The sequence below is a fragment of the Podarcis raffonei genome, chromosome 12 (genome assembly GCF_027172205.1).
Source record: "Podarcis raffonei isolate rPodRaf1 chromosome 12, rPodRaf1.pri, whole genome shotgun sequence".
Lineage (NCBI taxonomy): Eukaryota > Metazoa > Chordata > Lepidosauria > Squamata > Lacertidae > Podarcis > Podarcis raffonei.
In genome coordinates, this window is record NC_070613.1 from 18508635 (window position 1) to 18759898 (window position 251264).

Genomic DNA, 251264 nt, shown 5'->3' on the forward strand with positions numbered 1-251264 from the left:
CAGGTTTTGGAACTAACTAAGCTGTTAGAAGAGATGTGAGATTTAGAACTTACTACAAATGTTAGATAAAAAAACTCCCACAGAGAACAGAGTTTCCATTGTCTGCTGTTGATTGATAAGATTACAACATGGCAGCTACCAGCTTGCTGATAAGGCAGGCTTGCTTTCTATAGTGTAAGAAAACATGTAAAAAGCATAATACACTGCTGAAGAAATAATCTGCAAAAGGAGGCAAAGAAGACGTGAATTTTATCATGTCCCCACATTTCCCATCCATTGTGGAAATGTGGCGATTTTTTCCTCACAAATTAACTGAATGTTACTGTGAACCATCTCCTAAAATGGCAACTTGTAACCCATGGTAAATTTAAAAGTAGCCACTATGTGGTAAATAATAGTTCATATCTACCCTACTTCTGGATTTTAAAAGTGCCTACCATCTCAGAGTTGTATTATCAGATACTGGCTTTCATCCAGAGATCACATTTAGCTATGCCCAAGAGGATGTATAAGGACCCACTGGGACTGTTAATTTCTGCTCTCCTTTAAGAGCAGCATGCCATGCCACACAAATTGCTTTTTGAAATTCCCCAAGTTTCAAAAGTGATGTGCTATGCGACGGGGTGAGGGGGTGCTATTTGAGGGAGAAGTTGCCAAAAGTCCTGACAGGCATATTTTTATTTTATGTTTAATCATTACATCACATTTATATCCCCCATTTTATCTTTACAGAAACCTCATGAGGTAGGTTAGGCTGAGAGACAGGCCCAAGGTCACCCAATGAGCTTCATGGCTGAGTGGAGATTTGAACCTTGATCTCCTCAGTCCTAGTCCAACGCTAAAACCTCTACATAATACTAGATATAACCATAAGGACTTGGTTATCCACATGAGATAGGGAAGAACATGACTACGTGGAATTGGTTGTATATTTTTTATTGAATATGGTCATTGTAGCTAACAAGATAATATATCTTGACTTTGTGAACTTTACCTAATTGCATATGAGGAACCTCAGTTCTCCTCTAATCTCATTCAAGAAGACCTCTCATAAAGACATTGATTTGTTCAGGCAAACATGTCCCCAAACTGGGGCTGAACTGCTTCTTAGGTTCTTTCCATTTTTGATATTGAAAAGACCTCCCATATAAATATGTAAGTATTCTACAAAACAACAACAACCTGACACATACTCTGAAGGTTTTTGGATCAGCTTGGTAAACCTAAACTTTGGTTTGTTGAAATGTAAAAACTGGACTGCTGATGCCACAGAGAGGAAGAAGAAAAACTGGTGTGTAGCATTATATTTTGTAACCAGATTTCCTGCTTTCTGCCAACCTAGCAGTTCGAGAGCACTTCAAAGTGCAAGTAGATAAATAGGTACCACTCCGGCAGGAAGGTAAACGGTGTTTCCATGTGCTGCTCTGGTTTCGATGTTCCATTGCGCCAGAAGCAGCTTAGTCATGCTGGCCACATGAACCAGAAAAACTGTTTGCAGACAAACGCCGGCTCCCTCAGCCTGTAAAGCGAGATGAGCGCCATAACCCCAGAGTTGTCCGCGACTGGACTTAACTGTCAGTAAACTTTACCTTTACCTTTTATATGGTTGAATGTTCCATTGAGAGGCTAAACCACATCCTTCCTCTTGCACAAATAATTTCCGGTTTATGGCACAATATATATTTGAGCTGCAGTACTATTTTAATCCTGAATATTCTGTGGTTTATGATGTGCCTTTAGTTCTGAACCAGGAAAGCAGAACTGAGCCAAGGCTACTCAGATTTTTGTAAACTTTTCCGGCAGTGTGGGATTCTTCCATACACTATTTTTGGCGTTCCTTGTGGACATGTTGACAGTGCCCTTCTTTCTCGATTGCCTTCATTCACCTTCAGTGACATCATCATACAGCCCAATGATTGATTGCGCTACTTTGTGATTTTTTTATTTTATTTTTTTAAAAAACCTCATACTACCCAAAAACTGAAATTGGAGGGCATTCTGTACAGCTCAAGGTAAAACTAAGTTTGCTGTTCTTGCAGGCATGTGAAAAGCATGTGGTGTAACGTGCTGTACTTATATATTTCACTCCTCATTTTGTTTTTACTCTTGGCCTGAGATTTTGGTAGTAATCTCCATGGTTTACACTGGGATTGTGCTGACACCGGGGTGTTCAAGCACAGTCTCCTGTCAATTTCTTCACTATCACACAGAGCAGTTGCATTCCCTTTCCCTAATGAAAATATATGGGCCTACAGTTTCTGCGCTGCACATTAACCGAGCAGCCCGGACAGTAAGGCTACCATTGCCGGAGGCTAACTGAGAAAGCTGCCTCCTCTCCACTTCTTTCATCGAAGCCCCTGCTTGACTTTCACTCTCGGTAGTAAAGTCAGATGCAAAAAAGCACGGCCCTATTAAGAGGCTGTGCTCCAAATTCTCTGCCTGTTCACCTCCAGTAAATACATCTGGAGAATTATTTTATAATAGCCCGTCCTGGGCACGCAAGCAGCTAGTTCTCATTCAAATGAAACAATGCAAGTAAGATTCTTGGCCGCTTTGTTAAGAGTAGAATCATTCAAGCACAGCACTCAGCCAGGGCCCAAAATGAGCTATCTTGAATAGAAGTGGCATGCCTCAGCATGGTAAACAATGACCACCTGCTATTTTCTCTACTGCAACCCAAGGATAAGGGGCACTTTATTATTTTAACTAGCTTTCAGCCTCACATGCATATCCCGGTGGATATCAATCAACACATTTCGAGCCATAATGATATCAAGAGCGTACCATTTTTAAAGGCCCTTTTCATAAAATATAAGGTCAAATGAAACTTTAATCTTTAAAAGGGAGAAAATATGTCATTGTTATGCGGGAATTAAAAAATGGGAGTAAATTTTGACTGACTTTTAAGGTAGACAATGGAACCCCGTGCGTTATCCACGAAGAAAATAATTGCCATTTTATGAGGGCCTTTTCCATGAATTATTATTGAAAAGGGATAACACCAGCCTGCATAATCCATTGCTCCTAAGTAGGCAACAATCTTCAAATAGTAATTAGCAAAGGTGGTTTGGTAAAAAGCCAGAGTAAATTGGAATGGTCACCCATTGTCATGTCCTTCTTTTAAAATGTCTTTTAAAATGCAAGCTCAAAAATTAGATTGCAAAGTAATATAAATTAAATTGCACTAATAAAAAGGAACAATACATATGCATCCTTGCAATTATATCTTACAGCCTGCATCTACAAGTCAGTGTACCAGCACAATCGCTCACATGGCTGGCTTCTAGTTGTGGCGAATGACCTTGCTTGACCTTCATTTGGAATCAACTTAGGAAAGAGCAAGATTCCTCACTGAGCATTTGTAAAACTCAGGCCCCATCTGCACTATACATTTAAAGCAGTATCATACCACTTCAAATAGCCATGGCTTCCCTCATAGGATGCCAGGAACTGTCGTTTCCTATGGGTGCTGACAGTTATTAGGAAGCCCCCTGTCATCCCTCACAGAGCTAAAATTCCCACAGAGGTTTAGCAACCAATCTGTCTTTCTGGGGAACTCTGGGAATTGTAGGTGGGCAAGGCAAACAGGAGTCTTGTAACAACTCTCAGTAGTGGTCTTAACAAACTGCAGTGCCCAGAGGGGAATCCATGATAGTTTAAAGTGATTTGGCCCTGCTTTAAATGTGCAGTGCAGATGAGACCTCCATTTACAATAGTCCCCCCCCCAGTTTATAATATTGGTATATGTATAGTCAATGATTTTTTTCTAAAAAAAAATGTTTAGGGGTATTTTCATTTTCCTACTCATATTGAAATACTGCCCCTCAATGAGGCCAAACTTAGATTCACAAAATGTTTAGGGGTATGCGCCCCCCCCCCAGAAAAAAGCACTGTGTACAGTGCCTTGATGGTACCACAAGCTTGTTTCTTATTGTATTACAGTCTGGCAGTTGTAGTTCCCAGTACTGGTTATGGCAGAGAGGGGCTTGGAAATTCAACCCCTCACCTCTGAAATCAGAGGGGTGTAGATGAGGATGGCAGACAGAGGCTGTGTAAAACATCTGCAAACATCTGCAAAAAGATTTAATAAAAACAGAGAAAAAAACAGAAGATTGCTTGATTGAGTTGTAGTTGACAGCTATCAACAGGTGTCACGTAGAATACTGTAAGGGGAAACAAATATTTTCGTAGTTCTACAAAGGACCCAGCTTCGAGGTAGATGTAGATTGCAGCAGAGATGGGGGACCTGTGGCTGCCCAGGTGCCACTGGATTCCAATTCATCCGGCCCAATCAGCATGGCCAATGGTCAGGGGTGATGAGAATTGTAGCCTAACAATTTCTGGAGGACCACAGGTGTTTCACCCCAGATTACATTGATTGACAAGTTCTAGATGCAGCAGCAAATGACACACACACCCTCTCAGGTACATACTATCCAAAAGTTATTTTGGCACCCAAGGCAGAACACTCCCTCCCTGTCAGTAAAAAGACTAATAATAAATTAAACAGTTAACAAATTTCTGCCCTGTCATGGCATAGTAGGCTCACTCTGCGTTATGGTAGAATTGCAAGAATCTGCAAAGCAACGTTGCTTTGGATACCTGGTCTGCTGAATACCGATTGCACATGGCCAGAATCTCACAAATTCCCAATTTACATTTTGAACAGGAGAACAGTTTGAGAGGAGAGCAGCACTCGGTGCATAATAGGGCCAAACATTAGAGGCTGGGCAGATTTGTATTCCAATCCAAGTAATTCTGAACTTTGGCAACACCGCTATTAAGAGCGTTCTAAATGATAGCTGTGCATCAGCATTCATCAACAATCTCATCTAGTGGGGTGACAAATCAATAGCAGAGCATTTGGTTTGTATGGAGAACATAAAAGCTATGCAGTGCAACTTTCTATGTGTTTACGTGCTGAAGGAACAGTATTTAGGATTCCAGTTTTAATCCATTACGGCCATAGTTAAAAATTATCATTCTGTGGCTGAGATGGGCCACTCCCTGAGTCCTTGGAAAGCTACTGATATTCCATCTGGCAATTGCAGGGGTTTGGACTAGATGATCCATGGTCCCTTCCAACTCTATGATTCTCTGATTCTACTACTGGTAGAAAAAAGGTGACTTTGCAATACCACACACACACACACACACACACACACACACACACACACACACAAGTTCAAAAAGCATCACTCAGTTGAATTGGGCTTAGACCCTTCCAGTTCAAAATGGGTTCACTTCTAGCACTTGTCAACCACCCTTCTCAGTTTAGCCCAGCTCTTTCCCAAAGAATCACAACAGAAATCTGTGATCTATTAGATAAGCAAGGGGACACACTACAAACAGGAAATGCCTTATTGGCTTCCTTAACTTAACTCCCTACCAGGAAGCATATGATTTGTATTTTCAGTTGCTTTCCAGTGGATCTGAAACTGAATTGGGAGGTAGAGGAAACTACCATTTCCCATGCTCCCTGGTAGGAAATAATATGTTTAGTTTTGAACAGCAAATTCATACCACAAAGAATTATATTTGCCATTTTATTATTAATCTAATTTCTATTGAGAACGCTTTGCTCCCTGAGAGTATATTCTGGAAAGGAGTGTTGCAGCAGAAAAAGTCCTACGGAAGGGTTTCCCAAGTTTAGGAAGTGTGAACTCCATAAATTAAAAGAGCAGGACAACACCAGCATATCACTAGTGGCAAGGTAAAGGTAAAGGGACCCCTAACCATTAGGTCCAGTCGTGACCGACTCTGGGGTTACGGTGCTCGTCTCGCTTTACTGGCCAAGGGAGCCTGTGAACAGCTTCTGGGTCATGTGTCCAGCATGACTAAGTCGCTTCTGGCGAACCAGAGCAGCACACGGAAACGCCGTTTACCTTCCCGCCAGAGCGGTACCTATTTATCTACTTGCACTTTGACGTGCTTTCAAACTGCTAGGTTGGCAGGAGCAGGGACTGAGCAATGGGAGCTCACCCCGTCGTGGGGATTTGAACCACTGACCTTCTGATCGGCAAGTCCTAGGCTCTGTGGTTTAACCCACAGTGCCACCCGCGTCCCTTCTATCACTAGTGGTAGACAATGCTATATGTATTCTACGCTTACAAAAACAGCACAGAAGCACACACACATATATAATGAAGATCTTGGGCCAATAAACCATGGTTTATCACCCTGAGAATGATCTGTGTGTCAACAAACATTTTCCACACTCCTCCCTCCCCTTTAAACCAGAACACATCCTAGGTAGCAAGCAGGGATTAAACCAGAGTTTCCCTCTTTGGCTATAATGTGAAACTGTTGTTTAAACTTGTAGCAATATCACTGCTAATGCTGGGAGAGTGAGGGGCAAAAGGGTACAGAAGAACACAAGCCTAATACTAGGATTGATAAGCCATAAGTGATGGCTGAATTGGGCTGTTGAAATTTTGTCCTTTCTGAGTTTCCTTGAATTTTGGGGATTCACAAATGTGTCTTTCCACTGGGAGGATGGGTGCCAATCAGGCAGTTCAGTTCCACTGGAAGGAAGAGTGTCATACATTTGCCCTCACAGACTTGGCAGTTTTATTCTATGCACACCCCCGCAGCAAGTAAAAGGCACCTTTTAGCTTTAATCATTCAATTTATAAGTTGCCCTATAATAGTAGGGTAAAACGAGTTTAAACACTGACAAACACCACAATCCCAACCATGTGAACTCAAAAGTCAGGATGTAAGAAGGCATTTTTTTTATTCCACCTTGCCACATTGCATGTGGCCACATTTGCCACATGCAGGATATGTTTCCCTTCTGCTGAAGTTCATCTTCTGCCAAAAACTATGTTATTCCTCTCTACGGTGAAATTATGTAACTTACATAATTTACACAATTAATTACATAAATTACGTAATGAAGTTGTCATTACGTCCTTCCGCCCCATTTCATTTCGTTCATTTCAGTGCAAAGGAAATGAGATGCAAAGGGGAGAGGCGCAATCATTCACGTATCTTTGTAGACAAAATAACAACAGCAAATACTCATTGTATTCACTGGACTGTTTTCTGTTTCAGGCATGGAGCGAATAAGCAAACATTGGGAATTTCAACTCCGGTTTCCACTTTTGTCGGAATTTTCTGACATCCCTACTCAGCTCTTTTGTATTCAGTGGGGCTTGCTTCCAGGTAGATGTTGTTGGCATTGCATCCAAAACTCAAGTGGGCAATGGCTTAAAATGCAATTATAATGGTGCAAAACCACAACTGTGGAATCAAGACAAATCTCTTTAAAACAGAGAGCAGGAGAACAAAGCATCTCCCCACTACAAAACAAGGAGCAAGGCAAAAAGAATACTACAGACAGCACATGTGCAGAGGGTGCTGAAGAGTGTGGGAGAGGAAGCAATGGAGCAAAAGCTTTCAGTCAAGGGAGAAGTTCAGAGAAGCATGGATGGAGTCTTGGCATGGAGTCAAGCAAGAGGATATGGGAAGATATTATCAGGAACTAAGCTCCTGGGGCTTCGGATTACACTGGTGGAGTGGTAAGGGTGCTTTAAAAATGTGTTTTAGTATGTGCATTATGTTTTATAGGATTTTTTTTTAAGGCCAGGGATGTATTCAATGGAATCCCTTTGCTGACTGCCATTGGAGCACAGGACCCTGCTTTACACTGAATCAGACTGCTTATCTATCTAGCTCACTGGTGTCTACACTGACTGGAAGTATATTTCCACATTTTTCAGGCAGGGAGCACTTTCCAGACCTACTGGTGATGACAGTAATTGAACCTGGGACCTTCTGCATGGAAGGTAGATGTTCTACCACTGGGCTATAGTGAGTGATCTGGTGGAGGTCTGCCATAAACAGCAAAAAGAAGTGGCTTCCATGCCAGTTTGCACTGTTCCAAAAGGTCCCTCAACCCTCTGAAGCAGATTGGGGAGTGCAGCAGGTCACAGAGGGAATGGGGGATCACCAATGCTGTTGGATCTAAGTATCTTCTGTCAGCAGGCACAACTGCATACAACGCTAAGCGCCCCAACCATTTGAGATGGGGCAGATGAGACATACATGTGAATTTAATGAAGACCACGGTCATTATCACCAGCATCACCATCACGAAGAAAGCATATATTAATGCACCCATGGAAATGCTGTGAACTCTCTGGGCCTTTGGGGGATTGCCCAAGAGCTAAATACGAAACAAATAACATTCTTGGCCACATGGCAAGAAAAAGAAATTTCTCTTTCCCTGAGTCCCTAATTTTAAAACACTATATTATATTCTGTCTGCTAAATATTGTCAGAGATATAAGAATCTATTAATCAAGGAACCCATTAAATCTGTTAGTTATGTTCATCCCACAGTTTTATCACCTGTGAGTTATTAGGCTGTAAATTACACGCAAAACTTGCTGAGAAAAGCCAAGATAACTGGTGTATATAGAAGCTTTCATGGAATGGGAAGCCAGGCAATGAGGCTTGGGGCGTATGTGGAGGTCAGGCAATGAAAGTTAATTATTATGTGACATCCAGAACAGAGTAGAACTGCAGAATTCCTTTGCTGACCACTGCAATTTTGGGAGGAACAATGTTACTATCCATAAATTATTTCTTCACTCAAGACAATTGTGGCTGTTGTTCAACCGTCCAAACCTATGCAAGTCCCAGCGAGACATATTTATTCATAAGTGTGCTTAGAACTGCAGCCCAAAACCTCCAAGCTTCTATAATGGCACCTGGATGAAGAAGGCTTGTGGTTAGCTTATCAGCTGAATAAATAAAGCTAACAGGAGCCTTTTGCACACAGTGTAATCCCATGCTGCTGCAGTGTGCATAGAATAACACCAGCAAGTTCAAACTTACTGACACTCTTCCAGCTTTGACTAAGAATCCAACCCAATGCCTTTCCTAACTAAAAGTTGTGACAGTTGCTATGAGGTAAGCAACACCCCCCCCCAGACAGGCCCAAATTTGTCTGCAGGCAAATTCTTCCCTGGTCCCGAATACAGCCACAGCAAGATCATGCAAGAGCACTGTCCACTCCAGGCAGGACCAAGATAAACACTGCGAGTGGGTGGGGCATCTGTTGCTGGCTGTGCTGCCAGAATATAAGGTCTGAAGGTCCCTCAGGTCCATTTCCGCAACCATGCCCCTGGAACTCCCAATATAGTTTAGAGGCCTCCAGTCGCAATTGCCTATTTGAATTTGAATTTTTGGTGGGATGGCCCAGGACACCCTGCTACTGGCTAAGGCTGATAGTGCCACCGTCAGTTGTGCAGGAGAAGATCCTCCCTCCCTCATGGCCAGGCTGGGCTGCAATTGCTACTGCCAATAATATGGTAAGCGGGTCTTCTGCTGGCTCAGCAAATGAAGAAATCCAGCTTCTATTGTGACTGGGATTGTTGTGCATGTTATGCCTCCCTACAGTGTCTCCCCATCAAAAATCACCTCCCCTCCCCCCGCCCCCATTTCTTTTATCCCCAATGTCAATTAGCAAATGTCGCCTTTGAGTGCAAACAGTATCTAGGGGGCAATTTTGGGTGAGAAAACAGCACATTGGGAGAATATGCTGTGACTCCCAATATAGGCCTCCATACTGCTGTTATTTCTTTAAATATAGCTATATATTTTATATATATATATATATATATATATATATATTAAAAAACAGGTTCAGGATGGACAATCACACAGCAAATGTATCATCTATTCCAGGTCATCATAGGGTGAGGGAGTAATGGCATGAATTTAATAGTTTACATAAAATATACTTTTATTTAAAAAGATTAAAAACATTTTTAAAAGCTGAAGTTTAGAGATTGTGGGTTCTTTGTGCTTGGGCTTCTGTGTGTGTGTGTGTGATTAAAGCTTTGAGGGGAAATGGTCAAGTCACTTTTAACATAGGGTAACACAAGGTAGGGTAACACTAGTTAAAGCACCAGTGCTTCTTTAAAATGTGTTGACAAAAATTACTTTAAGCCAGGGAGCCTGGCCCTTGTGACATGAAATGCTTCATGCAGCATCACGCTGTGAGCCTGAGGTCCTTCCTTAATTTGCATGTGCATTTATATAAATTTACATATAGTTGGCCTGCGAGTGAACAGTAAGCTGTGATGCTTGCTATTAAGGTTCAGCGGTGGTGTTATTAGGTGACGGTTGCATCTGAGCAAAAATAAGGGCTGAGAGATGGAAAAGGTTACATTGTGTATAAACCTTGGGCAATGTTCTCCCGTTGAATATTTTATTTCAATTCCAGTCAGTCTTGGGGATGAAACTATAAAATTTTGCATTACCTGGTTTCAGATTTAAACATTTATGGTTTCTGAAGTGGACTTAAATATATCCCAGGCACATTACAACCTGATGATGGCTTTTCAGCATTTTGCATTGGTTCTATATGAAATTTAAACGTCCCCTTTCTTCCAGGGAAATAAAATAAAAAGCAGGGATATTAATATAGAGCATAAATTATACTAACCTTTAAGGTTTTATCCTGTTGTTATTTTTTATTTGCAGCTCCTCCATCTTTCCCTCACCAAGCCTCTTTTTCTTTTTTATGATTTAGTTAGTATAAAAGCCTGCTTCTCACTTAGCGGATAGCATACAGCTCTGATTACGAGTGTTCTAGGGCAGGGTTTAGAAACATTTGACCGTCCTCAAGTTGTTGGAGTCCAACTCCCATCTGTGCCAGACAGCATGGCCAGTGGTCAGGAATGATGGGAGTTGTAGTGCAGCAGCACCTGGAGGCTGCAACTCCTTTCGAGTAAAGAGAAAGCCTAACTCATCTAAACAAAGTGCAGCTCATTCAAAAATCTATACCACACCTTGAAAAGACATGCTACCTACTTTGTTATTGAGTACAGTGGTACCTCTAGATACAAACGGGATCCATTCCGGAGCCCCGTTCACATCTAGAGGTAAACGTAACTAGCGACAGCACATCTGCGCGTGTGTCGCTTTTCGCCACTTCTGCGCAGGCGCGTGGCGTCATTTTGAGCGTCTGTGCATGCACAAGTGGCGAAACCCAGAAGTAACACACTCCGTTACTTCCGGGTTGCCATGGAGCGCAACTCGAACGTGCTCAACTCGAAGCATATTCAACCCGAGGTATGACTGTAGCCTCAACTGATCGGAGTAGATTTTGTTGTTCCTGGCATCTGTCAGTCTCAAGAGACAATGGACTGTGCCTCCAGGGTGAAGTCAAAGCACTCTGCTGGCAGCACAAAAGTGATCTTCCATGGTGTGAATGGCTGGGCAGTGTGCATGGATGTCCTGGGCTGCACAGATGAAAGGACCTCATTGTGGCCTCTGTCACATGCAGAAGGAACACAACTTGCAGTCTCTCAAGAGATTCTGCCCCTCACCCAATACACCATACATCTCTGGAGCAGATTAGGAGGCAGGATAAGGCAGAAGGTGAGTTGGCACTGGCTCTAGAGAGAGCTTACCTGGGCCCCACAATATTTTATTCAAGTTGGCACCCTTGCCCTAATTGGTGTTCGTTTAAAGCAGCAAGTTGTCATGATCCAGCACTGTGGAAATATTCATAACTGAAAAAGGTTGAGTGTGCTTTTCTGTGCGTATGAGGAAGCCTGCATTTTGGTGAAATGAAATGTGATTGCATGCACAGGAAAAAAAGGGAGGCCGAGAAATTTGGGCAAATGTTGAAATTGCTGTTGCTGTCATCAGCATATAAATTAGGCCAAGCGGGGCCACTATTAGTGCAGAACCAGTGAAGAGTGAACCAGTGAACATGGCAGAAATGATAAGAGTAGTCCCCTTCATGAGGGAACCTTGCAATATGAGATTACATTGATGGCTTTGAAGACATGGGCAGCAACAGAAGAAAGTCTATGCATGGTGGCCTCTGTGCCTGCTGGAAGCCCGGTCATTATTTATTTATACACAATTTTCCCAGCAGTCTCATGGCTGGCTTGTGGACTTTGAAGATGGATTGCAGTGGGAATCACATGACCTTGGCCCAGAGGTGGAACTGAGAAGCTGTTCTCTATGTGTGAAGGTCCTTCATGCAATTCATATATGGAGGGAGATGGATTTCTTACCACCTGGGAGGAAGGGAATTTGTGATTCTTCCAATACTGTTCTGAAATGAAAATTTATTGTTGATAGAAATATGTACATTTGTGGAAAGATGAAAGATAAATAACAAAAAAGAAAGGAAATAATACATGGAAAGTTTATATAATAAAATTAAGAAGATGGGGGAAATTGTATATATTCAGAATGGAGAAAAGTGGGGAGAAATCCACAGATATTCACAAAATAATATTAATAATAGGATGGTGCAAGAAATGGCAGGAAAATAATGGAAGTACAGTGATGAAAAATAGTAAAGGTATTCATTTCACTTAATGATACTGCTAGAGCCCACCAAAATAAATAAATGAAAGAATGAATAATAAACATGGCTGATGAGGGCAAACAGTTAAAGCAGTAAATATATTCAGCAAAATGATATTTAAGATATAGACATTTTCACAGAAATACTCAAGGAAAGCAGATGGGGGAAAAATGCACAATTAACATAAAAGGAGAAGGAAAAATTCAGAAGCACTCAGCAAAGTGTACCGAAACCAAAAAAGTTGTTCCTGCAGAATAACACAAATGTGGGTACATATAGCAAAGCTGTCATAATAAATTAGACTCTGTTTGAATTTTTCTTAGCTGAATGGCAATTAATAGAATTTGAAAAGAGGATGACAGGAGGAAAAATGCAAAGAAAAAGAATCAAGAATATTTCTGAAACAGAGTGAAGGAATGTTTGAAACAATGTTGTCAATGAGACAATATTAAAATGGAAAACAGAAGAGGAACTTTGTAAAACAGAGTGAAGATGAGTCAAGTAAAGACTTTTAAAAAATCATTTAGAAATGAAACTGTAGCAGACTCCCATTCACAACACATTTTAATGGAATAGAAGGAACAAATACCCCATTTGAGGTCTCCTCAGAAAATCTGAATTTCTGAATTATGAGGTAAAAGAAAGAAAAAGACAATGAGTTTTATCTCCTGTGCTACTAAACCATTTACAAGGACTACAACAGTGACTTTAAAAGCTGTTACCTTTTTGTCGTGGGTTGGCCTGTTGGCTGATGAACAAACATTTCTTTTAGTTCATGTGTAATGACATGCCCGCTCGCTCTCAGTTTACCTACTGTGTTTTGTTTAATTTTAATTTTGTTTAATTTTCAGTATATCAGTGTCTTCTTTATGATATTTTATTAACTTGTCATCAATACCAAATAGACCATGGCATACAATATTTTAAAAATAAATGATATAATGTAAATAAAGAAAAATGGGAGGTGGGGGAAGAGAGAAGAAATCTCTTCCAGAAATGAAATGGGAGCTTAGTACCCATTTTGGCTGTGGGAGGAGAGGAGTTCTAGGGAAGATAAGTAAAAAGTGGAGGAAGAGAAACTGGGTGGGGGAGAAAAGAAAAACTTAAAAGGAAAATTAATAATGATTCTCTAAAAAGCTATCACTTTTGGTTCTTAGATACATTTGGAAACTATAATTCTGCTGTATGTAACAGCCCATTAAATCAGGTCCTTTGCTTTTCATAATGACTAGAGATAGTGCTAAAGTACGGTAATTTGTATTTGCCTGGTTTAGAATATGACTTCCCCCACCCTCCAGCTTCTAATGTTCAGCTGCATTGTGAAGCAAGTGCTGTTTCCCTGAAATATTCTTCTCCAGCCTTGAATGTAAACTGAGCTTCTGAGATTATGCAGGTAACCAAGAACCCCTGTAACACAGTAGTTTTCCAAGGCACCTGATTATTAGTGGTGCAGTCGCATAGGCACTTTTAGACTTTGGACTTAATAGTCTTAGCCATCTGCCCCAGTCTTCAGATGACAACGTGTATTACTTCAAAATGTGGCAAGCCAGCCTAGTTGCATTTGGTGGGCCCTCTGATCCATTCTGCTAGGTGTAGCCCTCTACCCTGATAGCATGACTGCCAATAGCAGGGGGCCTGGTGAAGCCGAGGTGCTTACCTGACCTCCTGGCTGGTGAGTTGCTGCTGCTTAGCAGGAGGGAGAGAAGAAGGAGTGGGGAGGCAGGTGTGGTGCAGGTGCATTGGCAGAAGCACTGGCTTGGCTTGGCTTGGCTTGGGCTGCCTGGTGTGCTTGCAACTTCTGCACTGTCTCCTGGAAAGAAGCAGTGACTCACCTGTTGAGAGGTCAGGTCGGTACCTCTGCCTCTGCTACTGAGGAAAGGGAAAGAAAGAAAGTAGGCAAATATAAACAAGTAGCAAAATGTGATGATGATTTACCCCTTAAACATTTTTAAAATGAAGGCCACAATTCTCCATAGCACATGCATGGAGTATGTTAATATAGGAAACACTTGTCAAAAGTACCCTTGTACTTACGTTCAAGCAATGGTGAATAGACACACCATGTTGCCCTCGTGATAAAATTTGTGTGGCAAAACAAGATGCCATATTGATTTATTCATTACATACATTGTCTCTCACACACTTAATCCTATGTTGTCCTCACTACAACACTGAAGTAGAGCAGGCTGAAAGAGAATGACCAGCTGTTATGTACTAAGCTTGGATCCTAGAACAATAGGCAAGTAGGATCCTAGAATGCAACAACTGAATGGCTTGCAAGAAAAGACCAATCAGGCTCCAGGAGGAAGAAAATCAGCCTATTAGGCTGGTAGGATCATAGAATGCAACAACTGATTGGCCTGCAGGAAAAGACCAATCAGGCTCCAGGAGGAAAGCAGAATCAGCCAATCAGATGGGACTCATTGTGTAAATGATGTATATAAAAGCCTGAGGTTTGGGGGGCAATTCAATCACTGTTTTACAAGCTGCAATAAAGAGCATGAAATCACTACAGGCTCCAAATATATTTCACCAGCCCAACTACTAAATGAAGATTTGAACAACCTAAACCCACTTCACCAGGGCTTGGGAGTTTACAACTCCCATCATCCCTGACCTATGCTGTGCTGCTTGGGGCTGATGGGAGATGGAGTCCAGGGCTCCCCACTCCTTCATTAAAGCACTTTGTGTGTCTTTGGAGGCACACTTGTTTCCCACTTTAGTCTACATCATTGCTCCAGCCCTCTGTTGCTCTTCTTCCTGTGCTTAAATGCCACTTCTACAATGGACTGTCCGTTTTTTGCTTGACATTGATTGATTTTGCTTTGACCCAGACTTCAACCTCCTGACTTCTGACCTCCCCTGACCTACACAGCTTTTGACTTATCTTTAGCTCTTAGCTACCGTTTTCAATCTTACACCACTTCACCCTGACCCAGTGCCCCAGGCCAGCTTCTCCAAAAGCAGCTGACACACCCTTAACTATCTTCTTAGGCTATTTTGGCATTGAAACCACCCGCATCCAAAATCACTGGCTCAATTCAGGTGACCACTATGTATGTATGTGTCAAATGCACAACTTGTCTCGGGTCAAAGAAATAAGCCTAACTATTTGTTATCCATTGAGATTGCTTTTGACAGAATCAAGGTCTGGTGATAGGCTGCAGTGGGGCCAATGAATGCAGTGGGAACTCATACAGCTCTAATTGCACCATGCACTGAACATGCAAACAGAGCTATGGTGGTAATGTAAATTGGCCCACAATGGGCTGGATCCCAAAAGCTGTGAGTGGAAGGAAAATATAGCCACTAGTGCTCTTCCACCGGTGATTCTTTGTGATTTTCCACAGCATTATAACATGTAGGTTCTGCTTCTGCAAGAGGTTGCACTTTCTACCTGTCCCTTGGGCAAGGTGTAAAGCATTCCTCAGCGAACAGATGACACTTCCTGCAGTTTCAGTTTTTGATTGTGTGCTCTTGTAGATGCATGTATGGAAAAATTGTTGTATGAGTTTTTAAAATATTCAGAAACATGGGCCCTCTGCTCACCTCTTTTAAGGCTTTTTTTCATGCCAGACTTAGCAAGAGGTGGATGTATTTTGTACTCCACGGGGATGAAAGCAAATGATGCAAAGAGAGAATCATCCCTTAATTCTAGATTGCTCCCACAAATGCCCAATCCTATGCATATTTATTTGGAAGCCGGCTGTGTTCAAGGGCTTATTCCCAAATAAGTATGCATAAGATTACAACCTAAATAGATCCCCTTGGAGTAACTGGTTTGAGACTGGCAGACTTGGACTGTATGAGGGTTAAAAATATTTAAAGAAATCTTCCCAATGTTTCTCCTCTAGCTAATTTCCTGCAGATTTTCCATATGAGGCATCTGCTTAGCTCAGTATTCTATGCGAGTTCCTCATTGGTTCACTTTTCTTCTGCATTTTATTGCTGTTGGTTTTTAGATGCAGATGCATATATACCTCCTTGCAGAGTAAATATATCTACAGCTATATCAGCACTGTATATCTGCACTGCACTGCCAAGATGCTCATAATAATTGTTGTACCATTTTATCAGTCTCAGCCTATGAATTTAGACCTGGTCTTTATTGTCTTTATTTGATAAATTGCCTCTTCCATAAATATTGCTCTCATAACATCAGGGCTCCAGGAACCTTACCCATAACATTGACTTCTTCATCCGTAAGCAAGCTATTTCAAATTCAGCCAGCAATGAAGCCAGTGATTTTGTTGGTGGGGTTAATTAAATTTTTGTTATATTTATGTTGCTGCTGGGGTACTGTGATCTGTGGGTAATTGCTGGAGTCTCTCTGTTTTATGAAGTGTATTTTAAGAGACTGTCAAGGGCATTCAAAGTTAGGGACGGGCGCTGGTTTCTTTTTAGTGTGCAGACTGAATCAGGAACAGGGAGGCCGGGGTGTATAAATAAGGTGCTCTTTAAGCTGACTCCAGGCTTCGTAGAGTTCTTTAAATTTTACTAATTGACATCATCTTCCCAAATGGGAACAGTAAGGCGATTAGAAGAGCATCATCTTGCCAGCACAACAAGGAAGATTACAGGGAAGATAGAATAGGTGAACTATTAGGTCCATTTCCCAAGCAATGCTGTTGATCTTTTTTAAAATAAGAAACAACAAAGAAAATATTATGGGTATTCAAATGTAGGTTCTGCACTTACTATTACCAGAAGGGTTAAAAAGGCATGGAGATAAAACTTTTTTAAACCAAAGAAACAAGGGGAAGCTAAATAATAACTCAAAGGGGGCTGGAAGGGTTTTAAAGTGCAGGCACTCATGATAACAGTCCCCTCTCCACCCTGTTTCCACCCTACATTTCACAAACAGACCTACCCTACGCTTGAGGAAAGGCAGGGCTCTGAGAAGCTCCAAACTATTTTTTTTTTTTTTTTAATAATATTTTTTATTACGTTTCTTTCCAAATTTTATACATTACAAACAAATAAGGAGTTTACAAGAAACCATTTTTTTTTTTTTTAACAAAAATCCCAACTTGGACTTCCCCACCCCTTCCGATTCTGCGTTCTTTATATTAACAATGTCAGCAATTTGTTACCTTATGTCATACCTTATTGTAACTTTTACATGTTATGTATCTATATTCAATGTATTATGTCACAATTTTTATACCTTTAAAATAAACGTAACATGTTCAATTTCATATTATCTCCTTTTCTCTTTTATCACTTAGTTTACTATTTACTTAATCATAATTGCTAAAGCGTATCATCTCCAAATCATGCACCGTCTTAAGATTCATACAGTTTGTAATACTTTTGCAAGTAGTCTTTAAACTTTTTCCAGTCCACCTCAATTGTTTCTACATCCAAATCTCGGATTCTGCCGGTCAGTTCAGCTATCTCCATGTAGTCCATCAACTGCATCTGCCATTCCTCCAGCGTGGGTAAATCTTGTGTCTTCCAGTTCTTTGCGATGAGTATTCTTGCTGCTGTACTAGCATACATAAACAAAGTTCTGTCCTTCTTTAACACTTTCTGGTCTACCATGCCCAACAGGAAGGCCTCTGGTTTCTTGGGAAAGGTATACCTAAATACCTTTTTCAACTCATTGTAAATCATTTCCCAGAAAGCCTTAACCTTTAGGCATGTCCACCAGAGGTGAAAGAAAGTCCCCTCTGCTTCCTTACACTTCCAACATTTATTGTCAGACAGGTGATGTATCTTAGCTAACTTGACTGGGGTCATGTACCACCGGTATATCATTTTCATAATGTTTTCCTTCAAGGCCGTACTGGCCGTGAATTTCATTCCGGTGTTCCATAACCTTTCCCAGTCTTCAAACATAATGTTGTGTCCAACATCCTGTGCCCATTTAATCATAGCAGATTTAACTGTCTCATCCTGTAAATTCCACATAAGCAGCAAGTTATACATTCTAGATAACAGCTTTGTCTTTGGTTCTAACAATTCTGTCTCTAGTTTCGACTTTTCCACCTGGAAACCAACTTTTTTGTCCATTTTGAAAACCTCTTGAATTTGAGCATAATGTAGCCAATCTCGCACCTTATTTTTTAGTTTGTCCTGGCTCTGCAACTTCCAATTGTCTCCAATTTTTTCAGTCAATTCCCAATATTTCGGCCAATAGGCCTCCATATTGGGTCTTTTTCGGGCCTTGGCCTCCACTGGTGATAGCCACCTCGGAGTTTTACTCTCTAGTAAGTCTTTATATTTCATCCAGACTGCAAAAATTGCTTTTCTGACAATGTGGCTTTTAAACAATTTATGTGCTTTAACCTTGTCGTACCATAGGTATGCGTGCCATCCAAAAGCATTTTTAAAACCTTCCAGATCTAGGACATCGGTGTTTTCCAACAAAAACCAATCTTTCAGCCAGCAGAAGGCTGCAGCTTCATAATACAACCTCAAGTCCGGCAGGGCAAACCCCCCTCTTTCTTTCGAATCTGTTAATATTTTAAACTTTATTCGGGGCTTTTTGCCCTGCCAGATAAATCTAGATATATCCTTCTGCCATTTTCCAAAGCAATCCACTCTGTCCACGATCTGTAAGGTTTGAAACAAAAATAACATTTTCGGCAACACATTCATTTTTATAGCTGCAATTCTTCCCAACAAGGAAAGTTTCAATCTTGACCAAATTTCTAAATCCTTTTTAACTTCCAACCAACATTTCTCATAATTATCCTTAAATAAATTCAAATTCTTGGAGGACAAATAGATCCCAAGGTATTTCACTTTTTTAACCACATTCAGTTCTGTTTCTCTCTGAAACCCCTCTGTTTCTGTAATTGTTAAATTTTTGGTCAGAACCTTAGTTTTTTGTTTATTCAACCTAAATCCCGCCACCCGACCAAATTCAGATATAAGTTCGAGAACTCTTTTTGTACTGGATTCTGGCTCCTGCAGTGTCAAAACTAGGTCATCTGCAAAAGCTTTCAGTTTATATTGTTTCACTCCGACCTCTATCCCTTGTACCAACCGGTCCTCTCTGATCATATTCAATAGCACCTCCAGGACTGAAATAAATAACAGAGGGGATAGAGGGCACCCTTGTCGTGTCCCTTTTTCAATTTTAAATTCCTCCGTCACCACATTGTTCACTATTAATTTAGCTTTTTGTTCTGAATAGATTGCATGTAATCCATTCTCAAACCCCCGTCCCACTCCCATCCCTTCCAAGTTCTTCTTCATAAACATCCAAGATATGTTGTCAAATGCTTTCTCCGCATCAATAAAGATTAACACCGCCCTTGTGTTCCTGTTAGTCTGCAAAAGTTCTAAAATGTCAATGATGTTTCTAGTGTTCTCATATAAATGTCTACCAGGGAGAAAGCCAGCTTGGTCTTTATGAATTACTTCATTTAAGACTTTTTTAAGTCTATTTGCCAAAATGTCTGCAAATATTTTGTAATCCACATTTAGGAGTGAGATGGGACGGTAGTTTTTAAGCTGAGTCTTTTCAGATTCTGACTTAGGTATCAATGTGATGAAGGCTTCTTTCCACGTTTCTGGTGCCCTCTTCCCATCCATAATCTGGTTACATACCTCCAACAAAGGTTGTATCAAATAGTCCTTCAGAACCTTGTAATATTTGGAGGTAAGTCCATCCGGGCCTGGAGATTTGCCTAGTTGCATATTCTGAATGGCACCTTCAATTTCCTGTGAGGTTATTGTAGAGTTCAAGATTGATCTTTTATCTTGAGTTATTTTTGATAGTCCATTTATCTTAAAAAATTGATCTATCTCTGATTCTTTCTGGGGCCCCTGTGCATACAGTTCTTTGAAGTATCTGTGGAAGCACCTCCTAATTTCTTCTGGTTTCTGTACGATCCTTCCATCAATCTCTAGATTTGTTATCGTGTTTAGCTTTTGTCTTTTTTTCAGCTGCCAAGCTAGCAGTTTTCCACATTTATTTGCTGATTCAAAAGATCTTTGCTTCATCTGTTTTATTTTCCATTCAATCTCCTGATTAATCAATTTTGAGTATTCTGCTTGGTGGAATTTAATTTCTCTCAGCACCTCCTTGGACTTTGGTTTGGTTCTCAGTTTTTTTTCTCCTTGGTGTATTTTCTCCAATATTTTGTCCTTCTTTCCGTTCCAGAGTTTTTTCTTGATTGAATTCTGTTGTATCAGAAACCCTCTCATAAGAGCTTTGCTTGCGTCCCAGATCGTTCTTTTTTCAACTGTAGTATTCAGATTTATCTCAAAATAGTCCTTTAATGTTTTTTGGGCCTTTTTCACAATCTCTTGATCTCTTAGTAGTGTGTCATTCATTCTCCATCTGAAGGAACCGGGTTGAGTTAATCTAAGTTCTATTTTCAAGGCGTTGTGGTCGGAGCATGTTTTTGGGCAGATTTCCACCTTTTTAGTCTTGGGTGCCAGCCCCCTGGAGGTCCAGATTTGGTCGATCCTTGACCAAGACAGGTGGGCCTCAGAGAAAAAAGTTCCTTCTTGAGAAGCTCCAAACTAGATGTGCCTTGATAAAACAGAACCAGCCTGCCATACAGCAGACACATCACAGTGCAATTGCAAAGAAACATAGGACAAACAGCATCAGCTGTGTCAAGGGCTGGGCAGAAAGGTGCAAGAGGGGACCATTTTGTTCTCTGCTGCTTATGTGTTAATGGTATAACAAACTTTGCTCCTTGACAAGGCATGGGAACCTGGACAGAGCGGCAGAAAACTTCTCCAAGTCAGTTCTGTAGGAGCCAGACTTCTGAGGCATAAATGTTTCTCTTAAAGGGGCCACGTGCCAGATACTTAGTTGATAATGCACACAATTACAGGGACGGGACTTCCGGTCAGCAATGTAAAGTTTGCTTCCCTTTGCAGCATGAGGGTGGTGAGACAAGAGCAGAGAAATGCATGGTCTCACCTCAAGCTGCTGCAGGGTTTAGTGTAGTGGTGGCTGTGAGCCAGCAAACTGGACTGGGTACCAGTTGGCTTCTTACCACAGAGGAGGCATGAAGCAACCATGCCCTACAGATTAGGCTGCAGGATACTACCGGGAGGCAATATTCTGAGAAGGGTTGTGCACTAACAAGTGCAGCCTCTTCCCTGTTTCTCAAGCAAGTTGTGCCATCTAGGAACCAGTCAGCATGGACTAGACACACTATTTTTGTTACCTGGTGTAAACTACAGAGCCCTTCCTGCAGAGGCTGCATTCTCCCCCAGAGTCTGAGCAGAAGCCTAACACCACCCCTTTAAGTGGGTCTCCCTAGAGCCCTGTTGCCAGACTTTCCTCTTTTACCTCATGGGCTCTGGGATGTACTACTCGACTACAACCACTATGGTGGTATCAGAAGCCCTGCTCAGGTAAACCACTTGCACATTCTGTCAGTACATGAGTGCAAAGCAAGACTGTGCTTATTATCCCCACTCCTATAAGAATGAAAGGAGAACCTGCAGGACCAGACCAGAGGCTCATCGAGTCCTGCATCCTGTTTTCACAGTGGCCAACCAGATACCTATGGGAAGCCTGCAAAGCAGCAAGTAAGTGTAGCAGATGGGATCATCTTAATCAATGGTCCTGGTTGCGGGCAGGCCCTCAAACTGGTTTCCCCCCACCCTTGTGTGGGTGGAGCTATCACACCACAATCACCCAGGGCTATTGCCCAATCATTTTGAAGGGTGGTTGTGGGGGAAAGTATAAAAGCGGCAGCATGACATGTGCCAAGCTCCTGCTTCACGCTGCCGAACACCCGCCCACCCTCCCTTTAAGTGTCCTTTGGTCTTACTTTGAACTTCAGTTGGTTGCCCGTCTTGAGTCAGGGACCGGGTAGGAATTTTTTCCATTTGGCAAATTGGCACGGGCCACTTGGTTTTTGCCTACCTCTTAGCAATCGTCACAACTTTGGAAGGTTTGGCAGTTAGGCATTGGCTTGTTGTTGAATGGGGGAGGAGAGGTCGGCCATCACCTGCCCCTCCATTTCAAGGGTTTTCCGTTAAAGGAATCTGGAGCCTGGTTCCTGTCTGAAGTCCGTTTGAAAGGTGAGGGCCATGCCAGGCCTCTGGGAACACCAGGGGAGATGCAAGTGGGTTCCCCCAAAGCAATTTTCCTTTGGGTGGTTCACCCTTACAGACTTCCTGCAAAGTGGGCAGGAGTCAGATATAGTCTTGCCAATGCCTAAGCCAATACCGCTCTCATTCCTGTAATCAAAAAAATTGTGGCCAAAATTTTGCCCCAAAACCTTAAACAAAACATGCCTGTCGATCAGCTTGGGGGTCTTGCCATGCAACCCACTGCCCACCTGCAATTTCCTGAAACTGGTATTCAAAGGCATACTGTCTCTTGACAGTGGAGGTAGAACATAGCCATCATGGCTCGTAGCCATTGATAAGTGTTGCACTCTGACGATACCCAACCTGGTGACCGCACATATCTATCCACACTGGTCTCCGCTCTGAGGTGCATCTCACCTTGACATTGCTGTCTTTTCATATTGTAGGTGAAGATGAAACTCTTTGCTCAGGCTTTGGGGAAAAGGTGAGGTTTAATTGGACTGGATTTTTATTGCTGCTCCTCCTGTATGGAAGGCATTTTGGCATGTTTTAGTATTATTGTTTAACTTCGGTTTTAATTTTATGTATTTCTGCCCTGGGACCTTCCTAGCGAAGAGAGGTCTATAAATATAACAGATAAATAAATAAAGCATTTCAAATGTCTGTCGGGAGAGAGCATTTGTGTACAAAGCTTGCATATATGAAAGCATTCTTCCAATAGATGTTCACACTGTGCATGCAGATGCCAGGGGACAGAGATATAGGATTTGATCATGTTTCCGAAAATGTGTGTTTTTACACAATTTGCTGTGTAAATACATATTTACATCATACAGCTGTGTGCCACTTGGTAGCTGTGCTATTATGCTCTATTAAAGGTGTCACTGGTATTTTTAAGGAGTTACGCAGCAAATAATGTAAACGCTTTCACAATAGATTCCCTTAATTCCAAAGAAGCTGTTTTGTTCTAGTAAGTCTATTATCAGTGGTTGCAACAACCCCCTAAATATGTACTTGACAGATCATAATGACTCCTTTTGCTATTCTGTGCTAGCTCATGTGTTCCTGCAGAATAATTTCTCTCACTGCTCTTTTGTTTAAGCTTTTAAAGGCAACCATGACTAAAAGAAACACTTGTGAAACTGGCTTTGCACAGTTGCAGCATATGAACGTTTTTAAGAGAGACACCAAGAGGAAAAGTGTGTGTGAATAAAGTGTCCACCCTAACACATCGATTTTATGTCTGTGTCACTACTACTGCCCAGTTAAAGAGGGGGATGAAAATTGTTGGTGACCAGGAAACCATTTTGTTGTACCCCATAACTAGATTTTCCTTATTCTGGACTATTTAAGCTTTAACTGCACTTTTTAATTTATCCATGGGAGTGAGATCATTTGGTAACCAACTCACTACTACTTCTGCTGCACACTGATGTGACTAGCTTCCTTTGTCCACTGTAACTGGTGAAAACAGCAATGATTCAATACTCTGATCATGATGATTCACTCTATAGGCAGAGCACAGAATTATCAACTGTTGAATACTATGAGTGACAATAAATCTTTTTTATGAGCTGAAGCCATGCCTAGCTAGTGTTCACACAAGCAGTTTTGCCACCAAGTTGCAGAACTGTCAGAACGACAGGTATTTTCCACAAAATAAATAATAGTAATGGTTCATGTGCACTATTTTATTTTACTCCTTGCATGGATCATGTAAGGCAAGTCACTGTTACTGTCCTGATACTGCGGGTCAGAGGAGCTGAGTCTGAACCGATTGCCTAAGGCAAAGATAGGGAACCTGCCATGGCCCAATTGTTGTTGGACTCCAAACTGCTATCAGCCTTGGCCAGTGGTGTAGCATGGGTTGCCAGTGCCCGGGGCCATGCAAAGGGGTAGGGGGTGGAATGGAGGGAGGGAAATGAACAGAGCATGCATGCACATTCAACTGCCTAACGGCATCTGCGTCACCCAGGAAATAGCAGCCACAGAATAAGGAAAGAAGAGTCATTCTGTTGTCTGGAGAGGTCACTTTCTGGTTCGTATGGGGAAGCTGTTTTCAATGGAGTCCAGTGACGGAAATGTTGTGCCCCTGATAGTCAGGTCTACCTGCCTTATCCAAGGAAGCCAAGGCTATACTGTCTTTGGGAGGGTAAGCCTCTCCTAAAACATTCCTGCACTACTTCCGAATTTTGCATTCATCCCTGAAGGAGTTTGTACTGACGGAACCACTACACCAACACTGTGCTATGCCTGAGAGGTATGTCAGAACCCAGATGCTGCCTCCTTTCTGCCAGGCAAAACATCTCTTATTACAACAAAACAGGTACACAGGCTTGTCACCCACTCACACGCCACAAAGGATGCCATGTTACTATATCAAAGTTCACGTGTACGTACGTGTGTGTGTGTGTTTGTTAAGGGTTATCAATTTCCCCATACTTTGGGGGAATCGAAGGGCCTCAACACACCTGGAGTGCAATGATGAACCTGGTAGCTCCATCCTGTATTATTATCAGGGGATCAGTAGGCACAAAAATCAGGTCTACATGCAATCAGATATTTCACCCAGCTGTGCATCTTTTAAAATGAAGATGGAGAATGAGGGCAGAACAATCCTTCATTAGCATTTAAAAACAAGCTCTCTTTGATGCTCTGCTCATTATTTTTATAATTAGGCCCACAAAACAGTGCCTACTTTATCCATAATTTAACAGATCTTCACAGTTATTTCCATGTAAGTCGCAGTGTTGTTTGGTTTTGCAGCATACTGTAGATAAGGGGTCCATCATATTAGGCTTAAAGCTGTCCTCTTCAAACAAAAACATTTTTTTCATCAAGGTAAATAGTTCCTGGAATTTCTCAAATTTATTCGCAGGTAGATAGCAGAGATGCGTGATCAAAATTCAGAAGAGAGGTAAAGAGCTTTCATCAAGAGAAGAGACCAGAGAAGTAGAATGTAGAAATATTTAAATTAAGGTGAGCAGGAAAATAAGAGCATTTACACAACCTTTTCGAAAAGTTTTACTGAGCAATTGTCCATGAGCATTCCTCTCCCTCCTCCACCTTTAGGGTAAAAGTATCCATGACAGCTTGGGAATCTAGCATTTGATTATCTGCCAAGAACAAATAAAAATGGGACATTGTGTTTTGTTGCTCTTGCAGCTCAATCCTATGCATCTTTTCTCGGAAGCAAGTCCCAGTCAGTTCAATAGAGCTTACTCCCAGGTAAATGTGCCTTGGATAAAGCCTTAGTGTTTCAAAAAAAGATTTGACCACAGGCCAATGAAGCAGATGATAAGTTTTTCCTTTTTTTTTTTAAGGCAGCCTGGATCTTTTTCCATGCATAAGTGCTAATGACTTGAAAGCCATAAAAATGCTTAGGCCAATGATAAGAAAGAGACGATCTGTGTACTTTCAAGACTGCTATGGGAAGTGAACTTTTATTACCCCCGTTTTCATTTGTATTATGGGAGGCTATTTTTATCCCCTTGGCTGGTGCAATGCAACTGACCTTTATGTGAGATGCTGGGCTAATGACCGTGTTGTTGGTCTCCCGAGACTGCCCTCTAAGACGGGTGAGATGAATTCAATATCTCAGCTCCTCCTGTCCTAAACCTTTCCCAAGCTGAATTGCCAGCCACCCTGGATTACATGGATTTTATGTGAACTTTTTTGTTTATTGGCATCCAAGCAAGAGGGCACCTAACCTCATTTCTTTGAAAACGACTAGCGGTGCTCAAGGCAATCCTTTTTTCTTTCTCTCTTTTTTTCCAATTTTAAAGGTGGAAAAATATTCTTAGTGGTAACATATATGGGGTCAGATATAGACATCTAGACAGAGGAAGCAAAGAAGTTTTCTCATCGTTATTTTTATTCCCAGATATATTGGAAGTACTGAAACATATTAGAAAAACTACACATACGTTTTGTTTGGAAAGTATTAACTGAAATGAAGATTCATGGCCTGGTCATTGATGCAGAAGGGAATTTTTAGTAAATTTTGCTGGCCTTTTCCTCTTTAAATATCATCCAGCAGTGGCAGTGATGATCATATTAAACTTCCTTTTTAAATTTCCCATTTATGCCTACATTAGCCCCTGTCCTTCTAGTTTTTCTGTTCTAATAACCATCTGCAAATTCTCCCTTTTTCTCTCCATCTCACTTGGCCTTTTTATTACTCCAAACTTTGAATTATGTCCTGTTCTCTACTGAGACCACCTATTTTCTCACATTTCCTTCTGTTTTTGAAAGGACATTTAGTCATGACACCTCTTTCTCTTCTATAAGGCTCTTCCTCAGCTCTGCAGAATTACTTCCTCTCTGTATCAAAGGTCACACCCTTTCCTCTTCCTCTGTTTTATTATGAAACACAGTATTCTGTCCAGGAAAGTGAAGACAGAATTTTTTCTAGACTTTTTTTCTAGCTTGATAGCAGGACGTGCTTACTCAGTGGAGATCAATGACCAGCTGCTCCTGGAGCACAGAGTATGATCTGACACACATGGTACACAGTTACACTGTTTTTATTCTTAGTTCAGTCTTAGTTTTAGTAATTTTGATTTCTTTAATAAATATACTTGGGCTTAGTAATACCTCCCCCCCCCCCGAAGTTCTAAAATCTTGTAAGCTGCTTTGGATGGCATATGTTTTAAATAAATGCTATCAACCCTATGGTTCATTCCATAAGGTGTATGGAACGGAAACCACTTGGGAACTATACATAAGCCTTCCTGAGCCCCTTGGACAAGATCAGATTGTTGGTGGAATAAATACATAAAATCAGAAACTCAGGGCTTTGGCTGCTAGGATGAAAACTGTGTACCATGTGTATGTGTGGGAAGAGGGGGGAAGGAAAAGAGGCAATTTGGATTTATTGTGGTTTGAAGAATGTTTTTCAGTGATGACTTGGACACAAACACAAACTATAGCTTTTATCATGGCAAACTATGGTTAGCCATAAACAGGATGCTAAAAGTGCCTTTACCAAAGTTGTCATTGGTTTTGAAGACGCTCAAACTCAGGACAAAAGGGAGAAATGCACTAAGGAAGGCATGCTTAGCAAACCCTCACCGTGATCAACTCCTTCCCATAAACCTATATTCCCACTGGAAGGACATGTAGATCCAGAACTGGCCTCCACAGTCACTTACGGATTCACTGTTAAAACTGTGTTTATGGAAGACAATCTTACTCGGCTACGCGTGATCGCCAAAGAAGAAGAAGAGCTAAAAGTGAAACCATGCATGAGAAGGAAGGTGGGAGCATGTGTTTTGTTGTGACTGAGGGATAAGGGGAATACTTTTAGATGGTCAAAGGCAGCAGTAGAAGCAGAGGGAATCCACACTACAGTATATATGTCTGGTGTGGGTAACCATCCATCCACTGCTTGCCGAAGTTCCCATATCCCTGGCAATTTCAGCTTCTTCTTTTTTTAAGGATCAGGTAGCAAATGAGGAGAAAGAACTCACCAGAGACTCCAGAGGACCACTGCCAGAGAAGACAATACTGGATGGACAACTTCCTATGAGCAGCAAGCATACCGACTTCTTTTTTAGATGTTGAGAACGGGAATTCTTTTTAGTTATGAAGAACTTTTTAGTGGAATTAAAGTTAGAGAAGTGCAATGATTGTTATTCATTCGATTTATATCCTACCCTTCCTCCTGAAGGGGAGCAGGATGGCAGAATACAAGATGGATCAAGTTAAATGAAAGGAACTGTTAAATGAACAGATACATGGTGCATAAATATTCTTATAATTTTGTGAAGCATTTGGACAACAAAGGACAAGAACATTATATTAATGGTTCTTCATTTTGTTATTTTTATTAACCAAAAGGCCTCTTTAAAACCAATAAATTATACCGAATAAGGTCACCATAATATTTATTTGAAAAATTCAAGTTAGCCTGAATAAGCAATTACAAAGAGGTCACTGCTCTGTCTCTTGTTTACTCACACATAAAATGTAGCTGAATTGGGTGATTAATAATCACAGCCTGTATGGAATGACTTTCATTTATAATAGCTTATGTAAATACAGATCAGCAATTGGAGTTTACCATTGCTATGCTAGCATGTTGCGGATTCTAAGAAGGTACGCGAATAGTAAGTATTTTGGCCAAGTTACATAAGCATGGAAAGACTGATACTAGAATGAAATATGGGGAATATGCTACTGGACTGATCTGGGGAGAGATCAGTGTAGCTTTGACTATGAAAGTTTAGCACTACCTGTCAAAACAATGCAAAGGGTAGATAAATGAAACCTCACCTTGATTCCCCAAAAACAGGTTCTGTACAAATTATATGCATGAAAGTAAGCGTAATCATGTTTTTAATGCATTAGTTAGCAATAAAGTAGTCACAACACCCCTACTAAAAGCTCTCTGACTGAAACTATTTAGCCTGTGCTTCCCTTTGGTTAGATTATGCCATTGGAACCACTGGCGGAGGAAAGGGGGCGGGGGGAGCACACCACCCCCAGGACCTTCGGGGAGGGGGGTACTATTGCGGCCGCCCCGACACACCGTGTGCCCCCCCGCGCCAGGCACCATGCCCTCGCAGGCAGCGCACCATGCCCCCAGGACGCTTCGCCTCAAGGGCGCATTTCTCCTGCGGAGGCTGGGGGCTCCCTATGCGGCTGTGCAGCCTTCCCTCCCTCCCTGGGGGCTCCCCTCCTTGTCCCTGCCATGCGAGGGCAGAGGTGGGGGATTCCACCCCCTCCCTGCTCCCTCGCCACACCTGAAACATCCCTCCTCCACCCCGGTTTCCCTGCTCCATGTCCTCCCACCCAACACACCGTCAAAGTAAAGTTCCCCGAAAGGGGAGCAAAAGGCTGGAGGAGGAAGGGGTCCCTTGGAAGCCGAAAATGGGATTCTGCCCCACCGGCGTTGGTTCCCTGTAAGAGTGGAGTGGAGGTGGTTGCCGGAGGGAGCATCGCCTGCCTGGAGGCCCGCATTACTCTATGGGGGGGGGTGAGCGAGTTCTTCCCCTCTGAGGATTGCAGTGCCCCAGTAAGCAAAGAATTTTCCTGGAAAGTGGGGAGCGTTCCCCCTTTTAATTCCCCTTTAATGCATATTTGTATGGGTGTTCCTAGACTTGCATTGCTATGGCTGTCAAATCACAAAACTAAGGGTGTTTAGTTGTCGGGAAATGTCCCCAAGGAATTAATTGTCAACTTTCAGCTCCCTCCGCATAGATCAGCAATAAAATCATGCCTAGCCAGCAGTATCACGCTTAGGCAGGGATCTGTGTGGAAAGATGGTCCTTTAGGTTGCTCAGGGTGAAGGACATGCCCTTTGCACAGGCTCAGAGGGCCCCTCGTGAGTGTTGGGTTTCCAAGCGTAAAGACCACACACACACACACACAAAGGTGGAGGAGACTTGAGCGGAGCATCTCGCCCTCTGCACCCCAACGAAAGGCAGGTTGGATGCAGAAAAAGTGACGTGCCCCCCCACCCCACTCCAGGTGATAAAGCCCCTAGCTCTGCCAATGATTGGAACCATAATACATCCAAAGCTATCTTTTGCTATCCAAGTAGCAAAATGCCTCTTGGCTATTTATAATTTTTCTTTCTTCTTTGAATATCCTTTCAGGATCTGGAACTTGGACCTTTTGCTCACAGCCCACAACGTACCCCCTCTCCCAGCTACTTTCTCCTTGCTTGAAGTGTTTCTACCAATGCTTGATTCAGTTTTGCATTGTGAACATTTTGTTTCCATCAAAATGGTTTTGCGTCATTCCATTCGATGTCTTTGCATTCTGAGCCCTGCCACTCTGTCAGAAATCACTGTTTGTGAGAGGTTTGAATGCAGCATGACAGGAGCTGAACTTGTTCTACCACGGGTGACTCCTTGGCCACCAGGAGACTTTCCCATCTCCAACACAGTTAACTCTCATTAAATGCCAGCACAAGAGTCACTTTTTTGCAAAATTCCTCCAGCTCAGTTGCTGGGTGTTGTCATGTCAAACACATTGGGACAAAAAAAGAATTTATAGAATTTATAGAATTTGGGCCATTCCCAAAAATAAGTCCTGGCCTCTAGTTTGGGAATCTGTATTAAATCCTGGACAGCTTAAACAGATGTGTTGTTCCCTCCTTCACAGAGAGTAGGCAAGCTCAAGAAGCTAGGCTGAAGCCTCATATCTGAGGAGGAGGTGGAGACACTCTCACACAGTCCATGACCAGTCAGCTTTTGGTATAATATGTCAGGTAGGGTTCAGGCATCATAAGTATCAAAACTGTCTGGGACTTCCTTTTCTTCTCCCTCTTTCATTTGATCGCTTTCTTTCAAGAATTATTTCTATTACGTTGGAGTCTAGGCATGTTTTCAGGCCTGTTTTCCTCACCACTCCTACACTTCATTCTAGTGGGATTCTGTTTCAGGTCTCATGGGAAGATTTCTCCCCAGGCTCCACAGCACAGGAGAGTAGTCCTCTGATTATCTTCCTACAAAATCTTAGCAGACCTTGAAGCAGGAATTTCCTCTAAAGAATATTTTGTGTAAATGACATGGGGGAGGGATGAATAAAAACACAGTTTTTTATTATGAACCAATTCAAGCCTAAATTGCTGTTTTGTATTTTGTACTTTTTTGGATTTTAATGTTTCATTTTATCCCCTGGCTAGAGGAGACATCTGTCAACTTCTCTTCATTCATTGCACTAGAGATGACCCCAGGCTAAAACCATACATCTGAACAATCTCAGACTAGGAAAGAGTTTGGCTTCAGAGCAAAAATTCTTCCTCTTAAGGCTCCCTCTTATTGACAGGTTTGGGTTACACTCTGAGGGCATTTCTCTGTTAATGGGGCTGTTTGCTGTTTGTCCGTAACAGAGTATGATAACTTATCCTGTTTTATCAGCATAATTTATGAATCTGTACAAGACAGCTTAGTGACCTGTGGCCTTCAGGCACTGTCCAGCCCCTCAGGGGACACCATTGCCTCCCTGGTTGCTACCAAGTTCTCTTCAGTCAGAGAGGTGGGCCCTATCTGCTCTAGACATTTAAAGCATGGCTTCCCCCGTATAATCCTGGGCAGTGTAGCTTGTGAAGGGTGCTGAGACCCCTGTTCCCCTTGCAGAACTACAATTCTAAGAAAGGTTTAACAGTCAGTCCCTCAACCCAGGAAACTCAAGAAATTGTAGCTCTGTGAGGGGACAGTGGTCTCACTGGGAGCCAGTGTGGTGTAGTGGTTAAGAGCGGTGGACTCGTAATCTGGTGAACTGGGTTCGCGTCTCCACTCCTCCACATGCAGCTGCTGGGTGACCTTGGGCCAGTCACACTTCTTTGAAGTCTCTCAGCCCCACTCACCTCACAGAGTGTTTGTTGTGGGGGAGGAAGGGAAAGGAGAATGTTAGCCGCTTTGAGACTCCTTAAGGGGAGTGAAAGGCAGGATATCAAGTCCAAGCTCCTCCTCCTCTTCTTCTTCTTCTTCTTCTTCTTCTTCTTCTTCTTCTTCTTCTCCTAAAAACTCTCAGCACCCTAAACAATTACAGTTCCCAGGATTCTTTGAGTGAAGCTCTGACTGTTTAAAGTGGTATAATACTGATTTTTAAATGGTGTAGATTGGGCCTTGCTTAGAGCAAGAGAAAGAGGTGAAGAAGAATATACTCTTTCTTCCCATCTTAACTTCTCAAGCCATTCAAATCCAGAAAGACATGAGGAGCAAGGGATGGAGGAAGGGTTAGCATTCACCTCCTCCTGTGCTATCCTCTGTCCCTTCTTCCCTCGCGCTTTCCCCCTCCACTTGAAAATGGAAAGGGAGTGGCACACAGGGTGCAAAGACAGACCCCCACCTTCTTTATAGTGTCTGGTTTCACATCACCAGAGAGCGAGAGAAAATGCCATCCCCCAAACACACACGAGGACACAGACTTCCATGACATTTGCATAAGCCAATTTGTAGTACGGATGCAAATTTGTAAATAATTACTCTCATTTAAAAAAAGAAATACATCTCATCATGGTATGTATGTCTTTATTTATTTTGTTAGTTTAATCGCAGAGGGAGCCCAGGGTAGTTAACATCATGCAATAATACGAACAATACAATAGAAACACTTAGAACAAATCTAAAAATGACAGCAGTTAATACTTTCAGCGCAGTGAAGGGACCCACACACAATTATCTCTCAAGGGCCTGGACAAGTAAGCTTTAACATTCTGCAGGAACATAGCCAAGGTAGAGGACTGTCTGATTTTCACCTGGGAGGGAGTGTCAAAAGCAGAGCCAGGTGATGTGTGTGCCTCCTCGGTCTGCTGCCCAGATATTAAATGTTGTTAAGTAACTTCAAAGTCCCTGCTCTGACTTCTTATAGTTCACTGTCTTAAAAATAAAATCAGACAGCCCTTCAAATGGAGGACTATCCTCTATAAAGTAGGGCACAAAGCCATCCTATTTTCACCTGGAGACAATTATGCTGCTGAATACCAGTTGCTGGAAGCCACAGGACAAGAGAGTGTTCTTGGGCTCAGCCGCTGCTTGTAGACTTCCCGTTCGCATCTGGTTGGCCACTGAGAACAGGATGCTAGCCTTTGGCCTGATCCAGTAGGCCTATTCTCACTACCAATTGGTTAGGTGGTTTGGCCCCCTTCATCTCCTGCTGGTCCCTCCAAATTGCTGCCCCCGCCCCCCCAATTAATTAACTGCTAATCAAATTAGTATTTGATTGCTTTGTACCGAGTGCTCTGTCATGTATGGAAGTCAAGTGGTGACTTTATCTAAAGCAGTGTTTCCCAAACTTGGGTCTCCAGCTGTTTTTAGACTACAACTCCCATCATCCGTAGCTAGCAGGACCAAAACAGCTGGAGACCCACGTTTGGGAAACACTGATCTAAAGGCTGGTGTTTCCTTTTATTTCCTTTGGGGTCCTTTCTTTTTATCAGCTAGCAGAATATTTGTTTTTAATCAGCTTTTGTTATGCTGTCAAATCTTTTCTCTCTCTCTTTCTCTCTTGCCCTTTACAAAATATAAACATATACTTACTGAGGTATTGCTTTCTTTCTTTTTTGTTTAGACATGCTTTTATATACCTTTTTGAGCTGACCACCAGGCGGGCATTAGCCAAGCCTCAATGCACTTGGTTAAGAGAGGCCAGCTCCTTTCAAAGTCCTCCTGCCTCACTGTACCTCATTCTTTTTCCACCACTGAGCAAAGCTGACATTGATAGACTGTTGGCAGGGAGACCCTGTTCAAGGTCAAATATTGACATGTAGGCCTGTATATATGACACATGAGGAGGATGGATTGTGTGAACTCATGTCTGGAGCAGGAGAATGTCGCTGAAAGATACTCTTTTTGTGAGAATGTGAATCATTAAGTGCTGATAGAACTTCAGTAAACCATGTTTGCTTTCTCCTCAAATATAAATATAGTTTGGTATCGTTCACATGGAGCCAGTAGAGCTAGTTTAGAGGCAAATTAGTTCTTTAAAGTTTTCTGGAAAACACAAAACTAATTAACTTACAGACAACAGTTGCTGATATCCCCGGTGTAGTGCTATGAGATTCTTTCCGTCTCTTTCTCTTGCATGTTGCTGAATGTTGATGGTCTGAAGAAAAATTGCCTCAGGGATTCTTCATAATTTTTTAACTGGGAAAGTCTCTGGTGTTCTGTTTAGTTACTTCTGAATTACAGTTAGTTAAGCAGCAATCGAGCTTGTTTCTTCCTTTCATCCTTCACTTAGGCAACCATTGCATGGATTAGATTATAAAGTGCTTTGGCGCATGGAATGACTGGAGCAATTTGCTCTTGGTGCCTTCAATGGAAGTATCCTTTTTCTAAAAAGAATATGTATAAAGCAGCTTAGCATTTCCTGAGCACCTTGGAATCAATGAAAAATTGTCCTAGATTTTTCCTTTAAGTGTCTTTATCAGTCTTTTAATGGCAAAGGAAGTTCTAAGAGGAAAGAGCAATACTAGAGCCAAAGCATTCTCTCTCTATATCTATATTGTGGAACTTCCCTACATTGTTCAATTTCTAATCCCCTAAAAATGGAGGGGGGGGCAGTCTGCAAAACTAAATTGGTGTGTGATCATTTTCACATATATGGAAAGAATGCAGTATTGTACATCTGTGCCCATGAATATGAAATTGTTTTAATTTATTGCATTATTGTCAAACCACTTTCAGATGCTTTATAGCAAGCAGTTCATAAATGAAATTTTAAAAAATGCAAAGCCAATCAAAATAATGTTTCTGTTTGGGCATGTCAGAATATGCAAGAAGTCCTATAACATGAAGCTCCAAATATACATATAGTGATCCTTTTCTGACACATATGCCTCATAGTGTTTTAAGAAAGCAAGTTTTCCCTCTCCTGTCCCTATTCATAATTTTATAAGCCTCTTATTGGGCTTCCTAGTCATCTTTCTAAATTAAAAGTGTCCAAATCTTTAGCTTTCTGTTTTAGGCATCCTAACCCAGACATGCACCTAAATGCAGGTGCATATTTAATATTTAGATTCATTCTGCTATGAAACTTACTGCAAATTAGCTTCATTGGCAGTAGATTTAGTACAGACAAAAGATAAGCCAGACCCTTGGACATCTATTAAAACATATTTAAAAGTTATTATGGAGGCCTCAGTTCAAATGCCAGTGGATTGAGGGCAATACGACAAAAGAACCAATAAAAAGGCGAATTTTTGTCCATCTGCACACAAAAACTAAGGACAGCGCAGTTTGAAATATGGCCTAACCTCTCACCTCATTTGCTACGAGTCATGCACATGCCACACTTTAATGGGAGCTTTGTCTTTGCTGTCCCTGTTTTGTAACATAAACATTCTTTCGTAGATATCGGTCTGGTTCTTTCCCTGACCTCGGCACTGACACGAAATATCTGAAGTATTTGGACAGTAAACTTGTGTCAAAAGTACAAGTTAAAATGGCTGGGGGGGCGTGAGGAACCAAGCTTCTGCACACACTTTAAAATAACAGCACTTAAGAGATATTTATTATACAGTACAATCTTTATGAGTTATAAAAAAAGAAAATATCCACACAATCAATGCTTCCCTCCCCCCATCCACCGCCCACTTCAACTCTGAACGTTTCCATGAACATCCTTGTTACTTTGCAGGATCTTGATTTCTAACTATGCCATCCAAAAGAATTTCACCACCACCACCTGAACTAGTACCCCGACTGTAAAAATGGCTGTGGGGGGTGTTACTCAGATTATACTACTACGAGAGAATTTATAGTAGCTTCCCACCACCACCTTTGGCTTCACAACTCCTGGCAGGAAGATAACCTCCAGCCTCTGATCATCAGCAAGACTGAGCAATTAGCAAAGCTGCCCCAGACAAGACTGAAATAATGATGGCTGTCAGTTCTTGTTACCTGAGCGGCATAGACATGCCCATTATTGATCAGGTTTGGCCTCCTGTTGTCATTCAGACCTGTATACTTCAGGTGCTCCTGGACCCATCATTACGTCCAAAATTCCAGACTGCAGCAGTGGCCAGGAGCACTTCCTAGCTACTCCATCTCTGTGAGAAAGCTCTGACACTTTCTTTCAGATTCTAGCCTGGTAACTGTCATTCATTCCTTTCATAACCTCAAGTATAGACTATGCAAGGATGATGCCCTTGATGACTTCTCTGCAGCCTGCCTCTTCGCAAGATAGGAAGGGAGGGATGCATCAGGTATCACTCCTCAGTTCTGCCCTGCTGCTGTCAGTTCAAATCTCCTGAGAGTCATTTGTCTGTCATTGGTCCCAGCTTTTCAGCATTCCTTGTAAAAGTAAGCAGAAAGAGACTAATGGGAGACTGGTCAATATTCTGTGTTTTGTTCTTTAATTTCTATTTTTCTTACCCTGCCCATTTCTGGAACTTGTGGAGCTACGTGTGTATTTTACCTGTGGCATATACAGTAATACAGGCAACTCCCCATTTACACGTGATCAAGGCACACGGCAAACCCAGAAGTGGCACGAAAAGGGGCAAAAACAGCCCTAAAAGACGGCAAAAACTGCAAAGGTGGTGTGAAAATAGCGTCTAGAAATCCCACAAACCTTTGCAAGTGCAGTTTCAGGAACCTTTGCACCAAACTTTGAGGCCTTTGGAGAGTTGGAGTTTGAGCAAGGAGTTTTGGAAGGAGCAATTGTGGTGAAGTTTGGTGAGCTTTTGGTTTTTTAAAGGACTTTTCAAGTTGTTGTATAACCTCTGAGATAGCTATTTGTAGAAAGTCTGGAAGTGTTTTCAAAGGGAGGGGGAAGCAATCAAACTATTTTTAAAAAAATAACGAATAAAAAAATCCATGAATATTATAGAATAGTAGAAAAATCGCCTCACTGTTCAGAGCTTGGCCTCTTCACTCTCAGCTAGGGCTGGGGAGAAATTCATTTGGTTCACAACCTACCTAATTCACGCTTCCCAAACTAGTTAGAGAACTAAAACACAGTTAACCTTTGAAAAATCACAAAACTGAATTTTGCAATGGCCTTCTCTGTGGGAAGGAGGTAAATATATTTATTATGATCATAGACCCAAAAAAGCTGATACACATAGAATAATCGGCATAATATGAAAACATAAGATTCACACGGAGTCAACAGAAAATACAGTTGTACAACCCAAAAAGTACATATAAAAAAACATATATTATTTTTACTAAAATATGTATTTTTTGTGCACTTTCCCCCAATGTATGCTTTTTTTGTATGCATATAAAATAAAGTACAAAAATGCAATTAGGGAAATTTACTCGCAAAGAAATGTATCAGGGGAAATCACATAGCACAAACAAAACTCAGATACTGCAAAATGGATGAACTGAAGGTTGGAAAAAAGAGAAACTAGAAATGACAGATTTGTCAATTTCTCTTCTCAACTTCTACACTATCTCTCTCTTTTCTCTTCATACATTAGTGCTCTGCTCAGCTTGGTTTTTCCTTCCACATCAAAACTCTGCTCTAAAGACATTGCAAGCAAGGCAGAACAGCTGACTGTTCAGGTTGAGATCCTTTTCCTGAAGGCTGAAGCCTTATCCTTGCCAGGGAATCGTTTGCCTGCGTCCCCAGGGCCGAAGAGAGAGAGCAAAAAGCACCAGGAAAGATTCTTCTTTGGAGAAAAAAGTTTTATTGAAATCTGTGCACAGAGGTGGCCAGTGGGATCGTTCCCAAAAGACTGGCCCATAGATACAAATAAACAAGCATCTTTATACCTGAGAGTCTGCCCATCTCTTCCCACCTCTTCAAATTCTCCAATCAGCTAGCAAGGTTAAGCTTATTTCCTTATATGGCATATGGCTAGCTAAACGCCCCTCCTTCCCTTGTTCGTGTGTTCTTCTCTTGCGTTACTGCAGCAAAGAGCATGTGCAGAGAGTAGTTCCTGGTTTGCAGAGCTCAAGTAATTGCAAAGAGGAAGTAGCTCACAGCTTGCAATTGCGGTTTTTGCTAGCTGCTTAACCACAAAAGCAGAAGTTAGCTTAGGTGCAGATAGTATTGAGATTAACCCTTTCAATTCCCTCCTCTTCTTTTGGACAACCTATCTCCTAGGTTCGTCCTGGTCTCTTGGGTTTATAATCCTGGGGGAGAACAATAAGGGCCATGATATTTTATTTTTATTTTTTGCATCACACCTTGTAAGCATTGCACCAAGCAGGGTATACAGAGGCAAAGAAGCAAAAGGATTAATAGCGGCCCTGCTAATAATACCACAATATGCCTGAGCCAACTGCCATGAGGCAGCCAGAAATATAACCAACCCCATAGATCACCTCCTGTAGTTTTCAGCGGGTTCCTGGCTATCATTGTTTCCATGTGATCAATGGTGGCTGAAATGCTGACATTATTATCTGGGACATATCTATTTTATCGCTGAAGGGCCCACTGATACTCGTGCTCTATCAGCTGCCTTGCTTTTTGGGAGGTTGTGTCCCACCTCTCTGAGGAGGAGCCTATTATCTTAACCAATTTTCCCACCTGTCCTTGTGGATGCTTAATACTCTCATGATTTCTTCCCAACACACTGTATCCGAAAGGGGCTTCTCCCTCTACATACATTAACATATACCCACAGGAATATATATCCACCCTTGCAGAGGCCTGACACACAGAGTGACTATATCAAAGAGTTCTGGCGGTGCCTTAAAATTTGCTGGGAAAAAAGTCTCTACGTTGGGGACGCTGCCCGCGGGCGTCCCTCCCATCCACTTGTCCAGCAGGGCGGTTGTCTGGCGCTCTTCTGGAGATGGTTAGCTTCAGAGGATCATCAGGATTTGGTGTAACTGTCCAATCTAAAATAGCCTTCTTCACTTAAGTGTGGTGGACCCAAGGGGTGAGGTAACAGCAGTGGGCCTGGGTCCACCTGTTAAGAAAGAGACAAAATCTCGGGAGAGTTACTGCACATAATTATCAAACTGCACATTTTGACTAGCATGGGGGGTTATTGCAAAACTGAGTGGACAAAGGCTGGTCCATTGTCAGATCCTATTGACCTAGGTAGTCCATAGCGGGGAATGATCTCCCTAAGCAGGCACCTGGTTACTTCAAATGCCTTTTCAGTTCTGGTGGGCCAGGCTTCAACCCATCCTGTATACGTGCAGATCGCCACAAGCAGGTAGCGGTATAGTCCACAGCGGGGCAATTCAGTGAAATCCACAACAAGGTCTTCCATGGGTGCAGTTCCACTATGCTGAATCCCCGGGGGAGCCAAGGGTCCGGTTCTGGGATTATTCTTTTGACATAGCGGGCACTTCCTGGAAATCTGGGCTGCCAGTTGATAAAGGTGGGCTATGTAGAAGCACTGCTTCAGCTGTCTGGTTGTGGCATCTGGTCCCATGTGGGTGGACTCATGGTATCTCTGAGTAATCTGCCGAGAAAGGGACTCTGGAATCCATATTCTGTCATCATGAGTAAGGTACCATCCTTCTTTGGACATGGTCAGCCCCTGGGCATCTGCAGTGTCCCTCTCCTTTTGGTGTATATTGGCTTATCAGCGGTGTTCAAGATCCTTCCAGGGACCAGTGCTCCAATAACTGACGCGGGAGCTGGTTCTCGGGCTGCTTCCTTGGCCACCCTGTCTGCTAGTCGGTTTCCTCTGGCCACTTCTCCTAGTCCAGTTTTGTGTCCATAACAATGGATAACTGCCACTGCCTTGGGCTCCCATACAGCATCCAGAAGGTTCAATAAGGCTTGTGGGTGGGCCACCTGGTTTCCTCTGGAGGTAAGCAAACCTCTTTCCTTCCATAAGGCTCCATGGGCATGTAAAGTCAGAAAGGCATACTTAGAGTATAAATGTTTATCTTCTGTCCCTTTGCTAGGGTCAGGGCTCTGGTGAGCGCTGTTATTTATGCCAGCCGGGCCGACGTTCCAGGCGGGAGTGGCTGCACTTCGATCACTTGGTCTTCCAAGGCTACCACTGCATAGCCTGCCTTCCGCTGTCCAGCCTTAACAAAGCTGCTTCCATCCACAAACCATGAAGGCCAGTGGGGGTTTGCTTCATCTTTGAGGTCAGGCCTGCTAAAATATTCTTCATCATCTTTGCTTGGGAGAGGAAATAGGTACCCTTCATGTCAAGCAGAGCTGGGACTGCATGCGGGGTCACACAAACAGTGTCTTGGCCAAAAATAAATTTGTCTGCTTTGTTCAGTAGGGTGGCTACTGCCACAACTGCTCTCATGCACGGCGGTAAGCCTTGTTCTGTAGGCGTCAGGCGCTCAGATAGGTATGCCACTGGCTGTTGCCAGCTTCCCAATTTTTGGCACAAAACGCCTTTCGCCGTCCCTTGGTCCTCATCCACGAATAGAGTAAAGGGTTTCTCAGGGTTTGGGATGCCAAGCGCTGGGGCTTGCTGTAGTGCCTTCTTCAAATCCACGAAGGCTTGCTGTTGTTCTGTGCTTCAAACAAAGGGGTCTCTCTCAGTTCCTCTGGTTGACTCATGTAGAGGCTTGGCAATGATGCTGTAATTAAATATCCATATCCTACAAAATCCTGCAGACCCCAGAAAGTCACGGAGTTCTCTGCAGTTCTTTGGTTCTGGTATCAGGATAATAGCCTGCTTCCTTTCTTCACTGGTAACAAAAGGGTGTTCCACTGTGATTGGCATTGCCTCAAGATTCTATGTTGGAGCAGTCGCTCTAGATGCACCCACACTCCTTCAGCCGCCCTTCGTGGGATGGGATACTTATTTACTGCAACAGGATTGGCAAATGGCTTGGGCTTCACAATTATTGGTGGGATATTCTTTGCCATTCCTGGGGGGTTGCCTTCAGCCCATACCGTGGGGTTCACTTGTTCCAGAATACTGGCAGGGATGGGTCCCTCCTCTTCTTTTACCATCATGAGGCGCCAGTACTCCCTCAGGGGTGCCTCCACAACCAGTTCCCCAAGTGGCATAGTGGACATTGTGGCTTCTCCCGATGGCTTAAAGGTAATTTGGGCTTGCAACTTTACCAACAAATCTCTTCCTAATAATAGAATAGGGCATTCTCTCTTCCAGTGCCCTTCCTGTCGGCAGATGGCGCACTGATTCCTCCCCAGACGGCTTCGCCCTCCTCCCCGGGCATTTCCTCTTTTCTGAGGGGTGGGGGCGGCTGCCTGTAATGTCATCAACTTCCTTGTTTGATACTTCTCCTTTTTTCTCTGGGCCTCCTCATCTCTCTGATTGTAAGTGGTTTGAGCTATTTCTAACATCCATTGCAGCCCATGGTCGATGCACCCCTCAGGCTTCTGGATTTTTTTTCTTTTGGCGAATATCGGACGCTGCCTGAGCTACAAAGGCAGCCTTTATAATGGGGCGTTGGCAATATCATCTGGGTTCTCCTCAAAGGTAGGGTTCTAATTTCTCCAATTGCACACATCAGCACTTGAAAAAGGCACATGTTGGACTGTAATCAGTGCATGGTGGTGCTTCCCCACCCTGTCCTGGGGGGGGGCCTGGTGGGTCATATACTCTGCGTAGAGGCATCATTGCAGTCCCACCTTTTTCTGTGCCTTATGGGACTTATGGAGGGACGCCCTGGTTGCTACTTCTATCCATTTCTCTCGCATTTCTTCCCTTGTGTTGGGGAACATCCTGCTGCTGCCAACAAATGGGAACTAACATCCACTTCTTTCGCATAGGGTTGTACATACTGTTGCAATCTCAATTGTCTGATACTGTGTCCACATTTTTCCTTTCTTTGCTAACTCAATTAGTCCCTTCATAAACTCCTCATCATCCTCTTCCTCTTCGCTCTCTAATTCATCAACCTTGGAGGGTTCAGGCTGAGGTCCGGCTCCTCCCTGGTCCTGGGGCCCTGGGCCTGGGGGATTCGCTAGAGGGGCAGTTGGTGGAGCATAGGGTGGCGGCGGTTTAATGACTTCCCCCTCTTCTCCTTCCGGCTCTGGTATCACCGGGGGCTTTTCTGACTTCCCTGCCGGTTGGACTGCACAAATTGTATTTTGTGGGGCGTCGCCTCGGCAGGCTTTCAGCCACGGTGGATTCTTTTCTACATTGGTTTTCCAGGTAGAAATATAAGGGATCTGGTCTGGGTGGACGTTCAAGATATTTTGATCCTCATCCTCTCTCTTCTCAATTTGAACCCAATCATCATGCTTCGTAGCTGCTTTCCAGTTGGTTAAAAAGCATTTCAGAGGACTACGTTAGCTTGCCCCAGACCCCATTTTTCTTCAGATACTCCGCTCCTAACCGGGCTTAAGATCCTTTCACACACCAACCACTACAGGCTGTGACTTGGCGAACTCGCGTTGCTAAGAAATGCACAGCCCTGCAATCGCTCGGCCAAGGGGACGCTAAGCCCCGGCCCACACTTGACAATTCAACCACTGGAGTATCTGACTTGCAACATACAAAACACACCCCAATATAATTCCAACATGCAACACACAAAACACACCAAAATAATTCCAACATGCAACACACAAAACACACCAAAATAATTTTCCCTCTGTTTCCCCTTTCCCCAACCTTACTGGCGGCACTCTACTGCCACCTCTGTTTCCCCTTTTCCCTTTTCCCGTCCCTGTCTGGCGGGGCGGCACCTTATTGCCACGGCCAGTTCCCTTGTTCCTTTTCTGGCGGCACTCTACTGCTCACAGCCAGACCCTTTATCCCTTTTCTGGCGGCACTCTACTGCTCACAGCCAGGTGAAGCTGTCCAGGCTTCCTACCACGCCCTTTCCCTTAGGGCTTACCTGTTCCGCTGCGGACCCCTCCTTCGGCCGTCCTCTTTTCTCCCTCGACCAGGTGTCTCACTCCGGAGCGGTGTGGCCGGCTCCCCCCACGAACAGGCAGGGGTGCGCACTTGGAGCCGCGAACGCCGGTCCGGGGCTGTTCACCTAGGTCGGGCCTGGCCCTCCCCGGCCCCCTGGGGTGGGGCAATTCCCGGCCATCGCACCAAAATGAAGGCTGAAGCCTTATCCTTGCCAGGGAATCGTTTGCCTGCGTCCCCAGGGCCGAAGAGAGAGAGCAAAAAGCACCAGGAAAGATTCTTCTTTGGAGAAAAAAGTTTTATTGAAATCTGTGCACAGAGGTGGCCAGTGGGATCGTTCCCAAAAGACTGGCCCATAGATACAAATAAACAAGCATCTTTATACCTGAGAGTCTGCCCATCTCTTCCCACCTCTTCAAATTCTCCAATCAGCTAGCAAGGTTAAGCTTATTTCCTTATATGGCATATGGCTAGCTAAACGCCCCTCCTTCCCTTGTTCGTGTGTTCTTCTCTTGCGTTACTGCAGCAAAGAGCATGTGCAGAGAGTAGTTCCTGGTTTGCAGAGCTCAAGTAATTGCAAAGAGGAAGTAGCTCACAGCTTGCAATTGCGGTTTTTGCTAGCTGCTTAACCACAAAAGCAGAAGTTAGCTTAGGTGCAGATAGTATTGAGATTAACCCTTTCATTCCTTTATCAATTATCCTTGTCTTCAACCAGGGATACCTGATCATTCTGGGGCATCCTCCTTGGACCCCCTTCCTGTTGTCTCTGGCTATTTTTAAAAGAAGAAGTTATTCAGATAATTTGTTGTTGGCCTACAACTTTAATGGAAAAACCCACAGGCCCAAACAAAAACCCTAACTGCTAACTTTCAATTTCTCATTTCTTTCTCTCTATAATCCTGGTGTTAGAAGTAGGTATTGTATTTATCATCTTCGCCCAGAGCTGAATCTTACTTCCTTTCCCTCACTTTTAGACCTTATCACATCATTTGCAAACACTTTATCTCTGTAACGGAAAATAAATGAAATCCCGGTCTTTTCAATGAAATGCCTTGAAGAAATGGATGGCCCCAAAAATCTATATTTAGATGAGTGACTCCTGTTTTTGTAGAAGACATGATAAATGTTTCATGCATATAAACTGAAGATTGATGGATTTAATGATCGCACCCTAACTGGTAGAATGCTATTTTGGAATAATTAAATGTTCCATCATTTGCAAGTCTAAATAGTTCATTGTTAACTTGTATTTCTGTCTGTCAACAGGCTCTTCCACTTTGTGAGGAAAATTTATCATTAAAACAATTGAACATATCATCAGAGAGTGTGTGCATGTGTGGCTAATAACCCATTTCATAGGACCCTTGTTTGGCTCCACCACTTCAGAAAACTTAATTTATGTATGGATCCCTTTCACAAAAGAAACACATGACAGGCATTATTAAGCAGCCCTTAGCAGAGATCTCATTTCAAGAGTAGCGCTAAATGTGTAGTTTGAACTTTAACTAAATATCATTATAATACAATGGCAGAAGAAGCTGTAAATTATGATGCGTGAAAATGTGTGTGTGTGTGTGTGTATTTTAGTTGAGTTTAGCTTTTTTGGTGCTTTGTACTTTTGTTCTGCTTGAAAACTATTCAGTAGTTGTGTTTGAACACTATCTACACATGGAGGGGAAACATATTGTTCATGGCCAATCTGTATGCATTTAGCATAAGAATCCCCTCATATAGAACAGTGCATTTTCATGTAAACAGGAACACACACAAAACAGGCTTTTAGACTGTGTGCAGAGATTGATCAGATCAGATCAGATCTTTCTACACTTCAACCTAATTGTTTAATGAGATAGTGGAAAGGGGGATGTGCCTCATACTTAATCTCTGTACTTCCTTCCACCTGTTTTTAACAAGTGATCGTCAGGCACTACCTTTATTATAGCTCAGATCCTGGTCCTTTCCATTCATTCAATACCACGCCCTCCAACACTTTGAAGCCAAAACCCAGGATGCCATCTTCCCATTTTATATTATGAGAGCATGGCAGCCATTTTGGTTGCCATAATCTTGCACGATTTCATCAAAAAAAAAACCCAACCCACTTTTTTGGGCACAGCACCCAAAAATGCACAGTTTGGGACACTGTGTGAGATTGCAGCCCGGGGGGGGGAGCTCTTGAGGGGAAGGGAATCATGCTGTGATATCGCACAATATCCCAGCAACCTGATGGATCTGATTCTGTGCAGTGCTGCTCCTTTGCCAGCAGCTTGCCTTGCATGCAGGGAAGCCACTCGTGATGAAGCAGCATTGTGCAGGATCAGGTCCTCCTGCTTAACTTCTTTTGTCCCTGAAGTATGCATTGGATTACAGTATTACTTCCTCGTTAAGTATGCATGGGACTGTAGGCATCTGGTAGATACCTTAAAATGCAATTTGTGATGTGTCTCATAGGGAAGACTTAATAGTTCCACCATAAAAGAAGCAGTGGGTTTCCTCATCTCCCCCCACACCCAATGCCCTGTATTTAATTCATACAATTTATGTTTGTTGTGCCTATTTATGAGCAATAGAACTCATAAATAGACCTTTCCACGACAAAATGCTCTTTCACTGTGAATTTAGAGCTTCCAAGTTGATAAATTCTAACCATATATTTAACTGAGACCTCAAAGCTAACCTTAGTGTTTCAAAACACTTTGGGATTAGTGAAGAGTAATTAAAAGCAAAGTCTCCATAAAAGCTCATTGTAGCAATAACCATCCATCTTTTTAATAGCGCAGCCAATACACTTTTACTTTTGGTTCACTGTTGCAGCAAGTGACCCTCCCACCTTTTCAAAGGTCAGCTGAGACTATTTACACCAAGGCTTAAGAAAATGGCCTGGGAGACGCTGTCATGGATTCTATCGCAGGGAAAGGGCTGTGTCCAGGAGAAGCAATCCTACAATGATTGCAACTGTGCTGTAGTTGTTTTGTTGAAATTCAAGTTTGTACAAGAAGCAAAGTCTAGTTGAATGGGAAGTTAATGAGAAAAACTATGAAATTCAGTATCTCTTAGTCTTGTGTACATGTTTGAGCATGCACACAAGTGGAACAAGAGTAATGATGGAATGCAGAGGTATTTTCCTTTATTTCTGTTTACAGGTGGACACCCTGCCAGTCTGTGGATCCATGAAGGTGCATGACGATGCCAGTCGCTAATACTGGATCAGTTATAAGATTCAAGGAACTTAAGATGGTTTTATAAATTGAAAAGTGTCTTTTAATCTGAATTAACAACTTAACATAAGTGGGTTGCGTCCAACCACATTGTTCCATTTGCACAAAGACTTCTACTCACATAAGAGAACTTAGCCACCATCTCTTTCACTCACATGAACCCCATATCTATTCTGAGGCTTTTCCCAACCCTCCAAAACATTTGGGGGGATGCACAAGGAGTGAAGAAGCAACAGAAGTTCTCTGCATGAGCAGAAGTCTTTGCAGGAATGGGATAACTTCAGAAGTGAACCCAGAAGTGAATTCCATGGTCCCTTATTGGGGCTGCTATAAACAGCTGCATATCCAGCTCTGACCAGAACATGGTGTTATAGCCAAGTATACGCAAGACCAGGGGTTAGCAAACTTTTTCAGCAGGCGGCTGGTCCACTGTCCCACAGACCTTGTCGGGGGTTGGACTATATTTTGGAAAAAGAAAAAGAACGAATTCCTATGCCCCACAAGTAACCCAGACATGCATTTTAAATAAAAGGACACATTCTACTCATGTAAAAACATGCTGATTCCCAGAGCATCCACGGTCCAGATTTAGAAGGCAATTGGGCCGGATCTGGCCCCGGGGCCTTAGTTTGCCTAGCCATGTGCAAGACCTATTGAAACCAACTGGAGTTCAGTGCTTAACTGTGCACTAAAACACTAGTGCATGCCTCATTTTGCATAGATTGTGACTGTTAACTGTATTACCAGTTACATGGTCAGTTACAAAATGGACACTTTAGGGCAGAGATAGAGAGCACATGGCCTTCCATATGTTGTTAGATTCCAACTCCCACCAACCCCAGCCAGCACTGGCAGTGGTCAAAGATGATGGAAGCTGTTGTCCAACAACATATTGAGGGTCACAGCCTCTCCATACCTGCTTTGCAGATACATTGATTGATTGATTGATTGATTGATTGATTGATTGATTGAAAAATATTTTTTGGCTGCCTATAATGGTAAAAACCCTCTCTGTGAAGCTTACAACAAAATACAATGCCATGCAGTTATAAACTTAACTAAGCTTAAGAATTACATATTTCTGCTTGGCACCTTTCAGTGGGGAGGCTTGTCTCCCTAGTTGCTCCTATATAAGCTTTCCAGAGACAGAGTTTAGTTAAACCATTTTGTTCCGCTACACTAGAAATGTTGGTCAGAGTTAAGGCAGGGTTAACTGTGGAACGCCTTCCCTTCAGATGTCAAGGAAATAAGCAACTATCTCACTTTTAGAAGACATCTGAAGGCAGCCCTGTTTAGAGAACCTTATAAGGATTGATATTTTTATTATGTTTTTAGGTATGTTGTAAGCTGCCCAGAGTGGCTGGGGAAACTCAGCCAGATGGGCAGGGTATAAATAATAAAATTATTACTATTATTATTATTGGTTAGACTAGTTAAGGCAAGGTTGCAACAAAGGCAAAGTTCTCCTGTTATGTTAGGGTTCTCTTCCTAAATTTTACTCCACCAACTTTGCCTCCTGGATCCTTTGCAGAAGTCTAAAACTGATGCAAAGGAAGGGATTGCTTCTGCAAACAAATCCTGAGTTAGCTACTTTATTGTAGTACCGCCTTCCCCAACCTGGTACCTCCAGATGTTTCAGACTCCAGATGTTTAAGCTTCCATCAGCCTCAAACAGCTGAGAATGGATGCTATAACATAATTCTTCAGCCATATGATAGTAATCTTTCAGTTCAGTAAGGAAACTGTTTTTGAGCAGAACAAATGAAATCATCTTCCAAGTTGGACTTTTGGCTGGGAAATGTTTTGTAGCTTCCATGGAGGAAATGGTTCTTGAAAGCATTTTAAGGCACATTGAAACTAGCAAAATTTCATGTTCTAACACATCCATCTACATTATTTTTAGAACATAAAAATGAATAATTTAAGCACATCAGGACAAGCTTCCAGTTTAATAAGTTCATAAGGTGTTGAAGTTAATGATTTATTACAAGGTCTTTAGCTAATTTGTGGCGCAGTGCTATGCATATCTACTCAGAAGCTAATTCCATCAAAATCAGTGGGATGTGCTCCTAGGTAAATGTGTCTAGGATTGTAGCCTTAGTATCATTAATTGGGAAGGATCTCTGCACAAACTTTCTGTTTATATATTCCCTTTAAATTAAGACAAGACTGATATGTATAAGATTTTTTTAATTGATTCCAAAGGGAACTGTGTATAGTGGAATATGCTGACTGAGTCTATAAAACTCTAGGCTCCCATCATTCAGCAACCATTATTTTTTTTATTGACAAGTTGCTGTGGCGTGCTAAAAATCTGAATAAAATTTTTCTTAATAGTCCTGATAATTGTTATAAGTTCCTACCTAATGTCTTATGAACAACAGATGTTAACTATGGCTAGGAGTATTAGAAGGGCTTCAGGGAGTCAGGTGCCTAAATTCAGTGGGGTTTTAACTGGATCTGGGAGAAAATATTTAATGAATTTAATACATTATGCTACTGCAACTGAAATAAAAAGAAGATGAGTGTGCTAATTATATCATCATTATGAGAATATCAAAACACATTAGCAAACAACTTCAAATATATAAAATTCTCCTTTTGATTTAATGTATAATGTAATTCAGAAGCATAAGTCATATTTCATCATAATTCTACCTTATTTCTGTTCTTATACGCTATTGGTACATTTACTGCTATGCATTTCCAGTTCAGCAGGCTTTACAAACTATGTAGTACCATCCAGAATATCCATTGCTTCCCCAGGTCACAAGGTTATTCTCTGCAACCAGTTCCGGATTTACGTATAAGCTAAACAAGCTATAGCTTAGGACCCCACTCTCTTGGGGGCCCCCCAAAAAATATACTTCTTAATTTTATTTCACTATTAATATACTACTTCTTAATTGTATTTCAATTCAACAATTACTTTGATAAAATACATATTTTGTTATGTGCAAATGGCTTTAGATACCTATTAGGTCCATAAATTACCATATAGCATATATTCAACACAAAAAACAGCAACAATTTGTTGTTGACAAAGGACAGCTGGGAGTATAAAGGGCCCCATTACGTTCAGTAACTTAGGGCCTCATCAAACCTAAATCTGGCCCTGTCTGCAGCCCACAAGACTTCACACAGTAAAGTCAGGGAATCACAGAGTGCTTGTTTGAAAATGCCTATGAAATGAATGTCTCAAAGATTGCTTCATATTATAACAGCAGCAGCAACAACAAATGATATGATCCTGATGTAATAAATCCCTTGCCAAAATCTGTTTCAACCTCCGTCACACTTTCCCCTTTCTTTACCCCAATTTTTACCTGGTACCTCCTAAAATGGAGGATGGAAGACGCAAGTCATTCTGAAGTGTACCCACTGACTAATTATTATTATTATTATTATTATTATTATTATTATTATTAATACCCCACCCATCTGGCTGGGTTTCCCCAGCCACTCTGGGCAGCTTCCAACAAAATATTAAAATACAATAGTCTGTTAAACATGAAAAGCTTCCCTAAGACTTGAAAGGTCTTCCCTCCTCTTCCTGAATATCTGAACATCCAGCAGTTCTTATGGAGGGGTCAGGATATGGTTAATGGTGAAGAAAAGGGCACTTTGCACACTTCTTTACTACATACAGCATGTTCCAGAACCAAGACCCAGCATTAAAAATATATCCCAAGTCTCAGCCCTAGTGAGCCCAAGCACAGTTCTTCAGCACCATCTAGAAACGGACAGCATGAGCCGAAGCATGTTCATCCAGAAATAAGTACCACTGATGCCAAAACTCTCAGAAATCTTTTCCTATATCGGTTAACGTATGTTATCAATTGATATTCCACCTTTAAATGTCCCTATACCCACTCCAGCAACACAGGAGAAGACACCGCTCCACTACCTTCCAACCGTATGGTGGTCTAGATGGCAGTGAAACTGCATTCAGGTGCATTCTTCCAGGTATCCTTCTTGCTCATATGGCTGCCATTTCTTTCACTGGCCTGATTAGTTCCATAAGTGTGCAGAGAAACAAGACAGTGAAAGAAATCTGCACTGGCGAAACTGACAAAATTTTCCCACCACTTCCATACTGTGAGGAGAGGTTAAAATGTAAAATAAGCCATTCCAAACATTGGGGGTTCGGGGAAGGAATGGGAATTGGGTGAAGAACTAAAAGTGAACTTGAGAAATCTGTTGACAGTTAACACACCCATACAATCCAAAAAGCTTGGGATGTGATTGTAAATCCACCTTCCTGCATAGCTGTTAATTGATTAAAAAACCTGCTGCAAGCACTTTTATATCTACAATTCTGTCATTCACACATGCGCACCAGAAGTGGGGGGAGAGAGAGACTCAAAAGGGCTTTTAGTGGCATGTGAAATTTGTGAGAAGTTAATAATTTTCTTAAAGTGGTGCATCAGATTGTTATTACAGCCATTCCGGTGTTGATGAAGGAAATACTTTGCTTACTTGAAAAAGCCACACACACTAGGTATTAAAATTAATTTCTATACCAGTGTAAAGTGTTGATGGTATTAGTGGTGGCTAAAATTCCCCCTGCTTTCCATTTTAATTAAGGCGCTCTTCTTCCAGAAATACTTCACAGAATCCTCCCACGGCATCCCCTTTGCCATGTCTGAATCAGCATGACAAATGCACAGATAGCAGCTCTGTGGTTGCAACTGAGCATCTAATAAAAATATATTCTCATGCTTTGTGGGAGGGGTTGCTTTGCATGCCAAAGCTGCAAAGTCTCCAATTATCTCTTGGTAGGGCTGGGAAAGACTCAGCTGAAACCTTCGGGACTCGCTGCCAGCTAGTGTAGAAGTACTGAGCCAGATGAGCCAATGACCTGATCAGGGCCCGACTTATCATTAGGCAGGGTGAGGCAGCTGCCTCAGGTAGCAGATGCTGGGGGGACACAGAATGAGAGCATGTGCTGGTCCCGGGGGGAAGGTTACCGTTGGCGTAGTCAAAGTCTGGTCCTGGGTCACTAGCCTGGAAACAGTTCACAAGGAGCGGGGCGAGGTCCGAAGCAGGAAGCCGGGCGGGGACAGGAACACTGGAGGATCAGGTCTGGGTCCGGGCAGGAACAGGTACTCAACAACGACGTTGCTCCCGCAACCTGGGACCGGGCTGACTGGCCTTTGTCTTCTCTGAGGCCAGGGGCGGTCCCGGCCCCCAGGAGACCCGCCTCTCCTGGCCTTAAGGCGAGCACTCCTCCTGGGAGAAACCAGTTCCCTTCGCCTCTCTGCCCTGAGCCTCTGCAGTTCAGGAGAGGCTGAAGGGTTACTGGGCCCAGGGGGAGACTCACCTGTAGGCACTGAGTCCTCAACCACCTCTGGAGCCAGAGTGGATTCACCTGGTGCCTGCTCCTGAGGATCCGGCACAGGTGCAGGCGCTTCAGAATCAAGGTCCTGCCCCAGTTCAGCCGGCCCTGGAGCCTCTGAATCGGATTCCCAGGCCATCACAGAGCAGTTCTGTTGGAGGACAGAACTGTGAACTCCATAGGTTAGCCTGCTGCCCTCAGTGGAGGTGTCTGTCTCATCACCAGGGTTGAAGTCAGATTCAAATGTCAGCCTGGTAGGCTCCTGTATGTGGAATTGGGGCAGGGGCATCTTGCGCTGCACCTCAGGCAACAAAGTGTCTTGGGCTAGACCCTGGCCTGACTGTGTGTGTGTGTGTGTGTGTAGTTCAGCCCTTCCTGTCCGAGGCACCAGTTTCCTCCTCCAAATGAGGAGTGGGAAAATGCTTCTAATAGAGAAAAAGGGTGTATTTTTCCACCAATCAAAATGTTTCAGGGCATTAGCTAAGGGACAATTATGTACATGTCTTTATTTATGATAAGAGTATGTCCTCTTTTCACACATTCTTTTAAAACATATTTGTGGTCTCTTTGACAGGGGCGAGGCTGCCTCAGTCCTTTATCAAACCATTAGTCATCAGATGAGAGTTCTCCCCCCCCCCCAAAGTCAAGCTGTTGGGGAAAGAGGCTACTCAGCTGAAGGACTGCAATAGTCAACCTTTCATAAGTGGTTATACATTCTCCTAGAGTGACCAGCATTCTGTTGCCTACAGAGATATTCTTTGTTCCATCCAAGACCTGGATTCTGGGAGTGGTCAGTTTCATAACAAAGTTGGCACCGTTTAGTGGTAGCGTAACTGGCTATAGAGCAAAAGTGCTCACGAATAGCATTAGAATTAGGAAGAATTGTGTTATACATTTATCTATAGGTTTGGATCGAAGCTTATACGTCATTATAATCAATGGGACTTAAGTAAGTCTTGGGTCTACCCTAAATATGAGTAAGGCTCCATCTCCACTATACATTTAAAACAGTATATCATACCACTTTAAATAGGCTTGGCTGTTCCCAAAGAATAGCTTGCTAAGTGTTGAGAATTATTAGGAGGCCCCTAGTCCGTTCCATTTGTTTCTTACAACTTGAGGATAAAACATTTGGAAGCACAGGGGACCTGGAAAAATTGCTTTGGGGCTTTATCCAGCTACAAGGGCATTAGACCATCTTTATACTACTGAGAACCAGGACTAGCATGAACCCCTCAGGTGGAGGATAAGAATCTGCCAACTCCATCTAGCTCAGTATTGTCTACACCGACTGACACAGCTCTCCAGGGATTCAGACAGAGGACATTCCCAAGCCTACCAGGGGTTGAACCTAGAACCTTCTGCATGCAAAGCAGATGCTCTTCCTAAGCTACAGTCCAGCACCTGCCCCATTACCTGGGATGAAGTTCAATTGCTAGTCTTATCAGATTCTGTACACTGGATGAGGGAAAGGCATCTTTCACCTGAAGCAAAGACTAGAACAGATATAGCCAATATGGTGCCTCCAGATATCTCCATTGGCTATACTGGTTGCGGATGATGGGGGTTGAAGCCCACCAACAATGTCAGCAGAACAAGATGTTGGCTCTGCCTAGATTTTTTCAGATAATAATCTAAAGGCCCTATGTGCTGCTTGTATGGGAGACTAGTTCTCTGGGAACTATGGCTAAGGTTAGCAGAGAAAGAGGAGGAAAATGTGTAACACATCTGTATTAAAATGGTACAAGTTGTTCACACTGTTCATGGAGGCAATATTTTCAAGGCCGCCGTCACCTCATTTAAGCTGAGTGGAAGGTTCCAATAACATCTTCTGGCATCAGTTCTCCATGCGTCCAAGCATCTAATTCAGCCAAAGCTGCAATGAAACTGGGAAGGGAAAATCACTGAGACTGTGCCTACTTGGCCAAGTATGAGAGAGGGGAATGGAAATTTTCATTTCTTTGGGACAATCTGTGCAAAATTATCAAGCCGTCTAAAACAACAAAGGCTGTAATAACATAAGACTAAACAGAGAAGAATAATATTAAAACAAATGAGTCAGCTTTCATAACATAGCCAGAACTCTGCCGAAAATGGGGAAAATGTAATATATAGACTTTTTTAAAAAAAGCTCTTTTGTACTGTACTTTGTGAGTGTCCATTCATTTCCCACTGAAACGCTGGCCAAATAGGTTAGATCAGAAACCTAGGTCTATATAAAGTGTATCATATCATTATCTTTCACAGGGGGCGGGGAGGGGAGGTTTGTCTTTGATTGTAAAATGTGCTTTCATGCTCCCCCCACCCCTCTTAGTTCCCTCAAAAAGGTGATTTCACAAATATACTCTGAATATATTGTCTGTTTCCTATAAAATGTTCATGAGTGGTGTCCCATGTCCAAAGAAGATTGCATTCACCACTTTAGATAAACAACTTGTGGCTCATTTCCCCTCACTCTGTTCTTCTAAATGCAGAGGAGTATAAACTAAATCGTTGTTTGTGAGGCACACACATTCATATCTTATTCCCATCAGTTTGTCTTTGTTCAATAGCATGTTGTCGTGTGGCAACCATCCTGGCCGGGCTGAATCCAGCTCATGCTTCATTTAAAAAAGGCAGGCTTCATGTTTTCTTTGAATCCCCTCTTAATTGTATTCTTCTCTCCATCAAGTAAATTACTGACAGATTAATGCCCATCTGTTCCGATTCCACACACTGGATTTTCATACAATAATATTTTTATCTCTGCCATTCTGAGAGTCGAGAGACTCCAAGGAAGCAGAACAAACGCTCCACTTTTCCCTTTCTATTTTTCTTTTAAAGTTTCAAGCTTTAGAAGGTCAAAGAGTTGAGGGTTCAAAGCATTATTCTTAACCTCAAAGTGCTGGTCACTTGGGAGCTATGGGCAGATATGACAAGATCAGAAGAGGAACGTGTATACAAAATGTATTGTTCCTGAAGTAAGTTAAATTATTGTGTTTCTTCAACCTTTACTCTGTGCTCCCTACAAATAATATGAAGCCTGCAATCCAAACACCGTATTATTTGAACATTATGATTGATAGCCAGGGTTCTTTCAAATAATTTTATGAAACGATAGAGAAGAGTGCTAAAAAAAACACTTCAGAAGAAGAAGAAAAATCCCATTGGGAGACAGATGTAAGAACATTACAATGCAAACTGAATATATGGAGTAGCCTGAACTATATCCATTGATAGCTTACTTTTTACCTTTGTCGCATTGATTTTTCTCTCTCTTTCGCCTTCCAAAGTAAACCATTAATAAATTGTACTGGAAAAGCATCAGTGTTATTGGAAAGCTGTAGTAAAGGATAATAACTTTGTATGCAAAAGGGCTGTTTAACAAGATTGTGCCCTTGAACTGCTCACATGACTGTATCAGCCACTCTCATTTACTAATGGACGTTTTATGGTAGCCAACTCAACCCCCTCCCAATTTCCCATCCCTAGATCTACTAGCATTTATACTGAATATTTTGCTATTGTGTCCCTGAAAGTCACTTTAGGGTATGCTTGTTAAGAGAGGTGCATCTAGGTCCGTCCCCCCTCCATATTTTTTTTAAAAAAGAAAGGCCTTCTGCCCTATGCCTTAATTCTGTCTGTGGGTTGCATCCAGTTCCCACCACCCCCTAATCTATCATAATCCTTGCTGGGGTTGATGAGAGCTGCAGTCCCACATTAGGACATCACCGTGTTGGTGATAATATTACCTTGTTTTTGTTTTGACAAAGGACATGGCCAGTATGAGGAGATGTAATGCTAAAGGGTTGCAGAGAAAAGGAGGAGTGGATGTATAACCTTTACCACAGGTTCCCACCCACCTCTACCTGCATTTCACCCACTAGAGTGGTACCTCAGGTTAAATACGCTTCAGGTTACATACGCTTCAGGTTACAGACTCCGCGAACCCAGAAATAGTGCTTCAGGTTAAGAACTTTGCTTCAGGATGAGAACAGAAATCGTGCTCCGGCGGCGCGGCAGCACCAGGAGGCCCCATTAGCTAAAGTGGTGCTTCAGGTTAAGAACAGTTTCAGGTTAAGAACGGACCTCCGGAACGAATTAAGTACTTAACCCGAGGTACCACTGAATATACAACTGAAAGGAAATCAGTAACCAACTCTAATCTTGAGATACAGCCAATTTGACCTTCTAGTAGTCATGAATTCAGCACCATAAATGTGCTGCATTTGGCTTTACACTGCACCAGCCCTGTTAACCATCCTCTGTTCACCATTATATAATCAAAAACAAGCTTTAAAATACTATCAAATAAGTTGCATTTGCCATGCTCCCAGGCAACCACTCTTATCATTTTGCAAACTATAAAGCAAAAGGAATAATCTTTAGAGTCCTTAAATTTACTTTTCATGAGGACACACCATCACTCTCTCTATCAAAATGGAATGCCTGGTGTGTGTGTTTTTAAGGCAAGTGAGATGATTCATTATCAGATTACTTTTAACAGTTTAATGCAAAAGGGGGGGGGATGAAGCTTGAACATTACTGCCTGACTCTAGAGTAAACCGGTCCCCCAGCATTATGCAAAATAATCTGCAACATTTAAATCTTTTGAGGATATTCTTTATACATTTTAATATATATATTTTTGTGCCTTGCATGGGGCAGAACTTTTTATCCTGAAACTGTCAAGATGATAAAGGCAACAGCACACATTTTAAATCCCTCTTTTAGAAAGATAGTAAATGATGTATGCAAACGCTTAGAAGAGAGCTTGGGAATTTTCTTCAGGCACGTCTTGTGCCATTGAAGCAACCAAAAGCAAAGCGGGAAATACTTTGTTTTCTTAAACTTGTATTAATTTATGGTGTTGAAGGTTAAGTGGCAAGTGAATTGAACTATCTGAATTCTTAAAGGGGGAAAAAAGTCTTTTAAAAATTGAGAGATATGAAGAAGCTTTTCTCCTACCCTGCTTTCACTTATATTGATGGACTGTGAAGGTCAAAGACAGATTGATCTGCAGAGCCCAGTAAAAGTTAGAAGTAATTTAATTAGAGTTGTCCAAATCTGAAAATCTTCTAATCCACTTATATACTTAATGCCAGAGGGAAAATGTATCTGCAGATGGTCATAGTTTCCACAGTGGCACATAACTGTAATTGAGAAATATTCAGCAAATGATTTCATAAAAGTCTTCTTTTTAAAAGTATTCAAGTAAAATTCCCACCAAAATGAAAGCAGTATTGTACTGTACATGCAAAACCACAGTTGAGTTTTGTAACACAAAGCAAAGATTTCCCTAGAGCAAATGGAGTCACTGTGGTTTATCAAATGTGTACATATTGGTTCCAATACAAGGCTGCTTGGTCAACTGATTGCTTGAAATATTTCTAAACCACCCAATATCCAAATGTATCCCAGGGCAGTGCACAGTGGGCATGAATACAGTAATTCACATCAGATACAAATATAACAAAATACAAAGAATCAGCATTTGTGAACTAAAACTAAGAGACGGCAACAAAAAAATTGTTTACTTTGTTTTACTATGTTTATATATGCTGAAAGCCACCCAGAGTGGCTGGGGCAACACAGTCAGATGGGCAGGGTACAAATAATAAGTTATTATTAATATTATATGCTTTAAAAAGGTTTTTAGGTGTACATTTGGGATTTTAACCAGAAACCATATGGTGACCATAGGTGCAGGTTTGCCCACAAAGGTTTTTCCTTCTGTCCACAGAGTCTCTTCCTCCATTGAACTTAGGCTTGAAATAAACATTTTATTGTAGCCAATAAAATAGTCTTTGTTTGGTTGTTCTCTCTCTCTCTGTGTGTGTGTGTGTGTGTGTGTGTGTGGTGCTCACTATTGCTTTCTCCAGTTAGCAAATGTGTCCATTCGTAGTTACGGTAGTTCACTATCGGTGGAATGCTATCCCTAGGGTGAGTGCCCCTCCCCCAACGCCAACTTTTATAATAATAAATTTATTATTTGTACCCTGCCCATCTGCCTGGGTTGCCCCAGCCACTCTGGGCAGTTTCCAGCATATATAAAAACATAATAAAACATTAAATATTAAATAAACTTCCCTATATCATCCTTTTAACATCAGGAAAGGACATGTTTGTTTTTCTAAACATTTGGCTCAATGGATGTTTATAGTCTATGTTTTTAAATATGGTTATGCATGTTGATTACTGCATTGCACTCTGTAAACCACTTTAGGACTTTTTTTGTAGTGAGAAGTGATATATAAATTCAATGCATCCAACTTCACCTTTTCTGTGTGCAGAAGTAGGCTTCCAAATACAGGATCTGCATTTGGATAGGGAACTGTACATGCAAGTTTTTTGCCATCGGATGCCTATGCATGGATTGGGCTGAAAGGCACAGCACATAACCTGGATTATTGGATATGAGGAAAGGTAAGAGGACTGGATTAAAACTCAGAAGGGACTGGATCAAGGCACACCCCTCCTCATTGACTGTCCTGCTGGACTCTATCCAGAACCTTAGGAGCCGATCCTTTGGAACTTGGCAAAACTGTTTGGGGGGGGACTGGTATATACATAGGAACACTGAAGCATGTTGCCTACTTTGCAAGAAGTTTTGAGAGCTTCAAGTTTTACTTACAGTAGCACGCACAGCCACCACAAACTGGACTTACAATCTTTGGAGAAGTGACCATAGCATCTCTTTTGCCAGCAGATGGTCCCAGCTTCAACCTCATATAGAGAAGCACCCCTATCTTCATACTCTTCTAGTCTTATAGACAATACTAAGGTAGATGGACCAGTGTATGGCAATTTCATATGTGCATATGTATATAGAATGCTGATCACAGTGAAATGATTACCGGTACTTCTTCTGCCTAGGAACTGAGTTAAAACTTAGCTAAGCACACATATATATAATTGAACAGAAATGGGTTTAAGAATGTTTAGTTAAATGTTTTGGCTTCTTCCTTCCTCAGCAACACAGCTGGGATTTTTTTTTTTAAAAGGAAGATATAACTTAGGCAGAGGAACATGCAACAGGACTCAACTGAGCCCCTGACTAAAGAAAGCCAGAAACAGAAGTGATGAGTAGTCATAAATAAAAGAACTAGGAAACACCATCGCAGGAAAAGGTCTGGAATGAAAGAACGAATATAGTTTTGCTGATCTGAATAACATTTAGATAGGAACTGAAACTTCTGAAGTTAGGTCTGAATGAAATTTGCACTCTACGGTTCACAAATTCAGAGTTTACTATTTTATAACAGTTTGTTATGATCTCCTTGACATTATTATTTGAAATAGTGCTAGCAGTGAGACAGCCAAACCACTGCAGCATTGCAATTAATATGACAAGGCCCAGCTGTTAAGCGCTCTCAATGAAACTTCCTTGTTTATAGCTAAACCATATTAATGGGTATTATTTTAAGAGAATTGAAGCTAAAAATATTATTCCTGTATTTCCTCTTGCTCTGTAGGCCCAGGCTTCCCCCTACCACCACAGGTCCTTAAACTTGGTCTGAGCATAACACCAACTAATGCCAAGATTCTAGTCCTTACTTTTAGAGCTCTCCACCTCTCTGGATCCAATCTTATCTCTCCATTATTCTCCCTTACTCCTCCTCTTTCTCCTCCATCCCTCACAAGATCATTTATTGTGAATCATCTTCTCCCATTCTTTTTGCTCCATGCCTCTTGTCATCATGCAACCTTTGCCCAGAAGAGTCTCTCTCTGACTGATTGCCAGGCTACCTTCTTCTGGGCTTTCCTCAACCCATTATTTTAACAGATGTTCTGAATCACTTAATTTTGGGGCTGATGTTTAACCCTCCATCAGCAAATGGGATCAAGTGCATCATGACAGCGATTGGGGTGGGTGGGAGGGAAGAATCCTAAAATGTTTTGTTTCAGCAATCCAGAACTTTGATTTTCAAGTAATGCTCCACCATGATAAAGTGTAGGGGAGTTTTCCTCCTACACGGGCATCCCTCTCCTTATACCAGCCATTCCCCCAGTCTTCCTTGCTCACAAATCTCAACAGCAACATTTTGGGCTTTCAAGAATATTTGGGCCATCATGTGTCAAAGAAAGGTAGGACAGTGATTCTCTTTTTCAACCCAGGATGATGTGAGCATTGCAAAAGGTGTCTCTTCCCATTGTTGTTGTTTAGTCGTTTAGTCGTGTCCAACTCTTCGTGACCCCATGGACCAGAGCACGCCAGGCACTCCTGTCTTCCACTGCCTCCCGCAGTTTGGTCAAACTCATGTTGGTAGCTTCGAGAACACTGTCCAACCATCTCGTCCTCTATCATCCCCTTCTCCTTGTGCCCTCCATCTTTCCCAACATCAGGGTCTTTTCCAGGGAGTCTTCTCTTCTCATGAGGTGGTCAATTTACTGGAGCCTCAGCTTCACGATCTGTCCTTCCAGTGAGCACTCAGGGCTGATTTCCTTAAGAATGGAGAGGTTTGATCTTCTTGCAGTCCATGGGACTCTCAAGAGTCTCCTCCAGCACCATAATTCAAAAGCATCAATTTTTTGGCGATCAGCCTTCTTTATGGTCCAGCTCTCACTTCCATACATCACTACTGGGAAAACCATGGCTTTAACTATACGGACCTTTCTTGGCAAGGTGATGCTGCCTAGGTTTGTCATTGCTTTCCTCCCAAGAAACAGGCGTCTTTTAATTTCGTGACTGCTGTCACCATGTGCAGTGATCATGGAGCCCAAGAAAGTAAAATCTCTCACTGCCTTCATTTCTTCCCCTTCTATTTCCCAGGAGGTGATGGACCCAGTGGCCATGATCTTCGTTTTTTTGATGTTGAGCTTCAGACCATATTTTGCGCTCTCCTCTCTCACCCTCATTAAAAGGTTCTTTAATTCCTCTTCACTTTCTGCCATCAAGGTTGTGTCATCTGCATATCTGAGGTTGTTGATATTTGAGTCTACACACACGGGCAGATTGCCTGTGATGTCAGTAGAGGCAGCCTCAAAACTGGTAGGGCTACCATTCCTGACACCAAGAATGGTGTCATCTCTGTGCAACAAAATGCTTAAGAACATGTGCTATTGCTTCAAGTAACTTTATTTTTTCTTGTCCTACTCATGCAGTTGTTAGTTTTAGCATAGGCTGCTCGGGTAATGGAGGAGGGCCATAGCTCAGCAACACAGCAGCTGCTTTGCCTGCAGAAAGCTTCGATCTCTGATGTCTCCAGATAGAATCATAGAATTGTAGAGATGGAAGGGATCCCAGGGGTCATTTAGCCCACCCCTGCAATGCAGGAATCTTTCACCCAACATGGGGCTCAAACCCACGACCTTGAGATCATGAGTCTCATGCTCTACCAATAGGGCTGGGAGGGGCTTCTGCCTGGAAGTTGGAAAGTCAGGTAAAGAAACTGACTTCACATAGAAATATCACTGGGGTCTTTTCTTTCTATCTGAGATTGGACATAAATTGATTTAATAGTTACTACATATTCCAGTTAGCTTGGGAATTACAGCATTGGGATGGGAGTAAGATGGTTAAGGGTCTCTTCAAAGAAAACTCTCAGCACCCATACCAAACCCACACATAACCCCACACATAATGGATAAAGCCATCACAGTTGTCAGTTCGCATTTATTTTTCGATATCAGTTTGTATTTTCTGCGTGATAGTTTTGACTTCGTGCTCTCTATAAAAATATAAAAATAAAAGAATGTATCTCTGTGTACACATTTTTAGTGTAGAGATATATCCCCAGAGCCAAATTTACCAAAATGTGAAAATCTGCATTCAGGTCAAATCCTTGCTGAAGAATAACACTCTCAGAAAACAACTATATGCTGCATTTTCAGGTTACTAGATTTATTCTAAAAGTATATAATGTACACTATACTCCCCTTCAGGGAATTCCTTGGGCTATTGGATTTCCTGAAGAATTTCATGTGGGCAGCACACTCATCATGATAAATATGATGAGGTGGTGATAACTATTGCCTATCCAAGATCTCTCTCTGTCTAGTGGGACTTTGCTAAGCTGCTAATAATACGGTTTATTCTCCACACGGGCAAATTTCCTGAGTCCAACAAGCGCATTCTGAATTGGGCTGTTAGAACCATAGTCAGTGAAAAGTCATGCGTGAGGTTGTCTTTAAAAAAAATAAAATGCAGGTCTAAAGACATGAATGATAAAATATAGGAGCCATGGCAACCTCCTCTCCAGAACTCTGATAATGCATCAGAAATGAGGCGATTATAATTATTAATTCACATTAGCAGCTATTAAAATTACTACCTGCAGATTCACAGCCTGCAAATCCCTTTTCTGCTTGCGAGAGGCAGCCCGGATGCAGAAGGGGCTATGCCAGCAAAGAGGAGAGCGTGGCATTGTGAGCAAGACATAGGAAGTCCAACGGATAATAAAGCCCGTATTGAGCTTTATGTAGCTGCTTTGTAATGCAAGGGAAGCAGATGTAATACTTTACTGTTTTAATGATGGCAAAGAACCAATCCGACTTCGCTGGCACTAACAAGAGCTGAACTCTGACTGGTTTTCTGGAAGCTCACACTAGAAATTCAACTTCAGGCTGTTTCGTTACATTCCAAGCAGCATACAAAATATCCCACCATGGTGGGTCATAAACAAAACTAACAGAATGAAAAATCAGTGGAAGATTTGAGCCAGACCTGTAGGAAAGGCTCGGGAAATGGTGTCGGCTCTTGGCTCCCTCCCTTCCAGTCCTCACTCATTTAACTCAAAAATGCAATTGCATGCTGTTTCAAGTGAAAAAAAGAAACAGCATTAGACAGAGGCCACAGTGGGATATAATCAGGGGAAGCAGCAACAAAGCAAAGAAAGAACTTTTCCTTTATGGAAATGAGCAGTAGAGAAGCAAGACATGAGCAGCAGTAAAAGCCAAGGAGGTTTGGGGAAATGTAACAGGCAGCAAGAGAACATTGCACTGGGCCATGAACATCAGAGGCCTACAAAGTGCTCCCAGATGTCCCTAGATCAAACAATGCCCTGGTCCCAATGGACTTTGGTGGGGTGGGTCAAGACCCAAAAGTAGGTTGCATAAATGACATCATCACTACACACCTACACACACACACACACACACACACACACACACACACACGGCTGCTAGCCTTGTTTGCTTTGTTCGCCAACCCCCACCCCACCCACTTCACCAACCCCATCTTCCTCCTCCCTTTACCTCCTCACAGCTGCTTCAAGCCCCGCATAGCCTCACAATTCCTTTGTGTCCCTCCATCCCTGCTGTATTCAAACCACCTGGCAGAAGAGCTTCGGTTAAAGCCCAGTGTTTGCGCAACAGCTATTCCACGACTGCCAACCGTTCAATTTAATGGATCAACACCATTGCTCGCATTTTTTGACTCAGCAAAGGGGAATAGCTGTAGGATAGGTCACGATGTGCTCCTGCATTTCAGAATTAAACAATATGAACGGTATGGAAGAAAAGTTGTCCTCTAGCCATTTGATTCTCCACCGTTTCACACAACTTCTTGTGTTCATTCCACTTCTTTGCTATCCGTCCCTCTTGTCTGTCCTTCAAGTCAGGACAGATCAAAGAATGTACTTCTCCACACAGCACATAGTTCTACTATGGAACTTGCTCTCATGGGAGCCAGCGATGGTCACCAACTTGGATGGCTTTAAAAGAGGATTGGACAAATTCATGGAGGATGAAGCTATCAATGGCTACTAGCCATGATGGTTAAGCTGTGCCCCCATGGTCCAAGACAGTAATGCTTCTGAATACCAGCTTCTAGAAACCACAAGAGGGGAGAGTGCACATGTGCTGGGGTCCTGACTGCAAGTTTCCCACAGGCATCTGGTTGGCCACTTTGATGCTGGACTAGATGGGCCATTGGCGCCCGATCCTACAGGCTCTTACGTTCAAGTCTAGTATGAAGCCAGAGTAGTGGAACGAGGCAATGCCCTGCTATAAGTGCCTGCGTTGGGTATGACTCACTCAGCTTAATTTTTATACTACCATCTACATGAGGGATTGTTTCAATTTCTTCTTACAGTCTTTACTAGGAAAGCAGTGTGAGACTCTTATCAGCTGCAGCTTTAGGTTTCTGTTTGGAAGGCTACAAGGACACTCTTTATTTCCTCATAGCTCTCTCAGAGGCCTGAACTAATTAGTACTTATTAGAAAACAAATTAGAATGCATTTTATTTCTCCATATGGCAAAAGTGCGATCTACAGCACAAGGGTGGGGTGGCAGTGGAGCTCAGCTAATGACTTACGATGAATAATTTATTTGACAAGTGCCTTTTTTCCTCAGATTGTTCAGGAACAGATTATTTTAATAAATGTATTCAATATACAGAATGACTTAGCGGCCCTTGTTCATTAAGTTATGTGAATAAATACAATATACCGTAGCTCATAATGCAAGCGGTGCTTTGTATTTGGCAATGAGCCTTCACATTTTCATTTGCTCAGGAAGTTGTTTTATAGGGAAAGGAAGCGCAACAGAAGCACCATAACAAAACACTCTCTTACTAAAAGACAGAAAAAGAGAAAATTAGTCCCCCATTCCCTCTCATTGGCTGAAAATAATCACAATGATTGTAGTTACTGTGGTAGAAAATAGATTTGGGTTGGGCCTGAATTCAATAGGGTTTGTGTGCTATTAGTAGGAAGGACCAAAGAGACAGGGAAAAGGTGAAAAGTTGTGTATGCATGGCTTAGTTGCTGACTTGAAATAATCAGCCCAATCCTTGACTGTAGCCTCTTATCTCATAATGCTTCAACTTCCTCTTCTGCAGCCGGTGTGATGTTCAGATCAGCCATTTCTTCAGGGCTGCATTCCCTTCTAGACGATCTTCTGAGGGCCACATGCCAGTGATGGGCAAGGCAAAAAATGGGTGAAGCAATTAATGTACCGTATTTTTCCGTGTATAAGACTATGGTTTTTTCCTAAAAAAGAATGTCAAAAATAGGGGGCATCTTATACATGAGGGCGTCTTATAGACAGAAAAATACAGTACTTGTTACCATTGTACAGTTTCTACGTACTCTTGTAAAACCCTCTCCATTCCCCTTCCAGGTGATCAGGAAGCATTATCAGAGTTCATGGACACATTCCAGCCAGCCAAAAAACAACCTTTGGTACAAAGCAGGACAAGTGAGAGGAGTGGCCTGAGGAGAGTCCTGAGGGCCACACAGAGAGGCCTAGAGGGTTGCTTTCAGCCTCCAGACTTGAAGTTCCCAGTCCTTGCTTCACACAGTCAGTTCCCATTGGAATAGAGAAAATTAAAGACTTAAGTGTTTTTTAAAAAAACAAACTGTTAGAAAAGACAACTTATCTAAAACACTTTTATCCTGCCCTTCAGTGAAAATGTGTGTTAAAGTAGCTTATATGAGATGCCTTTAGGCTCACCATATGAAAGACACTACACAAAAGGGAAAGGGGATGAGGAGGGAAATGGAAAGCAAGCAAACCCAGGCACAAATTCTTAGCATGCACAGTTAAAACAGGTATTGTTATTAAGCATATCAGTAGCCCTGTGCTGTTCTTCAGGTCTGTATAGCCCTGCACACATCATTGGAGGCAAGCATCAGGTTTCTGCCCATTATCTGCACAGTGGCCTATAAGCGTACAACCAAATGTACATAATTTGTGCAAGATTGTGCATACAGGCAGATACAACACTGCCAACATTGGCTACTGCACATATGCTACTGCACATCCAGATTTTCTTGGACATTTAGCAATGCTACTTAACACCATATGTCAACTATACAGGAAGGGCCATCTTAAGCATATCTGGAGCCATGGTGCAAAGATCCCTCCGGCACCCCACCCCCCGTTTCCCAGAGTTGTCAACCTTTTCCCAAGCCTCTGCGGGATCACTCTCGTCCCACAGAGGCTTGGGAAGGAAGCTGCACGTCTGCCAGCCATATAGTTGGCAGGGCGCAGCTTTCATTCTAAGCCTCTACAGGGATGGCTCTCCTGCCAAGGAGGTTTGGGAGACAAGCTGCACACCCGCCAGCCATATGGTTGACGGGGTGCAGCTGGTGGACATGCAGGAGGGAAAAGGGAGGCCGCCGGCAAAGCTGCATAGCTTCCCCACTCACTGGGGTGCCCCTGAGAGGTCAGCGCCCTGTCGCAATGCGCCAGTAAACCCAATGGGAAAGACGGCTCTTTATACAGAAGCAGCATTCACAGAGATAGCCATATCCATTCATAGAGGACCAAATCCCAACCAGTTCAGGCAACAAATATCAAAATCCAAATCTTTAAATATCTCAACTTTATATAAACAATTTCCTAGTATAATGGCCAATAGTATGAGAATTAAAGAATGTGCAAATTGCACGAGACAGATGTTATCTGAAGCCAATGCCTGAGCCAGCTGCATTTTGACTATGGAGTCTTCTTCAGTGACAGATAGTCAATGGAGAACATCAACTTGAACATGAGCCCAGAATACATGGTCTTTAAAAAATAATGTATCAAAATTTATACTACGTGTTTGTGAAACTAATGATCATCTTACAAGCTATAGCTTATATAGAACTGGAGCACTCATAATGTTTGTAACATGCTGCAACAAAATTCTTTTACAGATTGAAAAATATAGACCTCGTAGCATTTCAAAGCACAGCACTGGACACCTCTCTGCCGGGACATTATTCCTTAGGGGTTCCCCGATTTAACAGGATCACCCATGTGACTAATTGAAGAAAGCACAGCTGTGAGGATAAAATGCTAAAAGCAGCAACAGAGAAGTGAAGCAGCAGCCACTCCCACCGTTTAGTATTTGGGGGAAAAACATTTAGTCCATGCTTGAAAGCACCATTTTCAACCTGAAAATTGAAACAGAGAAATTTTATTCCGCTGTAGGTATGATCCACAGGGAAGATCTCTTGCTGAAACTCCATTGCAATGAATAGTAGCTGCTCAAATGCATGATCGTCCTTTTACAGCTCTTATTCATCCCAACGGAGTTTACGCGGAAGAAATTCTAGTGAATTGTCCCCAATATGTCTGCTCTTCCTGAATTTTGTAGCTTAACATTATTAGTTGGAAACTACCTCTAACGCTGTTCTTCTTCCAGCACATTCTAATTGCCTAAGGCAAAGTCCTGGGAATTTCCCTCTGGGAAAGCACATGTATGGCTTTAAGTTACAATTTAGCCTTCCTATATAGGTCAAAACATTGTATCTGCTTTAAAACAGTGCAAGACAGCAAACGAAGATGGTAAAAACCTCTTGTAATACCCAAACTTAGCGAAACGAGGAATTTATCTTAACACCATGACCCTGAATTTGCAAGCTGCTTTGCTATCTTGATATGTTTCTGTCACTGTTGATTTACCAAACTATCCAAATGGCCGTGTTTTTCAACCTTCCAGGAAACTCTTAAAACACACACACACACACACACACACACACAGTCACTGCATGTATGCACATTAAAAAACCCAAAGTAAAATATTTAGGATTTCCTGCTCAATAGGATTAGCATCTAAAATGATATGGAACTGGAGATGGCAGTAACTAAGCACATGTCTTGCTAACTTGAGCCTCTGAATCCCAGCATTGGATTCCCTGCTGAGCCCAGTTTCTCACTCTCAATCCTTGCAAGATGTAGCATAGGAATACAAGAAGCTGCCTTATAATGAGTCAGATCATTAGTCCATCTAGTTCAGTATTGGCTACACTGATTGGCAGTGGCTATTTGATCCTAGCTCCTGCCCACCTAGCAGTTCGAAAGCACGTCCAAGTGCAAGTAGATAAATAAGTACCACCCTGGCGGGAAGGTAAATGGCGTTTCCGTGCGCTGCTCTGGTTTCACGAGAAGCGGCTTAGTCATGCTGGCCACATGGCCCAGAAAAACTGTCTGCGGACAAACATCAGCTCCCTCAGTCTATAGAGCGAGATGTGCGTCGCAACCCCAGAGTCATCTGCGACTGGACTTAACTATCAGGGGTCCTTTACCTTTACCTTTTTTTTATCCAGGGTTTCAAACAGGGTATCTTTCCTAGCCCTGCCAGGAGATGCAGAAGCTTGAACCTGGGGCCTTCTGCTCGCAAAGCAAATGCTCTACCGCTGAGCTGTGGCCCTTCCAGTTTGTGTTCAGGCTTCGCATGTCCACATGCATGCACATCCACACATCTGCTTTCCCTTATTCTCTAGTCAGGGCTCTCCTTATATGTCTGCACAGAAGGTTGTGCAGACCAACAATGTAGCCATAAATGTTCTTGCTTGTGACTGACATTTCTTGCAGTCTGGTTTTTTTTGGGGGGGGGGTTGCACGCAGCCCATCATAGTCACATCAGCCGATTGGACTTAGAGTGAACCTATGCAGACGACCAGCCACCACACGCAAACATCTACAAAGCTGATGGGTTAAAAGAGCCGACCTTTAAGAGCGAGCTCCAAAATGGAGCCGACCTTTAAGACCAAGCTCCAAAATGGAGTCATGTGGATCAGCCCCAAGAAAGAGTTCAAGAAGGAAGCAGTGAACGCACAGGTTCCCATTCACTTTTTGCCCTGCTTTCTTTTAATTATTGAAAAGACACACTTGTTTCTGATAAAGTCTGTGGTATCATTTGCTTATTCAGCACGGTTAAAGAGTTAAGCAAGTGAAAGTTGGAAAAATCAAATCAGGTTATCATTTAGATCACAAAATATGGATGATTATTTGTAAAAGGAACTTCCTTTCTTTTTCTTTTTATGAATAGGCATCACATAAGAATGTGTAATATATTGGGCCCCAAGTAACTGAAGGGAGGTCACCTGGCTTAGATTATGTTACTCAGGAGATTTTACTATATAGACAATAAACGTGCTGACTTCAGTCCTTGGCTATAGCATGACATAACTCAGACTGTTGGATCACTTGTGTGGTTGTTTCATTCAGCAATGGCTGCCAATGGCCTTAAGGCACCATTAGAACAACTCTGGGCTGCCAGGATGGAAGAGGTCCTTTCTTGTAATCCCTTTTTGTCAGTGACATCTTGCATTAGCCAGAAAAATTGAGCAGCAAAGGGATCCTATCAGATGTGGGAGACTGCCTGCAGACACATATCTTAGGTAGATGAACAGCTCCTCTTATCTCAAGTCTTCAAAGGGGTGCTTCACATGTGTTAGCCACATCAGGGCTTGAGAACCTGTGGTTTTTGTGGGCTGAAATATAAGAAGTCAAGAGTAAAGACCAGATAAAAATGTATATGGAAATACAGACTGTGTCCTGAACCCCTGGCCTACCTGGCAGCAAGTCAGTATGCCAAGTCCAGGAAATGCAGTCTAGGCTCAATCCATGTAGCCAAGTCTGAAGTTCAGCAGTCAGGATACAGTCCAGAGTCAAACTCAAAACACAGTCCTGTAGCGGTCCAGGAGCATCCAAGCTACATCAACATGGGTAGTTGAGCAGACACAACACCCCAGCTCTGCTTCCTTTTGTACTTTGCATGCTGATTGCAACATTTGGGCTTGACGAGGCAGGTGACCCTCACCTGTTCCAAGCCTCCTCCAGCTGAGGAATCACACACCACCTCCCAGAGCTAGCGAGCTCCACCCAGACAGCTAGAGAGCTGGGCTGTGGGCCCTTGCCTGCCTCAGCCTCCTAGAGCACCCCTCCCACTGCTCCCTGTGCCTTAGAGCCTGCCATGTTTGTAGAGACAGGGGCCCTCTGGCACTGACCCCCATTCCCTCATCATCCTCCATCACCATGTGAGTACTTCATTCCCCATACCCTGCTTGCACTCTATACTCATTGCTGAGATCCTCTTCCTTCTCCCCATCATCCTGCCAGTTCATGACAGACTGGATTAAGAGCATGAATAGGATAAATTGTTCTCCCTTTAAATACCGGAGTCATCCGGTGAAGTTGAATGGCAGTGAAATTACAGCATTGTCTTATAACAAGGGCAAGTCATTTGTCCATCCATTCCAATATTGTCAACAGCTCAGTATTGTGCCAGGCAGAAGCTGCCCAGGGTCTAAGGCATGGACTTACCAGTCTAGTTGGAAGTTGTGTACGTAGAATGAGGGACGGGGACTATATGTTCTTTGTCTCGGGCAGAAAAAAAAAGTCTGAGGCCAGCCCTGGTGGCTTAATATGCATGAGACATCTCCACAGAGGGTGGGTTTATCAATGGCTTTGTGTAGCTCTGATTATCTGATTCTGTGGACAAACAGCAGGGACAGACATCTCTATCATGCCCTGTTTATGGATTTCCCAGGAACACCTGTCTTGCCACTGCTGAATACATAGGCCATTGAACTTGCCCAGAATGACATTCTGCATGATGTTCTAGCTCTAGAATATGTTTCAGCATAAAGCTTTCATCATTTACCTGAGAACTTCATTTCTTACCTGTTCGTGTGCATAAATAAGTTACCTTAATTCATGTGGAATGCAGAGGGCTGTTGGGCTCTCCTTATTTAGTAATGGTGGGGACATCTGAGGCCCTGCATGAAGATAAACCAGCGCTGGAAATGTTGTCTGGGAAACAGCTGAGTAGGAGAAGCTATTCAAGTAGTTAGAAAAGTGCTACAGCTAAACTTTTTTAAAAGCAGGTTAAGAAAACAATTTGAACTAGGCAATGGATCCTGCTTGCTAGGGTGTTAAGCAAATTAGTTAATTAACTTACTGAACCACTCTGTGAGAAAAACAAATGTAGCGCTAATATTCCAGATAGGACAGCATAGCAATTCTTGAAATTGCAACTTGTGAAATGCCTCATAGACGCTATACCCTAAAGGATAAAACATTATTAATTCTTCTTTGGTCTTGTGGCTGTAAACTCGGGAAAGGACAAGCACAGCTATAGAAAAGTTTGGCTGCAAACTGGAGTCCAGCTGTGTATTTTTAATGCCCACAGCAAGGGTTGCTAAACATTTTTTGATCCAAGGGCTGTATTCACCCTTGGCCAACCCACTAGAGATAGGTATGACCAAAGGCAGGTGTAACCACCACACACTTTCCATCTAGCCCAGTGTCCAGATGGGGACGCAAGTCAGCTCCTGCAAACTTCCAAAGGATAATCTGATGAGCAGAAAAGAGGCAACCACCACTCCATAGCCGGTGAGGATTTAAATTACAGTAGTACCTTGGGTTAAGAACTTAATACGTTCCGGAGGTCCATTCTTAACCTGAAACTGTTCTTAACCTGAGGTACCACTTTAGCTAATGGGGCCTCCCGCTGCTGCCGCTCTGCCGCCACACGACTTCTGTTCTCATCCTGAAGCAAAGTTCTTAACCCGAGGTACTATTTCTGGGTTAGCGGCGTCTGTAACCTGAAGTGTCTGTAACTCGAGGTACCACTGTACTTCCTCCCTGCTCATCAGATGATTGATCTGATGAGCAGGGAGGGGGCAGTTTGTATCCCCTTCAGGATGCTGGGTTGCATGGTAAGGTGGATGTTGACTCCCAGGTGCAGACATGCGCTTGAACGTCTTACTCATCTCCTTCTTGATGGCAGTATAGGTGATACAGAGGTGTATTTGCTTTGTGGCAAGGAAACATAGCAGATTTGTTTCAGAGACTGTCATCTCTCAGCTGGCATTAGGGAATGCAACAGGCCATGTTTTCCAGGCCCCCAGAATAACCTACTGTTTGCAGACCACTGGAGCTCAGGGTTGTTGGCAGTCCTTGTGTTCTGTGTGAATGGCCTTGTATTTCTGTTGGTGAGACAAGAGCAGAGAAATGAATGGTCCTCCCTTGGGCTCCTGCAAGGCCCAGGGCAGCAGCAACAGCCACTGCAGTAGTTGCCAAGGCAAGGCAAGATGGAAACTCGCCCACATACTAGCTGGCCTCTCTGAGGAAACTCTGCTGGAGGGCTGCATCTAACAGGTGCAGCATCTTCCCTGTTTCTCCTGAAAGCTGTGACTTCTGGGGACCAGTGGATGTGAGCTCACCCCAGTAATGCTGTTGCCCCATTCCTTTTTGCAGACTCTGCCCAATAACTGAGCGAAAAGCCTAACCCCACCGCTTCCCAGACTCTGAGCCTAGAGACTCTGGAACATGCTACACTACTGTTCTTTCTTTTTATACAAACTTTTATATTTTCATAGCAACAATTGCTGTGCATTTCTGCTGCATGATTACTGGGAGAGATGAAGATAAAATATAAGCAAAACACAGCTTCCTTTCAGAACAGAAGCATTTTCCATTTATGTTTTCAGTTTCTAGTATACATATTCCAGTCAGACAGGTCTTGCATTAGCCCAATGTGAAGAGAGTGCAGAATCTGTAATCTTCCTTAAAATGTTTCTTGGCCGGAAATTGCTCCTAATTTAAAGGCTGCATCGCCCCTACTATATTCTAAAGCACCATGCTGGCCTACATGCCTAGTTTATGTAAATTACCAGCATATCCAAATCCCATTTTTCGCATTGTGAAAGACTCCTTGACCTTTGGAGGGGGTTTTTTCCTGCTGGTTTCTTTTAGGGAAAGTATAGCTATAACCTTCCTAGCACCTCTTTTAACAGCATCTCGCTAATCCTTAGGTAGCATGTAAATCCTTTTTCTTTCTTTGAAAATGTTTTCCACATTATGCCCTGCATTCAGAGCTGTATTTCAAAGTGTAATTTTAATCCTCTTTATCTTAGTGATAACCTAGAATATTGTTCCCATCTTAGGTATTCTGGTCACATTTTGCCGTACTTCACTGAAACCTCCATAGAGGAATGAATGCTTTAGGCAAAATGAACTCTGAACTTTTGTGACATCAAAATTCTTAATGTGAGTGTATTGAAAGCAGCCTCTGTGGCTTAACCTAAATTCATCAGAAACACATTTACATCATGAAGTTTGCACCAGCTCTCTGCAACAAATAAAAAGTTTTAAACAAACAAACAAGATGTTTGGCTGCAAGTGTCAAATTGGCTGGTCAGAACTGTAGACGTTAAAAGTCAGTTCAAAATATTTCCATCAAGTCTATCTGTAGGGAAAAATTGATGGCAAAAAAACTTGTAAAATTGTAAACACTGCATAATTGCTATCCATGAGCTATTAACCGATTTGGCATCAGGCAGTTTGGGAGTAATGACATTGTCTTGATTTGACACATTTGACTACTTACAGGTCATGATGACACTATAAAAGTTAATGTGCATATTCTTTTTTAAATACCATTAGTGTGCCCGGGAAGTGGTGCCTGCAATGAAATTGTCTTTAAATTAAAAAGCAATATTAAAATGAGTTAAAATGCCCTTTTAAAATCTTCTAACATTGCAGAAAATGAGATTATTTTTGATTGCCGGAAATTGATAATTAAAAGAAAATCATTCTGTCTGTTGCTATTTGTGGGTTCTGCGGTTGCACTTAGGTTCGCTTAGAAAGGGCTGGATGTGGGTGGCATGTACAGAAGAGTCCAGCGGTTTGGGGGACAATCCTATGGTGAGATCCTCAGCGCAGAGAAGCTTAAGACGCAGCAGATCTCCAGCTCACCCGACAGATTCCTGGCTCAGCTAGTGTTAAGTTCCCAACCCTGGCTCAGCTGAAGATATGCTGGAATAGCTTGCTCTTTCTTGCTGAGGAGAAGCTGACTGAGCTGAGGCCGGTGTTAAATAGTGGAATTCTGGAGACGTTGCAGGGACTGGAGCAGAGAAGGGGGACTTGGGCTGGGTCCTTAACACGCTGGGTCCTCAGCTGTCCTGGGACCTGGCAACCTGGTGCAACATACCATTTTAAAGGCTTGTTTTCTCTCTGCCAGGCTTAGACAGAGCAATAGGAGCAGCCTTGATGCTGAATGGGGTTTGGTTCCAGCGTAACTTTGTGACGGCTTGATTTACACTGGCTTACTTTACGCCAGAGTCTTGTGCATAAGATTGTTCCCTTAGTGGCAAATGGGATTGTTGTCTTCAGAGAACAGGTGCAAAGAAAAAGGACGGATAAATCTGCCTATTTCCAGTCCATGTCACTTTTTCATGTTTCGTGCATAATTCTGTTCCACTTGTGCATTAATCTCCTAATTAAAAAAAAACCTTCTAGAAACTCGTATTTAAATACTATTTAAATGTGTATTTTTTATCTCAAAAAATGTATTTCAATTGGTATTTTCTCCCTAAATACATACTTAAAACTATATTTTGATATGTTTAAGCTGCTTCCGTTGCACTGACACATTCAGAGAAGTGCAAAATCTGTTGGGTAGCCAAGTTCTCATCTGCACATTCATTATGTGCTTATACATAAATGTATATCCTGCTTTTCACCTCCAAAAGCAGACACCCAAGCTGCTTAGCAATGACCCAGAACTACTTCTTTTTTTAAAAAAAGAAGTAGAATCCCAACATTAAAAGAAAACAAATGTATACTAAGCATAACCCAAGACCAAAAAAAAGCATTAAAAGGGGGCGTGCAGAGAGTTAGTGTTAACTATGAATTATTAAGCAGCAACCAAATCAAAGGTTTGTTTAAAAAAGAAAAAATATAGTAATGGAAATGCCGGCAGAATATGGCCAAATTAAAAGGAAGACATTTTGTACATATTTATTTCTTTATCTATATAAGTATTTATATACCACCTTCACAAAATGTCATACCTCAGAGCAGCAATATAGAAACATTATTTAAAACCATTGAACGCAGTGCAGAGCAATCATTAAAATGATTGGATACCCACAGGAAAACCTTCAACAATTGCATAGGCCTGTCAGCCATAAGAAAAACTTCAAGAGACACCTGAAAGTCAAAAGCGAGGCTGCCTGCCAAATCTCTGCTGGAAGAGTGTTCCATTGCATGGGACCATTTACACAATATAGGGAACAATGCACGTTTCCAGATAATCTCAATTATTAGGCTGGGATAGCAAGGCTCAGGCATTCCTTAAGGTATCCTGGACCCAAGCCCTTCAGGACTTTGTATATCAACATGAGCCTTAACAGGGGGGGGGGGAATTACCCACCCCTGTTCTTCAGGGGAATACAAAAGCCCTCAATAAATACCATACTTTTCTGTGTATAAAACAAGGGTTTTTTTACTCTAAAATAATGTTTAAAAATGGAGGTAGTCTTATACATGGATAGTGCATAGGGGAACGGGTGATTGGTTGCACCCGCAAGCTGCAGTTTGTCATTGGCGATTTGGTGGTTGATTGGTAGCTATGACAAGGGCTGCTTTTGATTGGCTGCTGCTGTGGTAACTGGGTAGGTGATTGGTTGCTGTGTGAAGGGCTGCTTTTTGGCAATTGGGCAGGCGATTGCCGGCTGCTGCGACGCGAGTGATTCTGAGTGTTCGTCAGTTGAGTTAGTGATTTTCTGCATTCCCCCCCCCAAAAAAGCTCCACAACTCTGGGGGATCTTCCCCCAAAAAAGCTCAACAATTTTGGGCCATCTCCTCCCATTTTCTTAAATTTTAGTCCCCCAAAATAGGGGGCGTCTTATACGCAAGGGTGTTATACATGGAAAAATACGGTAAACTGGAGCACACAAAGTTAAATGAGATTCTACTATTGGCAGGCAGTGTGAAGCTTCTGGATTGGTCCATCCTGGTATAAATACCATGAGCATGGCTCTAAGCTCCTGCAAGTGATCTTAGGAAAGCTGGACTGATCATCACATGCATTACTTCTGGGTTCTAGCACAACCACCCATGGCCCCAGGCTGGCCCTGTCACTCAGTTCCTAATAACTGCTGTTTGGGGTTGAATTTGTTCAGAATACTCATTACAAAGTACAAAAGCATTCCTTCATGGCCTTATGGATGACGCCAGGCTTCTTCACCTAGCATCAGAGGTCCTCAAATTACACATCTATATACACAAAAAGTAAGACGAGAGAGACCAAAGCATCTGATATTTCCTGGGAGCTTGAGAGTACTGGAGAAAACTGATGGAAGCTACCAGACAGGTGAAGACTTTCTCCTCCCCTTGTTCTTAGGTGGTAAGTTTGCTGTTTTAAATATAGTTGTTCTACAGTACCCAGCTTTTGAGATGTGGTACCAACTGGTTGTTGCTCTTATTGGTGGTGGTGTTACTGTGTCCCATAAAAAGAAGCAAGTGTAGAAGTTCCCTCCTGCTCACCTGTAGGAGTGGGACTTACCATAAATAGGATGCAAAAATAGGGTGCTTTCTGTTTGTAGCAGTAAGAATAAGACAGAGATTGAAAGACAGAGATTGATGGAGGCCAAGGACGAGATGAAGTGACATGGAAGGGGGACATGGAAAATGTGGAATGACACAGCAATTGGCATAAGATAAAATGGATACAGAAGGTGGACAAAGGCAAACTTCAAAAGGAGGAAATTGCAGAGGAAACCCAAAAAAAGCCACAGGGACACTGGCTAATGGATTTCACAGACAATCCTTGGTCACTATCATACTTAATCGCTACCTATTGTCACAGACGTTCTTTATTCTGTTTCCTCCTGATTCAGCTATCAATCCTGTTGCTCTCTCCTAGTACAGACCAATTTCTTACAGCTTAATACTAAAATTATTACCTTGAAATCCTTACGCTGCAAACCCCATCATGGCTTATCTCTGTTAAAATCACTATGCATTGATGGCAATCATGTTAAACTATTCTCTTTTTTCCTAATAGCTAATCAAAAATCACAGGGGTGTACATTTTCAATGTTTAGGATTTTGTGAAATTTTGATTTCAGAAAGCAATAAGGATTAAAATGATTTTTTAAATTCAAGCTATGGTTGTATATGATGGTCTAACAAAAAAAAGGCTGTGTGAAACTGTATGACTCATACAATCAGAAGATACCATGAATATGGGATAATTCACACCTGCAGGTATAGCACTTGATCTGTTGCTACTTAATGACTCTGCCCAATGTGTGGACTGTCTGCACTGAATAATGATGTTTTGCTTTATTACATTTATATTCTGCCTTGTTCCATGGAACCCAAGGCAGATTACATATGGTTTCCAGCTGGCCTCTCATCCAGGCACCGACCAGACCCAGACCTGCTTAACTGCAGCAAGGTGGCAGCCTTATGTGCCTTCAAGCCATACTCTAGTCATCAGTCACTATGAAAATTATATTTGTGGTGATAAATCTACAATGGATTATTCAGACAATGAGTAATCATATGATTGGGTAAAATGACCCTTTGTGTTACAGCAGCTGCATAATTGCATTGGCGGGTTTTTGGGTGCATGGATCTGAGTTAAGATTTGAATACCGGGGAAATGTGGATTCTGTGTTACATGCCACTGAAGTTTTACATAACATGGGAAGTGGCTGGTGCTTGAAAGGTTATTTCTTAAAAAATATAATGTGCCAGCACATGCACCTGGAGAATACAGGTTAGTAGAGATGGCAATAATAATAATAATAATAATAATAATAATAATAATAATAATAATTTATTTATACCCTGCCCACCTGGCTGGGTTTCCCCAGCCACTCTGGGCAGCTTCCAACCGAATATTAAAAACAATACAGTGTTAGATATTAATAACTTTCCTAAACAGAGCTGCCTTCAGTTGTCTTTTAAAAGTAAAATGGTTGTTTATTGCCTTGACATCTGCTGGGATGGCATTCCACAGGGCAGACGCCACCACCAAGAAGGCCCTCTACCTGGTTCCCTGTAACCTCACTTCTCGCAGCGAGGGAACCGCCAGAAGGTCCTCGGCGCTGGACCTCAGTGTCTGGGCTGGATGATGGGGGTGGAGACGCTCCTTCAGGTATACAGTCTCTCAATTAAGGTATACAATCTCTCATTAAGTTGCATGGGGTGAAGAAGAGACTGGGAGCTGTTTTTTTCTTCCCTTGTCTCCATGTACAGCTTTTCTCCTCTTTGCTTTGCCATGCTACCAGCTGAGATTTTAACCTGCTGCTGCTGCTGCTGCTGCTGTCTTTGAACTTCTAACCCTGTTAATATTCTGACTACATATAATGGTGGATCAAAAATGTTGGTGGTAGGGAAGAGGTAAGGCATAGGAAAGGGGTGTTGAATATAAGCAGGGAGAAGCAAATGGGCAACAAAGTTTGGAAACATATTTTGAGGTTCTCCAGAGAGAACCCACTCAAGCAACCTAATTCAAGACATTTTATTTCTCACACAAATCTGCAAACAAAATCCTTTGCAAGAGACCACCCTAGCTGCTGTCCAGATTTGAGTCGTCTGAAATTAGAACATTGCACCAGCAGAATCCATCCCTTTAACTTACCCTTGTTTCTAGCTCTGTATAGGTTCCTCAACTCTTCTATGTATGAAATAACCTTTGAGCTTAATGCCACATGAAACAAACACTGCTTTTCAGGCTCTACAAACTCTGAAGGTCATGAATGCAGGCTACAAATCAGGAGGAATAAAAATCGCCCTACAGTAGAAGTCAAAGATAACTTAATCCTTGACAGTGAATTTCTTGAATTAAATAGAAGGCAGACAAATGACCTCTCTACCTTTTTGCACAGCTGACAAAAGGCAGGCTTTCGACCACTGACCAAACTACCCTAACTTCTGGAAACTGAAGCAAAATTTTATGTTAGAAGAAGAATAAAACCAGTCTTAGCATTTCTGGGGCAGGAGAAGTGTAAGCAGTTAATTAGCTCATAGGATACTCTTTTTCTTTCCTTATAGGTATTCAAATCAGTTAATTGTTGAGATATGAAGCAATTTTGTTTATACCAGTATTTTTGCAGTGCAGCTGAAGCAGAACACTCAAGCACACGCCTGCCTATTTACATCGCCATTGCATTATGATACCCGTGAAGCAGTGTACCCTGGCATTTATTTAAAGTGAGGATGGGAAACCTGTGTTTCTCCAATTGTTGCTAGACTCCAATTCCCATCAGCCTCAGCCAGTGTAGCCAGCTGTCAGGGATGATGGGAATTGTAGCTATCCTGATGTTGTTGGACAAGTTCCCCACCCTTTGCTTAAAGGGAGGAATTGGTGATTGTGAAGGAACAAGTGTGATCTGCAACAAATCTACCATGTACAATGGTACCTCGGGTTAAGTACTTAATTTGTTCCAGAGGTCCGTTCTTAACCTGAAACTGTTGTTAACCTGAAGCACCACTTTAGCTAATGGGGCCTCCCGCTGCCGCCGCACGATTTCTGTTCTCATCCTGAAGCAAAGTTCTTAACCCGAGGTATTATTTCTGGGTTAGCGGAGTCTGTAACCTGAAGCGTATGTAACCCGAGGTACCACTGTATTCTCTTTTTTAAAAAAATAATTTTTATTAAGTTTCATCTTACCGAATTAAACACATCAAACCAATTAATCCAAATTATAACAATACAAATCATATAATCCAATTATTTTCCAAATTATAAATTTTTGTGGGGGGTACCCATGCTTCTTGATCGGCAGGAGTCCAATCCTCGAATATTTGTGCTGCTTTCATATTAAGAATGATATTTCCAGTCCCCTGAGGTACCACTGTATTCTCAACCACCTATCAGGAGTGTTGTTGTAGGTGCCAGTCAGTCAGTTATGCCCTCTTGCCTGAATGCTGCATTCCACCACCATCTCAGGGTTTTTTCTCTAGCTGACACTGAACATCTCATGACTATTGAGCATGCTCAGTCCTCATTGCCCTTGCCTCTCTCCATCTGGCTTGGGGAGGGGCTTGACAGGCTCCACAAGGACTGTGGCTGCTGCTCAGCAGAGAGGGCTTCTCTTTTAAATTGTTTTTAATTTTTATCTGTGTTGTTTTAAATGAGACCATCTTGGCTGTGAGCCCTGCACTCTGCCTTGCTGGCCTTTTCCCATCTGGCCTAGGAGAGCGGAGTGCTGACTGACTCCAGCTACAAAAACTGAGGCTGTTGAACAGATTCTTGGGCTAGTGGATTGTTGAGAGAGCTTGTTGCTGTTACTGATATTATTGTTGTATCTTTAGTTTTAGATCTTATGAGTTACGTGGAAATTGTTTTCATTTGGTTGTGTACTTTTTGATGTGTTTTATTTATTGTTTATGACTTCTGTTATGTTTGTAATTATGTAATTCTTATGTTGTAAGCCGCCTTGAGCATAGTTTCAACTATGGAAAGGCAGCATACAAATAAAATTATGGTCGTGGTGTTTGGGCTGGGGGCTTTTTTGTTTTTAGTGGGGGGCTCCTTATGTTTCCTCAAGCATGCGGATACCTCCACCTTTTTCCCAGCAGCCTCATTGGGCTCCAATCCTGAGGGAGTGTTGCTAGTGCAATGCAGCTACCGAAAATTAAGAATCACAGCAGACATTTCTGAGTAAATACACTAGGTTTGAAAACAGAATTCCTCCTACAAATTATACACAAATTTAGGGGGCATTGAATATTGCAGTTGTCTAGCAACCATGTCACAAGTTTCTCAACCATGTCCAGCTTGCTTTCAACTGGAGCAAAAGGTAAGAAAGTGATTGGGGAGCCCAAATGTCTAGAGCAAGAATGCAGAACCTGTGGTACTCCTGATGTTGTTGGGACTTCCAACTAGAGGTGGAAGGATCTGTTAATCTCAGTTCTCTCAGTTTCTCATTTTTCCAATCTTAGGTCCAGTTTACATTTTGTGGTGATTTAAAATAATAATAATAATAATCCTAATTTCAATGTGAATTTCTCCCAATAAACAATTTTTAAGGTGCAGTTTTGACAAATGTACACATTTTTGCAAGGGATTTCCCTTAATATAACACACATTTGTATGCTGCTTTTGTGAATAACTTCATTTTTATGCCCAGTTCCCCTAATATATTTACATTTTTGTAAGCATTGTTTGCTTCAAGAACAACATTGGAAAATTAGGATAAGTGCAAATTAGGATACATGTGTTTCAGTTTGCATGTTATTTTGGAAAATGCAAACATGATATATTAGATACGGCTTTAAATGCATACTGAATTGAATTTCTCCTCCATACCTATTCCCAACAAGTTCTGGTGTATCCATTGCAGTGTCTGGGGAAAAGAGTATTGTGCTTGACCCTAGGTATGTTCAGTGGCTACTTTGTCCCTATTCTAGACATGATGACCAACAAAGAAAAGCAAGCCAGCTCTGAAATGAAATAAAGATTGTTGATTGCTTTTTCCTATCAAAGGTATGGAGCAAGGAGCTGAACCTGTCTACTGCAGAAGACAGCTGTAACTTTTCCATCAACTTCAAAAGACCAAGAGTTTCCCTGCAATGTCCAAGTTAATTTTCTGTAGTCAATCTGCAGCCTTGGATATTCGATTTTCTTGGTAGTGACAAGCAATATTAGTGCTGCAGAGTTTCTGCTCTTTCGTGTCCTAGAGATCAAAGAAGAAAGTTTTTAACAATTGGAGTCTGCAGAGTGGAGAGAGAGAAAGAAAGAAAGAGAGAGAGATTTTGCAAGCAGAACAGAGCAGTGAAACAATTTGGGCTGACACGTCAGTCGAGCCATGATGAGATGCAGCTCTGTGTCTTCTTTTCATCAGGCCCAGATGGTGTAACATCTCTGTGGGATGAGGACATTGCTAAGATGAATACATAGATAACAGCAAGTTGGTCAAGGGAGAGGTGATAGTAGCACGTTTCGGAAAGATGACAAAATGCCCCATTTGGCTCTTTTTCTTCAAGAGGCATGTGATGTGGACTCTTTTCAGATCTTCAGTAGCTTCTGGGAACAGAATGTACTGAAAGCACGATCTTAAAGTTTGGCCGGACATTTGCAGCTACAGGCCATTAGGAAGGCATTTAGAATGCTGTTTTGAATCTTTTTTGACTGATCTCAAAATGCTGGTGAAGTTGTATTCACCTGACCCAAGTAACTTTTGTCAAACTATGTGGAAATTTAATAGCTTGGTGCCAGACTCAACAGACCACCCTTCTTCCCAACACCCAATTTCACCCGAGTTACGTTAAACTACTTTGGCTGGTTATAAGAATTTTGACTGCAGATGTGTGGGGTTGCTACTTAGCAATGTAATTTGGTGATTACAATTGCAATGTTATTTTCTGCTTATTTGTAGTTTGAGCCATATTAACTCTCCTCCCTGTAAGCTTTTTGGCATTGTTCAGAGGGGGAGATATTTGCTCACAATTCGCTTCTAAATATAACAATGGACTGGCTTTGAGAAATCCACTAAAATCCTTGAAAATAGTAAGCAGTGTAACAGCTCATCAGTTTTCAGTTCCATGACTGACATAGGTCACCATGTGAACGATTGTTGTGTAACTGGGGGGGGGGTGAACTTTTCTGCATAATGTGGGGTGTCAGTCCACAGTTCTTAATGTTCCAACATATGGTGAGATCCACAACTTGCCATATTTTATTCAGCCTGTTTTTTAAAGGTACCTTCTGGTATCTGGCAAGCTGCAATCTTACTGTGCACCAGAACTTAGAATAGTTCTTTACTGTTCCTCAGTTGCCTGGAAAAGGCAGCTTGTCGAGAGTACATTGCAAGAAAAGGGCTTTTTTTCCTTCATAAATTGTGCATTGCCTTACTGAAGGGATAGGATTCCCACACACACAAACACATATTGTTCCAACTTCCCTTTCTCACAGATTCAAGACTAAATTTGGACTCAAAAGGTCTCAAAGTGGGTTAGATATTAGCTACCAGAGAAAAGTGATCTCACCTACAACATTTTTGAACCAACAGACAGCAGAATTAAAAAGAGGTAGCTGTGCATTAGGAGAAGCCTTTGGTTCTTCAAGTGGCTTCCCCCATTACTCTTAACAGAATCCAATTTGTTGTCTGTTACACAGAGCCTGCAGCCCCCGACACAGTACTGTGTGTCAAAGCCAGAGCACTGAAGCATCTCAACTCTTACAACATCTTATGCTTCCAACACTGGCTTTATAGGAACAAAAATAAAATTTCCATTATTTCTCAGCTAAGAGCCCAAATTTCTGTAGTTTTGAGTCCACCACCTATTATAGATAAAAATATTCGAACTGAAGGACATCAGTAGTAATGCAATTGCCTTGCAAACTTCCCCATCTCTCTCTCTCTCTCTCTCTCTCTCTCTCTCTCTCTCTCTCTCTGTGTGTGTGTGTGTGTGTGTTTCTATCACTTTTTCATTAAGCATAATTGATTCTTTGCTTTCCAAACTATGTATGTATATCCGTTGCAATGCTAATTAGAGAAACTGTGATTATTTCAAAGTCAAACCAGTTTTGCTGCCCAGGGGTCTAATCTAAATAGAGAATTATTCATTTCTAATGATATGGCCCACTACATATAGAGTTTAATTTGAAACAGAAACCTGGGTTGAAAACCTATCTTTACCATCACATAGTACAGCCTCTTGTGTTTTGGCCTCAGTTCCCAATCTATAAAATGGGGATTATTATGACCTACCTTAGAGGACAAACCAAATAAAGCCTTTAATGCACTTTTGCAAATTAAAAGTGGTATCTAAATAAGAAACAGGGACAGTAGGTGTTCATCCAGGCCTTCAATATATTTGATTACAAAACTCAAATGAACAGCTTCTCTCATAAATAATTTCACCACTTTCTCCCCTCCAAGCACAGTTAGAATTAATAAATCTAGAGTGAGAAAAGCCCCAAACTTTTTTCAATCAACATTAACATATATATAGATTTCAGGATGGCTCAGTCACACACTTACAGTACTGCCAGCCATCTGTCACGAGCATTATTAGGTTCTGCGTACTGAAGGACATGACACAGAGTTGTTGCTACCAGCAGAGATGTGATCTGTCAGAACTGGGTCACATCCAACTAAACCATTACTCAACCCTGGGAAGAACAAGCATATGGGGTTGTTACTTTACCTGCTGGAGGAGTGCCATGTCTGCATGTCACATTAGATTGCAACCCTAATGAATTAGAACTTGTTTGCCAGAGTGTTGTGAGGCCATAAGAAGAATCCTACCGGATCAGAACAAAGGTCCATCTAGTCAAGTACTCTGTTTCCAACACTTATCACAGACTATTGCTCACAGGTTTGGAATTAACAAGACCCAGGACCTTGCCCAAGATAGTGTTAATTTGATCAGTTTATGAGAAACATACCTGGCTTTGACTTAGCTTTCTGTACAGGGATTAAGGAGAATTCTAAACTGCTAGTCCTGATTTGCTTTTGGATTAGAATATTGTATCTTCTCTGAGGTGTTCCTTCTTCTAGGTGGGTACTGCTTTGGTTGTCTGATTTAAGTGAGCCCCGATGGCCAAATGTTTGTTTGTTTACTCTTTCATCACCACTTTAGCAGAAGGACCAGAGTGGACACGGAAGATGCTATCAAGATACAGGGATGTGTCTGAAAGGTCCACCTTGGCAGAGGAGCAGGGGGATAGCAGGACATTCACGAGGCATTCACAATTCGTGAACAGGGCTGCTATCCAAAAGTCTTAAGAGTTGCAGCTCCCTCAGGGAAGCACAGGGAATGGCAGTCCAGAGGAGGGCTTTCTCTGTGGTGGCCCCTCAATTGTGGAACAGAGATGTGTCTACTATTTGACAGAAGACACACCTCTTTACCCTGGCCTTTGGCACTCAAATGTATTTCTTTCATGGAGGCCACCTTCTTTGCTGAATTTATATTGTTCTGTTCCATTTGTGGTGGCTTTACCTGGTTTTATATTTTTATATTCTTTTGTCGTAATGCGCCCTGAAATCTTAAGGTGAAGGCAATGGTGGCTGGTGCCCCATGGGAATGGTGAGGCAGAAAACAAGTAATCTCAAAATAGGTAGAGCCAGTGACAAGCAGAGCCAACTCTTTCTAATTTTGTCTCTATTCTCCTCCCTGCCGAGTTCTACAAAAGCAACTGAAACAAACCAGGAAGAGGAACAACAACCTTTTTGGATGGTTGTAACACAGGTAGGTTGAAGAGGGTATTTTTTCCTAATGGGCCAGCTTCCACAGGGTGAAGGGTGGGGAAGAAATCTTAATAAGTAATAAATGCAAGAACTAGCAGATTTGCAGGTGGCTCAGATGAGGGACCTACCTCACACTTTATGAGGACTGTGTGCAGTTCATCACATGTACCTCAGGGATGAGCTAATTTTGACAGGGCAACATCTTGTGGTGGGGGGTTAGATCCACCACCTCAACACAGTTGCTAACTGATGGATGCATGCCATGTCCTTTAAATGTGGCATGTTTATGAGAAAATCTCTGAGGTTTTTAATGTTCTCATTTCCCCACCCCTACCCTGAAAAATAGTATTTTCCCCATATATCCTCCATCATTTGTATATATGTATGGTGATCACCATTCCTCGCATCCCTACAGTGGAGTGGAATCGCACTATATCCCGGGCATTGCGGAGGAGACAAACAGTGAACAGGCTGCCAGTATAGTTGCTGCTGCTGCTGCTGCTGCTGCCACCAGTTTCAAGAGCAGGAGCAGGGGGTGCTTTTGGAAATAATAATAATAATTTTTATTCATTCATTCATTCATACCTCACCCATCTGGCTGGGTTTCCCCGGCCACTCTGGGCGGTTTCCAGCAAAATATTTAAATACAATAGTCCATCAGATATTAAAAGCTTCCCTAAATAGGGAAGCTTCCCTTAAAAAGACTGAAGTTGTGCTGTTGGTGGTGCTTGTGGTGAGCCCCACCACTGAGAATCTGTTGGAGAATTTCTCCTCCCCCTGGATAAATTTGGTGAAATGATCCCCCAATTTTGCCATCCACAAATAGGGCACAAGTTTTCAAGAGGCCATTTGTGCAAAGTTTTAGTTTAATACAGTGTTAGCTTTCCTGGTTACTTCTGTCCCATTTTCAGGCTGCAGTGCTTGTTGCACTGCGGAACTGTGGCTTACATTTCATTCACAAAAGTGGGCGTGGTGTGACACAGCATCAAACATCATTGGACAATGTCACTGCTCATCCACACTTCTGTCCCACCCCCCACGATTCACCAATGGAAACAGCAGGAAAGAAATCTGCCACTGCAGATTCTGAAATTTTACTCCAATTTTCTGGGTTAATGGTGTTGCAAACATTTTTTTCTCTGGAAACAAATAACACAAATGAGATCTAAACTTCTGCTTGGTTTTTAAATAATGTGAGAGCTCAAATTGCTGTGTGAATGTAACCTTGGTAGTGCCCACCTTCCTCTTCACAAATTAATTTCATAACCATAAATGTTTAATTCTGGGATTGCCTTATATTTTATCCCGTTTCTAGAGAAAACATCGTTCTGACATTGTTGTCAACATTTATTGTGCTTGTTTCTAATAAATATATGATGATTCAGTAACTCATATTTTTTAATATACTGAATAAATCCATTTGTCCTAGGTGACACACATTTTTCAAAGTAGCCACAGGTGGGGTAAGTTAAGTGAGGGTAAAAGTGAATGGGGGAAAAAAATCTAATGGCATTATGCCTAGAAGTGAAATACCCATCAGTTGTATTATGGATCCAACTGAGACAAACTTGCTGAACGTTCAGGATGTTTCTGAAATAATCTTGGATTAATGATGCTTAGATATCATTCCACATTCATACGAAATGGAAAATATTTCATTTTCCATGCAGACAAAAGGAGTACAAAGACTAGTTGAAAACATGACAGGAGTGGTGCAGAAAGGTGGGCTTTTTTTAGAAGAAGAAGAAAATCTTTGGTCTCCCTTTTGCTTAATTGGTTTTATTTTTCCTGAGCAATATAAAACAGCTTGGACTTTTTGATCAACCAAATATCCTTCATCACTTTAAAGAGCTTTTTATAAAACCACACATCTGAATATTTCTCTGAGAGAAATATTTTTTGAATCTAGAAACAGTTCTGCAGAAAGATATTTTCATCAAAAATGTAAAACCTTATAAAAAATTCAAATGTTTTGGTGCAGTAGAGGCCCTCGACTGGAATAATGCCATCCAATGTATATACAGCGTGGTTTTATTTCTAGGTGAGTTTTTCCTTCCTTTCTTTCACAGTGAAACTGATCTCAAAGGTGCCTAACTTCTATGGCTCTCAGAAAGAGCTACGGTAATAATTATTCTGATCTGTCATCACCTTGCCAGATCATGATATTTCAGGTTTCTTGTTTTGAGTAAATTTAATTCCTTATCTTTGCAGCTTCATAAAACAGAAACCCATTTTGAACAATAAAGCATAAATAATGTATTTCTATTTTTGAATGTGTTCTTGGATATGATTGCAATTTATGAGAAAAGCAACTATAATTATGAATGCAAATGATTTCACAGTTATTGCAACAGATTTTGTTTATATATGTTAAACTGTCTTGAAAGATAGCCTGCTTTCATGAGAAAAACCTAGTTTTTTATGTTGAGACAACACTTAGAGTAACAACTATGGAAACTAGGACAATTGCTATAGTGTGAATCAAAATGTGTTAGTTTGAGTCTTTTAGACTGGTATATCTCCAGCATTAAACAGTGTAACTTGGCAACTCACAAAAACGCTGGCTATATGGGGGCCTATAGTCCTCTAAAATAAAATTCTAACTAGCTACGTGTAGAGTCTAAATCATCAAGCTCAAAAATAGATTACAAACTGAGGAACTAATAATAATTAAAACATAAAACATCAAGCATTAAAAACTTCCTGATACAGACCTGCCTTCAGATGTATTCTAAAAGTTGTGCAATTCTTTATCTCCTTGACATCTGAAGTGAGGGCATTCCACAGTGAGGGTGCCACTACTGAGAATTATGACCCGTTAGGCCCTTTAGCCATAAAATCCTTCCCTATAATCTCTAAATGGTCTGCATCCAGATCCAGTGTTCTTTAGAGAATACCATCTACTCCTAGAGCCCCCTATATCTGTCATTCACTGCTTTTAATCCCATCATTTAGAGATCCATTTTGTAAGGGCACTGAGCAGAGCCTTCTCAGTGGTGGCACTGCAGATGCAGAATGATCTCACTGGAGAGGCCTTCCATGAAACATCTTTCAACAGTGCAAAAACTTAGTTGGGTACTACCCATAGAAAGTATCTCTGCCATCTTCCTGTGCCATATGATTCCTGAATATAAACATTCCTATTGCAGTACACAAGGGATGCTACAGATATTAACCAACCGTGTAAAAATGTCTTCCAGATTGCAACAGTACTAAAAGAACCACCCATAAGGTGCCCTTTGGTACTAAATGAATTGTTTACAAGTCTACAGCTTGCAAATCAAAATGTGAAAGGTATTAGAAACGCAGCACCATGCGTGGACAAGGATGTGTGTGGTTTAAAGTGACTATACAGTGGTGCTTCGCAAGACGAAAAGAATCCGTTCCGTGATTCTCTTCATCTAGCGGTTTTTTCGTCTTGCGAAGCAACCCCATTAGCGGCTAAGCGGATTAGCGCTATTAGCGATTTAGCGGCTTAGCGGCTATTAAAGGCTTAGCGGCTAAGCTGTTAAAAGGCTATTAACGGCTTAGCGGCTTTGAAAAAGGGGGGGAAGCGGGGGGGAAATGGCGAGACTGGCAAGACGTTTTCGTCTTGCAAAGCAAGCCCATAGGGAAATTCGTCTTGCGAAGCGCCTCCGCAACGGAAAACCCTTTCGTCTTGCGGGTTTTTCGTCTTGCAAGGCATTCGTCTTGCGGGGCACCACTGTATATGTTTTCAGTGTCCATCCATATAGAATCACAGAATTGTAGAGTTGGAAGGGACCCAGAGGTTAGTGGGAAACCCAGAACAGATTTATGGGGTGCATGGGGACAGGGGAGAAAGATTGTGGGTGGGGTGGTTGTGGGTGGGGTGATCCAGGGAAAGGGAACATTACCATTCCTGCGTGCAGTGGCAAGCAGGGATCCTGCCCTAGCTATGGGGGTGGGGGTCTTCAGCACCCTGCTGAGAGGCCCCTGAAGTCTGGCACCAGCCCTGCTCAGCATATCAGGCTTTTAATAATGCCCATGTGTCACTCAAAAATGCTAGCTCTGTTTACACAACAGATGTGTGTTGAATCAACATGTAAACCACCCCCAATTTCTATGCATTTATCGGGGGGGGGTCTTCTACACAGAGCCTGTGCATGACAAGTCGCATGTGCAGATCCGAACCTGTACAGCTTGGAGGCACATACATGCTGTTCCAAAATACAGAGGTCAGGTAGAACCAGGAGGTGCAATCCCACTTCCTCTTGCACCTGCAATTTCATATGCTTTTGTCTGAGTACAGTTGCTGTGCAAAGGTAGATGATGGAATCTTTTATTGTTTGCCCATGATATAGTGAGTTAGAGAAAAGTCCCCCTAAATCAATAAATCTGCTTTGGTAAATAAATGTAAAGCAAACCATATCTTTTCCCACTAAGGGACTATTTCTTGCCAAAGTTTGTAATACCCTTTTTCCTGAAAGAGAAGCTGATTATGGCTGACAGCACTCTCATTTGGAGGTCAGTAGGGCAATAGGTTAAATATTATGGCTGAAGAACCTTCACTCAGGAAAAGACCCACACAGTATAATGCAATCTTTGACAAGAACAATCATATGAGGGAATAATATAATAATTCTTTTTGCCACAGGGAAGACATTATTTACACATAGAATATGTGTGATTCTCTACCAGGTCTGGGCTTTCTAAATTGTCATTCAGATATAAGAACATAGTTGCTATACAGCATTACTAGCCAATGTTGTTGTTGTTTAGTCATTTAGCCATGTCCAACTCTTCATGACCCCATGGATCAGAGCACGCCAGGCACTCCTGTCTTCCACTGCCCCCCACAGTTTAGTCAAACTGTGGTAGCTTTGAGAATACTGTCCAACCATCTTGTCCTCTGTCGTCCCCTTCTCCTTGTGCCCTCCATCTTTCCCAACATCAGGGTCTTTTCCAGGGAGTCTTCTCTTCTCATGAGGTGGCCAAAGTATTGGAGCCTCAGCTTCAGGATCTGTCCTTCCAGTGACCACTCAGGGCTGATTTCCTTAAGAATGGATAGGTTTGATCTTCTTGCAGTCCATGGGACTCTCAAGAGTCTCCTCCAGCACCATAATTCAAAAGCATCAATTCTTCGGTGATCAGCCTTCTCTATGGCCCAGCTCTCACTTCCATACATCACTACTAGGGAAACCATAGCTTTAACTATATATTTTTTTTAAATAAATGTTTATTAAGGTTTTACAAATCAAAAAATTCATCATTTCAGATAGATCATTGCATTAAATAAAGCTCACATAAAAAACAGAAATATATAACCAAAAAAAAAACAGAAAAAGAGAAAAAAGAAAAATCCACTTTTTTAAATTTACAAAATTCCATACCCCTTTGTCCTGACCTCCTCACATCTCCCTTTTTTGTGTTCCTCTTTATTCCAATCAAATTCAGCAAATTCAAACCCTTATTTAAACCATGCTTAAATTATAATCTTCTAATTATTATGTCCCAATTTTTCATTGTTTTAACCCATTCCTCCTCTTATATTCTATGACATAATATTATTCTGTTCATAACCCCTTCTCCTTTTTAACATTCTTCTTTTCATTCACATTTAACCAAATCCCACAAGCCCTGTTACCTTCACTTCCCACATCCTATTAACACTCAAACATTTTGCAGTGTTTTTGTAAATAGTCCTTAAACTTTTTCCAGTCCTGTTCCATCAGTTCTTCTCCCTGGTCACGGATTCTGCCAGTCATTTCAGCCATCTCCATGTAGTCAATCACTTGCATCTGCCATTCCTCCACGGTGGGTAGATCTTGTGTCTTCCAATACTTGGCAAGAAGTATTCTTGCTGCTGTTGTTGCATACATAAAAAATGTTCTATCTTTCTTTGGCACCCATTGGCCAACTATAGGCTTTATAGCTTTAACTATAGGACCTTTGTTGGCAAGGTGATGTCTACTTAGACATAAAAAAACTTTTTAAAAATTAAACATTCATTCATAGGTTATTTTCTATTATAGTAGTATCAACATTTTGCATATTGCTATCACAGCAAAAGGAATAATTTAACCCCAGTCTCTGAACGGTTCAAGATTCCAGGGGTTCCAGGCACTTACTCAGGGTTCATGTTTCCTTCAGAATCCGAGCCTATGATGGAGGGGTTCACAGCATTAACACTCCAAGAGGATCTTCCTTCTCCCATAGCCACAGCCTTGGATTCCATAGAAATCAGACATAACACTTTGTCGTGTATATTGGACAGACCCAACTGGTGTTCCTTGTGCTGTTTCTCCATTGGAACCTATTTGCTAATGGAATAGGAAGGGAGCAGATATTTGCCAATTCCTTCTTAACTGCAGCCCCCAGCCCCTCTCCCCAGAAATCCTTTCTGGAATATTTGGATTCTGCCAAATCAAAAGCCCTCATCCTCATAGGAGGGCACAAACTGGATACAACTCATTACCACCACCATCTTATAAGCACTTTGATGTGATTCAGTCCTTTTTCTGTCCCTATTGTCATGCAATAACTTCTGCCTAAAGTAAAGCAAACTGCCTTCTGGCTACATGGAACCAAACTATCACACACACACACACTTTTGTGGGTGAGGTGGGGGCACACAGGTCTGTGAGCCACAATTGCTATATCAAATCCTCTATCTACATTTTAAAAATGTGCTCACTTGCACATTGTGTTGTGACAAACAGATCTTTTTTTCTTTTCTTTTGACATGATACAATGCAAAGACAGAGGAGCAAGTAGCTGTTTACATGATCCTTGAAGAGCGAGCCAAGATGGCAGTCTCAAAAACAATGCACGAATGGCAGGGATTCTACAGCTCTCTCTGGGATGCACAAACAACAGTTAATAATTAGAACTGGAACAGAATTCTGGAATAGTCAGCGGCATATGACTATCCAGTTTTCAGTCATTAAAAGAGGGCAGCATTTATAATTTTAAACCTTTAGATGATTTAAAAAAAAAAATTAGAAAAAGAATTGCAACAATGTAAAGCCAAGGAAGCAGTTGAAATACAAAAGCCAACATCACAGAGCACATTTAGAGAGAACCATTGGTTTTCATTTGGGGTTTTTTTCCGCAGCAAATAAGATGTTGGCTGGCAAAGGATATGTAGCCTTTTCGAATGCTGTCCAGATGGCCCCTGTGAATAGCGCAGCACACAGCAGCGATCTACTTGTTGGACAGATAACTTACAAATTTGGAAAGAGCCACTTGAAGCGCTCCTTCATTAAGCTAATAATGTGTCTGGTTACATGGTAAACAAGAGTCAAGGGGCTTGTAACATTTTCACAAAAGGAGTAAGTTTCAGCTGCTATGGCAACCTGAGCGATCCCTATGAAATCAGTTCTTAATTATCCCAGACATCATGAATCCAAGGATGCAAATGACTTGTCACAGGGGGAAAATGTGTTTAGAAAATTACATATAAAGAAGCATATCACTGCTAAAGCCCACCTTCCCTCTTCTCCAGTCCTCCCGCATCTAACTTCCACTCTGGAACAAGAACTGGAGCTTTCACCTCCACACCTTCTTTTAGCTGTGAAGGACAAGATACAGGGTTATAAAAAAGAAACAACTGAGTAGAGAGAAACGGTCCCCTGTCTTTCATTCACTTTATCTCAGAACTCAAGAGCCCATGGTTGTCCAGTGAAATTTATGGTCAGTAAGCTCAGGACAAGCAAAAAGAAATCCTCCGTCATGAAACGCACACAATTTATTTGTAGAAGTCATTGCCACAAGATTTTGCAAAGACATTGAGTTATATGAATTGAAAATAAGAAGACTTGTGCATATCAATTTCCAGCTCATTTTTTTAAAAGCTCAGAAGTAATCATATTACTATCTTAACATATTCTAAGAATAACCTACAGCACAAGGGATTCTTACTGTTGTTGTTAAAAACATTTGTGCTCCACCTTTTGAAATTTGCTCAAGGCAGCTAACGGTCATTAGAATACATAAAGTACATCATACAAAAACAAAAGGGAAACCTAACACTGTTAATACAGCAGTAGGATAAAAATCAAATCAGGCTATTCTGTCCTCCCCCACTAGGGCTGGCAGAAAAATTCAATTCAGTTCACATTTAAAGGCAAAACCTGCCTAATTTGCACCCTATGAAACAAAGCACGACCATTCTTCAAAATTTGCACTTCTCCAAACTTTGCAGTGCACATACATGCATAATTTTATTTGTATGTTGCCTTTCCACAGCTCAAACCATGCTCAAGTGGCTTACAACGTGAAAAGAATTCATAGCTACAACAGGGCAAAAGTAGTCACAAACAACAAATAAAATACTTAAAAACACACAACCAAACTGAACATTTTCCACACAAATCACAAGATCTTCCATATTTTTTGCTCTATAAGACTCACTTTTTCCCTCCTAAAAAGTAAGGGGAAATGTGTGTGCGTCTTATGGAGTGAATGCAGGCTGCGCAGCTATCCCAGAAGTCAGAACAGCAAGAGGGATTGCTGCTTTCACTGCACAGCAATTCCTCTTGCTGTTCCGGCTTCTGGGATTTAGAATATTTTTTTTCTTGTTTTCCTCCTCCAAAAACTAGGTGCGTCTTATGGTCTGGTGCGTCTTACGGAGCGAAAAATGCAGTAGAATAAAGATACAAAAAGGCAACAGCAGCAACAAGTCCCCAACAACCATCCAGTCAACTATCCACTCTAGGTGTTCCCCAGGGCCACAACACAACTGCCCTTGCCAACTGGTGCACAACCTTTCAGAATGTGCCAGAATCCTTCTGGTTCCATGGGTCCTCAGAAGTGGGCCCCTCACCTCCGCACAATGCCAGTTCCCAGCATTTTAAAAGTGGGCTTATACATCTTGTCTGACTTTCATAAAATATACCGCTGCAAACATACTCTAGTTAATAAATAACACAAACAAGCATTTAGCTGAAAAGCCATTTAACATCAACTGTAATAAGTGACAGGCAAAATTATGATGGAGAACACCTATTGAAGAAGATGAAATATGACTCAGAGAAAGGGGAGATGATCTGTAATGAATGCAGTACAACCGCTTGTTTACGGTGATTGCTGTGTTCAGGCTGAAGGGGATGCATTAAAACATGCCGAATCATGATGATAGCTTCCATTTTCCTAATAAGGCTATATCCCTTCTAGCATTATTATGTAAAATGTAGAATGTAGGTAGTAGGAGTTATAATGTTCAATAATGGTTCAGTGTAAGTATATAAATGTACAAAGCAGGTAGATTAGATGGGTGGAACATTCATTTTCTTGTCAGGCCAACGAAAGTCAAACTTAAAGTGAGCAGTCCTTTGCTTCTTACATTATTTTTTTTATTAAAAAAAAACACTTCTTGTTATATTTTATGTTTTTGTATCTTCGAAGGAAGATGAACACTTAAAACAGACCAGCTGCCTCTTTAAGTTATACAGCTTGCCTTGTTGAAACAAACACTAATATTTAATTTCCTTAGCAAGCACAAAAGAAGTTGATAATAACAAGCTAATTATCTAAGTTAATTATCTAATTATCCAGGGCCTGCTCTTGCTCCCTGTGAAGTCAAATGGCAATTTTGCCATAGGAGTATAAAGAGGCCTTGCAGCATTGCAATGTCATTGAACTCTATTGAAATAAGTGGAAACACGCCAATATTAATGCAATGAATGGTCTCGAAGCACCCGATGTTGTACTAGTGTTGATGCTAAATGTGTGAAAACCAGAAATGTGTCTTAAAGGTGAGTCACTGAGAGTCCCTAAAGATGCCATCTTTCTAAAGAAAATACAGGATATAACATTTAACATAATAATACCTAGCAAATAAGATGTCTTGGGATTTTGACTCTGGTTACTGCAAATCATTTGGAGCCCATTAAATTCAGATTCTGAACACATTCTTTCAAGGCTCTTTTAAAATTTGCAATTTTGTGTTTTTCCCATTTCTGCTTGTGTATCCTGACTGCAACAACTACAGGTGCCCCAACTCAGGAAAGTGTGACACCAACAAACGCATGTGCTGCATAGATTGCTGTATTTGTGGCTCTCCAGAACAAGCTGCCACACAAAAATTCAGACAGGGTATCAGATGACTATTTTTAAAAAATAGCCATGGTTCCAAACAACCCATCAGTTGGCTGGATCAAGTGGAGTAGCCAAGTTTACAGGTGACCACAGGATGATGAAAACCTAGAAATTTGCATGAACAATGGAGCTACCACAATAAGCAGAAGCAACCTGGCAACATTCCTAATTGTGAATGGCCCAATAGGAATGTTGCTCTATCATGGTATAGTACCATTCCTAGGGATATTCTTTTCATTTATGTTATGTACTGAGTTGAATAGGATCCAAAATGCGGCAGTCTGATTGTTCCTAGAACAGTAGGATTCAGAATGCAGCAGTCTGATTGGTCCTAGAACAATAGGCTCCAGAATGCAGCAGTCTGATTGGTCCTAGAACAATAGGCTCCAGAATGCAGCAGTCTGATTGGTCCACAGGAGCCACCCAATCCAGCTCCAGGTGGAAGTGAATCCGTGACCTGATTGGTCTACAGGAGAATCCCGGAATTAGCCAATCATGTGGGGCCCATTGTGTAAATAATGCATATAAAGCAGACATTCTGGGGGAAATTCCATTCCTCCTCACCACTATGAGCTGAATAAGGAGCATGAAATCCACTCTCGACTCTGAGTATATTTCAATTTATTTGTTTTTTAAAAAGGAAAGATGGTTGCCCCCACTGGCCTGAAAGTTTCCAAAAATGCACTTTTGTGGGAAACAAATGGCCGCATGAAAGGAAGGCATTTTCAACCCAGCCCAAGATACAACCAATGGAAATGACTGAATTAATCCCTAAGTGGTTGTATTTTAGAGGATACATTACAGGTTCCATTACAGATTGTTGTCTCCTGTACTATGCTACTGCTGCTACTATTCCTTCTATCAGTTCAGCTAAAAATAGTGCACTAGAAGCAAAGTTGAGGCCCATGCCCTGCATGCAGAACTCCCCAGCTTCAATATTTGGCCTTTTCTAGGTAGAAAGGCCGCTGCCCAAGGTCCTGGATAGCCAAAACCAGTTAGAACAGACATGCCAGTCAGACTAGATGGACAATTGGCCTTACTTGGTTTCAAGAGCTTTCCTATGTTCAGAACATTGGCACAATGTATAACCATTGTTTGGGACCAATACTATTGCTGTGATTTCTTTGATATAACACCACACTGCATATCTTTCTGCTACAAGTGAATATCTTGGCTGGTTTTAATTTATTGTGTTTTTCTTTCAAAATAGCACCAAATAAATAAGCCCCCTGTCATGATTAATCACTTGCCAAACTTCATTCTGAAATGATTTCTTTCTGAGTTTATGGAAGTTCATGAAAAGGGTAAACTTCAAAGTTGCTGAAACACATTGTTTAAATGGTAAAATGCTTAATTTTTTTTTCATCTGCAGTTTTAAGTTTTATATTACATGATTTAGCTTAGGGCAGTATTTTAAGGATGAATTATAAAGTTTCCAGGAAGTAGCTTTATAATCAGAGTACAAACATTCTTCAATAGAGCACTGTAAATACAAAGACAAAACCAGAGATGGACCTGAACCAAAACAAAATCCCTAAACACAGAGCTGAGAAATAAAATAAAATAAGGTATTGTTCATAGAAATGGAGTGTTGGAAGAGAACAGAAGACCAGCTCGTCCAACCAGCTGCCCAAAATGTAGGGCCTCCCACAGATAACCTACACAAGTGAGAACATGTTGTGCTACGATCAGGGAGCAAAAACAGCACAGAAATTCCACTTCACTGGAGCCAAATAAACAAAGCCGCATACTACAGGGATGGGTATGGAAGAGGTACAGTTGAGTGATGTGGTATACTAAAGCGACAGTGGGCAACCTTTGGCTCCCAAGACTAGTTAGGCTCACCAGGCCTCTGCATTTGGCCCACAAGGCCATTTTGTCCTGCCCTATAGTGTGGGGCAGATAAAGCAGGGTTTGCAGACACTGCCAATCTGCTATGGCTGAAAAGCACTGCACTTTTCCAAGCACCACTGTGGTCATCCACACTTTGCAAGCGCTTTGCAAGCGTCATCAATCCGCTGATTGTTTGCTTTTTCAAAGTGCTGTGCCTTTGCCCAAACTGATATGAAACCGAGCAGACAAAGGAAAATGGGTAGCATGACATGCAGTTGACAGGTGGGCAGCCCCACCCACGGCTCAGCCTTGGCTGGTGGGAGATCAGGAAGGTAAGGATCCAGACAGCTCATTGGATCCAATTCCCAACCTCTGTATTAAGGAGAAGTATCTGATTATTCTTTTAATCAGTTCTTTGAGCCTTGTCATTTAATAATCATTGGGTTGAGTCTACCAAGGTATGATAAATGAAGGAATAATGTGCATTTGGTTCATTTGTACATACTTAGGCTTAGATGTGGCATATTATAGAATCTCAGACAATGCTCAGAACAATAGAGGAAATTGGGTGTTCATCTCCATGGGATTCCCTATTACAAAGGCACTACTAGTTTCGACTAGAAGTTGTGCATTTAGTAGCCCCATGCTAAGGAACACTTCCAGCAGAGATTCAGCAGACATCCTCTTGCAACTGCTTTTTTTGTTAATCAGTTTAATGATTATTTGTATTGTTTTTGATGATGTTTTACCATTGTTCATCACCCTGAGTTTTTATATGATGGTACAGAAATACTATTACAGATGAATAGAATAGGTAGGTAGAATGAGCTAGACACATGTACTTATTGCGTATGATCCATTTGAGGATCTCTCCCTCATTACAGTCGATCAGGTATATGAAGACGAGCAGCAAAGTCAGTCCTCAGGGAATGTGCAGGCGACCTTGGAACGGACAGCTCACGGAAGAACCCCGACCAGACCTAAGAGGAGGCGTGTAGTGGTGATAGGGGATTCCCTACTGAGGGGAACAGAAGCAGTGATCTGTGGGCCTGACAAGATGTCTCGGGAAGTGTGCTGTCTCCCCGGGGCTAAGATCCAAGATGTAACTGAACGACTGCAAGGAATCATAAAACCCACTGACAAATACCCCTTCCTCTTGGTTCATGTGGGAACCAATGACACTGCAAGCAATAGCCTCCAGAAGATCAAAAGAGATTATGAGGCTCTGGGCAGGAAATTGAAGCAATTAAATGCACAAATTGTCATCTCATCTGTCCTCCCAGTTGAACGACGTGACCCAGGGAGAGAGGGAAAAATAGTGGAAGTGAACAACTGGCTTCGCAAATGGTGTAAACAGGAACGGTTTGGATTCTTAGATCACGGACTGCAGTTTCTTGAAGATGGACTTCTGGCAAGCGATGGGCTGCACCTCACAACAGTTGGGAGGAATGTTTTTGCAAAAAATCTCAGAAACCTCATCAGGAGGACTTTAAACTGACTAATGTGGGGGAGGGAGACAGTGCTCCTGAAGGTAGGAGTCTATCAATTGATGAAGATGATCATCCAAATGTCATAGACCAAATGGAGCAAACAGCACGCAGACCTAGTGGTGGGAGGAAAAAATCCTTAAATAAGAGACACGGGGGAATGATTAATGGACTTCAATGTCTGTACACTAATGCGCAAAGCATGGGAAATAAACAAGATGAGCTTGAGCTCTTGGTACAGCAAACTAAATATGACATAATAGGCATCACTGAAACCTGGTGGGATAAGTCCCACGATTGGAATGTAATAATGGAGGGATACAATCTATTTCAGAGAAACAGACCAGACAAAAAAGGAGGAGGAGTGGCGTTATATGTCAGGGATGTGTATACCTGTGAAGAGATCCAAGATTTAGAACCTCAAAGCCAAAGTGAAAGCATTTGGGTCAAAATTAAGGGAGAGAAGAATAACAGTGACCTCATTGTGGGAGTTTACTATAAATCCCCAAGCCAAATGGAGGACATAGATGATGCCTTCCTGGAACAGATGGCCAAGCATGCAAAAGGAAGGGAGATAGTAGTAATGGGGGACTTCAATTACCCGGATATTTGTTGGATGTCAAACTCAGCCAAGAGCATAAGGTCAAACAGATTCCTCACTGGCCTTGCAGACAACTTCATTGTCCAGAAAGTGGGAGAAGCAACAAGAGGAACAGCCATTTTAGATCTGGTCCTAACCAGTGTTGATGACCTGGTTAGTGGGGTAGAAGTGGAAGGATCTTTAGGCGCGAGTGATCATGCTCTTCTGAAGTTTACTATACAGCGGAAAGGAGCAGCCAAGCATACTAGGACTCAATTTCTTGACTTTAAGAAAGCCGACTTCATAAAACTTAGGGAAGTGCTGGGTGAGATCCCATGGACAGTAATACTAAAAGGAAAGGGAGTTCATGATGGCTGGGAGTTTGTTAAGAGGGAGATAGTAAAAGCACAACTTCAGGCAATACCAATGAGACGGAAACATGGAAGGTGCCTAAAGAAGCCAGGGTGGCTATCTAAAGAACTTTTAACTGAGTTAAGATTAAAAAAGGATGTGTACAAAAAATGGAAAAGGGGGGAAACCACCAAAGAGGAATTCAAACAAATAGCCAGCCCGTGTAGACACAAAGTCAGAAAAGCTAAAGCACAGAATGAACTCAGGCTTGCTAGAGAGGTTAAAAGCAACAAAAAAGGCTTTTATGGGTATGTCCGTAGCAAAAGGAAGAACAAAGAAACAGTGGGGTCACTCAGAGGAGAAGATGGTGAAATGCAAACAGGGGACACAGAAAGGGATGAACTCCTCAATGCCTTCTTTGCCTCAGTCTTCTCTGATAAAGAAAACAATGCCCGACCTGAAGAATTTGGAGCAAATGATTCAGCAGAGGAAACACAGCCCAGAATAACTAAGGAGATAGTACAAGAATACTTGGCTTGTCTAGATGTATTCAAGTCTCCAGGGCCAGATGAACTGCATCCAAGAGTATTAAAAGAACTGGCAGATGTGATCTCAGAACCACTGGCAGTCATCTTTGAGAATTCCTGGAGAACAGGCAAAGTCCCGGCAGACTGGAGGAGGGCAAATGTTGTCCCTATTTTCAAAAAGGGGAAAAGAGAGGACCCAAATAATTACCGCCCAGTCAGTCTGACATCAATACCAGGGAAGATTCTGGAGCAGATCATTAAGCAAACAGTCTGTGAGCACCTAGAAAGGAATGCTGTGATCACCAATAGTCAGCATGGATTTCTGAAAAATAAGTCATGTCAGACTAACCTGATCTCGTTTTTTGACAGAATTACAAGCCTGGTAGATGAAGGGAACACAGTGGATGTAGCCTACCTTGATTTCAGCAAGGCATTTGACAAGGTGCCCCATGATATTCTTGTAAAGAAGCTGGTAAAATGCGGTCTTGACTATGCTACCACTCAGTGGATTTGTAACTGGCTGACTGACCGAACCCAAAGGGTGCTCATCAATGGTTCCGCTTCATCCTGGAGAAGAGTGACTAGTGGGGTGCCACAGGGTTCTGTCTTGGGCCCGGCCTTATTCAACATCTTTATCAACGACTTGGATGATGGACTCAAGGGCATCCTGATCAAATTTGCAGATGACACCAAACTGGGAGGGGTGGCTAACACCCCAGAGGACAGGATCACACTTCAAAACGACCTTGACAGATTAGAGAACTGGGCCAAAACAAACAAGATGAATTTTAACAGGGAGAAATGTAAAGTACTGCACTTGGGCAAAAAAAATGAGAGGCACAAATACAAGATGGGTGACACCTGGCTTGAGAGCAGTACATGTGAAAAGGATCTAGGAGTCTTGGTGGACCACAAACTTGACATGAGCCAACAGTGTGACGCGGCAGCTAAAAAAGCCAATGCAATTCTGGGCTGCATCAACAGGAGTATAGCATCTAGATCAAGGGAAGTAATAGTGCCACTGTATTCTGCTCTGGTCAGACCTCACCTGGAGCACTGTGTCCAGTTCTGGGCACCACAGTTCAAGAAGGACACTGACAAACTGGAACGTGTCCAGAGGAGGGCAACCAAAATGGTCAAAGGCCTGGAAACGATGCCTTATGAGGAACGGCTAAGGGAGCTGGGCATGTTTAGCCTGGAGAAGAGGAGGTTAAGGGGTGATATGATAGCCATGTTCAAATATATAAAAGGATGTCACATAGAGGAGGGAGAAAGGTTGTTTTCTGCTGCTCCAGAGAAGCGGACACGGAGCAATAGATCCAAACTACAAGAAAGAAGATTCCACCTAAACATTCGGAAGAACTTCCTGACAGTAAGAGCTGTTCGACAGTGGAATTTGCTGCCAAGGAGTGTGGTGGAGTCTCCTTCTTTGGAGGTCTTTAAGCAGAGGCTTGACAACCATATGTCATGAGTGCTCTGATGGTGTTTCCTGTTTGGCAGGGGGTTGGACTCGATGGCCCTTGTGGTCTCTTCCAACTCTATGATTCTATGATTCTATGATTCTATGTGCCAAGGTTAAATATGTTCTGCCTACTCAACTCTTCCTTCTGGCTCTTATGTTTTTATCTGCATAGTTTCCAGTCATGTGCCTCTCTCTATTTTGTTATAACAGATTGTGCTTAAATGTCGCTGAGCTGGCTGCTGGTCTTGATGTAGGATAGAACTGTTCTCACAAAGCTGGAAGCAGTAGCACTGGACTCCTCTTGTCGTTTGCTGTTTTATATGTTGCATGGTGTTCCTCACAACTTCCTTCAATTAGGAATTGCTATTTCTCATGGGCTTCAGAAATCCTAACATGCTTTGCACTACACCCAGATGCTTTGTACTAACATCAGCCTGAACCAACATAGGGTTGAGTTTTAGTTCAAAACATCTGGAAAGCACCAGCTTGGCAAGTGCTAATAGTGACTAGTGGGACATAGCAGAGTAGGGTGGGATTGTTTACCTGGCTTCCCAACATGGAGATCACTGCTGGTAACTAAGAATGGGAGGTGGCAGGTGGCATGAAGGTAGAATGATTTGGCCACAGAAAAGGCAGTATTAAGTTGGCTTTATTGCTGTGCCTGTACCACTAGCTACTACTGGTGAATGCTATGTGGAATACAGTATTTTACTCATAGTTTCTGCCTGCACAGTTCTTTCAACACACTAAATTCGTCACACAAGAGCTGTGGTCACCCAAGGCTGCTTTTCTGTTTCAGGAATATTGCACCTCACAACACTCAAATCACACTTTTGTACCTTGAACACATTACTGATGAAAAGTAGTTGCAACAAATGTCATAGACACCCAGTGGATTTTAAGAGTTTTCCCATTCTTTAGCAGTTATGCTTAGTGACAATACGGCTCTTCCACTCCATGGTACTTGTTTGTACAATTCTGTGAAACATTTTAAAAGATAAAAATAAACACTTTTGATGCTTTGTGCCACTTTCCTTTCCAAAATTCAGAAGTGCTCATATACAGTTGTTTGTTTTAAAAAGTGGTAAAACAGGACATTAACCTTCACACAGCAGAAATATCTTATCTTTATGTGGACCTTTTGCGAAGATGTTTTTTAAATACATACTGTCTTTTCTACCTGCAATGACACTAATCCGTATTTTAAGAAGCAGTTGGGGTACATAGTAACAATACCTAACTAATGCCGCCATCTGTTCTGAGTGGAAGTGGTATATTATTTATTGCACTTATAATACAGTAGAGACTAAAATGAAGTCAGCACATTATTCTACTAATTGTGTATTTTGCCTAATTATACCTTTTTTATCATAATGTGACTAATATGAAAGCAAATAGCTTTCACTTTCTTTAGCTTTCTCTCCTTAAGTGCAAGACAATTGTTTGCATCCCACCAGCCTCCACTCAAAGCTGCTGCCTTCTCAATGGAATGCTCCCCATGTCGTCCCATAAACTACTAGATGCTGGAAATATGTTCCAACGGCAATTGTGTAAGTTTCCTTCTGAGAAATATATATCACACCTGTGCACTTCAATTAAATAATTGCCATTTTTAATGCAAAGGGGGGAAAGCACCTCAGCACATACTCTATCAGTGTATTATTTATTAGTTGATATTGGTGGGGGAGAACCCACCATACATGTAATGTCCCATACTCTCCAGCCTAGTCCTGCCAAACAGGTAAACCTCTTCTGTGTCAGTTTTGGACTGCAGGTGAAGTTTCCCATGACTTAAAGCAACTCATGCCAAGGAGAAGAGTTTTAGCCTTTCCCCTGACATGTCAATTTTCTATATGATTTTTTTTCCTGATGAAGCATTCAGTTATATGAGTGTCCACCTGTAGCCTGAAGTTGTAAAACTTTAAAATAGGTTTAGCTCATTGTCTGCCGTTTGGGAGTACTGGGTGTCAGTCTGTCACCAAGCATCACATTGACCTGGTTCACACATCACTTTTAAACCATGCTTAAGATAAACTATACAGTGGTACCTCAGGTTACATGCGCTTCAGGTTACAGACTCCGCTAACCCAGCAATATTACCTCAGGTTACGAACTTTGCTTCAAGATGAGAACAGAAATTGTGCAGCAGCGGTCCAGGAGGCCCCATTAGCTAAAGTGGTGCTTCAGGTTAAGAACAGTTTCAGGTTAAGAACAGACCTCCAGAACGAATTAAGTTCTTAACCCGAGGTACCACTGTAGTTTAAATGTAAAAGGATGTGCTGGCACACATGGTTGAAATGGAAAGTGTTTTGTTCATCCCCTGCTCCTGTCACATTGCCAGGAAACAGGCCATCAGCCGAGACAGCGTTGCATCTGAATTTAGGCTTGTGGTTTGTTTCTCTCCAAACTATGAATGGTAACCAAGGTTTGTTCTTGGCTCAGTGTTTGTGGTTGGTTTGGAAACCTAAGGTTTAAACTTTAGAGTGAAGTGCAAATAGCTTTATCTTCATCAGTTTGCTCATGTTTGAAATATCACCTTCCTTGAACCAAGCTGGCAGGTCTAGATTACTCAATGTCTGGGTAATGTCAGGCAGAAAGGCACACAGACAACAACAGTTAATAAACTGGGGGGGGGGGGAGCCAGAGAGTCATTACAGACAGAACCCTTTCCACATATCTTTAGGAATAAACTGCACCGGGTGCCATATTATCCTAAACTTCAAGGGTGCCACATTTGAGTGAATTCAAAGGTAGGAGTTGAATGAACACAAAGCATTACTTAATACCTATCAGCTTCCCTTGTACGTATATTGAGTTTGGACTGCTTTGAGTTCCGGCTTCCTTCTAGAGCCTCACTGGTACATATCTGATGGCATCAAAAAGAGTGTCATTAATGAGATTTCCAAAGGCATCCAGCTTGTGTCCCATGTTTCAAATAAGCAGACACAAGCAAGCATGGGGTATCAAAAATTCTCACACATTTTGTGGAGTAGTTGTAAAATCTTTCAGCTGCATTTATCACCTAGCCTGGATTACTGATATGGCATTATGGGATTCCCAATGACATACATAATGGAAGTGTAATATACTTTCATCACTGCTGGTGTCCAGCACTATCAGGGCTGTGGATAATGGGGCAGCTTCCTACAACAAGAATGGAGATATCAATGCAGCATTCACTGAATAGTCTGGTGGCAGTACAATTGTCAGCTGCTCTGGAACTCTAGGAATCTATTACCACCTTTGCCCACCTTGTATACTCTATCTTTGCATTCTTTGAATTAAAAAGTCTATTAGTCGAAGAAGGCACCCGAATCGTGGAAAGAAGCATATATTACACTTATACCAAAATCTGAGACTGAAAAGAACCAGATTAAGAACTACCGCCCTATATCATTGCTTAATGTGGATTACAAAATTTTTGCAGACATTTTGGCTAAAAGACTGAAGAGGGTTTTGGTGGGTGAGATTCATAAAGACCAGGCTGGCTTTCTCCCAGGAAGACATTTATCTGACAATGTGAGAAATATAATAGATATTATGGAATTACTGGAAACCAATATTAATACTAAGGCAGTATTAATATTTGTGGACGCGGAGAAAGCCTTTGACAATATCTTTTGGAGTTTTATGAAAAAGAATCTTAAAGGAATGGGGGTAGGCCAAGGTTTTGAGAATGGTATAGGTGCAATTTATTCTGAACAAAAAGCAAAATTAATTGTAAACAATGTGGTTACTGAAGAAATTGCTATTGAAAAAGGGACACGACAGGGGTGCCCAATATCCCCATTACTTTTTATATCTGTTTTGGAGGTGTTATTAAACATGATTAGAGGGGACCAGCTGGTTAAAGGGATTCAGGTCGGAGCTAAACAATACAAACTGAGAGCGTTTGCAGATGATCTAGTATTAACCTTACAAGAGCCAGACACTAGTACAAAAAGAGTTTTGGAGTTAATACAAGTTTTTGGTCGAGTAGCAGGTTTTAAGCTGAATAAACAAAAAACGAAGGTATTGGAAAAAAATCTAACAGTTGCGGAAAGAGAGAGGTTTCAGAGTGAAACCAGATTAATGGTAGCAAATAAAGTGAAATACCTGGGGATTAATTTAACACCTAAGAATGTGAACCTATTTAAAGACAATTATGAGAAATGTTGGACTGAAATTAAGAAAGATTTAGAAATATGGTCAATTTTGAGACTTTCCTTGTTAGGCCGAATTGCTGTTATTAAGATGAATGTTTTGCCAAGAATGTTGTTTTTGTTTCAAACATTGCAGATTGTGGACAAAATGGACTGTTTCAAGAGGTGGCAGAAAGATATATCTAGATTTGTCTGGCAGGGCAAAAAGCCCAGAATAAAATTTAAGATATTAACTGATGCAAAAGAAAGAGGGGGGTTTGCCCTGCCGGACTTAAAACTGTATTATGAATCAGCGGCTTTTTGCTGGCTGAAAGACTGGCTACTTCTTGAGAACACAGACATTTTGGACTTGGAAGGGTTCAATAATAGGTTTGGTTGGCATGCATATATATGGTATGACAAGGTAAAGACTCATAAAGGTTTCAAGAGTCATATTGTTAGGAAGGCACTATACAATGTCTGGATTCGGTATAAAGACTTGTTGGAAAATAAAACCCCCAGGTGGTTGTCACCAATGGAAGCAAAGGAAGTGAAAAAACTTAATATGGAATCTAAATGGCCAAAGTATTGGGAAATTATAGAACAAGAGGGGGGAAAGGTGAAACTACAGAGTTATGAGAAATTGAAGTCCAAAGTAAGAGACTGGCTTCACTATTACCAGATAAATGAAGTATTCAAACAGGACAGGAAAATCGGCTTCCAGGTGGAAAGATCAAAATTAGAAACAGAATTGTTAGAACCCAATACTAAGAATTTGTCAAGAATGTACAACTTGCTGTTGAAATGGAATACACAGGATGAAACGGTTAAGTCAGCTATGATTAAATGGGCACAAGATATTGGTCATGACATTATGTTTGCTGACTGGGAACAGTTATGGACCACCGGTATAAAGTTCACGGCATGTAATGCCTTAAGAGAGAATATTATGAAAATGATTTATAGGTGGTACATGACCCCAGTCAAGCTTGTAAAAATCTATCATTTGCCCAATAACAAATGTTGGAAATGTAATGAAGCTGAAGGTACTTTCTATCACCTTTGGTGGACGTGCCCAAGGATTAAGGTCTTCTGGGAAATGATCTATAATGAAATTAAGAAGGTGCTTAAGTGTACCTTTCATAAGAAACCAGAGGCTTTTCTCCTGGGCATGGTAGGCCAATTGGTGTCAAAGAAAGACAGGATGTTTTTTATGTATGCTACAACAGCAGCAAGAGTTTTACTAGCAAAGTATTGGAAGACACAAGAGCTACCCACGCTGGAAGAGTGGCAGACGAAGGTGATTGACTATATGGGACTGGCGGAGATGACGGGCAGAATCCGTGACCAAGGGAAAGAGATGGTGGAAGAAGATTGGAAGAAATTTAAATTTTATCTTAAGAACTGTTGTAAAATTATTGAGTGTTAAAATGTCATGGGTAAGGTAAAGCAGATTTGCAGCGATAAATGATTGGATAAGAGAAAAAAGGTTAAAGAAAGGGAATTATAAGTAATTTAGATCAGGGGTTGCTGAAAAAGTTTAAAACAGGGATGCAGAAAAGGGAGGCATGGGGAAGTCGATGAAATTGGGTATAAGGAAAAAAGGTTATGAAATTATACATGTTTATATGTTTGTTTTTGTATTGTTATTTGTAATGTCTTATAATATATGTTGGAAAATCAATAAAAATTTTATAAAAATAAAAATAAAAAGTCTATTAGTCATCCACATGCCTGAACCCTCTCTCTCTCTCTCTCTCTCTCTCTCTCTCTCAGTGGCTACTGACTGGTGTTTGCACAGCTGGAGCCATTGGCTAAAGAGAGAGTACCTCATCAAAACAAGGACAGGTGGCAGTGCCTCTAGACATAATGTACATTTAGAAAACATTACACCAGACACAAAATTAGAATGAGTTCTATGGAGTCGTTGATCAAAGCGATTGAAATGGTGGACATATCATTAGTCAGAAGTGCCTTTATAGTTAAAGCTATTTTGTAGAATAAGCAAAGCACAAAAAGCACAAGAACTATATGGAAATACAAGAAGATAGTACTGCAAACCAAGAAGAAAGCTATCGCCAAAAACCAGATGGGTTTTAGTTTAAAGTAGCTTTGTATATTGTGATTGAGTATTCATTTATTCTCACAGAGAGACTACAAGAACCAAACTAACTAAAAGTGGAAGAAAACCATGATATTCAGATGATAGGTATAACTTTTTAATACTGCACATTTATTCTCCAGATGTCTGCTCAGTAAGTGAAACCATACCTAAAATCAGCTTCTGGTGCTGTTTAGCGCACATATTTTAAGAACCTACTTTAAATATGCAATATGCTGTCTTAACTTTGGATATGCTTTCTCAGTAATAAGATGCAGAGATTGCCAGCCTAGCAACTATGAAGAAAGCTTCATCTCATTGATTTGTATTACATAGAGTTCACTTAACAGCTGGATCTGAATCTTCAGAGCACTGTGTTAACCCATCGCCAACTTATTTGAACGTCACTTAAGAAAAATACAGAAGGAGTTTGATGTACTATCTATAAAATATGCATCACAATCTATCCAGTAAATGCATAAGTACTTCTATGATGGGCTCAGAGATTGGCTAAGCTGAGGAAATATGACAAAACTGGGACTGAGCCCACCATCTTGTCTGACTTTAGGATGGCAGACTTTTAACAACTTTGAACTTTGGGGATGCTCCTGGATCCATCTTTGTCCCTGGTAGCTCAGGCAGCTTTAGTGCCTTTTATCAGCTATGGCTGAAACACTGACTATGATTGTTCCTGTACAGGGATAGTCTGGCCACAGTGATTCATGCATTGGTAACCTCAAAACCTGATCATTGCAATGGGCTTATCCACACTTATCTTTCCTCCACTCTTTCCAGGTATGGTCCACACTTTAAAGCTTTGTGTCTGAATGTCCTCTTTTTTTTCTCCCTCCAGAGGTTTCCCTGCAAAATTCTGGTTTTAAAAGCTCAATTGAGAAAATATCAAACAGCAGCACCCCCGAACTGATGTTTGCTCTGAGTGGGTTTCTGCGGGGAAAGTTCTGGTGCAGACATTTTTAAAACCCACGTGGACACAGAGCTTTTAAACATGGACTTGTACCTGGAAAGACCAGGACCACGGGTGGAGGAACGGGTGTGCGGAGGGAGCGGACCGCCCCCAGCACCACTATTCTGGTAGAGTGCCAGCGCAGCGGGGGGGGCAGACATGCACCATGCAACTCCCATGCGCCGGGTGCCATGCCCCCACAGATGGCGTGTCATGCCCCCAGAACACGCACCACGACCCTGGGGGCAGTGCAGCATGCCCTCGCAGGTGGCGTACCACACCCCTGGGATGTGCACCACCCCCTCGTGGCGGCGTGCCACGCCCCCAGGGGTGCATACTATGCCCCCAGGGGGTGCCAGCCAGTAGCAGAGTATGCAGCTTCACCACTGACCAGGACAAAACCTGAATGTGGATAAGCCCAATACCCTTGGACCTAGTTTGGAGGCTCCTGCTAGTGTAAAACACTGCAGCTAGATTGTTGATGGGAACAGACTACTGCCAACACATAACTCAAGTGCTCAAAAGCTTACAGTGGCTGCCCATACACTAACTGATCATGTTAAAGGTCCTTTTACACAGCCCTTAACAACTCAGGTCCAGAATAACCTCAGGGAGCACCTGATATTCCTGCCCTATCACTGAGATCCTGGGGTCTTTGGGAGCACTCACCAGGTCTTTGGGAGCCATGAATTCAGTATTGTGGGCCCAGTCTTATGGACTTCTCTTCCAGTTGAGGTCAGATAGGCCCCCTCATTGTTGAACCTCCATCACCTACTGAAGACCTTTTTTAATTTCAGCAAGCTTTTTAATTCCAAAGTGCTACCTTTAAATGCATTTTTATTTCTATTGTATTAAGTCTCCTGTACACTGCTTCAATGTGACTGCATGATTAAGCAGTATACAAATTGTAGAAATATACAATAAAACATTGGTGATCCCTGATAATACCATTTCAAGAGACTGGCAAGATAAAGGCATCAAACTATGACAGCTCAGGATGTAATGGAACAAATGTAAATGTGGAGAATATTTGATCTTGCACCTAGAATTCAGGTGCTCCAATCACCATGCAAATATTTGCTTATCACCTAAATGTGCAATGTAGTGAGGCGTGGTGCTGGCCTCCAAAGTCAGGAAAGATTTGATCAAAAAAGGCAAAGGAATAGATCTAAGTGTAGAGTGTTACTGATTTTTGGTGGTCTTAAGACTATAGAGAGGGAGGGAGAAAGAAGCAGCTTACACCACGTATGATTCCTAAGCACAAATGCAAAATGTTTGTAGTTACACTGCCTTGTGCCTGCCAACTGTTACAATTGTTTGAAAATTATTTCAAACACAGTAACAGTCTCTTGTGTGTGGACAGTATGCTCTGGCAGGTCTTGGAAACTGAGCAAGGTTTCAGATCTAAGTCATTTTCTCACCATTTTTTATAGAAACACCTAGCAGAAAAAGACCTCTCCTGGTATGCTTTTTGGTGACCTATGTTAATACAGTTCCCCCTCATTCCATATATATCTACAATCTTATTCCAAACTTCACTGAGAAACTGTCGCCTTGTTCCATATTCATTGTCACACTTTGTTGGAGATGAAGAGCTCTCCCCCCCTCCTTTCTTTTTTCCCAGAGAGCTGAAGGTGCTATGATAGAAGCATCCTTGCCTGTGAAATCTCACACTGGATTTTGCCGGTTGTTATTTTTTAAAAATATTCTGCCATTCTTGCTTTGAAAGTGCTCACAATGGTTTACAGTACTAAATCACACAAATACTCTTAAGTGTAGACACCTAAAAAGAACTGTGCCTTTCTTGAAAGTATCCACAATGGCTCAGGGCAATAAAATGTACACATATCCAAGTGCCCCTATAAGACAGAAGTAGCAGTTATCTGCAAAAGATGCTGGTTGTGTCTTTTTAGGAGAAGTAAAGGCATTCAAATAATTTATATTGTTTCTCGAGGAGTTTTCCTTTGAAGGCCTTCGTCGTGCAGAAATTTGTGTCTTCCTAAGTCCTGACGAGAAAACACCTTTGTTGAGGGCGGGAAGGATCTATGGAGCCGCCCTGGGAGCAAAGGCAGTTCGAGTTTGGGTTGCGGCTGACGATTTCTGCTTCGCGATCGGCCGCCACTTCCTTCACCTCAGCTCTGAGAAAATAAAAGCGATCCACTTTCCTGTATGGAATGGGAATTCGCTGCTCGGCCGGGCCAAGGAAAAAGACTGTGCGCACCACACACCCACACCCAGACACCAAGAGATCTGGCCGCCAGCAATTCTTAGTCTCGATTTTCGTACTTTCCCGCGTTTTGGGCGCACTTCACCCCGTGGGCGCCCATTAACATCCCCGCCTGCTCTCTGCGGAGACCAAAGGGAAGGCGGGAAACGGACACGCCCTCGCCCTCCTCCGCTTTTCTTCTCAGAGCGCCTCCCGGCTTGCAGGCCCGAGGAAGGGAGGAGGCTGACAGCTCGCCTTTTCCCGCCCGCTGTGCATAACCACCCAGGCTTCCTTTCTCCTTTCTAATACAGAACTTTTCTCCCTCGTATCTCGCAGCAGCAGCCCCGGAGATCTCCCTCATTCAAGTGTGCGTGCTGAGGGGAAAGTGTGACATTTCTCTCTGAAGAGACAGCCCGCGTCCTCCGGGGGTGCGTGCGCGCTTGTGTATCGGCGGTGTCGCCCGGGGGGAGCCTCGCCTTGCGCCTGGGCTTGCCATTTGTGCTGACACAAACCCACTCACGCGCCCGCCCGCCACCTCCATCGCCAGCGAGGGCGTTAATGATCAGGAGGAGGCGGAGGCGGCGGGAAGCCGGTGGCAGGAGGGCGAGCGGGGAAAGTGTCGTGACTAGGCAAGCGGGGGAGGGAGGTGGGTTTGTGGTGGGTCGAAAGGTACGCCCCACACCGGCACCGTCAGTCAGGAGACAGTAATGGGGGGAGGAAAATGGAGCTGGAGCAAGGTGCATAAGCCAGAAAACACGCGCCGAGGGAGGACAAGCTCCGTGCAAGGGCGCTGCTGGACAGATGTAGGCAAACACATCTGGGCTTCTGCCAGTTGCCGGCTGGCGGTGAACGAGGATGGTCAGAGCGCGCGCAGGCAGGGAGACGGCGCTCAGGGGAGAGCGGAGTGGAAAGCGTGGGGAATGCAATGGATGGGGCGCGCAGCAGGTGGCCAGTGCCCAGTCCGCGGGCGCGTGTTGCTGAAGCGGCTTGAAAGCGGGTAGCCAGTACACGGCGCTTTTGCACGGGGGTGGAGAGGAGAGACGGGAGGCAAGAGGACAATGCGCAACAGGGAGCAGGAGAGAGAACACGGAGCTTTTAATCCCCCCAAGTAGAGGCGAGGCGCTTCCCCGCAGGGGTGCGTGAGCGCGCGCGCCTTGCAGACTGGGCAGCAGGCGGCGGCGGGAGGGGGAGCATAACCACCGGGCTGCGCCGGTGGGCACCACTGATCAAAGGGGGGGGGAGAGGATGATGGAGGGCGAGCAAAGAGCGGAGAGCGAGCGCCTACTCTTAAAGGTGGCCGCGACGTGATAATCACGCTCCCAAGTGTCCGCTGATGGCAGCGAGGCTACAGCTGCGGCGGGCATGTATGAGGCATCTTCAGGTGACACTGCTGCCTGAGAGCCGCGCTAAATCCGGTTCGGTATCTGTAGGAAGGCGTCTCCTCCGGTGTGGAATTAGCATATTCTAGTGGAGGGGAGCGAATAACGCCGGCTGGCCACCTTCGGGGTGTTTTGGTCCCGAGGAGAGGGCGCTGTGGGCAGCGGTCTGTCGGTGGGTAGTTTTCCTTCGGCGACCAGCTGTGGCCGCGGGCGCGTCACGCTTTGCCCGTTTTACCTGGCGCGCAGAGACGCCCCTTCCCCTCCCCTTCACCCACCTCCCCACCCACCCCTTGTGGAGCCTACAGAGCGCGGAGAAGGCGAGGCGGCTCCTCTCCTTGCCGGCACGCTTCTGCCCTCCTCCTCCTCCGACTGTCAGTCCGTCGGTCCGCGTCCCTCCCCTCCCTTCCCCAACCACTCCCCCCCTTCTTCTCCGCTTCCCACCCACCCAACCAGCCGCCTCCCCGGGTGAATTTCAGGGCTCTCGGGCTCCTTCTGTTTGTTTGTTGATCCTTCCTTTGGGGAGGGGGCTGAGAGTGGGAGAAGGGGGGAGAGAGGGCGGGGACTTTGGGCTTTGGAGACGGCGGCGCCTCGGCTCTTATTGCCACTGAGTTGCGCTTCTCCTCCTCAGGCTGCGGGAAGGAGCCGCCTGACCGCTTGGCACTTCTGCTGCCTTCCTCTCCTTCCACCGCTACCAGTGGTCTGGGTTGCGGCGGCGGCGGCGGCGCCGTCCCATCGCATAGGGTGCCTTGGGGCTGCCAAGCCCGCAGCGCAAGTGGCCAGGTCAGTAGCCCTCCAGCGAGCGCTGGGAGGAGCAGGCAGCGCGCACCTCTCGGGTCTCTTCTCCTGGCGAGCGGATCTCCCTTCCAGGAAGGGATCGCTGGCGAGGAAGACGCCGGCGCCCCTCCTCCTGTGACGGGCGCGCTATCCCGGGGTGAAGAGGGCAGGAGGGCGGGGAGGGAGAGGGCTGAAGCGGGCCACAAAAAGTCGCCTCCGTCCTCACCGCTGCTTTCCCTTCTTCCTCCGCGTAACAGACAGGCGCTCATCTCATCCCGGCGAACCCTTGGAGAGTTTTGCAACCACTTGGAGAAGACGGAGAGCTGCAAGGGGTGTTGCTACTTCCCCAACTCCCTTCCCCTTCTCACTGTTGGGACTTCCTCGCTAGTTTTTCCACCGGTGCTTTTTTAAAAAAACAAATAAAGTCTGTTTGGAAATGGCAAAGGCAGTGACGCCTGGAAAGGGAACAAGTGTGGGGCGAGCCAGAGGAAGCCGGAGCTAAATGACAGGATGCAGGAGACTTGAGGAGATACACAACAAACAGAGAAGCGTCTCTTGTACTAACGGGACTCTTGCTGCTGCCGCCCGCGCTGCTGCGCCGACTGAGCCAGCTTTCTGATCTTTTTGCACCGGCCCTACTGGAGGATTTAAGATCTAAGAGGAATTGTGCGCTGAAGAGACCGGATATTTTATTCTCTTTCTTCAGTCTTTCTGTACTGAGAAAGGAAGATGGATTGGGGACTCTTCCTGCACTGTGTTGCCCTCACCATTACCCTTGGCAGGGCTTTGAAGAGTGGTAAGTGACTGACACGGAATCTCTTTCAAGTGAAGCCAGGTAGCTGCAAGCAGAGGGCCTCTTACCTGAGCTCCTGATATATAAAGCCAACTGTGAAACTAACTAATATAATGGATAAAAGGAAGCTGAACACAAAACACTGGGTATTTACCTTGAGTTACACACAATCTTTGTTTGGCTGCCCATCCTGAATGCTACCTAATGCAGGGCTTGTCTGATTCACAAGAATCAGAATAGCCAATTACTTTAATGTTTCATCCTTTGGCAATTGCACAAGATTCCACTTTAAAACCTGACAGACAGTGAATACTTAAAAGGCAGGGTTTTTATTGAGAGACAAGGGGGAAAGTGAAAGTTTAGGGTAGTATATTTGATTATCTTTTGTAGCTATGAGTCCCCATAGGTACCTATTTCCAAATCCTCATCCTCCTCATCCATCTATATTATGCATTAGGGCTCACAGGGCACTTATTGTCTCAAGCTAAGCAACCTAAGGTACTGTTCATACACAACAGTTATAAGAGAAATCCTATGGCACAGACTTCACATCTGGTTTTGAGGGAGCATTTAAGAGCTGCTTCAAATTGATGGAGGCTTCCTTCATTCAGCAATGAAATAACGCTCATACTAGCTCCCTAATCTATGCAGTTTTTAAGGATGTTCTGCCTGGAATGGTTGACATCTTACTTGCACACATGGAGGGGGGAGTTACTAGGAGTTTTTCCTTCCCAGACCAATTTCTGAGCAATTATTATTAACTAATTACCAAATATTTATTTTTAGTCTGACTAGGATTTCAATCAAAGTAATTAAAAGAAGGTAACATTCTCCACTTAGAATGGTATATTCTTTTAATAAGAGACCACAGTAGGAGTATTCTTTTACTGGAGGATGTAAACCATACTTTATGGTGGAAATCAGTCTTTTCTCAATATATTTTGAAGAGGTTGGCTAATTTAGCAAGAAACAAGTTCTTCCTCTGCTCCTTCATGACCAGGAGAAGGGAAGAAAAAAGTCTTTAAAGAAGTATTAGCATGTCAGTCCCTGAGAATCATGCCGGAGATCCTGTTTGGCCTAATCTTTTTGAAGAGTGTAGCTAACTAGACTTAATCTTTCAACCTGAAGTCTTCCTTTGCAAAGATAACAGGATCGCACTGTATTTCTGCATCGATTTGCAGGCAGTGTTGAATTAATGGAGATGAGTAAATAAGCAGGGATGAACTGGAGGCATAAAGTGGAGTGAGATGTATAGAGTGCCTTTTTGCTATTACGAGCAATATCATTCTCTTAAGTGCTGAGCCAACCATAGGAAGATCTGAGGGGAAGGAACTATGAAGCTGTCATTAAGTCTGAGCAGTTATAGGCATAATGTAATAGCCCTGTAGAGTCACCATGACCATCCATCTCTTCTGTAGCTTAGCAGACTCGTGGATGCCACATCTACCTCTGTCCAGGACTTGTGTCTGCTAAATTAATTCATTAACCTTATGTAGGTAGACTGGTCCAGAGTCATTAGAAACTGCTCCTCTTAATCAAGTGTGCGAGAGATTGCACAGAGCCAGGGAGTCTAGCAGCTCCCCACATGATCTTATTATACTATCACTTTCCCAGGAGTTACCGATTAAAGTGCTGTTGGTAGTGAGCCCACCTAAATGTCTCCTAGAGTGACTCTTGTCAAGTGACTTGCAGCAGCGCTGGTTTATTTCACTCGTTTAACAGATGCCAGATTCTGCCATGTTGTTTGCATAGAGCTAGAGTGGACTTAATGAGGCGGGATCATTTTCCAAGTCAGCTTGCACGCGGCAAATCATGCAAGATTGTCTCTGAAACCACATGCAGGAGGCTTCCAGATAAATATCATTGGCTGTCGATTTTGAACTCATTGTTGCAACATCTTTTGTTCTCGGAAATGAGACACGCGATACAAACTGTCAAGGCAGAAATAAATAGTAGCTCATAACCAACTCTGAAATAGCAATTCGCTGAACAACAACAAAAACCCACAGCATACATTTCATTCCCTTCTAATTTATAGCAAATGTTTCCTATAACGGCTGTAGTTTATGCATTTTTGATGTGCACTTTATCTTTCATTTCCATTTGACCTGGTTATCTATAATAAAATTCTGCACATTTGTAACTTCGTGTGGAGTACAAGGAATGCCATTTCCAGTTCACAAGAATTTTATTAGATATAGAAGTTTCATTTGTCATTACTGTGAAAATGGGCTGCCAGTGTGTCATTTGTTAATGCTTGTCTGATTACCTGATGTTAGTAGAAAATATTTCAGTAAAGTTTCAAAGTGCTAGGGCAAACCTGCACAGAACAATGGAACAAGTGGCCTTGGAGGTTAGATTACATTGCCTCTGTTTCATCTTTCAATGTTTATTTGTAAAGAAACCTAGCATGGCTTTGGAGAGGAGCAACCAGATTTTGCTCAAGATACGGCTATTTGCACTTAGAGGGCTGGGGAACCTAACAGTTTTGTAATTAGAAATAAACTTCATTTTGTTTTTCCTTGCTTTCTGTTACACTGCTCTTATCTCCAAGCAGTGGGTGGGGGGAACTTCCTTAAGGGAGTCAACTGAATCATTGCTGCTTCAACAAATTCTACTTTGTTCTTTGGTAGTCTGGACTTGAAGATCACAGATAGCTTCCAATTGCTTAGATTTAGGATCTGATAAAACCAAAAGGGGGTTGTTGTAAACAGGAAGGGGTCTTGGAAGACAAGTTCTGTTGCCAAATGACATAGAGCAGGCTTATTGTCAGAATGCTAAGTAAAAGCGTCAGATAACATTGCTCTCTGAATCACTCTCAATTAAAACCTATTACTTAATGACGCTATAGTTTCCAATCATAATTAAGAATTAACCATTCATTACTTATTAATTGTTAGGTGTGAAAGCTGTTGTAATCACAAAGACCTCTGTCTGGATTAAGAAGTTTTGTTTTAAAAAACCCCCCAAAAAACCCCACCTCCCCTGTTCCGTCTTTTGCAGGGGTGGCAATACAAAACCAGAGCTAATAACTGCAGAAAGCAGCTTTCTTTAAATCATAAACCAGAAAAAAATGTTCTGCAACAAGGGCTTGAACTATTGCAGGAAATATAGATGTTTTGTTTGATTGACCTGAACATGAAATGTGTTTTCTTAATCGCAGATAAATGTGGTGAAAATATAAGAATCGTGGAGCCTGGGTATCTCACCTCTCCTGGCTATCCAAACACTTATCATCCAAGCCAAAAATGCGAATGGCTGATTCAAGCTCCTCAACCATACCAGAGAATTATGATCAACTTCAACCCCCACTTTGATTTGGAGGACAGAGAGTGCAAGTAAGTGAGATGGTCTGTGAAGGGAGCCATAGCACCATCTACTGGACAAAAGGCTCCACAGTTTCGTGTTGGGGGTGGGGAAGGGAGATGAAACAGCTGATGAGTGCAAAACTCTGCGCATAAAATGAATCCCTCTGAGGTTTGAATCCATACCAGATCATATGTTTGTGGTAAAGATATTAAAGCAAGTGCTTACTGCATGTCAGGCACTATATAAGATTGTTTTAGATATAATCTTGTAATCCCGCTGTGTCGTTTTTGTTGGAAACATGTATCCATTAGCAGTTATTTCCTCTGAAACTTTTCCCTAAGCCGCTCAGTGACTTGGAGGTTGTGGAACGCCTATGCAGGAACAGTAGGGGAGAAATAAGCATTCGCCTCTGCATTCATGATTGTGCCACTGCTTTAAATGTTCTGAAGTTGCTTGGAAACGTATTGATGCTTAAGGCAAAAGACGTGTGGTTATTTAGAATTTTGCAAATTTCAGTTCACTCAGTATTGTTTGATGGGAGAGGCTGTACATTCATGGGGCATTATAATGTATTTTAAGAGCCCGACAACTATACATGCTTTGTTTTGCTGTGCTAGTGCCATAATTGGGGATAGCACGTGTGTGGCATCAAGGGGAAACCATCAGTTTTCTTAACTAATATTAACAGAAGTTGTTTTTCATTTTGAGATGGTGAGGCAGTGTGAAGAAAACGTATGAATGTTAGACTGCTAGGTATTGTGTAGAACAGAAATGAGGAACCTGTGGCCCTCCACATGTTGCTAAGACACTTCAACCCACTCCAACCCCTTAGTGTGGTTGATAATCAGGCATGATGGGAACTGTAGTCCAGCAACACCCCAATCCCTGATAAATTGCTTTACCATGATTAATTCTGATTATAATGGTGCAGGCTTTTCACAGAACTCCGTTTTCATAAGCATAAATGTGGCTGCACGTTAAGTTCATGCCTTTGTGTCAAAATATATTGTGAGATGGACCGCTTACTGTTGTCTGATGGTGAGTGTTGACTGCGGCCTGGCATGAATGCAGTCTGAGCTGAGGACGATCTTATGGCCCTGCATGACCATTGTGGGACAACACTCCTGCCTCTGTTTGCACATGTTGCTGGGGGGCTGCATTTTAACGGACCTATCACAGGCAAGCAAGGGCATGTGTTTTGTGTGGTGGAGCTGAATAAAGACTTCAGTCCCTAGTATTTACTCAGCTCTGCTCACTGGATGTATAAAGAAGCCTCACCCAGGCTCATCAATCAGCTTGGTCGGAGCTGGATTCTTCACCCTCTCACCCTATGTAGCATATGGTCCTGCCTGAAGGTGAGCAGGCAGGTTCAGGTCCTGCATAAAACCTTGCTATGGAAATATTCAGTTGTTGTATTTGGGGCCAGGGAAGAATTTGCCTGCAGATAAATTGGGCCCATCTGGTGTCACAACTTGTTGGGTTGGATCCTTAGTCTAGGGAGGCATGGGAGTTGAGAGCCCACCTCACCCCTACTTCAGGAAATTGAGGGTACCCCGTTAAAGGGGTCCAGGGGAAGATGCAGTCCGGATGCCCAGACAGTGTGTGATGGGACATAGCACACATCCACACACCCAATGACTGTCCTGGAGGGATCGTCCCTATTTGATGTACATTATAGGGGGATTCTTAACCTAGGATCAACCTTGCAAAATGATCAACCAGCAGCTGGGATGGATGATTCAGGGTACATACCCAATGCCCATGCCAAAGTCTACTTGCATTTGTTACCAATAAAGTTGTGGCCTGTTTGAACCCAATATGTTTGTCCTGTGTGTTTATTGTATCTTTCCATGCTTTGGGTCCTGCCAGCAGTGGGTTCCCTGCACCTGGGCCTATAAGTAGAGCTCTCTGAGGTAATAAGTTCTAATGTAGAACACAACTTTCAGTGGAAGTATTTTGAAGCTCCTCATGTGAGGAGGACTGAACCATCTCAAGCTGTGAATCCTTCAGCCGAACCTTTGTAATGTTTAAACCAACTCTGCGACATATTCAGATTATAGTCCCAGTTTACAGATGGGAATGAAAAGTAATGACTTTTACAAGGCCTTCCAGTGACTTTGTGTCAGAATATGAGCTTGTATAAACTTGCTACTTAGCCACACTGGCTTACTCACGGCGGGGGGAAAGGCTATTCTCTATTCACAGCCTTACAGAAGTAACAGAGGACTTGTAGCTCTCCAGATATTGTTGGACTACAACTCCCATCATCCCTACCCATTGGCCATGCTGACTGGGGCTGAAGGGTGTTGGATTCCAGCATTTGGAAGGCAAGATATTGCCCTGCCCTCTCTTAGAGCTCAGATGAACAACTCTGGATGCCACAGGTAATCCCCAAGTGGCTATGAGATTCTTTCTGGAAGAATTCCAGAAACCCCGTCTTTGAGAAACTGCTTGGACCATGCTTATTTCAAAGCTTCACTCTTACCCTATTTTCTTTCATGATTGCTACAACCCCACAGAGAACCTCTTGCATCAAATATGAATGTGAGGGTGCCTAAAGAGTTGTCCTTAGAGGCTGTTTTCCAGCTGGACAACAGCTTTCCCTTAGAGAGAAAACAATAGCAATTTCTTCAAGCTGGTGTTTTGAGCTATAAAAAAAATTAGAACAGGATCATTGTAACTATTTAATAATATTATTACATTTCATCATTGCTTTCGGTTCACTTTATTTTCATATAAGCAAAGATAACTAATTACATGCCACAGCAATGTTAAAACCAAGGACACATTAACAAACGGTGCCAAAAAAGTGTCACCATCCTCTGCATGCAACGACTCCTCCTTCATATTGGAGCAGTAGCTTGTTGATCTTTTAAAAATGGGTTTGGATGACTAGCTCTAGAAACCACTTTAACCATTGCTAGGTAGGGCGGATTAGAAATAGAAATAAATGAATAGTGAGTTCCTACAAATGATGAGCAAACAATCCAAGGCCTTGGAAGAAAGAAGCATGAAGAGTATCCCTCTAGCTGTCCCTGCCAGTTCCTAGCTCTCAATCAAAATGTGTCCTTGTGTTGTAGAAAGAACTGATACCAAGATGGTCTTGTTGGAGACAGAGCAGATCTTGTTAACATAATAGGGCATGTAGTATGTTTGCTATGCCTCTCACCCCTGTTCATTTAATTGGGAGGCACAGAAAACTGCCAAGTCCCATCCACTCTACTAAGAAGTGTTGCTGCTAAGCATGTTTGGGAAAGTCCAGGTCAGTTAAGGAGACACCTACAAGGTTTCATTGTCTCCCTACACTTGTCTCCCTATACCTTCACAAGAAATTTTTTCTTCAATTCTGAGTCGGGAGGAAATGAAAGGGAGGGCTGGGTGGTGGGGCAGTAAACCTCATGATGAGGCAGACCTCATCATTATGTGTCAGTTTTCACAACTGGAGGGGTTCATATTCTGAACCCAAACTCCTGCCACCCATTCTGAAATTCATATCATTTTTTTTTAGATGTTGTGTTTGTGAAGATACGATGGAACTGATTGTATGAACAGACTCTTAGAGGTGTTTGCATGTGAATATTATTCTCTTCTGAAGTTCAGAGAAGAAAATGGGAGATATTTTAATCCTTTAGTGCTTGCGAAACGCTTGTTCAGAGATAACTTACACACTAATATAGCATGATAATAATAAATGCAGTGGGAGTGGTGTATTATATTGCAACCATTAGGTCAGTCTGTGTAGAGCTGATATACCTAAAACCTCTATAACTTGTCATAGGTGAATTATGCCTCTGGGCAAAGTATGTTTCTTCCTCTCAGCAGAGTGTTTGTGCCTTTCAATCCAAGTCTCTGAAACCCGTCTAATTAATGTATCTTTCCCTCTCTAATTGGGCAGTTTCGTTGTCAGGCAAGGATGGGGGTAATTTTATGGGCAGAGTTTAGCTAGACAGAACAGTTTAAATTGACCTTTTGTTGAATGACTTAAATGCTTCCTGTGTTATTTGTGCTCTCTTTTAAATTCAGATCTTTGACTTCCACACTATGACCATTAACTCTGAGTGAGGAGATTTGTGTCAAACCCTTTAGGACCATATTTTCAGGAAAAGTTATTTCTTCATAGGAAACTTTTGAAACTGTATTAGGTCTCACAGTCCCTTACTCTCTTGAGAAATTCATATTCCTTTCACCAAATCTTGGGTAAGGCAATAGATTAATGTACCAATCAGTCTGTCATGGGATTTTTAGTGTTAAGCAAACTTTTATTTCCTAACTCTAGATTTTCAGTTTATTGTCACAGCTGCAAGTGTGTAATAGTTCAGTCCATTCAATCACTGTTTTAGTTTTTTTTAAAGTGCAGTGCTGTAAATGAATATTTATCTGCAGGGAGAAAGAGGTAACAAGTTAATACTTCTGAGAGAGGAAATCTGACAGAAATACAAATGTATTGGAGGAAATTAATGTTGTATTGCTGGGATTCAATTGCCTCTGCCATTCATGTTTTACCTCTACTGAAGAGTTACAAGGACACTGTATGAAAGCCCTTAGTGGTGGCAGTTGATATGGATACACACTGCTTCTGATGAGATTGCAAGAGTAGATCTACAGATTACCTTTGCAAAAAAATAAAAAATATGGGGGGGGGGGCATCACTGTTCCTACAATTGCAGTGCTGCCTCCAGGAAGGCACTACTACATCTCTCTCATATGGCTACTGGCAAAATGTATACAAATTCACAGGAAGAACCTCTGGTTTGGAGGCCTCATTAGGTCTACCAGGTCTCCCCAGTTGGGTTGTGAGGCCATTTTGGGCAAACTATGACCCCTGCCCTGCACCTGATGTTATATGTGGGGCAGGTAAACAATTGCTTCAGCCGAAAGCAGGGTTTTGATCCTGCTTGCAGAGGCATGAGGCATTGATGACAATCTGTTAATAAATAAATAAGCATAATTAAGGGCTTTCTCCCTTATGGATGTCTTTCTGTGCTCCTGCATTAGCATTTTGAGGCAAACATTGGTCTGAGGTTCATCTCACTGCATGGAGTTCCATGTAAAGATCTATGGAGGAAAGCAATACAAGTTTTGAATGGAGTTTTTTTTTGCCAGGAAAAGAGGCTTTAGTTTCTCCTTACTTAAGACAAAGGTCTTAAGTCCTCCTAGGTTCCACATCAATTCTCACTTACCTGGGAGTGAGTTCCATTCAACTCCACAACACTTATTTCTGAATAGGCATGTACAGGAATGAACCATTAGACCACCAGAACTATCCCAACCTAAAAACAAAGGGCATGAGGTGAAGGTGGTGAATAAAAATTGCCCCAATATTTTATAATTACTATGTCACATATGATCACGAGCGCCTTGTTTACTGTTTTAGATGTAGTTACATTTCAGGATTAATCAATGTTACTATGAGAAATCCATTTCTTTCCTTAACTATTGAATATATTCCACAGGGAGGATGGGTTCAATGACCTCACGATATTATGCATCATATAATTCTCATGCTGAAAGTTTCTTTGAGCAAGGGGGTCATCTTTCATCATTTGTAGGAATAAAGCTATAATCGTAATTAATTAAGCATACTATTAAAAACGAGGACAGAATAACCCAAGAAATACTCTGTAATCAATAGAGTGTGTGGAACAACATACTCAAAGCCTAAAAATCCTAAGTGTAACATATTATAATCAAGATTTTAAAAAAATGATAATGTAATTCTGTACCGCTTTGAACAATAGCTGGAATTACATGTCTGCTTTTAAGTGGAACGAGTCCAAAATTTGGGATCTTTTTGCAGCAGATGAATGTGATGTGCCTAGTGATTACTGTATGTAATTGCAAACATATTTATTATTAATAGTCTATGTTGGTGAACAGAATATAGTTAAAAATGAATGGAGGAAAAGATAAAACATGAGCTTATTACCTCCCTTCCCTCCCACATTTGTCGACAGTTTAAAATGCTTTCAGAGTGAAACTCTACATACTCTGCCATTTGTTTGTGCTAATGTCCTACTGCGTACATGTAGTTATCCTGAACCTTGTAAAACTTTATATCTGGATAATAAACAAGAATGCCACTGATTCACAGTGCTTTGAATTTATGGAACTTTTCCGGTTTCCCAGCAATGCAAACTATCAGCATGATAATTTATAATGGTTTGTGACAAATGCCGCTGAGCAAAGAGGTGTGTGGTTACATTCAGATCAGATGTCATCAGCTAGGGAGCAATAAAAATTTCACAGACACTAGGTTAAAAACATTAAGAAAATGAATGTGAAGTTTCAGAAGACAACGTTTTGGAAAGGTGGACGGGGTGAATGGAGAAAGCCAAATAGCGGTTTCCTTCCTAACAAATTATTGACTCTTATTTCCAGAGTTAACAGCATTTTTTTTTTTTTACAGGAGTTGCAAAGGCATAATGTCACCGAAGTTTTCATTACTCTAGTTTCAGTGGCCATAATTTAGATATGCAGAGAGCAATATCATCCTTGTTTGACAATTACTGAGTGTGCATGTTCTGTTGTCAGATCATTTCAAACAGAAAATTCACTTGGATTTGGAAACATTGAAAGTGTAGAAAGAAGGGCTTGATAGTTAATTGTTCTTTAAATTGGTTTTAACAGGGATTAGTTACATGGCTGAGATTAGAGCTGTACAAGGATTGTTATCAATTACAGTTCTTTAGTAGGGGAGAAAGCTATTACAAAATATGTTTGTTTACATAGAAGTAGATGGATTAAAAATCAAAAACAGATGCTACAGTTCTAACTATTAACAGGAAATCCACTCAGTGTATTTACCATCCTGCAGAAATATGGATAACATAATTCTGTTGTAAACCAGTATCCATAAAAGTCTGAATCCCATCAAGTAAGGAATTGGCTCTGGTCCTGGTATAGGTTTTTGAAAGCAGAAAGTTGTGTTGTATATTAGTAATTTCACTATCTTGTTAAACCCTCCAACATGCTTCAGGTGAAGATAGGGACATTTCGCATCCCCCCTCCACCAACTGAACCTCCTCAACCCCCCCATTTTTTGCCCCCCACCCCCGAGCATTTCTACCACCACTACATCAGTAGCACACAAGCTCTACACCAGGCATAGGCAAACTCCGGCCCTCCAGATGTTTGGGACTACAATTCCCATCATCCCTAGCTAACAGGACCAGTTGTCAGGGATGATGGGAATTGTAGTCCCAAACAGCTGGAGGGCGGAGTTTGCCTATGCCTGCAGTCTACACCATCTAAGAAAAACCCTTAATCCCGGTTTTATTTTATACTTTTGTAGATTTACAAAAAGAAAAACACACATCAATAAGTCAATTTTAGAAAGTTGCAAGATTAAACATGGATACCCAAAGCTTTTTAAAAATAAAATAAATAAATAAATCAAGACTTCTTGCACTCACCTCCACTCCCCCTTTCTTCCTACCCAGGGCTGCCCTGCCCTCTGCCTGCACCTCAGAACCAGTGTGTCACGCAAGGTTGGGCCTTGGTGGCAGCAGGAATCTCTCCTCCTTCTCACCTTTTCTTCCAAAGGGAGGAGGCCAGCAGCAGTGGCCCTGGGGAGGCTCAGGACAAGTGCTGGCTCATCTTCCTGCCAAGCTCAGTAGCAGCGGTGCTGGTGCAGAAATGCAGACATTCCCGGATCAAATCAGAAGCCAGGATGGCTTTCATAATTCCAGGAAAATAGGAACACTTGGAGGGTACGGCATATGCGCCAATTAAAGGCCAGATCCCTTGCCAAACTGCTATTGAAAAATATGGGTTAAGAGGATCCATGTAGAGTTCGGCATATGGTGACAGGTATAGGTGAGCCAGGACACTCTTAGTAGTGTTGTTCCCAAAGTTCCCCATATGTTCACTAAGACCTTTGGTGTGGCATCACTTTCCTTTTGGAATGTTATTCCCATATTGACATTTAGGCACCTACTTTAAACTCGGCTTACCCTGAGAGGTGATCCAGCGATGTAGATATATTAATCTGATCTGTGATGTATTTTGTACTTACTTTATGTATGCAGTTTCTTTATTGATTTTTATGCTGTTCGCCGCCATGATATATATATTTTTCTTAATGTTGGGTTTATAGACACTTTTGCAAATAGGAACTGTGAATTCTTCCCTGGCTCATTTAAAAAAACCACAACCTGAGACAGAATAATTTCTCTGTCTTGTCCTCTTTATCAGTGATCTGTTTAGTTCCCTGAAGCTTGTATCCAAGCCAGAGTTTGGAGAATTTTATTGGAACCTCTTCTTGCAGCAGACAGCTGCCCCATTCACAACAGCAGACTTGAGCCTTCTAAGACCCTCTAAGGAATAACCCTGTTAGAACCTTGTTCCCCGTGGGCCTGACAAGACCGCTAGGGCAGAGAGCATAAATATCAGATATGCTTGAGTTCCACCACCTCTCATTTTACAAATTAAATCTGGGCTGTACGTTTAACTATATACAGCACATTGCTGGAATGTGCCCAACTCATCAGGCAATCTGCTTTGTGCAGCCTAGTTGCCCTGTCCTTACCATTTACTTACCACATTTATAAGTCATACACAAAATGTAATTAATGCCAGTCAACCTTACTTTTTAAAAATTAAAAAACGGGTCCTGTCAAACAAACCCGATTTCATGATTTGATGAGATTAAAGTTGGGCTGTTGATAGTAACAGAGTTCATGTAACATCTTTTTTACTTGTCCACAATAATATATATGGTATGTTGCTATTGTTTAGTACTTTAAAGTTTTTTTGTTTTTTAAGAGTCCCACCATCTGCTGTTGAAGGCAGTTTCAAAGCTGCTATGCTTTGATGCTGTTGTGGAATGGAATACAACTCCATAAAGTCGTATTTCGTGTGAATCTCATTCTAAATAGGATTATCGTAATAGAATTGTAGACGGCCATCTGGTCTAACCCCCTGCAATGCAGGAATCTCAGCTAAAACATTATTATCATGACTATATGAATATGCTTGGATTTATTTTGTTTTGCTGCTGTTATGATTGTCTTTCAAAAATTCATGGTCCCCAACAAATTGTATTCCCTTTTGAAAGTGCAGAGCCTGCTGTCCCATTCGGTGACTGAAAGCAGATTACATCTTCTATGTTCTGGAAGTACAAAGTTCCAGAGGATTTAGCCTCAAATACCCTCCATCTGTATAGACCTGCCCAAATGTTAAGCTGGAGAGATCCTGCTCTTGGTGCTGCCAAGGGTTAATGGCACATGCAAAAGCCTTCTCTGCGATGGCCCCTTGGTTTTGGAACTTCCTCCACTTGGAGCTGCATCTGTCATTAAACTCTTTTCATCGGTTAGTCAAGACACACCTTTTTTGCCCAGGCTTTCGGGAGCAGGGGCATTATTTACATCAGGTTGTTTCCCCTCCATTCATGTCCAAAGTCTGTTTCGGGGGGGGGCAATTCGGCCCGCCAGTCGGTTTAATCCGGCCCCTGTGGCAGTTTATTTCCTGGGGTAAAATCCTAAGAAACCCTCAACAACTTCAACCCTAAAACTTTGGTTGGCCCTTTGGTTGGCCCTCACGGCCCTTCACTTCATGAGATCTGGCCCTCTTTGAAAAAAGTTTGGACACTACTTCTTCATTGTTGCAATATTTGTGTTTTAATTATGGTTTTAAATGATGCTTTCATGTTGTTTAATATGTTTTATTGAATGTATGCATCCCACCCTGGTACCTTTCAGTGAAGAGCAAGTAACAAATTCAGATAAATAAGCAGAAAAAATACCACCTTAGTAAGACCTTCAACCTAGACCCTACTTTATGTCCTCAGTGATCCTTGAAATACATCTGGTTGGAACCAGGGTCTTTTCAGCAACTTTGCAATAGTTACCGTAGAACTATTTTGGGTTACAAGGAAGAGCTTCCAGGCTTAAAAGTATGGTTTTTAAGGCAAATGGACACCTCTCATTTGAGAGATAAAGTACAGGTACTGCCTAGAACTTTGGTAATTTAAGACTTAGACCTATTATACCTGGTGCCCTTTAGAAGTTTTGGACAACAACTACCATCGAACTCAGTCAACATGGCCTGTGGTCAGGGAGGATAGGAGTTGTAGTTCAGCAACATCTGAAGGACCACAGGCTTTCTATGCCTGGTCTCATACTTTAGCAAGTGTACACACTGAGTTGTCTTGTACAATAATACCTCATGAAACCTTCAAATGAATAAGGGATGGGGAGCAGGGCTTGCTGCCACGATCTTGCTTCTCTGCACATGAACATCTTCACTTACCCAACATCTAACGTCTATTTAAGGGCTTATTTCTCCCGCTTACCCTGAAATATTACGGTGAAAGATTAATAGCCCATAAGGTATTCAGATAACAGGAGACTCTAGTGGATCATTAAAAAGACTATAGAAGTATTTGCCCTGTTTTATAGGGCAAATACTTGTCTGCTTGCCTTCTAAAGACAAGAGGTTCTAAAGATAGTTCAGGGTAATTTTCATATGGCTCTGAGTGTAAAAGAGAGTTGAAAGATGTTGGGAATTATATTGTGCTCCTGATTACTGCCTTTAATAAGCACTCTTTTGTTGCTCATCCAAGCTTTTAGCCGCTGTGAAAAGCCTCCATTGTCAAACTATTTAAGTGGCTTTTTACTGAGTAGCCTTCTCTACACTGAACTTCTGCAAGGAAAAAAGTGTTGAGCAAATTACAGCCAGCTACTGTCCCTGAATGCATCCTATTTGAGCAGGTATTTTCTTTCGTTTGTTTTAGATGAACGAGCCAAGGAACATTTTAATATGGCGGTAGTAGTGCATTTAATAACTCCCCGACCACTTAAACTGGCATACTCACATCATCTGATTGATTTCAGCAGAGCCTAAACACAACTGTGCTGGCTGTAAGAGGGATCTGCACTTGTTTGTAACTGTTGCTTCTTTTTCACAAGTATGTTGCTCCTATCAGTGCATTTGCTTATAATCAATGGAGCTGAAGGAAAGGTTGGTGTTAAATTGGTATAAGAAGAATACTTTCAATCAAGACTAAGTTGATGTTTATAATATAGACCACACAAGGCCTGGTGTGAACAAGGATGTCAAGAAGACTTTTTAAAAGGCAGAACAAAAGGTCAGGGTCTCTTTCCAAACTGCAATATATAGTAATTGGAATCCTTCCTTTCATATGATTGTGCTTCTTAGTGTTGATTTAATTTAAACAACCTTTTCCTCCACATGTTAAAAAAAAGAGGTTTGTTTGCTTAAAATGTTAACTTGCTGCAGTCTATGCCTGCTGATGATTACAAAGAATCAGCCTGCATAGTACTGGTTGATAAACAGAATTAATCTGTTATTTGATGTTGTTAATAGTCTTTAAATACCATATGCTTTGCAATATTCTCTATTTTTATGTCTCTGTGTGTAAGTATTATATAATAATATGCACAAAGACTTATAAACAGGAGTGTATTTTGTACATACACACACATATATATCAGTTTCTTCAGGAGTTCCAGAAGTAAATCTAGCAATTAAGCTATAATAGCCATCTTAAGGCTGATAATTAGGTATAAGAAAGAATATGAGAGAGGATTAGTGTTCAGATCATGTTCCAAATGCTTCTTAATTGGCTGTTTGTAATCAATCCTGATTGCAGGAGGCTGTGATTTGGCAGACAAAAAGAATTTTAAAAGTTTTTAATACTATTTTCCCCTTTTGTTGACTTGGATGTAGTATTTAGGTCAGGATCCAGGGGGTATGATATCAAACCAAATGTATTTGCCAGCTATGGGAATGGTTCAAAAGAACATGAAAAGTTCCTCTAAAGCTATTTATTTGAGATTTAAATATTGTATTCCTCAGAGCTTACTCAAACGAGTGAGCTGAACTCAGGCAAAGTCTTACAAAATGTTTTGAAATTCAAAGTCTCAAGGTGATTTTTGTCTGCCGTTGGCTTATGGTTTCATTAAAGTCTCATTGGTAGCTCTTGGTTATATTCACAGTAATGGTGAGTTCTTAACATTAAATAAGAAAACAATTATTCAAACAGAAATGCCAAATGCCTTACTGCTACCATTAGGAAAAAGAAATATCTGGTCACAGGGTTAACAAGATCTATGGACCGATCCTGTGAATGGATTTTCCATCTCTGTGGCAAATTGCCCAACCTCCTGGGTATATTTTCTATTAGAACCTACAATCTAAGTTGGAGGCCAGGATCATCATGCAGTGAGTTTCTCATCCACCAAAAACATGGATTTGTCCCTATAGCAGACAGTTCAATTTAGGGAAGCTTGCACACTCTGCAACCAGAACTCTCCTATATATTCCCTAAAAAGGATCACTCAGGATATCTTATCCTTAACAGATTCCTTCAAGTGATGTTCGGTATCATCTAGAAAGCTTGTTCCATTGCTGGAACAAGTTGTGAAGATTTCCCTAATTTATGCATTGCACCCCTGCCTATTACTCACATTGTTTTGCCACTTCTTTGCACACATTTGAGCAGCTGTATCCACCTACAACACTAAACACCACCTTTCATGACACTGAAATAGCAAAGAAGTTGTTACTTCTAAGCTCAGGTATGAGTTGTGAATTATGTACTGTATTGGAAAAGCTATACAAAGGCAATTCTTTAGCTAAAAGCTCTCTTTCCCGATTCAAATCCATCTCCATTAAAAAAATAATAATTAAGGGAGAGACGTAAGATGGCTTTTCTCAATAGGTACATCTTCCAGTTGCTGAGTGTTTTTTGACATTCCCACAAAACCCTTGGGAATTTTGTGTCACAATCCTACAAACTTTTATCAATGTGTATATTCATATCTGGGCTCAAATCCAGAATGTCTGTACATAGATTTATAATAGACAATGCGAGCTATTCTATTACAAAACAGGCTGCCAAATACTATAAGTCAAAGCACTTTTCTAACTTCTCTTAAATATTTCCTAGAGACAAAGTGCAAAAGTGAAAGTCTTAACACTGCATTGTGGTTGGAGATGAGCAGCAGCCATACCACACACACACACACACACACAGAGAGAGAGAGAGAGAGAGAGAGAGAGAGAGAGAGAGAGAGAGATTCCAGTGCATTTGCTGACGAAGCCAAATGGTAGTTTAGAGGCTTGTTACATCAGCAAATAAGCAGTGGCCACCACAAGGGCATAAACACTCATCTAAACGTCACCACAGAATCAAGACAGGGAATAATCTATCATCCCTTCCACATCTGGCAATTGCTCTTTCCCTTTATTTTCCCAATCTTAAGTTCAGTTCACCCCATATCTGCACAAGATTCCAGACTCTTTTACGTATTTTATTTTAAGAAACTCTCCCATCAAAATACATATGCCTATTTGTGTGCATTTATCCTAATATATAGGGACGCGGGTGGCACTGTGGGTTAAACCACAGAGCCTAGGACTTGCCAATCAGAAGGTTGGCGGTTCGAATCCCCACGACAGGGTGAGCTCCCGTTGCTCGGTCCCAGCTCCTGCCAACCTAGCAGTTCGAAAGCACGTCAAAGTGCAAGTAGATAAATAGGTACCGCTTCTGTGGGAAGGTAAACGGCATTTCCGTGCGCTGCTCTGGTTCACCAGAAGCGGCTTAGTCATGCTGACCACATGACCCGGAAGCTGTACGCCGGCTCCCTCAGCCAATAAAGCAAGATGAGTGCCGCAACCCCAGAGTCGGTCACGACTAGACCTAATGGCCAGCGGTCCCTTTACCTTTACCTATCCTAATATATGCATTTTTGCAAGAAGTTATCCATAATGCAAACCATATTTGCGCATATCCATCCCTTTTTGTGCACACTTTCCCCCAGTACGTATATGTTTTTTGGCTGAAAAACTAGAAAATTGAGAGAAGCATGAATTTTGAAGGACAGCTGCCTTTTTATTCATCTATTGATTGGGTTCTCTATCCCTAGTCTAGAGCAGTGTAGGTAAGGTCAGATGGCTGTTTCTCTTCAGGGTGGGTGCATAAGTAATGCAAGCTGGTGAAATATCCTTGGATGGGTATTCATCAGCCACTCCTTCTGGTTCTCAAAAGGTTGCTTCCTTGCTTGTGCAGAGGGAAAACTTGCCCACCAGTCATTCTCTCTGCAGACCCCACAATGGGGCATGTCTCTTGTTGCCCCCTTCTGCCAACGTAGGGCATTTTTAAAGGGCTGCAGCTGCAGCTGTTCTCCACCTTCTGGACGACAACAACAAGAAAAAACCCTTTTATCTTTGTTAACGCATAGGGAACCAATCATTTGGAATGTGTAGTGATTTAAAAAAGATGAGGGGGAAAAGTTATCTAAACTAACAAAGCAAAGCAAAAGAAATGAAGTGGTAATTCTATCCATAGGAGACATGTTACTGCTTAAGAGAAGAGCGTATGAAAGGCTCGGTTCTAACTGAAAACGGAGCAACAAATGCCATCCATTTGCAAGTAATTTCAAGTACAGTGCTTATAGTCTTTATGGAACCAGTCCGTTCTGCATTAGCAGTGTTCCCCCAGAGAGCTGTGAACCTAACAGCAATGACACAGTAATGGTTGTGTTCTCATGTGAGGAGGGGACTGGGATCACTTTAAAGGCATCTTGGGCAGTTTGAACTTGTAGACCCATTACTTTTTTTCTCCCCCAAAGGCTGCTCCTGGTTGGAAGTATCTGGCACATAGCTTCTTTTCCACTGTGCGGTTTCTTTTGTTTTAATGACATGTCTGGTTTTGCTTTGGTGTGGATTTGCTTGTGTGTGTTAAGAGTTTTATTTATTTATTTTGCTAAGCGATCAACTTTGGCGCACCCTCTAGTATCGTTTTTTTTCTTTTTGCAGGGAGGAGGGGTGCTTCTCAGAGCAGTTGTAAAAGGTGTCATATGTAGGTTTCGCCCTTGCCTGTGTAAATGTTTTGTTTGTTTTAAAAAAACACCTTTCTTTCCCCTGCATTTTAACGCCTCTTTAAACTGACCCGAAGGATTCTATTCAAAGTAAATGCCAAGTGAAGAAAATGAGAAAACAAGATAAGTAGGAGCAGCTATATGAAAGCAGTTCTGCTGTTGTGTTTGAGGCTGATGAGGACTAGGGGATAAATACGCTGGATGAAATTCGGAGTATATGGCTAGTGATCATTATGTAAAGCTAATTGTGGAATGGGTTGTATAGGTTTATCTGAGGTGGGGCAGCTGATGGGAAGAATGACCCAACTTCAATGAGAAAAGGAGTTTAATAAGATTCTGCACAGAGTTGTGATATTATGTCCCATAGTCAGTGCCTAAGCATGAGATGTGGCAAAGAGACATATTACCTGGGCCTCTGAAGATCAAGGGACACCTGGCCTGGGCTGCGAGCCAGTTACCAGGAAGACACATTGTAGACTAGATCGTATGTCATGCTTGAGGGTATTTATGCAAATTCACTTCTCTGTATCTTGATGGCTATCTTATAAGATCTTGTGAGATTTGTGGGAACAAATTTAATGTGAAAAGTTTGCACAATGATACAAAAAGTCCTAACGACATACACCTCATATGCACTGATTGTAATAATGAATTGGGTGTTAGCCACGCCACCCCTAATTTGAAGTGGGGAGGTGAGTAAGAGGGAAGAAATAATAAAGATATTTAAAATTTATCCATAGCATGAAAGAAAAAATACCAGGTGCTAGGGTCACACAATGAAGATGAATGTTAGGAGAAGGCAGGTAAGGGGAAGTTCTCCTTAACTGTGGAATGAATTACTGCAATATGTGATTATAACCACCAATTTAACTTTAAAAATGAGATTAGATTAAGAAATCTGTCAATGGCAACTAGTCATGGTGGCTGTGTAGTACTTTCAGGATCAGAAATGACATCCCTCTTTGATGCTGGTTGCTAGGAAGCAGTGGTGGGAGGGAGCTGTTGTGCTTATGCCCTCCCTGGTTGAGTTTCCCATGGGCATTGTGGGAAAAAGGATGCTGTGCTAGATAAGCCTTTGGTCTCATGCAACAGGGCTGCTACTGTGGCTTCATGTAGCTTTGGAAAGGTAAAAAACCAACCCTAGGTTGGAAAATGAATTTACACTTCTTAAAAAATAATCGGTAGGAGAGCTGTCTGGAGCAAGATAGACACTCAAACCCTGTCGAAAACCAAGATATAAGTGTGCACTGGAATGTTTAAATCCCATTTATTTTGACAGATTGAGCTTCTCTCATGGTGTGAGTGCAGAAAAACTCCCTTCTATGTCACTATTAAAGGCACTAGAGTCAGTCCCTGTGTGATGAGTAGCTGCCCAATCGTACCTTTAAATGTTCAGATACATGTAATAAAATTGTTATAACAGTTGTACCTTGGTTCGCGAATGCCTCGCGACTCAAACGTTTTGGCTCCCGAATGCCGCAAACTCTGAAGTTAGTGTTCCGGTTTGCGAATGTTATTTGGAACCCGAACGTCTGATGTGGCTTTGGATTGAGTGCAGAAAGCTCCTGCAACCAATTGGAAGCCGCACCTTGGTTTTTGAATGTTTTCGGAAGTCGAACGGACTTCTAGAACAGATTCTATTCGACAACCAAGGTATGACTGTATTTCTATTCTTCTTTAAATAAGGCATGCTATGTAGTTATGATGCTCTCCTTATAGTAGCGTTAAACTTGCATGGGGATACTGGTTCAATGCTTTCCAAAGGCTCAAGGAAAAAGGTCTCTGCTCAGTCTCTTCCTAAGAGATCGCAGTTTATTCCCTGTTCCCCGATGTGGCCATAAATGCGAGCATTGTCAGCCTAATCCTGAACACAATACATGAAATGCTTTGCATGTGTGAGTTGTCTGTATTAGTGCCTGGGTGGGCTACTATAGGGGGGAGATTATGGAATGTTCCTCCTGCAAAGCTCTGAGGATGTGGGATCCCAGATTCTTCTTATGGTTTAGCTGGAAAAAAAGAAGAGAGACAACCCCCCCCCCTTTCTATTGCAAATAATTGGGAAGCTATGAATCAGCCTGTTGTTTTTACTTAAGTAGGGTACAGGAAAGAACTTTATAAAATTAGGGTTCTGTCTTTCTGTCAGGCAGCTGTAATTTTTTACCATATGGCATCTCATGATCTGAATTCTTTTTAAATGTCAGAGAAAATTACTCTTCTTTGTAAAGGACATATAAAGGATTTTTTTGGTTTTGTACTACATTAATTTTTGTCAGTGACTTCTGTGTTGCACTGAAAGGGACTCTGAAAGAAGGAGAAATTGTGATGATGACGCAGCTATCTTCTACATCTCTCATTCTCCAGTTTGCTGCTTGTTAGCAGGAATATAGGCAGCTCACTTACAATGAGCCAGACCACTGGTCAGTCTAGCTCAGTGCTGCCTAAACTCAGTAGCAGCAGCTCTCCAGGATTTTAGGCAGGGGCCTTTCCCAGCCCTATCTGGAGATGCCAGGGGTTGGGTATGGGACCTCCTGCATGCCAAACAGATGCTCTACCACTAATCTACTGTTCTTCCTTTTTTCTATAAAAAGAATGTTTGGATTTAGTCTTCTAGTACATTCATCTTCATGAAGGAATACTTTCTCACCCATTAGTAGACATACATTGCCACTATATGTTCTGAGTGATGCGGGTGGCGCTGTGGTCTAAACCACTGAGCCTCTTGGGCTTGCCGATCAGAAGGTCGGCGGTTCGAATCCCCGCAATGGGGTGAAGTCCCGTTCCTCTGTCCCAGCTCCTGCCAACCTAGCAGTTCGAAAGCACACCAGTGCAAGTAGATAAATAGGTACAGCTGCAGTAGAAAGGTAAATGGTGTTTCTGTGCGCTCTGGTTTCTGTCACTGTGTTCTGTTGCGCCAGAAGCAGTTTAGTCATGCTGGCCACATGACCTGGGAAGCTGTCTGTGAACAAACGCCAGCTTCCTTGGCCTGAAAGCGAGATGAGCGCCGCACCCCATAGTCGCCTTTGACTGGACTTAACTGTCCAGGGGTCTTTTACCTTTACCTTTTTACTTGCTGAGTTGAAGTAGCAGCCTATAAGATTGGACACACAACATCCCTGTTCAGGAGATCATATCTTGGCTTAATATGCAGAAGACTGCATGATCGCCATCATTTCCTTCCTTCCTTCTCAGCATTCTGTGATATGCTGCTAAATCTTTAATTAACCACAGTTTAACTTCCTCTTTCATCCCAACTGGGAAACTATGGTTTCCAGAGTTAACGTTGGTTTAAGATCCTTGCTTTTTCTGAACCTGGTGACATTAGTTTCCTGGTTTGCACGAAGCAAGAAATTATGGTTAATTGAAGATGTCTGGGTTTTTCACAGAATAATGAGAAGGAAGAAAGAAATGGCCTGTGTACACAGGCACAAAGCTTGTTCCTAGCTCAGTTTATTAAGCTAGAAAAGGATCATCTTATGAGGTCAGTGGCTCCAGCACTAGTGCAAAGGGATGTTTCTCTTTCCTCTGGCTTGGGACCCAAATCTTCTCTCCCCACCCCCACCCTTTGCATTCCAACAGATGAAGCAGCAGGAGAAAAAGACAGTTTTGGCAGTTTTATATATAAGTATATGTTTATATGGGTGTCTGTTCACTGATGAGCCACAGCTATCTCCTAAGAAAGCTTCTGGGCTCACTAGCGTAAGAAAGGGAAAGACATTTAATCTTTTGCTGTCTGGAGCTGTTTTGTAGCTTCCCACTCTCATCTCTTTGTATTTTCTGAAAAGGCCTTGTTGTAGCAACCCTTGAGTACAAGTCAAACTCTGATGAAAGCAACTTTCAGTGGCTGTAACAGCATCCTCCTTCTCCGCCTCCCCCAACCGCCTCTTGATTGCTGTAGACATCTGCCTTTGTAAACACCGTGTCAGAGTCCAGCAGAGATGTTTTATACTCATTGTTCCTCCAAAATAAATAAAAGAGGCACAGACGATATGAACTGGATGAAGACATCCCATTGCTAATAACTGAGCCATGTTTGTAATTGCTAATAACTAAGCTATGTAGCAGTCTGGGAACACTGCGAAAATGTCGATCTGGGCTGAGTAAAATGACACAGATGGCAACCTTATTGCATATTTCTCTGAAGCCGAAGCTGAAATTTCACTTGGGAGGTGGGGGGAAAGAACACCATGATTTACAGACACATTCATATCGGTTTCCAGACTTTAGTGAGGCAACACAATTATTTTTAAACCTTACGTGATATTCATGCTACCCAAAGAATGAAGTGCACTTGGTAGATGTTACTTTTCACTTAATAAAATGAATAATTTGTTGTTGTTGTTGTTTTGCTGCCATAGCAAGGGCAGTTGTCTGATATTGTGATCAAAGGCAGGAAAGAAACACTTGATGAGCAAATCATACTATGGTGCTGTCATTTTCGGAGGGCCTAACTGCAAGTGCTGAAACTCCTGTTTCTGCATGCTAAGAATTACTGCTCAGCAAGGAACATGGAATGTGTCCCAAATGAATGGCATCTGTCTTTGGTGTGAGCGTGGGCAGTTCTTAGATGGTTTGGAAATGGTTTTAAATTGTTTTTTAAAAGAATTTTTAAGATGTTTTAAATATGTTTTTAGTTGTACTGTTTTAACATCTTGCTTTTTATCATTCTGGGCTCCTTTGCATGGAAGGGCAGAACACAGATTCATAAATAAAACAAAGTCATGCAGATTGCACACCTCTGTTTGCAATTAATATGCTTCCAAGACTGTTATTTGTATCCTGATGCTGACACTGCCTTTTGTTAGGCTTGGAAAAAAATCAACGGCACCCTCTATTACTCAAGCTGCAGCTTGAAGTCACCTTTAAAAAACTGAAATGGTGTTTTATTTTAAAAATAGCGGATGTCAGAGCTTCCTTCTTATCAAAGAAAAACAATGCTGTGTCTTAAGAAGACCTTTCCTGTTTATCAGATATAAAGTTGCCTTGGAAATATCTAGTCTGCTGTAGACTTGGCCTTTCAAAAGTAAAATGATAAAGGGTAACTTGTATTGGTGTTAACTTGAAGTTACATGTTAGGGATGAGGTCTGAGGACTTACAGATGTTGCTGAACCCATCAGCCCCATCCAGTTCGGCCAGTGATTAGGGATGATAAGAGTCCAGAAACATCTGTAAGACCACAGGTTCCCCATCCCAGCTATATAACATGAGAACATAGTGGGTAGGGAAATCCAGAAAATAATAGTGTCGTGCCCCCTTCAAAACTCACTTTTTTTATCAGGTTTATGGGGGGGAAATCATTAATTTAAAGCTTCTGTTTTCCTGCCTCTATACAACAATAGCACTATTAAACCCCACATGTGCTGCACTAAATTCTGTTTCTTATGCCAAGTTATTGATAACTCATGTCAGTTTTAAGACACTAAAACCTAAAGGATTTCATTTTCTGCAGTTTTAGGTTATGAATACAAAGAGTGCTAGATAAGCCAGCGCCCGCTTGTTCTAATGCTCCGCTGCTGTTTTACACATTAGACATTTTAAGCTGTTAATTTTCAGGATTTTATTTTTTTAACCAGCCATAAATAATAAATAAATCACGTTTTGGATGCAATCTATTCTAGGAGCAAATTGCTTAAGACACTTTGCTTAAGAAATTAGAAAAACAGCATCGCCTTTCGAAAGATGTGGGAGTAAAATGGTTTCTTAAGTGCCTTCTTACACTATTTATAAAAGCAAGATCAACCATGGATCTAAAAGTAAATCTAACCCATGTGTTGCAATCTGAAAACGAATAAAAATATATATAACTGTTGCCAAGGCTATGCCAATTGCAATGAAAATAATGGAAGCATAGGCTATGTTCTCAATAGCACACTCCACTGGCTCACTTAAGTTGCACCAGCTGAAAATTTGAACCACACTTGAATACAGCATTTGCAGTGACTAATGTCCTGGCCTTGACTTCTTCATGTGTGGCAATTTGTATTTAACATGATTTCTACTGAACCCAGACTAGTAGGTTAATTGTGATCATGTTTCCTAACTGAAGGTAGCAACATGCTTTACAATTATAAGGACTTGCTAAATAGAAAACGGAGAGATTAAATGGCCTTTCCCAGATGGTTCAATGTTAAAGAAAGAAAGAAATCACCAGCCAATTCTGAGAGGTATTGTTGCATCAATTACGTTTTTATGATGCTAGCTTAAATGCCACAATATAAGCACTGAAGAAATACCTTGTTGGATCAGACCATAGGCCACTTCTGTTTCTAACGGCAGTCAGGCAGATGCCTCTGAAAAGTTTAAAGAGATATGGGGATGGTCCTCCTGTTGTTTGACGCAGGCATTTAGTACACAGAGGTACATTGTCTCTGAACATGGAAGTTTCCATTTAGCTGTCATAGTGAATAGCTGCTGATAGACACATTCTCCACGAGTTTGTCTAGTGTCATGTTGTCATTTACTATCCAGGATAATCAACTGTGGACACCATCAAAGCCACCATTGTGAGATATAGCATATGGCAACCAGAGTCTGGCAGGTAAGGCGTGTCCATTCCCATCGGCTACAATTCCATTTTAAGAATGGCTGCAAAACATAAGTTGCCTACAGATATCTTTTGTTGGTGGTTTTGCAAGGGTTAAAATGTAGAGCTCATCCAAGTTAGAACCACCAGGAGTAGTATGAGGAATTGTTAAAGGACCTGGGTATTAAAGAGAGACATGGTAGCTTTCTTCAACGATATGAAAGTTGTGTCACACAGAAAATGGAGCAGGTGTATTCTTTGTTCTCCAGAGTGCAGGATTAGAACCACCAGTGGATGAAAACTGCAGGGGAGCAGATTTTGACTAAACACCAAGAGAAACTTCCTGGTGGTAAGAGCTGTTTGCTGGTAGAACATCCTGTCTTGGGACATGATAGGCTCTCCTTTGCTGAAGTTATTTAAGCAAAGGCCAAATGGCCATCTGTCAAGGATGTGGTAGTTGTGTTCTGCAATTGAGCAGGATATTGGACCAGATGATCCTCAATGTCTCTTCAGCTCTGAAACACTATTTTTCCTTTTGAGCTTCAAACAGAACCTAGGGAACATTCTCCTTGGTTATATATATATATATATATATATATATATATATATATAGTTGTGCCATGATATATACCGTATTTTTCGTCCTATAGGGCGCACCGGCCCATAGGACACATCTCGTTTTATGGGTGGGGGAATGAATTTAAAAAAATTATTTCCCCCCCAGCCGCGGGGCTGTGGCGGGGCGGGGGAAGCCCGAGCTTCCCCCAACCCCAGCTCCCAGAACAGACTGCTGCCCGCAAGCCTTGCGAGCCCGGCAGCAACTCCCGCCGGGCGCGCAAGGCTTGCGGATAGCTTCCTGAAGCCTGGAGAGAGAGAGGGGTCGGTTCGCACCGATGCCTCTCGCTCTCCAGGCTTCAGCGAAAGCCTGCATTCGCCCCATAGGATGCACACAAATTTCCCCTTCATTTTTGGAGGGGGAAAAGTGTGTCCTATAGGGCAAAAAATATGGTATATCTCACTATTATTCATGGCAGAACTAGCCATTACTAGAAGAGTACAGAAAGCTTTCCTGCCCCAAAAGAGTTTATTCCAAATAGCCCACTTTTGATATGTTTTACGTTAATGCAGAGTTTGAGAAAATGCACTGTGTCAGTGTGTCTCTGTGTATTTCCTAAGGATCTTTCTCATAGATTTTAAATAGTGTATACAGAAATAATTTTTGCCCCCTTCTCAAATAGCATAAGCAAACAACAACAACAAAAACCCTCCACTTAATCTGCAGATCACTTAACACATCCTGGCTCTCATTTCATTCGTCCTTCTGTCCACAAAAGTCTGGGAACTGATTCACAATGCGTATGTGAAAAATGATAGTTTCCCATGACTATGTTAGGTTCACATCCTTATTATGTGAATGGACTGCTTTAGCTGGGTTTTCTTTTTCTTCTGTGGTTTGTTCTGTGCTTTAGCAGATGGCAAACACTTAACACAATGGGCCAGATTAACTCCCTAGTGGAAGTCAGAATAAAATTGCACTCGTGATGGAATTGGCACAGTTTTCTGTTGTTGCTTACAACCATGCAGCCACAAGGGCAATGAGGTTGTACAAATGTAAAAGGAGATGGAGTGGAATGAAAGTGCTTACGTGAACATACTTCTGTTTCCTCTGTAAATTGCTAAAGTATGGATACCTAGCGTATAAAAACAGTAATGTTTGTTTGTTTGTTTCCATAACTGACACAGAACTGGAACCTCATTAATTACTTTGGGCAAGCTATGAAAAATAAAAATAAAACCCAGCCCAATGAAGCTAGGACAGGATATTATTGTTTATTAATTAAATTTCTATACTGAGAGGTGTGTTCAAAGTGAGAGAGCCAAAGGTCGCCATAGTGCCAAATATTAAAAAGGAAAACCATAACTTATATCTCTATTTACAGATATAAAAAATGGTAAAGGACCCCTGACAGTTAAGTCCAGTTGCGAATGGCTCTGGGGTTGCAGCGCTCATCTCGCTTTACTGGCCGAGGGAGCCGACGTTTGTCCGCAGACAGTTTTTCTGGGTCATGTGGCCAGCATGACTAAGCTGCTTCTGGTGAAACCAGAGCAGCACATGGAAACGCCGTTTACCTTCCCGCCAGAGCAGTATCTATTTATCTACTTGCACTTTGACGTGCTTTCGAATATATATATATGTGTGTGTATTTGGATGCAAGTGTAGCTGTTTTATTTGTTGGGTGAGATGAAATCAGAACAGGATAATACAAGTAGAAACTACAGAGCAGGACAAGGGGAAAGGATCATGTCCGCATAAGATCATTTAAGCCAAGCTGGAAACAATCATAGAAATATTGAAGGGTAGGCGAACATGTGAGATGCAACAGAAGGCCTTAAGAGACCAAGCTTCAAAAAGTCATACAGCAGTTGAAGCAGCTATCAGATGTTGGATCTTAGCAGAAGGCACAGGGCCAAATTAGATGTGACATGGGAGATCTGTGATTAGGATCTCTTGCTTAAAAAAAAATACACCAAAAAACCCCCGCAACAACTTAAAAGCACCTACAGGATGGTAAAAATCATTCTCCAAAGCTGCTGTTAGTCTTGAGAGTAGGGAGAAATCTGTGTATCCCAGCCCTTACAAACATCATGACTAGTTCTGCAAGATCTGTAGGAACTCTCAGCAAGTCTTGGGGGATCTCCTCTGATCTTCGTGGGAGCAGATTTACCTGTGATTGATTAAAGTTTCAATATGTGGAAGCTTTGCTTGATCCATCCCAATCTTTTGAGATGCCAGGTGTTGCAGTAGCTAGGAATATTTTCCTCTCAGCTTTTCTTGTCTTGCACACTCTGTGTCTTCTTGGATAGAGATTTCAAGTGCTGAAGTGTACTGCCATCACCTCCAGTCTTGTCTGTTCCAACACATTCAATGTGGGGTAGTCCCTGAAGACAAGCTGGAAGCTTCAGGTTGTACTTGTCTCCTAATGGTTGTCTCCTAATGGTTGTCGGAAAACATGGTCACTGTTCCAACACACAGGCTGCCAGTATGCCTCTAGCTGAATTCAACATGCTGGTGCTTACCTTTAAAGCCCTTAAATATATATCAGACACTACCTCGCCTTCTCCTGCCCACCCATACTAGCTCTGATCATCTGATCACACCCTGCTTCATTTGCTAATCCCTGAGGGAGTGAAAACTGCCAAAGCCAGAAGCAGCTCCTTTACATTTTGGCTACAGGGCTGTGGAACTATTTTCTCCTTAGAGGTTTGAAGTTCTGCTTCCTTGTTGTCCTTTCGGAAGAGATGTAATGTTCATATCTTCTGCTGGGATTTTTGACCGGGCAGGTTATTCTGCCTGATTTGTTGTTGTTGTTGTTTGTATGTTTGCTTTGCGTTATGCAGCTTTTTTATGTGTTTTTGTATTGTTTGGGGTTTAATGGGGAAATATTTGACTTGGACTGTGCACTGTAATATCACTGAATAGCCTTGGACTGTGTGTTTTGCAAGCTTGTGAGAGTGATTAACATGAATTTAAAACTTGTGCCACAGGCAGATATGTCCATATATTTGATGCATCCACCATCCTTACAATATGATTTTCATAGTCCCCCTCTCCCAAACATGTTGTCTTTATATTATGAAGGAGTTTTAGAATCAAACATTTCCTCCTCAAACTGGGGGTTGGTAGAAGGTGATTTATTTTCTTTAAGTGCCACCATGTAGCTAGAAGTGAACCAGTTGCAAGACAAACACACACAATGAATTGTTTGGTTTTTCATGGCCAGTGTTTGTTAAATACATTTTCATCCACCCTGCATTATTTAAGTCTCAGGTCCTTGTGAACGTGGACTGAATTGACAAGAATGTTGAAAAGTTAATGTCTCGATAATAGTGGGAAATTTGAAGTTGGCTGCTTTATGGATCGGTTTCTGCTTGGAAAGCTTTTAGAAGTTGTAGATAAAGGTTGCTTGCTTCAGACACCCTGGGAGTATGCTCTTTGTGAAGGCACACATCATTTCCCTCCCACTAAAAGTGCTACTGGCAGAATAAGTGTGGTATTTAATCTATAACCTTCTGTGTATTGCCCCCCATAGTGTCGCACAACACAGGGAACCAGAAGAGAAAAGCGATCAAAAAAAGACAGTTAAATGTCAAGCAATGGGGCTCTGTTTTAAACTATTTAGCTGAGATGCTCTCTTGTTTTTAACAATAGCATGGCATGCCACAGAAGCAGCCTCCCTCTCTGCTCCTTTTCTTGTTCTTCTTATTGGGCCGTGACAATTTATTCCAAAAGCGGATTTCTGCTTTGCTACATTGGCACTTCACAGTTCATGTGAGCAACTATTGAAACTGTGGGCATACATTTGTAAATATTAATGAAATATTCAAGGATATTTGAAGCTTGCACAAGCTGCAGGATTTGTGATAGGCTCTTTAGCACTGACAGAAATATGAGTAATTTGACAAGAACTGGAAATGTGCCTTAGGTGATGCTGATAAGAGCCGATGAAAAATAACGAGGCTTATCTGTAATTCTTTTAAGCAATTCAACTTTAAGAAACCCATTTTTATAAAATGCACATACATATGCTAAAGCACAAAATGGATATGCAACAACAGATGTGCTATAGCTTCCTTGTAGTTATACATTTGTTAGCAATGTAATCCTAATTGCATTCCTAAAAACATTTTGCTAGTAATTATCCTTGTGTTTGTCAGTGATAGAGATCAGTAGGATACGCTCCACAGAACTCTTTTGTTGGAGATTAGTACAGCTGATCCTTGTGGTGCATGGGTGCTGTTTCGTCATCTCGTTCTGCTTCTCCACATGTCTGATGGGGGGCAACTGCAAGATTGTCAGGGCTGGTGATCTGAAGCAGAAACAGGCAAAGAAGTATGGAGAGCCTGAATGCAACCAGCCTTCACTCAAACAATACAGTGCTCACACTGAGGAGCCAGGCCAGAGTCTGGGACTTTATAGGATCTAGTGGAATCCTATTAGCCTCGTGACACTGCTGAACTAGAAGTTACAGGATGGTCCTCTGACCACTGCATTAGCGGCACCTAAGCACCCAGAAGTTCTTTGTAACATAGTGTCAGGAGCCAGAATCAGGAGTGGCTGAGGAATAAAAAAGAGGAGTGTCCATGAAGTTAACTTTTTGTTCAAAGAAACCAAAACAGCACAGGCCTAGTAATCACAGCAACTCTTCCTAGTAGGTCTTGCCCCAATGAGGCTGTTGCAAGGACTGAAGGCCCCCGCCTTCCCACCTCTCTCTAAGACTCCTCCAATGGTTCCTTCCCCAGCAGCCTAAGGCTCCATCACCTTGTATTTCATTATGCTGCCCTCTTCATTTTTCTAAGTGTCTAGGAGACCAGTGGGGAGGAGAGCTGGTCACAACAGGAAGAGGAGGCTCCCTGGATTCTTCAACGGCCTGCCTCATCGCTGCCTCTTGGACCCCTCCTCTTCTGCCTCTGATTCTGGATTGCCCTCTGCCCCAGCTTCTTCTTGCTCACTAAACCCTGTTGCCTCTTCAACTTCTGACACCTTGTCCTCCCAGCTGCTCCATCTTCTGCCTCTGACCATGCATCATTGTCCCACCACCAGTCCCACCACCAGTGGGGAAGAAGGCTCTGAGTCTTCTTCCCCAGGGGTTCCCCAGCTAGTGCCTCCCACCACTCCTCTGCACCCAGCCAGTCCATGACACATAGGCTGCACCAGTGGCAGAAAGAGGGAGCAAGCGCCCCCCCAATGGAGTTACTCCCACATTTGCTCCCCATTGCTGGGCTCTGTCATTAACATACTGTTATTTTTCTTTTGGAGTTGTGAGCTTAACTTGCCCACCTAGTAGTATACTTTGCTCCTTCTGTACTCAACCAGAATTTTTTTTTCTGGACCCTCCACAGCTTGATAAGCTGCTGTGATGGCACATTGAATAAGATGCCTAAGTCTGGCTACCTGGGACCCCTAGTGCTTTACAAGGCTGTCTGCAGACTATGTAATCTGTATGGCTGGATCCCTGTTTTATCCACAGGGATGTTCAAAGGAAGTAGATGGTGGGTGGCTGCCATCACTTGGAAGATGGAGGGGTAGCTGCATTATTAAATTACTTAGATTAACTTCTTCCAAAATAATTTGTTGTTGTTGTTTAGTCGTTTAGCCGTGTCCGACTCTTCATGACCCCATGGACCAGAGCACGCCAGGCACTTCTGTCTTCCACTGCCTCCTGCAGTTTAGTCAAACTCATGCTGGTAGCTTCAAGAACACTATCCAACCATCTTGTCCTCTGTCGTCCCCTTCTCCTTGTGCCCTCCAACTTTCCCAACATCAGGGTCTTTTCCAGGGAGTCTTCTCTTCTCATGAGGTGGCCAAAGTATTGGAGTCTCAGCTTCAGGATCTGTCCTTCCAGTGAGCACTCAGGGCTGATTTCCTTAAGAATGGATAGGTTTGATCTTCTTGCAGTCCATGGGACTCTCAAGAGTCTCCTCCAGCACCATAATTCAAAAGCATCAATTCTTCGGCAATCAGCCTTCTTTATGGTCCAGCTCTCACTTCCATACAAAATAATTTAGGGGCAGGCAAATTGAAACTGATGTCACTCGCTGGCTTGAGACACCCTGACCTTCACATATATGATGTGATTCCAGCTAAAAAGTATTTCCCTGCTCAGAAAGAAGTGAAAATGTTTCCATAGCAGCCATCCCATCTCATGAATATGTCTCATTGAAGAGACATTGCATTGAAGTCAATGGGACTTAAGAGTGTTCAGTATTACAGCCTTTATTCTCTAGGCTCATTATAATTAAAACTCCCATCTTTGAGCACCAGCGGATGCACAATAGTCTCTTTCCAACATCTTGGGAATTACATTGCCAACTCTTATTAACGCTAATGGGAGTTATGTGTGTAAGTCCCTGTTCATTTCGACAAGTCTGTGCCCCCAAGCATTTATGTGTTATGAAGAGATGTTCTTGTAATGATGCTTATTATAGGGAGGTTTGATGTAATTGGTAGGACAGCACAATAGTTTATGTCACAGGCAACAGTGACAGACCAGAAACTGGGTGTACTGTTTAAGATCTCTTTGTTCTCTTTTCAGTGACAAAAGTTGGAGAGTTTAAGGGGCAAAGCCTCTGAGATTTATTAGAATGATGCTTGCAGTGGTATTACAGGTATGACAGAATATTTAATAGCATCCTTTCTTCAGATTCAGTGAAAGGAAAGATAACCTACACTAAGACACTAAGATGCTCCATTGTACAAAAACATGCTATTAAGCGTAAGATAAACCTTATACCAAACCCTCTATACTATACCAGTACTATTTGAAAGTTGTGTTTTTTTAATGTATTTTTTATTAAAGATTTCTAGGCTTACAAAAGTATGTGCAATGTCTCTTTTTTTCAAGTTACATTTTCTACAGGTCAGTTTCATTTGTTGAGACATTGGTGTTACATTAGGAAGAAAGGAGGGGAAGAGGTGGAGGGGGCCATGGTGGGTGGGGGTGGGGGTGGGGTTGAGTGGGAATGTTTCTATTTTACTTAATGTATGTGTGGGGTTTTGTGTCAGCGTCGTTTGTGCAGGTTCTCTTTGTTATTCGCTTGTGTTGCTTTGGAGGTGAGAGAAGTTGGGGTTGGCCTAGGGTGCAGTTGCTTGTTTGTGGTTGGCTGTGGTGGACTTCGTTTTCATGTGTGAGTTGGGTGGGTGTTTTTGAATCAGGTTAGCCATATTGATTCGTATGCTGTTGGTGGATTCTTGTCGCTGTCTTGTTGGGCTGTGTATGTGATAAAGGGGAGCCATACCAGGTCGAAGGCATCTTCTTCTATTTGTCCCCATGTCAGTTTCAGTTTATTGGTTAATTTTTCTAGTAAGGCTGTTTCTCATACTATTTAGTACCATTGGTCCATGCTTACTCCTGACAGGTCTCTCCAATGTCAGGTTATGGTGTTTCTGGCTGCAGAGAGTAGGTGGGTTATGAGTTCTTTGTGATGTGAGTGGGCATTATTGTCTTGGGAAATGTTTAGCAGGACCAGTTGTGGGGTGATTTTACATACCGTATTTCTCTTATGGCTGTTGTCCAGAATAGAAAGTTGTTTTTTAAAAAACAAACAAACAAAAAACATATGTACATTTTAATGGTGTATTTGGTTTCCTACAACATGACTTTACATTCTAGAAATCTGGAGGCAGGACAGATCAACATGCTGGTGGTCCTGCCTTTTTTATCTCAGTTTAATAAGTTTATCATTTCCTCTTCTCATTTTGTTAATCAGTTATAAATGTTTCTGGTACATTTCTGGTGCATTTGGTATGAATAAATTTCATTTGCTCCTATGGTACAGTGCCATGGAATCTATTTGCATGAAGGGTGGTGGCCTGTACATGGGACTTTAAATAAAATAAATAAATCTTACAGGGTGAAATCCAGTGGTTTCAATCCAGCAGTGGTACCTCGGGTTACAGATGCTTCAAGTTACAGACGCTTCAGGTTACAGACTCCGCTAACCCAGAAATAGTACCTTGGGTTAAGAACTTTGCTTCAGGATGAGAACAGCTAAAGTGGTACCGCAGGTTTAAAACAGTTTCAGGTTAAGAATGGACCTCCAGAACGAATTAAGTTCTTAACTCAAGGTACCACTGTACACAACTGAAGAAACAGATTCCGCAACCCCCTGCGTGCTCCCCAAATTTGCTCTAAATAGTTGAGGGACCTTCCAGGTCAGATTGGGGGGAGGCTTTGCAGGGGAAAGGAGATGAATACAAATCAATGGTGCAGCCACATTTGGAATGTTGTGCACAGCTCTGGTTGCCTCCCCTCATAATGGATATTATAAAGTTGGAAAACATTCAAAGAACGGCGGCCAAAATGATCAAGGGAACGAAGAGTTTACCTATGAGGAAATGTTGCAGCATTTAGAGAAAGGTGGCATGACAGAAGTCTATAAAATTCTGCATGGTGTGCCAAAAGTGGAGAGAGAAAATGTCATGGCAGTGCACAGTACAATCACTATCGTGTACATTTATAAAATCATAAAATACAGAACAAATAATCAACACTACATCAAATTAATATTCTAAAAATGCTTGGCAAAACAGAAACCTTTTCGGCAGGCAATAAAACATCTAAATTGTAAGTGCCTGTCTGATTTAAAAAATAACTACTGCATTTTTATATGACTTGAGCAATAATACTTTAAAATGTTCACATGTAAGTTTCTTAAGTTTTAATTGCTGGAAAAGAGAAAAGGGGAAGGGAAGAAAAGGCTAGTCCCATCTGACTTTATATTTCCCCAAAGACCAAATTAAGTTTACAACTAATGAAGACTATATGCATTTTATTTGTTAAATGGGGATTTCTGCAGGTGTCTAGAGAGGAGGTTATTGCCATTTCAGACATGCAATAAAGAACGGGATTCTGTCTCTTGCATATTTTTACAATGGAACAAATGGGGCTATGTTTCGCTGTAAAATTTCAAAAGGAAATACTTAGCAATACGTATACTGTGTGGCATGAAGTAGAAGAGCTGTTCACAAGGAATGCAATTATTTATGAAATTTTTAAAATGTCAGCCACTACAATGATGTCTACATTAAAAACAGTCGCTGCTAGTGTTTGCTGTTCCCGAGCCTTATGAAATAAACACAAAGGTCATTCTCCAGGTTGTGATTATCTTGGAAGCTGACGTCTGGAACCACCAATGTTTGTTTTGCTGCTAAAATTCAGCTCTCTAGTCATAAGAAATATCCATAGGAAAATATAAATTTCTCAAACAATCAAAGATAGGATCTCTTTGGTCTTTTAAACTTGCACCTTGCAAGTTTCATATAGCTCCTAATAAATTTATAGGATCATATTCATTTCAGCCGAAATGTTCTATCATTTTTACTGAAATCGGTGAAATCTTTATTGACTTCAAAGAAAATTATTCAAGCTCTGTAGATATTTATCTCAGTTTAGAGTCTCTCCAGCACTTCAGTGTAAACATCAAACATTTATGTGCATTTCAATGAAAGGAGCAAGTCCACATGGACTAATGTTTATGTTGATCTCTTTTCTCTATATAAACAAATACTTGTTGATGGTGGAACTTCATGTGTTAATTGATACCCTCAGGCCCATAGGACATCATATATGAACTATTTTTTTTAGAAGGAATAGCAGTATGTTTTCAGATTAACCATGCATAAAGTGTATTTTGAAAACAACAGGGATTTTACTCCCCTTTCTGTCTGGAAAGACCAAATTTTCCTAGGATGTGACAGAATGACTTCATGAATGATAATTCCTCACTTTTTTTTTTTCAAAGTTCTATTTCATTTGAACTTATGCTCCTCTTCTAATTTTTTTTAAAAATATAAAATCATTGGAATTTTTTACTATTTTTTTAATTACCGTGTCTGAATCCGCCCATCTTGCAGTCATAACAGTGAGCTGTCACTATGCTTTGGGTCATGTGGCTGACCCTAGCTAACAAGCTGTTCCTGCGTTTAGGCTACTGGGAAGTTTTATTAGCCTCGATTTCCCCCCATTCTAAACACATAGTTATTTCTCAAGGCCCATATAAATCACAAGGTCACATAACTCATAAAAGCTGTGACATTCCAGGGATATATGATACAAAGAAGCTGAACTCAGGCTTAGTGGCTTTAAATTTCTATGGGATGTTTTATCATAATATCAATCTAGTTATAACTGGGGCTGTATTTACATTTTAGCTTAAACAGCACGCACAGTAAAAATGGCAGTAAAAGTTACTCGACAGGATCGACTTTTATATACTGAAATTATGATGGGTACCATGTTACAACTAAGCTGTAGTTTAAAATCAAGATAATATAATTCAGCACTAAAGAGGGTTTAGAGAAAACATTGATTGGTTTGTTAACAGATATTAGAGCTTTGTTTTCTTGCAGTAACATGGATAGTGTTGTTTTAGTGATTGATAGTATAATCTTAGACATGTCTACTCCAAAGTTAATACCTATTCAGTTCAGTGGTACTAACTTCCAGGTCAGTGAGTATAGGTTTGAAGCCTTAAGTTCCTTTTTTCCATATTTCTCATATGGGAGATGTTTGAAATTGACATTCCTGCAGCAGAATACCAAGATACAAACACAGAGCAGTTCCTGAAAAAAAAAATCACCCATGTTTCACCCTTGAACCCTGACAAAGGCAGAGAATTATAGAGAGCTGGAATTGCTTGAGCAGGAAATGATGTTAATGGTTTAATGCTTTGCAAGCCTACTCAGAAGCAAGTCCCATTGAGTTCATTGGGCTTTACTCCCAGGTAAGCAAATATAGGATTGCAGCTGAAGAGAGATGAGGGATACATGGTAGAGTGTAAGACATTATATCCTGTGGTGTTGACACACTTTTTTTACCCCACGGTCCTCTCTGGTCAGATACTTTTTTCAGGTATTCTAAGGCACTACAATTAATAATCAAACCTGCAAACAGACAGTAACCAGAGAGGCAACAATTCCTGTATCACACCATTCTTCAGCACCCTTCAGAAATACCCATTGTTTCCAGAAAGTTATGCCAGCTGCACTTAAAGGGGCAGTGTGCTGGTGGGAAATACTGTGCTTCTCCAGCTCAGAGGTGTACCAAAATGATCAGAACTGCTTACTTTGATAGCAGTAGTAGCCACCTGTGTAGGTGGCAGATGGGGCAGGAAGTGATTCTAGACATGCCCTTGGTGCAATTAATCATCCATCTGGTAAGGAGAAATCCGCAGATGGAGAAGTGTGTTTGCTACCCACTCTATGTATGGTGTTATAAACAGCTCAGGGGTCTTTGAGCAAAGGGGTTAATTTTAGTTTTAGACTAAAGACTAGACCAAGTCTGATATATTTCTTTTTATTGCAACGACAAAAGCATACAATGTTCCTGCATTTTTTTAAAAAAATCTTTATGCTGCAATCCTGTATACACTTACCTGGAAATCAATAGAAATTAAATCTAGATTAGATGATCCTGCAGAGGATCACAGTGTCTTCAGAACTGAACATTATTTGTATGACAATATATTACCAAAAAAATTGCAATGATATATAATTTTAATGTTATCTAAGTGTTGCAGTCCGCAGTAATTGTGTGCAGTAAATGTGTGCATGCCAGACATACTGGCGATATGGACGTATAGGGGAAGTCATTAATCCATACTAATGATGCATTCCTTAGAGCAATTCCATGTATACTCAGGAGTCAATTCACATGGAGTTCATTACAGGGCCTAAGCCCAAGTAAAGGGTGTAGAATAATGGAGCCTTTTGAGTGCTTAGCCATTGGCCGTAATGGTCTTTCATGTTTCTGAATGGAATTATTTATATACTTATCAATCATGTTCCTGCATTTATAGATTATCACTCCCTGATTACCCTGGAGGAAAATTTCCATAAACTGTATTATAGAGCTGTAATGTACACTGACAGCCTGGCTCCTCCTTTAGCCTTCTGTTTTATTAAACAAGAGCCCCGGCCAAAGTGCTGGTCATTGATTAACCTCAACAGATAAAGTATTTCAAATGTTTGAAATGCATTTTTAAAGGAAAAACTGATATCAGTGTAATAGTTTTTCTTAGCTGAGTTTCTTAGCTTACGGCCACACATATCTTAACTAGTAATTGCTGATAAACCAGGTGTTTAAATCATTCTGGCTGACGTGATTCATAGTTCTTACTATCATCAAAAGGTTCCTCTAAATTTCCATGGAACGTCAAAGGATCACAAGGACATCGTTCTCATTATGGTACAAACTTTATGCCCGGCGCTCATTAGATATTCCAAGAAAGGGACCTGATGATTCCATACGTACCAATTAAGAGACCTTATTAGTGCATTCAGCACTACATGTTAAACAGCATCAAACCAAAGGCAAATCATTAAACCAGTCGGGCACATCAAAAGCAACACTTAATGGGTTTAGTAGCTTTTTTGTTTTGTTTTGTTTTATATAGATACATTGGTTGTGTTCACTCTGTTCAGAAAATTGCACTAATTGGTTGATTATTATTTTTAATGCTTCTGGTCTAAGACCTATTATAGTTTTTATTTAACCCTTGAGGGTTTCCAGGTTTCTAACTTACTAAGTAGCAGCCCTCATTGAGCCTTCATTCATTCAATCGTTTGTTTATTCTCTTTATTTACAATGTTTGTAAAATGCTGCAGTTCAGCATACGGTCTCCAAGTGGTTTACATAATAAAGCCAACAAGTAAAATGTCACAAAATCGTAAAAAACAGACGTAAAATTGAAATCATGGGCGGGGGAGAGACCTTAAAAGATGACAGCCGGATGTGAATTGAAATGATCTATCAATATAATGGAATCAACTCCTCATGAAAAAAGATTTAGAGGTCAATTCACAAAAAAGAAGGCATGGAGCCATTAACCCCATTCAGAAAATCCTGGAGAGCTCCTGCCATTCATTTACACGATACTGATCTAGATGAATCAATGGTCTGGTTCAGTATAAGATCGCTTCCTATGGCCTTCTAGTGATTGCTTCTCCCTCCTATTATGCATTTCTTCAATGCTCCATAGAAAGTCACTGCCATGCAAAGTTGTTAGCAAATCCCAGTATTTTACAGAAACAAAATGATCTGTAAAAAACAAAACAAAAAAATGCAATGAAACTGGAGAATGGATAAATAACAATGAATCAGAACGTTGAAAAATGACTTGGTAATTTCATAAATCTTGTGACTTTTGAGATATACAGCCAATAAAATCAGACTGAGTTTTTTATTTTGCAGAGAACAGTGGAAAGTTGGCAGAAACTAACATTTTGCAGTGAGGTAGGGAGGCGAACAAGTTGTAAATGACTCTAATGTCTTCCATATGTCACATTTTTACTTGGGGACTGGATCTGGAGTAATTAAAGGCATGTGAATTTCCTATAAAAGCTGAACTTCACCAGCTTGACACTGGAAAACGCCATCAAATCTGAAGTCCTTAAATTGCTAAGTGTTTTCTCTCCCCACACCACCACCCAATTTGAAATTCTTGCATTTCGGACCATTTCTTCTTTAACAAAGGGAAATCTTATTTCCAGGGCTAAAAATAGCTTTTACTATTATTATTATTATTATTATTATTATTATTATTATTATTCATCTGGTATAGAAACATTTCAAAATTATAAAACTATTCTAAAAACGGTCCTCATTTGCAGTATAATTTAATAATCACATTAAAGCATGAGTGGAAAACCTGTGGCTCTCCAGACATTGTTGGACTATGGCACCCATCATTCTTGACCGCTGGTGATACTGGTTGAGCTGGTGGGAGTTGGGAACCATCAACATTGAGAGCACCACGGCAGCTTTTATTTTAAAAATAAAGAAATCAATTTATCCTAATATAATGCCATTACAGTTATAATATAATTACCATTATTTTCACCAATATAAGCATTTTTGTGTGTGTTTACCCCTGTCTTTCGTAGAACTGCATGACAAAATTTGGGGAAGTGCAAATTTTGAGGGACTGCTGTGTTTAAGTTCGCCTATTGGTGTGGGAAAGGCAAATCATATAAATTTGCATTACAATGCAACCCAGACTCCACCTCCCCTAGTTAGAGGAGAGGGTGTGATGTGCAGTTGAGGAGCAGAGCATGCTGTGGGTTATCAGGGGCTGGCAGGGCTCTGAAGAATGGGTGGCAGAGCATGAGGGCAAGAGGCTGATCCATAGGCAGCAATTTATGGAGTTTTGAGCTTGGCATGAGCCAGGGCTGGAGACCAGGGAAGAATCTGAGCAGGTGGAGACGGGAAGAGGAGGTGCAGGATGCAGAGCAGAAGTTGGGGCTGGAGGAAGAGATGGCACCTGAGATGGGGGGGCATAGAATCTCCTCCATCCCCTCATTTGCTGTTCCCCAGGGCCAGGAGGGACTTGAAGAGACTAATACAGCAGCGATTTTCTGAAGGAGAAGTTGCAGGTTGCTTTTGTGTGCACCATCAGGTGAGGGTGCTTAAAGTTTGGGTGAAGTTGTGCTCACACTCTTGCTCTGGCAGTCCAACTTGGAGCACAAGAAGAAGAAGAGTTTGGATTTGATATCCCGCTTTATCACTACCCGAAGGAGTCCCAAACAGCTAACAGCTAACAATCTCCTTTCCCTTCCTCCCTCATAACAAACACTCTGTGAGGTGAGTGAGGCTGAGAGACTTCAGAGAAGTGCGACTAACCCAAGGTCACCCAGCAGCTGCATGTGGAGGAGCAGGGATGTGAACCCGGTTCTCCAGATTGCGAATCTACCGCTCTTAACCACTACACCACACTGGCTCTTCTCAGCACAAGCCTGGGAAGGGGATGCCAGCTGAGAGACAAGGACAAGATCACTGCACCCACTGGCACATTCGAAGGACAGCAGCAGCAGCTTTGCCATTCAAAGCTGGATTACTCTCCATCACCAGATTTTAAGACGCTGCTATGAGCACCAATATAATCTATACACAGAGCACAGGTTGCTTTCAAAAGTAGTAAACTCAAACGCCCTTGCTCTCTGCCTTGCAGGGTAAGGGCTTGAGTCTGTCAGTTTTGCTGACAACCTCGGATCTGTGTAACAAATAGTTCTATGTATTATAATCTCTTTCTGGGTTAGGTAGCTGCTCTTTCACGTTTGTTTTACGTTTACTTATACTTCACCACCTGGTTTAACATCAGTGGTGGGCGTCCAAATGGAAGTTTTATTTTGTGGGCATATCCACAAGGCAGCTGTCCAGCATGCCCCCAGGTCGATTCTGTTATACGCAGCCAGAAACCAAGGCAGTCTACCAGGAAATATCTTTTTCTCCCATGACACCATAATATACAGATAGTAGAAGGGTTATACAATAGTGACAGGTAACACCTCCAGGTACTTCTTAGAACAGAACAAGAAGGAAACATGCAGAAAATCAGCTAAGCAGTAAGGAAATAATACAGCACCATCTACTGGTTGGAGAGGTCGTTTACACCTTTGTATTTTACAAGTGTCGTTCAAATTGGACAGCCTCTGCTGGCCCTGAGATTTTTCAGGGGCAAACTACCCCTGATGCCAGGTACATGTTTAAACAAGTATGCTTAACCTTCTGCTTTTGTTTCAAAGAAAAAGGAACTGCAGAATCCCAACCTGGATTGGGCTGCATGCCTGTTTTCTGATGAAAAACGTACTTTAGTACAGTGGTGCCTCGCAAGACGAAATTAATTCGTTCTGCGAGTTTCTTTGTCTTGCGGATTTTTCGTCTTGCGAAGCACGGCTATTAACGGTACTTAGCGGCTTTAAGAAAAAGGAAACAAACTCGCAAGAACTCGCAAGACGTTTTCGTCTTGCGAAGCAAGCCCATAGGGAAATTCGTCTTGCGAAGCGACTCAAAAAACGGAAAACTCTTTCGTCTTGCGAGTTTTTCATCTTGTGAGGCATTCGTCTTGCGAGGTACCACTATATATACTTTAAATTGAGATTATGCTCCAGATCAAGATTTGACCGCTTTTTCTCCCAAATAATGTCACATGGTCACTCAGACCAACATTAAAGAAGCATGTGAAGCTTCAGGTGGTCCGCAGTGTGTCTGCATTAAATATATATACAGTGGTACCTCGGGTTAAGTACTTAATTCGTTCCAGAGGTCCGTTCTTAACCTGAAACTGTTCTTAACCTGAAGCACCACTTTAGCTAATGGGGCCTCCCACTGCTGCTGCACGATTTCTGTTCTCATCCTGAAGCAAAGTTCTTAACCCGAGGTACTATTTCTGGGTTAGCGGAGTCTGTAACCTGAAGCGTATGTAACCTGAAGCGTATGTAACCTGAAGCGTATGTAACCCGAGGTACCACCGTATATTGATTTCTAGTATTTTTATTGTTTCTTTTATATTGCATTTTATTGTATTAATATTTGATGTTTAAGGAACAAAAATGCAATTAAAAATCATACAGCATCTAGCGCAGTGCATTACAACTGCTGCAACAGGAAGAAAAATCGTTAAGTGGTTTGTCAAGGCCCTCAGCAATTTTTGTGAGGTCCATTGGAGGAGGGAAAGTTTGGGAACCACTGGCATGGACTGAAACTTAAAGTATGTGTGAAATGTAGGGTTGGGCGAATAAGTGCTGCACAAAAATGCCAAAACTTAAAGAACTCAGCTAATTAGCTAGGCTCTTTAACATATTTACATTTATTTTTAAAGGTTTTTTCCCTTAAGAAATGTATTATTTTGAGCATGCCTTAGAGCAAGGATCTCGTAATGAGAGAAAGCAACAACTAGTTTTGTACATTGCATATCTCTTTGGCTTTATCTTTCTAGATAAACTGACCCTATCTGATCTCAGTGTCTCTTCATAACAAAACTGGGATTTGTATTGGGATGTCTGGCACCCAGGTTGTCCAATATGATGTCAACAGCTGTAAATTCCACAGTCTCAGCCTATCGTCAGTATTGGTATATGGGTCTATTGAAGTACTGGAAGCAGGAAGTCTTCTCTCACTAGTCTAGCTGTGCGTGAAATAAAAACAACCAGATGTAATCAAACATAATATATCCTTTGCTTATCCTAACTTAATAGCAGACCCAAATGTTAATAAAACTTGGCTGTAATCCTAGCCATCTCTATTCAGAAGTGAGTCCCATTTAATTCAATGGGGCTTACTCCCGGGTAAGTGGGGTTAGGTTATGATTGCAGCTCTTGTTGGAAATGCTCCTTGCTTTTCTCCACAAGAATCAAACTGATCTGAACATCCACTACTTAATTGTGATTGAATCTCATGCTATTTTCTGTTTTCCCCTAAAAACAGCTATGAATTTTGCTGTCTGTTGCTGTATGTTAATACACAGACACCCGGAACTCACATGTGCTATTGTTTTGAAAATACAACCTTTCAAACATTTTTCACACCCCTTACACCCTCAGTCTCATATTCAATACCCAGAGTTTATGGAAACAGCTGGTATTTTAAGCTGTTTCCAATAAAGCCAGATTTCCTCTACCAGGTGTCTTGAGCGAAACACCCATGGGGAGGACTTGCAATACTCAGAGGAGAATATTCAACATGCAGATCAAATGCTGATTGATAGGATCAAGGGGAACAATTTTAGCTCTGAGCATATAGCGTTATACTGCATGAACTCTGAGCAGAAACTTTAAGATCCTATTGCCCATTGACATGGAAATCTCTCCAGTATAAATAACGTGCCTTTAGGAAGAAGGATGGGATAGGAATTTAATAAGTAAGTTGGTACAGTAGCTGACTTCAGCACTCAGCAATGCTATACAATTGTCTTTACTACCAACAGCAGTGTTTGCAATGCATCACATACGAGGTCACAGGCCTGTTCAGAAGACACACAAAAAACAGACATGGGCAATTCACTGTTGTCTAATATTTGAAGATGGGAATGTGGAATTCTCCCCAACCTGTATTTTGGAGCAGGTTTACAATGAACACAATCTCATCCTTCCTTTCTTTTTTTAGTTTTTTTAAAAATAATCGCTGCCTACCCTTTTTCCTGAAGCTGTAACTCAACGCTTTCAAAATAGTCTTTTGCAATCCTCGCATAAGGATCCTTAGAGGATTCTATGTTCGTTTGCAATTCTGGTGGGAATCTTTCCCAGACATTGTTTTTACTGAACCATAAAATTATGACTGTCTAGTAGCAGCATGTTCAGCCCCTGATTCTGGAACTGGAAAAGAAATGGGGAAAGATTCTCACCCTGCCCTTGAGCCACTTTCCATTTAACATGGAGCCATATTCAGCCTGCCTTAAAACACAAGGAGTGCTTCTGCTCTGCTCAAGCCTCCAAAGACTGTGGAAATGAGATTTCTCAGGAGAACCTAGGGAGTGCAAATGTGATTGTATGGTTATGTTTATTTACCATAATCTGGGCATCTACCCAAACACAAGCCACAAGTAGTCAGATTTTGTTTCTCCCATTTCCCCAAATACCACTGCTGTTTATAACACAAAGCTTTAAGCGGTACTTGGCTACATGTCTGTGTTCAGATAGCCATGCTCTTCTAGACCCTGTAGAGCTATAATGTTGTAAAAATATTTGCCATGCCATTGATAGCAATAACAGAGCAATGATTTTGCTGGCTGGGAGAGCCACAAATGCAAGCTCAGCATCCTGGGATGTGTGCCAATCCTGTCTGGGTATGCTGCTGAAGTGACACATTTAGTCTCCTTAGAGGAATGCCAGTGTGCCAACTTGCATCCCTGGCACAGCATTTTCTAATGACAAACTTATGGAGTGGAACTGGTACCAACTCCAGAGGGAGATGCAAGCTGCTTTCCCTAGCTTCTTCAGTAACAATGCTGTTTTCAAGTTGTGAATGTACATTCTCAGGTTTTTGTTTTTAACTATTGCACTGTGGACTTGGGTGGCATTTTGAAATAGGTGTTGAAATGACAGATGTGCTTCATTTAGGAATCCCCATGAATTGCATTTTTGAGGGCACTTTGAGCATAAGCTTATTGCTTTGATATAACTTCTAGGACTGAATAATTTTATTTATTGCTAGGATGGGATGTTCACAGACCACTGGCTGTTTTCACTTTCTCTTTTCCCATCTATATACTCACTGCTCATCTAGCCATGTGGATGTCACAGAATTTATGAAGCAATAATTGTGTCAGACTAGATGCAGAATTTGTTGAAGGCTGGATTACATTCTTTGCGATCTTAATACATCTGTGAAAGCAATTTGACTACTTCTGCAGAACAATGTGGGGGGGGCGGATTCCATCTTAGTTTCTTTTGTGGTTACAGTCGAATTGGCAAGCATCGCGGGGATCCTTCTGGCTTTAAATACTGTGGGATTCTGGAAGGTGTTTATTCTCGAAAGCAGTTAAATGTAGGGAACTCAGCAGCAAACTAATTGATTCCCATTATATGCAGATGCAGGTCCTCCCTAGTCCTGATAATCTGTGTTGGTCAAAGTTCTTTTAGCTACATATATTAATCAGATGTAGTTCCTTCCTTCCTTCCTTCCTTCCTTCCTTCCTTCCTTCCTTCCTTCCTTCCTTCCTTCTTGCCCAAATCATCAGCTGAGGTTGCAATCTCCAACAAGAGACCAGAATGGGAAGAGGAACAATGATGTCCCCTTCTGCTCCCTTTCCCAGCTGCTTTTGGCCTTAAATAGAGTAGATGTGACCACCGGTACGAAGTTTACGGCATGCATTGCCTTAAAGGAGAATATTATGAAAATGATTTACAGGTGGTACATGACCCCAGTTAAGCTTGCAAAAATTTATCACCTCCCTGACAACAAGTGTTGGAAATGTAAAGAAGCTGAGGGAACATTCTTTCACCTTTGGTGGACATGCCCAAGGGTCAAGGCTTACTGGGAAATGATATATAATGAACTCAAGAAGGTATTTAAAATTACCTTTCCTAAGAAACCAGAGGCCTTTCTTTTGGGCATAGTTGGCCAATGGGTGCCAAAGAAAGATAGAACATTTTTTATGTATGCAACAACAGCAGCAAGAATACTTCTTGCCAAGTACTGGAAGACACAAGATCTACCCACCGTGGAGGAATGGCAGACGCAAGTGATCGACTACATGGAGATGGCTGAAATGACTGGCAGAATCCGTGATCAGGGAGAAGATTTGATTGAACAGGATTGGAAAAAGTTTAAGGACTATTTACAAAAATATTGTAAAATCTTTGAGTGTTAATATGATGTGGGAAGTGAAGGTAACAGGGTTTGTGTGACTTGGTTAAATGTGAATTAAAAGAAGAATGTTAAAAAGGATAGGGGGTTATGAACAGAACATTATTATGTCATAGTATATAAGATGAGGTATGGATTAAAATAATGGAAAATTGGGACATAATAATCAGAAGAATATAAAATTAAGTATGGTTTAAATAAGGTTTTGAATTTGCTGAATTGGATTGGAATAAAGAGGAACACAAAAAAGGGGGATGTGAGGAGGTCAAGACAGAGGGGTATGGAACTTTATAAATTTAAGAAAAAGGGTTTTTCTTTTTCTTTTTTTCTATTTTTCTTTTTTTCTGCTATATATTTTTGTTTTTCTGTTGTATTTGTTTTTTATATGAACTTTATGTATGGAAATGATACATTTTGAAATGATGAATCTTTTGTTTTGTAAAATCTTAATAAATATTTATTTAAAAAAAAATAAATAGAATAGATGTGGAGGGTACCAGTTTGTTTTCTTTTGCATTTCTGAAAGCATCAGCTTTGGAAATGGGAAGCTGGAGCACATAAATAAAGTTATGATTCCCTTCCGCTAACGCATTCATGTTAACCTCACATTGAAGCCCAGCCTTTACATAAGGAAAGAAAACATCAAGGGGGAAACTACACATCATGAGTAACTTAAACCTCATTTGGCAGGAATTGCTATACTGAAGAGCCAACCTCTTATTCATGGTTAGTTGGCCTAAATTGCTGCTAGAGTGCCTGTTCTGTGCTTTAGAAAGGATTGCTGGTGCACAGAAAGTGGATAACCCTGTTACCATGTTGTTACCAGGTCCTTACCTATTGAACTAGATGCAAGGCAGTTCAGTCTCACTTATTTGAATGGAACTGCTTAAAATCTCCAAATACATCTTCACAGACTAGAGAGTCTTGCAGACCCTAGTTAGACAAAGTACTTAGATGTTAGCTAATTTATTACTGTGGAGATAAGTGAAACTAAGGGCCAAACCACAATACCAAATTGATTAGTTAATAATGGGGATTGGTGGATCCATTGAAACCTAGATTCTAACTCACACCAAGGTCAAATCATTTGTCCACCTAAGCCAGTATATTCTATTCTGATGGGTGGCATCTCTCCTGGCTTTCAGGCAGAGAGCCTTTCTCATCACCTGCCAGTGATATCTGTGATTCCTTTTGAACTGGAGATGCTGGAAACTGAGGCTGGGACCTTCTGAATTCAAAGTGTGCAGTCTGTCACATAACTGCACTCCTTTCCCAAATCTGAATGTGGCACACATGCTTGAAATGGCTTCTCGTCCACTTGATCACTGTGAAAACAGGATACTTGACTATGTAGGTCTTCTTGAATTTTTATAAGGGCCCTTCTTACATTCTTAGAATTAGCTCAAGCACATGCACAGTTCAGCCTACACCTATGACCTTGCAGCAAAGCTTTTGGAAAAAGTAGTGAGCAATACTGTCATGAATGTGAGCTGAGCTGCAGAAGTCAGGTGTGTGCTTGAGCCAGCCCATGAACCACTTTGTCCTACGCTAAGTTCTGTATTGATCCTCACAACCCATATTCTCAGAATATCAGGTTTTTAACTGGTTCTTTTTAAACAGCTTAAATCCTAGTGTTTCAGCTTCAGCTGGGCTGTGTATCAAGCAGCTGATCAGCTAAATTTAGAAAGCAGCTGGCAGCTTTGTGTGCCTTCTTTCTTTCAGTTAACTTTTCAATAAATATTTCACAAATTGGGGAAAGGACTATCTATGTAAACAATAAGCGCTCATGAGCAATCCCAGGAGGTGTAAGAACCCACAAGTATCACCCTGACCTACGAGAAATACTGTTGCTCTAATCTGAAAGACTGCAGCAAACAGTTATGCTATATTCTTAGACACACATGTGTAGAAAAACCTCAGTTCTTTTTCTTCTTCTTTTTTTCAAGGCAGGGCAATTGTAAATCCGCCTTTCTGATCTCTTTTTGAGCCATCTTAACCACATGAAACATCTGCAAAACTGTCTCAGAGTGAACATTTCCTCTTTTTGTTTCCTTGCCTTTGAAAAAGGACAGTGAAGCTAATATGCTGATCAATGGCTACTAGAGCATCCGACGTATAAGAGGAAATGCTGTTAGAACAATATTTCACATATGTTAATGTTTACAGTACCATCAGGGTCAGTCTTATTTTCTGTTTGATATATACCAAAGCTGGCATACAGTTTTAGCCAGTGAGGTAATGCCATTTTTAATTTAGAGAGCCTTTAGCTGTCCACTTTAACTAGTGATATCATCTTTGCAGTTGTCTCCTGAGATCTCATGTAAACATAAGTAATGGGCCACAGACAGTTTGGAACTGCATTGTTAAAGGTGGCACTGGTCATTGTAAAGACATCTCCCCCCCTCAGCTCACTTCAGAATTGTCAGATATAGTTTACATTATTGCCATTACAACAACAAAAAAATCCTCCATACATACATTGATATAATTTGGGCCATTTCAGTGTGCATAGCAAAATGGCCAGAACAAATTAATGCAGCAGATTAATGTCAGTTATAGTGGGATAATGAAAAGAAAATGAGATTGTGGGGTGGGAGGGAAGCTAGTAGATGGGTTTTAAAAGCCGACATAATGGAGCAGAAAGAAATAAAAGATTTGCCATACTGGTCCATTTCTAGGTATTAGAAAGAGGCTCAAATCAACATGTGGACATGCCATTTCATGACTTTGCAGCATCCTTCTTACAGCCTGGTTCCAATCCTTCACTCCTAGGATCAGCCTAGGAGTGCCATCTTTTCCCTGTTTTGCCTTGATATTTGAGATTAGTTTTTAAAAACTAATTATATTTGTAGATGCAGTGTAGGTTGTAGTGTTGTCTTGCAGGGTTAAAAAAAAAAGTTCGAATTTACGTCATTGGATCTGTACACCTAAATAATTACACATCCTAATACTAATAATGTTGATGTAGTACAGGAAAAGTTGGAGTCTTTGAGTTGTGGTTGTAAAGTGTCTCTTGCTGTACATGGCCAGAAGCAATCCACTCCCCTTCCACAGTAATTAGCAAGAACAAAAATTATGGTGGTCATTACGATGTATGGGTTTCTTTGTACAAAAGCAAAACAGGAGATCTGTAGTAATGAGGGAGCAGTAGACGAAACAATGGCCAGGAAGGGGGACATGAACAGGAAGAGGAAAATGACACGACATCTGTCCAGCTAATTGTTGGTAGAGCTATAATTATTTAATGAAGTATAAACCAGTGGCATGCAGTCTTTCCTCAGTTCCAAAAATACAAGATTTCTTTGTGTGGGTTTGAGAATTGTAGTTCCCAGAACCAGCTGTGACAGAGTTACTTGGAAATTCAACTATCCCCCTTCTGAAAGCAAGCATGCTTGGAAAGAAGTGAAAGTTTTTGATCTGGATGTAAACTACATAAAACATTTGCACAAAAAAAAAAAATGGGAGAATGGACCTAAACTGAGAAGACAGTCATCTGATAAATGATGGTTTGGTTGGGTGATCTGGTCCCATAGTTCATAGTAACCAATTTGGACATCTGGTCTGCTGAATGCTGAGTGCACATGCTTGGAATCTTATAAAATCTCATTTTACACTGCCAAGGTAGAGCAGAACTGTTTTGGACAATTGCCACTTAACTTGTAATACAGCATGGCATTATACAAATGAGTTACATAATTAAGAACTTGCTTAAACTTTTGCTTGGAGAAAAGTAAGAAAGTTGAGAGATTGTTGGTTATGGTGGAACCCAGGTAGACGAAATTGTCTACCACCACAAGCATGTGGTCACCAATGTTGTAATGCTTGTGAATATCAATTGATGGAAACAGGGGACGGGAAGAGAATGCTCTTGTACTCAGGCCTTTGCTTGTCGGTTTCCTACAGGCATCTGGTTGGCTACTGTCATGGTCCGGTTCATGGGTGATCGAAGTCCCGGCAGGGGACGTCAGGACTGGGGGCAAGATGGTGGGGTGGGAGCAGGAACAGGGGTCCAGAAGCCAGGAGTCAGAGGGTCAGAGAGCCAGGAATCAAGAAGCCAAGGGTCCGGGGGTCAGGAAGCAAGGAGTCACGAAGTCAGAGGTCCAAGGATCAAGAAGCAAGACAGAAAACGTGTTGCTGTGGCAAAGAGCTGAAGGGAAATCCTGACCTTATATCCCTTCCTGGTTCTTGACACCAGGTGCTGTGAGTTACTTGCCTTTTCAGAACAAACTTAGGAAGGCCCCAGTCCTGCAAAGTCCTATTGGTCACAGGGCCTGGCTCCTGCACGCACACCTGACAGCCACTGTGAGAATGTGATGCTGGACTGGATGGGTCATTGGCTTGATCCAACAGGCTCTTCTCTTGCTGTTATGACATGAACATTGCCAGTGTGAACACAAAAACAACAAATACACTTAAAACAAGACTAAAACACTAACAAGTGGGCACTAATGGTAAAGACAAATTTATCCCCCTGGGAAAGCCTGTTGGCACAAAAAATGCCTTCACTTGTTTCCAGAAAGTGCATATAGCAGACATCAATTGTATCTCAACAGGAATTCTATTCCACAGAACAGGGGCAGTCACACCAAAAGCCCTGCCCTGCCCCACGTTGCTGTGGATTGAGCTTCTGTGATCTTTGGAACTTGCCCTCAGACCACAGTGATCAACTGGGCATATATCCTTCCCTTCCTCCTGAAGGAACTCAGGACAGCAATTGCAATAATAATAAATAAAATAATAATAATAATAATAATAATAATAATAATAATAATAATAGAAGAAAGCATTCTAAAGCATTTAAAATGAGATGAAGTTCTTTTGAGGATTACTGCAATAGCACATTGGGAAATTCGAGAAATAACAAGCCCATAGCCTTCCTTGGTGTGCAGAACCAGTTATGTGATTCTTTTGGTGCTGGCCATTGACCCATAAGTTTTTTAGCTGCTGATTTCACTCTTATACTTAGGTAAACTTCCAATATCAATAAGGGAGGGGGCATAACTCCTTAGTAGAATCTGTGTCTTGCATTGAAAAGGTTTTGGGTTCACTCCTCAGTATCTATGGTTGAAAGGTTCTCTGGTGGTGAAGTCCTGCTCTACATCACTGAAGACCTGCCTTGAGTCAGAGCGAACCACTTTAAGCTAGATAGAGTAATGGCTGAGTTTGTATAAGGCAGATACACATTTTCAATCAATGCAATATTCATCTCTTATCCTTTCATTTGGAGCTTATTATACAGAAGTGTATTTTAACATGCCCATGCAGATGAAACAGTAGGATATAAATTATCATTATTGTGTTCTGTATGAATATAATCAATCCAGTCACTTAGATTAGACATTTCAAAATAAAACTTAAAGCCGGGTTCTTTTTTGTGTGTGCAACAGATCTAATGTTATACAGATATTTAAAGTGATGTGATGCAAAAAGGATATGTGCTAAGATATACAGTGGAGTAGTAAAGAGCGTTAAATATTTAGAGCTTCATAAATTATTCTCTGGACCTATGTTTAGAGAGCTACATACAGAAATTAAAGTATTATGCAGAAATTAAAGCTGAAAAGGCATTTTAGAATTCAGGCGAGAACTTCGCCATTTGAAAAGAACGCTGTGTATTATGTATTGATAACAATGCCGCTATAGACAAAGGATGCAATTTAATAATACAGAATTGTGCTCATGAGATTTCCTTTTTCTTGTTAATTGGTTACTTTAGCTGACATTGTCTGTAAGCATAATGGGCACCATTCTTCCTAATAGTTCCATGTTGCCAGATGATGTCTACAGACATGATGTAGTCCATTTTAATTATTACATTTTGCTTACATCTCTCAGAATAACGCAGCTTCCAAACAGACTAGCATTTTTCTTCATTATGTATGCTGCATGGCTATGGTTCCTAAATTAATTAGCTCTCTTTTCTTTCCTGGAAGTTAAAAGTTTCTTTCTTCAATTTATCTACCAGGTACGATTATGTTGAAGTGATTGATGGAGACAACGCAAATGGCCGAGTATGGGGAAAGTTTTGCGGCAAGATCGCCCCTCCTCCTGTGATATCTACAGGACCATACCTCTTAATCAAGTTTGTCTCTGATTATGAAACTCATGGAGCAGGCTTTTCCATTCGCTATGAAATTTTCAAAAAAGGTGAGCAAAAATAATTTAAGGTTGTTTTGTCACGCTAATTATTTCAAGTCTAAAATATTAACCGTAGGGATTGTTCAAACTGAAGAGGCCTAGTATTGGGGATGGGGGTAATTAAAATAGCAATTTATACCGGATCAGTGGCAAGAGTGTTGTATTAATGGGAGTGCTGGGTTCAAATGTCTACTCACTCATGGAGCTCAGAGAGTAACTGTAGTTAAGTTGCTATCTTTTAGCCTATCTTGATGAAAAACATATTTAACATTCATATCTTCTAGCATTCTGTTTTCAGTAGTGTTTTTATGGAAATCATACAAGGAAGTCATGATGGTTATAAACTTCCTTTATTGGAGGGGTGGGGAACCGGTGACCCTCCAGATATTGTTGCACTATAACTCACATCACCACTGACCGTTGACCATGTTGCCTTTGCTGATGGGTGTTAAAGTCTGAAGACCTCTAGAGGACCACAGGTTGCCCACACGTGCTCTGTTCCCTTATCCCTAACAGAAATAATCCTTTTGCTGCTTATGACAGGGCATGCTTCAATCACTATGTCTTTGTTCACATGTTATATTAAACCATAATTGATGTGGACTGTGGTTTAACCCAAACGAGCAGCTTTGTTGACCATACTGCTCCAGAAGCAAGAAATCATAAGCTTTGGTTTGCTGTTTGATCTAAATCCAGGCTTCATCCAAACAAGCCAAGAACATTGTGCCAGGATTGAACTTGTGCACCAGCAAACTGCTTGTTCACATTAAACTTCAAGGCACTTTTCTTAGACCTCTGCTGTTGTTTAAAACTGCCAATTTCCTCTCATTTCCCTCCATCCCTGCTTTATTCAGACTTCTGGTATTGTTTGAAACCATAACTTTTCCCCTCTCAGTGTCTTCCCTTTCTTACTCCCATACCATACTCACTGCTGATGTGCAGCCTGCCTTTAGTTTTGCTCCTCAACCCAGCCCTGACTTCATTCAAATCCAGGTTTGCAAATCCTCCAATGGGAGCTGTGTGGCGACATTCTTACATTTTCATTAAATAAAGAGATAAAGTTCATGTACCTAAGGGGAAGTGTTGGCTGAGAAAAAAGATATAATGATGCATCTTAATTTAAATTACATCATATGTTTGAATGTTTAATTAAATGTGTAATTAAAAACCATTCTGCTATTATTGGATTTGTTAAATTTAGTTCCAAGACCTCTCTTCCAGTATACTGGCAATTAGCTCTTTTGTTCCATTATTGAATAAATTTATAAAAATAATCCACTGGTTTATTTAGTTAATTAGTTTTGCATTTTCACATCCTTCCTACTATTAGGATTCTGTGCTACTGTACTACTCGTAGTACTGTAATACTGATAGCATCCAGCAATATTCTCACAGTAATTAACACGGCTCACTATTTTCTTAAATTTATTTGGTGTCACCTCATCCACTATTCCTAATAACAAAACTGTGGAGTCCAACAGCAATTTATACACTATGCTGTTGATATTTTTAAAGCAAACACACACACACACACACACACACACACACACACACACACTTTACTTAGAACTTGTTGACTCCTATTTTATAATAGTGACTTTTTGCTATGTGGTTTATAACCTATATCCTAGGGTGGTTGTGAGAATAAAACAGGGAGGGGGACAACCATGTATGTCACCTTAAGCTCTTTGGAGGAAAGGTGGAACATAAATGAAATAATAAATACGATAAAACATTTCAGTTTTTATTAACATGGTAAGCTTTGCAGTTGATAAGTTATTCTGTCCACTCAGGATTCCCACAGAAAACAAAGGGAGCAGGTAATGAAGAACATCATTAGAGCATTTCTGCTGAAAAAGTGGGTGGTTAACAGGTTTACCATACCTTTGAGTCAATCACCCATCTCCTACTACCCTTCTGAGAAAAATCCCACCCACCCCACCCTCCCACTATATATTAGGGTCTGGAGGGTCTGTTACATAGGTTTTCAAGCAACACCTCACACCTAGCATGCTCTGGGTATAAGCTTTCGTGTGCATGCACACTTCTTCAGATACACTGAAACAGAAGTCACCAGACCCTAATATATAGTGGGAGGGTGGGCTGGGTGGGGGTTTTCTCAGAAGGGTAGTAGGAGATGGGTGATTGACTCAAAGGTATGGTAAACCTGTTAATGACTGTTAACCACTGCAATTAGTCCTACAGGAAAAAGCAAGGGATAGTATGCAGATGAACAAAAATAGCTTTAGCATATGTAATGAGACAAGAATCCAATATGTCTATTCAGACCAGGTCTCGCCATAGTTTTCAGGGTCTGGTAACTTCTGTTTCAGTGTATCTGAAGAAGTGTGCATGCACATGGAAGCTTATACCCAGAACAAACTTAGTTGGTCTCTAGGGTGCTACTGGACAATTTTTTATTTATTTCGACTACGTCAGACCAACACGGCTACCTACCTGAATCTAGCATGCTGTGAGTGAATGCTGTACTACTAGAATGCAACCCTGAGGGTAGCAGGAAGGTTTTACACTATTAGAAGGACTGGCAAATGGTCCCTAGTCTCCCTGCTCTTTGGGCAAATCTTTATTGACTGGCCACTGAGTAGCAGTGAGATCATTTTTTGGCACAAGCTTTGGCTGTACTTGGAAGCAGACTAATGACACATTCAGAAGCTGAGAGAGTCCTCTAACCAAAACTAGATAATTAATGAATAAAGTAAACCCCGAGGGTCTTAACTTTTATAGGAACAAAGGTTTTCCTTCCACAACAAAAGCATTTAGATTCTTAGAGACCGCAATTCCAGCGCCTTGCCAATTAAGCAATGGACTTTTAAGGTTGGTATGCACTGGGAAAACTACTGAAAGAGCCTGTACATAAGCCATTTGCAAAAGTGAGCATTTTCAATGGGGCCCTTTCCCCTTGACATTTCAGTGACAACTCAGCAGTTTCATGCATTTATTTCCTCGTATGATCCTTTAAATCTCCTTCTGAAAGGCATTAGTTACATTAAGGCAACATTATAAATGAGAATTCGCACACACAAAAGTCAGAAAATTGAAAGTTATAGGTCCCAAAGTAATTCTAACTCAAGTTTATGCCACAATATATCAAAGTGGAAACGATATTGTCATGTACAGAGATGGAAAAGATTGCACATGTATTTGTGGTCTAAGAGTTACAGTTACCGTGAAACACAGAGTTCACGTTTACTTTTCGTCTAAACATTTTAATGCATCCAAATTAATGGTGAATTAATAAATTTACTGAATGCAAAATCTCTTATCTAGTGTTCATCTATTAAATTATTGTATTGGGTATGTTATAAAGTCAGGCTTGACCGTCACTGCCTGTCCAGACACCAGGTGGCTTGAACAGGGAATTCTAGCAGCAGAAGTACCTTATTCTCTGTTCCACCATAATTACACCGGCAGTGGAAACTATTTGCCTGATCCTTCCTGGTCTGCAGCACCACCCAGATTTTGGCCATAAAGTTGTTCTGTGTGTAATCAGTCCAGCTCTGTTGGCTCCCCAGACCACGGGCAGTGGGAGTCAGTTTAGGTGTGTGAGATAGGTAAAGGTACCCCTGCCCGTACGGGCCAGTCGTGTCCGACTCTAGGGTTGTGCGCTCATCTCACTTAAGAGGCCGGGAGCTAGCGCTGTCCACAGACACTTCCGGGTCACGTGGCCAGCGTGACGAAGCTGCTCTGGCAAGCCAGCACCAGCGCAGCACACGGAAACGCTGTTTACCTTCCTGCTATAAAGCGGTACCTATTTATCTACTTGCACTTAGGGGTGCTTTCGAACTGCTAGGTGGGCAGGAGCTGGGACTGAGAGATGGGAAATCACCCCGCCGCGGGGATTCGAACCGCCGACCATACGATCGGCAAGCCCTAGGCACTGAGGTTTTACCCACAGTGCCACCATGGAGGTGGCAGCTGCATAGTGCAGGAGAGGCAGGGAGGAGCTCAGGTCTGACTTTATGCCATTCCAAGTCTCATAGACCATCCTGTTTTCCATCCCTTCCTGCCTCAACATCATCTCTTCCTATCCTCCAGAAAAGAAAAGAAAAATATCAAAAAGGCTGTTGCATTTCACTTATGAAAGGTATCACACATACTTCCTCTTTTCGTTCAGTCCTGTTTTACAGAGGTAGCCTGAGTTTTTACACTAGCTAGAAAAGATGAATACTTACGACACAATTACTTCCTCACTACATCCTTCCCTGCTCTTCTTCAATTCACCACTCTATACATAGGGCATCTCTAGTACTAACAACTATCCTTCTCCATCAGCGACCGTCCCATATTTGGAGAGCTGCTTTTACAAAAGCACTGTATGTCCCCAATCTCACATTTAGGGGAAGAGCTAGATTAGGCCTTTACCTATAATTCAGTTCATTTGTAGTATGACCTCCCAAATTAGAATTTGACCAGAGAGCCTGCAATGATTCATTTTTGCCAGAACGCACCACTTTGCTAGGACCTGGATTTGTCATATCGTGCACTTCGGGTGCTGTTTCAGAACTGAGATCACATTCTTCTCAATTGGCTCCTGAACGTCCGCTCTGCCTGGATGGTAGCCAAAGCAGCAAGAGGTAGCGTGGTTTATATCATTTCAGAAGGAATCCATTTCCTATGGTGTGCCATTATTTATATACATATGCATCTAACAGACTAGTCTTCTCTTGGGAAACTGCATGTATTGGAAGGCTGGATATTTTCTAAATATTCTCTGTGCTTCCTGCCATCATTTCCAAAGAGGATACAATCTCCTTATGTGGACCTATACTGGAGATTTATTATCACAAATTTGTTAAGATTTCAGTGTACTTATACATCTCTTTAAGAGGCCCACTGGTTCCGGCCTCAGTTGTAGGCTCCACAGACCTGACCTAATATTGAAAGGATGGATGATGTCATAGTTCCAGCACATGCTTTGTGTACAGAAGTTACCAGTGTTGGTGCTGACATCTCCAATTCCTAGCGTCTCCAGGCAAAGGAATGTCAGGTGGTAGAGCTGAGAAGCCAAGAGACGAGCCATGGCTCAACTCTAGAGCATCTGTCTTGCCTGTAGAAGTTCAATCCCCAGGTAGAATTGGGAGAGAACCTTGTCTGAAATTCCAGAGAGCCACTGCCAATCTGAGTTAGATGGACCCATGGTCATACTCTGCCTAAGCCCGCTTCCTGTGTTCTTATGTTCTCATTTGGGTCCTAAGGAGCACATAAAAGTTTTGCCTCATTCCCACTGGATACTCTTCACACTGGGAAATGAAACACCACATCTAACAATGAAGTGTTTTTAAAGTTGGTGCTGGGAGGGCCAAAAGGAATGCAAGAGAATCCAGTGGGAAATGGGGAATTTCCCCATGGGCCAGTATTACATGGGCCAATGGAATGATGCCTCCCCAATGCAACCGTGCCCAATTCACACATCACATAAATCAGTACAGGACATTGAAAATCAACACAACCTCGCCAGGGGTGGGGGTGTCTGCTCCCCCAGGTATCACGGAATAACCCCACCACTTGGCCTTCCATCATACATGTCATCTCTTTCATCAGTACCACACCGACTTGCATTTATTCGGGCAAGGTTCAATGTCCTTCCATCGAACCAGCTGAGCCACAGATTTTCCAAGGGTTTGGTGTCTCCGCTATGCGTGTGTGACGGGGAAACTGTTGAATCTCTTTCACATATAATGTTCAACTGTCCCCTACATAGCATAGCCAGGACTAAATTCCTGGGTCCTGCTTTACTGCGCTTGGTTGGCAGGCCTGTTGAGTCACACGCCGCACTGCTTTTGCAGGATACAGATCCTTCTGTAACTCTGCAGGTGGCGAGATTCCTGAATGCGGTTATCTCACACTCAAAAACCACCAGAAAACAACAACAACATCAAAACTAATCGGACTGTTATGATGAGAGTGCATGTCGGATTTCGTCTTCAGTTTTCCTTTTTCTGTGATCCGTCCCTTGGAGCTCTCCTGGCCCCAAGCTGTCATTTGGCTCTGCTCAATGACCCACCCTTGCATCGTGGTGTTCACCTTCTATTGTCGGATATATCGGTTTTTATGTCTCTGTGTTTTTATGTTTGTACATATTTTATGGGCTAATAGCCGTAAATAAATTATAGTTAAAGTTAAAGTCAGTACAGGTTACCTAGCATGAGAAGGTGGGCAGGGTTTTGGATTTGGGAGTTCTAGGTGGAGCTGCTCATTTTAGGAGCTCACTATGTGGACTTTTGCAAGTCCATGTCTCTCAGCTTCACTACCAAGGCCCAGTTGTATTTGGCTTGATGCTCTTGGGAAAAGGATGCTGATGCAGATGGATCTTGCTGTGATCCTGCATGGATTTTTATTTTCACTTTACGGCATCAAGGTGAAGATAAGGTACATAGGTAAAAAGGTAAAGTCCAGTCAAAGGCGGCTATGGGGTTGTGGCGCGCATTTCGCTTCAGGCTGAGGGAGCCGGCGTTTGTTCGCCGACAGCTTTCTGGGTCATGTGGCCAGCATGACTAAGCTGCTTCTGCCGCCACAGAACACTGTTTGGAAGCCAGAGCACACGGAAACACCGTTTATAAAGCACTTTCTGAGAGGTGATTTTCTAAAATGGAATTTAAATCAAGCTAATGCGAAAGAGTTGGGAGTAGGATAAAGTTTTGTGAGACTGAGAATTCTCTGGTATAAAAGCAGCAGGATGAGCTATGTGGGCAGTACCCAGTGTTGCTGAATGAGGGTATTTTGTGGAGCACACTAAAGGCTAACACCACGGCTGATGTTATGGGTAAGGTTAGGATGTCAACATTGATATTAGTTGGATTCCAGCAACACGACCTGTAATCACACAGTTTATCATGCGTTCACTAACAGCAACACTTTACTGGTGCACCTGTGTCAACACCGCTCAGAATGAGTCAAGTCACCCTTGGTACGAGTACGAATTACCTTTCACATCTAGTTTGTCAAGGAGGCATAGGTCACATCTGGCAGAGTTACTGAGTCACTGCTCTAGGAATCTGAAACCTCTGCTCCATCTACCGAATCCACTCCCCTCCTCTTGCAAAATTTTCTATTTTACCAATAAAAGGCTGTCAGCCTTAAGATTTAAGCTTGAAGGGGCTATAATTATTTCCCTAGGGCTGTCGAGATTTCTGCAGCTTACACTTTCATTGTTCCCACATGACTTTGTCATAATTTGCACACACACACCCCTTTCTTTGGAGCTGGCACAAGTTTTCTTTTTCTTTTTTCCCATTATCACCCTGCTACAAATTGAAAATTGGAGTTCATGCAATAAATGTGAATTACATTTTAATACCAATTATCAATAACAGGAACAAGTTAGCTGGATGATTAATATGGTGATTAAAGTGAGGTGTTTCACCGAAAAGCCACTCTGCTGTTTAGAAAGATAAAATGGTCTAATTTGTTTTCTAGTGAACCAGAATAGCACAAAGTCAGCATATTGTGTTTATATTTGTTTCTTTTGTTCTACAGGACCAGAATGCTCCAGAAACTTCACGTCTATGAGTGGGGTGATCAAATCACCAGGATTCCCTGAGAAATATCCCAATAGCCTTGAATGCACTTATATTGTATTTGCACCAAAGATGTCAGAGATTATATTGGAATTTGAAAGCTTTGAACTGGAACCAGATTCGAATCCTCCAGCAGGAGTGTTCTGCCGCTATGACCGCTTAGAAATCTGGGATGGATTCCCTGAAGGTAGGATACGTATCTAAAATGAGCTGCCTGCTGCAGGGTTGTAATCCCACAGCATACTATAGAAGGCATGTTGACTTCTAACATCTATCACATACCTTGCCACCCAAAACAGCTATCCCATATAGAGTTCCCAAACCCTCCATCGTATGACATACCTTGTATCTTGATGTCATTATACTGAACATTTCCCTGTTCCCACCAGCAGTAGTCAGTGACACAGAACTGAAAAAACGCACAGCATGATGACATTAGAACAGGAGGTCCATTGAACTACACATTATGGAGGGGAAAAGGAATTAACACAGAGCCACCATTTCCAGTGACAGCCCTGTGTTTTTGATAGCATGGTTTTTCTGCTCTAGAAGTTGCCTTGTGCCAAATGACACACTGATATATATATATATATGTATATATATATCCCTTTGATTTCAGCAAAGCTGCAGTTGGTTCGTTTACGGTAATCTCTTGCTGATGCAGGCTCTAGAGAATTAGTTTGTATGTTGTTAGCACTAATGGAGAGAGGATGTAAGGGTTTTTATGGCATTATCCCGTGGTTTGCTGCAGCTATTACAAGTTCAGTGGAGTTTAACGTTATGGTTCTCTTAGGTTGAGCACTTCCTCTTAGGAAGTCCCTAAGCCAAGGGAGTCGTACATGCAGTGATGTGCAAGCAAACTGCCCTTGATAACTTCTTCAAACTTTTTGTGCTCATGTGGCAATGAACAGCGGAAGAGAAAAATATTTTGGTTGTCCCGTTCCCTAACTTCAAATAAAATCCCTGTGCAGAAGAAGTGACAGCAGAAACTGAAAATCGTGAGGCACCCACTACGGGTCTTCGAGTTGTTCTAAGCATTGCCCAGAATGAGGCAACCAGCTGAGGCAACTTGCAAATTATTTGAGCAATGGAGTCAGGCAAAGCCTGGCTGAGGCAACATGAACCCATGTTTAACATTCACATGCTGTGTCAGATGGTAGTGGTGGTTGCTCGTGAGTAACCAGTCAGGACTCCGACCTGTCTTTTACAGATTTTATTTTGGTGCAAAACTATTTACAGTGCAGAACCACAAGTTCATGTCTGCCTCAATCGCTAGCAGAATCTGGGAGTGGTCGTTTCCGGGTCCTCCCCCAACATAAGAGCTTCGTCACCCCCAGCCTTTTCCTTCCTTCTTTGCGTTTTACACCTCTGCGCAAGGTGGGCAACAGAAGAGGCTTGCTTCCCTCCTGGCCAGCTTGGCCAGGAGCAGTGCTGAGACTCCCAGCAGCATTCTCTGGTCCCTTCCCCTCTTCCCCACTGGAGGTGTGGCTTTCCCCACCGCAGGAAGAGGAACTGCCTCTCAAGATTTTCAGAGATTCCCTGTATCCCAACTGCCCCTCTGCCTCCCTTCCCTGTTCCGATGGCAGTCCCCTGACATGCTGGCTGCAGTGCTTCCAGGTCAGAGAGGGACCTCCCTTCCGCCTTCTCTTCACCATGCCACAGGAGCTAGCGGTTTCACTTAGCACACTGCCTTGACTGGCCACAGCTGCTCTTTTTACAGGAGGAAGCCAGTGTCGCCCCTGACAGTGGCAGGGACATGGTGACTGCTGTTTTAAGATGTATTGCCGTCCTCATTCCCCTCCCCAAGTTGGAGGGTGAACTTCTGAAGCATGGAGGCTCCTGAAGTCATGAAGTCTTCCTGGTTGCAAAATTCTACCTTGAACTCATGCATGAGACAGAGAAGGTAGCGCTTAGCATACTTGGTCCTGCTGTCTCCAAGATGATCCTACACAAATGGGGGGGTGATTACTCCTGAAGGGGGAGTAATGGAGGAAGCAAAATAATGACTGAAGGTCTTTCTAGTATTTAACCTGTCCATTAGAACAGTCTCGTGGCAGTTCAAGGCAGCATTATAACTGTGCCTTGAAATGTAATAATAGGGTTTTTTAAAAACAGCAAAAAGCACTCCGGTGGAAATTTCAATTTCAGATGATATGTGGAGAAAAAGACCAATCAGCCAAATTATTTGAAATATTTTCAAAGAGATTAGTGTCAAAGTTATTGCCGCTGAAGTAGTAATTTTCTGGTTCTAGAAAATGAATGAATTGGAATCATTATGAGCAAGTATTATAATCATCCCAATGTATCTTTGGATTAAAAGTGTGTTTTGTTTAAACTATAGAAATCAGGATTGTGACATTTAAAACATATATTTCTATAACTACTTACTTAGCTGGCATCTCTCTCCCAGAAGGGGAGTGCTCTGAAAATGTGCTTGATTTAGCATGTGTAGGTATATGAAATGTCAGCTTGTAACATTAGTCATTATTTAATATTTTGTATTAAAAGACATGAAGTGGAACACATTCTTCCTGTCAAAATGGTGCTGTTGGAGAAAGTGTGTGATGTGGACTGACAATAGGAGATGGTTGCTGAGATTAGAGCAATTGGGCAAGGCGTGGCTACTGTATTCCAGTTTTGTCACCAGGACTGTGTCGGGGTCCTGGAAAATGGTCCATCTCACAGAGAAAGGAGGCAATGTTGACAATTGCTGGAGGACTCAGCCTTACCCTGCAGAGTCAAGCCACCACTTTCAGGGCTGACCCAACCATTGGGAAGAATGAAGCAACTGCCTAAGGGGGCAGATTTTGGAGCACAACAGCAGCCCTCACCTGTTCCTCTTGAATTTCCCCCATTCCCCTTTGTGGCCCCCCTAATCTAGCTTGCTGTCTCCAGTGTGGTGGAGGATGCCATCCCATCACCAGTGTTGAAGATTCAACTGCTGATCCAACCAGCTTCTGTGCATGTATTTCTTTGGGCGAAGGGGGGATGCTCAGGCAGAAAAATGTCTTGGGATTGTTGTGGGGGGGGAGTGGAGCTCAGACAATAAAATGTCTAAGGATGGCCTTGGGATTGATTTCAATATCAATGGCAGAAACAAAATTATAGGAGAAAACATTCCAGCACATGCACCACAGAAAGGGGAATAGAATCAGGATCTTGATCTTTGGTGGCTCTTCTTAATGGATCACATGGCCACTCCCTCAGAACCTAAAGCAGAGGCTTGAGTTTGAAAGGGGGGATATTTGTGGAGTAGCCATCCACCAGGGAGAAAGCCCTGAAAGAGAAGCCCCGTTTTAACATCGGAGCAGACACAGGAATCTTGGGCTACATGTAATCTACATTGCTGGCTCTGCATAACTCTCTCACTGCTGTGTTCCTAGCTCCCTGCTCCTGAAAGGAGAGGGATCCTGTATGTGTAGGGATCCTGAAGAATTGTCTGGTTGACCATCTGCCACACTGGCTCTGGCTGATCCATGTCAAGTAGGGTGCTGGGATCCTGCAATCCTATACCACACTTAGCTAGGAGTAAGCTCAGTTAAACTCAGTAGTGGACACATATAAGATTGCTCTGAAAATATTCCCGCTGCTTTAACTTTGGAACAGCATGGATGTTCTCTGAAGCCCTGCTCATAAAGGAGTTCTTTATATTATTCTATGGAGAGAAAGACTCCTTACTCGCATAAGGGCTTCCCTGCCATATGGGGTGCTTTTTTTGCTCTTGGAGGGAAATGGACAGCCTTTGCTAATGCAGAACTGCATGCTTGCATTGGTGCAATTAGTCCATATGACTTGGATTTAGAACATGTTGGACTCCCAACTCCCATCAACTTCAGTCAGTATAGCCTTGGTCAGGATAATGGAAGTTGTAATACAGCAACATCTACAGGGCACAGGAGTTCTCCAACCCTGCCATAAGAAAGTCTAAACTCCACTGATAAGTATGTGTCTAATTGCCCGTTTAAGTCAGTGGAGCTTTAATCGCATTGCACTCTGCTTTTCACGTTCAGTAAAGGTGGCTAGCTAACACATTCTCTCAATCAAAATGTTGAAAAATTGCAAAGTCTGTTTTTATGCAGTGTAATTGTTCCTGACATGATGATAATATCTTAGATCAAATTAATAATAATGAACAAATGACATTTTCACTTTACATTTCCATACGTGAAAGTTCAGAATCTCATAAACACACAGCTCCAGGACTGATGCTACCAGAATAGGACCAAACATCTCGAAATAAAATAATTTCTAATAGCAGCTTCAAATGGGTCCCAGACACTCTATAGTTCCAATTTAAATGGCTACAAGTAGATTTGTTGTGCTGGAATCCATTTGACCCTTCGCTCACAAATTACAAGGCAAGGAAAGATTAATAGTAGCCTTCAAGAAAGACTGACACATTCTAGCTAAGCAGGTAGTGATATAATCTCATGAATTATTGGTCAAGATGTTTTCTCCACAGTGAACCATTTAGTGTGGTCGCCTTTTGCACATTATTAAGTAATTTATTGTCATTCGCCAGTTTGAAAGCTTGAAATTGGAAAAGAGAGAGAGAGAGAGAGAGATGTTTAAGAATGCTCTGTATTTATACAGGAAGACTAAAAACCTCTATTTTATCCAGTTCAGGTCAGATCAATATTGCATTAACTCAGTAGGCAAAGTCTTACATGTTGTGTAAGAAAATTCAATACCCCTTTATATCATAGTCTGCAAAGCTTTCAGCTGCTGTATTTACACAGCTAGATGATGAGCCCGCAGCCATGATATCTAGTGGCAGTATTCAGACAAATAAAATTTTAAATTACCATGTATGTGTCTTAAAGAAAGCATGAACCCATGAGTCACGCTGAATCTTAAAAGTGTGAATCTGCTTTGAAACAAGTTCCCTTCTGTTTGCTATTTCAAAAGAAGCATCCTTGCAGGAAATGGGGTGGGGGTGAAGAGGGTGGCTCAGAATAAGTACCAGGGTATGGAATTATAGTGGCTTTGTTTCTCCTCCTCATTAAGGTCAATGGCTGCAGTGATCAAAGGGCCTAATGGAGAAGGAGCAAAGTCACAGATGTTTGCCCATTGGACAGAAGGAGGGGAAACAATGAGAGGAAAAGGCCAGATGCTGACTAGTCAGATTCAAGATAAAACACACAAAACCCCAGAGTCCTTTTCGTGGGAGATTAAAGAAGCAGGAGCCACAAATGAAGAGGCTTCCATGGCTCCATCAAAAGTTGCCAGACACTTGCAGTGCCTTGGGGTGGTGCATGTTAAGCTGCGTCACAGTGCCATACGCCTCCCTAAATTACAAAGCAGCCTCCCCTCCTTGCTTCTCCAAACCTTTCTGTTATGTATGGGCATCGTACGACAAACATCATAGGTCCTAGTAAACTTAATTAAAAAGTAAACAAAAACATGCAAAATCAGTGCAGAGGCTATCGGTGTAAGTTCTGGACATGCCTTTTATTTCTGGGCCATCACAGACCAGTGTAACAGCAGCAGCAGCCTGCCTCAGTGCCATAGCTCAGTGCTTAGAAACTGCTGTGCACACGCGTGGGCATTGCCAAATTTTAAACAGACTATTAAGTCTTTTTGAATCTGCTTATCACTCATGGTTAAACTGTTGGCTCTGTCTTGCTATTCATCCTTTTCCTCATCGCTTCTTCACATACACTAACAGCCACTAAGTAGGATGCGGGTGCCGCTGTGGTCTAAACCACTGAGCCTCTTCGGCTTGCCGATCTGAAGGTCGGCGGTTCAAATCCCCGTGACAGGGTGAGCTCCCGTTGCTCAATCCCAGCTCCTGCCAACCTAACAGTTCGAAAGCATGCCAAAAAGTGCAAGTAGATAAATAGGTACCACTCCGGCGGGAAGGTAAACAGGGTTTCCGTGTGCTGCTCTGGTTTCGGTGTTCTATTGCGCCAGAAGCGGCGTAGTCATGCTGGCCACATGACCCAGAAAAACTGTCTGTGGACAAACGCTGGCTCCCTCAGCCTGTAAAGCGAGATGAACGCCGCAACCCCAAAGTCGTCTGCGACTGAACTTAACTATCAGGAGTCCTTTACCTTTTTTTAAAAAAAAACAGCCACTAAATCTATTGCCTTTTCTATGTCCTAGCAGTTTTCTTATGGGGATTTCCCCTCTTCTGCTGTGAGGACAAGCAGCAGTTACTTGTGATCTCACCTTATTGCATGGAGAGTTTCGTAACCGTACCTACATACCCTGGAGGAGTTTCTGTCTTGCAGATAAAGAGTTGCTTTATGCAAACTGGTGCCCTCCAGATATTTTGGATTGCAATTCCCATCAGGTCTGGCCAGCACGGCCAAGGATCATACATGATGGGAGTTGCATCAGTAGAGTACCAGGCTGGAAAACTTGACATAGAATAATGCTGTCTGTGCACCATACATTTAAAGCACACGGATCCTGGGAACAATCGTTTGTTAAGGGTACTGAGAATTATACATCTTTGAGCAGGAGACTGCAGTTCACAGTATTCTCTGGGGCAAGCCATGTGTTTTGAATATGTGGTGTGTTTAAATGCTGGCCACCCACTGTTTTCAGTGGTATTTGAAATTTGCAGGGAGCCCATGGAATTGAGAGGAAAGGGTAAGCAGTAACACTTTGGCTGAAGGAGGTGAGGCAGGGAGAGAAGGGTGGATGTGAGGGGACTATGAAAAGCACGACTGGAACAGCTTGTACAGAAGCTGTGGTAGGACTTGGGGACTTACGGGGAAAGCTACTGCAGGAGAAGAGGCAATGAGTGCTGATTTTGTTCTTGCGAGGAGAGAAGCAAATGCCTGGGAAGGAACAGAATCTGTGCTTTTTGGCTCTCAGCCATATGGAAATTGTGGTAAGAGGCTCTTAGGCTTAGGATGTTCAGCCAATCTGGTTATAGATTTTATTTTTTTTACTAGCAAAAGATTTGTTGTTCTTAAACTTCCAGAGGTGATTTCACTGGCATATATCTTTGGTGAATGCCTCTGAGGGATATTACCATAATGGAAAGGAAATATTTCATACTCAAAGTGAATTATTTTCTTGGTGGCACAGGCCACAATATGAGCAGAGGGGGAATGCTTCAAGCTGGAAGCTGTTGAAAGCACAAATAGGAATGGACAGTGCAAGGGAAGGAGGGAGCCATTGATTACTGGGCAATTGTAATCACTTAGGCATTTCTCTGAATTTACTGAACAATCCATGACAGCTTGCCCTGTGAACATACTAATGAATGAGCATAGATGCTCAAGTATACCATATCCTGCAGAGGCACAGCCAGCAATTCACGGTTGTAGACACAAGCAGAACAACAGAAGGGCAACCTCTTGAAACCAGAATGTATGCAACATACCAGTGTGATAAACTGGCATCAAGATGTCACCTAGACACACCAAAGCAAACAAGGAGGTTGAATACCATAAAGAGATGTCACATCATTATATATAAGCACTGCACATGGGAAATGACAGTTTGCAACTTTTTCATTTGCCGTGTTTATATTTAAGCTGTGGTGCTACTTTACCATATGCATGCAACCATAATGTTCTGATGTTGCTTTACTGCAAGGTTATGTTCAATGCATTCTTGTGATCCAATTTAAGAGGTTGCCCTTCTGTTCAATCTGTATTTATGTCCTGTGTACGCCTGAGTTTCTGTTTGTTTCAGTGCAATTTACCTTTCCTTCCCATTGCCTTGTTCACTGAGTCTTGACTGTGTTCTCATTTCTCATGTACGGATGGTGAGCTTTATTTCACGGAACTAGTAGTGCAGGCTGGACCAGCTGGACCCCTTTGTTTTGTTGGCAAAGGTTCCTTTGTGCTTGTAACTGTGTGTCTTGTTATTAACAATCGCGATCATAACAAATTTCCCCTATAAATGTATGTTGACATTTTCCCCTGGGTTTTTGTACTGGAGTATAGGATGCTGTCTTATACTGAGTCAGGCCATTGATCCCTCTAGCTCAGTAATGTCTATGCTGATTGGAAGCAGCTCTCCAGGGTTTCTGACCGGGTTCTCTCCCAGTCCTACCTGGAGATGCTGGGGATTGAACTTGGGACCTTCTGCATGCAAAGCAGATGCTCCACCACTGAGCTATGTCCCTTCCCCCATACTGTTGGTTGGTGCCTTCTGTTTTAACCTTTAAATGCCTGCTGAAATCATTTCCAGATCCCCAAACTTATGCAGTCATTTAAGAGAATTTCCATAACAGCTGACGGTCACAAATTTTTATGTGGCTTTTATTTTACATAGGTATTCTTGTACACCATTCTGATATATATTGCAGTCTGTAAATATTTTTTATAAATAAGTAAATACTGTAGGAGCGAGGGTTTGTGGTAGCATGGAACTATAATTTGTTTTGGTTAATAGCTGGTGTCTCATTGTGGATATATTCTGCAACATGTTCTTGACACAGTAACAGTGCATTGGTGATGGGCTGGTATGGTTTTATTAGTTGTTTTGAGGTGCTTCCAAACATTTGTGGTATAAAATGTTACAGGGTTTCAGCAGGAAGCTGCAGGGCATGCACTGATGGGAAATGAATCAGTATAACACACACACACCCAAAAAAATGTTTGCATACCTTGCAACTGTCCCATTTTAAGTGGGGAATCCAAGATTTACAGAAGCTGCCCCAGTACTGGCTTCTCAAAGTACACTAGTGGTGGCTGCAGTGGCCGAGGAGGAGGGTGAAGGTACGAGGGAGGGAGGGAGCTGAGAGGGGGCAGCGGCAAGGCCAAAGTAAGATGGGGGGCGCAGCCTCCATCGAGGTCATGTCCCAATTTGCCTCATTCCGGTGTTGGGTGGTATGTGTCTTCAGGCACAAACAGTTTTGAATGCAGGATCACATATGATTGCTCCAAAAGCATCTTGAGCAGAAATCATCATGAATGCACAATAACAACATCTGGAGGGGGGCAAGAGATGCCAAATTCAGGGCGTTTCCTATTTTCTGTGAGGCCTCTCTTCGGGTGTGCATAGAATGCTATCTTCTATTGTTGTGGAGACTTCACCGTTGTGTTCTTGTTTCCTTTCAGTTGGTCCTCACATAGGCCGATACTGTGGGCAAAACACACCAGGCCGTGTCCGCTCTTCAACAGGCATTCTTTCCATGGTTTTCTACACCGACAGCGCAATAGCAAAAGAAGGATTCTCTGCAAACTACACTGTCCTGCAGAACAGTGTGTCGGAAGGTCAGTGTTTATCCATCCTACAGAGCTGTGTGCTGAATACTGTCTGTCCTGTCTCCTCACCTGCTGGGTGCTGCATGAAATATTTAAAGAAGCCTTAGATAAATAAGAGTCCTTTGTGCATCTGTTTTTAAAGCAACCACCCAAGGGCAGGAGAAGACACCCAAGGGTTGGGAGATGCAGGGTACTACTTGGATGACTACAATGTTGTGTGGATGGCTATTCATCTACCGCATGTAAACTACCGCATGTATACAGCCACGATATAAAATACCAATTTACTGTACACAACATTTCGTCTAAGCGTATAGCAGTCTGTGTTTGGCACCTCATTTCTGCAAAGGCAAGAACAGGTCTGAGGGTCAAAATCCATTGAAGGAAATATTGATGTGACAGGGGGAGCTGCTCCAGCATCTGACAATCTGCCGACTATCCAGGGATGGTGAATTCCCACCCAGAGCTAGAGTGATGTAGTGATTAGTGAGTTGGGCTAGGACTTGGGAAACCAGACTTCAAATCCTGACTCAGCCATGAAGCTCATTTGGGCTGGCCACTGTCTCTCAGGCTAAGCTACTTTGCAGAGTTATTGTAAAGATCAGCGGGAGAGAGGATAGAACCACTGATGCCACATTGAGCTCCTTGGAGGAAAAGTGGGATATAAATGCAATTATAAATAACAAGTGTAGTAGTAAACTATGCAGGAGCTCTTGACTCTTGCCCAGCAGATCCAAGCTTTTAATGCCTCATCTACAGAGCCTCTTGTATTGTCTTTGATCAAAACAATAGCCGACATCTGTACAAAATTCAACATTTCAAATGGAGATTCTGCAGCATAGCAAAGTCTGACTTGCCTCTTAATAATGTCTCTTAAAAGCCAGTTGTAATTTTTCTGTTTGACTTCACAGAATTGTTTCCCTCAGGGAAAATGCTGATCGACTAGATCTCATTTTTGGTCATGGGTGTGTTTTTAAACCTTCAAATAGAATTAAAATTGTAGGAGCTACAAGGCTAATCATACCCCTGTCACATCACGGCCGCTTTCTGATTTTTTTAAACATTTTATTCCACATCTCTTGTTAACATTTAATGCATTTTTTTGGTCTGAATTTAATGCTCATCATACAGACAGGCCTGTTTTATGTCCCACGTAAAGGGAGTATGTGAAGACCAGAGCAACAGCTTTTAAAGCTGAAGTTTACTGTATAAGTAAAATATGGAGGCAGCATGGTAGAGAGCTGGACTTTTTGACAGGGAAGTCTGGTCCAAATCCATGCTTAAGCCACAAGCTTAATGGGTGCCCTTGGGCCAATCACCATATCTAACACTAATATGTCTCATTTGGTTGTTGTGAGGATTGCCGTATTTTTCGCTCTATAACACGCACCCGACCATAACACGCACATAGTTTTTAGAGGAGGAAAACAAGAAAAAAATATTCTAAACGAAACAGTGGATGTATGATTTTTGTGGTTCATGCTGTGGCTACAGACATGTGATCTGACAGTGAGTTTGGGGTAGCCCAATGCAAAAATCCTGAGGATCCATGTGGATCCGTGCTTTGTAACCACGTTTTAAGTGGGGAGGGAAGGAAAAGCACTCAAGGGACAAGGAACACGCATGGGGTGGGTGGAGAAGGATGCTGTTAATAATGCAGAAGAGGGGTATAAGAGGAGAAGGCTCCTCTCCTCTCCTGCTTTGCTCCTTTAAAGCAAGCAGGCTCTCTGTCCCTCTCTCCTCCCCACTCAGCGGCTCTTCTCCCGCTTCGCTGTTTCAAAGCGAGCCACGGAGGAGGGAAGGAAGGGGAACCATGGATCCTCTGCTCACAACTGCAGCAGATCCCCCCGCCATCCGTAGGCATTCGCTCCATAACACGCACAGACATTTCCCCTTACTTTCTAGGAGGAAAAAAGTGAGTGTTATGGTGCAAAAAATACGGTAAATGGGGAGCAGCATGTGTTCACCACCTTGAATTTTTTTAAGGAAAGGTGGGGTAATTTAGTCCATTATCCTCTCTCTCAGAATACTCACCCCTTTTTCTTGCAATGGAAATTGCACATACTGGGCTACCATGGTTATATACCTTGGTTATTTCAAAACTTGCCAACATTTCAGAAATTTTGTAATATCAGAGTGATTTATGACATACGTCTGTCATAAAGAACATGAAGAGCTTCCAGCAAAGGCCCCCCATGTCTTTGTATTCATGTATTATTTCTCATCTTTATAGCCCTATATTTCTACAAACACACAACCAATGAGGCTAGACACCTAGAGTCAAGATGAGTAGTTCTTGCATTGGTTTGTGCCTTCCACTGTGTTTGGGTGCTTTCAGAAACTTGACCACAATTGTCAGCAGTAGAAGAACTGCTATGGCCTCATTTGATAAAGTCACATGTCACAGTACTTGGGCATCGCCTTCAAAGCAGGAAAGGGTGAAATACTGAGATGTTAACTTCAGTGTTACTTTGCCATTGTCTTCATTGGGATATGGATTGCAGCCACTGCTTCTTGTCATAGCTATTTTGGATTTTGTGAACCTTATGTGCTACTGACAGCATTGTCCTTTTCAGATTTCCAGTGTGCTGAACCTCTTGGCATGGAATCTGGTGAAATACATTCTGACCAAATCAGTGCCTCTTCCCAGTATAGCACCAACTGGTCTTCTGAAAGGTCTAGATTAAATTACCCTGAAAATGGGTGGACGCCTGGAGAAGATTCCAACAGAGAATGGATACAGGTATGAAAGACAACCAACCCACATCTGTAAAAATTACACCTCTGGTGGGGTGTTTCTAAGAAAGCAGGAGAGGCAAAGTCATTTTAAAGGTAAATGCACCAGTATATAGAGTGAAAAAAAATCCTGCATAACACAGAGTTCTAGGCATGAATAGTTCAACTCCCCCGTTAGATGTTTATTACAAATAGACTGACTTTCAAAGGTATGAGGTGGAGGGAGAGAAAGGAAAGGTCAAGAAGATGCATTCTTTCACTTCTTGCATGGTTTATCCCCTCTTCATTTTTCTGGGCACAAATAACAGAGGTTTTGGTTTAGTCGGAAAAGTCAATATTAGTTTAACAAGCACTTAAAGTGAAATGGTCTGCTGAGCAGCCTGTGGTAGCTTTCACAAGAACAGTACTCAATAGCTACTTGGTGTCATGAGGAGATGAGTGAGAATTTCACTTTGGAAGGTCTGTGTCTTTCAAAATTTAAAGTAAAAATGAGATAAGCCTATTGTTTTCTTTACATCAGAACATTAGACCCATAGGTAGACCACTAAGACAGTGTGGAACCAGGGTGTGGTATTCAACTTTTACTGCAGAGTAGACCCATTGATACTAATGAACATGACTAAGTTAGGACTATTAATTTCAGTGGCTTTACCCTGAGTAAAACCACCCATGAATACTACCCAGAGAGTATAAGGCAAAAACTGCAATTGCCTTTGTTAAGTGTAAAAAAGTTCTGAAATGAAGGAGTATGAAATCCTGAACACAGGATAGAAAATATAAGGGCCAAGGTGCAATAAATAAAGTTAAGGCTATTTAAGTGTACCTGTTGTGCAGTGATATTCCCCATTCCATTTGGCAGCATGGTACAGAAAACCAATTTATCTAATGGTTACATGTACATTGTGGTAAGCAATTGTCAGTATTCACCCAGTGAACCATATGTCATATGTACCTTTTTAGAAAAATTAAAACATATTTCTACTCATATGCAGAGAATTCTGATTAAGATGCTGAGATGAAAGCCACATTTTGGCCCCGGTTCAGGACCATGTGTCAGGGTGTGAATTTTCTTAACCCATTCTGCTCCACCAATGAGCAGGTTCTTTGTACCATTGTACAAAGCTGTATCTGAATATACTTATGACCCATCCTGGTTTTGAGAGTCGGTTTCTGATGCAGTGCCATACAGCTGTTGTTAAAAAATGAATGCAGAAATATTCATTCATATATTTTTGTCCCCGCCCCCCACAGAATGGGAATTGGTGTTCTTATTTCTGCAGAGGGCGATAGATGAGATATTTACAAGATTTGGTGCCTCCTCTTCCTCTTCACCACCTTACCTCACTCCTACACCTTTGAAATAATTCATTTTATGCTTGATCCATTTTGTTCAAGTGAGTAGTAAGCACTTCTCTACCTGAGTAATTTTCTAGTACTGTTGTGTAACCAGACCTACCATTTCGCTATCATTTATGGCCACATTAAAATTATTTGTTAGAGAATTCAACCCAATGAATGCTGCTGGGTTGTTCAATTGTTATTTTTTGTTTTACAAAAGGGAGTTTGTTAAGAATTCAAAGACCCAGTTATCATAAATATCAGAACATTTCCCCCCTCTACTATTTAATTAGAATCACCACTTTCCTCTTTAATTGTGGTCTAAATGCAGTTGATGACAGCAGGAGCCAGGAGAGAAATGTTCACATTTGTTAGATTAATAATGCAGTATTGAAAGCTTCCAGTAGTTTAAATAACTGGGGCATTCTTCGGGCTCTTATTGTTTTCCATAGGAAATATTGAGCTGACATATAAGAATAATGCATCATTAACCATCAATAAGAGCGTTCGCACCAGTGTTTCCTCTGAGGTTTGCTGTCTGCAAGAAAGCTTAAAAACATGTTGAGTGGTAATCAGCCAGGGGAAGAAAGTCAGGGGAAATCTTTCATTCCTGATCCTTTGGTACACAATGGGACTCTCAGGTGTCCAGCTTATGAGGCCTCAGCACATCCTGAGCTGCTGAAAACCAGTTAATTGTAAATGATAAACTTAATCACACTTCACCGTAGCAAACAGAAATCAGTTGATTCTAACTCCCAAGGAATAAGTAGCAGGGAAATTAAGCAAACCTTGACTATAAATCAAACGACGTTGGCGTTAATTGCTGTCACTTATCTTCACAGAAGTGTAGCAAACATAAAAATTGCATTCCATATTTTTATTCCCACTTCTTTTTAAAAGAAAACTAGCTTCCATATTCCCCGCTCCACAATTTAGTAAAAGAGAGCCAGAAATCTAACTTGCAAGTTGTAATTTCTCCCTGTAGCTTGCTCTAAGCAAGCATTTAGATGAAGTCAAGAGGTTCACATGGCAGCAAAAAAAAAAAAAAAAAGCCGATGGCAGCAGGAAAGTGAAAATAACTTTGAAAGGAAGAGAAGACTGGAGGTAGCAAATATGCAAAAAGTTCATTACAAAATGAATGGAAATGTATTTCAAGTGTGGCCTCATTACGAGGCTGAGCAAGTCCAGTACCTCCGCCAGCAGATTAAGGGAGTGTAATACTGAGTGGGGCTTACAAAAATCTGCAGTAAGTTCCTGAGGTCTCTTCATTGTACTGCCCAAACCAGTAATGCTGTATCTTGGGTAATGCAACATATAGTACCTGGATTAGAGTGCAATTGTGAGTGATGCAAATATACACAAGAGCATCAAAGTCCTGTAAATATTAGATGCTGTTCTTAATGCTGTTCTTGTATTTCCTTAACTGCCTTGGGAGTCCTCAGCTGCAACAACAACAACAACAACAACAACAACAACAACAACAGTGATCTATCTTCTGCCAGTACAGACTTATCTCACACTGGCATGTGCTAAGGATATTATTCACCTGTGCATGCACTAACTGCCTTAGATGTCAGAAATGGGCACTAGAGATGCGTATCTAGGAATCCCATTCATATCTGATAACTATGTCCATGGTTGTCCAGGCAGCATTCCTCCAATGATAGCATAGTTGGTTGGATGGTTTCAGGTACAGTCAAAAGCAGCCCAGACTGCCTGTGATACTGGTGGTAACGGCAGCAGCAGAATCGCTTCTCGTGGGTGCAGAAATGAAACGTAGACTTCTGGAAGCAACTAGGGAAGCGAAAAGTGGAAAGAGCAGAAAAATAGAGGCAGCTGGTTGTGTTCTAATCTCCTTAGCAAAAAAAACACCCCAAAACCACATATGCTTATTACCAGGAGGTTGCATTGATGCTTGGTGAAGGAAGGGGCAGGATGTGGCGCATGGAGAGCATGTTTACATGGCAGTAAGTGTACATTGACCTGAGTGCCCATATTGGCATGCCATGGGGGAATGAAAAGCAAGGCCCTGATCTCTTGGGATCTTCCTGCGTGTGGGTGGTGTACTGGCAGTATAGCAGACTGAATCCAGCATATGTTTCCCATCTTAACAGTGCCAAGAAGGGGAACTAAAGATATGCAGAATAGCATGTGTGAAGGGCCTACCAAAAATAAATCTTGTTTCTGTTACAGCCAAAAGCCATAAGTAACCATGTTGGCCCATTTGGAGGGAGGACCCTAAGAGGCATTTCCTTTAGGGGCAAAATGCGAAAGCAGCGTTATTTACTTCCTTAATGCAATAAATGCTGTTCTATTCTACTCCCTTGACCAAAACCTGTTTGATTATTTTTTTTAATCTTCTGCTTCTATTTCAATTCTTTTTTAATAGTGAAATAGCATTATTGATATTCCACCCCCCTGCTCCACAACAATGCTTTAATTTAATCCAGAAAAAGGAACAGAAGTTGAAGTATATTTCCGAGCTCCCCTCATTAACATATCCTTTCATGGGAGGGGGGGTAGTGTAGTATTTCCATTTCGGTAACCTAAACAACAAACATGTTAATAGCTATCAATTACCAGCAAAGTTTTAGCTCTCAAAACTAGTAAGAACGCCAACCCAAGGGTTCCACATCTGTTTTTAGTGAAATCTGTTCCTGTCTGTGGTATTTAAAATCTGAGGAACTCCTGTTATTGTGCAATTGGGAATCCTAAGGGAGTAAAATCTTAATCAAATCCATAACATGCAAGGGTTTTATGATTGCACTTTCAGTACATTCCTTTTAAACGGATGGCAGATTTCTGCCCTGGCAGCAGTAATTGCATTTTTACAGAGTACATTCAACATCCACAGTTAGGACCAACAGTTACATTTAAGCAGCACACATGAAGTCATTGCACTTAAATAACTTTTGTAGTATGGTTAAAAGCCCTTGAGTGAAACCTGTGTTTGTAAACACAATTAGCACCTTACATCTCTTGAGTTTGGGGTTGTCCTGTGTTGCCGCCTTTAGTAAATCCCAGCCAGGCGCCTTCTCTAACCCACAGTTGTTACTGCAAACAAGAAGGAAGAGAGTCTGAAAAAATATCGCCAGGACATTTACAGTGAGTTTATATAAGCAGGGAGATTTATCAAATTGTGAGACCTTGGGTGGTATGTCCAGCTAAGCCATACACAGAGTAGACCCATTGAAACTGATAGACTTGACTAACATAAGTACATTGATTTCAGTGGGCCTACTCTATGACTTAGGCTGCATACACACCATACATTTAAAGCACACCTGCCCCACCCAAAAAAGTATCATGGGAACTGTTGTTTATTAAAGGTGCTTTGAAGTGTAGCTCTGTGAGGGGCAAACTACAGTTCCCAGGATTCTTTGGAGGGATGTGCTTTAAATATATAGTTTGTGTATGTAGTCTGAGTTAGATGCAGGCAGTGCTGAACGGAACCCACTCAAGAGTACAGAAGACTTAGTTCTGTTGTCAAATTCTTATGGGTGTATGAAATCAGCATTGTGTTTTTTGTTGTTGCTCCAAATACAAATGTCCATTGCAATCTCTCTTCTGTGTACAGTGTACACAATCACCACATCTTTCAGATTCGTACCCTGGGAATTGCCCTGTAATTACAAGTAGAGAGTTTTGTTTGCTTATATCCCACCCTTCAGATATATTCCCCCCGCCCAAGGCATTTTACACAGGGATAGCAAACATGCTGGGTATCAAGATACAGATCATTTTCATTTTCATGTTATATTTTGTCAAATTTCACATGAAAAAATTGTGACATCTGTTCAGAGCCACAGCTGGGAGCAACATCAGCATGAGGATATTATTATTTTTTAAGTGTTGTTAATTTCAACAACCACGTAGGTCCGGACTGACTTATCCTCAGATGCCAAAAACTAATCCAATCCAAATAAATAGGTCTTCCAGTACTTCTAAAGGATGTCCAAGGTTTAGCACTGGCAAGTCTGCAGAGAAAGACCATTGCCCAACTCTGAGAAGCTTAGCCAGAAGACTATTTCACGTGCCTTTACTATCTACACTGAGTGCATGGGTGCCTGATTCAATAAAAGGACTCTCTTGGACAAACTAAATGCAGCTTGGGAGATCCATGATATTTGAGGGAAGCACACAGGCATTTGTAAGGTGTCTGTATGTTCCCTGCCCCAAAGAGGCAAATAGCAAATTGCGGAAGGTGTGTTAGGCCAGGGTAGCAGAATGGTCAGAAGGGGTTGAACATCCTCACCACAGTACCACTTCCCTGAACAGATAAGTAGCTCAGTCAGTAGAACATGAGACCCTTAATCTCAGGGCTGTAGGTTCGAGCCCCACATTGGGCAAAAAGATCTCTTACATCGCAGGGGGTTACTCAATGATTCTCATGGTCTCTTCCAACTCTACAATTCTATGATCCTCACCCCAGTGCCACTTCCCTGAAGAGGTATATAGTTCCTGCTTTTTAATGGTATTGGGTTCCTTTGAGAGTAAGGGCAAGGCTTAAAGCTAATAAATACATAATTTGAGCTTTAAAAACAAACAACTGGGGTCACACACATCATGTATCGTTAAGCCCCCAACTACTCTTAGGGACATTAGAGGAGGCATCTGTGTTCTGGTGACTCACACCTGCCATCAGTCTGGACTGCTGCTTTATGAACTGTGAATATTAAAACTTCTACAGACAGTAGCCTTCTTAGCTATACTTCCACCAAAGGTCAAATAGCTGATTTGGAGACAGAAACTTCACAGTGCTTTTTGGGAGGAATCTAATTTCCCTTTCTTTTGCCCCCCCCCCCCACTTTCAAGACTTGAAAGATATACCCAGACAAATAGGTTAGATAATATTAATTCCTCCAACAGTCTGCATTGATTAAAACATCAAAAATGCTGTGCATTTCTCCCCCTTGTTCAAGAAAAAATATATTGATTGCGTTTAAAGCATTTATTAGTATAGAATACTTCCTCTGAACGAAAGATGCCTCCAAATGGAGTCTCCTTCCTTTTCCCTTTCAGATGATTAAGCAATCCATATTCCTTTAATATTTATAACTTTGTGACTGCCGTGTGGAGAGGAACTGTTATAACACGGATGCAAAAGGGAAGTATTCCAGCAGCAGGCTGAAAAATTATTGCAGTTCATCTTACGGCACCCTACATTAACATCCGTACAATATTCTGTCTTCACGCCAGGCATATACACATATTTTCATATATGTGTGTGGCTGGTACACTCTGTGTGTGTGTGTGTGTGTGTGTGTGTGTGTGTGTGTATTTGAGAAAGTTTATTCCTCTTTCAGGCAGTTGCTTACATTGGCTTTAATGGGGGGGTCTAAATGCTTTGCATGAGAGTCTGGGGAAGCATAGGAAACCTGCAGTGTCTGGCTTTTTTTCTTGCTTTCCCTCCCCCACTTCTTCTGAGCACGCACAGTACCCAAATCTATCGTACAACAACTGCTTGTGATAAGATGAATCCTAGAAACAGCTCTGCTTTCGACTCTTCCTTGGCTTTGAAAGGCTGCCTGAGAGCAGAAGTTCACAGTCGTCATTGTCAGGCTTACTCATCGTTAGGGAGTGCACTGACATGAAAGCCAGGTTACTGTCAATTCATTTCCTCCTCCCCTCTCTCCCCTTTTCACGAACACAAGTTATCTATTCAGCTCATGTCATTTCACATTTCATAATGCCACTCCAGAAAATTATAACAAGTGGGACTGGCTGCTCAGTTGAGAGGATAACATCACAAAGCTGGTTTTCCATATTTACTTGTTCAGGAGCAAAACAACAGATTAGGGTATTTATTTCCAGGAAGGGGCCTTATTCCAGCTCAGAATTTATTGTCCATCCAGTTCAGTATTGTCAGCTATGACTGGCAGTGCTACTCTTTGGGTTATCAGTCAGGGCTCTTTTCCTTGTTATCCAGTTCTTTTTTAACTGAAGATGCTAGGCATCTAACCTGATAACTTATGCATGCAAACCATGTTCTCTCTCCAATGTGCAGCACTGAGAGTCTAGAACTGGGGTAGGGAGGACATATTCATTCATGGACAACCTTCCAGGGTCCACATGCTGGTGGGCGGGGGGCAAATACAAATACAAAGGGCCAGAGGGCCACATTTGCCCTTGGCCCAATGGTTCCCTAGCCCTGGTATAGAACGTGCAACCCAGTCCTCCATTTACATTTACTCAGAAGCAAGTATCACTGAATCTTTGGTGGTTTCAGAAATTCTTTTCAATAGTAAAGGTAAAGGGACCCCTGACCATTAGGTCCAGTCATGACCGACTCTGGGGTTGCGGTGCTCATCTCACTTTATTGGCTGAGGGAGCCGGCATGCAGCTTCCGGGTCATGTGGCCAGCATGACTAAGCCCCTTCTGGAGAACCAGAGCAGCGCATGGAAACGCCATTTACTTTACCGCCTCATTATCTACTTGCACTTTGACATGCTTTCAAACTGCTAGGTTGGCAGGAGCAGGGACCGAGCAATGGGAGCTCATCCCGTCGCGGGGATTCGAACCGCCAACCTTCTGATCGGCAAGTCCTAGGCCCTGTGGTTTAACCCACAGCACCACCCGCGTTTATTTTCAATAAACAAGCATTAAACAAGCAGATTTGGACATACTCCTGGGTCACCACAAAAGTTGTTATCATAAAGCCTCATTCATATTGGGTTTTTCAGTCAATCGTTTTATTTGTATGCCTCCTTTTCAAAATTAAAACCATGCTCAAGGCGGCTTGCGACATATAAAAAATTGCATAACTACAACGTAACAAAAGTAGTCCTAAACAATAAACAAAATATCAAAAAGCACACAACCAGATTGAAGAGTTTCCACATAAATCATAACATCCAAAATAAACATGCAAAAAGCTAACATCAACAGCTGCTCTCCGACAAAAATCCCTGAACAACGCTCAACCCAAGATTCTGTTCAGCAGCCTCAGCTTTTGTAGTTGGAGTCTGTCAGGGCCCTGCCCAGGCCAGGTGGGGAAAGGCCTGCTAGGCAAGGAGCAGGTCTTCCAGGCTTCGCAGGCAAGATGGTCCAGTAGGGCTCTTGTGTATTGAACAATAGTAGAAATTCAGCAGGTGTAACTTTTTTCCAACTTGGAGATAAAATAATAACTGTTCTGCAGTTCTTAAAGGTAGAGACTGCAGCCCTAGTTTCTACGTGTCAGAAGATCTGGGTGCTGGCAGCCTTGACAAGTTCAAGTGGTGAGCAATTAGTTTTTCAAGCACTGCTGGGGCCCAAAACATAAAAGGAGGGAGAAACATTTGCAGTCTGAGAAGCTGTTCAAACTTGAGGAGGAACAGAAAAGTGATAGTGGGTCATTTGTAGGAGCAGAAGAGGGTGTGAAGACACTGCAGGGATCCAAGAAAGAGCTGGTAGCACAGCATCTGCTACTCTGCAGATTTAATTACACAGCATCTTGCCATCACTTTTAGGCTCAGTTACGTATCTTTGCCTGGACTAGTTTCCACATCTGTGCTCAGATATAAGCTGGAGCAATTAAGAGGCCATGACGGTCTTATTCAACTCATTGTCCCTTTAAGTCTCTTCTTGCTGCCTAGTCATTCACTGCCTGCATCCGTGTGTTTTCCAGCCTTCCTTTATGCTTCCACTGAACTTTGCCCTCGTTACAACACTCTCTCAAACTGGTGGGGGGATTGCAGGTCAAAGGATCTTTGCTTCACTGAGTTAACTATCTGTCTTTCCAGAATCCGTGCATTCCATCGCCTGGGCTCACGCAACCCTGATTTTGTTTTTGTTGTCACCATCACTTCCTGCCATCACAGGAGAGCTTGTGCGAACCTGAAACTATTGTGTATTCCCTTGTTTTAAAATGCAGTCCTAAAAGGCCTTGCTCTAGCCTTTGCATCTGTCAATGAACAAATGTTTCATTCAGCAACAGCTTCTTCCTTTCCACCCCCTTTTTTTAGAGTCCACATAGATTAAACAAACTGAAGCCCCTCTTTTTTGTCTATGACCAGGCTACGTTTCAGACTGGATGTTTAAACTTAACAACTGAGAAGCAGCTGGTATCTATGCAGTCTGTTATTTCTCTCCTGTGTGGCCTCCTGTGCTGAATCCACCAGATGACATTTATTCTTTGTGTCAAAGAGCTACTCTCAAGATGTGGAAGGGTTGCTTTGTTCAGTGGTAGAGCATCAGACTTGCATGCAGAAGAGCCCGCACTGGTCAGTGCAGACCCTACAAAGCTAGATGGTCCAAGGGTCTAATTTGGAATAAAGCAACTTCCAGTGGATTATACCCAGCATTGGTAATACTCAGAAGAGACCCATTGCAATGACTGGACATGATTGACTTAGATCCATTAATTCCAATGGGTATACTGTGAGTAAAAGTTAGTTTGCCACAACCCTGTGCTCCTAGGATACACTCGGTTGCATTGTACATTGTAAAGTATGAGCTGGAGTTAAACTGCAGAACTATGAGAAGCTGTCACTGAGATTGTATCTGTTCTGCCAGGATCACAGGCAATATCTGGCCAATCGGAGAGAAGTCACTAAAATGCTTTACCTTATCTTGGTGGTGCCAAAAATATTAGAATATTTTGGAATATATTAGAGTAGGTCTTTAGACAAATGTATGTAAGGGACAGGCCTTGCCACAATGATCCTATTCCCTCTTCATGTGTATTCCCTTGCATGAATTTTGTCCTCTAAAAAGGGATTATATAATCCAAGACTGAAGGGGGCCTGTTGCTTGGCTGTGTGTAGCTGCATCCAAGGTTATATGGTGAATAATATGGAGCTGAAATTATTGTGACACCATTTGAGAAGGCAGTAATTCCTGCCTGCTTTCAATACTCATTTTTTGTACCTACAAACTAGACTTGCCTGGAATGAGAGTGACTGCTGGAAGAGATGCAAAAACCGTTTCCAGGGGAAGGACTCAACGCAGAGACCGCAGGACACTTGTAGCTTGCTTCTGAGAATTTTTGAAGCTCTATAAGTGTGTCTTGTTTTGAAAGTGCAATTCAATAAGAAACTTCGCTGGTTTGAATGCCGTTCCACTAAATACTTGTCTGTGTTCCAAACTGCAGGATTAAGCTACGGTTTAAAATTAAATCTAAATCACAAAAAGTATTCCAAAATGTTAATTAAAAGTATTAAGTTTCTGAATAATTTATAGCTTAGCAAGGGTTTCTAAAGGATGAGGGGTATGGGAGAGCCCATTCACATCTATTTCTTTTGTTGACCCATTGATTGCGAAATGTCTTAGGTGTGCATTTGCAGGCTAATGTGATGCTAAAGCAAAGCTTTTGGCTTCAGAGAAGTAATATTTTACAATAAGCCGTGCTCCTTGTAGACAGAAAGCAATCTTTTTCGAAGGTGCCAGGAGTTAATCAGCCTCTGTCCCTGCCACAGAGAAGTTTCCAATTACATAAGAAGTTGATTGCTTTGGTTTGAAGCACACAGTCTTTTTTCTCTCTCTCTCGTAGGAATGCATTGTGCCTTCATGTCCAGATTTTTTGGTGTTGCCAAGCAGGAGGTGAATTGGGAAAAGGGATATGTTCTCTGACTCCTCTGAAAATAATATACCTTGAAATCTATTTTGAAAAGTTGTGCAGATGGAGCATAGCTTACTGGCGTGCGTCTGAAAGCACATTTCTCCTTTGTTTGCATGGCCAGTAAAAACACACTGTAAAGCACACTTAGCTGGTTTCAATGGGACGTATTGTATTCTGCACAACTTCCCAACCAATCACTTTTTCAAAGGCTGCCTAACACTTAAGAATACCACACAGAACTAATGTATACTAGTGTCACTGTCCTATCCCTGGATGGGAATGGCATTCCTCCCTGCACCTTACCCTGCACGCTGCTTTCACATTTAATTTTCATAGTTTCCATGCCGGAGCTGTTTGGTATGCTGAATTCTGGAAATGTCTCAAGCTTGAAACGCTAGTGTATGAACCTGCTGTACTGAGTCGCTTTTGTCTCCCCTTACCAGAGTACCGCTTGCCAATTTTTACAGCTACAGCAGATTTTTTTACTATTCAAAAACAGAACCAGATGGAATGCCAGTTCAAAGAACATGTCAGAATTAAATATTTCTCTTTTAATTAGTTGCTTCTGATTTATGCGGGGAAAAATTAACATAAGAGTAGGAGAATGTGCCATGAATCCAGATGTGACGCAGCCCACACACGCATTATCTTTTCTCTGTCAAAAAGATAGATCTTTTTTTTCCCACCTTATTTTTTAGGGTAGGGGGGTGACAAAGCTTGCAAGCATAGCCGTGACAAGTGTCAGAGGCCCTTTCTGCCTTCCCTCAGCAGTGCCAACAATTTTAAATTTTAAAAAAAGATAAAACAAAACATTTCATTTGAAAATAGCACATCTTACTCCTTTTTTGCTGTTATCAGTCATTTCTGCAGCATGTTCTGGTACAGAGGTTTCTTCATAATTTCTACTTCTTTGGGCTTCCCAACAGCTCTATGAGGTAGGCCACTATGATTTCCATTTTTTCAGAAGAGGGTCCCAAGGCTGAGAAGGAACAGCTTTACCAAAGAAACACTGCTTCCGACACACTTTCCCTTCCACAGAGGTTTCACCCCCCATGGCAAAATCATGTTGTGGAAGCTCTGATAAGCAAGCAATTTCCATGCAGCAAGGAAAAATGATATAGACAGCAGCTGGCAGATTGGCACGCGGCTAACAGCAAGAAAACCATGCATGCCACATTTCATACCTTACACAGCACGCATGCATCTTTTCTAACTTGATCTTAATCTTCCTGTAAGGCAGGGTAGGGAGTCTGTTTTCTTACTCTCTCAGCTTTCCCTTGTGGGAAGTCAATTTTGCAGGGGTCACAGGCACAAGCGGGTGGGGCTAGAGGCAAAAGCAAGCAGAGCAATGGATGACATTTGTATAGTAGGCTGCATTCCAGCCACATAAATATGTGCACACTTTGACAATCAGGACCGCCAGTAGGCTGGTACAAATGGTACTGGTATACTGGGCCCAGAGTCAGCAAGGGCCCCAGACTCTTAGCTTACATTTTTTTAAAAATACCCCCTCATTTCCACCTGCTCTGAAAGGGAAGCTGAGAAGCAAAATGTGGAAGCCCACCCCCACCGCCTTCCCTCACGTTGGCTCTTTTAGTGCTATGACGGCAGTTTCTCCTAGAAACTGCCCCAGGGTGTGGTCTGAAGACATATGTGGCTACCAGCTTGCTGAGGATAAGCATGTCTGGCTCTTGCCACTGACTGCCAGGAAGCACATGCATGCTGTCTTGGGTTCCATGACAAAAGAAAGGTGGAATATAAATGTAAGAAATCAATATCCCTGGGGGCTCTTGTTTGCTTTCAGATATTGCTTTCTACTTTTTGCCTGAGAAGCTCTTTTATCCCTGGATACAATGGTACCTTGGGTTAAGAACTTAATTCATTCCGGAGGTCCGTTCTTAACCTGAAACCGTTCTTAACCTGAGGTACCACTTTAGCTAATGGGGCCTCCCGCTGCCACCGCGCCTCCACCACGCGATTTCTGTTCTCATCCTGAAGCAAAGTTCTTAACCTGAGGTACTATTTCTGGATTTGCGAAGTCTGTAACCTGAAGCGTCTGTAACCCGAGGTACCACTGTATTTTATTTCCTTTGCCTCGAGTCAATGACATTTTCCGCTTTGTTCTCTTGCCATTTCATATCTCCCAGGGATAACTCCTGTTTTCAGGTAACTGTCACTACAAAACCACTGTCTCTTTGTTGCCACTTTCTGTTTTGAGGGATGTCTTGTTAACGTTTTGTTGGTGAGATCCAGTGCTTTTTTGTGGTGGTACTCACCAGTACACCATACCGGCACACACACACACACACACACACACACCCAGGAGACGCTCAGTCACATGGGTAGATGTGGTATGAGCAAAGCCTGGCCAGGGTCCAGCCACCGCCCACCCCCCAGAGCTGGCCGGAGAGCACAAGTCCCACTCCCCGAGGTCTGTGAGAGTGGGTGGTTTTTCCCCTGCCATGCACTGTGCTCTGCTGCTGTCCATGTGTGCCCTGGTTGCCTCACTGGGGGTGGGGGCTCACGGTGGGCAGGGCAGGGCCAGAAAAAAGGCACTGGTAGACGTTGTTCTTCAGCATTATCTTCCCTCTTCAGGGTCTTGAGGGGGTCATTATAGCTTTGGATAGTGGCACTCCAGGGTGCAAAACAGGTGCATGGTGGCATGTGAGCACCCTTGAATAGAACTCATCACTACATGGAAAAGGTGATACCTTGATGAGAAAAAGTGCTAGCTGACCACAAGCAGGAGAAGAATTGTAATGGCCATCAGGATAATAATGTAACATAGTGGTTGATTAGACACAGACCAGCGCTTGCTATCGAAGGAAATGACACAATTCTCTAAAAACATTGACTTTTCAGCAAATAGGGGGTCAAATGACAGATTCAGCAGCTTTCCAAGTCACAAGACATGCTCACAAACAAAAAGCTTCCTGTTAATCAAACTCCAGCCCTTCATCTTCTGTTTTCTCAGGCAACAGAACAGACAGACCTACGAGGAGGGTGTTAAAAAAGGCTGGTAACAACAACCGCTCCCTTGCCACAGCAGTCTCAACGGACTATGTTTTATTGTGCATGACAGATTTTCATTTCTGAAATGAGTCCTTTGCAGTTATGGGCTTAGTTATGTTTGTGTGATTATAGGAAGCAGCAAGATTCATTTCATGGCCTGTGCGCCGCACACAACTCTTTAACCAGCTGTTTTCGTTCTGTTTGCTACTTGATTTACTACACAGTAGCTAAACATGCTACTTTGTTCTCCTACTGAAATTATTGCAAATAAAATGTGAACACCAGGCCTGCACAACTTAGTGACCCACCAAGCAGAGCACGCCCCACTGGACATGCAGTGTAGCCTGCCAAGTGATCGGTGATTCCTTGCCCCAACTTCCCAGTCCCTGCCAGGTAGAAGGAGGGGAAGACAGGGAGCTTACTGAGCCCCTTATATAGCTAGTGGACTTTCTTTGGCCTGGTGAGAATGCAGGCCTAGTTTATGCAGACCTTTCCAATGTCATACTACTTGCAGTATTTAAGACAAAAGCTTAGCTGCAAAGATATATTTTTACCAGATGCCAGGCATCACTGTGGAAAATGGAGGGACAATAGTTCTTTTGAATAAAGAGTTATCACCATCCAGTTTGCTTTCACTAGGCCCCACTAGGAAGACTGATGGAAAAAGCAGGAGCAATTCCTTTGTCTTTCATTTCCATCTTTTACCCAGGAGCAGGGAATATGTGCTGCAGATGTTTGTTTTATTTCCAGTCCTGTACACCGTTGGTAGTTTTAGTACTTCTAGTACTAACTTGTGCTTGTAGTTCTCACTGTTATTGGTCCATTTGTTTATTGTAAGCTCTAGCAGTACTTATTAGCGAAGGTCGTTTTAAAGGTAACATACTCAAGGTTTCTTGAAATGTCGTGTTAAAGATCTGTGGGTTGGTGCTCACTTAAATTTAAAATCCAGTGCAATGGAAAAGAGAAAACATTCAAGAAAATAGACCTCTTAAACTTGGAAATGAAGAGTTAAGACATTTGAACTTTGCTGGCACTTATAGTTACTAGTCCAGGTAATAGACACAGAGGAATGCTAAATATTTTCTAAAACAGTATGGAAAAAATATGTATAAAAATATTACTATATAATATAAATCAGAGACACAGCAAGGATGAAAATGCTTAAATAATGCTTTTCGGGGGGAGGGGCTAGGGTATTTGATGTTCAGCTTCAGATGTACAGTCTTTCATCACCACATTCTTCCATTGTTCATCTTAATGCAAAACAGAAGTTCTCCCAACCAAAGTGTAGCATGCTCCGTAGAAGAGAGTCGGGGGGAAAGTTAAAAGGGCTCTAAGGGCAGAAAAGGAGGGAACAGCTGTCAAGTAATCATATTACTGTCACAACTGTAGATGGGCTCCCAGTGCCTGACAACGGTAGGGAGAAACCTGATCCGCCACATTTCCTTTCTGACGAAAGGTGAGCACATGCTGATGATCACAGGTGAAGTCCAGGCAGAATCGTTACCCTAAATAAATAGGTCAGTATCTAATAGAATGATGGCAGAGCCCTTAAAGGTGATAGTTCCAGAAATTATTTCAGTAAGAAACTGTGTCTGATGACCAGAGTTATACTCTTGATATATCCACCCACCAGTTTGGTTGGGTACTCACACAAAACCTACACACTCCAAACAAACAACAGCTATCCCCAAACAGTAATAACACTCTTCTTTGTCTATAGGCACATCAAAGATTTGTAACAGTAGAAAGAAAAAGAATGCAGTGCTTGAGTACCTAAAATGTTTACTCAGGAGTAAGACCTGCTGAGTTCATTGGGACTTTCTGCAGCAAATGTTATCATTCATTTATTTACAGAGTGCCATCTATGTACATAGTGCTTTACAAGGAATGTCCAAGGGGATTACAGTCTAAAGTAGACATAGAGACACAACAGAGGAAGGCGGGAAACTGGGGGAGGGGTAGGCAGAGGAACAATAGGTGGTTATATCAATCCCATGTATTTTGATTTAATTCAGCCTTTTCCAGCATAGATAACTCCACAGCCAATATGGCCAGTGATCAGGGATGGTGGGATTTTAGTCCACCATCTAGGGTTGAGGAAGGCTTGCTTTAGGCCCCTCCAAACTGGTGTGTTATTGCGGGCATGTTTGGCAGCATGTTCTTGACACACCAATAGCACATTTGTGGTTGGATTTGTTACACTTTAGTTTGCTCTGCGATGCTTCCCTAGGGCCCTAGGGATGATAACAAAAGTAGGACAAAAAAGAACATTCGTGGTATAAAAAGTTGCAGGATATTCACTGATTGGAAGTGTAGCACTGTGACCACCCCAGAACTTTTGCAAGTGCAAACAGTATTTTATTTTATTTTTTATTCATTAGATTTAGGGGAAATAAATGCCAGTCGATGGAGAACCACCTCTTCCAAGGTGTTTTATTTTGTCATTTTTTTATGGTGGTGTTCTAAATCATCTGCTTCAGTAGTGCAGATTCTTAATTATTGTTACATTGTAATAGTATGTCAGACAATTGGATCCTGTACAATCAGCCATTTCGCCTCCCGTTTCTCAAAGCCTACATTTTAGCATAGGTTTTAATCTGTAGAACTCTCATAATGGACCATCGCTTGACTTCACTCAAAATGAAGGACTTACTGATTATTTAAAGAGAGAGAGAGAAGGGGGAGAGAAAGAGGGGGAAGGAGAGGAGGAAAAAGCAGCCACATGAAAATCCCATTTAGAGGCATTTCAAATCAACTTTGAACAGTATGAGCTTGGGACCCTAATCATTTGAAAACTGAAGAGCTGTTTGAATTTTCTGAGAAAAGGATTTCATTTAAGTAACTCAGCGCTGCATTCCCTTGGTCTCCTAGATTTTTGAGAGTCCTTCATCTTGGAATTGAATGTCATAACTGGACGTGACTCAAAAATGCAGCGCTCTTCACAATCAGCAGTGTACAATTTGGAGAGCATTTCAACTTAAGTTGCGATTGCTCTGCACCATAATGCCGACATTCTCCCCATTAACCCTCAGATTGTTCTTTGGACAAAACAACACGTGACGCTCAGTGACATGATTCTCCCTCCCCCCTCCCTTAATATTCTTTGAGGCTTTAACAGGGAGTGGAATAGCAGTATAGGCCAGGGGAGGGGTGATGAACTGTTTCTTACCTTTAATTTCTCCTCTACCCAGTTGTCCTACCTTTGCTTTGGGATGTATGGCATATTTGCATAAGTTTGTGGGAGTCTGTGTCTTTTCCCTATGGGTGAAAAAGCAATTGGTGGAGGAGAGCTTTTCACTTTAAAAAACCCAAACAAGTGGAGGAATGGTTGGATATCTCTTCCACCACCCTATTTTAAGAGTAAGAGCTTTCACTCCATAACTTCACACAAACCAACCTGCATATCACAGTTTTCCCCACCCTCCAAATATACTGTTTTCTGTGTCTCCGGACTTCCACCTTCTAAGTGGATTATATTAGCTGTGCCTATCTAAATACCAGCCCTTCTGTCTTCAACAGGACTTCCTTCACATTTTCCCTAAGCAAATGCAGGGTATGTTGATTTAACCCACCCATTCCACCCCACCCTTGCTTTTGGATGTATGACATACTTCCAGGAAAAAGGATGCTTGTGGGACACTAGAGACATACAATCTGTATCCTGCATGTTTCAAAAATAATTAAAAAGTCTCTGATGTGCAGGAGGCGTTTAGCAGAAGCAGAATCAAAGCACCCCGATGAATGTCTGGCCAGCATTTGGACAGAAACCTGTTAAAAAGAGCTTCATCGGGAACAAGTAGCAAGTCCTCAAATGCCATTTTAAGGGGAAGGAAAATACTTGATTTTGTGTGGAAATGGTTCTTTAGGAATTCCATTACTTAAGTGTATACCCCTTGTGACAGGTCAAGCAAATGTTATCATGTACTTTGGTATATGGAGATAAGAACCATACTTGGTGATGCAGCATTAGTGTGGCTTTTCTCTCTCTCAAGCAACTGCCTTTGGGCCAAAAAACAGTGTGCAAATAAACCAAAGCATAATGTAGCAACTTACTGGATCCCTGTTCTAGTGAGGCTGGTGCATAAATATAAGTTCTGTATGATGAAGACAATATATGCAGAAGCTGGGATGTGAAGAGACCCTTACATGTGTACAAAATGTTTTCATGCAAACATGGACTTTCTGATTTCAGAAGGTTCTTTGATGTTCACGGCAGTTGGGGGAAAGAAGAGGGGCTGTAAAGCACAGAAAGAAAGCGGTAACCATGCTTTCTAATTCTTCCTTGAAGGTCCTGTTTGCATGCATGTGAAGCCACCAGGCACTCAGAGCAAAGATGGAGTGTTGCTTGCATCTGCACAGTGCTGAAATAAGTCATAGTGTTGCATTCACACATACAAAAGTCTTGCTTATATGAAAGCAAAGCAGGGGGGTGCTCTTACTGTTTTCAACATGCAGAAGGACTCTATGTTAGTTTACATACAAAAGGAACATAAGCAGATTTGACCATTTCCCCCACATGCAGAGAGCAGCTTCTTCTACCTGCACCCTAGTGTTCTGCCATACCACACGTGGAAAGAAATTGTTGGATCAGGTGTAAAACATAACAATCTATTATTATTATTATTATTAATTATTATTATTATTATTATTATTATTATTATTATTATTATTATTAGGTTTCTGCAGTGTACAGTGTGTGGGTATGTACGCACACACACGTTATATAATATGGTAAATAGAATCCTTAAATCATAGTGATATAATATTTTTTATTGATTTCCGCACAAAAAACAAAATCATTATAGTAAAAAAAATTTTTTTTTTAATTATAACAACTGTAATCCCCAGAATTCCCTCTGCTCCATCCCTTGGTTCCTTATATTATCTTCATTTATGCATGTCAATAAAATCTTTATCTACAATTGCCTCCAAATCTAAACATTACCCATAACATTACAAGTATTTTTTTAAATCCTGCTAAATATGCAATGTAAATATGCAATAAACATTTCCAATTATTTTTTATATTTGTTGTCATCTTGATTTCTAAGTTTCCCAGTTAATTTAGCCATTTCCACATACTCCATTAACTTAGTTTGCCAAGCTTCCTTGGTGGGGGCTTCTTTTTTCCAATGTTGGGCTAGCAATGTCCGAGCAGCCGTTGTTGCATATATGAACAAATTCTTGTATTCTTTAGGTAGATCCATTCCTGTAATACCTAATAAGAAAGTGTTAAGTTGTGGGTGAACATATCAGATGACAATTCTTCAAACAGCTCTTGTTTATTCAGAGGCCAGAACAGAACTGAACTGAAAGGCTCAGTCAGCCTGCTTATATAGAGCTCCAGTACAACGTTACTGTAGCAACTTTCTAAAACTATCCAATCACTGAATGTCACTTTCGATCCTTCATTTGCATAACTATCTACAGTATCCCCCTGCTGGCCCAGGGAGAGAACTTCAGTACATAACACCCCTCCCCACCGAGATAAGGCGTTAGTTACAATAGTAATGGTTTCCTTATATGCAGCACTACACGTAATGGTTAACAAAGGTTATTTTTAACTTTTTTTTCAATTCGTTATATATCATTTCCCCAAATAATTTAATAACCTTACATTGCCACCACATATGATAAAACATACCTTCTACTTCTTTACATTTCCAACACTTATTTTCCCCTGTTTTATACATTTTTGCCAATTTAACTGGTGTTAAATACCACCTATACATCATTTTCATATAAAGTCCTTATATCATAAAAACTTATGAGCAACAAAATCCTGCATGAATAAATCAATTTTCTGGGCTAAATAATATTTATTCATTGTCTTGCTCTGATACTCACTTATGTCTATACGTTTTTAATAAAATGCATGGGTCAACATTATCCGGAACTTCATTCCACCAATAATTTTTAAAAGCTCCTTTTTGCAATAAATTGATTACTGAGTTGCCTTCCTGCTCTGGTCCTAACTGGATTTTACCTTCTGAACTGCCTCGTGTAGATTTTCCATTGATCTGTTTCTTTGTCCCTCCATTATTCTCCTTTCTGCAGGTGGACTTGGGCCTTCTCCGCTTTGTTTCTGCCATCGGGACCCAGGGAGCCATCTCAAAAGAAACGAGGAAAGAATACTTTTTGAAAACCTACCGAGTAGATACCAGCTCCAATGGAGAAGACTGGATTTCAGTCAAAGATGGAAATAATAAACCTTTGGTAAGGTTTTCATCTTCACAACACCCTGAACTGCTTGTGAATTTCTAAAGTGCTTTATTAGTTGCAGTTACAGTGGTACCTCTGGTTACGAATGCTTCAGGTTATGAGTTCCGCTAACCGGGAAGTAGCTGCTCCTGGTTGCGAACTTTGCCCCAGGATGCGAACAGAAATCGCGCACCAGAGGTGCACATGCAACGGAGGCCCCATTAGCGAAAGGGCGCCTCAGGATAAGAGCGGTTTCAGCTTAAGAATGGACCTCCAGAATGAATTAAGTTCGTAACCAGAGGTACCACTGTATTTATGTTGTTGTTGCTGCCTAAACAACATATTCAGTGCTTGGAGTCAGACAGTGCTACCCATATTGCTCTTTTTAGTAAGTAATCAAAAACAGAGAGAAACTCTCAAGCTATGAAAGACCTGGAATGACAACATAGTGAAACATCCAAGGCATTCTAATTTCTTCTTGCATTCTAATTTCCCCTTCCTCACAATAGTTTGTCCTTTTTTATCCCTGATATATCACACATGGATAGACAATAGGCACATCTTAATCCAGTTAGTTGCTGTAACATAAAAAAACAGGAAAACCCATTGGATATGATTTGGCCAAAGTAAAGCACTTTAAGACCCAATTGACTACATGCATGCCTATCTCACTGAAGTTGATAGAAGTTGCTGTGTTTTGTCTGGATTGCTGTACCCAATGTTTTTAGACTTTCCCAGTTTTGTTGTTGTTCAGAAATGTCAGTTGTGTTAGACTCTAGCCACTAAAACCCATGCCACAGCAATATTACTTGTCCTTTCCAATAACTACTTGGGCCCACTGTCTAGCTTTCATTACCCATCACTTCAAGTAATGCTGTTTAACATTTAAGAAATGGCTGGCCAACCTTTTTAGGGCACTTTTGGATTTTTGAGAGCGACTGCTGTGGGCACCCCTCCCCCTCTAGTTGCTTCTCCGCCTCCTTCCCTTGAATCAGTTCCCTCCCCACCAAGAGACAGAACAAATGTGTGTGTATACACACTTTGCTGTTCAAAGAAACCTGAGTGAAAATGGGATACTCCTTCAGCTCTATATGCTTGTCAAGGGGGTTGCTGATCTCAATGAAGTCTTACTAACCAATTTTACTGCTGGTTTTATATTGTCAGAAATGTGGAAGCAGTTGTAAGGCATAGAATGGTGTTAGGGGAGAGGGGAGATGTTAATTGTGTGTTTCACAACTGAAGTAGTACACATGCCCATCTAAAGGGGAACCCTCATAAGATCATTAAGTCCAGGGTCTAAAATTACCTAACTGCATCAATGGCCTTGACCAAAGGTAGGGTTGTACCCGTGACTCCAACACTATTTTCTTTTAAAATTTAGATTTCTTTTTAGAAAGAGAGAGAAAAGAGTGAACAGATACAACATGAGATAGAGCTCATTTTAATAGCTGTGTAGAACAGAAAAATATATTTCGTTAGGTCTGGCTTCTCACCCATGTATGACAAGGTGTACCTGCATACAACTATTACAAATATAGGAACCTCAACTTCCTTTGCATTTGGTTGTCCTAACAAAATAATGCCAAAATGAGCTTATTCAGGATTAATGGTGCACCTTTAAGATGGAAATGCTAAAAACTGCTAAGCTATGGGTTCCCTGTCATCCTGGCAGCTTGCCTATATGTCACCAGTTCAAGGCCATAACTTTCTTTTTTTTGGGGGGGGGGGGAATCAAGGTGCTTGAGTTTAAGGGAATTTGTTCCCAATCAAATCTCAAAACTTTTAAATATCATGAAAGTTGTAACACCTTATTTTATAAAAACACAGTTTTTATATACCTTGAATATATATTTATATTCCTTGAAGGAAAAAAACTCCAGCATTGCACCATTGTGCCAAATGAATATTCTTTACTAGATATGATGTAGGTACCATGACTTATTCAGCAAGGCTCATGGGTCAAAGCCCAAAATATCCCCCACTGTTGCTATTTGTGCTTATAACATTCCTGAAGGTCTTGTGCCTCTTCTATTCTTCCTTATCAGGCATAACAGATAAGAGCCTAATTGTTTTTTCCTATTTGTCGTCTCATACTGAAAAGGAGCCAAACTCTACCACAGGCCTTGGCCTAGCTTTCCTGGGCAATTAATATTAATAAGTTAAACAGATGGTTGGTAGTAAATATAGTCAATGTTTGCAAGACATTCCTGCTGATCTTCTTCCATGGCCATTTCCTTCCCATTAAAAAAAGGAAGAGCATTTCTTAGCAAGACTATAATGAAAGAAACAGATGAGACATAAAAGATGCTACATGGGCAATATTCAGTGCGTTATGGTCTTAATTGTCCAAAAACAGAAAGGTTTCAATGGGATTTGTTCCATGATAAAGATGCAGAGCAAGAAAAGTACGCAGGTTGATGACCTGGAGTTTTTTTATGAGATAGTCAACTTCCTTTGTTATAGTCTGCTCTGAGCAAAGGAAAAAACAGGAAAGTTGGGGGAAGGTTAAGAAATTACTGTCCATAAAAGGAGAACTGCCTAAGATCTGTAGAGTGGAGTTTTGCATTGTTTAATGAAATGAGGAAATTAGTCACCTTCCTTGAGCTAAGTCTGTGGAGAATTTGTCTTTCCTATGGTACGGCTTTCCCAAATGGCTGCAACAGATGCATTATATATTTATATGGTGGTATTGTTTGTCTAGCTGGATGAGACTGTCAAGGGAGAGTAGAGTGAACATGTAGTGGTGGCAAACAAATCTAGAGCATTTCAGACTACTTATGGAATTATCCATAAGAGAAAATGGTTCCTTTATAACTTGTAAGCTGCACTATTGGAAGGAAGTATGTGAAGCTGAACTCAGTGGCTCCCCTTTAATAAGCATACTTAAACTCATTGGGTTTAAACAGCCCATATTCAATTATGGATTTTTTTATCTAGGTAAACAATGAGTTAAAGAAAGTCCTCCTTTACTCCTCTATCCCTTTCAGACTCTGTGAATGCTGTACTTATTGTTATCAATCACTTTATTTATGGGCAAAGAAGAAAAAGTTTTGAACATGTTTAAGGGAAATTGCATTTCCTTCTCTCCTTCTGTAGGTGTTCATAGGGAACACCAACCCCACTGATGTTGCTTACAGACCATTTCCCAAGCCAATCCTGACTCGTTTTGTTCGCATCAAACCTGCAAGCTGGGAAACTGGGATATCACTAAGATTTGAAGTGTATGGCTGTAAAATTACAGGTAAGGATTAAGTTTTTGTTTTTTACCTTTTTTTAAAAAAACCCCAGAATTTAGTGTTAACTATTTGTTTTGGGATGTGGGTGGCGCTGTGGGTTAAACCACAGAGCCTACGACTTGCTGATCAGAAGGTTGGCGGTTCAAATCCCCGCAACGGGGTGAGCACCCGTTGCTCGGTTCCTGCTCCTGCCAACCTAGCAGTTCAAAAGCACGTCAAAGTGCAAGTAGATAAATAGGTACCACTCCAGCAGGAAGGTAAACGGCGTTTCCGTGCGCTGCTCTGGTTCACCAGAAGTGGCTTAGTCATGCTGGCCACATGACCCGGAAGCTGTACACCGGCTCCCTCGGCCAATAAAGCGAGATGAGCGCCGCAACCCCAGAGTCAGTCATGACTGGACCTAATGGTCAGGGGTCCCTTTACCTTTACCTATTTCTGTTTTATGAATATTTGCAGACGATGATATAAGTATAACCAGGTTGCAATCACAGAAGTAATCCCCATTAAAGACAGTGGGGTTTACTTCTGATGAAACATGCAAAATTCCTTAATTGCAATACAAATATTTGCAAACATGCTGAAGAAAATGACTCTAAAAATTAGCATTGTTTATTAGGTGCTCCAGTAGCCAACAAACAACATATAATATTTAAAAAGTAAAAGTAGTCATAAATGTTTACTAGGTAGCTGATAATGGTTCAGTGATGTTATCTAAACCATGGCTAAGCATGAACACGCATGTGTGCAGATACTCACAGGTAAAATCTCACCTGCTTCCCTTGGACTTGTTGGTAAGCCAAGAACAAACCTTGGTTATAGGTTGTGGTTTCTCTGGAGCAAGACAGATCATTCAGGCATATCACTAAGCCAAACCATGGTTAGCTGTGAGTAGAGTAGCAGCAGCAGGACGAGGGAGAGGAGCAAAAGTAGCTGCAACTTTTGCAGTGAGGACCTGCACTCTCATTCACACTTTGGCTTAGTGTCAAATATGAGCCAAGCCAATGTATTTTAGCTAAGAGAAAGTGCCATCTGTTACTGGTACCATGCTATTTTTATTTTAATTATCCTTATGATTTTAATAGATCTCTTATATTTATATATAGTTTTAATTGTATTAATGTTTAATTGGTTTTTAAGGATTGTTTCCCCCCCCCCATGTTTTTAGCTGTCCCGATTTTATCTGTAAGCTTCATTGAGTCCCTGTCAGGGGAAAAGGCGGGGCAAAAATAAATACATAATAATAAGCAACCTCTTTTTAATTAAATATATATAGATTCCCACGTTTCAACACCATCCTGTGTTTCAAGACAAGCACATTTTTCTGACTTGATTTTTATGATACCAAATGAAACATCATTTATGAGGGAAAAACAGAAGGAGAGAGAGATATGGCTAGAGGTGGTAAAAATTAATTTAAAACAACAATAATGATATTCTTTATCATTCCTATTATAATGAACTGTACAACAGCTATATTAATGGATACAGTTAAGAATACTGAAAATGATTCTTTGGTCAAATATAAAAGTTCACAATTAGAAGTTACTTTTTCCATTCAGAAATTAGATCTATCTCTGGAAAAGAAAAGGCTCTTCATGGGTTTTTGTGGTTTCCTGCAGGGAAGAATTTCTTCATGGTATTTTTTCTTCATTTTTCTCTGCATATTTTTTTTAAGGAAGTAAAACTTTGATTGGTCAGAGAATTAAATTACATGCATTTGAGGTATTACAAAATGGATAGAATATTAAAGGACTATCCAGAACGGACCCTGCACTGAAACAGTACATATAGGGTATCTTGTGAAGTACACAGATTTACATATATCCTTCAGATGTGGTGAGTGGAGTGATAATTTAATAAAATGTAGTGAATAGTCTGATCCATCAAAATCCCAGTATGTCCATAATACAAGGGCAAAAACTGGTTCATTTACCACTTATAAGTCCTGTATGTATATGTATACATTTTATTATTGTTATTGTTATTATTAAGATTATCCTTGCTCTGGCATGCTGGGTATGGTGTCTGGACTCATCACTGACTCTCAGATTACTGCATCAAATGAATTTGAGCGAAACTGGATCCCAGAAAATGTGCGTCTTATAACGAGCCGTGTTGGGTGGGCACTACCACCACCCACCTCTCACACATACTCAAAGGAGTGGCTTCAAATAGACCTCGGTGAAGAGAAGATAGTGCGAGGCATAATTGTCCAGGGAGGCAAACACAGAGAAAACAAGGTCTTCATGAGAAAGTTCAAGATTGGATACAGCAACAATGGATCGGACTGGAAATGGATTATGGATGCCAGCAAGAGGAAGGCCAAGGTGAGGTTATAATCAACATGTGGCAAGGAAGAGTAATGTGTAGCTCGGTGGTTGAGCACACTCTTTGAATGCTGAAGGTCCCCAGTTCAAACCCTAGCTTCTCCCATTAAAAATTATCAGGTAGCAGGTAATGGTGCAAACCCAATGGTCCAGTCCTAATTCCGCTTTCCTGGAATAAGCCCATTGAATTCAACAGAACTAGCTCCTGAGGAGGGATTCAGAGTAAATTGGGATAGTTCACTTGGTAGAGAATGAGACTCTCGGGTTCATGGGTTCAAGCCCCACATTCTGCAAAAGATTTCTGAATTGCAGTGAGTTGGACTAGATTATTATTGTGGTTTCTTCCAACTCTACAGTTCTAGGATTCTATGAAATTAAATTTAGTTCACATTTAAAGGCAGACCTACCTAATTCACACTTCATAAAAACTGAAACACAGCAGTTTCTCAAAAATTGGAGTCTTCCAGATTTTGAAATTAAAGGAGAGTCTTTCAAAAAAAAGTGTATATTAGACAAAATTGTATGTAAAATGTTATAGTAAATAATAGCAATATACACACTCAAAAAACAAATGGTTTTCCAAACAAAAATATAGGGATATTGGACAATAAATAGCTGGTTCCAGTGAAAACGACTTGCTACTAGATTTGTCAAGCTTAAATGAACATGAATGTCAGCCACTTGTACACAGGCTTGCATGTACAGATTCATCCCATATTTGTAAAGTCAGAGATTCTATTAAGCTGTCCACTTTTACAGCCAACCACCCTACCTGGATGACTGGCCTGTGGTCACTGAATGAGCTACATGGCTAAGGGTGGATTTGAACCCTGATCTCCCAGGCCCCAGTCCAATACCCTAACCACTACACCACAATGGCTGTTATAAACAGGTGCAGCTATTTTCTTCCCCATTTCTCTTGTGAGTGAGTGCAAAAGTGAGCCTGTTTTCAAATGGCCTTGATACTGCAAGTGTGAAGAGTAAATGAATCCCAACAATGAGATCTAACCACTTATTTTTGTTTTTAAAAAACACATGTTCTTTTGACATATTCTTACAAACCCTTGGGGAAGAAAATAGAGCACCATATGCTTTTGATGTGACATACCTTATGCTGCACAACCTTCTGGTTCTAAATTCAAGGCAGTTGCCATAACTGTCAAAACCGGCAGCCTTTGACAAAAATGAATGCTGGCAAACACATTAAGTCCACTTAGAGTTTTCATTTCTAACAGTAAATAAGCTTCAGAGATTAGCACTTCCTTAAAAAAAAAATCCCATATTGTACAACATGCATAATCCTACTAAAATATTCAACACATTTAATAATGTTTCTTTCGTGATGGAAAAATGTATTATAAAGGAATTTGATAAATTCCTAGGATTTAGGAGGCTGGTGGATTTTAAAACAGGACCAAGGTGTTTTGAAAACGTTAATCAAGCTTGACTGTATGCAATAGTAACCACTGATTAAAAGCAATAAATTAAAAGCAGCTCTGTTTCTTGAAATGAAACACAGTTTAATCACTGCCCTGTTGGAAGAAGGAAGCGCTGTATGCTAGAGTGGGGGACCAACACATTTTGCAGCACCAAGAAACTCAGCTGCACAGATTATTCAATAATTTTTTATCCCACTTTCCTATAGAAGCTATTCAGATGAAGCAAGATAACAACAATGCAGTATAAAACAACAAAAGAAACAAGCATATTGTAACATAAAACAATCAAGAAATGTTATGCCTGCATAAAAATATAAACAGACCAAATTCTATATACAGCATTCAATCAGCCACAAAGCTCCTGTTGCGAAAAGTGCCTCTTAAACAGACCTCCAGCAAGATCAAGACCAGCAAGGATCAAGCCAGACCCCTGGGAGGGCACCAATCTCCAATCTAGTGGAAGGGGGAAGCATCTCTCAAAGGACAGGCAGGCCAAACACCTGACAGTGGCCGACTCAGAACAGAGCCTGCTGAGGTTGATTATAATACTTCAGCAGGGAATATTAGCATGGGGAGGGAGGGAGGGAGGGAGGGGGATGAGATGAGCCCTGGGATCTCATGTAGCATCACAGAAAACTCTCTGACATTCTGTAGCATCTATATTTATCTATATATATAAAATCTATCTGAACAGAACAGCTGCATGGAAGCAAGAGCATGTCCAGAACTCAGTTTTCCATGATTCTAGTGCATAGCACACAATGAGGGCTAAGAATCAAACCATTAGTTCTAGTAAAAGTCAAGGCACCATGCAGAGCATACACGCAACCCGTATTTTGTTTCTATTTGTCTCACAGTCCCTTCCACTTGCTTATCATTAGCTTACCCTTTATTCTTCCAATTCCTTGCCACTATTGGTACAAATGTCTCAACCATCCCATTTCTGATAATCTGGAACTACCTTAAAAACCTTCTTTTGGAGGGCATCTCAGGAACCCACATTTTATTGGGGAAGAGCTGTAGCTCAGTGGTAGAACACCTCTTGCACTCATAATGTCCCATGGCAACTACCACTCAAAATAGACCAACCTAGTGCCCTCCAGATGTTTTGGGCTACAGTTCCTTTCATCCCTGACCATTGGTCATGCTGATTGAGGGGTGGAAGTGGTTGTCCAGAATATCTGGAGAGCACTAGGTTGAGGAATGCTGGAGTAGACAATCCTGGGCTACATTGGACTAATGGTTCTGAATATCACTGTACACTTTCCTTTTTCCTGTTGAAAATGCATTTCTGTTTCCCTGAAGCAAATCAATAAACCTGGTAGTAGATGAAATAATAGTATCTTTCCTCTCTTCACCCCATTCTGAAAAGACTTGTGCATGTGAATGAACAGTCATAATTAAATCACAGATAGGTCTAGACTACACATATGACACAAGACAATGATTCAGTATAATTAGGATTCAAGGGACCATTAAATGTCTATTGAATTCTATGCCTGTGTGTCAGTACATTGTTCTGAAACCTTTTATAGAAAGTTTCCATTATTATATATTGCTATTTAAACGACAATTAAGTCTGGATCCCATAGCTAAAACTGCACTGTAAATAACATAGACCCACTGTCATTTAACAGGGTGCTTTTATGATGCTTGAAACAAAATGCGACTGTAAAATAAATCCTAATAACTATGAATTAATTAGATATAAATTGCCACACCCTCCCAATCCTCTTTAATGAGATGTATTTACTGACTGCTCTGAGTACACTAATCATATATAATAACAGTGAACTCTATGTACTTATCAGATATATATAATAGCAAAGTCAGCTCTTTGAATGCTACTCCTTAATGTCACCATCCACACAAAGAGATTTACCAGAATTCTCAGGGGAATTGCAAGGTTTGCAGAAGCACGGGGGGGAAATGGGGTATGGAAAAATAACAATGGGATAAAGAACCCCAAGCTGTCCCAATACGGTGTGAGTATAGTCAGTGTTGGTCCCAGAATGGGAGGGCAAAACACAGAAAACTGAAGATGAGGGGGAATGAAAGGAATTTTCCTGGAAGAAGGCATAACTGATTGGCTGGAATCCAGAACAAAAGGACTACACACATTTTGTCGCAGGTCCCACTTGTTGATTCCTTTTCCTGTATATTCCTATTATCCAGGATGTGAAGAAAGAACAGGGTTTGGGAGATCTCTTACCCCCCCCCCAACCTCACACATACACTGCTTTCTGGGTTCCTCTGTTTTATCAGCTTCTGGGTCATCTAGGAGGAATGTCCTGCTCTATTTTGAGTTATGTTTTCTCCCTAAAAGAATTTAGTATCTTGACAACTTGTTATCAAAATATGGTGGGGGAAGAAGGAAGACTAAAGGCTGGGAATTCCCTAAAATGCCTCTATAATCTTCACACTGGATTCCAAAGGAGAGTATAATTGTAATTGTGCTCTTTTCTCTGTGTCTCTGTGCATCTTTTCCTTCTAAGGAACCCGGGTATAAGTGGTTTTTAAAGGACCAGAATTTAGAATTCTGCATAATGCTTTCAGGACAATAATTTTAAGAAGATCCCAACATCAGGTTTATGGGTCAGATATAAGTTACATTTTCCAACTTGTATATATTTTGTAATGTATGGAAAGCGGTTTGGTCATTTCTGCTGAGGGTACACAGTACAAGCAGTCACCAAGTTTGTGTACTTACATTGGAAGATTAACTTGCGCTGTCCATTCATGCTGGTTCCTATTTGGAGCTTCATCTTCATGTTGGAAAAAGTAGCATGCTAAATGGTGCCATAAGCCAGCCACATGGATACCGTTGTGTGTTGGGATTATAATGTATATAAGTCAATCAGCACATGGACCAGATTTATTGAGTGAAGACACTGCACTCCAACCACTGCCAGAAACATGTAGCACTGGACTGTGTAGTCCACAAAGCATCAGGCCAATCCATAGATAAGCCTTCCGACGGAAAACACCTCCAGACAGAAGCATTTCTGGTAAGGTGGCTTCCATGTGGCTGCCAAAATATATGCAGTAGACAGAAGTGATCAAGGTAGAAATACAGCAAGGTTAAAAACAGGCTAGACGATTGAAACAGGAAAATATGGTTGACTTCCTAATTATGACATTTTCACCGGCTCATATAAAAGACTCATTTCATTTTCCACCTCTCTCCAAATTACATCGCACACAAAAGCAACATTGTACAAAGTCAAATGTTAATATTTTCTCGTTATATTATCCACTACAGTGTTCTGTTGTGGGAGACCTCACATCTGATGAAGGAAAGCCCATGAGCTCTTCATCTCTATAACAAAAACAATGATTAGCAATCTGTAACATTCACCTTTGGAATCACAGTAACAAGAGCACATGCATCCACAAGTTTGTTGGTTTTAAATAGCCACTTTTGAAGAGTTATTGCGCAAATTAAGTGTGGCTTTAGACAACTTCTGTTCTGTCAAGATCTACAGAACTGACTGGTGTCCAAATAAACTCGTTATCCAGTTTCTCATACATCCTCAAAATGTCCACTACATCTAAGTTAGCAAGCATGTCCGCCATTAGTCTTTCCTAGGATTAGTTTTAAAGAAATCTATCTCATGGGCACTGCTTCTAAAGTTTAATTTGTACACTTACAATATAACTATAATTTGTGAGCCTCTGGGCAAGTGGAGAAAAGCACAGTTGAAGTTTCTCTCTTGAAGAGGTGTCTTATCATAGCTAAACAGTGCCAGAACTTAAACCACAGTGAATCCCTTCCTCCGAAGTCATCCATGTAAATTTCAGATGTGAGTCTCATTTAAAAGATGTCTCATTAAAAAAAAAAATCTGTTTCTGTGCTAATCCTGACAGATTGATTTCTGGAAACACTTTCACTTCTACCCCTTCCCATTTTTGAATGCAGAGTCAGCCACTTGATAAAATGTTTAGGATTTGGGCTACCTGTTGACTTTCTCAAATTCTAAAAGCATGAAAAATCTCAGCTGGCTAAAAATGAAAGATCTCCTGTGATTATTAAACAGCATTCCTGTGTGGTTTTGTATGTAGGTTTTTGAAGGCAACACAAACTATGACACCCCTGAACTCCGTACCTTTGAGCCTATAACAACCAGATTCATCCGTGTCTACCCTGAAAGAGCCACCCACAGTGGATTGGGACTGAGGATGGAACTATTGGGCTGCGAAATTGAAGGTAATTGCACAGCCTAAGATTAATGTTGCATTAATTATTATTCTTTTCCTACATACAGTCCTGCTTATGCTACTGCGGAGTGAGAAATGTTTGATCTCTTTCTTTTCCATTAGCTGTTATTGTTAATAGTATTGTGCTTTGCAACGGTAGTTAGGCTTTTAATTCCCTATCCTACCTTAGCATCCTTATAATCTTTGTTAGAGAAGATGTAACGCTGAAGATCGCAACAGCAAAACAAGGGGGACAAATACTGATTTCGTCCTTTTTGCTCAAATCCACTGGGGCTTATTTCTCAGCAAACTTCTCAGGAACTGGCAGTTCTAATGTGAAGCAGCCATCGTGCAAATTGAAGCAGGGCAGCCTTTATTCCAGATTAGCTAGTCCAGAACTCATTTGTCTCTGGCTGCACCCATCACCTGCTTTTACCCTGACTACCACCAGCATGTGACCCCCCCCCAACAGAATTCCCCCAAGGGAATGAATTAATAGAACATTTTGCACATGATGCACAGTCCACAAAAGGCCAAAACTCATGCAGATCCTCCATATCTTCCTCTAGTTACAGGCATTTGGTCTTATTTGAAAACAGTATCAATCTTTTTTCATTGCACATATAGGTTATAGAAATGTGTTTGTCATGACAACTCACTTGGGAAACTAAGGGGAGCAGAACTTTAAAAAAGCAGTTTAATGTGACATGAAGACCTGCTTTTCAAAGGGGAAAATGCTTTTTTAAAAAAATCCTTTTGCGTGATCCTCACTAGCTCTTTGTATGCTGACCAATATGTATGAATAATCGACAAGAAGACTGTCTAAGAGCAAGCAGCTTGTGTACACATTATCTATGAGGGGCCTAATTCTGAAGCTCCCCGTGTAGATAGGGGCCTTCCGTTGGTCACATGGCGTTTCTTCTCCACCCACCAATTCAGAGTTTCATGTAAATAGTGGGGTACATAAAATGCCATCCACTGAAGAATAGAAAACCTCTTTCACACAGAGAACTCTGTAGGTACAACACACCCCACCTTCCACCCCCAAGTGAGTTCAGTTTCAGGTGGGGTCAGTTGTTTCCAAATCTGCATCTTGAAAGCATATTATTTGACTTGACAATATTATTCTTGGCCTTCAGCTTAGACAGTACAGTACAATACAGTACAGAACATGTTAAGGGCAGGATATGGGGAAATGATAAATAAAGGGATGTTTCCTGTATGAAATGAATGGTCTTTGTTCATCACAGAATCATGCTTGCCGGCTGAAATGCTAACAAGTCTCAGAGTATGTTTTAATCAAGAAATGTTGGCTTATTTATTTCAGTACCTACCTCTGTCCCAACTACTCCTGACAGCAACCTTGTGGATGAGTGTGATGATGACCAAGCAAACTGCCACAGCGGAACAGGTGATGACTTCCAGTTGACAGGTGCAGAAACCATCCACATTCCATTGCAACGCCATTTTTGTTCAGTCCAATCCCAGTTGCAATGTTTGCTTTGCCTCTATCACTCACAATAAGAAAGCATGACACATGCATGACTTTTTTTGTTGGGCGAGCATTGCCACAGCTTACATATATTCATTTTTATGTGCATGACAATTTAAGGAACCTGGAGTGGGTCAGTCACTTGTCTTTTAACCAATGAAACCATTAATTAATTGATCCAATTCAGATCTGTTTTCCAAGATTTAAATCTTTGTTCCTTTTTGAGATAATGAAGTATGTATCTAATAAACATATGGTTCGTTAAATAAAATCTAACATTCATTTCTGGGTTGTATGTGGCCTTAAGTACAGCAATGTATAAAGGTGGCATACAAGTTAAAAACAAAATGAAAAAAGGAACAAAAAAGCTACCTTTAAACCTTCACAGAAATAGCTTCCAAAGAAAACCCAAGTTTGCATTTAACTCTCTGTTCATTAGTTAAAATTGACTTCCATGGCTTAATCAACTAAACCTTTAGTTGATTAATCTACCAATTTAACCAATTACAGCTTGCAAGCCTAATGAAAATCTAGGGTCTTTAAAATTTATTTGTTTATTTAAAGTATGATTTCCCCCAGGTGATATTTTAACACAGATGTAGACTAATCAGTTATCGTTTAACTGTCCTTTTCCAAAGAGTAGTTGGATGGGTAAGTATAATCTTAGAGCTAAGGCGCATCTTGCCTGTGACAGAGTTTCATTACAACCTGGGAAGATTTCTGTCAGTTTCCATTTAGCAATGAGGTCATTTAGGACTGGGGGCAAGGAAAGTCTTCTTCTATATCATTAGCATACACAATTTTGCCTGAACTGAAACTCAGTGGTGGTCTATCCTTCTTACTTCTTCAAAGTCACACCTAAGTCTGTACAGTACTGTTAAGCACTAGAAAGGAAAAAGAAGCTGTAGAGAGCAAAAGTCTCCCATGGGCTCACTTTTATGAAGACCAGAGTGTATCTGTTTCTTTTATATACCATAATTAGCTTGGCTTATGTAGCTGTTTGGAACTCTCTTCTCCCATAAGGCTATATGTCTGATCTGCTGGATAGAGCCTATGTTAGCCAGAGCTAGATACCTACGAATAAGTGGCCTCATTTCCCTCCTCCTACAAGTTACTGCATGATCGCTCCCTTATGAGCTGGAGGGCTAAACATTTATTGTTTCCTACATAGCAGTGCAGCTTGCATAGCTACGTTTCCAAGACAGTTAAAATCTGGCAGTGCATACTCGGAGGACTTTAGATAACCTTAGCCAGGTAGCAAACAGTTGTTTAGGGACTTGGGATGGGTTTTAGTTTCCCCTTTAGTCAGCAATTAAATGGTGGGGAGAGGGGGGAGACCCTACTAAAGCTAATGAAAAAAATGCCTACGAAAGCAAATACACTCATTATTTAAGTGTTTGCCTCATTCCGAATCTCACATTCCTCCCCCCTGAAAATAATTACTAAAAACAGTGTAGTCTTTCTATATATTATACACACACCCCACACAGTTGTAGTGCATGCTTTTCACATTACAGTTTCTCAGGCTGCCTTTGCTGCTTCTTATGTAAGTCAAGTGTAACAAAATACCCTTCAAAAGAGCTGCAAAAGTGCTTAGAAGTTCAGCAAGCCCTCAACACTGAAAAACATCCCGCTGCCTCTTGCCTGGCCTTTCTGACTACAGAAGCCTGCACACAGCTTCAGTGCTACTAGATGGAAATTATGGCATTGAATAATATTCTGTAGGAGGCTTTTAAGATAAAGGACCATATATACCCCACCCCATGGGTACCACCGCCAAGTCCCAAAGCCACATCTCTCATGCATTCAACCCAAATCTAGATTTGCCATTAAGACAAACCAGTGGGGGCAAGAAGAAAAATGTATGAACAAGCTGGTTTCCAAACTTCCCATTGATCTTGCCTTTCTGTTATTCCACTTCATTGAGTTGCTTTCCATCTGGTTTCAAGACATTAAGAGACAGGAAAAAACACTGGACTGGTTCAACATCCCTCTCTCCCCCCCAAAAAAAACCCAACCCTATTCCGTATCTGGTATTTTCCTCTTGCAGAGGAATGCAATTACTCTCCACCTGACCCCTCTGCCTCTCAGGGCCAAAGCAGACATGTGTGTTTACTCACTAGTTTGACTATAAAGTGGAATGAAGAGGTCTACTTTTATCCCTAAATGGAGGGGGCCATAGACAGGAGTGCCCCTCACCTTAAAGGTAAAGGGACCCCTGACCATTAGGTCCAGTCGTGACCGACTCTGGGGTTGCGGCGCTCATCTCGCTTTATTGGCTAAGGGAGCCAGCGTACAGCTTCCAGGTCATGTGGCCAGCATGACTAAGCCGCTTCTGGTGAACCAGAGCAGCGCACGGAAACGCCGTTTACCTTCCCGCCAGAGCGGTACCTATTTATCTACTTGCACTTTGACATGCTTTCGAACTGCTAGGTTGGCAGGAGCAGGGACCGAGCAACGGGAGCTCACCCCATCGCGGGGATTCAAACCACCGATCTTCTGATCAGCAAGTCCTAGGCTCTGTGTTTTAACCCACAGAGCCACCTGCGTCCCTGCCCCTCACCTTACCTCTCTACATTCCGCTGCTTTTATCTGCCCCCTCCCACACAGTGACACAGCTGGGGGGAGAGCCTTCAAGCAGCAGGACCTGGGTCAGTGTCTGGGGGCCAAAACTGTCATGGGCCTGGAGCTCAGATGGGCCGATCAGTGATCCTGCCAACCCCACCGCCGTCAGTGCTTTGACCCCTGCTGCCATACGGGCCATTGTACAGCTCTACTGCTGATTGCTTCCACTGCCAGGCACTTTCGTGTTCTGTACCCTTCAGACCTAATGGTGTATATGGAAGGAAGAGAGATCAAAACTCATAGCTCATAGCTCAATACTTTGTGACTAATGGTCCATCACATTTTAAAACCAGGATAATAAAGTCAATATTATTTTACGTTACTATTAAATTGATATTTTTATTATTATTACTTCTGTTACTATTATTAGAAATCTACAAGGAAAAGTAAACAAATCATTGCATTAATAAATCTAGTAAACTGATTGATTGATAGTAACCTAATCATTACATTAATAAATAAATCTGTGTGTAGTGCAATACAAGTGAGTGAATTTATGTGATAGAATACAGGCGCAAGCTTTAAAACAGTATTAGTCTAGGGCAGCTGAGTATCTTTGTACATTTTGCTGTCTGCAAAGGGTTTGGGACCAACAAAGAGTGCTCCTCTTGCTTTTTTATTTCTTTAATATGGAGAGTTTACGAATTATGCTCTTAGGGTTCTATTAATTGCACACAACCCAGAAAGCCTAATTGCCCAAGTGCATCAAAATAAACTTGCCTAAGTTGTATAATTGCAACTGCACTTTAAGCTAATTGCTACTTTTACCAGGCCGATAAAAATTTTCAGTTAATAAAGGCAAACATTTGTAATGCATGCATATTTTGTCCTATATATATCCTGCATGTCTGACTTGTACCTTCACCACTCACTCTGTATCACTCTTTCCTTGGCGTGAAAGTATTATAGCTTCATTAAACCTCATCACAATCATTATAGCACTTTAAATGTTTCCCTGCAGCGATGGGAGGAAGGCTTGGTTGATCGTAATCAGTGGCTTATTAGTTGATACATTTGGTCCTGACTTTTCTCCCCCTTTTTTCCAAAGCCTTTATCTATATGCTTAGAAGAACAAAAATACATTTATTACATGATAAAGTAATCATGGACTTCAAGAATTTCACTAGGATGGTTAATTATACGAACAAATTCTGGTGATAGGATACTGGTAAATTATCTAATTGTCCCTTGAACACTTATTTTTGGAAGAATTGAGTTAGAATACACAGCAACAAGCATGGACCACTTTCTAATTGACCCATGTGGAATCATGTAAATATCTATTGCATGTGAAATGTCCACCTTGCAAGACCATCACTCACAACTGCACCTGTCATTTGCCTTCTGTTGTGATCTGTTGCTAAGGGAAGAGTGGGAAATATTATGTTCCTAAGACTTTTCATGCCCCACAAACACACCCATGAAGCCGTTCGAAGGCATTGGCTCCTTGGGCTAATCCATGCAGGAAATTACTGTGATTCTGAATTTGCTAGGGACTTGTTTTTTGTGTGGCATCCTTCTCAACCAACAGGAAAAACTGTCTGTGGACAAAGTCGGCTCCCTCGGCCAGTAAAGTGAGATGAGTGCCGCAACCCCAGAGTGGCCCACGACTCGACTTAACTGTCAGGGGTCCTTCACATTTACCTTTAGAGTTCCAAGTAACATAAATGAGTTCATGTCCATTGGTCTTGCGATGTGGCCTTATATAAATCACCCTCAGTAAAGAGGATCAATTGGTTAAATGTGTACGTTTGTGTCCAAGATAATAAGTCTGAAGAAGTTTTTCAAGTATTATCCCTTTTGACAAAGAAAACCAAATCTTGAGTGTTTCGATTTTGGGGTTAATTTATGCACATAGCTAGATGCATAAGCAAGGAACTTTTCTAAGTTATTTACATATCTACTTTTCCTGTTCTACGTGACATATCATATGCAATTCCTTTTCAGGCAGTACCACAGCCGTGATAACAGAAAACCCGACAGCAGCTGACACTACAGTACAGCCAGGTATGACGCTTTTCTTTTCTTTCTAAAAAGTGTTTCCAGTTAAAATAGAGTGCGTTTCACAATTGTTATCTTGTGCCAAAGACAGATATAATGAATTGCAGGACTCTCTGGCTTTCCATCCCTTCAAACTCTCTGAAGTATAAAGTAGCATCTGGTCTCCAAGCTCAGTACAGTAAATATTTTACTCCTTCCATCCACATGTATATGCAGCACAGAACTAGCTTTCCGTCTGTGTCGTTGCATGCCAAATGGTGACAATACTACCCAAAAATTCACAGGCCAAATCACACGCTGCACTTTCTGAGGTGAGGGGGTGTGTGAATAAATAAATTGTATCTCTTCTGTGACAGAATATGTGTTTGCAAACTAAAAAGGAACAAAGGCCATAAATAACCGAGGAGGAGGCCATCCTATTTTTAGCTTCCACCATTCTGCAAAATCCAACCCAAAAAAGCAGTGTGTGTTCGTTTTTCCCCCCACCACGGAGTTGGCAGTTTTACAATATTCTTTTCTAGCAAGAATCCTTGAAAAGAGTTGTGGAAAGTGCTACGATAAACTTGGGCAGAGAGGAGAGAAGCTGTTAGTGGCAGCTGGTCCTTTCTCCCCCTCAATCAATACAATAGCTAATAGCTTTTTGAAAAGCTCTTAATTTGCAGTTACATGGGGCTTCATAGTAGGAGTTCTGGCCATTTTTAATATCCTGTATGGCTTGAAAGGAGAGAAAGAAAGAGCATTTCCCCAAAGTTCTCCAACAGTGATCAGCACCAATGTTAATTTTGTTGTTGTTAATAATTGTAAAGAGGGGAACTGGTCACTCCTCAGTTACTCACATTTCCTTTATTAAACTGTAGTCAGGCACAGTCTCCAAAGTAATTTATTAGCAGGGTGTGTATGTGTGTATAAGTATTTCCACTACAACATGACACTGGGGGCTTTGCTGCAAGCAAAACATAAATGTATTAACAGCATTCATGCTTCCTTAAAGACAACTGTGTTTCAGGCCTGATTAGCCAAAAGAGAAGGTGGTTAATTGCAAGGTTGTGTCTCTTAACCTTTGGATTTCCATGTCATGAAGGTGAACACTTTCCCCAGCTCAAAACTGTTTTCTTCCTCCCAAGATTGTTCAGTCAGCATAGGCTATTGTGAGCAACATCCTGCCCTCTTATTTCTTGAGACAAACACATTTGTATCTGTGCTTTTGCAGACATTGTATTGATGGGACAGACATTATATTGGCAGTTACATTACTAGATTGTTTGATTACTTTCAAGTACGTGTGCATTCTGACATTTATAGGAAAGTCCTGAGCTACTCGGTAAAGTATCTTTTATATAAGCTTCCAATTTAAACAAAAAGATGGGCTTTCTCACATTTCCTAGGTCTCATTTTATTTCCCAAATGATCCCACTACCACCTTCCCTGCGCAGTTTAAGGAAGCAAGAACTAAAGTTGCAAAACTAATTCATTACTAGGGAACGCATGCAGTGCCCAGTGCTTGCATTCGGGGACAAATGGAAAACCAAACTGAATGGTCCCCATTTAGCTCAATTTCCATTTGTCTCAGGGGATATGAATGGACACAAATGGGAGTCTCACTCAAGACTCACATTCCTGCCCGTTTTTGAAGGAAGGAAAAAAGTGAGGGCAAGGAAGCACATCCCGCAAGCGTTAGCTGAATGCCACCCCTTGCAAGAAGCCATGGGCCTGTTCAGCACTGTGGGGTAGATGCCAGAGCTACACTCCATTCAAGCTTCTATTCATGCAAGAATTGCCAAGTTCAAGCTCTTAAATTCAATCTTTCTTGCGATTCAGCAAAGTACATGACATTGAGACATCAAAGTGGCGGAAGCTTGAGAAGTGTGGGCTGGAGGAATGAACTGAATTCCTTCAGGAACCTGCAAAAGCAACATGGAAGAAGAATACTTACAAAATGCTTGGGCAGAAATGTTGTTCTGATCCTTTTGCCTGTGTACCCTGAGAATCGAGTCTCACTGAAGGCAATCAGGCTTACTCCCAATTAAGCAAACATTAGGAGTGCAGCTGTAAACCTTCTAAGGACACCGCATATATTATTCCAGGTGTCCATTATCACACTGCAGCAGCTCCTCGCTCTAATCAATGTTCTTCATACTACTGTAAACATTTAAAAAGTAACATTTGCAGGGGCACAGATAAAATTGCCCTGTCAAGGCACTGAGCTGCTGCTGCTGCTGCCAGTTGGCAACCATTGGTGACAGTTAGTGGCCTCCATGTGAGAGCCATAATGTGCAAGCCACCCCTTTGTCAAGAGCTCCCAACTGCTAAAAGTCCATGCCCAAATTAAAAGTTGCATAGAGTGTTTTGAAATTAGTCTCTTTATTCAAATGTTCACCTTCTTGAAAATGGCGTTGGGTTATAGCTAGCGTTGGTCTTGCCCAGAGAAGGCACACTGAAATTAATGAGCATGGCTAAGAGGCCCATTGATTTCAGTGGCTCTGCTCTTGAGTAGTGCTTCATTCGATACAACCCTTTGTGTCTCCAAAGTGGATATTTGATTGGTGGCATCCCACCCCTTCTTGCTTAAAACAGATGAGTGCAAACAACTACAATAGGGGACCCTTTGTAGACCAAGATAGATAAATGGTATTGCACAGAATTTGTCCAACTGCTTGTTCATGTGGAGTATTAATGATTCCAGCCGAGAGCAAGATGTGGCCAAGAAACGCAGCTGTTGGCTACTCTCACAGGCCAGATTTGTTTTAATTACATAATGCCATGTACCTCTATGCTTGTTAAAGAGTCATATGGAGATTTTGCTACACATCACCCATTAACTCTAATTCAAACAGCTTGTTAGGCAACTAGTGCCGCCGTATTTGCTGTTTTTCTCTGTACCTCTGGCAAACTGAAAATGTAGGAATTTGGGGGGGGGCAGTTCTGAGCAAAGCAAGACCAGTCCTGCACTTCTGGTTCTGTTGACTCAAGGCAGTAGCTCGACTGCTAAGTCATTTTCAGATGCCAGCCCTGAAAGCCTAGCCAAGACATTCAGGGGCTTATTTCAAGTGCTCTACATATAATGGAATCATTTGGAATATTGCAAACCAGCAAGCTTGTACTCACTTGAATTGGCATTTGCCTGCAATATATTTGCCTCATCACTTGGCCATCTTTTAAATTGCCTAACTGGGTATTTTAGACATCTGCTGCTTTCGCTCGTGTGTGTTTTATGAAAACATCTGCACTAAAATCACAAACGGGCAATTGTAAATTAGCATCAATTAATTGAAATAGTATGTTCAATTAAGGTTAGTGAGCAATGAGGACAGCTACCTGAGTTCCAATGGAATATTTGAATTATTGTGCAGTTCAACAGGCAGAAAACAAATTTAGCTGGCATGAATTCCTTCATATTGCACACCTGACCCACACCTATTGTGTAATGTTAGTGTGCAATATTTTTCAGGCCCACAAGGGCCCATATTTAACCCAATTCTGCAAGTTGCCACTTACATTGGGGGTTTCTTCTCCTCCTTCTCATTTCAAAAAATTAAATGCAATTGATGCAACCTACCAGGTGTGGGTCACAGTCCATCCGCTGAAATCTGATGCAGTATGTTTTCATTATCACAAGAATGCTGATGGTGTAGGGTTGCCCTGCATTACCTCATTCCTGGTGAAAGAGAATTGAATTGTTGCACTATCAATCTTCCTAGTTGAGCTTGAAGCATCATCAGTCACAACAGCAAGACAATATTTCAAACATGAGTTCATGTTTGAGATTATGGGAGTTTCTTTTCATTCTTTTGTTAATTAGGGATAGGTTTTTTTAAAAGTTGGATGATGTCTTTAGATATTGACCTTCTTAATGTTACCTGGTTGAGAAAGAGAGGAGGGTTATTAATTTAGGAGTTGTCCATGGTCAAGTGGGCATTTTTTCCCAACAATTAAAGTATATTACCTATTTTGAAAGTTTTTTCTGAAAATCCAAAAAAACACAAAAAAGGATTCAGTTGTGTGGAATTTGTTTTTACATTAAAATTTCAGGCTCCATTGAAAGATAACAAACTATTTCATGTAAGGCTACTAGGCAGAACTAGACAAAATCTGGAAACAAGATATGATCTCATCCAGACCAAAATAAGCTGCATAATACCAGACTTCCCTTGTTTTACAGGGAGCTTCTTTTGAAGCCTATTTTGTATTTAGTTGGCTGTGGGCCACATTTGTCTCTCGTCCTTTCCAAATGTATTCATTTAAATGCTGCCATCTTGTGGGCCAATTAAAGTGCACGCAAAAATTTTTTGATTTATTTACTTATGCTCATTGTTACCACCTACAATATACTGTATGATTTGCAAAAGTAGAAAATAAGCCCCATCCCCACTAATTCCCCTGACACACCACCCACTATTCCACCATGCAGCACAAAACCTCCAGGTAAAAACTTGGCAAGCCAAAAGCTTATACCACCTAGCAGACTTCTACAAAAATACCAAACCCATATCAACACAAGAAATACAAAACAAACTAGGGGGCACCCAAATGCTCCGGCTAACACACCACCAATTACATGCCCTCTTAAACAATCCAGTAGTAAAATCAGCAGCAACTAGGCCCTTGACAACCTTTGAAAACCTCCTCCTAACAACAAAGAGACACCCGTTCTTGTGAAAGTCCCCCACACATTTTAGAATCCTAATTTTCCAGGGTTCTAAAACACACAGAGAACCTCTATGAGTGCAGGAATCTCCCCATTGCAGACAGTCACCAACCACAAGTTGAGGGACATCTGAAATGGCAAAGCAGCAGTGGTGCCAGCACACTTGTTCTTGCTGCCACCTTCACATACTTCCTTGACACCTCAGTAGAATGCTTGAAGATAGCTACAGACCACATCTGCATTTAGGTGCACATCTGGATGCAAATTTAGAATCTGGAATGCATGGGTCTTCTTATCTGTGTTGAGGTGCAAGAAAAAAGCATTCTGAAATCAAAACATAAATCATTCTTCTAACACTGAGAATAGTCTTTCTGGAATGCTGAGAAACTCTTGAAGCACATACTCAGGAAGCAGATGGGGGAAACAGATTATTTAAATGTAGAGCAAGAATTGATGCATTGTGGATACCTTTCTGTGGTTGCCAGGTACAAATAGGATATGAAGTCCATCAAGAAATCCTCTTAATAGTGTTTTCACATGTGGAGCACTCCCTGATTTTGGAAGAAACTGGACAAGATTGCTCTTATGCAAATCTCTCTCTCCATTGCCAGACTGAAACAACAGAATGAATTTGAGAAGGACGTGACATTTGTTAAACATTGGGGGGTGCTTTCCATTTGAACACTGTGTGTGTTAAAAGTCCAATTTATAAATGATGTGCTTTGTTGTCCATTTGTGAATTAATTTATTATGGACATTGGCAGATCTATTGATGATATCATGATATTATTCCTTACCTGTGTCCCTGGCTATAAGCTTACCAAGTAGTAGCAACAGGCAGTTGAGAACCCACCACTTTTGTGTTCCCACAGTGGCCTGGACTGCTGCTAGTTTGGAACACTGTGGGAACTTCAAAATGGCGGGCAGCTCAGAGATGGTTACTGCAGACTGGGACAATGCTCCTGCTGCTCACTGCCCACCACTGTCCAGTGGAGGAGATGAGTGGTGTAAGAGGGGACCCACTACTATTGGGCACTTTGCCATGCAGCCCTCACATCTGGCACCAGCTTTTTCATCGTCCTTTCTTTTCTGCTTTCTTCCAAGCCATACTTTGCTGTTACATCTAAAGCAGCAAACTGTAGCTTGTGCTTGCCCTACAACAAGGGTTGTCAATCACGATTTGAGCTGCATTCCAGCCTTACTCACATAGCATAACACCATGGTTTGGTGTTACACCTGAACCAAACCATCACCCTCTAACCATTTTCAGCAAATGTTGCAAGAGCCAGGTGAACATTGCCTAAAAATGTTGGGCAGACATTGACAGAGCATTAGGGACGGGTGTTCTATTTGTGGGGAGGGGCGTAAGAGAAAAATGTGCTGTTATTAACTTACCAGCGTAAGTAATTCTCTTTCTCTCTCTTCCTCCCATTCCTCCCTCCATTGCTGAAGAACTCCCAGCATATGGTTTCAACTGTGGTTTTGGCTACAGTTCTCAGAAGACAATCTGCCGTTGGGAGCATGACAGCCAACTGGACCTGCGGTGGGCAGTGGTCGCCAGCAAACCAGGACCCATTCAGGACCACACAGGTAAAGTAGGGTTCACAGCTGAACTAGCAGTGGCGGGAGAAAGAGAGCACTGTGTTCAAAATCAAAAGGCCTTCCAGGGAACGGTATTTCATGTTACTGAATTTCACGCTGAAAACAACAAAAAAGAACTGTGCTCTTTTAGGTTCCTTCCTAGGATTGTGGTCAAATTGAACTGAATGTGCTACAGCTATTCCAGAGCCTTTTGTCTCCTGTATGCCTTTCAATAATACCTGGATCAAGCTATATATGTTACAAATATATCTAGAAGTCCCTTAGCAGTACCTCAAGCCATCTCATGCTTGATACTTGCTACCTTCCAAATGTAATAAGCAATGGGGCATTTTGTGACCCACGTGTGCCTCAATTATTGGTCTCCTTTTCATCTATGCAAATGTCAAATGTGCTGGCTGTGACCCCCCCTCCTCCCATCTCCACTTTCTGCAGCCCCTCTCCCTCCCTCTTTTTACTTAATGAGAATGACAAGGAAATTAGACAAAATTGGGCTCCTTAAATTTAGAGACGCTTTCAATTGAATCCTAAGACAAGTACATTTAGTTTTATGGGGTAGAAGGGGGGGGAAACTTATAATACTTTGACTATAAATGGTACTGTACAAATAAATGGCATCAAATTAAGCAAAAGGCAGTTATCTGAAACGAAGGCTGCAATAATGGGGAAAAATTGATGCAAAGTAAAATGAAATGACTTAGTGAGATCTGACATTGAAGGGAGGTTAAAAGCCATGTTAGCCATGGACTGACAAAATCTAAAAGGCATGCATAAGTTGAGCACTAATTAAGACAAAGTAGGCAGAGTTCCTGACCCAGAGCTGCAATAATATTCTTGAAATGAAAAATATTTGAACTTTGCCATCAGTGTCTGGAGGCAAGCACAACTTGTCCTCTCATTGAAAGGTTGTGGAAAAAAATGATACTCCTTAAATGTGGTTTTGTTATCATCAGGTTTTCGAGTTTCAGGTGCCTTTACATTCCAGCGCTGTAATCTGGAAACATTTTCACAGAAACTTCACAAGTTCTGGTTTCTTCTTTTCTGCAAAACACTTGGGCTTGTCTTGCCTGTTTGTAAAAGGCTCTATGCCACACACCACAGCTGCTTTCTATATTTTACACAGAGAAGCGGAGCTAACAATGAATTGGGAGGGAAATTTTAATCTAATAAATTAACTGCAAGATCACTGTAGGGAATGATTCCAGAACTGCAAGCAGGAATGCTGAGTGGCACAAGGGTTTGGGATCAGGGTGCAAGATGTCTTGAATTCCTTCGGAAAATCCATGTTTCACATATGTTTTTCTGCCATCTTGCTTCCGTTAAGTATAACCGGGCCAAAATGTGCATGAACGAGTTGCTAAGGTTGCCATTTTGTTTTCTTTTGTTTGTTTGTTTCATTTATACCCTGCCATTCCTCCAAGGCAGTGTACATAGTCTTCCTCACTCCCATTACATCTTCACAAGAACCCTGTGAGGTAGGTTATGCTGAAAGTTGGTGACCAGCCCAAGATTTATCAGTGTATTTGATGGCTGAGGAGAGATGTGAAAAGTGTATCCTCCTATGGCCTTAGTCTGACATGCTAACCTCTACACCACACAGGGTCTCTCTTTACAAACTCGAAATTATACCGCCTCCTCCCACCAATTCCTTCTCTCGTCCTGCCTGTTAGTGACCCTCACTAGCTGCACCAAGCAGGAATCCACAGCAGACAGGCAGTGTATAAAAAGAAATAATAAAGAAATAAGTTCCTCTCAACTGTCGGAGCCTCCACTACGACCGAGCTGGAAAAGCTCATCCTCCGGTCGGGTCCTTCGGAATCGCCTCCAACGATGATTAACGACCTGAGCTTCTGATAAGGCTCCAGGCACGTTCCCTCATTACGCAGAGTATCCAGCAGCAGGGAAGGACGAGAAATATAAGCTACATTGCAAAGAGTTTTATTTCTCGCTACGCAGACAGAAAAGAAATATACATGCTCTCTCTGTGAAAGGCAGAGAGTAACTGGAAAACAAAGGAACAGGAAACCAGTAAACATCACATCCGTCTTCTGTCTTCTGTGAGACTTCCAACAGTCTAGAATGTCTGGAATGCAAAACAGAGTCTTGTGACTCCAAGCACTGCACAGTGGCACAAACAGAAACCTAACATCAACTGGGGCTTGTTTTGCTAAGCAAACTCACAGCCTCCTTCTGTGGCGCCATGGTCCCTCCAGCTTATCCTGCCTATTTATGCATAGTGTCCCATCGAGACTCTCGTCCTTTCTGCCAACACCATGTTTTCAAAACATGTTGCCCTCCAGGCATTTTGGACTACAACTCCCATCATCCCTGGCCATTGTTCACATTGACCAGGAACTGATGAGAGTTGTAGTCCAAAGGGTTGGGGAAGGCTGGTCCACACCATCACCTGAATGATCCACAGTGCCACATGTTCTCTTTTATGGGACAGGAATATAGATGAAGGAACAACCTTGACTTACTTGAAAGGAATTGCTGCAGCCAGAGGAGAGAGCACAGGGTAACCTGCAAGACGCTTCCATTGCAAATCCATTTTTCTAAAAAGGCTAGATTAGTTTTGGAATACTTGAGGTTCATCAGGCTTAAGGGAACCAAAAGCGGGCCATTATTTCTAATGCAGTATGTTTGTCACAGCAGGAGATGGCAATTTCATTTACTCACAAGCTGATGAAAACCAGAAAGGCAAAGTTGCACGGCTCATCAGCCCCATCATCAACCCGCAGAACTCTGCAGTCTGCATGACGTTCTGGTATCATATGCTGGGCGAAGAAGTTGGCACACTGAGGATCAAGCTGCGGTACCAGACGCATAGAGAGTATGATCAGGTCTTGTGGATGCTGGCTGGAAATCAGGGAAACAGCTGGAAAGAAGGCCGGGTCCTGCTCCATAAGTCTGCAAAGCATTATCAGGTAGGCAAATAAATACAGGCACAAATGTCCCAAACTTTTGGCTTGAGGATAGTGGGTGTGGCTGGGGAGGCAATGTAACCTGGAGTGAGTCCTGAGAGCCACAGAGAAAGGGCAGGAGAGCCCATGATTTGAGTTCCCCACCCCTGAATTAAAATTATCTCAAAATGGGAAAGACTTCTCTCAGCAGAAGACCTTGAAGAGCCATTGCAGTCAGTGCTGCTCTGACTCGGTATAGGCAGGTTCACGTGTTCATCAAGCCAGGGCCAAGCACCTGCTGCATTTGTGCCCTGATCTATTATGGGCATTCAGATTTTGCAGTCTGTATCCCGTGGCGGACAGTTGAGTGCAATTGTGATGTTAAACTTTTAAAATGCCGCCTTGTTTCTTCTAGAACAAGGGTTGTTTCTCACTCCAACTTCTCAGTTTCATTATCTTAAAATGTTGCATAACCACCTTTCAGCCACGCTTCCATATTGTAAAACAGGATGAAAGTACAGTGGTACCTCAGGTTACATACGCTTCAGGTTACATACGCTTCAGGTTACAGACTCCGCTAACCCAGAAATAGTGCTTCAGGTTAAGAACTTTGCTTCAAGATGAGAACAGAAATTGTGCTCCGGTGGCGCAGCAGGAGGCCCCATTAGCTAAAGTGGTGCTTCAGGTTAAGAACAGTTTCAGGTTAAGAACGGACCTCCGGAACAAATTAAGTACTTAACCCGAGGTACCACTGTACACAAATATAATAACAATACAAATAGAAAGACAATACAAAGCTGCTGCAGCTAGAACAACTATTAAACTTTGAAAGTGTGGAAGAATTCTTAAAATAGATTCTTTCCCTGGCACTAAAAAGGTAGCAAAGTTTGTAGCAGCCAAGCCTCCTGAGAGAGCGAATTCCACAACTCCTTCACTACCTCTATTGTTGCTAATTCATAACTCCAGAAAAGCTGAGAAATCTATGATATATCTTCAGCCTTGATAGGTAGACACACAAATCATATGACTCTGTACTCTTCAGTGGCATGTTGGCCTAAGGACTGGTTAAGGATTCTGCTTCTAGCTATTAACTGTAAACAAACAAACAAGTCATTTAATTTTTCCAGGTGATGGTAGAAGGAGAAATTGGAATAGGAAATGGAGGAATTGCAGTGGATGACATTAACTTTGACAACCACATAGCACCTGAGGAATGCCGAAGTAAGTATAATCTGACAGGAGCTACCAGATAACTCATTCAGAGCACTATTAATTCTGATAATGGCAGCTTTGTAAATAGATACAGGATCCTGCCTCTATGTAGTAAATGCTTTATAATTATTTTTCTGACCTCAGTGTTGCTGCAGCTTACCTGGGCAGGGCATGGGATGCAGGTGGCGCTGTGGGTTAAACCACAGAGCCTAGGACTTGCCAATCAGAAGGTCGGCGGTTCGAATCCCCGCAACGGGGTGAGCTCCCGTTGCTCGGTCCCTGCTCCTGCCAACCTAGCAGTTCGAAAGCATGTCAAAGTGCAAGTAGATAAATAGGTACCGCTGTGGCGGGAAGGTAAACAGAGTTTCCATGCGCTGCTCTGGCTCATCAGAAGCAGCTTAGTCATGCTGGCCACATGACCTGGAAGCTGTACGCCAATAAAGCAAGATGAGCACTGCAACCCCAGAGTCGGTCACGACTGGACCTAATGGTCAGGGGTCCCTTTACCTGGGCAGGGCAAGAGTGGGGCAGAGGAGCAGTAATGAAGTTGGGGCTAGGACTACGCATGGGCATGAGCATCCATGCACCCTCAACATTGCTGTCTCCTTGCTCCACCTCAGTCCAGGTAAACTGCAGTAACACCCATGTCAGGAGGCTGGCTGCTCCCCAACACACAGGCTGCTACTGGTAACAAATAGTTTTGTAATGAGTTTTTGGAGGCATATCAGAAGTAGATTTGACGGCAGCCGCCTCCTGGCTTCAAATGGGGCTTGTGATGAAAAGCAGTGCTTGGGGAGGATATTTCCCCCAGAAAAGCAGCGGGGGGGGGGGAGTGCTGCTTCCCACCAGCAACACAACCCATTCCCTCCCATCACTTTCCAGCTCCAAGACCAGAAATAAGCTTGTTAGAGGGGGAAATAGCCTTGGGGAAGGAAATGCAGCAGGGAAGCGGTTGGCAAGTGAAGGGTTTAGCACCCCTCCCATCTGCTATTTTTCTGCTTGAAATCATCCCCATCCTCCATTTATAGCTATTTATAGCTATTACAGCTGTAGACTCCAATCCAGTTCAGCCCTTGGTGGGTGATCTTCAGGATGCATCACAATAACCACTCACATGAAGAAGCTGGTTATTTATAAGAGAGTTGCTCCCTAGCAGTCTAGAAGCTGACTTCCTAGTTAACCTCACACACTCCTTGTCATTTAGGTGGGTTATTCCTAGATGGGATTGTGGTCGAAGGATTTATATTTCACAGTTCATACAACACACCCAAAATCCCTTGCTTGCGCTCTGCAGCCAGCAAAACTCTTTCTTGACGCTAAGGGCTGCTTGTATATGATTAAGTGTTTTACAGCACCGGGCTCCAAGATTATAAATACAATGAATGAAACATGCTAATTTTGCCTACTGATTTTCATTTTCCAGAGACAGAAGACCCCTGCTGATAACTCTCAAACAGTGCCAAGTTGGGGCAGTGGGAGGGTTTTTTTTTTAACCTTCCCCTCCCCCCCCCTAGCTAATTTTGGGAGACCAGTGTAATGAACAGCTCTGTCAAGCTGACATAATCATGCTCTAAGGCAGGAGGAAAATCCTCAATACCATTATTGCCAGCATGATAGCCAATCAGTATTTGTCACCCTAATAATCAATGTCAATTCTCTTTCCTTCGCCAGAATCAAACGACGCAGGGAGCAAGAAAGCCAAAGTAGAGCCAGATATTAATCAAACAGGTACAGGGTTTAAAATAACGATTTTATTGCCATGTGAATCTTGGCAGCATATTAATTGATTTTAATCGCCATTCTAGTAAGATCTCTTCTGTGTATTATGTGCAGGGTTTGATTGTGTACACAGCCCTTGCTTCATTTTTACATGGGTTTTTAAAATGTATAAAATCCCCTTGAAAACTGTTAAGCCTGGGACAGACGGTAGCAGACAATAGTTGTTCATAGAATCAGAGAAATGTAGAGTTTGAAGTATACCCAGGGGTCATCTAGTCCAACCCCCTGCAATGCAAGAATCGCGGCTAAAGAATCCCTGACAGATGGCCTTGCAACCTCTGTTTAAAATAGAATCATATAACTGAAGAGTTTGAAGCTGTTGTTGTTTTTCAGGACATGGCAGGTGGTGTGAGAGAGGGATCGTTGCCAGTAGTCTAGGAGCTAACAATCATCATGATGGCAGTAATCAGCAAAATAACATAAATAAAAGGCATAATAAATATGGTAGATACTGAATTATGCCCAAGCTGCTTTGCTGAAAAGTGCATCTAAACAGTGTTGTTTTTAGGTGATGCCTAAAAGCACAGAGAGAAGCAGCCAGCTGCCTCTTCCGTGGCAGGGACTTCTGCTGTTTGGGCACCACCACCAAGAAGGCCTTGCCTGGGAATGCAGCGATGGGATTTTTCAATCTATATCTTAATGAGAATCTACCTAATTTGCATTTTCAAATCAATATACAGACTGGAACGCAGCTGTGTTTGAAATTTGCACTTGTGTCATATGTTTCTTTGACCAAAAGATATGCACAGAATTAAGTTAAAACACATTGAACACACCCATCCATAAAAACGGAACAAAACAACCCCTATCTCAAATGTATCAAGCTCCATCTTCTGTCACTGAACACACACTATTCACATCCTCACGCCAGACTTTCATTCATTCACTCCCTCAGCTTTAGATGCCCAAGTCACATCCTCACTGTTGCTCTTTGTTCCTCTGCAGGTTTTACTCCTGATTACCGTGAGGAGACTTTCAACGACAACATCTCCAGAAAGCCAGGAAACGTGCTGAAGACTCTTGACCCCATTCTAATCACCATCATAGCCATGAGTGCACTGGGTGTGCTTTTGGGGGCGATCTGCGGTGTCATTCTGTACTGCGCTTGTTGGCACAATGGGATGTCAGACAGGAACTTGTCTGCCCTGGAGAACTACAATTTCGAACTGGTGGATGGTGTGAAATTGAAAAAAGACAAACTGAACGCACAGAATACTTACTCAGAGGCATGAAGATGTAGGAGCAGCTGAAGAAGTTTTAGAGAATTGAGGCAGAAGAACATGTAACCAGCTGAAGGCTGGGGAACTGTGGATCTTCTATTACTGTACAGCCTGGAAACTGCGTTGAGGACGCTGAGCCAAGCTTTTCTCAGGAGCTTCAGTGAGTGTAACAGATATCCTAAAACTTGGACAACAATCTGTGTTAAACAATCTGAATCATGTACAGTTTACTTCTGTTTCTGTTTTAATTTGAAATAATCAAATGCTGGTGTTGAGACCAAGTATGATTGACTTAAGAAGGGATGTTTCGTTTTGCTTTCATTTTGCCTTCCCTCCCTGCCTCCCTCTTGGTTTGTTTGTTTCCTTCCTCCTTCCAGCCCCCTCTGCAACTTTTGATGAGCAAGTTTTACTTTTTACTGTGCAAAAATCCAAGATGCTGTCACAAAGTGTATTCCGGTGGGGGTCCTTTAGATGGACACGCTCTCTGTAGCTCAGTGCCCAGAAGAAGACTAAAACATTTGGGAGCAACAGCAACTTGGTGGATTCCTGAACCTGTATTTGTGTATAATTGCTTGTGTTGTGCATAGGCAACGGAGGGTTAGGGGTGCTTTTGAAACAAAACAAAAGTACTGGTAGCATCAGTACTGGTCTAGTGTGTCAGCTCTGTTTACCAAGCAATACAGTCAGAATTTTATTGATGTTTCTCAGTGTTGTGCTAAACTTTGTGCTTGTGAATTCCATACAAGAAACATGTGCCATCACCCAGAAACAACCGGCGAACCAAGTGTACTGCCTAACGCTGTAACAAAAACAAAGCAAAAGTCCTTGGCACTGGCTAGTGTGTGTCCTCTCAAGTGCCTTTTTGTTTGTACTGCTTCTCATTGTGTTATCATCAACTCCAGCTTTGTCTCTCTCTCTCTCTTTCTCCAGTTAAAAGTCCTTGTCCTTATTACTTACCCTAAGGGCTCACTGACTAACGAGAAAGTATATTTTAGCGTAAGTAAACCTTGGGGAGGCAAGGGCTTAAGGAAACGGGACAACCTGGTGGCTTGATTCTTCCACTTCCTTGTATTTCAGTTTCATGTCTCTGGACCATTTTTGTACAAAGCTGCAATATCTCCTGCCTTCCTCCTCCTTTTACGGTTCTTTCATATAGAATGTATTTTCAAATATAAGCGATCTCTCTCTTGCTCTCTCCTCCTCTTTGTCTCTACGTAGATTGTTGCATAAGCATTTGCCATTGCCAAGGAAAGGGAAATGCAGCTTTAATTTGCTGGTAATGGCAAAAATAATTTTATTAGACTTTTGTGTTGTGTTGTGTTTTGTTTTGTTTTTCTAAAGTAAGGGAAATTTCTTAACTCTACCCTCCAAAGTTGAACTTTGGGTTTTCTTGTTAACAGCATAAAGTGACAGTATCTGTTTTTTCCCCTTAAGTAAGCCATGCATTCATATTCATAGACGGCAATGAATAATTTTTCCTGCAAAGTAAAGGCCATTCTTGCCATCTCTTAGCCTTGCTGTCCAATTTAAAGGTGGTCGTCTCGGTGTAGGATTGATTTGTGCTAATTAGGGTTACACTGATGCTGCTACAAATAGATGGTGCTTATGTTGGCTTGATCAACAAGTTGCTTGCTAAACAAAATTCAGTACATAACATATTAATCCTAAATGAGGACAAAACATTCAAACAGAGAATGTACCAAACCACATGGGGATTTTGTTGCAAATTACTCTTCTAAGAGCACTGGGTATACAAATTATTTGTAGGTCCACTTTTTTCCCCTTCAGGAACAGCTGACTTAATGTTGACAATAACGTCTATAAAAAGTAATTGATAACTGATGCAGTGCATTTAGGAATTAAATGATTTTCTGAAATAACATCTTAAATGACCACAAGAGTCACCACAAGGTGATTTTGCCACCTCAGTGCTGTGCGTATGGCAAATATTTTGTTCAAATGCACCTTGACATGGTGGGAGCTGGTATTTACTGTAGCAGAGCAAATCTTTGAAAACTATGCTTTGCTCCAGGAATATCACCCACACAAGGCTGTATTTCAGGCTCAATATTTACCATGAGAAAAATCACCTTAATGAAACATAGCATGTGAATCAGCTTTTAGATATCCATCCTATACTGAAATTGGCACACCTTGCCAGTTAATTATCCCAAAGGGATGAGCAAGCTGAAATAATTTTTGACTGCACTTGTTTCATGTAATATTTAGTTGTGTTATGTAATTATTGACTCTTCTTTCGTCACATGAGCATCTTAAGATCCGTGACCTAAATGAGTGCAAACATCGTTTAAGGTTGGTGGGTTTAATTGCAAAGACATGCACTTGGCAGAACTTGGAAACAATGAGCCAAGCTCATGTTTCGTCATTGAGAAAAACTGGTTCACACATGCATGAACATACGAATGAAGAAACTGCCTTCCACTGAGTCACACCATTGGTCCATATAGCCTGATATTGACTATACCAACCTCCCCGAAGTTTCAAGTGAAGCAGGGTCTTTCCTAAGTCTGCTGTATGATAAGCTTTTAAATCTAAGTGTGCTGGACATGTGCTCTACCACTGAACAATGGCATTTCCTTATCACTTTATCTCATCACTTCATTATTCAGCTTGGGGTGATTCTCAGTTAATTCTGTGAACTGTCTCCATAGAATAATATTGTGTTTTGAGCTGATGCTAGATAATGTGTTTAAAAAAAAAATCTTTGATGCATCATTCACACATGTGGGTAATCACTTGATATCACTACGAAACATGTCATAAACATGCATGTGTGAACCAACCCCAGTAGAGTACAACCTCTACTATTATTTGGTTCATATTTAATACACCAAAGGTTATTTAGTGCAGAACCAAACGCAGAAGCGGCACGTTCTCTGCTCCAGAGGACCGCTTAAAACCTTTTCAGTGACGTTGCATGGATCTTAAGTTGCTCATGTGAAGAGAGCAGTATCACAAGCCCCTCTCCGGGAGCAACATGGAAGATGTGAGCATGAATATAGACTCATGACTTATCACAGAGGGGAGGGGGAAGCCCAAGTAAGCTCATTCAAGAAACATTTCAATTTGTTTAAATGGATGTGGGGTTAGCTATTTGTTTTGTTCTAGTTGGAACAGTAAAGCTTTTGGCTGCAATCCACCAGGCACTGCCAGTGTGCATCCTCCATTTGTTTCAGTGTGTGCCAACTCCACGGAAACAGATCAAGCTCTACAAGAGTAGTGCTTGGCGCATTGCACCCTTTTTCCTATGGCTTCATCTAAAATTTCCCGTGCCAGCAACTCAATGCCTGTGATGGGGAGCATTGGCTGCTGCGCCACTGTCACATCCCGGAATAGGGAAGGGGAAGTTCCGTGAATATTATTCCAGCAGATATGTCAACATAGACCTTTGGAGCTGATGAGCCAGAGTGCAAATTTGTATGAACAGAATAAGGAAACCCCAGTGCTGTGGCTGTTTAATGCTAGAACGGAAGAACAAGGGATATGATTTCTTCAAACAGGAATTGAATGAAAACTGCCCTTTCAAGCAAAGGAAAAATGATACTGCAACTTTAGATGGAAAAGAAAGTATCTTGCACTGATAAATATATTTAAAAAATATATGTTTATAAAGTTATTAATTTGTAAAGGCAGTGTTACGAAATGTTCAGTTTATATTGTTTTAGATTGTTTCATAATTTTGAAAGTGTAAAATAACATATTTTTTTCTTTATCAAAAAAAAACCTTATAAAAATCTTCTGTAGTAAAATGAATTCATTTTACTGGTATATTATTGCTTCATGTTTTGTACCATCATAAAATTTTGTGCGAATTTTTTTACAGAAATTTTTTATTTTCTATGACAATATGACACTTTTAAATTGTTATTTCAAAATGAACAGCGAAGCCTTAACTTTAAATGACGTTTGTATTCTCGGACACTGAGTAGCATTTAAAAAAGGGTGGGGGGAAACACATAGGATTGAATTGTAATTTAAAATTTCCAAACAATGACTACTACATTCCAAAGAAACAGTTGAATTAAACATTTTCATAAAATACCCCATACCTTCATGACTTTTATTATGCTTACAGCTGTACTGGTTTTAAAAAACAGCTTGCCTTTTAAAAGCATCTTTTAACAAGCACAGATGTTAAGATTCTCATCTGCTAGTCTGAAAACTTGCCTGAAAACAGACTAAAACAAAGCAGCACTGAAGCCAATTCCATGTTCAAAATCCAATTCTGGAATGTCCCACATCACATTATGAAGACCGGCATTAGCTATCAACTATTCAACTCAAAGTTCCTCACTGAGTGAGCTTGCCACAGATACCCCGGACAACACAATCTTTGCACTTAAACATTTTTTTCTGTGCATGGATGAGCCATTTGCAAATGCCAACTGAATGGGAGAAAAACAAACCACCGCCAGAACTTCCCATTTCATAGAATCAGAGTTGGAAGGGACCCCAAGGGTCATCTAGTCCAATGCAGGAATCTTAGCTAAAGTATCCATGATGGCAGATGGCCACCAACCTCTGCTTAAAAACCTCCAAGGAAGGTTGGTGGCATGGAAGTCCTAGCTGTCAGTCCCATAGGGATGCTGGGCAGGCAGGCAAGCAAGCAAGCAGCTATGATAACTTGCCCAAACAGAAAATGGACTCCTCTTTTATAAGAGATAGGATCAGATAGCGGATGCTGGTCCATTAGGGAAACTGGGACACTGCCCCATCAACCTCAGGCAGTGCCCAACTGCCTGATTTCTCACTTAAAACCAGCCCAGGGAGGTGGCACTGCCTGTCATCTCCCTGCTCTGTAGTCTCTGTGTTGCCCTTGTAGAACTTGGCAAGGAGAAGGATGGGCACACAAGTAGATTTGAGTTTACTCCACGCCTGACATTGGCTCTGGTTCCAGCTGCTGTCGGGCTCCTTGCCTTCCACCTTCCAATGGTCACCATCCACCACTTGATCAGGTGGGACCTTTCTGGGCCTGTGAGTCACTGCTAAGGTGCTAAGTCCCAACAGCGCTCTCTGGCCATTCAGAATGGCAGTGCTGAAGCGTAGCAGAAACCCATGATGGCAACTCCTTCACATGACAAGCTGCTATACGGTTTGCTTAAATTTTGTTCCATAAAAAAAGCAGAGCTTCAATCCCCAGTTCAAGCACTTTACCACCACAGCAAGAAACCTGCTCCATGCCTCTCACATCCCTTGCCCTAGCACAGGAAATTGAAATAAGAAGTTTGGGGCTATCGTGGTCAAGTCACTCACACACATTTAGTCCATTTGGCTTGGGAGTGTGGAGCCTACAGATGCAAACACTACCAAGGAGGTGGAGAGCGTATTCTGGTGCAAACCCCAAGCTGTTAATTTTACTTTTTTAATGGCACCCCTTTCTATTCTCTTTGCAAGAGATCTTATCAGACATATTCCGGACAGGCAAAAGCACTCGAGGAGGGTGCAAAGCAGGGGCAATGAGGAAGTAGCCTGGAGATAGTTCTGAGGGCCAGGTGGAGAGGCATTTGGCCTGCTTGCAGGCTTCCCATTGGCACCTGGCTTGGCCACCTTGAGAACAAGATGCTGGGCTAGATCAGCCATTGGCCGATCCAGGCAACATGGTTCAGGTCAATGAGAGAAAGATGGCAACCACAATCTCTCTGCTCACGTGGCAGTGTGCCTTCCCTTTCATATCCACCAAGAGTTTTTGCCACTGAAGGGGATGCAAATGTCTGCTGCTCATTGAGGAGTTCCTATGTGTGTGAGAAAGGGCCACTGTGAAATGATCAGCTACAGCAAGACAACTATCTGCCCGATCCTCTAGAGGCAGATAACTGAAAAGATATATTCCATTATAATTTAACTAATGCTAAAGCTTCTTTTTCAAAAAAAAAATGGTCAAGGGTAACCAGAGGCATGAGATACAACGGAGAGGAAGAAATTAATGCTTTAACAAATCATTGCTCTGCGAGTCGACACGCTAGTAGGCACAAAGAGCAGGATACAGTAATTATGAGCTGTAATATGAATTAGCTGGACTGCTGGGATCAAGTACCATTCATGTTACTAAATTTAACACTTATCTGACAGTCAAAACCAAGTTTAGAAATTGTGACTCCAGGGAAACTAAAACTGCAGAACGGTTTGGGCTGGTTTTTTAAAAAAGAAAAAAGCCAAGTGGAGCAATTATGAATAATAAAAGGCAGACAAGGATCAGATTTAAAATAGCACATGTAGTGACAAAGATACATACAGTACCTTCTTTCCCAGACTATGACAAAACTGAAGCTATATTAAACTACAGTAGGTATGAGATAAACCTTGGTGTCATATGTGAGGTATGTAGTAGGAGATGATATGAGGTATGGCGTTTACTCCACGCCTGAACATTTGTTAGATCATTTGTTAGTGTTTTTTTGTCTAACAATATATGTGAACTGCTGTGATGAAAACAGTGCTTCACTCCCATGGGTTTATGTCTTTTCCTTGGATCCCATAGCAATGACCATCATCATCATTGCCAAATGTATTACCTGCTCTTCACCAGGAAGTCCCAGGTTACAACAATTCAGAGTTCAAGATAGTAAAGAGCAGATTGCAATCACACCAATAGGGCGGGCCCTGAAACACATACAAAGTGTCAAAGGCCAGAGTAAAGTAGTACATCATCATCATCATCATCATCATTATTATTATTATTATTAGAGTTTATATACCGCCCTATACCCAGAGGTCTCAGGGTGGTTCACAGAAAAGATCACAACATATATAATCAGAATAAAAACAACAACCCAGTAACACCCACCCACCCTTTTAAAAGGGTATAGGATGTCAAACACATCAACCAAAGGCCTCGTTAAAAAGGAACGTTTTTGCCTGGCGCCTAAAGGTGTGCAATGAAGGCACCAGGTAAACTTCCCTGGGGAGAGCATTCCACAGACAGGGAGCCACTGCAGAGAAGGCCCCTTCTCATGTTGCCACCCTCCGGACTGCTCGACAAGGCAGCACACGAAGAAGGGCCTCAGAAGATGATCTCAGGGTCTGGGTAGGTTTATATGGAAAGAGGCGGTCCTTGAAGTATTGCCATCCTAAACCGTTCTTCAGAAGTTCCCAAAAGCTGTATAGTGAAGAAGCCACTATACAGAAGAAGCCTCTGTGAGAAGGGAGATCCACAACTTAGGGGCTGCCACAGAGAAGGCACTCCCAGGCCACAAATACACCCATAACTTCAGAGGAAGTTAGAATGATCAAGAGAGCCTCTTCTGCTGATCTTAACACCCGGGGGAGGCAGTCTGTATGGAAGAAGCAGATCATTTCTGAATCTGAATCTATACATATAAATCAGTGTGTGCAAATTTAATGCAAATCTATATCCTCTTTTGTGCTGATACATTTCCTCTTTTGGGGGCCATGTGTCATGGTAACCCAACTTCTGGTCTCTAATGTAGGATTGTGGCACTCAATTTAGGATTGTGTAAAGCCCCAGGTATTGCTGCTGCTTTTGCTAGTGCTACTAGTGTTTAACATTTTGTGTCAACAATGTACCAGGATCTCTAGAGAACCACTGTCCTTTCTGTGAGTTATTGATACTCACAAAATATCTAAAAGAAGAATGAGCTGGATTCCAATTGGAGGTCCAATTGGAGACACCAGCTGGCACCATCCAGCATTTATGCAAATTACTTTTACTGGCTCATCAAGCATCGTGAGCAATTTCCTTAGAAGTTAATTCTCTTGGTTTCAGTGGAAGATATGACAGTCCAGAGCACGCCTCTGAAGGATCAGAGCAATGACTTCTGGGTCAACGATACTTTGGAAAATAATTCTTGGAAAAACTTGACAGAGCTTCAGAAAAGGTCATCAGCTTATAACTTTCCTAGAAGATCTGAGGCCAGCAGCAATTTGTTAATGTGCACATGGACTTCATCCAAAGGTCCTAACCAGAGAACTTCCACACCACATACAGAAACATAAACAAGGCAAGAATTTGAAGCACATCTGTATGACTTGGCGTGAAGTCAATATGGCACAGACAACAAAATTACGCTGTGTTACGCTGTAGACTTGGCTTGACAGGAATAGCTTTTGACAGCCCTTGTCTCTTTAAATTCCCCTTCAGTCACACACTAATTAAACTCTATGCAGTTGCTAGAAATCCAAATTAAACTTTGCAATTCATTACTTTTGATTTGATGTCAGAGACGCATCCATTTTGTTGTTGATGTTTCTGCAGAGTTTCCTCAAATACTCTGACCCGTGCCATCAAAAAATGAAAGGTGGCAGTAATCTTTTAATCTGGCGTTGGTAGGAGCTGGCTTGTCACAATGAGATTGTCACACAACTGATGAGTCGGGGCCTCTCAGCAAGAGGGAAGAAGGATCTGGGTTGTAAGTTTGAGCCTTTTACAGTCAGTTGGCTGCCTGTGGAGTTAGCCTAAGGAACAGGTGAAGGAAGATCAGAGGTAGTAAAGGTGAGATGAAATCAGCTCCCCAAAGGCAGGCCAGGTAGGAGGAGAGCAAAGCAGGCTAAAGAACCAGGAGAAAGGCTTATAGGAACAGGCAAGTACAGAATGAGGAGCAAAGGTGCTGAGCTGTTGCACTGTAAAAAGACCTGGTTCTTACAAAGCGCCAATAAAGTGGCAAAGCTATGTTTGGGCTGTGCTTTTCAGACTGCAGTGGGGGCTTGTGTAATTGAATGCTCTCTCTCTCTCTCTCTCTCTCTCACACACACACACACACACACACACACACAATATGTACTGAAGTTCTCACCCTGGGCCAGCAGAGGGATACTGTAGATAATTTTCACTCAGGTCCACATATGCAAATAAGGAATTAAAAGTGACATTCAGTGATTGGGTAGTTACAGAAAGTTGTTACTGTTGCTTTGTAGTTGAGCTCTATATAAGCAGGTTGGCTGAACCCTTCAGCCCAGTTCTGTTCTGGCCTGTGAATAAACAAGAGCAGTCTGAAGAATCGCTGTGTCGTCTGATATGTTCACCCACAACTTAACAATACACACACAAAATCCTGGCACTGAAAAGTTAGATGTTAAGGTGGACTCTAGCCTAGCCTTTCCCCTGGCATGCTAGTTTTCCGTGTGTGTGTGTTCAGTCATATGAGCCCCAGTGATGCAGCCTTATCAGGGACAGCCCAGACACAAGTTGAGCATCTCATCTGGTGTTTGTGAGAAGTAGGGAAGACACATTTAGAGAGGGGCAGGAGAGGAGAGTGGCCAATAACAGTTCAGATGGAGTGAGGAAAGGCATGGAGCCAATCAAACAACTAAGGCCTAAGGAGACCCATGATTTCCCCCAAGAGATGCACTGGTCCATGGATGAAAGCTCCAGTCCAGTTCCTGGAAGGCAGAGCCAGCCCTATCATTAGACAAAATGAGGCAGTTGCCTCAGGCACCTGATCTGAGGTGTCATGGTTCTTACTCCCAGGCGCTCGTGGCATTCTTCATCTCAGGTAGCAAAACAACATGGTCAGTCTTGCACTCAATGCAACTTGACTCAGGCGTGTGTGTGTGTGTGTGTGCATGTGCTATTTGCTGCTTCCTGCATTAGGCAGCAAAATAACTCAGGCTGATCTGCTGGAAGGCCTGCAATTCGACAAAAACCATGGCAATGTGTCTGAACCTACCATATGAGGCTTTTCCTCAGTTGTGAGTTGCACAAGCACTTTGGAGTACATAGAACCATAGAACCATCCTTTTACTCACACTAAAACTGGTGGCCACCATGAGCCCCGATCCCTAGTGTGAGGCATGTCATGAACTTTAAGGGAACATCCTTGGAGCATATCCATGTGTGCACTGAGATTGTGGAGGAAGATTCCCACAAATGGTTTGCCATATGCACATTCAGTTTATACTGCAAAGAAGTCTGCGTGGTTTAAAGAAAGTGCTTTACCAGGGGCCTCGGCCCTCAATTTTATTAATTTCCCCTTTTCTGCCAACTCATGTCTATATCTTCTGGCTCTTTTCTTCCTCATCTGTTTTCTCTTTTTAACCTCCAGACTCTTAAAATCATGCAGTTAATAATAGCTGTTGGGGAAATATTGGAAATCTTGACTAGCTGGGTAGATCAAGCATTCCTGACTCCCCACGACTTGACCACAGAAATCTAAAGGATTTATTAGTTTCTGAGCCTGAGAACAATGGAATGACTCTAGCAATGATACAGGTATGACAGGCTCTGCGGAGAAAATAAAAGGAGGGCTGTCTGGGCTCCCCAGCAAAGAGATAACAGAAACAGCCAGACCAGATCCACAGTCAAGATACCGCAAAGTTACATGCCTAGAAGTTGGAGCAGAATTAACTCCGCATGGTAGTAATGCCTGTGTGAGACAGATGGAGACTACATAAAAGGGCTGGCAGCATCAGAGGTTGTTGAACACAGAGGAGATTGGAAAAAGTGGGGATGTGGAGGGCAGATGGGTCTGGAGATCACAAATTGTGAAACTCTACATTTAGAAGGGAACAAAAGGATGTCTAGTCTAACCCTGTTCAGTGAGCTAGGGCCATTCATTCACTAAATGCAGCACCTGTAAGTCAGAGCAGGCATACAGTACAGTACAGTACAGCAGTGCATTGCAAAAAGGAATACAGTGGTACCTCGGGTTAAGTACTTAATTCGTTCCAGAGGTCTGTTCTTAACCTGAAACTGTTCTTAATCTGAAGCACCACTTTAGCTAATGGGGCCTCCCACTGCCGCCGCGCCACCGGAGCACAATTTCTGTTCTCATCCTGAAGCAAAGTTCTTAACCCGAGGTAATATTTCTGGGTTAGCGGAGTCTGTAACCTGAAGCGTATATAACCTGAAGCGTATGTAACCTGAGGTACCACTGTAACAGCCCTGGATGACTTACGAAAGAGAGCCACACACTAAATGGAAAGGCATGAAAGGGAGGGAGGGAGAGGAGGGAGAGAGAATCTCTCAGAATCATGAGAGGCATCTGAGTCTAGGAACTCTGCTTCCATCACTGATCCAGCAACATGTGTAGGAAGTATCACATCGGAAGGACCAATGGCATGGGGCCTTCCTGTGCAAATGCTGCCCTTCATTTTGGGGGTGCAGCACCTGTGCTGGGAAGGAGCCACCCACCACCCTCTGGGGAAGTGAAGGCGGAAGACGCAACTGAAGTCCAACTTCTGTAAAAAGTTTTTTTAAGGAAACAAAAGACATCACAGTGACTACCACTATGCTCCACCCCCAGCGGCAGAGCCCCAGACTTGTGCCCTAGCAAAGTTGACTTAGATGTAGTCTTGAGGCTGCGTGCACTCAGCACGCTTAAAGAGTACCACGTCTCAGAAGCAGGGCTCCCAGACTGTGGAACTCCCTTCCACAGGAGACTAGGCTGGTCCCCAATCTGCCTTTGCTTTCATTGGCAGGCAAATACTTATTTTCTTTGCTTAGAGAGGCCTTTGGCCACTAAGTGGCTGCTGCAGCAAGTCTTTTAGCAGTGGCTGTTGGATATTTCCTTGCCACTTTGTTGTGCTTTTAAATGGTTTGGTTTTGATTCAGTGCTGTTTTTAATATTTGGGGTTTTTTTATACTAATAGCTGGTTGTTGTTGTTGCTGCTGCTGCTGCTGTTTTAGCAGCATCTCTTTTTAATTTGTGTTGTGAGCTGCCTTGGGTCCTACACTGGGAGAAAGGTGGAATAATTTAAAAAAAATACATCCCCCCCCACAAACAGAATTCTGTGAACCACACTTTACCCCACACAATTCCCAACACTCTATGGATTCCATTTGGGGGGGGGGGTGGAATAATGTGTCTTAAATGTGTGGTGTGTATGTATGCAATGGAAAAGTCCATATGTAGTAACGTGCGGCTCTAAGCTCCTTTTTCTCTCTGCTGCTGCTACTCTCTCCCCTACTCTGGAGAATAGCTGATTTCAAGGTATCATTTAATATCTTTGAGAATGTGGTTTGCATCCATCATCCTTGAGGGCTCTGGGAAGGGAGGAGGGCAAGATTTCCAGCTATTCCAGAGCTCCCCCATCAATTTAGGCCTCCAACAGGTTTACAGCTATTGCCAGAGCAGTTTGACTAGGTGAGGATGGACACGGACAGAGTCCTCAGTTTAAGGTCCAAGGCACACCGGAATGATTCATCTTTTCAGAACTGCGCCATATGTTTTTCAAGCCTCAGCCTGCATAATGCCAGAGCATTATGAAACTCATTTCCCACTGGCTGGCAGGAGATGCACAATTACTTCGAGGACGGTTATTCTCAACGTGAAATGAAGCATGAGCCCAAATAAAAAAGAATGTCACCTGTGGCCATTTTAAAATGTAATCAATTTTTATGCTTCTGGGACTTGCCAGAATCCAGCAGCTGAAAGAAGCAGGGTGAGCGTAACAATATCCTTCAGCGAGAGTTTATGCATCCCTGCAAAACTTCATGGGGAAAGGCTTTGCCGAAGATTATTAGGAGGAGGAATTCTCAGAGCTACTTTTCATCCCAAGCGTTCCAGCATCCACTCGCTCTTACACACAAAGGCAGACAGTAAGCAGGCTCTTCCTACTGCACAGTGGAGAAATAACAGAGCTCCCAGCTCCAAGAATTCCCATTTAATAATTGGGAAAGGGAGCAGAGTGTACCCTTTAGGCCAGACACCTGGGCCTGGAAATGCCCTGGCAACCAGAGAAGAGGAGAAAGAGATGCCATCATATGTCTGTAACAATGCCCTGGTGCCGGCCTGTCATTCCTGATCTTCTTCCACGGAATCCCAGAGTTCTCCCGGATGCATTTTGAAAATCGCTGTCCTATGGACAGGATCTCTGGATGCTTGCATGACTTCTTTTAAAGCACACATCGTCGCTAGCAGCTCCCTTTAATGTTAATAAGAGAAATACAGAAGTGTAATGGAAGAACAGAGCTTTTACAAAAGAGTGTGTGACAGCTAAAGTGCCTCAGTCAGCGGGGGAAACAAAAGAGGTCATAATTTATGTGAAAGGTTGATTAGGAAATGCCCCCAAAATGCTGTGCTAACAGGTCTGACCCCCCATGACATTTGGCAGCTTGAAATAAAAGGGGTGAAACATTCACTGCTGGCAGGTGACTGCATAATGGGGAGAGATTGATTTAAAATCCTTGTCATTGTCATTTTGCACCTGCATACATAATGATCTTCAGCTCCTCATTAAGGGCTCCTTGTACTTACAGAGCTTTGGGGAATGGAGAGTTGGGTGCGGAAGGGGGGGGGTGGAAGGGCCTGGCAGCTTTGAAATGATATTTCATTGTTACGGGATTTTTGGCAGCTAACTCCGCTTAGAAGGTATCAAAGCCATTTTTACAACAGATAGTCTCCGCGCTGGCACAGTCCATGCATACATTACTGCCCTGCTTTGTGAGGGCTCAAATTTCATTCGACTACTGAGCACAAGTGCCAACTTCAGGGCATTACATAATAAAACATGTCACTGGGCATTAGAGGAAACAGAGGGATGCTAAATGGATCCAAACTAAGACAATGTACTGAAAGGAGGCGGGGAGATGGACAAAAAAAAAACCCTAAATCCTTGTATTAATAGGGTTGCCACCTTTGCCCTGCTGGGCTCTTCTGCTGATGACAGGTAAAGGGCAGGTGGGCAATCAACAGGTGAAGCTTTTGCTCCAAGGTTGTAAAAACACATGTCAGAGTGCTGTCTGCTATGCAGCAGCTTAAAAGGACAGGGTGTCTGCCCTCTCCAAGAATGGTGACAGCCCTGTCTGGAAATCATGTCTGCAAAGGATTGCTGTCCCTGCACTGCAAATTGGCAGTCTTTTTACATCATGTGGGCTACAATATTACCCTCAAGCTGAGGCAGAGGCTATGGGATATTTCAAGCAGCGATCTTTACTCTAGATCTTATGCAACATGTGGACCTGGAATCCACTATGACCATGATTTTCAGTTACCATCGTATTTCATGAATCTGTCTGTACCTAACTATGGCCGATTATTCACCAAAGCCAGACTAAATGTATTTCCATCAGAAGTACTAAATGGCAGGTTGTCTGGCATACCCTGCCAGAATAGGCTCTGCTTATGTTCTCAGGGTGTCAACTCTATGAGGCATATCCTACTACACTGTGAGCAGTTCAAACAAGCCAGGGATCAATTAATTAAACCCCTATTGGTAAACTTAACTGGAAAATCCGAAACCTTCTACCTTAAGTACCTCCTTGGAGATATGTCAAATGATACTATCCTGGCCGTGGCTAAGTTCTTCTCGGAAGTAATAAGAAATAGAAACCTACATGCTCTGGATAAAACATAGTGACTGCCTTGGAATCCTTTCCCTGCATTTCTGTTTTATTTTGCTTTTGAGAATGCTTTTGTGGGTCTTTGGACCGAAATAAAGAAGGTATGTATTAGCATATATTTAGGTGTTAATGGTTCTGCCTACCACCCATGCCAGACGGGCCCATTGAAGGAGTCTGGAATCTTTAAGACTGAAAAGTTTGTAATTGCTTAGTTACAGGAAAAAACACTGTTCTGTGGAGCAGGTGTTGGGGTGCTGCTTTCAGGTGCAATTGCTAGGGTTACAATGGATCAATAACGTAGTCTGCAGTTTGGGACCTGGGTCATATTAGGCTTTCTGCCCCCCCCCCAAGAGATGCTAAGAATGCCATCTGATGCTAAGGGCTGCATCAATTCCTCATGAGAAATAGTGAGTGAAAAAGAATCATTTTCACATTGACTGTACACTTAGGCTGCAGGCTTATCACTTCTCTGGGAATAAGTCCCACTGAACTGCATAGGACTTACTTCTTAGATATGCATGGGACAGAGCTGTTTGCCAAAGTAGGTTTAGCAAGGAGATTTTATAGGCGCAGGAAATGCATTCCTTGTGAAAACTGTCTTGCAACTTACCTCTGTACCATCACAAAAACCAAGATGGAAGGGTCAGAGTTAGGATACTAAACCTTCCACTGTGATGAATCCAAAGGCAGGTGTTACCCACGAATGGCCTTCGCCTCTATTTTGTCTCACTTGCCTTCCATGCATGAGAATTAGGAATCTCATCCGAGCATTCGTTTTGAATTAGCCCTGACACACTTCGAGGAAGACACTGCACAGTAATGACTGCGTCGCTCTCGCTCCGATAGACATCAGCTGCAGGTCAGAAGTGCTGAATGGATTACATTGATAAGGTCACTGTATGAACAGCTTATTGTCATTTGACATTTCAAGAAGCAGTCTGCAGAGCACAAATGAGGGCTACAGGCAAAAAGCAGGGCTTCCAGGTTCAGTCCCAGAGGCTCTGCCCGTTGTCTTAGGGATGGAGCGCCTCCAGAAGTTGCTAGACTCCAACTCCAGTCAGCTTCAGCCAGCATGGACAAATGTCAAGGATGATGGGAGTACAAGCTCTGGAGGGTCACAAGTTCCCCAGTAGGTAGAAGTAGTGAGAAATATTTTTTTTGCCTGAGGGATACTATTCAGGGGAAGACTTCGTCAAACAGTGAAGAGAGAACATAGCCTTCACTATGAGAAGTGTGGTGAGAGCCTGTGTGGTATAGTGGTTAAGAGCGGTAGACTCGTAATCTGGTGAACTGGGTTCGCGTCTCTGCTCCTCCACATGCAGCTGCTGGGTGACCTTGGGCCAGTCACACTTCTCTGAAGTCTCTCAGCCCCACTCACCTCACAGAGTGTTTGTTGTGGGGGAGGAAGGGAAAGGAGATTGTTAGCCACTTTGAGACTCCTTTGGGTAGTGATAAAGCAGGATATCAAATCCAAACACTTCTACACGCCACTACACCATGATACCCAGGAGAGGCTGTTTTTGGCTGTAGAACCCAAGATTTGGAATAGCCTCCCAAGAGAAGCACACCTTTCCTGCCTCCTTTTAGACTGGTGGAGAGAACATATTCATTTATTTATTCATTTATTTGTCTCTGGTTTTGTTTTGTTTGATTTCAAAAATCTTACGCTGCTCACTGGTGCTTTAAATTTCTTTGTCTTTTGTGGTGACTTGCTTGGTTTATTCTGGATTTTATCTTATTGATATTATCTTATTTTTGTATTGCATTGCTAATGGTCATCAGCTACTTTGCTAATAAAAAAGTGGCACTTTTGCAAACTGGAGAAACTGCCGCGAGTATCACACCCACAAGCAAGCACACAACCCAACCCAGCCACCCCTTTGGCAACACCAGCATTAGGCAAATGTTTCCCTCTCATAAGAACACTCCAAACGAATAACCTAGGCTTTCAGTCCACTGATTTGAGAGATACAAACAAAAACACCTGTAAGTGGCAGCCTATTTCATTCTTTCACAGCTAAGAAGAGAAACACTGTGCAGATGAGTTTATTTTTAAGCTCTGGAAGAGCGAGGTGGGCGGGAGGAAGAGTTGGGCATATGTTCTTTTGTTGTTAAATCTTGTGCTTTTCACACCTATTAAACATCTGCTTGACAAGATGTGTTCGCACTTGACAAGCATCTTCAAGGAATGTGAGCATTTGCTACAAAATTTCTGTTCCTTGAAAAGTACAATCCAAGCATCAATATTGTCTTGTTCCTATTTGCTACTATGCCCTGATAACTGCCATTATGGAAATAGGATAGTCATTCAATAGCAAGTGGAACCCAGCTAAAAAACAGCTTCACTAAACTATGAGTCAGAAGAAACACTACCACCAACTAGAAGTCTTAAGTGGAGTAGCTTAATGCCATTGGCTCTGTTGGGATAACGCCTTAGACTCACCCTGACCCCTTATTTACTTACAGAGTAAGAAGTGAATCAGAAGTTCAAAAGTACATTAAAAGAATATCAGCAAACCACAGCAACACCAAAGTCTTCCAGTTTGTCTTTTTTTCATCTTGAGACATGAAGTTGTATAAATATTACCATAAATATTTTCTCTCATATTTAGAGATAGTTGGAAATGTCCATTTTTGTTTCTTTCAGTTTCTCACTTTTCCACTCTTCGCCACATTTCCATTAAAAAAAAAGTCCTTGTGAAAAGTCATCAGCAGTTCAGTGCAAATTTATCCTGATATATGCACATTCTGCTAATGCACACATTTCTTAAAGCAATTTCTCCTAACACACTGTATTTTTGTATGTTCTTCTCCCTGATATATGCATCTACAGGCACACTTTACCCTGTTATAGGCATTTCTGCACAGAATACTTGGCTGAAGAACTGCACTGCAAAATTCAGAAAAGTGTGAATGTCAAAGGATAGCTGTGTTTCGTAAAATGTAAATTAGCTAAACTCATTGTTAAATGCAAAC

General features: G+C 41.9%; 1 protein-coding gene across 4 annotated transcripts; it reads left to right on the top strand.

Annotated features, from left to right (window-relative positions):
* Window positions 1-111521: 111521 nt before the first annotated feature.
* NRP1 (neuropilin 1) lies at window positions 111522-238093 on the top strand. Of its 4 annotated transcripts, XM_053359635.1 has the most exons (18): window positions 111522-111576; window positions 111828-112366; window positions 115527-115701; window positions 163644-163825; window positions 171314-171541; window positions 180381-180536; window positions 183104-183270; window positions 203213-203371; window positions 206453-206597; window positions 208585-208919; window positions 214421-214565; window positions 215883-215987; window positions 220620-220679; window positions 226771-226908; window positions 229573-229844; window positions 230948-231041; window positions 232704-232760; window positions 233757-238093. In XM_053359635.1, the coding sequence occupies exons 2-18, from the start codon at window positions 112300-112302 to the stop codon at window positions 234041-234043; spliced, it is 2772 nt and encodes a 923-aa protein (XP_053215610.1). In that variant the 5' UTR covers window positions 111522-111576; window positions 111828-112299; the 3' UTR covers window positions 234044-238093. The 4 variants fall into 4 exon arrangements, with proteins under 4 accessions (XP_053215610.1, XP_053215609.1, XP_053215612.1 ...); XM_053359634.1 differs by having other exon boundaries at window positions 111540-112366; XM_053359637.1 differs by having other exon boundaries at window positions 111540-112366; window positions 215883-215966.
* The last annotated feature ends 13171 nt before the right edge of the window (window positions 238094-251264 follow it).

What these genes read in the sequence shown, in the direction of transcription:
- NRP1 (XM_053359635.1), top strand. Translation starts at nt 112,300, where the DNA reads ATGGATTGGGGACTCTTCCTGCACTGTGTTGCCCTCACCATTACCCTT. An exon ending in TGGCAGGGCTTTGAAGAGTG is followed by an intron (nt 112,367 to 115,526) that starts GTAAGTGACTGA and finishes TCTTAATCGCAG; the next exon opens with ATAAATGTGGTGAAAATATA. An exon ending in CCAGCAAGAGGAAGGCCAAG is followed by an intron (nt 208,920 to 214,420) that starts GTGAGGTTATAA and finishes TTTTGTATGTAG; the next exon opens with GTTTTTGAAGGCAACACAAA.